Below are 213,045 nucleotides of genomic sequence, written 5' to 3' on the forward strand. Positions count from 1 at the left end.
TTCCTGCTCCCTCGCCACTTGCATCATAAAACTGAAGCTTAATGTTCAACTAGGGATCCCTCCCGCGCCTAGAACTTGGAAACTGAGAACCAAGGGCAAAAAGACAGCGGAGCCAGCACTCCCAGCGGCTAGAGAGCCCCAGGGAGTCCTCGGAGGGGCGGGGCCGGGCTGGGGGCGGGGTCGGCCTTGCGTGCGCCAGAGCCGGCCGGGCCCGCCACTGGGGGGGGCCGGCGCAGGAGCGGGGCGCGGATTGGTTGTATGGGTCCGTCGACCTCTCTTCATAGGCCGCGCAGGGCCGCTCGCGGGGCTTTGATTGGCTCACGGGGCGCCGAGTGGTCATTGGCTGCGATGGGTCGTCTGGGCGACTAGGAGGAAAAAGAGAAGGGGTGTTGGGCCTGGCGGGCTAACCCGGATTGGGGACAGCTGGCGGTTCCGCGGGGCGGTGTCCGGAGAGCTGCGGGGCCCGGGAGCCCGGGGTCCACGCCACACTCCCAGGAGGTGCCCGAACCAGCGGGCCGGCGAGGAGTAGCGGCCAGCGAGACCCGCAAGCCGGGACCATGGGCTGCTTCTTCTCGAAGAGGCGGAAGGCTGAGAAGGAGTCGCAGCCCGAGGGCGAGGAGGAGCGGCCGAAGCAGTACAGCTGGGACCAGCGCGAGAAGGTAACCGAAGTCCCTCGGCCATTGGTTTCGGCCGTCCCGAGCCGTTCAGCCGGGGTCCCTGGCGGCCCCGGAGGACTGAGGGGGGCCGACCCAGCGGATGCAGTTCGCGCGCGCGCGTTCTCCTCTCTCTCACGCGAGTAGTTGGAAGTCGGGGGGGGGGGGGAATGACTTTTGGAGGGGGGAGCGGTGAAATAACAGCGCCGCGGAGGACTGTGAAAGCGCTGGAAGGCGCCTTCGAACTCATTGTCAGAGTCCTGGGGGCTTTCCCTCCGGTCTGAGGGCGGACTGTAGGGAAGGAAGCAGAGCCTCCAATGCCCCTAATCTCAGATCTGTTCATTTCACCCGCTGCGCGGAGCGGGGTTTTGTCCAGTCGTCGAGTTACACGTGGGACCGATTCTCATCTCTTTCGCCGCTCGCGTTCGTTCTGTGGCTGTTTTCTCTTTTGTCTGCCCCAGCGGGTAAATCTCTTTAGTGCCTAGTGGTATATTCTGCTGAATTTTCTGTTACCGAGTGGACTGTTGATTTTGCTTTCCCTCCTCCCTCTTCCAGTTCCCCGAAAGGAATAATGAAAAGCGGACCAGTCTTGGAATGTGTGTTAAGACTGTATGGTGAAAATAACCAGCATAAACCGGGCAGTACTTTACTATTGTTTTCAATGAATGAAAACGCCCTTCTTTTTACTTCGGTCTATAAGCCAGAAATGAGAAAGCTTTGAAATGTCCATTGGTGTTGCACAAAACACGCTTAGTCATAAATTTCATAATGTTTCCTCTTTCTACATAGTTCTGCATTTGTGCTTAGTAAATTACTTTGATAGACTTCTCAATTATTTTTCTTTTCCAGAAAAAGATTTTTTAATAAGCGTTACGAACAGTTAACTCCTTGCTTAATGCAACTTATCTTTACCCGTGAATACTTTAAAGTTGGTATTCATGTTATGATTTCAGAGACCTTCCCGCATGGTTTTCAATCGCCGGAATAATTTATTCATGTAAACTCAGTTCTCCAAGTGTCAGCTTTAAGAAACTGGAAGCTTTTTGCAGAATTTTGAGTCGCAGCTTTCTGTCCCATTTTTCACATCCTTCTTAGATTGCATGGTATATTTATTCTCTTATCTATACTTGATAGTATCATTTTATTGCCTAGGAATGGAAGGTGCTGTGATATCACACACAAATATTGCACCTATGATTTAGGGCACCTGGTTAAGTGTTACAATTTCCTGGTTTCTGAGTTGGAGCCCCACATCGGGGCTCTGTGCTGACAGTTCAGAGCCTGGAGCCTGCTTCAGATCCTCTCTGTCTCTCTGCCCCTCCCCTGCTCGCACTCTGTCTCTCTCTCCCCAAAATAAATAAACATTAAAAAAATTATATTTGGTGGACAGTTTTTTAAAAGATTCATTTCCTCAGTCTTACTATTTCTAACAATGCTCTTTAACCTTGAACTGTCTGCTATAGAGAAGCTTGTGTGTTTGATTTTTATTTCAGCTTTTTGTTTTGAAGTCATAAGCTAAAACTAAAGTGCTTTTATTTTATTTAGAGTAGTCATGGTTGCCCTTTTGATTCATTCATTACTTCATAATAAATTGTCTTAAAGTTAACCTTTATTAATATAATGTTCAGGTTAGTGAGAATCTCATGTTAATTATTCTCCTTTTAGATACATGGATGTGTTCTGTGATTTTTTTTTCTTTTGCTTTTTGGCTAAGTAAGTGCATCGAAAAATACAGTAGTGGACACCAACACCTAAGCTTTCTGCCCCATATGAGCATGTAATAAACTTTCAATTGTAGACACTATTTTGTGATCACAGGGAACATTTTGGGGGAACACTACTAGGTAATGTAATTGTAGAGGTGGAAGACCTATTACTGGATATGTAAAATATCCACGCCTCTGGATATGTGCATAATAAAAGTTAAAATCTTGATCAAGTCATCTAATCAGAACTTTCTAACTAAATGAGCATTATATTGTGAAAACAGTCCAGTTTTAAAATCTGTTGGGGGCACCTGGGTGACTCAGTCCATGAAGCTTCTGACTCGTGATTTCAGCTCAGGTCATGATCTCATGGTTCATGGGTTCAAGCCCTGCATCAGGCTCTGCACTGATAATACAGAGCCTGCTTGAGATCTGCCTCTCTGCCCCTTCCCTGCTTGCTTGCTCGCTCTCTCTCTCTCTCTCTCTCTCTCTCTCAGAATAAATAAACATAAAAAAAATTTATTGGACTTGGGGTGCCTGAGTGGCTCAGTTGGTTGAGCGTCCAACTTCGACTCAGGTCATGATCTCACAGTTCGTGAGTTTGAGCCCTGCATTGGGTTCTCTGCTGTCAGGAGGAACCCACTTCAGATCCTCTGTCCCCCTCTCTCTCTGCACCTCCCCTGCTCATGCTTGCTGTCTCTCTCTCTCTCTCTCCCTCTCAAAAATAAATAAACATTAAAAAAATCTGTTGGACTGTTCGAGAAAGAGAATTACCAGCTTACATTTTGAGACGGTGGAGGTACCACATTTCCAACATTGCTTTTTTCTTTTTGGGATTTTTCTTTTTCTTTTGGAATTATTAGGAGTTCACTCTACGGTGCCTCATTTATGGTAGCCTACTAAATTTTATATGATTTTAAAGATTTTTTTTCTAGTTCCTTATCTCTTGTGAGGCCAGTTTGGGCTAGTGTACAAATGTTCTGGATTAGTCCAATGATACTTTTACTGAGTTTAGCATGGTCTTGCTTGCTCCTAGAAGACTTTAGTTGTACCTTATTAAGGAACAGAATGCAAATACGTCCCAGAGAACATAAGCGAGATAAGTTTTAAAGTTACATCAGACAATTACCATTCAATTATAGATGTAAAAACAAAATGCATTGCCTGAAAAATTTCCTTGCAACGTGGAAAAGTGGTGTCTAAATTTTTCCTTAGGTTGTGTAATCAGAGTATCTTTATTGAGAGGCGCCCTCTGGGTTTTGGGTTTTGACTTGTGTAATTGGGTTGGTCTTAGGGGACTGAAGCTGGGAGAAATTGTCTCAGGATGTTTGGAGACTAGGTGTTGTCATGGCAACTGATTTACTGTAATCAACAGTGTATGAAGCTTATTTTCTATTGCTGCTAACTTTGAAAAAGTAAAAAAGTTACTGTACAATTACTACATTGGCATGAGAAATATTTTCGGATTGTAACATCAGTTTTTTAAATCATTTGGAAAGAGGGGCGCCTGGGTGGCTCAGTCGGTTAGGCGGCCGACTTCGGCTCAGGTCATTATCTCGCGGTCTGTGAGTTCGAGCCCCGCATCGGGCTCTGTGCTGACAGCTCAGAGCCTGGAGCCTGTTTCGGATTCTGTGTCTCCCTCTCTCTCTGACCCTCCCCCGTTCATGCTCTGTCTCTGTCTCAAAAATAAATAAACATTAAAAAAAATTTTAATCATTTGGAAAGAAATGCTTTTACCCTTGTTATCTGTGTGCTGCCTCTCACAGTTAGACAAATTATTCTATATATATATATATGTGTGTGTATATGTGTGTGTGTGTGTGTGTGTATGTATATATATATATATATATGCACTCCAACACCAAGGAAGACTCAAAATTCTAAGAATTATCCCTGCCCTTAATGAGCAGGCTGGCTTTATTGAGTTAAAATAGGAAATAATTTAAGTATAAACAAAGAAAAGAGGAGTGGTACAGAAAAGAAGTTTTCATTTTCTGGTTATTCATACCAATACTCTCCCTAGATGATAGAAATGAGGATTAGTCCTCTAAACAATGCTGGCCTAAGTATGAAATTTGTGAATTTGAGTATGAGCAACACATCTTGTATCCATTACACTTATCTCATGTTTGGTAGAAATAAAACTAAACAAAAGCCTTCTACCAGGGATTCGAGTAACTGCGTTTTATTTGGTGTCTGTGTCGTGACCTATCCAATAAAGCAGTCAATTTGTGTATTTCAGGTTCTTTGGCTATAAAATGGGACAGTGATAAAGAATTTTTTACTATTTAGTAAGGTAAAGCCCTGGCCTGAGGGGTTAGACAACAGTGGTCACCTCTGAGGATAGAACTCAGACCAGAGATTGCCAGGGAGGAGGGGGACGGGGATGGGGGGGGGGGGGCAGAACCGGTCTTATTATAAAGCAGATCATAATTCCTAGGGTTGTTCATCAGCAGAAGGAATGGCTTTGTGAGGAACTCATGTGCATATTAATCAAAAGATTCAGACAGTGCCTGGATGGCCACCTACTAGAAAGAAGCGTCTGCATTGAGGAGGGGGCTAGATGCTGTTTTTAGCGTTTTAAGTATGAACAGTGCATGTTCTAGGTATCCATTGCTGCATACCAAACCACTCTAAAACTTAAGGGCTTAGAACAATGGCAAGTACTTATTTTGTTCACAACTCTGCAGTTTGTGTAGGGCTTAGCAAGGTTGACTCTCCCCTCTGTATGGCATCAGATGCAGCAGCTTGACTGAGGACTGGAAGATCTGCTTTCAAATATAGCTTAATAACAGAGCTGGCTGGCAAGTTGATCTGGCTTTCGACTAGGAGCTCAGCTAGGGCTGAGGGCCAGGGGCCTCTTATAGTTGCGGCTTCCTTGCAGCGTGATGGCTGGGTTCTAAAGGCAAGTGTCCTAAGAGGGACTGGCAGAAGCTGCATGATGTTTTCTTTTCTTTTCTCTTTTCTTTTCTTTTCTTTTCTTTCTTGACGCTGAATTCTCTTTATTTTTTTTTAATTTGTATTTTCCTTTTTTTTTTAAATATAATTTATTGTCAAGCTGGCTAACATACAGCATGTACAGGGTGCTCTTGGTTTCGGGGGTTGATTCCCGTGATTCATCGCTTCTGTACGACACCCAGTGCTCATCCCAACAGGCACCCTCCTCAATGGCCGTCACCCATTTCCCCTCTCTCCCCTGCCACCCCATCCACCCTCAGTTTGTTCTCTGTATTTAAGAGTCTCTCATGGTTTGTCTCCCTCTCTGTTGGAAACTATTTTTCCCCCTTCCTTTCCCCCTGCATGGCGTTTTCTAACTAGCCTCAAGTGATGTAGCATTACTTCTGCCACATTCTGTTCATGTTCAAGGGGAGGGGACCTCTTGGTGGGAGGAGTGTTAAAGAATTTGTCTACGTGTTTTACAAGACCAGTGCTCTAACCCCTGAGCTCTGGAGCCAACCATTGTCTATGTGTTTTAAATCTTTTTTTAAAAATATTTATTTATATTTGAGAGAAAGAGAGCACGCCCGTGAGCAGGCGAGGAGCAGAGGGAGAGGGAGACAGGATCGAAATGGGCTCTGCCTTCACAGTGGGGAGCTGGATTTGGGGCTCAAACTCATGAACTGTGAGATCCTGACCTGAGCCAGAGTTGGATGCTTAACCGACTGAACCTCCCAGCCACCCCCGCATGTTTTAAATCTTTTACATGAAGTTGTTGTTACTGCTTTTAAGCGATAACTAGCTTTTTGTTTATTTGTTTTCAAAATAGCTTTATCAGTAATCAGGAAAATTAAAATTAAAATCGCAGCGAGATATCACCTTACACCTGTCAGAATGGCTAAAAGCAGAAACTCCAGAAACACCCAAGTGTTGGCGCGGATGTGGAGAAAAAAGAATCCTCTTGCACTGTTGCTGTTGGTGGGAATGCAAACTGGTGTGGAATACAGTATGGAGGTTCCTCAAAAAGATAAAAAATAGAACTACCCTATGATCCAGTAACCACACTACTTGGTAGTTACCCAAAATATACAAAAACACTAATTTGGAGGGATATATATACCCCTGGGTTTATTGCAGCATTATTTACAATAGCCAAATTATGGAAGCAGCCCAAGTGTCCTTCAGTAGATGAATAGACAAGACGTGGTGTACATATATATCAGCATATTATTCAGCCATAAAAATGAAATCTTGCCATTTGCAGCAACATGGATGGAGCTAGAAAGTATAACGCTAAGCGAAATAAGCCAGTCGAAGAAAGACAGATACCATATGATTTCACCCATGTGTGGAATTTGAGAAACAAAACAAATGAACAAAGGAAGAAAACAGAGAGAGACAAACCAAAAAACAGACTCTTAACTATAAAGAACAAACAGATGGTTATCAGAGGGGAGGGGAGTGGGGGTATGGGTGAAATAGGTAAAGGGGATCAAGAATACACTTATCTTGGGGCGCCTGGGTGGCTCAGTCAGTTATACATCTGACTTTGGCTCAGGTCATGATCTCATGGTTTGTGAGTTCGAGCCCCGCATTGGGCTCTGTGCTGACAGCTCAGAGCCTGGAGCCTGCTTTGGATTCTGTGTCTCCCTCTCTCTCTCTCTGCCCCTCCCCTGCTCATGCTCTGTCCCTTTTTCTCTCAAAAATAAATAAACATTTAAAAAAATTTTTAAAGTACACGTATCTTGATGAACACTGAGTAATATACGGAGCAGTTGAATCACTATACTGTACTCCTGAAATTAATATAACACTGTATGTTAACTACACTGGAATTAAAATTTTAAAAAAAATTAAAAATGTGTTTAGTCCTGAAAAGGACTAGTAATAAATGTCTAAATTTTCTAAAATTTTTATAATAAGCACACCTTATTTTTTTTTTTTGAGGGAGAGAGAGAGAGAGAGAGCGCGTGTGTGCGAGAGCACCCATGAGAGAGGGGCAGAGGGAAAGGGAGAAAGAGAATCCTAAGCAGGCTCCAAACCCAGTGCAAGCCCTACATGGAGCTCGATCACAAGACCATGAGATCATGATCTGAGCCAAAATCAAGAATTGGTCGCTTAACTGACTGAGCCACCCAGGCACCCCAGGCACACCTTATTTCTATAATCAGATATATATGCAATGTCTATAAATAGAAATATTAATAAAAATGTGATCTCTGGGACCAAATATATAATTAATGGATACCTTGAAAGACTAATATAGATTACTTGACTACTGATTATAATTCTGTTCAAATCTGTACAAACATAAAACCAGGCATAAATCCCTTATGGTTATACCATTCTAAAATGATAAAATAAAAAGAAAAATTTTAAGCACATGTAAGTATAAAGCTAATTAAATTAAAAAAACAACTTTAATATTAAAAAGTAACTTTAATGAGATAGAATTCATCTACCATACAACTTACTTGAATTGTACAGTTCAATAGTTTTAATAACTTCACAGGGTTATGGTACCATCGCTATGATCTAATTCTAGAACACATTCATCTCCCACAAGATATCTATACCTATTAGTAGTTATTCCCACCCCCCTCCCCGCCGGAAACCACAATTTTACTTTCTATCTCTATAGATTTGCCAAATAACGCAGTATTTAGTCTTTTGTTACTGGCTTCTTTCATTTAGCATGTTTTTGAGATTCACCCATATTGTAGCATGTATCAGTACTTTATTCCTTTTTATTGGTGAATAATATTCCACACAATAGATATTCACTTATAAATTTTATTTGTCCAGGGGCGCCTGGGTGGCTCAGTTGGTTGAGCATCCGACTGCGGCTCAGGTCATGATCTCACAGTTTGTGCGGTTCGAGCCCCGCATCAGGCTCTGTGCTGACAGCTTGCTCAGAGCCTGCAGCCTGCTTCAGATTCTGTTTCTCCTTCTCTCTCTCTGCCCCTCCCCTGCTCATGCTCTGTCTGTCTCTCAAAAATAAATAAATGTTAAAAAATTTTAAATAAAATGAAATAAATTTTATTTGTCCAGTTTATGTATCCATTCATCAGCTGATGGACGTTTGGGTTGTTTTCACTTTTGGGCCATTACAAATAATGCCGCTGTGAATATTCATGTACAAGTTTTTGTGTGGACATATATTTTTATTTCTCTTGGGGTCATCCCTAGGAGTGGAATTCCTGAGTCATATAGTAAACACAGAAGTTTACTGTATGTTTTTAACTTTTTGTGTTAACTGTGTTCAACTTTTTGAAGCTCTGCCAAGCTTTTTAAAAGTGTACCATTTTATTTTATTTTTCATGTTTATTTTTGAGAGATAGAGAGACAGAGCACGAGTGAGGGGGAGGGGCAGAGAGAGAGGGAGACACAGAATCCGAAGCAGGCTCCAGGCTCTGAGCTGTCAGCACAGAGCCAGACGTGGGGCTCGAACCCACAAATCATGAGATTGTGACCTGAGCCGAAGTCTGACACTCAACCGACTGAGCCACCCAGGCACCCCGCACCATTTTCTATTTCTGCCAGCAGTATATGAGGGTTCTAATTTCTTCACTCACATAAAATTTTGATAAAGAGGAAAAGCACAAGGAGTGAAAAATGCATGGGACTGGGTTTTTAATTTGCATTCTACACACCAATATACCTCCTTGGTAGAGGCATTTAGCTTTTCCAGCTCTCAATTTCCTAGGATCCCTTCCAGTTGTCTGATTCTTTGAGCATCTCTGGAGAGGAGAGGTAAGCATTGCTAGAAGCATTCAGGCAAATCTGGGTGAACAAAGCCAATGTGATAGGCTGTAAGATTAGATTAGGTGATATGGAAAATCCTTTTCTTTTTTTAATTTTTTTTACTTACTTTGAAAGAGAGAGCGCTGAGAGTATGAATGGGCGAGGGGCAGAGAGAGAGGGAGAGAATCCCAAGCAGGCTCTGCACTGTCAGCGCGGAGCCTGATGCAGGGCTCAATCTCACGACCATGAGACCATCACCTGAGCCGTAATCAAGAGTTGGATGCTCAACCAACGGAGCCACCCAGGTGCCCCTTCTCTTTTTCCTTAAAGTTTTTTTTATTTATTTCATAATCTCTACACCCCACGTGGGGCTCGAACTTGTGACCCTGAGATCAAGAGCCACATGCTTTTCCAACTGAGCCAGCCAGGCACCCCAGAAAATCCTTTTCAATCCTAAAATTTCATAATTCTATTTTGTGGTTATATGTTTAGCAACATGGTGAGCTGATATAAATATAATGCTTCACCTTTGTCTTCATTGTACTTAAGATCAAAGTACTGGTATTTATTATTTCTATAATTACATGGCACTACCATTTTCATTTAGGAAATAACCTTTCAGCTGTATAGCTATGTAGTCCTGAAATTGATTTAACAATGTTTAAATTTTAAGTAATTTTAGTTTAATTGACGTGTAATTTACATACAGTAAAATTTACCCTTTTGAAGTGTACAGTTCTGAGTTTTGGCAAATGAATACAGTCACATAACTGATCACTACAATGGAGATATAGTACAGTTACATCAACCCCCCAAATTTCCTCATGCTCCTTTGCAGTCAAGTCTGCCCCTAGCCTCTGATCAGTTTTTTATCCCTATAGTTTTGTCTTTTTGAGAATGTCGTATAAATAGAATCCGACAGTAACCTTTTGAGTCTGCCTTCTTTCACTTAGCATGATACATTTATTTTTTTTTATTAAAAATTTTTTTTAACGTTTATTTAGTTTTGAGACAGAAACAGAGCATGAACGGGGGAGGGGCAGAGAGAGAGAGGGAATTACAGAATCCGAAGCAGGCTCCAGGCTCTGAGCTGTCAGCACAGAGCCCAACGCGGGGCTCGAACTCACGGACCGCGTGATCATGACCTGAGCCGAAGTCAGACACTTAACCGACGGAGCCACCCAGGCGCCCCAGCATGATGCGTTTAAAATTCATCCATGTTGTTGCGTGTATCAGGAGTTCCTTTTTATTGTTGAGTAGTATTCCATTATTTGGGTGTACCATGTTTGTTTATCCATTCCCCAGTCGAGGAACATTTGGGTTGTTTTCAGTTTGGGTAATTATGAATAAATCTATTATAAACATTTGCAGACAGGTTTTTGAGTGAACATAATTTTTCATTTCCTTTGGGTGAATATTTAGGAGTGGGATTACTGACTCATATGGAAATTGTATATTAAACTTCATAAGAAACTGCCAAACTGTTTTTCCAAAGTGGCTGTGCCAGTTTGCATTCTTATGGGCAATGTATGAGGGATCCAGTTGCTATGCCACCAGCACTTGTTCAGTTTTTCTTTTTTTTTTTAATCTAATTTTAGCCATTCTAATAGGCATGCATTGGTGTTTCATTGTGGTTTAATTTGCATATCCTTGATGAGTAATGATGTTGAGCATTTTTCCATGTACTTATTTGCTGTCCATGTATTCTTGCTGAAGCGTTTATTAAAATCTTTTGCCCATTTTTTAAAATGTTTGTTTGTTTGTTTATTTATTTATTTATTTAGAGGCAGCAAGCATGAGCGGGGGAAGGGCAGAGAGAGAGGGAGACAGAGAATCCCAGCCCGTCTCTTCACTGTCAGCACGGACCCCAACTCGCGACTCTATCTCACGAACCGTGAGATCATGACCTGAACTGAAATCAAGAGTTGGATGACCAACCGACTGAGCCATTCAAGCGCCCCTTTGGCCCATTTTTTACAGGATTGTTTTCTTAATTGTGTTTCGAGACTTTTTTTTATATAACTTGGATACAAGTCCCTTGTCATATGGTGTGTTTTACAGATTTTTTTTCCCGCAATTAGTGATTTGTCTGCTCTTTACGGTGTCTTTTGAAGAACAGAAATTTTCTATTTTGATAAAAGTCCCAATTTTTAATTTTTTCTTTTACGGATTTGTGTTTTTGGTTTCACATCTAGAAAATGTTTGCCTAACCAGGATTACAAAGATTTTTTTTTCCCTCTGTTTTATTCTAGAAGTTGTAGGGTTTTTGGTGTTACAGTTAGGTTCTATGATCTATTTTGAGTTGTTTTATATGGTGCAAGATAAGGGAATTCTTTTACTTTTTTTACATATAGATTTCCAATTGTTCTGGCACCGTTTGTTGAAAAGACTATGCTTTATTGAATTGCCTTTGCACCTTTGTCAATGTATACACAAGTCTATTTTTGAACTCTCTATTCTGTTCTATTGGTTTATGTGCCTAGTAAACATTGGTTTCTGTTTGAATCTGGTTAACTATGAAGAAGCAGCCAAGAGAATGTTTTAGGAGCCAGATTGCCTGGGTCTCAGACTCAGCTCAAGCACTTACTAACTGTGTGAATTTGGGTAAGTTATTTAGACTCTCGGTGCCTAAATTTTCTCATCTGTAAAACAGAGATAATAGTACACAACCCTCATAGGGGTTTTTATGAGTTTTGAGTGAATGACCGTGAAGCACTGAGCATGGTGACTTGTTCCTGTACATAGCTTCTTATACTCCTGAGCCTTATTTTGGACTTCTGTGCAGATGGGCTTTCCACTAAAATTAACAGATTCCGGGGCGCCTGGGGGACTGAGTTGGTTGAGCATCCGACTCTTGGTGTTGGCTCAGGTCGTGATCTCACAGTTCATAGTTTGGAGCCCCGTGTCGGGCTCCATACCGACAGCACGGGGCCCCCTTGGGATTCTCTCTCCCTCTCTCTGCCCCTCCCCTGCTCATGCTCATTTGCTTGTGCTCTCTCTCTCTCTAAATAAATAAATAAACTTAAATAAAAATTAAATTAACACATTCCATTATTTCATCTCAGATTATCATTATGGAAATTTAACTGCAGAGATGAATTTTAATGGAAAATTTCATTGCTACTCAGTAAGAAAAAATAAGATGTTCACTTTTGTTTTCTGTTAGGAAAATAATGCTTAACTTAGTTTAGTAGCTGTATCGGGTGAACTCCAACTGTTGAAATAGTTTCTTTGATTTCAAAAGTATATCCACTACCTTTTGTGGATTATAGTAGGAAATACAGCCCAAACTACGCTCACTTCATAAGTGGCTCTTGTGAACAGGTAGCTTGAAATATGACGTTTCCATGTTTGTTTTTTTTAGGCACTTTATTTGAAAACTAGTAACTTGCAAAATTCCTGTGGTACTAAGCTTCAGGTTATTTATGATTACTTTTTGTTTTGAAGAACTTCCAAGATTTGTTGAGGAAGTATCCTAAGTTTCTCCTTCGTGGACCATATTGACAATCTGAATAATTTTATACTATACAACTCTTTAGCTAGAGGGTTAGTTTCTCCCCGTAACTATGAGAACTGAGGTATCCAGATAAAGTACTTAGACAAATAGTAAATTACATTTAACTCCTCAGCATTGACATTTGTTATGGACTAAATATCCGTGTCCCTTCAAAATTCATGTGTTGAAGCCCTAACTCCCATTGTGGCTGTGTTTGGAGATGGGGCCTCAAAGGAAGTAATTAAAGGTTAAACGGGATCATAAAGGTAGGGCCCTGATCTGATAGGATTAGGTTCCTTATAAGAAGAGACCTCAGAGAACTTGTTGCGTACTCACTCGGGAAGGCCATGCGAGGATATAGTGAGAAGGCAGACGTCGTCTGCAAGCCAGGGAGAGAGGTCTCACCAGAAACCAACCAACTGTGATGGCACCTTAATCTTGGACTTCCCAGCCTCTAGAACTGTGAGACATAAATTTCTGTTGTTTAAGCCACCTGATCTGTTATTTTGTTATGGCAACCAGTCTCAGTCTCCTCAGGCTGCCATCACAAAATAGCATGGGCTAGGTAGCTTTAAAGAGACATTTATCTTAGATGGTTCTGGAGACTGGAAGTCCAAGATCAAGGTGCCGGCAGATCAGGTGTCTGGTGTCACAGGTCAATATTGCTGGACATGAGTTAAAGCGTCAAAACCAGATTTTATTCAGTAACTACTGGCAGTGGGGGACAGAGCTGAGCTCCTTTCCAATTTGTGCGGAAGTGATTTCAGCGATTTTATTAGGAAAATGAGGGAGCAGGGAGAGCAGGGGCTTCGTAGAGTCAGAGAAGTGAAAATTGCAAAGTTGGTCAGTGTGAATGTGATTAGACGAGCTGTGTTCATTAACTCAGTTATCAAAGTGTGGATTCTATCCTCCCACAGAGACTGGTAGACAGAGGCCCTATCCTTCCTGGCATTTATATTTCAAAGGAGTAGCTGTCAGGTCCTTGAGAAAGAGATTTCTGAATTTTAAGACTTACATACTCACAGCGGTGAGTTCTTTTTAGTAAATGCTGTAAGAAAGGGAGGTCAGGGGCCCATTATCAGGTATTGGCTAGAACAAACAGTAAATTTTCCTGGCAGAAACATTTTCCAGGCAGGAATTATAATGGGGGGGGGAGGGGGGTTGAAGGGTCCTTCTAGAGACAGTGCTTTGTGCTGCTAGAAGCCATGCTTGAGTTTGGTGAAGTCTCTTACTCCAGGGATTGGGCCAGAGTTGTAGTGTGCCAGAAGTTTCCCGGTTCTCACTGGTGAGGGCCTGCATCCTGGCTCCTATTCAGTTACCTTCTTGCTATGTACTCATGGCCTTTCCTCTAGTGTGTACACAAGCAGAGAGGGAGAGAGAGGGAAGATCTTTTCTTTTCCCTTCTTCCTTCCTTCTTTCCTTCTAAGAGCACTAAATCCCATCATGAGGCCCTGCCCTCAGAACCTCCTCTAAACCTAAAGAGCCCAACTCCAAATACCATCACCTTGGGGGTTAGGGCTTCAACAGATGAGTTTTGAGACGACACAGGTATTCAGTCCTCAGTCCATATGGCTTCCTGTGCAGACTACGATAGCAGCTCAATCATTTCAAAGTTAAGAGTGGATGTTGTTTGTGCATTTGCAACAAGTCTTAACTACAGCTACTGATATTGTACTAATTATAACTAACGTAGTTGAAATTTCTCCGTTAAATACCGTGCATCTTGTGTATCACTTGCATGCAAAAACACATTAGCTAAATTCCTTTAAGTCATAGGTATTAACTGTTCTGTTTTGTTATTTTTATCTAAACACTGGTTTGCTACATACTTAATTCTTAGATAAACGTGCTTGCAAATGTTTGAACTTGCTATCCATATCTCAGACAAAGATAACTTGGCCAGAACCTTGAACCCCAAATTAATTCCCCAGGAAAATACACGCAGAGTGTCACATCAAAGTTTTAAGGAGTTTCTGGTACAGTGAGATAAGCCATAAACCGATAAACTGAAGCTTGAAGATTCCACTTGCCCATTGAACTTGAGGCCTTGGTAGAGCCAGGCCAACTCCTGGGCTCCTTTTCCCATACTCATGGCTTTCTTGCTCTTCTCACTCCCCACTGTGGGAGGTGGATCAGTGCCAAGGTGACAGGCTGAAGAAGCCCAGAGAATTGTTTTATACCCTCCTTAAAGCCTAAAGCAGAACTGGCTGAAACCACTGTTGCATGTTCCTTTTTTCCACTTTAAGGCCTGGGCTAGATCCAGATCCTGGTAGCCTGCGCCATGACCACATTCCCATTCCCATTCCCGTCTTCCAAGCGGAAGGTAGCCTCACCTTCCTTTTACCCCAGGTATGGGAGGGAAGAGAATGTAAAAAGGAGAAACCCAGGACTGATATTAGGAGTGCCTCTGCCTGGCTTCGTGTATAATTATCTTCCTACTCAAGTTGGCCAACTTGAACCGTGACCTAACTAAATGCCCCTAAGAATATCATTTTTGTTCTTGATCCTTATCAGGGTCTCTCTTCTTTGGAGATAGACTGGAGAATGGGGTGTGAAGTGTATGATTATCAAACTTAGTTACCCTTCACGTTTGTTTATTAAAGAGAAACCTAGGAGCTGCCTCCCTCAGGTTACACCCCGAGGTAACAAAGATTAAGTAGTTTAAATGGATTCAGCAAGGATGTGTGGAGCGCCTCTGTGGTGCCAGGCACTGTGCTAGGTACAGGGGAAAACAAGGGGGAGCAAAACAGATAATCCCTTCCCTGATGGAGCTTATGTCGTAATAGAGGACCAGTAGAATACAGATAATAAATATAATTCACACATAGTGCCTTAAAAGGAAGCTAAGTGCTTCGGAGAAAAATAAAGAAGGGTAAAGAGGTAGTATTGGAGGTGGTGTTTCAGTTTTAAATAGATTGGTTATTGGATTCCAGCCCAAAGATCACTGCACAGGAAGGGACAGAGACTGGTATTTAATGTAATGTAGATACTCCGAAAAGGGAGAGCAGGCTTCTGGTCAAGGAAACTGGAAAGCTTCACAGAAAAAGTTTGGCAGGTGGACAAGCAGACCTAGGAGAAGGCTGTCTGGGCAAAGGAGAATCAGAGGACATAGACAAGTCACAGAAAGTGACTGCAGATCTACTGAGGAAGAAAGGTCCCATAGGAGAGCAATAAGAATTAGGAGTAAAATGTAAGTTGTTATTACATAGTAGTGACTTACATTGAAAGATCTTCCAATATTGAACCATTTTCACGCAACTCGGGATGAATCCAGCTTGGTTGTGGCGCTTCCTCTTTTTATGGGATTGATTTAATTGGCAGTTGTCCCCACCTCCACCCCCTGTCCCCCCCCCCCCGCCCCAATCTATAGGCATGAGTGAAATGAACCTAAATTTTCTTCTTTTGCTGTGTCTTTGTTTTTCTTCTTAGGATCTCACTGGGAAGGCTAGTAGCACGAGTTAGGACTGTTCCTTTGTTTTCTATTGCCTTATAAGGTTTGCATAAACCTGGGATAAATAAAATCTGAATCTGCTTATAAAACCATCAGGGCCTGGTGTTTTCTTTGTGGGAACACTTAGCTAGCCCACTGCTTCTATTTCTGTAGTAGTAATAGCATTTTATTTAGGCTTTTAACTTCTTCTAGAGTCAGTTGTGATAAGTTATTTTTCAAGAGATGTGTTCATTTCATAGACAAAATTTCTTAAAGCTTGTTGGTATATAGTTGTTGATGCTGTTCTCTTTTTAACCTCTACTTTATTTAGGGTGATATCCCCCTTTTCATTCATACTATTTGTGTTTTGTTTTTATTTCCTTGATCATTCTTTCCAGAAGTTTGCCTAGTTTTTTCCTTTTTTTTCCGCCCACCCCCCCCCCCCAGCAAAACATATTTTTGGCTTTGCTGATGTTTTCTATTACATATTTAATACCTCAATCATTAACCTCTGATATTATTTTTTATCTTTTTTTCTCCTACTTTCTGTAAGTTTATTGTGTATTGTCTAATTTCTTAAGAAGGACATTTAACTGCTTAATTTTGAGTGTTTTTATTATAGCTATTTAAGGTTATAGCTTTCTGTCAAAGCACCATTTTTGCTGCATCCCAAATGTGGTGTCTTAACATTTAATTCTGAGTATTTTTAGATTTGATTATGATTTCTTCTTTAACCCATGGTTTATTTAGCAGTATGCTTTTTAAATTTTCAAGTAGGCGTCTATTCATGTTTTCTGCCCAAAGCATGAATAGACACTTCTCTAAAGAAGACATCCAGATGGCCAACAGGCACATGAAAAGATGTTCAACGTCGCTCCTCATCAGGGAAATACAAATCAAAACCACACTCAGATACCACCTCACGCCCGTCAGAGTGGCCAAAATGAACAAATCAGGAGACTATAGAAACAGGAACCCTCTTGCACTGTTGGTGGGAATGCAAACTGGTGCAGCCGCTCTGGAAAACAGTGTGGAGGTTCCTCACAAAATTAAAAATAGACCTACCCTATGACCCAGCAGTAGCACTGCTAGGAATTTACCCAAGGGATACAGGAGTGCTGATGCATAGGGGCACTTGTACCCCAACGTTTATAGCAGCACTCTCAACAATAGCCAAATTGTGGAAAGAGCCTAAATGTCCATCAACTGATGAATGGATAAAGAAATTGTGGTTTATATACACAATGGAATACTACGTGGCAATGAGAAAGAATGAAATCTGGCCTTTTGTAGCAACATGGATGGAACAGGAGAGTGTTACGCTAAGTGAAATAAGTCATACAGAGAAAGATACCATATGTTTTCACTCTTATGTGGATCCTGAGAAACTGAACAGAAGACCATGGGGGAGGGGAAGGAAAAAAAAAAAGAGAGAGGGAGGGAGCCAAACCATAAAAGACTCTTAAAAACAGAATAAACTGAGGGTTGATGGGGGGGTGGGAGGGAAGAGAGTGTGGGTGATGGGCATTGAGGAGGGCACCTTTTGGGATGAGCACTGGGTGTTGTATGGAAACCAATTTGACAATAAATTTCATATAAAAAAATAAATTTTCAAGTAGGCAAGAATTTTTTTTAATTGTTTTATGTTTATTTCTGAGAGAGAGACAGAGCATGAGTGGGGGAGGGGCAGAGAGAGAGAGGAAGACTCAGAATCAGAAGCAGGCTCCAGGCTCTGAGCTGTCAGCACAGAGCCCGACATAGGGCTCGAACTCACAAACTGTGAAGTCATGACCTGAGCTGAAGTCGGTCACTCAACTGACTGAGCCACCCAGGCGCCCCAGTAGGCAAGAATTTTTAAAATTATTTTTTGTTATTAACTTTTTAAGTTTATTTATTTATTTTGAGAGAGCAGGGGAGGGACAGAGAGAGAGGGAGAGGGAGAGAATCCCAAGCAAGCTCCTCACTGTAAGCACAGAGCCCAATGTGGGGCTTGAACCCAGTACTGTGGGATCATGACCTGAGCTGAAGTCAAGAGTCAGATGCTCAACCGACTGAGCCACCCAGGCACCCCTTGTTACTAACTTTTAACTTAATTACATGTTGGTCCCATATGTCATAGTCTGTAAGTTATCTATTATTTAAAATTTATTTAGGCTTTATGATCTAGTACATGATTTATTTAAAAAGCGTTCATATGTCCTTAAGAAAACTGTGAGTGTACTGTATTTATTGGATGCAGAACTCAGGCTTATTCTCATGGTATGGTTCAGATCTTATATATTATTGTTGATTTCATTTTTTTGGTCTGCTTGACTAATCAGTAGTTGAGAGAAGCAGCATTATTGAGGAGGGCACTTGGAATGAGCACTGGGTTGTTGTATGTAAGCAATGAATCATGGGAATCTACTCCCAGAGCCAAGAGCACACTGTATACACTGTATGTTTTACATATAAATTATATTTTATTTTATTTTATTTTTTAATTTTAATGTTTTTATTTATTTTTGAGACAGAGAGAGAGCATGAGCAGGGGAGGGGCAGAGAGAGAAGGAGACACCGAATCCTAAGCAGGCTCCAGGCTCTGAGCTGTCAGCACAGAGCCTGACATGGGGCTCAAACTCACAGACTGTGAGATCATGACCTGAGCTTAAGTCAGACGCTTAACCGACTGAGCCACCCAGGCACCCCAATAAATTATATTTTTAAAAAATAAATAAAATAAAAGCCAGGAAACTGAAGGGGAAAAAAGACACTCCTTAGATTTTAATCTGCCAATTATGAGGGTTTGGAGAAGTCCTGGGCAATTGTCATAGTTAGTTCCTGCCTATTTTTTTATTATTTATTTTGAGAAGGGAAGAGAGAGGGAGAGAGAGAGAGAGAGCATGCGTGAGCGAGAGCGAGTGCCAGCATGCATGAGCCAGGGAGGGGCAGAGGGAGAGGGAGAATCCCAAGCAGGCTCCACACTGTCAGCACAGAGCCTGACTCGCTCAAACCCATGAACTGTGAGATCATGACCTGAGCCAAAATCAAGAGTCAGATGCTTAACTGAGTGAGCCACCCAGGTGCCCCCCACCCCCACCTATTTTTTCCCAGCTCTTCACCAGCACAGGGTTTCTGCCCTGCCCTAAATTCACTCTGCCCTGCCCTGAAGTCTTGACCAGAGATCTGAGTCCCAGCAAGTGTGGGAGAAATACTGTTGTCTCAAGACTTAGGGGAGGAAGAAGCAAGAGCAGAAACCCTAGAGGTTCCTTTTCTATTTTATCCTCCCACACTGTACCACAGGGACTTCTCATAGTTTCCCCTTTTCTTGGTGTTTTCCTTACTCAGTCCCTTTGGGGTTGATCTTGGGCAATAGGGGAGCCAGAAGCTATGCTAGTTGGGTTTCTTGGTAGAGACCAAACTGGAGTATTGCACCTTGATATACGTGCGTCACCTGTAACGTCCTAGAAATAGAACTGCTTGAACACTTCTTTCCACATTACACCTGTGTTGCCTCTATATTTTTTCTTTTCTCTCTCTCTCTCTCTCTCTCTGTTTTTTGTTTGTTTGTTTGTTTTGTGTGTGTGTGTGTATGACACTACCAACATCCAAGCACATAAACCAGAGCAATGTTTTTTCAAACCTAGAGGTGGGATAATAGAAAATGTTCGGGGTTTACCACAAAATTAGGGTAAATGTTATTTGTGAAGCTTTTACTTCCTCGGTATGTGTACATGCACAAATACTCACAAGTATGTGTGCTGGGCTGTGCTGAAGAATCTACTAACGTGGATTATAGTCGGAAAAGTCGAAAATCACCGACTAGAGAACTAGGCATCATTTTGGACCCGTCCCTCTGCCTTCCCTTCTACAGCCATTGAATTACCAAGTCGGTCGATTCTGCTTCCTCAATAGTTCTCAAATGTATCCGTCTTCCTCTTCCCTCCCAACCACCACTCTGCTTCCAGTACTTTCTGGATGACTGCAACAATCTTCAGATCCGTGCTCCACCTCCTTATTCCGATCAGAGTCATCTTTCCGAAATGTACATTTTCCTTACGTAAATCCTCCTGTGGCACCCTGTTGCCCACAGATGACTTCCAGGCTTTATAACATGGCCCCTGCCTACCTCTCTAGCTTCATCTGCTAGCCTTCTAGTATCACAGCTAAACACCAAACCGCTTTCGGTTTTCCTCACGTTCTCTGATGAGTTTTATTTTGTTCATTCTTTCACTTTTGCCTGGTGTGGGAAGGGAGGGTCCTTTACTCCCACCCCTTTTGTGGGGGTGAACTCCAGCTCGTGTACTCTGACTTCGTATGCGAAGTCTTACACCCCTACATCCCCCACCCCTGGAGTCCCTCCTCTATGTTTCCAGAATACTCTAGGCATCGTGCATTGCACAGCCAAGTTGTTTTTAAATCATCTGTTTAGGTGAGTGTTTACTTTTTTTTTTTTTTTATGGGAAGTAACTAAACATCATACTCATGTTAGTGCCTAAAAGAATATCTAGCTCATTTTGGGTGTTGGTCAGATGTTGGCTGAATGACTGAAGATCTGGAAAGTTCAAGCACCTTTTCCAAATCATGTTGCTTATAGGTGACAGAATTAAGACTGGGAAACAAAGGGCCTCTTTTATTGTTTCATGCTACAGACGAGTACTCCTTCTAGTACGTAATGTAAAACTGAAAAAGTACATTTATTGTGCAATACCCCGAATAAATCACTTTAAGCTAGTTTGGTAACAATCAAGATGGTTAAGTTAACCTTTGTGAATAATCCAATTTTTGCCTACTATAAGGGAGTCTATTTCTGGCACATGAACAGTTTTGGCGTGAAATCTAATATTTGCAAAGAGGTAAAATAGTGCAAGTAGACTCAAAAGTAATTTGGAAAAATCAAAGTGACCTTTTTGTGACTCTATTTTGAGCGGTCAGTTAGAACTTTAAAATATGTAATGTGACGGATTCCAGGCATACTGTTTAAAACGTGATGTGAGCTTTAGTTTAGAATATGTAAAAGATGGGAATGGTGGCATTTGAAGAATTACACTGTAGGAAAAGCTCAAGATATGTTTGAATCACATTTACAGATGCAAGTTATGACATGGAGTGATTCTTGTGCCTTCTTCCAGTTTCTGTAGCGTATTGCAGAAATCAGTCGGGGTTTAGAAACTAAGACCCATCCATCAGTTTATTGAAGGATAGAGAAATATATTTCAATCTGGGCCTATCTCCAATTTCAGAAGTTTTTAGAGAAGCAGAAGCTGTTTCAAATTTCCACTTGTGGAATTTGAGAAGCAAAAACAAATGAATAAAGAAAAAAAAAAGAGACCAACAGAAACCCAGCCTCTTAAAATATGGAGGACAAACTGGAAGCTGCCAGAGGGGAGGTGGGGGGGGTGATGGGTGAAATAGATAAAGGGGATGAAGAGCACATTTATCCTGATATAATGTATAGAATTGTTGAATCATATTGTACACCTGAAACTAATATGATGCTATGTGTTAACTATACTTGAATTAAAAAAATAAAAACCAAAAAAGTGAAGCATCAGAAACAGAAAAAGGGTCAGAGCTGAAATATCCCTTAATAACATCCAAAGTGCTGTGTGTAGGAGGATTTCCCCAATCGTTTCCAAAAGGTATTGTTACAGTTAGTATGTTGAAACAGGATCCAAACAGTGTCCCCACATTGGTTGGCTGATGTGTCCTTGAATCTTCCTTTATCATGGTCTCCTCTCCCTTCTGCCCCCCCCCATTCCTTTTATTTATTGAAAAAAATAATTTGCGCTCTTCATTTTCTTACTATGTTGCAAAATCGAGGAGAGTAGGAACTTAAGATTTTAGCACTTAAGAATTGTGCCTGGGATCCAGTAGACACTTGACTATCGGACTATAGTCTATCAGACTATTATTTGTCTGATGCTATTGATAATACTCAAGGCCTGTGTTTTGTCCCTGCAGGTTGATCCAAAAGACTACATGTTCAGCGGACTAAAGGATGAAACAGTAGGTCGCTTGCCTGGCCAAGTGGCAGGACAACAGTTCCTCATTCAAGACTGTGAGAACTGTAACATCTATATTTTTGATCACTCGGCTACAATCACTATCGATGACTGTGCTAACTGCGTGATTTTCCTGGGACCTGTGAAAGGCAGCGTGTTTTTCCGGAATTGCAGAGATTGCAAATGCACGTTAGCCTGCCAGCAGTTCCGTGTGAGGGACTGTAGGAAGCTGGAAGTCTTTCTGTGCTGTGCCACTCAGCCCATCATTGAGTCTTCCACAAACATCAGGTTTGGCTGTTTCCAGTGGTACTACCCTGAGCTAGCGTTCCAGTTCAAAGACGCAGGGCTAAGTATCTTCAACAACACCTGGAGCAACATTCATGACTTCACGCCTGTGTCAGGAGAACTCAACTGGAGCCTTCTTCCAGAAGGTGCCGTGGTTCAAGACCATGTTCCTCTCCCTGCCACCGAAGAGCTCAAAGCTGTCCGCATTTCCACAGAAGCCAACAGAAGTATCGTTCCAGTGTCTCGAGGTCAGAGGCCGAAGAGCAGTGATGAATCCTGCTTGGTGGTATTATTTGCTGGCGATTATACAATCGCAAATGCCAGAAAACTAATTGATGAGGTAAGGAGAGAGACCAGAGAAACAGACACACACCTAGGTAGAAGCACACCACTTTCTGGAGAACTTTCTTTTCAAATTGGCTGGTAGAAATACAGGCAGTCCTTGGGGCACCTGAGTGGCTCAGTCAGTTGGGTGTCCGACTTCAGCTCAGGAACTCGAACTTCGGGAGTTTGAGCCCCGCATCGGGCTCGCTGCTGTCAGCGCAGAGCCTGCTTCAGATCCTCTCTCTCCCTCTCTCTGCCCTGCCTCCACTTACTTGCCCTCAAAAATAGATAAAACGTTTAAAAAAAGAGAAATACAGGCAGCTCTTAAGTTATAGTCCTCTGGGCCTCAAAATACTTTCCCAAAGAAACTTTTAAAAATACAGTCCAATTTAGCAAGCATTTATTAAGCACTTAACTGTGTGAAGAGTTACTCTGTTACCGTATTTCATTGATTATAGGATGCACATTTGTTTTCCACGTTTTTGCTTATCTGAAATGCATCTTGCAATCGACAGCAACTTAAAGCTGATGAAATATGGCATGTGCCAGAGATGGAGATACATAGGCGAAATTCTCTGCCCCCAGAGAACTTCCATTCTTTATAATAAATGATTGCCGTGGAAGCTTACAAAGGTAGTACTGCAGAGTAAAGCCTGGCCTCATTTATTAGGAGTTTGGCTAGGGAAGGTAGGAAAGACATTTCAGAGTACAGCTTTTGGCCCCTGACGTGACTGTGGGAACGAGCCCCACACCACTTGCCTTTTCCCTGTTGCTATGTGAAGGGGCAGCTGGTGTGTCAGAACGAGGGTGGGGGCTGGGATAGCAGCTTGTGGGCTCAGGATCAGGGACTTGGTGAATTTGGGACTAGAGAGGAGTTCTATCGGGAGCGGCTCCCACTTGCAGAATACCTGGGGACGGAGAGATGAGGGGCTCCAGGAAGCAGCAGTTCCTGTGTTGGCGGGTGCTCCAGTGGGGAGACAGCAGAAGGCTGTATTAATTATCCAGTAATCAGGTATCCTTCAGAAGGAGTCTTTGAATTTAAAAATCAGACTTCCAGAAATGAAGCAGCGAATGGAAAACTTACCAAGTCTCTTTTTGGTTGGATTTTTAAAAATATTTATTTATTTTTGGGAGAGTGCAAGCGAGGGAGGGGCAGAGAGAGGGGGACAGGGAATCCGAAGCGGGGTCTGCACTGACAGGCTGACAGCAGTGAGCCCGATGTGGGGCTCGAACCCACGAACCGTGAGATCATGACGTGAGCCGAAGTCGGATGCTCAACTGACTGAGCTACCCGGGCACCCCATGGATTTTCTAGAAATTGTAACAGTTCTGTCGAAAGGAAGATTATAAGGGAAAAAAGCCCCACCAAAGATGACCTCCTCTCTGTGGCTACACATCCTACAGTGTAGAAAACCCGTGTCTGAAATCCATAAAGCATATCTGAAATCTAGTTTTCAAAACAACAGAAGCCAAAGTGCACATTTAAGACTGTGGTATTTTCTTTTTTGTTCATGCCAATCTGATAAAAACATGCTGTGAATCTGGTAAGATATAGAAAAGTACTTCTGGCCTTCGAGCTATCACATATGTTAATCCAACATCTGAGAAGTCAGTATTTGCTTTATCCTGTATGGTGATTTTTTTTTTTTTAAATCTACATACAGTTTGCAGAAGATATCATTATTCAGGTTAAACTCCTTTTTGGTGGGTAACAAGGAGTGGATAGCACACTTATTTTTTAAAAAGCCATCAGAACAAACACCGTCTTTCCTCATGAGTCATCATATGTTCTTTACCTTTTCACTTGCGGTATCTGATGTGTGAAATGACAGTGTCGTGTGCACTTGAAAACAACACGACCAGGAAGAATGATGTTCTTTAGATATCCTTCTGGATTACAGAAGAGTTTGAAACAAAAACGCAACAACAGCAATAATAATGGCTAACGCTTAGGTAGTGTTCACCATATGCCAGGCATCGTTATAAGGGGTTTAAATGAAGTAACTCACTTGACTTAGAGTAATCTATGAAATAGGTGCCGTTTATTTCCCTTTTTGCAGATAAGGAAAATGAGCCACAGAGAGGGTAGGTACCTGGCAAAAGGCCCCTCAGCCAGGAAACAGCAAGAGCCATGATTTAAATCCAGGGAGCCTGGCTTTGTAGACCACAGTCTCAGCCCTTAAGTCCGATGCTACTCTGCTGCCTCAGCAGTAGAGGAGAGTTGACAGGTGCCTGGTGGAGCAGGAATGTGAGGGAAGTACGGGAGTCAAGGCAGATACCACCCTTCAGCCTAGAAGGAAAATCCCTGGGACTTTCGGGTTGGACTTACCCTCTCTAATTCCGAAAGCACAGAATTAGGGACTAAAAAGAACAAAACGAAGAAGACACCGAGTACATGTGAAGAGGGTATCAAAACATGCTAAAAGATCACCAATTTACATGTTAAGAGAGAGATTACATATTTATTTTATTTATTTATTTTAATTTTTTAATGTTTATTATTTTTGGGAGAGACAGAGACAGAGACAGACAGAGAGAGCAAGCAGGGAAGGGTCAGAGAGAGAGGGAGACACAGAATCGGAAGCAGGCTCCAGGCTCTGAGCCGTCAGCACAGAGCCCGACACGGGGCTCGAACTCACAGACCGCAAGATCATGACCTGAGCTGAAGCCGGCCACCCAACCGACCGAACCACCCAGGCACCCCCTTTTTTTAAAAAAAATTCTTTTCAGTGTTTATTTTTGAGAGAGCGAGAGAGAGACAGAACATGAGCAGGGGAGGGGCAGAGAGAGGGAAAGGGAGAGGGAGACACAGAATCTGAAGCAGACTCTAGGCTCCAAGCTGCCAGCCCAGAGCCTGACGTGGGGCTCGAACCTGAGAACTGTGAGATCATGACCTGAACCGAAGTCGGATGCTCAACCGACTGAGCCACCCAGGCCCCCTGAGAGATTACATTTTTTTTTTCAATGAAGCTCGAGTTCCCAGGAAAATATGTGTAGGAGCTACTTAATTCTGAGATGGAAAAAACAAGCAAACAACCCTTGAGTCTTTCTCATACCCTAACCTAGATACCTTGAGACAGCCTCAACTGGAACTGTGATTGCTGACTCTGGTTGGTTATGTTCAACCCTAGGACCCGCACAGAATTTTGATTCACATTATTTTTATAAATTGAATGTATCCTAAGAGTTTTTTTAATCTAGGAAGTCCAGAGAAGCTGGATAAAGCAGAAAACACATTCCAGAGTGAATCAAGAGAAGTTACTGGGCCTCAATTTTCTCACCTAAAAAGTCAGATTTCTTGCTTCCTCTTGGCTACATCACAGATACGCACAGGACAAACTAATGTAAAAGTGGTCTGAAATGTTGGGAAGTAACGTATTGCATCATTTAAAGTTGGGTAGTTAAGCACTATTTTCAGGTCTTTAAGAGTAGAAGAGTTTCCATGAAAAAGGAGTCTCTGGATATCTGCAGTGAGATATCGAAATAGATCAAGTTTCATAATCCCTTATTTGTTTTTAGGTAACAGTGTTTTGAGTTAATCATCTTTTGTCAGTTTATGTGTCTGAGTATGAAATGAGAGGTAGAGGTAGTGAGCTCTCTAGAAAATTAGAAACAGAGGTAGGATTATTCCTGCTATTTTAAGTAACTTTGCAGTCATCACCTGGCAATGATGCCCATGCACTTTTCTGCTACTTTTTTTATGTATTTTTTTTTTTCTGAGGCAGCATTGAAGGCTCTCCAAAAGGATTTGAGTTTGAATCCAATTTGATGGAATAGTATGGAATAACGTAGCCATAGGGTGAAATATGATGAGCCATTAAAACTGACTTTATAGTGGAATAGCTGGGAAGTATTCACAGTCAAGTAAGGGAAGATTTGTAGAATATCATATAAGTATCTGAATTATTATTATTATTATTATTATTTTTTAGAGATCTCAGTCCGGGAAGTTATATATACTAAAATGTTAGCAGTTGTGGTTATTCTTAGGAAGTGGATTCAGAGCAGGACTTTCTTCTCTTTTTTGCAGTTATATGGGTTTTGCAATGAACAGGTGTTATTTCTGTAATGGGGGGAAAACGAACACTGGGAGGATAAAAGGAAGTATACCTATATGGCCGGGGCATCTTTGAGTGATAGCACCTTGGTTCATATTTGTTTCTATTTTTTATTTTTCAAGTGTTCTGTATTGAGCATACATGTTACTTAAAAAATTTTTTAATGTTTATTTTTGAGAGGGGGGGAGGGGCAGAGACAGAGGGAGACACAGAACCCGAAGCAGGCTCCAGGCTCCGAGAGGTCAGCACAGAGCCGGACGCGGGGCTCAAACCCATGAACCACAAGATCATGACCTGAGCTGAAGTTGGATGCTTAACCGACTGAGCCACCCAGGTGCCCCCATGCATGCTTTTATACTTAAAAATCTAAGAGACTTTGCTAAAAAAACTAAGTGGTTGAATTCTGTGCAATTTTTAAAAACTACTTTAATAGTTATTTTAAAAATCAACGTGTACTTGTGGCTTCAGATCCTGTGTCTCCCTCCCTCTCCTTCCTTGCTCACGCTCTGTCTCTCAAAAATGAATAAACGTTAAAAAAAATCAACGTGTACTCATTGTACAGTATTGTAGCAATGAAGAAGAGTAGAAATAAACTTAAAAACCATCCATAACGTACTCTATCTTGAATAGTCTTTTTAGGAATAATCTTTAATTTATTTAGTCTATAAGCAGATTAACAGGGTTCGAATCACAGTTCTCTTACTTTATAGCTGTGTGACCTTGGGTAAATTTCTTGGCCACTCTGTGCCTTAGTTTCCTCACCTGTACAATGAGGGTAATAATAGCACCTACCACACGAGAGGATTAAATGTGTTACACATATATAAAGTGCATACAATTGCCTGGCACACAGTAAGTGCTCCATAAATGTAGTCTATTATTATTGTGCTATGCTGTATACATCTGTATCATGCTTTTCAAAATTATTACTTAAGCTCTTCCCCCTTTTGTCGTATGTTATATTTCATGAACTGTGCTATTTCATCATGTGATGAATGCACCCTAGTTTACTTACTTAACCATTCTCACTGGACGTTTGCATGTGTCACCAAACTCCTTACGCACCACACACTAATTCTTAACCAGAAACACCCATCTGGAAAAATCTTGCGTATGTGAAAACTTGTTAGAGCAAACACCCTGAATCAGAGTGCTGATTCAAACAAACATCAGCATGCTGTGTCACGGTTTTATGTTGAAAAATGCTAGAATAGAAAAATACTGTTTTAATCTCAGAAGTTCATTTTAAAATCCAAACGAAACTTTATTTTCCACAGATGGTTGGTAAAGGATTCTTCCTAGTTCAAACCAAGGAAGTGTCAATGAAAGCTGAAGATGCTCAGAGAGTTTTTGGGGAGAAAGCACCTGACTTCCTTCCTCTGCTGAGTAAAGGTACCTTCTGGATGATTGGTGTACTTGTGTGGTTATCCTCCTGATGCATGATTAGAACTACTCTTGCCCTTAACATTTCTCTTATATTGCCTTCTTTTTCTTGTTTTTGTTTTTTTTCCTGTTACTATTCACAACTGGCAAAAATTTTGGGGCGCCTGGGTGACCCAGTCGGTTAAGCATCCAACTTTGGCTCAGGCCATGATCTCGTAGTCCTTCGGTTCAAGCCCCACGTTGGGCTCTGTGCTGACAGCTCAGAACCTGGAGCCTGCTTCGGATTCTGTGTCTCCCCCTCACTCTCTCTCTCTGCCCCTCCCCTGCTCTCACTGTGTGTGTGTCTCTCTCTCAAACATAAACATTAAAAAAAAAAGTCAGAATTTCACATCATTCAAAAATCCCTGTGTAACTAACTAGAAATTAGGCAGTAGGTCTTTTCCCCCTATTCTGTCATGTTAGTACTTGAATGTCACATTTCATTATTATATATTTTGTTATTTCTAATTCTTACTGTATTGTACTACAGTGAGTGACTGTTTTGTTCTCCCTGTACAGAGTTACAAAGCACTTTATAAGGATTCTTTCTGCTTTAGTGTGCTTTGACCCTACGGGAAAGGAAATAAGAAATATAAACAAAATGGTATACTATTTTATGTATTTAATATGATTAACTTTCCATGCATAATTAGGATTGTTTTCCCCAGTGGACAAATGCCACCAATAAATTTCAGATACTGAAAACATGTCTGCAAACAGAGGAACTGGAATTTGTGTGCCCTCCTGAAGGGTTATATCTGCCTACATGTATTTGAAGGTATACCGATTCTAAAGGACAGAGTTCTGTTTGTCCGTCAGAGCAGGGACATGGTTTGCTCAAGATTCATCAGGCTTTTCTTGACTGGCTGGAGCCAATATGTGTAGTAATATGCCGTGCTGATGGAATATACCCTGAAAAGATGGCATGTCTGCATTTACATGCTTTTTATGTATAAATTGTAATAACCGTGAAACCTATGTGAAAATGTTGGAGGATTGTTGGGAGAATTTTAATGGCTAATGCTGGGTATGACTCAGCCATTAATACAGTACTTCATACACCTTTGTGGTTATTGTAGCAATATGCAGGATTTGCTCTAACCCAGTGCCTGCATCTACTATAGAGTATATATATCAGAAATTATGACCTGGCTCCTTTTTTTTTTTTAAGTATAATTAACATACAGTGTTATGTTAGTTTCAAGTGTACAGCATAACGATTCAACAATTCTGTATATTTCTCAGTGCTCATCATGATAAGTGTACTCTTAATCTCCTTTATCTATTTCACTCCTTTCCCCACTCCCCCTCCCCTTTGGCAACCACCAGTGTTCTGTATTTAAGAGGCTGGGTTGTTTTTTTTTTTTTTTGTCTTTTTTCTCTTTGTTTTCTTAAATGCCACATATAAGTAAAATCATAGGGTAGTTATCTTTCTCTGGCTGACTTGTTTCACTTAGTATTATACCCTCTAGCTCCATCCATGTTGCAAATGACAAGATTTCATTCTTTTTATGGTTGAGTAGTATTCCATGTTATATGTGCGTATGTATGCATATGCACGCACACACACACACACACACACACACACACACACCCCACATCTCCTTTATTCATGCATCTATTGATGGACACTTGGGCCGCTTCCATAATTTGGCTATTATAAATAATGTTGCTATAAATAATGTATACATAGAGGTGTATGTATGAATTATAGGGTTTTTGTGTTTTTCGGGTCAACACGCAGAAGCGCAGTTACTGGATCATAGGGAAGTTCTGTTTTTAACTTTTTGAGGAACCTCCATATGGTCTTCCACAGTGGCTATACCAGTTTGCTTTCCACCAACAGTGCCTGAGGGTTCCTTTTTCCCCACATCCTCACCAATGCTTGTTATTTCTTGTGCTTTCGATTTTAGCCATTCTGACAGGTGTAAGGTGATATCTCATTGTGGTTTTAATTTGCATTTTCCTGATGATCAGTGATATTGAGCATCTTTTCGTGTGTCTGTTGGTCATCTGTGTGTCCTCTTTGGAAAAATGTCTGTTCAGGTCCTCTGTCCATTTTTAATTGGGTTATTTCACTTTTTGCTGTTGAGTTGCATAGGAACTTTATATATTTTGGATATTAGCCCCTTATCAGATATTCATCTGCAAATATCTCCTCTCATTCAGTAGGCTGCCTTTTTATTTTGTTGCTTTTGTTTTTCGTGCCTGAGGAAACATACCTAGAAAAATGTTTCTATGGCTGATGTCAAAGAAATGACTGCCTATGTCTTCTACTAGGTTTATGGTTTCAGGTCTCACATTTAGGTCTTTCATCCACTTTGAGTTTATTTTTGTGTATGGTGTAAGAAAGTGGTCCAGTTTCTGGGGCGCCTGGGTGGCTCAGTCGGTTAAGCATCCAACTTCGGCTAAGGTCATGATCTCACAGTTTGTGAGTTCGAGCCCCGCATCTGGTTCTGTGCTGACAGCTTAGAGCCTGGAGCCTGCTTCGAATTCTGTGTCTCCCTCTCTCTCTCTGCTCCTCCCCTGCTCATGCTCTGTCTCTCTCTCTCTCCTTCAAAAATAAATAAAAACATTTCAAAAAAATTAAAAAAAAAGAAAGTGGTCCAGTTTCATTCTTTTGCATGTAGCTGTCCGCTTTTCCCAACACTGTTGAAGAGACTGTCTTTTCCCCATTGTATATTCTTGCTTTCTTTGTCATAGATTAATCGACTATATAAGCATGGGTTTATTTCTGGACTCTATTCTATTCCATTGACCTGTGTGTCTATTTTTGTGCCAGTACCATACTGTTTTGATTATCTATAGCTTTGTAGTATATGTTGAAATCTGAGATTGAGATACCTCCAGCTGTATTCACCTTTTTCTTTTTTTTAAGTTTTATTTATTTAAGTCATCTCTACACCCCACGTGGGGCTTGAACTCATGACCGCGAGATCAAGAGTCGCATGCTCCTCTGACTGAAGCAGCTAGGTGCCCCTCTTCTTCTTTTTCAGGATTGCTTTGGCCATTCAGGGTCTTTTGTGGTTTCATACACATTTTAAGATTAGTTTCTGTGAAAAATGTTGTTAGTATTTAATAGGGATTGCATTAAATCTGTAGATTTCTTTGAGTAGTATGGACATTTTAACAATATTATATTGGTTATTCCAATTCATGGGCATGGCATATTTTTCCATTTCTTTGTTTCATCTTCAGTTTCTTTCATCAGTGTTTTATAGCTTTCAGAGTACAGATGTCCTAGTTCTTTTGATGCAACTGTTTTGACATGGGAGCATTCTGATGGAACCTTGAAAACAAGCCTTTAAACTCTCAGCAGGTTTCAGAAATTGAATCAGCAGGGGCACCTGGGTGGCTCAGTCGGTTGCGCATCTGACTTCAGCTTAGGTCATGATCTCATGGTTCGTGAGCTTGAGCCCCACATCAGGCCTGCTGCTGTCAGTGCAGAGCCTGCTTCGGATCCCGTCTCCTCTCTCTGCCCCTCCCCTGCTCATGTTCACTCTCTCTCTGTCAAAAATAAATAAACGTTAAAAAAAAAGAAATTGAGCCAATAATAATTGTAATGGACATCCTAAAGTGTGAGATCAGGGATGAAGTGAGTATATGGGCAGGTCTACATTAACGATTTATGTGCTCATGAAATGTTAGTGGAGTGACTTAATAGAAATGCTCCAACCCCGAGTGTAATATTTGTGCTTAAGTAACACAACATTCCACATGGAAGAAATAAAAGGACTAAACAAAAGAACTAAAACCAATGGGCAGATGTTACAGGAATTTCAGCAATAAACATCATATAAATAACTTTTAAAACCAGAGATACCCATAGGAAGTACTCACAGTCTAACGAGGTCATGCCAGGTCACGGGAGCCAACTTAAATCCCTTTCCACTGGCCAAACTTGGTATAATTTGGGCATCACAAAGGATACTGAACGGAATTGATTTAACAACAGAAATCCATGTATCCTGGGGCGCCTGGGTGGCTCAGTCGGTTGAGCATCCAACTTTGGCTCAGGTCATGATCTCGCGGTTTGTGAGTTCGAGCCCACATCGGGCTCTGTGCGGACAGCTCGGAGCCTGGAGCCTGCTTCGGATTCTGTGTCTCCTCCTCTCTCTGCCCCTCCCCTGCTCATGCTCTATCTCTCCATCGCTCAATAATAAATAAACGTTAAAAAAAAAAGAAATCCATGTATCCATAGTGATGACGAAAAAGGGAGGAGGAAATAAAAGGAAACCTCTTCTCCACTTTACAGAATACTATGAACTAATAAATGTAGAAGGAGTGATAAACTTTGGAAATCACCATCATCCAATCCCCAAGGTAATAATTAATTCAGATAAAGGTTATCAGTGGGTGCTAAAACTGTTGGGGTAAAAGTTGCTAATAAATAGGATATTTATACATTCTCATTCAAAAGGGAAATGTATTATTACAGCAGAGATTTGGTAATCACTCCCATCAAACTTAGCATCACGGAGGGCAGGACAGCCTGACATTGTGTTTCTTCTGATGTGATGCAATAAGAAATTCACAGCATCACCTGTGATGAGCTCATCCCAAAAATAACTTGAATCCAATCAAGACTTAATTGCTAGTTTATCTGAAAGAACGGAAATCTAGGGACATGTTAAATGACACTATGAGAAAATAATGATTCAAATCTTAAAAAGACATTCTACAGGACGACTGGTTAGCACTCTTCAGATAATGTTCTGGGAAACAAAAATGATGGGGGACCATTGTGGATTAAAAGAAACATAACAACTAAATATAATGAATAAAACTTAATTGGAACTTGGATTGGGATGGGGTGAACTATAAAGCTATAAAAGACGTCTTGGGGAAGCCTCAGGAAGTTTGGAGATAATATTATGGAATTACTGTTAGTATTCTTAAGTATGGTAATGATATTGTGGTCATGTGGGAGATTCGTGCTGAAGTGTCATGACGTCCTGTCATCATGTCCACTCTTCAAATGGCTGCAAAACAAAAACAGCATGGGTGTAGCGTGTGAGAAAGCAAATGGGGCCAAATGTTAACCTTTGATGGGTGTTAACATTTGAAGAGCAAATGGATGTTTTATATTATTCTTCCAACTTTTCTATATTGTTTGGAATTTTTCAAAATAAAATACTGGGGAAAAATTTTTGGCTGCCCAATATTGCATTGACTGATATGGAACAGGGAGCAGGCTTGTCAGTGGAAATATTCCAGCAGGACTTGGGTGGATTGGGTCCTTATCTAAAAGTGACCATCAATCATCCTAAGGAGGGTTTCTCAACCTCAGCATTACTGACATTTTAGGACGGATAACTGGGTGGGGGGCTGTCCTGTGCATTATACGGTGTTTAACAGCCCCCCTTGGCCTCTACCCCCCAGATGCCAGGAGCACACACCCCCAGTTGTGGCAACCAAAAATGTTTCTAGATATCGCCAAATGCCCCTTGGGGGGTAAAATCTCTCCCAGTTGCAAACCACTCTTCTGAGCCAAGGGCAAACTTTTTTTTTTCCAGAAAATTCACTTTTATTTCAAATACCTTGCACCTCAGAGTCTCTAAATCTTCCTCTCCAGTTAAAGCAGTTAGTCACTTTCTTTTTTTTTTTTTAATGTTTATTTATTTTGAGAGAGACAGTGAGCAAGCAAGCAGAGGAAAGGCAGGGAGAGAGAGAATCCCAAGCAGGTTCTGCACTGTCAGCGCAGAGTCCAACACTGGTCTCGAATTCATGAACCTGAGATCATGCCCTGAGCCGAAATCAAGAGTCGGATGCCTAACCGACTGAGCCAGCCAGGTGCCCCACAAATTATTTACTTTCAATCAATAAAGCTTTTTGACTGCTGATTGAGAAAATTCATTGTGTTTTCCATCTTGAAAATCTAAACCTGACGAATCCTCAGAACCATCTAGGGTGCTTTTAAAAACATAAGAAGGACTGATTCGAAAATTTCTGAGACATACTCTTAGAATCTGCATTTTAAAAAGTTTCCCCGATGACTCTAATGATTAGTCAGACTTGGGTTCCTTTGTTTGAGAGGGTCATTCATTCATTCATTTATTCAATAAACGCAAGATGAAGTCTGAGAAGTAGTAAAAGAGTCCGATGATAGAGGGCCTTCTAGGCCATTGTAGGGACTTTGGCTCCTAGTCTGAACTGAGAAACTTCTAGCTGTGTTTTTGAAGTATAGTTCACATATAACGCATTAGTTTCAGATGTACAACAATGATTCAGTATTTGTGTATATTGTGAAAGTATCATCACAATAAGTCTAGTTAATGTCTGTCACCATATGCAGTTCCAAATTTTCTTTCTCATGATGAAGACTTTGATGGTCTACTCTCTTAGCAACTTTCCGATACGCAATACAGTATTATTAACTATAGTCACCATGCTTGGCATTATATCCCCATGACTTACATGTTTTATAAGTGGAAGTTTGTACCTTTTGAGCTCCTCACCCATTTGGCCCTCCCCTCACCCTACATCTCTCTGGCAACCACCACTCTGTTCTCTGTATCTATAAGTTCAGGGTTTTTTGTTTTTGTTTTTGTTTTTTTCAGATTCCACATATAAATGAGATCATACGGAGTTTGTCTTTCTCTGACTTATTTCACGCGGCATTATGCTCTCAACGTCCATCTGTATTGTTGCAAATGGCAAGGCTTCCTTTTTGATGGTTGAGTAATATTCCACTGTGTATGTGTGTCTGTGCAAACATGCCACGTTTTCTTTCTTCATTCATGGACATTAATGGTTGTTTCCATATCTTGGCTGGTGTAAATAATGCTGCAGTGATACGAGAGTGCATGTATCTTTTCAGGTCAGTGTTTCCATTTTCTTCAGGCAAGTACCCAGAAGTAGAATTGCTGAATCACATGGTAGTTCTAGTTTTAATTTTTTGAGGAACCTCCATACTCCTTTACATAGTGGATGCACCAATTTACATCCCTACCAAGAATGTCCAAGGGTTCCCTTTGTTCCACATCCTCACTCACATTTGGTTCTTTTTGTTTTGGTTTTTTTTTTTTAAGGTTTATTCTTGAGACAGAGACAGAGCGTGAACAGGGGTGGGGCAGAGAGAGAGGGAGACACAGAATCTGAAACAGGCTCTAGGCTCTGCACTGTCAGCACAGAGCCCAACGTGGGGCTCGAACCCACGAACTGTGAGATCATGACCTGAGCTGAAGTCGGACGCTTAACCGACTGAGCCACCCAGGTGCCCCTGTTGTTTCTTTTTGATGATAGCCATTCTAACAGGTGTGAGGTGATAAATCTCATCATGGTTTTGATTTTTCATTTCCCTAATGATTAGTGGTGTGGTGCACCTTTTCATGTTCTTGTCCATCTGTATGTCTTCTTTGGAAAAATGTCTATTCAAATCCTCTGCCCATTTTTTAATGATTGGGTTTTTTTTCCTATTGAGTTATATGAGTTCTTTATATACTTTGAATATTAACCCCCTATCAGATACAAGATTTACAAATATGTTCTCCCATTCAGCTTTTTTTTTTTTTTAAGTAAGCTCTAGGCCCGACATGGGGCTTGATCTCACAACACCAAGATCAATACTTGAATGCTCGAGGCGCCTGGGTGGCTCAGTCGGTTGAGCATCCGACTTTGGCTCAGGTCATGATCTCACAGTTCATGAGTTCGAGCCCCACATCGGGCTCTGTGCTGACAGCTCAGAGCCTGGAGCCTGCTTCAGATTCTGTGTTTCCGTCTCTCTCTCTCTCTGCCCCTCCCCTGCTCACACTCTGTCTCTCTCTTTGTCAAAAATAAATTTAAAAAACATTTTAAAATTTTTTTAAAAAAATACTTGATGGGGGCGCCTGGGTGGCTCAGTCAGTTAAGCGTCTGACTCCGGCTCAGGTCGCGATCTCACGGTGCGTGAGTTCGAGCCCCACATCAGGCTCTGTGCTATCAGTGTGGAGCCCGCTTCGAATCTTCTGTTCCTCCCTCTCTCTGCCTCTCCCCCGCTCATGTGCTGTCTCTCTCAAAAATAAATAAACATTAAAAAAAAAAAATACTTGAATGCTCTACCGACTGAGCCAGCCATGCGCCCCTCAGCTGTGTTTTTAATAAACTTTTTATGTTGGAATAATTTAGTTTTACAGAAAAATTGCAAAGGTAGTACAGAGAGCTTCCATATACCCTTTATCCAGATCCCCTAATGTTAGCATAACCGTGGTACATTTATCAACACTAAGTAATTTACATTGGTAAAATACTATGAACTTAAACTGTAGTCTTTATTCAAATTTTACCAATTTTTTTCCAGTCATGTCCTTTTTCTCTTCCAGAATCCAGTCTAAGATCCCACATTGCATTTAGTTGTCATGTCTCCTTAGTCTCCTCTAATCTGTGGCAGTTTCTTTTAGTCTTCTTTGTGTTTCATGACCTTGAAATATTTTGACAGTACTGGTAAGTTGTTTTATAGCATGTGCCTCCATTTGGGTGTGACTGATGTTTCCTCTGCTTAGATTGAGGTTTGGGGGGAAGAGGTGAAGTGCCCTTCTCATCGCATCACATCAGGGGGTACAGGATATCAATGTGATTTATCACTGGGGCATTGGCTGGCCTTAGTTCAGCCTTGGTTCTGCCAGGTTTCCCAAACACTGCAAAGTTCCTGCTTTTTCCTTTTCATACTTTGTTCTTTGGAAGTTGAGTCACTAAGACCAGCTTACGCTCAAGGCGAGGAGAATTAAACTACACCTCCTGGAGGTGATGGTATCAGCCTACATTGTTTGGAATTCTTCTCTAAGAAATATTTGTCCCTTCTCCCCCATTTATTTATTCAATCATCTATTTCTATCAGTAGGGAGCATGAATATGTACTTTATTCTTTGGGTTATAATCCAGTACTATCAAATTATTCCAGTTTTAGCCATTGAAAGTTCTCTTAGGTTGGTTCCTCTGTCCTTTTGACATGCTATTGATTTGTTTATTGATTTATACCTTATTATGCCGGATAAGACTTCCACTATCATGTTGTATAAAGTAGTGAGGAGAAGACATTCTTGTTCTGTTACTGGTCTCAAAGTGTTCAATCTCACCACGAAGAATGATGTTGGTTGTAGGATTCTCATCTATACCTTTTATTAGGCTAAGGGAGTTTCATTCTGTCCCTAGTTTGTTGAATTGTTATGAGGCACGGATGTTGAATTTCGTTGAATGGGTTTTTTTTCTGTATTTATTGAGATAATATGTTTTTTTTTTATTATTTAGTCATTTAATCTGGTGAATGACTTTTGTTGATTTTGAATGTTGAGCCAGCCTTGTATTCTTGAGATGAACTCCCTTGATCGTGATAGATTGATTGTCTCTTTAATAAATTGCCAGTTTCAGTTTGCTAATATTTTATTGAAGATTTTTGCATCTTTGTTCATGAGGGACGTTGGTCTGTAGTTTTCTTGTAATATCTTTGTCTGACTTTGATATTAGGGTAATGCTGGCCTCATAAAATGAGTTGGGATGTGTCCTTTCTCTTCTATGATCTTGAATAAATTTTGGAGAATTGGTATAATTTCTTCTTCTTTTTTAAGTTTATTTATTTTGAGAGACAGAGAGAGCAGAGGAGGGGCAGAGAGAGAGAGGGAGAGAGAAAATCCCAGGCAGGCTCCATGCTGTCAGTGTAGAGCCCGATGTGGGGCTTGAACTCACGAACCGTGAGATCATGACCTGAGCCGAAACCAAGAGTCGGATGCTTAAACTGGCTGAGCCACCCAGGCGCCCCGGTATCATTTCTTCTTTAAATGTGTGATAGAATTCACCAGTGGAACCATCTGGGCCTGGAGATTTGGGGAGAAAGATTTTTAGAAAGTTTAATTTACTTATTATTTACTTATTAGTTTACTTACAGGGTACTTAGGGCTATATTTTTCTTTTTGAATGAATTTTGATAGTTTTTGTCCTTCAGGGAACTGTTTCATTTCAGAAATCTAAGTTATCAAATTTATGGACATAGAGTTGTTTATAGTATTTCTTTATTCTTATTAACATCTGTGGGATCAGTAGTGATGTCCCACTTATATTCCTGCTATTGGTAATTTGAGAAGAAGCAGTTCTTTGTTTCACTGATTTTTTTTTCTATTGCTCTTCCCTTTTCAATTTTATTGTTCTCTGCTCCACTAAGTATTATTTCCTTCCTTCACTTGTTTTATATTTGATTTGCTGCTCTTTCTCTAGTTTCTTAAGGTTTAAGCTTAGGTTATTGATTGTAGATAATTTCTTCTTTTCTAATACAGTTGATTCTCATTATTCACAGTAGTTATGTTGAGTCACTGTGAGCACTGAGGTAGTGAGTACTGCTCCTAGGAGAAATATGGGGTTAAGTTTCTATAAATCTCTGGTCACAACATTTTTGTCAGTCAACCCATACATAATCTTGTCATAAGTTTGTTTCTATCCAAAGACATCTTACTCAGTATATGTTATTGATTCATTCACATCGAGCCAACAGCACTATATAACTCTTATCAAATGAAGCTTATCCAACAGGTATTTTCTCTGAAAGGCACATCACAGCCTTCCTAAGCTTAGGGACATTAGACAGCACTTTTGCACTACCTCTGGGGGCCATTTTAAACAGCAGGATCACCAACAAGGCCCACAAAATGTGGGGCACCTGGGTGGCTCAGTCGGTTAAGTGTCCACTCTTGATTTCAGCTCAGGTCATGATCTCATGGTTCCTGGGATGGAGCCCCGCATTGGGATCTGCTCTGACAGTGTGGAGCCTGCTTGGGATTCTCTCTCTCCCTCTCCCTCTGCCTGTACCCTGCTCACATGCACACGTGCACGCTCTCTCTCTCTCTCTCTCTCTCAAAAATAAATTTAAAAAACTTTTAAAAATCTTATTACCCCCCCCCACACACACACACACAAAATGTGGAAAACATGGCACTGAAACTGTGAAAAGGACACTTGGTTATGGCGTGAGAGCTGAAACAAGAAGGCAGGGGATCGCTTTGTTCAGCTTCACCTGGGAACGTGGGTGTCAGGCAGCTCAAAGCTCTTGCTGCTCTGTGTTTGTCTATGAATGACCATGAGAACACCACAAGTATTCATTTGGGGGTTACAGATAAATTTTACCAAGTTGGCAAATGTGCACATAAGGAATCTGTGAATAATGAGGATCAACTGTGTATGTATTCAGTGTTAAAAAGTTTCCTTTAAGCACTGCTTTAACTGCATCCTACAAATTTTGACATGTAGTTTTATGTAAGTCACGGCATACTCACTGTGTTTTATAAATCTGAGAATCTCTGTCTTTTTTAAGTTTATTTCTTTATTTTGAGAGAGAGAGAGAGCAGGGAAGGGGCAGAGAGAGAATGGGGGAGAGAGAATACCAAGCAGGCTTTGCGCGATGCCCGATGCAGGGCTTGAACTCACAAACAGTGAGCTTGCTGCAATCAGCCTGAGACTGTCAGCGCGGAGCCCGCTTCACATCCTTTGTCCTCCTCCTCTCTCTCTCTCTGCCCCTTCCCTGCTTGTTCTCTCTCTCTCTCAAAAAAAAATTAATAAATAAAACTTTAAAAAAACGTTTAATTGGACACTTTAAATTCTTTGTGTTTTGCTGCTTTGTGCTATAATGGCAGAGTTGATTAGTTGTGATGGACACAGTATGGCCCACAAAGCCTAAAATATTTCCTGTCTGGTCCTTTACAGAAAAAGTGTGTTGACCCCTGTTGTAGTTCAGACTATTTTCAGTTTCCCTTGAGACTTTTTACTTGATCCATTGATTTAGACGTATATCGTTTAATTTCCAAACATTTGGACATTGTCCAGATGTGTTTGTTATTTCTAGATTAAAGCTATTACGGTCCAAAAACACACATTATATGATTTCTATTTTCTTATAGCCTGTCTTGGTGACTATTCTGTGTGCATGCAAGAAGAATATATACTCTGCTTTGTGTTTGGTGGAATATTCTATAAATGTCCACTAAGTCAGTTTGGTTGATGGTGCTATTCAGTTCTTCTATATCCTTCCTGATTTTCTGCCTACTTGTTCTGTGAATTACCGAAGGAGGGAATGTTGAAGTTTCCAACAATAACTGAATTTGTCTGTTTCTGTTGTCGGTTCCTATCACATTCTGCCTCATGAATTTTGAAACTCTATTGTTAGATGCATATACGTTTAAGATTGTTACGTCTTCTCGTTATTATGCAGTGTCCCTCTGTCTCTGATAATCTTCCTTGTTCTGAAATCTACTTTGTCTGAAATATAGCTACTCCAGCTTTCATTTGGTTCTTTAGTGTCTCATCATATATCTTTACCCCTTTTCTTTTAATTTATTGAATTCTGTATATCTAAAGTGAGTTTTTATAGACAGCATATACTTGGTTCTTGCTTTTCAATCCAATCTGATTTCACGGTTCGTGGGTTCGAGGCCTGCGTTGGGCTCTGTGCTGACAACTCAGAGCCTGAAGCCTGCTTCATATTCGGTGTCACTTTCTCTCTCTGCCCCTCCCCCCCTCACGCTCTGCCTCTCTCTCTCTCTGTCTCAAAAATAAACGTCAAAAAAATTAAAAATGGGCACCTGGGTGGCTCAGTCGGTTAAGCTTCCGACATCAGCTCAGGTCATGATCTCACAGTTTATGAGTTTGAGCCCCGCATCGGGCTCTGTGCTGACAGCTCAGAGCCTGGAGCCTGCTTCAGATTCTGTGTCTCCTCTCTCTGCTTGCTCTCTCTCTCTCAAAGATAAATAAACATTTAAAAATAATTAATTCACTAATTAATTAATTTAAAAAATAAGACAAATATAGATCATATTTTACTGGGGGTTTCAGAGCAGAGGAATGTCACAATCCCTTTAAAATGTAACTTTTACCACTGTGGTTGCTCTAAGGGGGAAGCAGAGAGACCACCTGGAAGGCCATTGCTGTAATCTGAGACATGATAGCGATTCATTCCAAGGTCATGTTAGATAACGTAGAAGACGGTGTTAGATAGGACATCCAGGCATCTTTTTTGCTTACTTCAAAATCTCAGTTTTTCATGACAGCTCAACTATTTAGATTTAAAGCTACTGCCAACTATTTGATAACATGTTCACACTAAAATGCTTTTTTAAAAAGGTAACCAGTGATCTTTATTGACCTCCTAGTTCAGTTTGAAATAATCACAGTAATCGTAGTCACCATCCTTAGACAAGTAGGACTGCTTAAAAAGTGCGTTGTCAGGGGAGGGGGCAGGGATGGGCCAGATGGGGGATGGGCATTAAGGAGGCACTTGTTGGGATGAGCACTGGGTGTCATATGTAAGAGATGAATCACTGGTTTCTATTCCTGAAACCAGTACTACACTGTATGTTAACTTGAATTGAAATACAAATTTTTAAAAAGTACACTGGCAGTATTGTAGGTTTCTTTTTTAATTTCGGATTATCCACACACGTTAATCAAAACTGCTGCACCCGTCCACCTTTTTGGTTGGTGTTTCTTTGTTGGCAAATTATTTGGTCACTTACTGGAAGTTCATCATAATCCATTTAAAAAAATTTTTTTTAACGTTTTTTATTTATTTTTGAGACAGAGAGAGACAGAGCATGAACGGGGGAGGGGCAGAGAGAGAGGGAGACACAGAATCAGAAGCAGGCTCCAGGCTCTGAGCTGTCAGCCCAGAGCCCGACGCGGGGCTCGAACTCACGGACCGCAAAATCGTGACCTGAGCTGAAGTCAGACGCTTAACTGACTGGGGCACCTGGGTGGCTCCGTTGGTTGAACATCCGACTTCAGCTCAGGTTGTGATCTTGCAGTTTGTGGGTTTGAGCCCCCCATTGGGCTCGCTGCTATCAGCTTGAGACTGTCAGCATAGAGCCCACTTTGGATCCTCTGTCCTCCTCTCTCTCTGCCCCTCTCCTGCTTGTGCACTCTCTCTCTCTCTCTCTCTCAAAAAATAAATAAAACTTAAAAAAAAAAAACATTGACCTGCACACTTTAAATGCATGGACTTTTAAAAAAAATAAAGAGTATCAACCAAGTTGGGGCGCCTGGCTGGCTCAGTCAGTAGAGCACGTGACTCTTTATCTCAGGGTCCTGACTGAGTTCAAGCCCCACATTCAGTGTAGAGCTTACTTTAAAAAAAAATCAACCAAGTTACATGCCTGGGTAATTCCAGCAAAACTGTGTTCCTGAATCCTAGATTATGTTCTCTTTACAGAATACAGGAACTTTCAGTAATAAATGTTCGACTTTAAAAAATGTATCTACTGTATTTTCTTGTAGTGATCCTGAATAAAAGCATAATCTGTTCCACCTTAACTCAAACTTTCCACTCTCTGAAAAACTGAAAACCCTACTTTTATCATCAGCTTTTTCTTTGTTGCATGCCTTTGACTTGTGGGAAAAAAAAAAAAAACCTGGTAAGTTGTCCTGTAGTATGCATGGGTTTGTTTCATTTGTTCCTCTCGAGTTCTTATAGATCAGAAGTCAGAGAAAAGCCTTCTTAAACTCAGGTTTAGTTCCATTTTTGGCAAGACTATTTCACAGATGGTACTATTTCCTGTAGCATTCAATGAGAAGGCATATCATGTCTGGTTGTTGAACTTGTAGCTGATTGATCAATAGGTTCAGGTGGTGATGGCCTTAGCTTGTCATCGTAGAGTTTCCTGTCCATCTTCCCTGTGGGATGCTAAAACCACTGATGATTATCACCTGGATCCAATTTTAATTAGGAGTTATGAAATGATCATTTTCTTTTTTTTTTTTAATTTTTTTAATGTTTATTTTTGAGAGAGAGAGAGAGAGAGAGAGACAGAGTGTGGGTGGGGGAGGGGCAGAGAGAGAGGGAGACACCGAATCAGAAGCAGGCTCCCGGTTCTGAGCTGTCATCACAGAGCTCGACGCGGGGCTCGAACTCATGAACTGTGAGATCATGACCTGAGCTGAAGTCAGGCGCTCAACCGACTGAGCCCCCCAGGCACCCCCAAAATGATCATTTTCTAACCATGTCACTTCCTCTGCATATATTAATGGATGTTAACAGACCTTCTCGTACGCCGTAGCTGTCTGGTTAACTTGAAATACACTTCGTATCAGAAAAGCAGAATAAAGGGAAAATAATTTAAGCATCCACTTTCAGAGCAGTGAATCGGTACCCTAGCAAGCTACCGTGACGTCCAGTGAACTTTCTCTCTTTTCTCAATATCATTTTGAGCTCCTGACTGTTTCTATATTCAGTATGTTTTAATACAAATTGCAGTCATTATTCCTTCTGTGACAGTGTCCCATCTTTGGCAACTGGGAGCCCCTTCAGGCTGGCTCCGGTGTCCTTTTGGTACAACCGTATTGACCTTTGATAGTCTCCTTGCTTTTCGGTTCAACAAGATATTCCAGGTTAATCGTCTCCATTTCTTGCCCCTGACAGAGAACCATGCATTTTTCTGAGCAGACGTTCCCCACTTAACCTTCTTTTCTGTATGTAGCACCTATCTTGATCTATACACTGTGATGCCGAAAAACCCATACTTTGTCCTCTGTATCTAATCGTGCGGTTTACATTTAGACGTTGTGCCGTTTCTGTGTCCGTTGTTTGCATTCAGTCACAAGCCCAGGGCGCTGTGATCTTTCTCCTTGTTCCTGTGTCTTGTCTTATGGCACATGCCTACGTTCAGCTCAGTATTTCATGGCTTAGTACTTCATTGGTCTCCTTTGCCCCATATTTGTTTAATGGGTGTATGTCCTTTTTTAAAGAAATTTACAATTTTCTGGAGGTTAGGACATATCCAGTACTTAGGAGTTGAAAAGCCACTCTACCAGGGAACATAGTGATAAGTGAATAAATACGAATTGAATCAGAGGACACATTTTGCTTGGCTAACTCATGGCCACCTTGGCCCATAATTTGATACCAGTAGTTCCAGTGCTACATTTAAATCCAAGCCAAACTGCATCATAAATCTTGACGCTAGAACTTAAAGTGCAGGTGATTTCAAAGTATTCAAATGAACGCAAGGGCAAGGAGGCACAACTGCTCTGTTCACAGAATGAAAACTGGGAGTCTTTGGTTCTAGAAAAACACTTTCAGGTGGTCATTCCTTTTGGTGCCTGGCCTCAATTCCTACTTGGCCTAGAGTCATTTATTGGTGGCCCACGACGTGGCCGGTAAGTAGGAGCGTTGGAAGCCAGGCCGGCTGCCTGGCAAAGCCGACTTGTGGGGACTTGGATTGCTTTTGATATTTGTCATCAACCCTTTTGTGTGCTGCTAAAAGAGTGGGCTTTTTGTGGTTTTCATAGAAGAATGAAAACCAGAAAAGCCAGACTACCTACAGCACTTAAAAATGTGACCCTGGTCCTGTAAGAGCACCGAAGCTACCCATCGTGTGATGAGACCCTGTCAGTCTGCCTTATGATTACAGTTGGAAGAAGTAGCTGAAGTGATATGGCCCCTCTGTCTACTTCCTTCTTCCTCTTCTCTTACCCCCAAGGAAGAGGCTGGGGAGTCTTCAGAATATAAAGAAGAAAAAGATTCATTTTAGGGGTGCCCGGGTGGCTCAGTCAGTTAAGCATCTGACTCTTGGTTTCGGCTCAGGTCATGATCTCACGGTTTGTGAGATTGAGCCCCACCTCGGGCTCCCGCTGAGCACTGAGCGTGGAGCCTGCTTGGGATTCTCTCTCTCCCTCTTTGTCTGCCCCTCCCGTTTGCAGGTGTGTGTGTGTGTGTGTGTGTGCGCGTGCGTGCGTGTGTTCTCTCTCCCTCAAATAAATAAACTTGAAAAAATAAATAGATTTGTATTCCTGTTCAGACAACACGTCTTGGGTTTTCTTCTAGGTCCTGTTATTGCCTTGGAGTTCAGTGGAGATGGTGCTGTAGAAGGGTGTCACCTTATTGTCAACGAGATATTCAACGGGACCAAGGTACAAGATTTTATTGACTGTTTCTTTTTTTTTTTTCCTTTATTTATTTTTGAGAGAGAGACAGAGTGTGAGCAGGGGAGGAGCAGAGACAGAGAGGGAGACACAGAATCCGAAGGAAGTTCCAGGCCCCAAGCTGTCAGCACAGAGCCCGACGTGGGGCTCAAACTCACGAACCACGAGATCATGACCTGAGCCAAAGTCGGACGCTCAACCGACTGAGTCACCCAGGCGCCCCTTTATTGACTGTTTCTATTTCAGTCACACCTTTCATTTCATTTCCTTTTCCTCATGGTCAAATAGTGCTTTTTTTTTTAAATGCCTGTTGTTGCTTGGAATTAAAAAAAAAAAACGGCAGATCATGATTTTTTAGACTCTGTGGTGAATAATTGGGAGCCAAGCTTTGGCTGTTCCTTGCCAAATTAAAATTGTAATAGCTTAAAAGTTTACAAAATAAGAATCTACTAATTTCAAGACCTTCAATAATACATGAGTTTCTAATGTAAAAAAATCTCATTAAATGTCTAAGTCTTTCCTTTTTGGAAAACTCATGATACGCTGAAAAATGTTCCGTTTCTAAGATTATATATACTTTGGACAGATGAGCCTGTTGCTTACTGTTCATTTTGATTTGCTTCAGTAATTCTCCATCAAACATTGAATCTCAGCTATATCTAGAAATCATTACGGGTAGGTAGTTTCTAGATATGTTGATGAGGTTGCTGCAGCTAAGGATTTCAGACTTAGTAACTTAATAGAACTCAAAGACCAAACATATAAGAATATTAAATGAGTGCTGATATAATTATTTTTTAAGAAATATCTGAGATGAAATGTCTGGCTTTGTTGTCTGATCTGGCTTATAGTTTCTTTTTTAAAAAAATTTTTTAGCAGTTTTTTTTTAACATTTGTTTATTATTGAGAGACAGTGTGAGCAGGGGAGGGGCAGAGAGAGAGGGAGACACAGAATCCAAAGCAGGCGCCAGGCTCTGAGCTGTCAGCACGGAGCCTGACACGGGGCTCGAACTCACAAACCGTGAGATCATGACCTGAGCCGAAGTCGGATGCTTGACCGACTGAGCCACCCAGGCGCCCCCATGGCATATAGTTTCTTGAACTTGCATAATTTAAAGAACATTGTCTTTTGTCTCATTTTATCACCACGACAGTCCTAAGGGGAAGGGTAGATGTAATTAGGTTGAATAGAAGAAAATGGAGAAAATGGTTATATGATTTGGAGGTTTTAGATCTGAATGAGTCAGAGATAATCTAATCCAACGTTCCCATTTTACAGGTGTAGAACGTGAGCGCAGAGAGGTTTCTTGAATTGTCAGCCTCATACAGCTAGTCTATGAGAAAGCTAGACTAGAACCCAGGTCTCCTCTAATTACTGGCTGACATTTGTAAAAACGAGTTTTGAAGGGTTCTACTGAGTACTGCTCTACTGATATTTAGAAAATATGTTATTCAAAATTAGTAATATATCTTTAGCAGCTTTCAGAAAGATAATCTCAAGTTTTGCTCTTTAGCGTGTTGAATTTGTTCTCAGGAAAGAGAAGAAACTAAGAGTTCTTTAAATAGGGGCACCTGGGCGGCTCAGTTGGTTGACCGACCAGCTCTTGATTTCAGCTCAGATCATGGTCTCACGGTTTGTGGGGTCAAGCCCTGCATCGGGCTCTGTGCTGACAGCATGGAGCCTGCTCGGGACTCTCTCCCTCTATGTCTCTGCCCCTCCCTTGGTCATGCACATGAGGGCGTGTGCGCGCACACCGTCTCTCTCTCTCTTTCTCGATGCTCCTCCCCCGCTCCCGCTCTTTCAAAATAAATGAACATTTTTTTAAAAAAGTTCTTTAAGCCTCTTTATTCAGTGGCTTTCATAACATTGACTGTTGGATATTTACAAAACAGTAACATCCCAAGAGTGATAAAGTACAACCGAAGTATTATGAAAGCAAAGACCTTAATTATACCGTAAAATGCTTTTAAAAGAGTTCAGTGTGCATTATAGCTACTGAAACTATGTTCTATGGATTCTACAGAATACTGGGTAAATATTATAGATGATGTACTTGAATTTCTTTTAATAGCAAGCTTGTTCTGCAGATGATGTGGGCTTTGGAATTTGGGGATTACTGGTATTTATTTTTTTGCTTCTTTTGTATTTAAAATAGATGTTTGTATCCGAAAGCAAGGAGACAGCGTCTGGAGACGTAGACAGCTTCTACAACTTTGCTGACATACAAATGGGAATATGAAGTGCAACATGGAACCAAGGACTTGATATAAGCCCTTTTTAAATTGTGTGTTAGCGGTTTTTACTAATGTTAAAACTGTCAAAGCGTATTTTTAAATAAACTGTTGAATACTGCATTATTTACTTCAGGTTCGAAAACAGTTCGTTTTGGGGGCGCCTGGCTGGCTCAGTCGGTAGAGCGTGTGGGTCTTGATCTCAGGGTCATGAGTTCAAACCCCGCTCTGGGCGTGGAGCCTACTAAAAATAACAACAACAACAACAACAAGTTCATTTTAAGTTAAGTAGTTTTCATCAGCTTAAAAACTACTTGGCCCACTTCAATAAGCTTGCAGTTTTCTCTGCTGAGGATACTGTCATTAGGACCTAGAAGTGGCTAGCAGTTCATCATTTTAATCCTAGTTAGATACTCTTTCAAATCCCTAAGAATTTAAACTTTCCTCAGTGCTCCATACTATCGTTTGAGAATACATTCCATTGCTTCTTTTCTTCTTTAATTTAGAGAGATTTGTTACTAGCTGATCGATTAGAATGAACCTCTGCACATTTATTTTCACGTATTCATATTCGGTTAAATAATTTCTTCCTAGTTGCATAATACGGCAAATGAGATTTTGTACGCGGAATTGAGATAATGCTTTGTAAATTGAATTTTTTTTAACAAATAGGTATTTGATGACCAGTTTTGCAATTAACTCTACTAACTGATGTTGGTATAGCTGTTTAAAGACTACTTCGTGAGTAGTATGATTATCTGAATAAATTCCACGCCGTGTCGTTTTTTTACTACAACTGCTAGATACCCTCTTCTGCTTCTTGGTGAGAAAAGGTATATGCAACACTAAAAGCACAGGAACCCCGTCACCGGCAGTTTTCAGAAAGGCGAAATCACCTGCTTGTGTGGGTTATCAGAAGGATGAGAACGAAACCTTGTGACATTCAGGTACGAAATGCTTAGTCACGATAAAAAGCTATGCAGGTTATTAAAAAACTAGACCAATTTGATGGCCAGTAGATACACCGCTCACCAAGTTCTGTTCACGTATGACGAAATTCCTTCGACTGCTTTAAAGCACTATTTTCCAAATCAACCTGACCGTAATAATTTCCCAGGAGGTAGGGGAGAGCTGCGGGTTTAAAAACCCACGTTCCTGGGCCCAGTCCCCAGATACACCGATTTAGTCTCCGGGGGAAACCTGGCGGTGAGGAGTTTGCCGTAATCTGAAGTGATCAGTTCAGAAGATGTTGATGGGGTGACCTGAAGAGAAGGGGCTGAGCCTGCCATGCACACCACATTTATTTAGCAGCTAATAGGAAATTAGCTTTCATAGCTCTATTTTTAAAAGGAACCTTAAATTTAAATCTATTTTGGTAAACCAAGACTGAACATAGCCACTTATTAAAAATGCCTCTTATGATTGTTACTAAAAATGTACTTTCGTGTGTTAACTGCTTTTGGATACTTGCAGATTAATTTATAACTACTACATTGAACTGTGTGTGGATGTTCAGAAATAACGCAAAGACTTTTCACTTTAATAATATTGAGGGGCGCCTGGGTGGCTCAGTCAGTTGAGCGACCGACTTCGGCTCGGGTCACGATCTCCCGGTTTGTGAGTTCGAGCCCCGCGTCGGGCTCTGTGCTGACGGCTAGGAGTCTGGAGCCTGCTTCGGATTCTGTGTCTCCCTCGCTCTCTGCCCCTCCCCCACTCATGCTCTGTCTCTCTCTGTCTCAGAAATAACTAAACATTAACAAATTTTTTTTAATTAATAATATTGACCACCTCCCCTATGTCTGGCCTTGTGGTAGCCATAGCATTGTGTCATTTTGGTCTTTTGTAAGAGCATTCTATACTACCTACTCAACCTCTCCTTAAATCCGAATGATTTCATAAGATGCAAATAAGAATTGGTGACAGGTTTAACATCATTTCGCTCATAATTCACAAATAAGCTTTGCAATTAGTGGTCAGAGGGCATTAACTTTTCCCGTAGTTAGGCCAAATTAATTGTATTCCTTCTGATCATTAATTAAATGGCGAGCATTATTCAACCCCATTACTCACACTTTAAAATGACTGCAGTACTTTTTGTTTTTCAAAAATATAATCCAGAAAGATTCTTTTGTAGTCCATAAGCGTGATGATTAGGTATTCATGCCGCTGTGTGACATGTGCCTCCCTCCAATCCTGCTATGACCTCGGCACATTACCCATGTGACGTGAAAAAAAAAATCACACAATGTTACGCAAAGCTGTAAGCTGAGTTTTTTATTTTATCTATGGCATTTTGGCAAAAAAAAAAAAACCCTCAGGAATATAACATGTAAGGGAGATGTGAATTTTAAAATATCCACTAAATTTAGGATCTATTAACCAAAGCCTGAAATTTTATATTCTTCAGTTGGATGAGAGCTTTTACCTAAGTAAGCTTCATTTGCCTTTAAGGACAGTCATTTGACTTCTGAATGTTTGAAAAGGTTTTTAAAAATAAGTCGTGCTATGGTTGTTCTTTCTATAATTCTAAACTCTGATAGTAATTATCCTACATTTAATTTGTGAATAGGTTTTGAATTCATGAACATTTATTAGCAATGAAAAATTAGTAATTTTATTAAGTTATACATGTTTAAACGTTATATTAGCTCATTTCTCTTGTGTGATCAGTACTGCTGTTTTGGCTTCTGTATATTTCTTCCTAGCTTTTGTATGTAATTTATGCCTAGTGTTTATAAAATGTGATTTGTAATAAATGTTGTTAAAATGAAAATGGCCTGGCTGGCTCAGTAGGTAGAGTGTGCAACTCTTGATCTCAGGGTCGTGAGTACAAGCCCCACGTTCGGGGGGTAGCGTTTACTTTTTTAAAAAATTTTTAAATGAAAATGCCTTAACACTAATTTTTCAAGTGCACTTCTAAAACATACATTTACTTGTATGTGTGCCAAGATGTGACCGTGGCACATATTTTTTAATGATAAAGGTAAAATAGACTGGTCTAATCTCTGTCTTATGCTAATGAGAAACAAGCTGTGTGCCAAGTGTGTGTGTGTGTGTGTGTGTGTGTGTGTGTGTATACACAAAGCACTCTAGAGAAATGCAAAGGAAGCAGAAAACTTGTTTTAATCTCAGGAATTCCCAATATAATGTTTCCTTTGTTAAAAGATACATTTTCTTATGATTCAATATCTACTAAGATTAGGCATTTCTCTCTTTCATATTTAAGAAAATAATGAATTGTTTGTGATATAATTTCTTTCAGGTTTATACAAATGGACCTTATTTTTAAATTACTACCAGATTGGGGTGCCTGGGTGGTTCAGTCGGTTAAGCATCCGACTTTGGCTCAGGTCATGACCTCATGGCTCGTGAGTTCGAGCCCCGCGTCAGGCTCTGTGCTGATGCCTTGGAGCCTGGAGCCTGTTTCCGATTCTGTGTCTCTCTCTGCCCCTCCCCTACTCATGCTCTGTCTCTCTCTGTCTCAAAAATAAATAAACATTAAAAAAATTACTACCAGATTTACTAGCTTTTTGTACTCAACCTCTCCCCCCTCCCCCTGCCCCCGAGCCCATAAAGTACTGAAACTGTAGATTGGTTAGTTTTTAAAATAACATTTTTTTCTATGTATGAAGCTTCTCCATGTGCATTTTAAAACATGGGGGAGGGGAGACAGAAATGTACAAGACCATAGAAAAATTCCTTCCTATTTATTGGATAATTCTCGCTGCGTGGAGTTTAGATCTTATTTTTCTCATTTAAAAGGGACATATTTAGGGGCGCCTGAGTGGCTCAGTTGGTTAAGCGTCTGACTTCAGCTTGGGTCATGATGGCACTGTTGGTGAGTTCAAGCCCCACATCAGGCTCTGTGCTGACAGCTCAGAGGCTGGAGACTGCTTCAGATTCTGTGTGTGTGTGTGTGTGTGTCTCTCTCTCTGCCCCTCCCCCACTCATGCTCTATCTCTCTCAAAAGTAAGCATTAAAAAATTTTTTTTTTAAAAAAGGGACGTATTTAACTGTTCCCTATAGGAAGAAACGATACTGTCATTAGGGTATGATTACTCCTTCAAAATCCATTCTAGAAACTAATTTATCCTTTAAAAGCATAACACTAAAAAATTTGAATTTTAGTAATGAAAACCTTTTTGTTCTAAAAATGGAGTCATTCACTGTTGACTTGGGTTTTCTTCTCTGGTAGATCATGTTGGAGGGGTTGGCAATCAGTCTTACACAGTAAGCCTTTAAACTACGTACTTTTCTCTTGACATTTTGGCTTTTAGTGGCAAACTCCAGCAAGATGATCAGAAAAGCAATCTCTTCCTTTTCCAGTGTTTGGGGGCTTTCCTGGTGAGGGCAGGTGCTCACGTATAAGTAGGTGGCGAGGGGGGCAGGAGCACAGGTCGGCGAAGTCCCAGCCTTGGCACTTGGGTTCTGATCCCCCCCCGCCCCGCCCAGTGGGGTCCTGCCTTCCCCACTGAAGTTTAATGTGGTGCACTTGTAATCATACTACTGAGAGGTAGCCGGCAAGTGGTATGACAAGTAATTAAATGATGTTCATAAAGTGTACCTGGGAAAGAAAACATACTTTATGAATGGTAAGTATTCATAAAGCGAGAATGGTGTTCTTTTCAAGTAGTTCAGCTGGGTAGCCATACACCCACCTACAAATGAGCGACTGAATAGGAGAAAACATGTATAAGAGGCTGTTAAGACTTAAGTGCTGTTTTGTTTTTTCCTTTGCTTTTTTCTTTTTTTTTAATTTGTATTTTTTTTTTTAATTTTTGAGAGAGAGAGAGAGCATGAGCTGGGAAGGGTCAGAGAGAGAGGGAGACACTGAATCCGAAGCAGGCTCCAGGCTCCGAGCTGTCAGCACAGAGCCCTGATGTGGGGCTCGAACCCACCGACCACGAGATCATGACCTGAGCTGAAGTCCGACACCCAACTGACTGAGCCACCCAGGCCCCCCTCTTTTTTTTTTTTTTAACATTTATTTATTGTTGAGAGAGAGAGACAGAGTTCGAGCAGGGGAGGGGCAGAGTGAGAGGGAGACACAGAATCCAAATCAGGCTCCAGGCTCTGAGCTGTCAGCACAGAGCCCGACGCGGGGCTCGAACTCACGAACCGCGAGATCATGATCCAGAGTTGGATGTGTAACAAACAGACTGAGCCACCCAGGCGCCCCCTAAGTGCTGTTTTCTTATGGTTGACGTACTTACATTTGTCAAATGTAGGTCAATTTGTCAGGCTCATTAATAAAACCTTTTGGGGTGCCTGGGTGACTCAGTTAAGCAGCCAACTCTTGATTTTGGCTCAGGTCATGATCTCACGGTAGCGAGATCGAGCCCCGTGTCGGGCTCCTCACTGACAGCGCGGAGCCTTTTCAGTATTCTCTCTCCCTCTCTCTCTACCCCTCCCCTGCTCGTGCTCTCTCTCAAGATAAATAACCAAAAAACACACACACACACACAAACCAAAAAACCTTTTATAGTTGTCCCTATGTATGTACACCTAACCCCAGCTGGTCCTCCTGAGACCCCCTGAACACCAACCCTAGTCCCCTTCACAGCCCTCATTCCCCTCCATCGAGATGAAAGAAACCATCAAGAACCAGGAGAAACTTGCCTAACTGCAAGCACAGTGCACATTGGTGGGAAAGCAACCGCTCGCCCAAAGAAGATGGTTCATACAACAGCTACAACAGGGCCACCTGGGTGTCGGTTAAGCGTCTGACTCTTGATTTCCTGCTCAGGTCATGATCTCGCGGTGGTGACATCGAACCCAGCCTCGGGCTCCACGCTGATCACGGAGCCTGCCTGAGATTCTGTTTCTCCTTCTGCCCCTCCCCCTGCTCTCTAAAATAAATAAACAGGGCCACCTGGGTGGCTCAGTCGGTTAAGCATCCGACTTCGGCTCAGGTCATGATCTCGCGGTTCATGGGTTCAAGCCCCCGCGTCAGGCTCTGTGCTGACAGCTCAGAGCCTGGAGCTTTCTTCGGATTCTATGTCTCCCTCTCTCTCTGCTCCATCCATCCCCACTCATGCTCTGTCTGTCGAAAATAAATAAACATTAAAAAAATTTACAATAAAAAGAACAGCTAAAAGCAGATGAAAAAACCTTCAGCTCTCCTTAAAGGAGTCAGGGGTAAACAATACCATATTGAAAAGGTGAATATGTTCACAAGCCAAGTTAAAGATAAAGATTCCCCAAGATCGGGGCGCCTGGGTGGCGCAGTCGGTTAAGTGTCCGACTTCAGCCAGGTCACGATCTCGCGGTCCGTGAGTTCGAGCCCCGCGTCGGGCTCTGGGCTGATGGCTCGGAGCCTGGAGCCTGGTTCTGATTCTGTGTCTCCCTCTCTCTCTGCCCCTCCCCGGTTCATGCTCTGTCTCTCTCTGTCCCAAAAATAAATTAAAAAACGTTGAAAAAAAATTAAAAAAAAAAAAAAAGATTCCCCAAGATCAAGTTGTGGGGGACTGTGATGAGGCTTCTGAGAACGAAGCACCCTGAATGGAGTCAACTGCTGAAGAAGATACGACTTGAGCAAGTTACTGGGAGCTGCTATTTTCTATAATGGCTGCTTATTAACATTTTGTTCATAGATGTGATCAACCCTGTATCTCTCCTATTTTTAAGCCCAAGCCCCTTGAACACTTCCGCTCTTTTCAGTCTGGGCTTGTACTCCATTCATTCTTTGCTGCTAGTTAAGCTGAAGAAGCCTGGAAATAAAGTTTGAAACAGGGTTAATAAAGCTCCTTACCTTAGGGCGCCGGAGTGGCTCAGTCGGTTAGGCGCCGACTCTTGCTTTTGGCTCAGATTGTGATCTCATGGTTCGAGGGTTCGGGCCCTGCATCAGGCTCTGTGCTGACGGCACAGAGCCTGCTTGGGATTCTGTCTCTCTCTCAAAAATAAACATTAAAAAAAGAATATTTTAAAAATAATAAAGTTTTTGCCTTTATTAAATAAATAAGTAAATAATCAAACCTTTTATACTATTTCACCCTAACTTCCAAACAGATCCTATGTTAAGCGATTTTAAAGTTTATCTCACTAGAGTCATCTGGTTTTAGTCCTTTGAAGGATCTGGACATTTTCGGTCCCTTATCTTGCAGATGAGAAAGTCGAGGGTCAGAAAGTACAATCACTGGGGGCGCCTGGGTGGCTCAGTCAGTTGAACGTCCGACTTCAGCTCAGGTCATGATCTCACAGTTTGTGAGTTCAAGCCCCGCATCTGGCTCTGTGCTGACAGCTCGAAGCCTGGAGCCTGCTTCCGATTCTGTGTCTCCCTCTCTCTCTCTTTCTCTGCCCCTCCCCTGCTTGCACTCTGTCTCTCAACAAAAACTAAATGCTAAAAAATATTTAGAAAGTTTAATCACTGGGGCACCTGGGTGGCTCAGTGGTTGAGCCCGCTACTCTCGATCTCAGCTCAGGTCATGATCTCTGGGTTCGTGGGTTCCAGCCCCGCATCGGGCTCTGTGCTGACAGCACAGAGCCTGCTTGGGATTCTGTACCTCCTTCTCTCTGCCCCTCACCTGCTGTGCTCTCTCTCTCTCTCAAAATAAATAAACTAAAAAAAATTTTAAAAAAAAAAGTTTAAGCGCTGAACTACAGCGACTAAATCCCTTGGCTTTCCCCCCAGATCACCGGGAAAACGAGTCTCAACTCACCTGTCTTCTCCTATATGATGCCTCTTTGAACTCTCATTTCCTCCTCAGTGCTCACGCAGTACTCTAAATAGATTTCCGAGTACCTGTAACACTTTATTCTATTTCCTTACCCACTTTTCCCTCGCATTCAAAGTGCGATCTGTGGACCAGCCTCACCTGCATCACCTAGAGCTGGTCGGAATCTCAGGCCCCGCTGCAGATCTGTCGAATAAGTTTCTCCGTTTTAACAATGTTCCGGGGATTCATACGCACATTCAGGTTTGAGAAGCTCTGTCCTAGACCACTAGTTCGTCAAGCGCTGGAATCAAGGCTTAGAAATCTTTGCGTTCCTAGAGAGCAGCGTAGGGGCCAGTAATATGATCTATAATTCAATAAATGTTTTTAATTGAATGACACAATCCAGTGGTTTACTCTCCTCTCCTCAATTGCCTTTGGAACAAACACCATTTTTTTCTATATCTACACTCCCCCCCCCCCCCACCGCCGCTCTGTGTTATAATAGTAAACCCCGGTGTCTGCCCACTTCAGGCTCCACGGAAGCTTCGAGAGCTTCAGGGGAATTTGCTGGAAACAGAGATAAGAGCGCATCAGTTTCTGACTGAAAATTTCTTCCGCTGTGTATTCATATTCCAATTTGTTTTATTCAATTAGGAAATAAGTTACAAAAAAAAAAAAAAAAAAAAAAAAGCCTAAGTAGTGATTTGTAGATGTTGGGGCTGAGTTGGGGGAAAAAAAAAAAAAAGCTGCTTGCTTTGGGTTTATGGAGGAAAGCTAGTCAGTCTCAGATCTGTTACCCTCCTTCTTTATTTCTTGACATCTTCCCACTTCTTGTGTTCAGGGATGAGCTTGTGGCCACCATCAATAAAACACGGGCAGGACTGTCCAGGGAAGTGTTCAGTGTTGCTATAAATCTGGGGGTGGGGGGCGCGAAATATGGCGGTGACAACGACTTTTACTTCTTTCCTGGAACAAAGGCTTAATTATAGATGTAAAATTTGAAAGAAAAGTAAAACCCTGAGCGCCCACGCTACCCTTTATTTACTTTAAGTGGTTTTTCTTTCTGTTTCCTCAGTAGAAAATAATGATGTCTTCATATGAGACTTCGCTGTCATTTCCTAGGGAGAAAGTGTTTCTTTGCATTTAGTCGATGTAGACCAGGATTCAGATGGCATATGATCACTCCCTTCCTGTTACTGTTGTCAAGGTGATAAAAGAGAAAACAGAACGCCTGCATAAATGCGAGGCTCAGGTTGGAAAAGTCAGAGGTTTTGTAGCTTGAACCAGGGCTCAGCTTGAGATGAAAAAAAAAAAAATGCGCTGACCGCCTTTATACATCTTTGCTCAAGTGTATTTTATTCTAAATCGTTTGGTGTTGACATGTACTTGTAAAGCGAAATAAATGATTGAAGGCTATATGGCAATGGGGCAGCGTTTTTGAGGCGTATATGGCATTCCTCATAGTGAATCTGACAGAACTACGTATAGGTGCTGTCCTGATTATTGTTATAATGACGTTAAATACAGGTGACCCTTCAACAACATGGCTTTGAACTGTGCAGATCCACTCCTCCGCAGATTTTTTTTTTTTTTTTGATAAATACAGTACGGTACTGTACATGTATTTTCTCTCCCTTAAAATGTTCTTTTCTCTAGCTTCCTTTGTTGTAAGAATATAGTATATAATACACAGAACATACAAAATGTGCTGATCGACTGTTTGTTACCACAGTAAGGCTTCCGGTCAACAGGAAAGCTATTGGCAGTTAAGGTTGGGGCGGGGGGAGTCAAAAGTTATACTGGATGGGGCGGCCGGCACCCTTGACCCCTACATTGTTCAAGGGTCAGCTGTATAAGGAAAATGGTAAACCGTGGTATATATAGTAAATAGATGCTCAGAATGTTCTAGTGCCCTTCCTTCACCCTCATAAAACTCATTTCTAGGAGTGAATTTTTAAATTTTTAAATTTTGTGGTAAAAAGGGGCATTTTTATGGGATAATGTTGCGTTCCCCTGCCCTCTCCCCCACCTCAATTGTATGTGAGGAGGTACCTCCCACCTTATTTGAAGGGGCAGAAATATTTCTTTTTAATTTTTAATGTTTATTTATATTTGAGAGAGAGAGAGACAGAGAGAAGGAGTGATAAGGGAGGGGAGTGGCAGACAGAGAGGGAGACACAGAATCCGAAGCAGGCTCCAAGGCTATGAGCTGTCAGCACAGAGCCCGGCTCGGGGCTCGAACCCACAAGCCGTGAGATCATGACCTGAGCCGAAGTCGGAGGCTTAACCGACTGACCCATCCAGGCGCCCCTACAAATCTCTATTTTTATGATCGAGGACACTGAAGCTTACGGAGGTTAGCTAAGTTGACTGTGGTCAAACAGGTGCTAGGAGCATAGTCTAGACAAGGCCAGAGAGAGCAGATTAACTCCAAAATCCATGCTCTTAACCATCGCACGGTACCGCTCAGCAATGATAACAATAGTAAAAATAATTGCAGCTGTTTATTGAGCACCTGCTATGACGGCCGGGCACTGTGTTCAGGACTCTGCATACTTTAAGCCGCTTGGCCTTCACATCAAATATACGAAGGCTGTGTTATGGGTCCCGTTTTGCCAGACAAAGAGATCAAAAGTTAGGCCTAGCACCTCATTCGTTTGGGGTCGCCCGTTTGAGATTGGTAAGTGGGGGTACCCTAAAGGATGAGATCAATACGGTTCAGGATGTGTTTGGCCAGGGTACGGCAGAACCTGAATCCGGCCCCGATGCCCCGCTTCCAGGGGGTCTCCCGAGGGAAATCTATGCTCAGAGGATAAAACAAACCATAGCGTCCCTTTGTTATTAGCTGGGGCCTTGGCCCCAAACTCCAGTGTATCCCACCATAAGGAGTGAGGCCATGAGCCATCACTGCAATTTCCTATGCCCGATAGGCCTGAGGCCTCCAAAGCCCACATTCTAGGCTTGGTTCTTCCTCCACTGAGGTGACAAGGCCCTGGCTAGGGGGGTTAGGGGAAAGAAAGACCGTTTGTCTTGACGCCTGGGAGCCTCTGCCCCCAGAACAGAGCTGCTGCAAAGGAAGGGCGAGTGAAATGGCCCTTCCAGACAGAAGATGGAGACAAACCTATACGAACCACTTAGCTCTTTGCTCCTCTGTAAGTGCCACCCACTGTGGCTGTGGTTCAACCCAGTGTTCTAGAATCTTCCCCGTCCAGATCAGCACTCTTTTTTGGGGTGGTGGCGATGGGGGTGAGACAGGAGAAGAGTAACCCTGAGCTTCCTTCCCCCTCAAGACCAGCATTATCATAGCAAGTAAATGGTAGAGCTGAGGTTAAAACTAACGTCTGTCTCTTAACCACTATTCCAGAGGGAGAGGCATATCCAAAGTCCTTGTGGGTATGGGTCAAAATACATATGACTGGGACACCTGGGTGCCTCCGTCGGGCGAGCGTCCGGCTTCGGCTCAGGTCATGATGTCACGGTTCGTGAGTTCGCGCCCCACGTGGGGCTCTGTGCTGACAGGTCAGAGCCTGCTTCGGATTCTGGGTCTCTTTCTCTGCCTCTCTCTCAAAATTAAGTCAACATTAAAAAAACAAACAAACAATAAAAAGCTAACGAAAAAAGCAAATAAAAAATAAATCGCACTTTTCATCACTCTCATGTGCTTTCAAATGTCTCCAAGCTGCCACAAAATGTATTGCATGTTTTCCAGCCCGTGGGTGTGAAACGTAGAACCAAATAATATTCGGGTAATACACCTGTACCCAGATGCACTGTGTGTTCATTTGCTCCTTCACTGATACGTCCACTGGGTTATTTGTTAACTTAAAAAGGGAAAGGTCATTTGGTGCCAGGTACCATCCTCGTGATGACGAACGCCACTCTCCACCCTCCGCGAACTCGTTGAGCGTGGCTCCCGGGGCCAGGCACCGTGCGAGACCCCTTTCCTCCCACTTGGTTGACACGCCATTCCCTTTGGCCGGCTCATTTCTTTTCTCTGCCCTTCCTTGTCTGTCCTCCATCTCCGCTGTCATCGGGGGACAGAGCTCTGCCTGGGGTCCTCTGCCTCTCTCACACGAACCTTTCTCACACCTTCGACCCCGCAGTAGGTTCGTTGAAGAGCCTGACGGTCTCGCTCCGAGTCTCACCATCTACTAAACTGAACTCCTCGCGCTCCTCCTTCCCAGATGGTCTCCCTGACCTGGCATCCTCATTTCCGCGGATGGCACGCAATTGTCTGAGTCCTACCATTGACCTGTGGGGGGTCATCTTAGCATGTGGCTTTTCTTTTTGTCACCCCCACGAGGCAGTTCTTGAGCAGCCTCGTTGCTGAAATGCTCTCATCTTCATCCTCTCCTTTTCATGTTCATCCTCGCCAACCTAACGTGGGCCATGGTTACTACGTCAGCCTCCTTGCTGGGGCGCCTGCTGAAGATCCCTGCTTGCTTCTTGCCACGCGTCGCATACACGGCAGGGCAAAAGAGCTAAATCGTTAGGAGCATGGCCCCTGGGGGTGCTTTTGTTATCATTAGCTTTGTATCGTCTTGTGACATCTTCTATTCTGGCACTCTTAAATCATTTCATTTTCTCCCAAACTAGATTGTCAGCTTTTTAAAAAAATTAAAAAAAAATTTTTTTTCTTTAATGTTCTTTTATTTTTTGAGAGAGCGCGAGCAGGGGAGGGGCAGAGAGAGAGGGAGACACAGAATCCGAAGCGGGCTCCAGGCTCCGAGCGGTCAGCACAGAGCCGGACGCGGGGCTCGAACTCACGGACCACGAGATCATGACCTGAGTCGAAGTCGGACGCTTAACAGACTGAGCCACCCAGGCGTCCCTAGGCTGTCAGTTTTTTGAGTAAGCTGTGTTGAAGCCTGGGACCACTTTCTTAACAAAAGCAACATCAAAAACTGAGCGGCAACTGACATGCCAGGTACTTTCATAAAATTAACCTTGGTATAGCCCACAGTGACTATCACACGATGTGGAGATAAGCCAACAGATACTTATCTGTTTGAAGAGCTCAGCCGTCCATTTTAGCCATTTGATATCCTGTCAAATAGGGCACGATCCGTGGAAACTGGTCTTTGCTTAAATTCCTCTCTCCCTGCCTGGAATCCCTTGATCACTCTCCCCCTTCCCTCCCTCCCCCTTACCCCAAAGCTTCACATTCTGCCCCTTCTTCAGGACTGGCCCGAGTTCTGTATCCTCCAGGAAGCCCCTGACCCCTGGTCATTTGAACCGGTCATGTCAGAGTTGCACCGAACAACAGTGTGGACATGAGAATCCTCAGACCTGGATTTGATGTGCAATTCTGCTACATATTTCCTGGGTAGCTCTCCGCAAGCTGTGTTAGGTCTTCGGTTTTCTCATCTGTAAAATGAGACTTATGACGGCTTTGCAGTTATTTTGAAGTATTCAGGGAAATAAAAGTAAGTAAGAGGGCTAGCCTCAGCGTTAGTTTTTCTCTTTGATCATACCAAAACCTTGGAGTTTTACTTTTCTCGTGTCTTATTTTTCCAGAATGATGCAAATAAGTCCTGTTTGGATGAGTACAAACATGTTGGGGGCGGGGGGGGGCTCTGCTACTCTAATACCTGCCACTCGATCGAGAACTTCTTTTGAATATCTATGAGCAGTGAACCTATGAGCTGAAACAGTAGGGTGTGTGTAGGACAGAGGAAACTGTTAGCAGGGTACCAAAAAAAAAAAAAAAAAGAAGAAGAAGAGGAAGAAGAGGGGGAGGAGAAGGAAGACGATGATGCTGGGTCTCATGTAACACAGTCTTTTTTGTTAATGTTTACTTATTTTTGAGAGCCAGGGAGAGAGAGAGCATGAGCGAGGGCGGGGCAGAGAGAGAGAGGGAGGCACAGACTCCAAAGCAGGCTCCAGGCTCCAAGCTGTCAGCACAGAGCCCGACGCGGGGCTCGAACTCACGAGCCGGGAGACCGTGACCTGAGCCGAAGTCGGGCGCCTAGCCGACTGAGCCACCCGGGCGCCCCTCATGTAATGCAGTCTTGCAGTAGGCAGCTAGTCAGCCAAGCAACTCCACGATGTGTGTAAGACCCTAGGCTCTCTCTTCCTGCCCTGCTCTCCTAAACTTGTAGCTTTTTCTTTGCACCAGTAAGATGGGTCTCATCATCAAGGATCATGACCGCATTCCAAGTAGAAAGAATGGAGAAGGTGAATGGCAAAAGGCCAGCTGAGTCTGTCCTCTTCGTCAAGAAAACAGTAACTTTCCCAGAAGCCTTACTCAGTAGACTCCTACTCTTCTCTCTCGTTTGCCGGGGCTGGATCACATGGCCACCCGAACTTTCTAGGGAGGCTTGCGGAGGTGAGTATTCTTCCTGGGCACATCATCTCCTTGGAAAATGGAGGTTCTGACGGTGAAGGTGAAAAGGATGCGTACTGGGTAAACGACACCCAGTATTTGCCACAGGAAGCTTACCATCTGTTCCGTTAGGATACACCATGAACAGATGGGGGGAGAAAAGGCTAAGAACATTTCCAAAAGTAACCGAAAGGTTTCCACAGAGGGATAAAGAATGGGCTGAAATCATTTGGCTGAGGTCTCACGGGGAAGTAAATTCCCAAGAAACTTCCAAAGAACTTTCGGAACAAAATTATTGCTGTTGTGATTAAAACGAACGCTGGCTCACGTATCCCATCAGACACGTAGGGTTCACGGATGGACTTGGATGGAGCGCAGAAAGGCTGGAACCGTTTTCACGGGCTCCTGTCCCACAAGGTCATGGGGTTTCTATCTTCAGAAAGCTGAATACAGACTCTGAGAACTCGTTTAGATGATGGTTCCCAAGAGGAACCACTCCTGGGCCACACATGGTGTGGTTTACTTTCAATATGGAATACGATGTTTAGTCTCTAAAGCTGAGCATTCTCTGGAATCAGACACTTCCTTAATCCCTTTTGACATTTCTGATTTAGAATCCAATCTAAAGAGAGCATACAAAGTTCAGGGAAAATTAAAAAAAATTTTTTTTCTTAAGTGCATATCGATGCTGGGTTTACACATAGAAATGAAAACAGTGATTGTACCATCCAGAATGCCACCAGAGAAACAGAATCTTTAGGATATATGTATATGTGTGTGTGTGTGTATATATATATATATATATATATATATATATATATATATATATCTCAAGAATTTTAGGGGCGCCTGGGCGGCTCAGTCGGTTAAGTGTCCGACTTCGGCTCAGGTCATGATCTCGCGGTTCACGAGTTCGAGCCCCGCATCGGGCTCTGTGCTGACGGCTCGGAGCCTGAAGCCTGCTTCGGATTCTGTGTCTCCCTCTCTCTCTGCTCCAACCCCGCTCGTGCTCTGTCTCTCTCAAAAATAAATAAAAGTTAAAAAAATTTTTTTAAATCTTATTGGAATGAATGGGCTTGGGTAATTGTGGGGGCTGGCTAGGTCAAGTCCAAAATCTTAAGTCTGTAGGGAAGAGCATCAAGAAGGGCAGGATGGAACTCAGGCACGAGCGGATGCTGCCCTCCACAGGTGAAAATTCTACTTTAGGGGAAGCCTCCGTTCTGCTCTTAAGGCCTTCAACTGATTGAGTCAAGCCCACCCGGATTATCTCGGATAATCTTCCTTACTTCCAGTCAACTGCGTAGAGACGCAAATTACATCTATAAAATACCCCTAATTTCGGTTAGCATTTGATTGAAAAACTGCGGACTGCAGCCTAGCTGTGTTGACACATACAACTGAGCCTTCCAGTGATGGTTGGTGTTTCATTTTGTTTTCAGTTTTCCACCAGTGAACACTTTCTTCATGGTGAAAATAAATCATAAGCCCAGACAGGCTTCCAAGAAGGGAGAGAGTCAATATCATCAATCTGTGGGATTGGCATTAATACGTATTTGGTCTATGAAGGTCATTAACCATCTGGTAAAAGGAAGCTTCATTGATTACAGCTCCTCCTTTGGGTGTCTGCTGTTGCCTGATTCCACTAAACTGTTTCCAGTTTATTGGTAGGAAAATTAGTTCTCCAGTTCAATCGATGTTTAACACCTAAAAAAGGAAGGAAGCATTTCAAGGAACAGGTGTGTGTTTCTTCACTTGTAAACCATTTCTTCATGCCACAAATATTTAATGAGTACTGGGCTAGGTTACTTGGCTATTTCCACTCTCCCTTGAGATCAAAATGGTGGATTACACTTGTAGGAAAATATCACTTACCGGAACTGACTTAAGGATACATTGTTTTGAAACCGAAATAAACCAGTAACCATTAAAAAAATGGTGGACACTTGGGGCACCTGGGTGGCTCAGTCAGTTAAGCAACCGGATTTGGCTCAGGTCATGATCTCATGGTTCATGAGTTCGAGCCTGGAGTCGGGCTCTGTGCTGACAGCTCGGAGCCTGGAACCTGTTTCGGATTCTGTCTCTACCCCTCCCCTGCTCATGCTTTGTCTCTCTGTCTCAAAAGTAAACATTAAAAAAAAAAATTTTTTTTTTTTTTTTTTTGCTGGATGCTTCAAATACTGAAACCTACACAAGAGCAGAAAGCATTTTGTTTCGAAATGTACCTACCGTCTACGACTAATGTGGGAAAAGTTATTTTCTTTCGGAGCCTCAGTTTGCTTATCTGTAAAATGGGAATAATGCTTGCTATCTTGAGGGTTTAGGGGAGGATTAGATGAGAAAATATGTTCAACACTTGGAGCACAGCTGATGCTCTACAGATACTGATTTTTGGCCTCCGTCTATGTATATCGTCTCAAGTTGATAGCATTGTTTGGATATCAATATGAGGCAAAGAATCAAGTGAGGTTGCCAGTGTCCATGAACTGACTATACTCTCTGTAGTTTCCTTTGTAGTTACTTATGTGTATATAAAGACCATTTTTACACGTTACCATTTCTACACAGGTGTAGATAAACTTGTCAAGTATTTACGATTGCTTTTTTGCCTGAAACATCAGCATTCTTTCCCAATTTTATCTGGAAATGTTCCCGTGAATCATAGTGGTGAGGTTCTGAGCAAATGTTAGATGCCACCAGATTTCCTAAGTTTGAAATCGTTTCTGACTCAGGAAAACGGAGTATTCTTAAATTCTTTTCCAGATCAGACTTGGTCATGTCTGATGCACTAGTTGGCAGATGTCCAAGTCGTTTCGTTTTATTATTAACTGTTAATTATACAAATAATATTTTATTTTCCCCCCAAAATGTAAATGAGTCTAAAATCTCCTTTGATCCCTACTACTCAGTGGTAACTACAATTATCAATTTGGTCTGTATTCTTCCCGACCATTTGTCTGTGGATTTGCACATATGTTACAGGATACAGACAGATGAACTTACGTGGAAAGTAGCTATTTTACTCGTCTAAGGAAAATGGGGCCCATTATTGATTTTATCATGTAAACCTTGGTGTGATGGGTAGGAGAGATCGGAGAGGAGGGAAGGAAGAGAGGTCTCTCCGAAAGTGATTGTTTACTTCTCTATAGTCCATTTCACTTTGGTTTTTTGAGTCAGTTTCTTGCAAGTTACACCACCAGAGTGTCTGCTGTGTACATGCAGAAGCAGCTTAAGGATGCTGCATCCAGGGGCTCCTGGGTGGCTCAGTCGGTAGAGCGTTCGACTTTGGCTCAGGTCGTGATCTCATGGTTTGTGAGTTCGAGCCCCACATTGGGCTCTGTGCTGACAGCTCGGAGCCTGGAGCCTGCTTCAGATACTGTGTTTCCCTCTCCCTCTGCCCCTCCCCTGCTCATGCTCTCTCTCGCTCTCAAAAATAAATAAACATTTAAAAAAATTTTTTTAAAAGCCGCATCTAGTTTCATCAAAGGGTCACAGCTCAACAAAGACTGGATACGCAACCCCTGTGCCTTCTGAAAGTATCTCTCCACCAATGACTATCATCAGTCCCATTTTACAAATTAAAAAAAGAAAAAGGAAAAGACTTTGGGCTTTAAAGTGTAAACTGGGGGTGCCTGGCTGGCTGAGTCAGTAGAGCATGCCATGCTTGATCTCCAGGTCGTGAGTTCAAGCCCCACATTGGATGTAGCGATTGCTTAAAAAAAAAAAGTGCAAACTGAGGTCGCCAAGGGTAAATTCTGTTTTCCAACGGAAACAAATCTCTTCGTTAAGCATTTCATCAATTTCTTTTAAAATAGGAGGGGAGGGGCGCCGGGGTGGCTCAGTGGGTTGAGCGTTGGACTCTTGATTTCGGTATAGGTCATGATCCCAGGGTCATGAGATCGAGCCCCGAGTTGGGCTCTGCACTGAGAGTGGAGCCCACTTGGGATTCTCTGTCTGTCTGTCTCTCTGCAAAATAAATAAAACGGAAAAAGAAAATAAAATAGGAGGGGATTTCAAGTTCCAGACAAGATGGCATAGACTCCTTCCTCCCTGCTCCTCCCTGCTAAGAACAGCTAGAATCTGGGTAAAGAATACAAAAGCCCATCACAACCAGACTCTAGTGGTGGCAGGGGGACCGTGGGCCAGCTGGAGACCACAGGATTTGAGGAAACACGGTAGTGCGCTCCCTGGTTTTTCAATATCCCCGGCCAGGTTCTGGAAAAGCCTGCAACCTAGAATCTCCAGAGCAGACAACAACCAAACAAAAGACGAACAAAACCAAAGAAAAGCTTTTCCTTTCTGGCCCAAAGACCAGGAAAGGAAAGAAACCTTTGACAACACCTACCCTAACCCAGCCAGAGGTGTCCGCAGAAACTGGAGCAGGGACTGTAGACTATGGTTCCCGTCCAATAGCCTGGGGTGGCTGGGGGCAGGGGGGGCGGAGGAGGGAGCCCCGCTTTCCTCTCCCTCCGAGAACACCAGCTCGAGACAGTGGGAGTGTGAGCAGCACCAGGCAGCCTGGGGAAGCACTCTCCTTCCCTGCTGCTGGCGCCCGTCCAGAGCAAGCCGGGAGCCCCAACCGCACCAGGCAGCCCCGGGGGAGCCACGCTCTGCCACCCCCCACCCCCCCCCCGCGTGCCCCCACCAGTGGCACCAGCGGGAACCCGCCGAAGAGTCCACACTGTCGTGCCCTGTCCCTGGCAGCAGCAGGTAGCCGGGGTGAGCATTTTCAGCCCCTGCGGGCCTGGCATCGCCCAGTCCCCCATCTGGTGATCTCCTGACCCCCACCAAGTGGCAGGTGGCTAGGAAGGCACTTTTCTCTCCTGCCAGTGGTGTTGGACCAGAGACTGGGGGGTGGGGGTGGGGAGTGTGGACATCTGCCGCTCCCCTCCCACCTGGCGTCCGCGGAGGATCCAGAGAGATGCTTCCCGGACCGGGTGTTGCCGTGTCAGCGGAGACAGAGCGAGGAATCTGGACTTTCACCCTTGTCTGCCAGTGGCAGCTGGTGCCCCTCAGGCTTCTAATTATAGAGTGAAGGAAGGATCTCAGGAGGGAGCTGGAGAAAGGGATTCTGGAAATCGCATGGGAAGTAATGAAAGACACCTGACTGGCCCAAAGGTAAAACGAAATCAACAGGCCTAAAAATCCGAGAACAGAACCACGATCTACGTTTCCAAGGTGGCTTCAAGTAGCACACAAGCAAAGCAGACCAGAATGGCGCTGCAGGGGTTCTAAAAACTAAACTGTCGTTGGAACCAGAGTCCACAAAAGTAGGCCACGATCCGCGCGCGCTCAACCTAAACAGAATAACTGCCTGCTAACAAAGAAGATTTAAGTAGGATCCAGAGTCTCCTAACATCCAAAATGTCCAGGAGACGATGGAAAAGCACACAGCATCCCCAGAGCTAGTCAAATCACAACTCGAAAGGGAAAAAGACAACACACAGCACTGAGATGAATCCGATGTTGGAATTACCTTACAAGGACTTTAGAGTGACCGTCATAAAAAAAATGCTTCAGGGGACGCCTGGGTGGCTCAGCTGGTTAAGTGCCGGACTCTTGATTTTGGCTCAGGTCATGATCTCACGGTTCGTGGGTTTGAGCCCCACATTGGGCTCTGTGCTGACAGCACAGAGCCTGCTTGGGATTCTCTCTCCCCTTCTCTCTCTGCCCCTCCCCCGCTAACCCACTCTCTCTCCCCCCAATACATTAATAAACATTTTTAAATGCTACAAACATCTTTTAAAAACACGTAATAAACATTAAAAAAATAGTTACAAATTCTCGTGAAACAAACTGAGAAAAAATATAAAATTTCAGCAAGCAAATAGTTATAAAAAACAACCAAATGGAAATTACTGAAGTGAAAAATAATCAAAATTAAAAACGGACTGGATGGGCTCATAGTAGCATGAAGATGATGGGACAGAATCAGTGAACTTGAGAACAGAACAATAGAATTTCTCCGATCTGAACAAAAGAGAGAAAATAGATGAGGGCAAAATACCCCAGTCTCAGAGCCTGGTTGGAAAATAATATTCATAATATTCATATCATTGAAGTCCCTGAAGGAGAAGAAAGAGTGGGACTGAAAACAAATTCAAAGAAATAATGGCTCTTTAAATTTTTTTAATGTTTATTTTTTTTGAGAGAGAGAGAGAGAGAGACAGAGACGGAGCATGAGTGGGGGAGGGGCAGAGAGAGGGGGAGACACAGAATCCGAAGCAGGCTCCAGGCTCTGAGCTGTCCGCACAGAGCCGGCCGGACATGGGGCTCGAACTTGTGAACTGCGAGATCATGAGCCCGTTGGACGCTTAACTGACTGAGCCACCCAGGTGCCCCAAGAAATAATGGCTCTTAACTATTGAGAACAAACTGATGGTTACAAGAAGGGAGGTGGGTGGGGAATGGGTTATATAAGGGATGGGGATTAAGGAGTGAACTTGTCTTGATTAGCACTGGGGGCTGTATGCAATTATTATTTATTTTTTAAAAATTTTTTAATGTTTACTTTTGAGAGAGAGAGACAGAGACTGAGCGTGAGCAAGGGAAAGGCAGAGGGAGGGAGACAGAATCCAAAGCAGGCTCCAGGCTCTGAGCTGTCAGCACAGAGCCCGATGTGGGGCTCAAACACTCAAACCACGAGATCATGACCTGAGCTGAAGTCGGATGCTTAACTGACTGAGCCACCCAGGCGCTCCTGCAATTATTGAAGCACTATATTTCACACCTGAAACTAATAAAACACTGTATGTTAACTACACTGGAATTAAACGAGAATTCAAAAAACACACAATATTGAATATGTAAATAAACAAAAGTAATAATGTTAAAAAAACACAAATAAATAATGGCTGAAAATGTCCCAAACTTGGCAGACATAAACCTACAGTGGTTTTGTTTTAATGTTTATTTATTTTTGAGAGAGAGAGAGAGAGAGAGAGAGAGAGACTGGGAGAGGGGCAGAGAGAGAGGTAGACACAGAATCCTAAGTAGGCTCCAGGCTCTGAGCTGTGAGCTCAGAGCTGGACATGGGGCTCAAACTCGTGAACCATGAGATCATGACCTGAGCCGAAGTTGCACACGTACCCTACTGAGCCACCCAGGCGCCCCTAATATAAACCTACAGTTTTAAGAAGCTCAGTGAAACCCAAACAGGAAAACCCAAAAATGCAACACCAAGACATATCGTAAATAACTTCTGAAAACTAAAGAAAAAGAAAAATTCTTGAATGCAGCCAGAGAGAAAAAAATTATTACCTGTAGAGGAGCACTGATTCAGTTGATAGCAAGTTTCTCATCTGAAATCATAAAGGCTGGAAGGAAGCGGTACAGTTTTCAAATGATGACAGAAAAGACCTGCCAACTCTGAAGTCCATGTTCAGCAAAAATATCCTTCAGGAATGAGAGGAAAATAAAAGACATTCTCAGATGACATAAAACTTATTAAATTTTCACTAGCAGATTTACCACTAACGAATGGCTAAAGGAAGTTCTCCAAACAGAATGGAAATGACAGCAGAAGGAGGCTTAAAACGTCAGAAAAGAAGGAAAACGATGAAATATGTATAAATAAAGATAAATATCATAGACTCTCCTTTTCCTCCTTAGTTTTCAAAAAAAAATTTTTTTAACGTTTATTTATTTTTGAGACAGAGAGAGACAGAGCATGAACAGGGGAGGGGCAGAGAGAGAGGGAGACACAGAATCCGAAACAGGCTCCAGGCTCCGAGCTGTCAGCACAGAGCCCGACGCGGGGCTCGAACTCATGGACCGTGAGATCATGACCTGAGCCGAAGTCGGACGCCTAACCGACCAAGCCACCCAGGCGCCCCATCTCCTTAGTTTTTTAAATCATGATGCATTGCTGAAGCAAAAATTGTAACACCATCTGATTTTGGGTTCAATGTATGTAGAAGAAACAGGTAAGAAAATGATATTTAAAACATTGCAGAGTAAAGGGACCAAAGGGAAAATGAGGTTTCTACACCCAGTAGACTGAGATAAGCTACATATGCGTATTTTTTTGCTTTTCTAAAGTTTATTTATTTTGAGAGAGAGAGGAAGTGGGAGAGGGACAGAGAGAGAGGGGGAGAGGGAATCCGAAGCAGGCTCTGTGCTGAGCCCTGATGTGGAGCTCGAACTCGCAAACCATGAGATCACGACCTGAGTCGAAGTTGGACGTTTAACAGACAGAGCCACCCAGGCACCCCACATACGCGTATTTTAATACCTAGAGCAAACATTAAGAAAACCATGTAAAGCGAAATACTCAAAACCACTATGTACGTCAAAATGGAATTCTAAGAAATATTCAAGTAACCCACTGTAATGCAAGAAAAGGAAAACAGAAGAATGAGAAATAGAACAATAAAATATTAGGCTTTAGCCGTAAGATATCAATAACTATGTTAAAGGTAAATAGTCTAGGGGCGCCTGGGTGGCTCAGTCAGTTAAGCATCCGGCTTTGGCTCAGGCCATGATCTCACTGCTCATGAGTTCGAGCCCCGCATCAGGCTCTGTGCTGACAGATTCTGTCTCCGTCTCTCTGCCCCTCCCCTGCTCGCACACTGTCTCTCTCTCAAACATAAAAAAATAAAACATAAAAAAAATTTTTTAAAAGGTGAATAGTCTACATACATGAGTTAAAATACAGAGATTCACAGAATGGTTTTTAAAAACAACCCAACTATATGCTGTTTACTAGAAACTCACTTCAAATATAGTAACATAGGTAAGGTAGAAAGTAAAAGGACGGGAAAAGATGTACTACTCAAATGGTCATTTATGAAAGGAGTGGTTATATTAATATCAGATAAAGTAGACTTCAGAGCAAACAAAATTACCAGGTACAAAGAGGGATACTGCATAAAAGGGTCAATCCACCAAGAAGACATGGCAATCCAAAATGTGTACGCACCAAACAACACAAGAGAGCTTCAAAGTACATGAAGCAAAATCTGATAGAAGTGAAAGGAAAAATAAATCCACAATTATCGTTAAAAACTTCAATATGCCCTCTTAGCAGAACTACTACACATGAAATCAGCAAGATTATACAACTCAAAACCATCAAGCAACAGGATCTAATTTATAGGACACTCCACCCAATAATAGCATAATTCACATTCTTTTCAAATACCCGCGGAACAGGCACCGAGAAGGATAGCTCATAATCTGGGTCATAAAACAGACTTCAACAAATATAAAAGAACTGAAATCATACAGAGTATGTTCTCTGACCATAATGGAATCAAACTAGAAATTAGTAACAAAATCAACAGGAAAATCTCCAAACAGTTGGAAACTAAACAACACATTTCTCATGGATCTATAGGTGAAAAAGGAAATCTCAAGAGAAAAATTTCAAAATACAATGAATGGAACAAAAATGAAAATATATCAAAATTTGTGGAATGTAGCTTTAGCCAAAGCAGTGCTGCCATGGGAATTTAGAACACTAAATGCTTATTTACATCAGAAAAGGGCAAAGGTCTACAAATCAATCATGTAAGCTCCCACCTAAAGACACTAGAAAAAGAGGAGCAAAATAAAATGAACTCACAACAAGCAGAAGGAGAAAAATAATGAAGATAAGAGCAGGAATCAATCAAATTGAAGAAAGGAAATCAACAGAGAAAATCAATTAAACAAAAAGCTATTTCTCTGAAAAGATCAATCAAGTTGATAAGCAAAAGAGGAAGATGCAAATCACTAATACCACAAATGAGACAGGAGAAACTACAGATCCTTATAGCCATTGAAAGGAAAATAAAGTCCTCACCCCAGTCCTCAACCCTTCTTTGGAAGAAAGATGCTATGTGAATGTCTGCCCATAACACATACATAGTCAATCCATGAACAAAATGTTCATAAACTCTGTCAGTATTTGGAAAAGAAACTAGCAAACTATGAAATTTATTTGACATTAACCCCCACCTCCCCCGCAAAAAGAACTACTATATGATCCAGCAATCCCACTTCTGGGTGTATGTCCAAAGGAAACAAGACCATTATCTCAGAGAGGTGTTTGCACTCCCATGTTCATTGCAACTTACTCACAATAGCCAAGGTATGGAAACAACCTAAGTATTTGTCAACGAATGAACAGATGAAGTAATTGTGGCATATATATACAATGGAATATCATTCGGCCTTACAAAAGAAAAAGATCCTGTCATTTGTGACAACATGGATGAACCTGGAGGGCATTATGCTAGTGAAATAAGCCAGACAGAGAAAGACAAATATTGCATGGTATCACTTGTACGTGGAATTGTTAATCAGTTAAGCATCCGACTTTAGCTCAGGTAGGTCATGATCTCACAGTTTGTGAGTTCGAGCCCTTCATTGGGCTGGAGCCTGCTTTGGATTCTGTGTCTCCCTCTCTCTCTATCCCTCCCCACTCACGCTCTGTCTCTCTCTCAAAAATAAATAAACATGGGGCGCCTGGGTGGCTTGGTCGGATGAGCATCCAGCTTCGGCTTGGGTCATGGTCTCACGGTCCATGTGTTCAAGCCCCACGTCAGGCTCTGTGCTGACAGCTCGGAGTCTGGAGCCTGCTTCAGATTCTGTGTCTCCCTCTCTCTCTGCCCCTCCCCTGCTCATGCTCTGTCTCTCTCAGTCTCAAAAATAAATAAAAACATTTAAAAATATATAAATATTAAATGTATATATATAATAGGAAATAAAAGGGCAAAGTCACAGAAACAGAGAGTAGAATAGTGGTTACCAGAGGCTGAGAGGGTGGGGAAAATAGAGGTTGGTAAAAAGGTATGAACATTCAGCTATAAGATGAATAAGGTCTGAATTTCTAATGTATACCATAGTGACTATAGTTGATAACAACTGTATTGTATAATTAAAATTTGCTAAGAGAGTAGAACTTAAATGTTCTTACCAACAAAAAGGGTAAATATGTGAGATGATGGATGTGTTTTTAAAAAAGGAATACCATGGGGGCGCCTGGGTGGCTCAGTCAGTTAAGCATCTGACTCCATTTCGGCTCTGGTCATGATTTCATAGTTTCGTGAGTTCGAGGCCCATATCAGGCTCCCTGCTGACAGAGCAGAGCCTGCTTGGGATTCTCTCTCTGTCTCCCTCTCTCTGCCCCTCCCCTGTCTCTCTCTCAAAATAAATAAATAAGCTTTTAAAAATTAAAAAAATTAAAAAGGAATAGTATGAAAAACCCTAGGCATTTAAATTTGACAACTTAGATAAAATGGACCAATTCCTTGAAAACCACGAAAACTCAACCAATATGGGATTTATAATCTGAAGAGTCCCATAACTATTAAAGAAATTAGATTAGTAATTTAAAAGGTCTTGGGGTGCCTTGGGTGACTCAGTCACCCACTCAGTCACCGGTTGAGGGTCCAGCTCTTGATTCGGCGCAGGTCATGATCCCACAGTTTCATGAGTTTAAGCCCCGCATCAGGCTCTATGCTGCGCAGAGCCTGCTTGAGATTCTCCCTCTTTCTCTGCCCCTCCCCTGCTCGGACTCTCTCTGTCTCTCTCAAAATAAATAAATAAACTTAAATAAAAATAAAAGGTCTTAAAAAGAAAGCTCCAGGTCCAAATGGTTTCACTAAACAATTCTACCAAACGTTTAAAAGAATACGAAAAAATTTCTACCAAACTACCAAAATTCTACCAAACATTTAAAGAATTAATACAAAAGAATTTACACCGTCTTTTCCAGAATACCAAAGAGGAGGGAACACTTCTGTGTCAGCGGTCCCCAAGACCATGCCTGGACCCAATGATTCACTAGAAACTCAGCACATAGTTAGGCTCAGGGCTATGATTTATTACAGTGAGAGACTGCAGAGCAAAATTAGCAAAGGCACAGGGGGTGATGCCCAGAGAAAAAACCAGGTACAAGCTTCCAAGAGTCCTCTCCGACTGGAGTCATACAGGACATACCTTAGCCCTCCAGCAAACAGTTGTGACAACACATGTGAAATGCTATCTATCAGGGAAGCTCCTGAGAAACTCAGTTCCCAAGGCATTTATTGGGGTTGGTCATATAGGCACCGTCTGCCTAGCATTTACCAAAATTCCAGACTCCCAGAAGGAAAGCAGGTGTCCCACACAGACCATATTGTTTGTACAAACAGCTTAGGCACAGCGAGCCACTCTTATCAGTCCTGGTAATGACGGGAATCCTCCTCAAATCCAAGTTTCCAGATGCTAACCAAGGACCAACCTTGCAAGCAGGCCCTTCAAAGGATGGCAGTCAGGCCTGCTATGTTAACTCTTGTCTGCACAGCTTGGATATCAGGAGATTTGAAATGTAGTCGCAGCAGAAATCACACATGCTCAAATAGTTCAGGCATGGCGAACCACTCTTATCAATGCTGGGAATGGTGGGAACCCTCCAGAAATCCGAGTTCCCAGTAGCCTTCCAAGGGCCTTCTGTGTTAACTCTTTTCTGCACAACTTCCCAACTCATTTTATGAGGCCAGTATTATCCTAATTCTGAAACCAGCATTCGTTCATGATAAAAACTCAAAGCAAACTAGGAATAGAAGGGGGCTTTTTCGGCTTGATAAAGAGCAGCTGGTAGTTTTCTTTATGGTGAAAGATGGCACGTTTCCCCCTAGGACAGGGAACAAGGGAAGTATGTCCACTCACATCACTCTCACTCAACATAGGACCGAAAGTTCTCGCCTGCACAATAAGGTAAGAAAAGGAAATAAAAAGCAGACAGATTGGAAGGGAAGAAATAAAACTGTGTATTCACAGACAACATGAGTGGTTGTGTAGAAAATCCCAACGAATCTACTAGAAAATTTCTAGAACTAAAAAATGGGTTCAGCAAAGTCAAAGGATACAAGATCAACACACAAAGATTAATTGCATTTCTATATACATACTGATAATGAGCAGTGAAACCCCTCCCACAATACTATTTGTAATCACTCCAAAGAAAATGAAATACGGTGTACAATGAACAAAACACGTATGGGATCCACGTGCTGAAAATTCCAAAATGCTGAGGAAAGAAGTCAAAGATCTAAATAAATGCAGAGGCACACAAATCATCTTCATGGACTGGAAGATGCAATATAATAAAGATGTTAATTCTCCCCCAAATGGATCCGTAAGTTTAACACAGTCCCTTTAAAAATCCCAGCAGAGTTTCTGCAGATATAAACAAGCTAATTCCAAAATTTATATAGAAAGGCAAATGACCTTGAATGGCTAAAGCAATTTTGAAGAATAAAGTGGGAAGAATCACTCTACCCAATTTTAAATCTTCCTATACAGCTACAGTAATTTAAACTTTGATATTCACAGAGGGGTAGACACATAAGAACAACAGAACAGAATAGGGAACCAAAAATATCCCCACACCATTCGTCCAACACAACATGCCCAACTGATTTTGACGAAAGCAATTCAACGGAGGAAAGAGAGTCATTTTAACAAGTTGTGTTTGAGCCATCAGACCTCTATAGAAAAAAATATGAATCTCGACCTCATTAAGTTCACTTTTTATAGCAAAATTCAAAATGAATCATGGATTTAAAAGTCAAGTATACAACCACAACACTTTTAGAAGGAAATAGAAGAGAAAATTTGTGGAACCTGGTGCTAGGCAAAAAATTTCTTAGACACGACACGGAAAGGACAATACGTATATGCAGACATTGAGGGGTGCCTAGGTGGCTCAGTGGGTTAAACATCCATCTTGGGCTCAGGGCATGATCTCATGGTTCGTGGGTTCGAGCCCCGCGTCAGGCTCCGTGCTGACCATTCAGAGCCTGGAGCCTGCTTCAGATTCTGTGTCTCCCTGTCTCTCTGACCCTCCCCCACTTGCACTCTGTCTCTCTGTCAAAAATAAATAAACATTTAAAAAATTAAAAATAAACGCAGAAGTTGGACTTCGATAAAATGAAAAATTTGGGGCTGCAAAATCCCTTAAGAAGATAAAAAGACCACTACAGACTGGGGGAAAAATTGCGAACCATGTATCTGACAGAGAACTTGTATCTAGAATATATATAGAGAATTCTCAAAATTCAACAGTAAGAAGCCAACAATACAATCAGAAAATAGAAAAAAGACATAAACGGACATTGCACCAACGAGGATATACAGATGGCCAATAAGAACATGAAAAAATGTCAACATCATTAGGGAAGTGCAATTGAAAACAAAGAGAGATCACTAGACACCCATTAGAATGGCTAAAATAAAATTATAGTGACAATACCAAATGCTGGCAAAGATGTGGAGATCCTGGATCTCCCACACATTGCTGGTGGGAATGTAAAATGGTACAGACAGTCTAGAAAATGCTGGCAGTTTCTTGTAACACTAACCTGACGCTTAGCATCTGACCCAGCAATTGCACTCTGGGACATTTGTCGCAGAAAAAGGAAAACTTATGTTTACACAAAAAACTACATGACTGTTCATAGCAGTTTTATTCTTAATAGGCAAAAATTGGAAACTATCCAAATGTTCTTCAACGGGTGAAAAAACGCACCGTAAACACTGTAGAACACCAAAGCATAACAACACTGCTAGTTAGCAGGGAAAAGGAATCAACTATTGATACAGGCAGCAACCTGGGTGGATCTCAAGGCAATTATGCTGAATGAAGAAAGGCCAATTTCAAAAGGCATGATTCCATTTCCATATTCTTGAAATAACAAAATTATAGAGATGGGGAACATGTTAGAGGTTGCCAGGGGTTTAGGGTAGGTGAAGGAGGGGACTGTGACTACGTTGTGTAGCAGGAAGAATTTTTGTTGTGGAGGAACAGTTGACTGTGGTGGTTACACAAATCTACACATGATAAAATTGTGTAGTAGTATATACACAGACACAGAAATTAGTGCATGTAAAACTGGTGAAATCTGAATAAGGTCTGTGGATTGTCCCAATGTCAATATCTTGGTTATGTAAGATATTAGCACTGGGGGAAACTAGGTGAAGAGTACATGGGTCTGTCCTGTAATATTTTTACAGATCCTGTGGATCTATCATTATTTCAAAATGAGTTAATAAGACAAGGTAAATCTGGAGGACAATGAATGTTTTAGAACTCACACATTTGTGTATTATGAAACGGAATTACAGCTTTGCTATGTAAGTCAGAAAAAATACAGGAGAGCCTACATTTTTGTCTAGCCAAGAAATGTAAATGAAAATGACAATATGAGTTCATGGTAATTGTACATGGTCCATTTCCAAACCCAGATAGGAAAACCATAAAGGGTTTGTTGCTTAAACATCTGTATGAGTTAGGATTCCACCAGAGAAGCCAACCAATAAAACATTTTACACACACACACACACACACACACACATTATTTATTTATTCATTCATTCATTCATTCAAAGATATTGGCTTACACGACTGTGAGGCTGGCTAAGCAAATCCAAAATCTGTAGGGCATGCAGTCAGAAAGGAATGATCGGGCCCACCCAGATTATCCAGGATAATCTCCCTCACTTTAAATCAACCGATCAGGGGCTTTAGTTACATCAGCAAAATATCTTCACAGCAACACGTAGATTAATGTTTGATTGAATAACTGAGGCGGTAGCCTAACCACGTTGACACCTCAAAAAGCCACACAGCATCACAGACCATTTGTGCTGGCAATTGAATAAATTTATTCTGTTCCTAGCCACCCTGGCTTTATTATTATAGGTAATTCAAGCGCAAACAACTTAAATCAACAGTGGCCCACAATGAGTTTTATACATGAGGGTCCACTTACAGAACTTTAGAGTTGAAAGGGCCATGAAAGGCTTAGTTTGTATTTCAGCACAGCCAGGGCACCTCCCCATCGTCCTCTCGGGCACTTATCCGGGCTGAGGCTCCCCCCAGGCAGCAGCGCGCCCAGCAGGAGCAGAGAGGAACCCACCTGGAGCACGACGCCGCGGGTGCGGGAGCACTCAGGGGGCGGAGCCTCGAGGCGCGCGGCGGTGGCGACGGCGCCCAGCCCGCCAGAAGAGCGCGCGGCGGGCGGACGGCGGGGAGCCAGCCGGGTAGGGCGAGCGCGGCCGGCGGTTGGGGTTGGGGGGGGGTGATTGGGGGGGGGGTTGGAAGGAAGGGGAAGAGGCGGAGCGTGGGAGCGCACAGTGTCAGGAATACAATAGTGCTCCGCGCCGCTTCAGCCGCCGCCGCCACCGCCGCCGCTGCCGCCGCCGCTGCCGCCGCCGCCCAACCGCCGGCCCAACGCTGAGGCCTGACGGGCCGGGCGGGCGAGGGCCGAGGGCGGGAGCTGAAGCGCAGGGGGCGGCCCGGGCGGATCAGGCGGCGGGGCGGGGGGCGGGGGTGGGGAGGAGATTAGGGGGCAGGTGCGAGGGAGGGGAGAGAAGAAAGCGAGCGGTTAGGGGGGCGGTTACCACCCCTACCGGACTCGCCCGGCACATTGCCGGGCCCGAGTGTGGAGCCGGGAAGGAAGGAGCCGCGACCTAGCTGCGCGAAGGTAGGCGCCACCGGAGCCGGACGCGGGGCGAGCGGGGCTGGGGGCGTCGCGCCGGGTGGGCAGCGGGAGTGGCGGCCTCGGGGAGTGGAAGCGGGCGCCGCGGAGCGCGGCGTCCCGGCCCAGCCTGGCAGCGTTCCGGGGCGCCCCGGCCCCACATCGCGGTCGCTCCGGCGTCCCCGGCGTCTCCGGGCCGAGAGCGTGTGTGGGCTGGGGTAAAGTGCCCGCCGGCCCCTCAGTCGGCCGGGGGAGCGCCGGGTGGCCGACGCGGGGGGCGGGGGGCGGACGCCGAAGCTCGGGCTCGACTACGGCTCCGCTCGGGCAGGAATTGAGCGCCATAACTGTTGCGGCCGTCCCCTCCGGTGCCCCCTCCCGGCGCCCCCTCCCTCTCTGTGCTCTGCCGGGTCTCGGGGCTCCCGGGGTCAGCCCCGCGGCGGGAGGACCTGCTCTGCGGGCCGCCCCGGGGCCGGATGCTCCAGGGAGCGGGGGCGCGCCCCTGGCCGTTTCGGTGTTTGGGGGGCGTGCGGAACCGAGTGCTTGGCGAGGGGGGCCGGGCGGCTCGGGGGAGTCCGGGTGCCCCCGGAGCAGGAGCGTGAGCGCCCCGCGGGCTAGCGAACTTTCCCTCCCCCTCCCGTCATTGTTCGGGCGCTGCCGGTCGGGGGCCGCGGCTACCGCCGAGCGCCGGGCGGTCCGGGGGGGAGGGGGGTGGTGGGAAAAGCAGGAGGGCTTTGCGAATCTTACGGGAAAATTTTCCCACCGCTGGGCACGGCAAAGTTAACTTTTCTCCAGCGATCGAGTTGGTTTTATTCCCTCGGCCGTGGGGCGATCGATTTAAAAAGAGAGAGAGAGAGAGTGAGAGCGTGCCTCCCTCCAATCTTTTTCTCTCGCTTTTCAGAGCCACGGCTTCGGTGAAGTCTGGCTTTAAATTGCGCAGGGCAACCTGCGTTTATTATTTGTGAGAAGGAGAGGTGTGGGGGGGGGGGGCGGGATCTCGAGCGAGTGACCGTAATGGTGGTATGTGAAGGCATGTTTAAAAGTTGGTATCATTGTGTAGCCCTGGGACATATGTAGTTCCCAGGCATTTGGCAAGAAACTTGTTTGGCCGCTTCTCTGACTTTCTGAGTTGCTAGGAAATCATGCCCTCAGATGTGCAAGGTTTTTTGATGTGAGAACCGTTTATCTGTGAAACTGAGGATGGGATCCCCGCCCCCCCCCCCCCACTCCGGACGCCGTCTGATTGTATAAGAAATCAAAACCGTGTTGGTGGTGATTTCAGTGGCCTGGAGGGAAGAGCGACCTCATTCTCTGTATTCAGTCCGGTAAAGATAACTGTCTGCTTCTCTCTAAACTCGGAAAGTAATGGAAAATAATTTAGGTAAAGACTGGTTGCACAACATCTTGGCTCAGTTTAAGCAACTCAGAATCCACTTTCCCAGAGTAGTTCTCTTAAATACCTTCCCTGAAGCCACTTCTTGCCAGCCTGGGGATGGGGGTGAGGGTGAGAAAGGAGTTGGTCTGAACAAAGCATTGTGTTTTATTTAATTTAATATTTTCATAACATGTGTAAACAATGGGAATGTGGATCCCTGCCTCTGTACCCTTTGAATACCTAATTTTCATGCTTTTATAGCATCATGTGATTACTCTCCGGATAAGTGAAAATAGATTTTTTTTTTCTTTTTTGTTTAGCCTAGGAGCATTTTACCTCTATAACATCGTTTTCTTTTTTCGTTTAAAGTGAGCTCTGAGCTGAAATACTCGAATCGTAAACGATAATACCTCTCTTCAAAGGGGTGAAGGGATTACATGAGATTTTTGGGATGTGCTTCTCAGTATTAGCTACCATCATTGCCACCTTTTCTTTAGCTGTGCTCTTCTCTACAATTTTGTTTGCTAGAGAAGAGTTCTTAACCCAGTATCTTTGCCTGGAAACAGCTCCTTGCATTTTTCATCCAATCAGTTCTGGGATACTTTGGGATGCAGGTCTGGTTCTAGAACCCACACATTGTCTCCCTCCTTTCTGAGTCATGTTGCTGTGCCTTGGCAGTGTGATGAGTGCCTTCTCACTTTGAGTAGCCTGTGAATCTTGGTCACAGGTAAGAGAAAGTGGAGAAGGGCCTTCCACTCCTTCCTGAGGTGTTTGTGATCAGCTGTGAGAGCCAGGAGTAACGTGGAAGCAGCCTTAGGGGTGCCTGTGTTCCCCCTTCTGGCCTGTGGATGAGGTTCTGAGAAGGACAAGTTATGATGCAGAGCTCTCAAAGTTGAGACACATGGGTTAGTGAAAGTAAAAATAAAGAACAAACGATGTGAGGCTGGTAGGTTGGGTATGATCCTCTCCTTTGATAATGCTTGTCTTTTCCCTCCCTTGTGTTCCACCAACCATAACAATCCATTTCTCTCCTCAGCTACACCAGTCTATTTCGTCTTTTTGCCCACTACTTTGAGGTCTGACTGGAAAACTAGGCAAGTATTTTGGGGGATGTTGGGGGAGGCAGGAGGCACCGGGTGTTTGTAAGGGCATGGCATTACAGAGGGCTCTTAATAAGCCTTGATCAGGGATACAGAGGTCCTATTATCATAGGACGTAATGCATCTACCTCCTCATGGAGGTTATACAAAACAGGATCTATCTGAGGAGGGTAGAGATCATATGCTGGCTTACATTAAAAAAAAAAAAAAAGTCTCAGGGTGCCTGCATGGCTCAGTCGGTTGAATATCCAATCTTGATTTCGGCTCAGGTTATGATCCCAGGGTTGTGGGATCAAGCCCAGCATTGGACTTTGTGCTGAGAGTGGAGCCTGCTTAAGATTCTCTCCCTCCTCCTCCCCATGTCTCCCTCTCCTCTCCCCTTCCCTCCCCCTCCGCCTCCCCCCTCCCCCCTCTCTCCCTCCCCCCTCTCCCTCCCTCTCCCCTTCCTAATTACCCCCCCTCAAATGAAGTTTAAAAACTTTTAAGAAAAATCTCATCAAGGAATAACTTACCTCACCTTATAGGTGAGGGGTGAGTGTTGGGTGACACCCATCTGGCACTCTTCTGAAGTGGCTAATATGAGGACACTTGAGTGGTTTAGAAGTTTCTCACTGTTGTTCAGTTACAGTGGCTGGGAAAGCTGAAGCATTCTGGTTTGTGGGGGAGAGTCTAGGATGAATGGGTAAAAATAATTAGTGAATAAAAAGGTGCTAGCAAATGCTCATTGGAGACCAAGTAACTACCACATTGAGTTTTCTGTTTTCTGAAATACTTGTGACTCCTCTGTGGTTATTTTTGCCTCCTGCCTGTAGGTCTCTCCATAGACAATAGCAGTAAAGCTCTTATCATCAAAACTGCCTCTGTGGTTCTCTTGGGGGACAGAAAGAAGGGTCCTGGGAAGAATTTGCCTGACCCCATGGCTAAGCTTGGGAAAAGTAACTCAGAAGGCAGTCAACTGAAGAAAGTATGTAGGGTGCCTGGTATGGGGAAATGGTACTGAGGTTTTGACCAATAGGAGATACCCATGTGTTCATTAATACTGTTCAAGCAGTAAATAATTTAATCTCCATCACAACCCAGAGGCCATAGCTGAGCTCTGCTACCCAAGGAGTTCCTTGTCCGTTGATGTTGGCTGACAGGCAAGGAAATCCAAGCCTGGAATGTGCTTTTTGGAATAGCTGACAAGAGAATATGGTATCAGCATGGCCAGTACACCAGCCAGACCTTGTGTGTTGGAGTCTCCTGGGACAGTTCTTCTTATTAGATTTTAAAAGCTTCTTATTTTGATTATAATTACAGAAATATTGCAAGAATAGTACAAAGAACTCCTGTATTCCCTTTACCCAAGGTCACTAATTATTACTAGTTCACTCCCACTTGCTTTATCATTTGTTCGTTCTTTTTCTAAACCATCTGAAAGTAACCATTGCCAGATTAGCACTTGTCAAGGGCATCCTGTTCTGAAGGGTGGCTCAAGTGTAGCAGTGGAGTATAGCGGAACTTTGGTGGTGATGCAGGGCCCCAGAGGTAGAGGGGCGTCTACCTATAGCTGTAAAGGGCATATGTGTAAGTCAGGTGAAATCAATATATGGTGCTACATATAGAAATCATTATCACTGAGAGTTCAACATCCAATGTAAAGGAAGAAGGAAATCTATTGGCCGGGGGGGGGGGGGGGGGGGGGCGGGGCAGGCGGAATTCGGTTGAAGGAGTTCACAGGAAGTGCTTAAATACCAGACCCGTTAAAGATCTGAAGAGTAGATACCTGGGAGTAGAATGTGAAGATCCATCTTCTCTGAGGCTTGCTGCTCTTATATAACAAGGTTCATGATTGGGGAAGCCTTTGGTGGTGTATACAGCACAGGCTATGGGTTCAGGCCAACTTGGATTTGAATCTGCCACTTGATCTTGGCTGGTACTTCTCTGTGCCTCAGTTTCTTCATCTGCCTAACCACATCTCCAAGGTAATAATTAATTGAGGTCAAAATTGCTCTGTAAACATTCATTTTATCTTCCCCCCGCAAGAAATGCAGTATGTGGGGAAATAGCATGAGCAGTATTAGGTATTAAAGTGGGATGCAGGGGAGTGTTTCTATTTTTCCTACAAATATATATGTAATTGCTAATTGTACTGAGAGCTATGATGAAGATCACTATAAGGGATAATAACAACAGTAGCTATGATTTGTTGACCATTGCCTGTGTACTGAGCACTGTACTAAGGTACTTAATATAGTATATCTCTGTGAGGTATGAGGCAAAGCTAACTTGCCCACGGTCACACAGCAAGTAAGAGGTAGAATGCTTTTGTAAGGGAGACTAGCAAGGTTCCCTGGACCCTGAATAATGAGCAGGAATAAGCAAGGCAAAAGGGAGGAGGGATTGCCAGGCCAAGGGAACACCAGGTGTTGTGAGGGCACTGAGGTGGGAGAGAGATGTGGAGAGGATCCACAGAGGTTTGGCTAGGACCTGGGGAAAGAGAGATGAAGTAGGCAGGGGGAGATTGACAGGGCCTTATGGGACCTCATTAAGCAGCTTGTATTTTATTCCAAGGGCAACGGGAGGCTGCTGGAAGGTGTTTTCCACCTTAAACCATACGGGGTGTGTTGGGGGGGGGTGTGGTGTGTGTAATCCAGAAAAACATCTAGTGAGGCTTAAACAAAAGTAGCCTATAAGTCATTTCCCCTTCAGTGTCCCACTTTGTGATCCAGTGGAAGCAGTGTTTCTGGCCCAAATGTGTAGATCTTAAGCAGTTTCTACTGCCCACCATTAACATGGCTAAAAAGAGTTGCTGTGATCCTGGAAGAAGCTGGTCCTGCAGAATGTTTCTAGAAGGTTTAATTAGGTTTATATATCTGATGCTTTTTAGGCTGCAGTAAGGGAGGTCTTTCAGCTTTCACTGAGCCCTGTCAAATGGGGAAAAAAGTAAAATTGGGAGAAGTCATTCCTGGAAACCTGAGTTGTGTTAGAAATGGAACTGTTGAGTATAAGACTTTGGTTTAAATATATCATGATAAAGATGCTTCGGTGACTAAATGGAAATTTTTAATGCTTTTTGTTTTTTTGGTGTGTGCCATCTGTGATGGCAGACAGCACATTTGTGAGAATCTGGGAAGACTTAGACATTTTTTCAGTACTTATATATTTATTTATTCTCGTCCAGGTACTGCAGGTTTTTCTGTTTGAAACTATTTCTTTTGTGCAGAATCAACTTTGCAGGAGGAAAACCAGTGTTCTCTTCCCCTTTCCATATGTACCAGACTGCAAACATACTTACTTTGAAGTAGCCTGTGTCAGTTAGCTTTTGGGGGGCAGGGAGGGTGGTTGGCTGATCTAGGTTGGCCTTGCTCACACATCTGGTGCTTGTCAGGCCGGTTGGTCTAGGAGGCCCTAAGCAAGGATGGCTCATCTCCACTCCAAATGGTCCCTCCTTCGGCTGGCTGGTCTGGATGGGTTAACATCGTGGTCTCAAAGGCACAAAGAGTAGCCAGCAAGAGCAAGCTCCATGTACAAGCACTTCTCTTGTGTCTGCTTGTGTCATATTTGGTATTGTCCTATCAGCCAAAGTAGGGAAGTGCTTCCTTGGCTAAGCCCAGAGTCATAGTGGGAGGGAGCCATCTAAAGGTGCAAACACCAGGTGCCTGGGTGGCTCAGTTGGTTAAGCGTCCGATTCTTGATTTCGGCTCCGATTCTTGATTTCAGCTCTGGTCATGATCTCACAGTTTGTGAGTTCACGCCCTGCATGGGGTTCTATACTGACAGTGTGGAGCCTGCATGGGATTCTCTCTCTGCCCCTCCCCTGCTCACGCTAGCTCTCTGTCTCTCTCTCTTTCAAAGTAAATAAATAAACTTATAAAATTAAAGGTGCAAATTCAAGGAGATGAAAAAAAAAAAAAACTGGGGGCCATTACTTAAGTAATGCAAAATAATTATTAATGTAACCTCTTTTCCTTTGATAAATCTTGTTAAACACTCATTTCTAAATGTACTGTATTCTTGAGATTAAGTAATACAATTGGGCCATCTTCTCTTCTATTGAGTGTGGAGCTGAGTGGTGTTTTTTTCCAGAAGGAAACTGAAGGGAGACAGTGTGCTCTGGATGTAAATATTCTTGCGAATGGCTTGACTGCTCACTGATTTTGTGTAGCTATTCACAAAGGAATTCGTGGGTTTTCTCAACCTCCTGTTCAAGTTTTATCACAAAAACTTAGTGTACTAGACTGTACTGCATTTTGTAGTCAAGCAAAAGGATAGTTAATTGGAAATCCATCACTACCTGAAAGATGAGAGAAACATTTGCAGCCTTTCCTTATAACCTTTATGTGATTTATAGTTTTTACCTGAGAAGAAATCCTTATTTGGGCATTATAATAAAGACAAAGGATTCCCTCTAGGTGTGTTTCATTTGGTCAAGATTTTAAAGTCTTCTGGGGTGCCGGGGTGGCTCAGTCGTTGAAGCTTCCAACTTCGGCTCAGGCCATGATCTCGAGGTTCCTGGGTCCGAGCCCCCTATCGGGCTCTGTGCTGACAGCTCAGAACCTGGAGCCTGCTTCAGATTCTGTGTGTCTCTTTCTCTCTCTCTGCCCGTCCCCCACTTGTGCGCTTGCATATTCTCTCTCTCTCTCTCTCTCTCTCTCTCTCTCTCTCTCAAAAAGTAAATAAACACTTAAAAAAAGACTTTAAAGTCTTCCCTGTGATTGTAGTGAAGAATCCAGTATTGTGCTGTGAAGTGAGTGGTCAGTGACCAGCAGTTTGGGGCATTAGCCTTTGGCCTTTGCTTGTGAAGTTTTCTGAAGTAACTAACACCTTTCGCATAACTGAAATAGGCTTTGCAACCAGCTTGTGGCCTGAAATATATTACATGAAAATGCAGCTAGACCCTAGGAAGCATGTGTGGGAAACTGAGGAGAAGGCTCACTTTGTATATCTTAGCGATGTACATTCCTCCAGAAAATTGCCTGGTGATAGAATCTTAGCTTCCTTTCTTTCCTCCTAGGATAAAAATAAAAAATGGAAAATCCCTGACATTTTAAAAGTCAGTGACTTGAAAATAGCCATCAAAATTATAAATGCCTGTATCATTTGACCCAGCAAACACATCGAAGAATTTATTCAACAATTATTTGCATATTACTTGGAGTGTTGCTTATGATAGCGAAATATTAGTAATATTCTAAGTATTGAGCAAGGCTTGGTTATTACACTGATAGTAGAATATTACACTGATATTGCATGATCTCTAAGATGTACAAACTTAAGAAAAACAGGAAATGGAAGAGTGTGTATTGTATGCTGCCATTTGTGATAGCTATTGGGGCAATAATATGTGCTGTATAATATGTACATTTTTTCTTACTTGGACATAAAATATTTCTGGAAAAGTGTTCAAGATACTGATAGCTTTAGGGCATATAGAGCCAGGGTAGAGGGTTGGAAGAAGATTCTTCACTGCATAAACTTTTGTATATACCTTTTGACTTTTTTTTTTCTTTTTGGCTGTCAAATGATCCTTTATTGAAATATTTTCCTTTGTGGTCCTTAACTAGCTGGGCATTCCACTGAACCATTATTGGTGTTATCTGTGATATCATGAGGGTGGCAGCCGTCAACCTTGCAGACCACAGATTGGGGAGTCCCCAGGATCTCTTTCATGGTTCCAGAGAGTTCTCTGGCTAAAGATCAGTGCCGCATCTGTTGGGCAAGGTTGACAGTCTCATCAAAAGTGATATTTCTACTGTGCTTAATGTTTTTCTGCTTCTTTCTGTCTCTTGGCAGTTCCTGAAAGGCTTTGATAATCAGGGCAGAGGAAGAAGGTACCACTTCAGACTGAGCCTGTTCTGAATGGTCATTTTCAGTGTAATCCTCAGACCCTTCCAATCTCTGGTTGCCTTGGCAATGTCATTACCAACGTTTTTTGGAGACAGAACCAGGGGCCAATTTTTGCAGCCAGGACAGACATGGCACTGACTTCCCCACCTGTGCACCTTAGGTATACAACTTTGATCTTGTTGGGGTCGAACTTAGGAGGCATCGTGGAGGTGGCCTATAACCCAGATTTGAGAGGACCAAAGAGAGTTGCACCTTCACCTCCTCTAAGGTGAAAGTCAAAAGTACCTTTTGAATTTTAAGCCATGTGAATACATTACCCCATTTTAAAAACCAAATACATTTATTTTAAAAAGAGATGATATATGGTGATGGTGATGTGAACTTCCATGGACTCCCACCCAACAGCTATGGCTGTTAAAAAAATATATATATATGTATCCAGTCAGTTTTGTCTCATAGAAATGCCTCAGAATTTCAGAATATCACTTCTGAATTTTTAGCTAAAGTCCTGCATTTTCCAGAATTTCGTACGAGTGGAATCATACAATACATAGCCTTTTTTGGTCTGGCTTCTTTTACTTGATTCATCCATTTTATGTGAACTAATAGCCTGTTCCTTTTTATCACTGAATAGTATTCCATTGTACGGATGCCCCACAGTTCGTACAGTTACCTATTGAAGGACAACTTGGCTGCTTCCAGTTTCTTGGTGATTATGAATAAAGCTGCAGCAAATATTAGCATACAGATTTTTTTGTGTGAAACATAAGTTTTCAGTTCATTTGGGTAAATACCTAGGAGTGGGACTGCTGAGTTTTTATGAGAAACTGTCAAACTGTCTTCCAAAGTGGTTCTACCATTTTGCATTCCCACCAGATTAGGTGTGTGTCAAGTTTCATCTTCCTGCATATGGATGTCCAGGGGTTCCAGAACACTTGTTGAAAAGTCTATCCGTTCTCCATTAATACTGCTTTTGCACCTGTGTCAGAAATGTGACTATGCTTGTGTGGGTCTATTTCTGGGCTCTCTATGCTGTTGCATTGATCTGTGTGTCCATTATTGTGCTATTGCCACACTGTCTTGATTACTGTTGCTTTTTGGTAAGTCTTAAAATTAGGTAACACGAGTACTCTTACTTTTTTCTTCTCTCCCAAAATTGTAGTGGTGAGAGAGGACATCCTCAAGTTGTTCCAATCTTGAAAACCATTCCATCTCTCACCATTAAGTATGATGTTAGCTGTATGTTTTTAAAATATATATACCCTATTGTGCTGAAAAGAGTTACCATAGCAGTCCTGATGCTGCTTGCTATCTTTAGCAGGCCTCACAAGATTGGCCCTTGCCTGGCGTCTTGAAAATTGGCTTTTCAATCATTTTGAAAATAAAATCTTACACTCAACCTTCATTTGTTACTTTTCCAGTGTTCTTCATTTCTTTATGCTAATCCAAGCTCCTACCTTAATCATAATTTTCTGCCTGAAGAATTTTTCCTTAATGTTTCTTTTGTGCCAGGTCTGCTGACAGTATATTCTTTGCTTTTGAGAGTCTTTCTTTGTTTCTTCACTTCTGAAGGACACTTTTGTGGGATATGGAATTCTGGGTTGACAGTTCTTTTCCTTTGCAACGTATTACTCTACCATTGCCTTGCTTGCATGGTTTCTGATAAATCGGCTGTAATTTTTGTCCTGTTTCTCCATGTGGTTAATGTGTCTTTTTTTCCTCTGACTGCCTTCAGGCTCTTTGTCTTTGCCTAGATATGGCTTTCTAAAATTTCATCATATTTATCCTTCTTGGTGTTCCTCTGAGCTTCTTGTATCTGTGGATTGTTGTCTGTCACTGATTTTGGAGAGTTCTCAGTCATTATTTTTTCACATCATTCTTGTGTTCAATTTTCTCTTTTTTTTTATTCCTCTGGAATTCCAGTTTACAAGTATGTTATGCTGTTTGATATTTTCCCACAGTTCTTACATGCCATGTTCTAATTTTTCACTCTCTTATCTCTTTTTATTTTAATTTTTATTGATCTGACCAATAAACTCGATCGTTATGCTCACAGATTCTTTCCTTGGCTGTGTCTAATCTCCTGTTGAGCATGTTGGGTTTTTTGTCCTTTTTTTGAGCATGTTGGGTTTTTTTTTAACTTTTTTTTTTTTATTTCTAGCATTTCGATTTCTTTCTTATCCTTTCTTTTTGCTGAAATTATTCATCTAGACTTGCATGTTGCCTACCGTGCAACTCTGCCATTAGAGTCTTTAATATATTAATCATAATTCTTTTAAATTTCATTCCAGATAGTCCCAACATCTGTATTCATATTGAGTCTAAATTTGATGATTGCTTTGTCACTTGGAATATTTCCTTGCCTTTTACTATGCCTCATAATAAAAAGCTGAACATGGCTGAAAAGCTGTTGAAAGCTGTTGAAACTGAACATGGGCAGGAGATACTGAGGTAAATATTTGATATGTTTGGAGAAGAACACAGGTGTCCTTCTGCTAGGCCTTTAGTGTGGAGATTTGAGTTAATCGAGTCAGGAGTTGGCTTGTATTTGATGTTTGTTTTTGGTAGGGCACCAGAGATTTCTGACTCCTCTAGTGATACCTTCTTTTTGACTCCGGCTTGGCTTTGGGGTTTTCCTTTGTGCTGTTTCCCAAGAGCTATCTCTCCTAGCCCTCCCAGTTGTATTCCACTGTTACTAACCACATAGCTGGTTTGGCAGGTGGTGGCGGGGGGGGGGGGGGGGGGGGAGGAGGGAGTTTTCTGATGACTGGATGAAACCTCAGACTTAGGCAGGTATTGGAACCTGGGTCTTGAGTATGTCCTTTACAAGAATTCCTGCTCGCCCTCCAGGGGTGAAGCTTCTTTTTCTTTTTCCTGTCTTCCTCTTCCCCAGCTGCAGTTGAGTGTCCTGAAGCCAAGGGTTTCAAGCCCTTCCCCCTACAGATTAAGCCTTTTGTTCTGTTCTGGAGATAAAGGAAAGGGGTCTGGGTGGATTTCACAGTGGGTGTTGTTTTCCTCAGCCAACCGGCACCAGGATGGGAGCTTTGTCTGGGATTCCCCTGATTCTTTCTCTAAGAGCCTGGTGGGATTCCTGTAGGAAAAACTTGTAAGAGGATGGGAATTCCTCCGCCCCGTGTGGAACCCAGGAGCTTCATACTCTCATGACATCCCATACTCTGGCCTTCGGTAACTTGTTAGAATTTCTGGTTTAATCTCCCTACCAGTTTACATGCCCAGATCCTGTGTCTTCCTGCAGGCATCTGTCTCTTCAGATATCCAGATGGTAGTTTGCCCTGTACTCCATTCTTTGATAGGTCTGAGAAGAGTCATTGGTTTTTCAGTTTGTCTAGCTTCTTTCTCGTAATGGTGAGAATGATGGTTTTCCAGGCCTTTACAAATCTGCTGAAACCTGAGTCCTAAAATGAGTTTTAATCTATATAAATGTCTAATGCAGTGCACGGCCCATAGAAACTCAGCACAGGTTAGTTTTTCCTTTCTTTTTCTCACCTCTTTGCATGTTGTGGTTTTATGGCTAGGGAACCAGGAATAATTGATTCTCGTTTGAGTTCTGCATGTTTTAGGCTTTAAGGGGGCGCCTGTGTGGCTCAGTTGGTTAAGCATCCGACTTCAGCTCAGGTCACCATCTCATGGTTTGTGGGTTCGAGCCCCACATCGGGCTCTGTGCTGACAGCGCAGAGCCCACTTGGGATCCTCCGTCTCCCTCTTTCTCAGCCCCTCCTCCATGAGCGCACTCTCTCAAAAATAAACAAACATTAAAAAAAAAAGAAACCTCTACACCACTGGCAGTATGTTGTTATATGTTTGTCTTGCTCTCTTTCAGAATTCTGTATATGCCTTTGTAATTATCGAGAACATCGTTAGCGCTCAGAAATAATTTGCCTCATTCAAAATTAGAGCTTGATTTAGTCTTCCCACAGTGTAGGTTTTGTTAGTAACCATGTGTTTGTCATTTTTATTCCCCACATTTCCGGGTGCAGTTCAGTTCAGCAGATATTTTAAGTGCCCACTGTGCTATGAGTGAGGCAGTAGGTGTTGAGTAGAATACAAGCGTGACCTGGTAAGTGGAGTAAGAGGTTCTCAAAGGCAATGGAAACCCTCTGGATGGAAGGATATTGCAACTTGGGAAATAGCTCCATTTCAATCTAGACGGATTTTTAAAAAATTTTAATTCTGTTTGTAGTTATACTAGAGATATACTAGAGATGCATTCTAGTAAAAATTGAAAAGCTGTAGAAAGAGCCATGGTTGTCCATGACATCCTTATAACATCCTCATTTTATCACATTGTCCTTCCCAGGGTTAATTTTGATTACTTATTTTTGTTTTACTATGCAAATTGCTATGCCAGATGTCATGCCGTCTAATAACTTACTGAAATACGTGTATTTTTAAGGCACTAAGCACACAAATTCATTTAACCTTTAAGGAATGTTTATTTATTTAAAAAATTTTTTTTTCAACGTTTATTTTATTTTTGGGACAGAGAGAGACAGAGCATGAACGGGGGAGGGGCAGAGAGAGAGGGAGACACAGAATCGGAAACAGGCTCCAGGCTCCGAGCCATCAGCCCAGAGCCCGACGCGGGGCTCGAACTCACGGACCGCGAGATCGTGACCTGGCTGAAGTCGGAAGCTTAACCGACTGCGCCACCCAGGCGCCCCTAAGGAATGTTTATTTAAAAGGATAACTCATCATTCAGTTTGGACGTGTGACCTGATAATGGTTCTTTGCTTCACATTGTAGTGTAACTCTTAATTTTTAAATCTGAAAACTAGTGTTAGTGATAGGTAGAATGGTATTGTGAGTAAATGGAAAATACAGAAATTAGTATTGACCAAAAAGAAGATGGCCTCTTACCATTTTCTTTAATTATCATCCAGTAAATTGACTTTCAGGGGATATACATGGTCTTGTGGATTTTGGTACATGTATAGATCAGTATAACCACCATCATAATCAAGGTACAAAACAGTTCCATCACCCCCCCAAAACTCCTTTGTGTTACCTCTTCAGTGACACTTTTCCTTCCCCAACTCTTGGCGACCACTGATCTGTGCTCCGTCACTAGTTTTATCACTTTGAGGATGTCATATAAAATGGAGCGAGGCTGAATGTAATCTTTTGAGTCTTGCATTTTTTTTTCACTCACCATAATGCTTTTGAGATTCATCCAAGTTGTGTATATTAATAGGTGTTCCTTTTTTATTGTTGAATAGCATTCCATTGTAGAAATGTACCACATTTGGGTTGTTACCAGTTTTGGGTAATTATAAGTAGAGCTGCCATAAGAATTTATGTGCAAGTGTTTATAGACACATTTGCATTTTTTAAGGCAAATACCTGAGCGTAAGATTGGTAGAATTATAGTAATGTTCATGGTGAAACTAGTTCGCTGGTGTTTTAACGCTAGAATGGATAGAGTAGCAGAGACTCAAGTTTGAATTATGCTTACTTAGTCATGCAACCGTGAGTGAGTTTAACCTCTTTGTGCCCCAGTTTCCTCTTTTGTAAAATGAAGTTAATAATGATAACCACTGGGATTGTTGTGTGGAATTAAAGACTTCTTAAGGATACAATGCCGAGCAATGTCTGGCATACCAAATATTATTATTTCATGTTTAACTGAACCTTGTCAGAAACATTCATCTGTAATTAAAATAGGGAAATTAAGTAATCCATAAGTGTGGTGTGTTTAGTAGGCAAGCCTCCAAAGCAATGCCGTCTCTAGGGGAAATTTTAGAAGTTATCTTTAGGGGAGGCCAGGTGGCTGAGTCGGTTGGGCATCCAGCTTCAGCTCAGGTCAGGATCTCGCAGTTTGTGAGTTCAAGCCCCACATCGGGCTCTGTGCTGACAGCTCAGAGCCTGGAGCCTGCTTTGGATTCTGTGTCTCCTCCTCTCTCTGCCCCTCCCATGCTCACTCTCTCTCTCTGTCTCTCAATAATAAATAAACATTAAAAAAAAATTTTTTTTTAAAGTTATCTTTAGTGGTGAAAAAGTTCAGGACCATACGTATGGGAGTCCTATGTAATAGCCAAAGATTGGACTGCATGCCCATTTTTGATGATTTTACTTGCCCTCTCAGCATTAAAGAATCACATTCACCAAAATTTAGTACATTGCTATACTTAATGAAGAAACTGCAAAAACTACCTCAAAATCAACTAACATTCATTTAGTGCTTGCTGTATACCAAGCCCCAGGATAGGCATTCCTCAAGGGTATAAACCTGAGTACCTCCCCACAAAATAAGAAATTTGGATAATCACTAAATGTTATTTTTGTACTTTTTAAAGGTAACTGTTGACACTGACGAGGCATGATTTCTTGGAGCCCCTATGATGTGAGCCGTCTGTGATTTCTCAGGTCCTATCTTAAAACACATCTTTTTACAGGAAACCTCCCCAGTTTTGAGGAGAGAATTGCAAAACTCAGCATGCCTGAGTAAATCTCTCCCTAGAGCACTGTGTCATTAGGAAATGCAACAGAGGCCCCTTTCTTGCATAACTGCTCTATAGTATGGTCTGGCTCAGTCTGAGAAAGCACCAAGGGCAAAGGGGATGTGTTTTCCCCTGGAGAACTCCCTGTCCTGTGAGGTACACACAAAGGCCTACCCATCCACCTACTATACAGTGAATGAAAGCCAGTGTGTGCAAAGAGGAGCCTCAATATCCTTTCTTCTCTTGTCCGTTCAGTTGTTTTGCAATGTATTCACATGCCGCGGTCTGTCAACTGAGGATAATTCTTCACCTGCACTTTCAGGGGAGCTAACTGGGTGGAACGAGAAGTTTAGAGCACACACTCTAGGATGTCATCTCTAAACTTCCCTCACTGCCTCCCCTCCCCAAGTATCACCACCATCCAACACTCAGGTGTACCTGGAGCCTTTCCTCACAATTGGAGCCTCCTTCCCTCTTTGCCCTGCCAATCCTGCCTGGGCCATTTCTTGCATATTCTAGCCCAGCAAGAGACTCCCCTGCGCCTCAAAACCTGCTCATTTGGACGCCATCCTTTACTCCATATTTCCTCATTAAATCATGTCTTGTCTTTTCACTTTGTCACCTGATGCCATGCTTCCTTATTCTGTGACCTATTTCGTATATACGTGACCTGAAAGTTGTACAACTGGACTGCTACTCCCAGAGTGTAGGAAACCCTCTGATTCTCCATATCCTGTCTCCCACAAATACCTGAAAGAGAATTGCCGCCTGCTATTTAATAAACAAACTAAATATCTGTTCTCATTTTGTGTTTAAAAATTACATGTAACGTGTTCTAATGGCCACAGAAGTCCTGTGGACAGTGATAGTTTGGGAAATAACTATGTGTCTTGTGGACTGTCAAAAGAAAACTGGTGCTTTGCCACGCTGCCACTGTGAAAAGTGTGACTATATAGTCTGCCTGTGCAGAACATGACTCCATAGTATAGACTGCAGTCAAAACTGCAGGCAACCTTTTTCTGGCTCCATCATGGTTTCTGACCTTCCTCATAGTTCTTTTCCCGTTTACATTGTTAAAGAGCACTAGAAATTTTTTTCAAATACAGACGAAGCATTGTTAACAGTTGTATTGTACTTGTCTCTCATGAAACTTGTATCTTATACAGGAGACTGGTGTGTGGGGGTGCGTGTGTGTGTGTGTGAGAGAGAGAGAGAGAGAGACAGAGACAGACAGAGACAGACAGAGAGAGAGATGAGCCTGAATTTAGCTCTCTGGGATGACCAATTTAAATCCAGGATAAACAATTTTTATACCTCTAAATAAATCTGGAGGTAAAAGCTCCAGTTATGCCCTTTAACCCCTTGAGGAGAATCCACGCAGGCACTTGCCTTTAGGGAAACCATCTCTAGGCTGCTCTCTTGCCATGATCTCTATGCCACTATACTCCAGAGCCAGTTCAACTTCCTTCCAGACTGCTGTCCATGAAGATGCAGGTCCTAAAGGCCTCTTCCCTATACCACCATTCCCACTCCTGCCACGAGGCCGCCACTGACTCCTTGCTGCTCACTGCATGGTGGGTAGTGTCTGTATTCCCGAAAGCCTAGCAGTTAAGGTCTTCCACATCCAATCATAACCTTTCCCACCATCGTTACCTCTTAATTTTTCAAATCCTCGCCTCTACCCATTCCAGCCAGGCATGCGTTCACTAGACTCTAAACATACCGTGAGTCATCCTGCCACTCCTGTGTGTACTGCCTTTGCCTGAGGTTCTCCACATTCCTCTGGGTTCGTTCCATCCTGTACATTCCTCAGGACCCACTCAGAAGCTTATCTTTTTCATCTCAGTGGTTCCTTCCATCTTTGAAGGTGCACAGGATTTAATGGGCTCAGCACTCATTTTCCCAAACGGGATGGCGTGATAGAATGGTTAATGGCCACAGAGTCCTTTCATCTATGTATGTATGTATGTATGTGACATTGCAGCCCCTCCCATCAAGGTAGAGTCCGGTTCTCTACTCCCTGAATCTGGGCTGTTCTTGTAACTTGCTTTGGCCAGTAAAATGCCACGTGAGTAGTTCTGTGGGACTTCTGAGCCTAGGTCTCAAGAAGTCTTGTAGCTTCCCCCTTGCTCCCTAGGGACCCTGAAGCAACCTTATGAAGAAGTCCAGCCAGCCTGCTGGAGGAAGAGATGACATGGCAAGAGAGGCCAGGCAGCAGCCACGCATCAGACATGTAGGCAGACATGAGTCCCAGTCACGTCGCCAGATGACTGACCATATGAGGGACCCTAGGAAAGAGTCACAGAAGAACCACCTAGCTGATGCTACTGCAGATTGCTGACCCACAGCATTGTGCGCACATAAAATGGTTGTTATTTTAAACCACTACGTTTTGGGATGATTTACTATGCAGCAATAAATAACTGAGGGCATGGTTTGTAGCGTTGTAGTCCCAGGGCCTAGAAGACATGCCTATGGGAGGTTTTCTTGAAGAGATTACTGTGGATCACTGTCATGGTGTCACTCCTCTCTCTACTTCATAGACAAATAAGCTTTCAAATCTTCGTGTCTCTCCCTGGTGCTCAAGCAGTTCAAAGCTTGGGCTCACCACTGTCTTCGAGAATAACACCTTGCGGTTCTTCTGTACTCGACAGGACCGACATCCCTCTATTTGCTCCCTTCACAGACCCATGGCAGGTCGTACCTCTCAGCTCACTGCTGCATCTCTTACCGTTCGCCCTTGGTCACTAACGCTGTAGGGTCAACCCGTGGACTGCCTGAATGCCATAAAGCTATTCTCAACCTCTCAGCCTTCCACCATCACTTTGAACGCTCATACCTGATTCACGTGTGATTATTATTAGGAGAGACCTTAGAGATTGTCTCAGACAGACAACCCCTTCAAGTTATGAATGAGGAAAGGAATGCCCAGATAAGAAATAACCATAAAAAATGGCTTGTTGAGGTCATATGTTGGCAGTACCAATACCAGAACCCACATCTCATGCAGATTATTACCCAGTAGATTGCTCATTTGTGCTTGGTTCATGTGTACTTCACTGGTTAGACTGTCAAGTTCTTTGGAGGCAGGCATAATCTTTTACTTCTGCCGTTTCACACTTTCCTGCTATCCCCAAAGCCTGACCAGTGACCACTGGACATACATGTAGTCAATAAGTACTTGTGGATTAATTGACACTTGAAAAGCACTTATGCTTGGAACTCTTCTATATCTTTTTTGTAGGGTTGCCAGTTTTTTGAAAAAAACTACTAAGGTACAGTTGACACACAATGTTATGTTAGTTTCAAGTGTACAACATAGCGATTCAACAATTCTGTGTGTTATTCAGTGCTCACCACGATAAGTGTGGTCACCAGCTGTTAGCATACAGTGTTATTACAATATTATTGACTATATTCCCTAAGATGCACTTGTCATCTCCGTGACTTATTTATTTTATAACTGGAAATTGTTACCTCTTAATCCCTTTTGTCTATTTTACTCATACCCCTACCCACTTCCCCTTTGGCAGCCACTGGTTTGTTCTCTGTATTTAAGACTCGGGGTTGGTTTGTTGTTGTTGTTGTTGTTGTTGTTTTTGTCTCTCTTTTTTTTCCTGTTTGATCATTTGTTTTGTTTCTTAAATTCCACATATGAATGAAATCATATGGCATTTGTCTTTCTCTGACTGACTTAATTTCACTTCACATCATACCCTCTAGGTCCATCCATGTTGTTGCACATGGCAGGATTTCATCCTTTTTATGGCTGTGTAATATTCCATTGTATATACCATGTCTTTATCCATTCATCTGTGGATGAACACTTGAGTTGCTTCCATTTCTTGGCCATTGTGAATAATGCTGCTATAAACATAGCATTTATCTTTTCAAAGCAGTGTTTTTGTTTTCTTTGGGTAAATATCCAACAGTGGAATTACTGGATCTTGTGGCATTTCTATTTTTAATTTTTTGAGAAACCCGCATAATGTTTTCCACAGTGGCTGTACCAATTTACATTTCCACCGGTACTGCGTGTCCTTGTCATTCCCCCACGTCCTTGCCAATGCTTGTTATCTCTTGCCTTTTTGATGCTAGCCATTCTGACTGGGTGAGATGGTATCTCATTGTGGGGAATTGTTCTATATCTTGTTTGTGGTGGTAATTACAAATGTATGCATTTTTCAAAACTCGAATTGTACATCAAGAAGGATAAATTATACTGTGTATAAATTTTTAGAATTAAGGTATAATTCAAGGCAATTATGCTGAAGAAATCCATTTATTTGATAAATGTGGCTAAATGTATAGGTTACGTGTTACCGTGAGAAAAGGAATTTGGCCCTTTGAAAATAAATGTGCACATAATGAGCACTCATGCCAGTTTCCTTCCTCCTTGCACACAAATGCTTCAGGATCATCTGTCAAGACTGCTAAAGAAAGGATACATGCCCGAGGAGATGGCGGGATCTCAGATGACTTCTAAGATCCTGTGATTGGTTTGAAAGGTAAATAAATGATATTTTGGAAAGCTTGGGTAAAGCAAAATATATAAGCACCACCATACTATTCCAAAAGCTGGTCCCCTAGAACCTTAATTTTAGTTACAAAGACTTACTCAAATATAAAATAAACTATTAGCCCTCTGTTAATAGAAATTATTTAAAACTTAAAAATAATACAGAAAGATGGTCATATGTTCTTTCATTGTTATACTGGAACATTGAGAGGCCCATCCAAGGATTATTTAGTTCTTTGGGGGATTGCATCTTTGTTTGGAAGTGATGCGTTAAAAGATTTTTGTCGGGTAGGAGATGTAAACATTCTTTTGGGTAGAAGAAATAATCTGAGAGTACAGATGAACTGTCCTGTAGACATTAACCACTTTTCTGTCCAATTTAGCTATCTTACTGTAGCATTTTTTAATTTTAGTACCTCTGTATACCAAATCTCTCAAATATTCTTTGAATTATCCTGGTTCCCTCACAGATAAAGTAGTCTTTGACATGTGTTCACTCTGTGTTTGTAGGAGTCACGTTTTTAATTTTGAAAATTACATTTTTTGACACCCGAAACATCCTACAGCATTGCCTGTGGATCATGCCCCATCCTGTACAAAGTCCCTGAAATCCACTACTGATTGCTGGTTTTAATGCTGTACCAGCACCTTGAAATACCTTAGTGATCATGCTGGTACCTGAAGAGCTCTTCGCAGGAAAAAACACTGGATGCCTCTGCAAAAGACTGCAGAAAGACTTTCTGGAACTACTCTCACAAAATGAGAAACTGATGTTCCTTCCTATCATGTTATTGTTCTATTTATAAGCCAAGAGGATGACATTAAGAACCTTTGTTTTAGGAGATCCAGAGCAAACAGACTCACACTGGGCCCTTCTTTCCTGTCAAACACTATTCCTTATAATCCAGTTTTGCTGGTAATGGCCATAAAATAACTATATTGAAGAAATAAAAATTGATAAACTACCAGCTGCCTCAAAAATCTAATAGCTTTGGCAAAATATACTGCAGCTCGTTCTGATAGAGCCTCCTTTTCTCTAACAGGTTTTATTTTAATACTTTCCTTTTCACACTACTGAATAGCATAATCAAATCAACAATTCTGCAAATGGCCAGTGTGTTTCAGGCACTAGGCACTGTTCAGCCCTGACCCCCCCCCCCCGCCCTCTACCCCCCAGGCTCTACTGGTACTCCATGTCAGTCATTGATTTGCAGTTGTCCGGGATGAAAATGGAGAACAGAGTGAGCTCAAGTGGAGGGTTGCAGCCTGCCCTGTTAGCACCCACAGAATCCAACAAAAGAGTGGATCGTTTTCACATTAATAAAACTTAATTGTCTACAAGACCATTGAGTATTAAATATATACAAATTTGAAACATCATGTGAGACAGGAAGGGCAGGTTAAAACATGGTTCACTAACAAACTGAATCAGCTTGACGACTTTATTGAAAGAGGCATAAAACAAGTATCTTGTAATAAAAACTCCAATTCAGAAATTATCCAGGTATGGTGCCTATTAATACAAAGACCAAAGTGCCAGCTTTCCATGCAGCACAGGGAATCCTCTGCAGAGGAATTCTGAACCAAAATTCTAAAACACCAGGGAAGAGGGGGTGGAGTGGGTTAGGGATATGGGACAAGTAGGAGACATTTTTTCAACCTGTTTTTTTTCCTGGTTATTATTAAAACAAGTTCTCTAATACTTCATTATAAAGTGTTTTTGAAAAAATAATCACTTGGGCCACCTTCTGCCCTGGGGTGTAGTTAGGTGAAGGAACATTGCTCCCACCCTTAAAATTTTAAAAAGCCAGACTGACTTCAAATTCATGACTTTTATAAAACCCATCAGAGGGAAGTATTTTGCTCAAGTATTTGTTGAGAGGATTATTTATTCAAGTATTTTCCCCATTTTTAAATTTGGTAGTTTGTTTTCTCACTGTTGAATTGTTTTATTTTAATTTATGTATTTTTAAATATTTTTAAGTAATCTCTACACCTCATGTGGGGCTTGAACTCACAACCCTGATATCAAGAGTCGTATACTCTACCATTTGTGCCAGCCAGGCCCCCACGTTTGTTTATTTTCAGTAATCTCTACACCCAGCATGGGGCTTGAACTCACAACCCCTGAGATCAAGAGTCACCTGCTCCTCTGAGCCATCCTGGTGCCCCTCTTACTGTTGAGTTTTGGGAGGTTTTTTTTTTTTTTTCAATATTCTGGTTAAAAATCCTTTGTTGGTTACATAATTTATTAACAAATATTTTCTCTGCATCTTTGGCTTGGCTTTTCATTTTCCTAACAGCGTCATTCACCAATTAAGATTTTAATTTTGATGAAGTCCAATCTATCATTTTTTTAAAAAGGACTCATTAATTCTGGGTCATGAAGATTTTCTCCTGTTTCCTTCTTTTTTTAAAATTTTTTTAAATGTTTATTTATTTCTGAGACAGAGAGAACCAGAGCATGAGTCGGGGAGGGGCAGAGAGAGAGGGAGGCACAGAATCCAAAGCAGGCTCCTGAGCTGTCAGCACAGAGCCCTATGTGGGGCTCGAACTCACAAACTGAGATCATGACCTGAGCTGAAGTTGGTCGCTCAACTGACTGAGCCACCCAGGCGCCCTTCTCCTGTTTTCTTCTAAAAGTTACTTGTAGTTCCATGTTTTACACTTAGGTTTATGCCTGTTTCCAGTTAGTCTTTGTATATGATGCAAAGTTTAGATGGAGGTCTCGCTTTTACATATGGATATCTTATTGTTCCAGCACCGTTTGTCCAAAAGACTATTCTTCCTTCTTTAAGTTGTTTTTGCACCTTTGTCAAACATCAGTTGCCTATATTTATGTGGGTCAATATCTGAACTGTTTTGTTCCATTGGTCAGTTTTTATCACTTCACCAATATCACTGTCTTGATTACTGTAGCTTTATAGTAAGCCTTAAAATCAGTTAGTGTGGTTTCTCTATTCTTTTTAAAATTTGTTTTAGCTATTCTAGATCTTTTGCTGTTTTTTTATAAATTTTTTAATAAATTTTAGGATCAACCTGTGTATTTACAAAAAAATGCTGCTGGGATTTTTATTGGAATTAGGTTCAATCTCCTGATGAATCTGATGAATTTGGAGATAACTGACATCTTTAATATGCTGAACATTTCACCATATGACTATAGTATATTTCGCCATTTATTTAGATTTTTGAATTTCTTCTAGTAGTGTTTTGTAGTTTTCAGCATATAGATCCTATACGTGTTTTGTTAGAGATATACCTAAATATTTTATTTCTTTAGAACTATTGTATATAATATATTTTTAAAATATTCAGTTTCTAATTGCTTGTTACCACCACATAGAAATATGATTTATTTTTGTGTTGACCTTATGTCCTCCTCCCTTGCTAACTGGTTGTTAAAGGATTTAAAAAAAATAGATTCTCTGATATATTCTAAGCAAACAATCATGTTGTTTAGGAGTAGGAGTAGTTTCATTTCTTTCTTTCAATCTATATGCCCGTTTTTCTTGAGAGAGAGTGAGTGCGAGTTGAGGGGCAGAGGAAGTGGGAGGGAGAGAATCTTAAGCAGGCTCCACACTGAGCATGGAGCCCCACACGGGGCTCAATCTCGTGACTGTGAGATCATGACCTGAGGTGAACGCTTAACCGACTGAGCCACCCACGGGCCCCTATTACATTTTAAAGATTTTAAGTAATCTCTATACCCAACCTGGACTTGAACTCACAACCTCGAGATCAAGAGTTGCATGCTCCACTGACTGAGCCAGCCAGAAACCCCTGTGTGCCGTTTATTTATCAGAAACCCCTGTGTGCCGTTTATTTATCTTTTTATTCATCTGTCCATCCGTCCATCTATCCATCCATCTATCTATCCCTTATTGCACAGGCCAGGGCTTCCAGTATGATGTAATAGGAGTGGTAAGATAACACTGTATGTCAGCTATACTCAAAAAATTTTTTTAAATAGGAGTAGTGAAAAAGAACATCTTTTCTCCTGTTTCACCCTCAAGTCTGTCATCTTTAAGTTTTTTTATTCAGTTGAGGAAGTTCCCTTGTACTCCTAGTTTGCTGAGAGTTTCTATCATGAGTGCATGCTGAATTTTGACAGATGCTTTTGTCATCATGAACGGAAATGCTCATGTGGATTTTCTTTTTTACACTTAATATGGTTGATTACATTGATTGGTTTTTAGACATTGAACCTGCCTTGCATTCCTAGGGTAAACTCCACTTGGTTTTAGGGTTTTATATATTGCTGTTAGATTTGCTAATATTTTGCTGGAGATGTTTGCTTCTGTATTCATGAGGAATATTGGTCTATAGCATTCTTTTTTTGTATTGCATTTGTCTGGGTTTGGTATCAGGGCTTGATAAAATTTGTTGAGAAGGATTCCCTCCTCTCCTGTTGCCTGGGAGAGATCTTGCAGAATTGGTGTTATTTTTTCTTTAAATGTTTGTTGAAATTTGCCAGTGAAACCATCTGGGCCTGAGTATTTCTTCTTAAAAAGATTTTTAGCTGTGAATTTAATTTCCTTAATAGATATTGCATTATTCAGGTTATCTATTTCATCATCAATGAATTTTGGTGGTTTGTGGTTTTTGAGCAATCAGTCCCATTTCATTTAAGTTGTCTAATTTATATGCATAGAATTATTCATCATATCCCCTTATTATCCTTTCAGTGGTCGCAGAGTCTATGGTGATAATTCCCTCTTTCATTCTTCATATGGCTAATTTGAGTGTTCTCTCTTCTTTTCTCTCTCAATCTTGCTAGAGGTTTATCAACTTTATTGATTTTTTTCAAAGAACCAGCTTTTGTTTTCATTTATTTTTCTCTGTTGTTTTTCTGTTTCTCTGTTGTTTTTCAGTTTCATTGATTTCTGCTTTATCCAGATTATTTCCTTGTTCTGACTGCTTTGGATTTATTTTGTTCTTTTTTTAGTTCCCTAAGGTGGAAGTGTAGATTGTTTATTTGAGACCGTTTTTTTTTTCCTATAAGAGCATTTAATGTTATAAATTTCCCTCTAAGCACTGCTTCAGCTGTAGCCCTCAAATTGGTTTGTGTTGTATTTTCATTTTTCTTTAATTCTGAGTATTTTCTAATTTCTCTTGAAAGTTTCTCTTTGAAGAGCACCTGGGTGGTTCAGTCACTTAAGCATCTGACTCTTGATTTCAGCTCAGGTCATGATCACAGAGTCATGGGATCAAGCCCCACATTGGGCTCCACGCTAAGCATGGAGCCTGTTTAGGGTTTGTGCATTCTCTTTCTCTCTCTCTCTCTCTCTCTCTCTCTCTCTCTCTTTCTTTTTCTTCCCCTCCCCTCCCTCGCTCCCCCTCTGCCCCTCTCCCCCACTCATGTGTGCTTTTTCTCCCCCTCTCTAAGATAAAAAAATTTTTTTTTAATTTTCTCTTTGATTCATGGATTATTTAGATGTATGCTATCTAACATCCAAGTGTTTGGAACTTTTCCTCTTATCTGTGTGTTGTTGATGTCTATTTTAATTTCTTTATGGCCAGGGAACATATTCTTTATAATTTCAATTCTTTTATATTAGAGGTTTGTTTTATGACCCAGGATATGGTCTGTCTTGTTGAAAGAATATATATTCTGCTATTTTCAGGCAGAGTGTTCTATATCATGTCAACTAATTCCACTTAGTTGATAATGATGTTCAGTTCTTACATACTCTTGCTGATTTTGTGTCTACTACTTCTGTGTATTAATTAGAGAAGAGTATCGAAGCTTCCAAGTATAACTGTGGATTTTTCTACTTCTCATTTTTGGTTTGACAGTTTTTGTTTCACATATTTTAAAAGCACCATTGTGAGGTGTGTACAAATTTAGGATTGTTAAGTCTTTTTGGTGAGTTAATAACCTTTTAGCATTATGTCATGTCCCTCTATATCCCACTTTATCTGTTATTATTTCCTTTTTTTCCCCACTTCCCTGCCTTTTTTTGGGTTACTGGAACATTTTTTAGCACCCCATTTTAATTTATTGACTGTGATTTTTGAGTTCATCTCTGCATATTTTTGTGGTTACACTAGGAATTATAATGCATATCTTTGCACAGTCTACGTAGCATCAATACTTTATCACTTCAAGAGGAATGCAGAAACCTTATATTTACCCAACATCCTTTGTGTTATAGTTGTTTTATATTCCATTTACGCCTATTGAAAATCCCTTCACACGTTATCATTTTTGCTGTCAGCTATGAAACATATTTTCAAGAACCAAGAGAATAGTCTATTATATTTACCCAATTATTTTCTATTTATGTTGCTGTTCCTTTGTCCCCAATGTTCTAAATTTCTGTCTGCTATAATTTTCCAACTGTCTGAAGAACTTCCTATTGCAATTCTTTTAGAGCAGGTTGCTGGCTATCAATTCTCATTTCTGAAGGTATTTTTGCTGGATATAGAATTATGTGTTGATAGTTCCTTTTTCCCCACACCTCAAACATTTTGTTTCCTTCTGACCTTCATGGTTTCTGATGAAAAATCCACTGTAATGTCAAATTTTTGTACCCCAATGAAATGATATGGGAAACAGGCAAAAGAAAAAAAATTAAATTTCCTTACAACTTATAGCCCATTGACAAGTCCTTGAGACAGGCAGAGTGACATTCCTCTAGGAACACAGCTGCTTCAGTGACCCTTTGCTAAGGGCAGAAGGCAATCTTAGCTTAACATTAATCCTGATCTCCAGGATCCTGTAAGTCTAAGTTTCCAAGTCCTTTGGAAACTTCCTTTATCTCTAACCTCCCAAATATATGTTAGTAGTCATTCTCCAAGCATATGGCCCGCTGATAAATATCTGAAGGGTCCCATGACTGAAGGTTTAGTAAACTTTCAAAGTAAATGACCTTTTCCTAACAATAGCTAGCCCCCTCAGGGTCCTGTAAACCTTGATTCCAAAATACCTTGGAGGCTTGTGCTGTCTCTAACCCCCTCCCAACTCAAAAGTATATAATCAGTCACTCCTCACAACCCCAGTGCATCTTTCTGCTCACAGGTCCTATCCCCTTGCTTTAACAAAACCATCTTTTTGCCCCAAAGACTTCTCATGAATTCTTTCTTGGCCATCAGCTCCAAACCCCAACATTTCCACATCATTTGGCACCCAGTGTGGGGTGGACTCTGGACTCTGAGCCTCGGTGCAGACGTGGTGAATACTTTCTCTTCTCTTCCTTTATTTTCAATCCAGGGGCTTTTCAAGGAGTATGGTCTTATTGGAACACTTTATGCCAATTGCTCAGGTTGCAATCCTCTAGCCTGTGGCTACTCTATGGGGAGGAGAAAGCCTGCCTTTTGGCTGGAAGTTAGTACCATGGCCAGAATGGTAATAAGACCCAGAAATTTGATGCCCTCTCTTTATTCCTGTCTTTAAACAAAGTTGTCTGGGCATGGGGCAGTCACCTAAGTCATCAGGACAGCTGCCAATCTTAAGTCTCCTGTGTGAGGTTTCTTCCTCATTGGTCTAATGTGATCCCCCTTCACATCTCTGGTCTAGCCACTTCTGGTTGTAGGACCTCTACTCATTACCGGTGGAAACTAGGACCCAATTGAATTAAAACCCAACTGGGGACCATTTTCTAGAGAAGTTAGCCGTAAAGACTACATAAGTTGAAATGTTGCTTAGACTATGATGGATTTCTCTATCTTTACTGTTTTCTGTCAGTGTCCTCTACTAACTACTTAAATTACAACATTGGGTAATTTCCCCCTTGTAAAACTTTTCTAGTATTGTCCATGGGTTACAAACGGTGGATTCTTAATGGCAAGGCAAGGGCCAGCCTTCACAGCACAGCTTTCAAGGCAAGGCACGGCACAGTATCTCTGTCCATACGTCAGCACCCATTTTACAGTCTAGAATGTGATGGGGGAATGGGATGTTAGCATCCCTCCTACAGAGTCTTTTAATGATAGGGCGATGATCATAGCGATTTCTTTTGAGGGATGCCTCAGGTCGCTTTGACACCAGGAACCTGTGTCATACCCTGTGTATAGTTACTCCTATAATGTAAGGTTTTTGTCTGGTTGCTTTAAAGAATTTTTCCTTTGTGTTTTTGTTCCGCACTTTGATTTAGATATGTCTGGATGTGCATTTCCGTGGGTTTCTCCTGTTTGGGGTTTTTCACTACTCAGGCTATTCAGAGTATCATAAGTAGGCTCTAGATTCCAGAATAGACTGGAATAATAATGATACAAGATTTTGAAATATCTTTGCTTCATAGGGACTGCACATAATAGAAATAGAAATATTTGCTATATATCCCAGATAGAAATTAACATTAGTTTAGTAAATTATAGTTATAACTCCTGCTCCCTTTCAGCAATGTGGAACATTGTTGCAAATGGACCAGGATGGGGGGGATTGAGCTCCAGAAAGAATGAGTGATTTTTGTAGCTTTACATACCTAATAAACTGCAGGTCTTTAAGCCAGTTTTCCAGTTCTCTTTCCACTATAATATGTTGCTATACACTTACAGAGTTTGCCCCTACTCCCCAAGCTGAAACTTTAGCAGAAGTTTATGGTGAGATGTTGATTTGAAATGTCTGCTGCTTTTTTTTTTTTTTAATCAGGGAGTGTGTGAAATTTTAAATTCCTTCTGGGAGGCATCAGGTCTTGGTTTGAGCAGGGATTGGTACATTACAGCCTGCCAGCCAAATCTGGCCTACTACCTGTTTTCATACAGCCCACAGACTACAAATGGATTTTTTTTTCTATTTTTAAATGGTTGGAAAAAATCAAAAGACGAATATTTCATGATATGTAAAATTTATATGAAGTTCAAATTTCAGTGTCCATAAGTGAAGTTTAACAGTTCGTTTCAGTGCCCATAAATGAAGTTTTAAGTTTATCAGAACACAGCCATGTCTATTTGTTTACGTATTGTCTAGTGTCTTTCGTGCTGCAGTGGCAGGATTGAATAATTACGACACAGACCGAATGGCCTGCAAAGCAAAAAATATTTACTCTCTGTCCCTTTACAGAAAAAGTTTGCTATCTCCCAGTTTAGAATAATGTCTAAGTCAGTTGAGTTAGAATGTCAGTGATCTGAGCTGTGAAAAGGGTAGCCAGAATTCAAACTTTGCTCTTTGGATAAGTGTCTTAGGTATAAGTAGAAGTTAAGAGTTACTAAATGATCGTTGCACTTGTCTTTTTAACAGATATTAAGTATTTTTAGTTCTAGAGCAATATTTCACATTGTCTGTACTTTTAAAGTTAGCTCTTCAGGAAATCCTGCCATTTGTGACAACACAGATGAACTGGAGGATATTATGCTAAGTGAAATAAGCCAGACAGAAAAAGACAAATACTGCATGGTGTCACTTATATATGTGATTTTTTTTTAAGTTAAACTAGAAATAGTAGAATAGTGGTTGCCAAGAACTGAGGAATGGAGGAAATGGGCAGAATTTGGTAAAAGGGTATAAATTTTCAGTTGTAAGATAAATAAACTCTGGGGATCTAATGTACAGCATGGTGACTGTAGTTAACAATACTGCATTACATATTTGAAAGCTGCTAAGAGAGTGGAACTGAAATGTTTTCACCACAAAAAGAAAAAAAAGTATGTGAGGTAATGGATGTGTTAATTTGGTTGGAGCCCTTTCACAATATATATCAAATCATCACATTGCATACTTTAAATATTGCCATTTTATTTGTCAGTTATACTTCTGTAAAGCTGAGGGAAAAAATAAAGGTCAATCAATCAAATTAGGAGAAATTGGAAAAAAATAAAGGGCAATCAGTCAATCAACCAATCAAGTCAGGAGAAATTGATTGGAAGAAAAGCCAGAACTGTTTCTGTCTAGTTACTTGAAGATTTAAAAAAAAAATTTTTAACATTTATTTATTTTTGAGAGAGACAGAGTACGAGTGGGGGAGGGGCAGAGAGAGAGGGAGACACAGAATCCAAAGCAGGCTTCAGGCTCTGAGCTGTCAGCACAGAGCCGACGTGGCACTCGAACCCACAAACCATGAGATCATGACCTGAGCCAAAGTCAGCACTTAACAGACTGAGCAACCCAGGCTCCTATTTGAAGATTTTCATTTGGAGTCACTTGACACCCAATTGTGAGGGGCTTAGGGAAGCTTTCTTGTGGAGAAGAGATAAAGGCTGTTATTTAAATTTTGTTTTCCTGCTTCTGAGTTGAGCTTTTTACAAGTCTAATTACCTAGTTGACTTTCTGTAGACTTCTTTTGTGAGGCTGTTTTTCTGTGACTAGTGAGAGGAAATGTCTGGTGACTTTTTAAAATATTCATTCATTCATTCATTCATTCATTCATTCATTCATTCATTCATTCAGAGTGAGCCAAGAGCAAGCAAACGAGGGAGGGGCCGAGAGAGGAGGAGAGAGAAAATCCCTAGCAGGCTCCGCATTGTCAACACAGAGCCCGGCATAGGGCTTGATCTTCTGAACTGTGAGACCATTATCTGAGCAGAGATCAAAGTTGAACACTTAACTGACTGAACCACCCAAGTGCCCCATGTCTAGTCACTTTTAAATGTAGAGGGGGGACGCCTGGGTGGCTCAGTCGGTTAAGCGTCCAACTTCAGCTCAGGTCATGATCTCGCGGTTGGTGAGTTCGAGCCCTGAGTCAGACTCTGTGCTGATGCCTCAGAGCCTGGAGCCTGCTTCGGATTCTGTGTCTCCCTCTCTCTCTCTGCCCCTCCCCTGCTCATGCTCTGTCTCTCTCTCTCTCTCTCAAAAATAAATAAATGTTAAAAAAAAAAAATTTAATGTAGAGGAAATCCCAGCTCTGACCAGGAGCAGAGCCTGCCCTTGCCCCTCACCCCTACCCTATACATTTTTTAATGTTTATTTATTTTTGAGGGAGAGACAGAGCGCAAGCAGGGGAGGGGCAGAGAGAGGCAGACACAGAATCCGAAGCAGGCTCCAGGCTCCGAGCTGTCAGCACAGAGCCCGACATGTTGCTTGACTCACGAACCGAACCGTGAGATCATGACCTGAGCTGAATTTGGATGCTTACCCGACTGAGCCACCCAGGCGCCCTTCACCCCTACCCTATAGTTGGCATTTCCTCTCACCTGCGTATCTGCCTTGCCAGCTGGCATCAGAAGTCTATTGAGATGTCCATGGCCTATTTCTTCCACCCTCTTACCTCCATCTCAAGGACCAGATGAGCCACATTTGTACTGTGCATGCACTTAAAGATGTCTTTAGGCCCAAGTTAACTTTTGTTGCCCTTTGAAATTTAAGCTTCTTAAGTGAGTTGCCTATCACAGAGTTCCTAGAAACAACTAATTTTAAATGTACTATTCACATTGATTTTTAGGGTAAAAACATTATTCTCTTGATTTGGAAATTTACCTTTTAGGTGACAGGAAAATAAACATCTCTTTGTGCTATGCATGTATATGTATTCTGTATGTATGTGTGTGTGTGTTCTATAACTATATTCACTCTTGGATCTATTACCACCATGAAATATAGCTGTCCTAAATACTATGGGCCATACCATCCTCGAGGTGAAACCAGAGTCTGGATAATAGTCACTCCATAGACTTTTGCTAGCTCTCTTACAGTTTTTCAGCTTCCAGGGCAGTCTTCAGATACAGCCAGCTTATCCTGGAGGTATCTGCTGTGTTTTCCTGACTGGGTATTCTAGAGCTCCAAGTGTCATCTGCCTCCTTCTCGCACATTTGGTGACCTCTGGGTCAGGATCCTTGCTGGGCTGCTAGTGCTTTCAGTCCCTTGAGGCTGTTCTCATGTGTTTGCACAGCCCCCAGTGTCGCTAATACAACAATGCCAGATTCTGCCCATGTGGGTGACCCACTCATCCAGTACTCACTGGATGAGTTAAGGGCAATGATGTCTGTGCTGAGGCTCTTGACTCTCTTGTCCTCCTGCTATAGCTAGAGCTTCCGGGCCTGTAGGGGTTGCATGTCAGCTTGTTTAGGTTTCTTTGGAAAGCCCGTCTCTGACTGGGATTCTTAATCAAGTCCTTGAAAGCTGAGCTTTTAGATAAACCTGAGTTACATGCTTCACAGCCATTTTCTGAATTGTTACTCCCTCATACTTTGGGGGACCACGAGGTCAGGTTGGTGAGCTATTGTCTTCTCCCGGGGCTACCTTCTTTACTAGGAGTGTCCTTGTCCCCTCAAGAACCTAGATTCCTGGTAAGATAGGCTGCTCCTAGGCATGTCCTGACAGGCAAGAATCCCACTGGTACGTTAATCAGCTGCTCAAGTGGGGCCCCTCTGTGGGTTTATGTGTCTGTGTTGATAATATATGTCCTCTGGTGCATACATTTCTATTCCTCTGTCTCCTTGAGATGTTTAAAGCTGTAGGAAGCCCAGAGCTTAATTTCTACCTTTCCCTAAACTATGCCAGCTCCTATATTCATCTGAGATATTGGCATTAGTTTGGTTGTCTTCCTGCCCAGGTATTCTGCCAGGTACTACCTCTGCCCACTTCAGGCCTAAGTGGTTGACCTACCTATCCAGTGTTAGTACTTCATAGAAGTTGACTTTTGTTCTTCTCAAATCTTCATCTACTTTTGTATCCTATTCCAAGGATTGTTATCCTCCTTTTTCTAGTTTCTGGAGGTAGGAGCTTAGATTACTGATTTGGGGCTTTCATCTCTTCTTTTTTTTAAATCAGTAACTTTAATGTGTATCTATTTTTGAGAGAGAGACAGAGACAGACAGAGACAGAGAATCCCAAGCAGGCTCCACGCCATCAGCACAGAGCTGGACGTGGGGCTCGAACTCACAAAGTGTGAGATCATCACCTGAACTGAAATCAAGAATTGGACTCTTAACCGACTGAGCTGCCCAGACGCCCCAAGACTTTCTTCTTTTCTAACGTAAGCATTTAGTGCCATATATTTGCCTCTCAGTACTGCTTTACCTGTGCCTCACAAATTTGGGTATGTTGTGGTATTTTCATTTTCATTCAGTTCAATGTATTTTTAAAATTTCCCTTGAGACTTCCCCTGTGACCCATGGCTTATTTAGAAGTACATAATTTAGTTTCCAAATGTGTGGAGATTTTCCTGTTATCTTTCTGCTATTGATTTCTGTGTTTATTCCATTGTGGTCAGAGGACACACTCCATATGATATCAGTCCTATTAAATGTGTTTAAGTTTGTTCCGTGGCCCAAGCTGTAGTCTTTTTATATGTTATGTGGGTACTTGAAAAGGCTGTAGTCTACTGTTGCTGGGTGCAGTGTTCTACAAGTGTCAGTTAAATCCTGTTGGTTGGTTGATTGTGTTGAGTGCTGTCTCCTTGCTGATTTTGTCTATTGGCTCTATTGTTGAGAAAACAGTGTTGAAGTCTCCAACTATAACTGTGGATTTGTACGTCTTACCTTTCAGTTCAGCCAGTCTTGCTTCACATATTTTACAGCTGATGTTTTGTTTTGTTTGTTTTTTGGTTCATACGTATTTAGGATTGCTGTATCTTGGTAGATTGGCCTATCATTATTTAATATTCTCCATCTGTGGAATTTTCTTTTTATTGATATTAATATACCCACTCCTGCTTTCTTTTGAGTAATGTTTTGCATCTTATTTTTTCCTCCATTTTTTTTTTACTTCCAACCTACTTAATTCCTTATATTTGAAGTAAGTTGTGGTAGATAGCATATAAATGGATCGTATTCTTTAACACACTCTGCTAATCTCCACCTTTTGATTGGTTTATTTAGACCATTCACATTTGCTGGTCCTTCAGAGATCAATAAAATGTCTGTCCCTAGAATACATTTTCTGGAATCATGTTTGACTTCTTCATGAGTGACTCTTCAAGTACTTTATACAATGGAAAGCTTCCTAGATGAAGAGAGAGATGACCTGGGGCTTACCCTTCCTTTGCTGTACAGCATCTGTCACCTTGGGCAAATGATACCACCCAGTTCCATTAAAAAAATGCTCACTGAGCTGTTGGGCATCACATACTGGGCTAGGTACTAGGCATACAAAGAGAGGACATGACACACTCCTTGCCTTCCAGGAATTTAGAGTCCAGTGGGAGACATGTGCAAGTAATCAGGTAATTATAGGGGGTAAATATTATGGTAGAGGTTAGAAGGGGCATTTATACAGCTTGGGAGTAGGAGAGGAAGTTAAGTAAGGCTTCTGATAAGAGGTGAAGTCTGTGCTGAATTAAAAAAAATTTTTTTTCAACGTTTATTTATTTTTGGGACAGAGAGAGACAGAGCATGAACGGGGGAGGGGCAGAGAGAGAGGGAGACACAGAATCGGAAACAGGCTCCAGGCTCTGAGCCATCAGCCCAGAGCCTGACGTGGGGCTCGAACTCACGGACCGCGAGATCGTGACCTGGCTGAAGTCGGACGCTTAACCGACTGCGCCACCCAGGCGCCCCTGTGCTGAATTTTAAATGACCAGGAGAGATCAACCAGGTAAAAGGGATCAAAGGAAGAAAATTTTGAACACTTCTGAGATTTTGTTTCCCTGTGTTTAAGGTGAGATTGGCAGTCCAGTCAAGACAAAATCTAACCCTCATTCCACACACACATTTAATATTGTGTAATCTAGATGTCCTCAGGCCTTGGTATCCTATGGGCTTGTTTATATCCAAATTGCATGGTTCTTGGTTTCGTTGGCCTCTGCTGGGCTTTCAGCCTCCAGCAGAGTGTTCATGGTTAGGTCCACAAGTCATCATGGGGTATTTCACATGTCTCCGTAAATCACTATCAATTATAGTCACCTTTCTCCTGTGTAAATAATTTATACAGTAGATGCTTAGGGTAGGTGGTAGTAAAGGGGACAGAATCAGTCATAGGCTTCAAAAGACTATCAAATTTACACTTGATTTTTGTTATATTTCTAATTCATGTATTCACCCTAATGGTATCTTTTGCATGTCAGTAAGTTTTATATTTGTTTCTTTCTTCCGACCATGTTCGTATTTATTAGTAAGGATTAAATCGTTTTATTTAAAAAGTTCTTAACCATCTTAATCATTCTTACTCCTTTTTTGAGAACTCCTTTTCCGCCATCAATAGTATTTCTAATAATTGGATAGATATGTGTATGCACAGAATACAAGAGCTGCTGTGTAACCTCATGGTGTTCACCAGTAGCCATGCCTTTTTAGACGAGTGTCTGGTTTGGAAAAACATGAAGAATGATAAAAAGAGTTGGGATGCAAGACTTTAGAGTAGCAGGTAAAAGATTATGATCACTAACTCTGCAAAAGAGAAGATTAAGAGGGTGCCCTTTCAGTACTTAAAACATTTTAAACAAAATTTGGTAGTGGCTAGTTATGAGTACTAAAAATAATATAAGGACTGTATTGCTATGATGGGTTTAGGAAAAGATGGAAGCATTTCTAGCAATTGTTGAAATGGATCCCAAAGGGATATGGTAGAATTTTCTAGCTGGGCCTGAAAGAAGAATTCCAAAGTCTCTTTTTTGGGCGTTCAGGTAAATGTAGAGGACTTGAGGGGCACTGGGCAGGATTGAGGAAGGGGCATTCTTACGTCACCCAACCTTCCCACGGAAGTAGCATGACATAGCAGGGAGGTATGGCTGTGGCAATCAGTCCACGGGTTCAAATCTCAGCTCCCTGATCTCTTACTGAGGCTCTTTTTTTTTTTTTTAATAAATGGATAATATGTGAATAGGTATGACTAAATGAATTAAATTATGTGAAGCATCTACCACAGAAAAGGGTGCCCCCCATAAGTATAGTTCCCCATGCCTCTCTTTACAATCTATTCATAGTTTGGTTCTCCAAACTCACTGCTCACCAGTCTTTCATACCAGTCTGTAGTATAATATACAGAATTGCTTACAGGATTTTTTTTGTCTGTTTGTTCATTTTACTTTGTTTTCAGCATGTTGTGCCTTTCCCTGCCATCATGTGTGATGTGCCTTTCACCTTGGAGAATTTATCTTAGTCCAGGGCTGGCTTTCCACTTGGGGAACTCCAAAACCCATCTTGTTCATATGGAGGATGAACCCCTACTTAAAGATGGACTTGAGGTCACGTAGCTCTTGAAATTTGATCTGTATAAGCCAAGGTAGCAATTTATTGATATATAGTGAAAATTTCACTGATTGCATTTTTGTGTGATGTAGCTACCTCACACCAGATTGAAAGATCTAGTTGTATATATCACTCTCAAACTCCATGATGAATGACATCATCTTAGTAGCTTCAAGTTGACCATGGTGGGAATGTCTACATCACAGAAATCAGTAAGCTACAAATCACAGCACACCCCACCCCAAGCCTAATGTTAAACATTTACCACCACACCACTGATACTATCTCTGTCTCTTTGGGAGAGTTGTGTGGGAGGCCAAGTCATCTTGTTAAGGGTAGACTTGGTCCAGGGACCTTAGCGATGTGATTCTCCTGTTTGATGTCATCAGCATGAGAGCTCCTTTTGGTCTTTTTCTGAAACTGGTATTCCTGTCCCTCAGCCAAGAGGGATGGGTACTTGGACATGACCTCCATCTCCCTCTGGGCCGTGCTTGGATGGGAAATTCCGACTGTGGGACTCTCCTTTTTTTGATCCTTCAGACCGATCTCCCTTTTATTCTCACAGTCCATCCTAAGTGGAGTATCAAATAAAATTGTTTGTTTTTACTAAATTGTAATCATATTCCGAACCTGCTTCCCTGAAATAAAGTCAAATTCACTTCTTCTTTGCATCCATTCCACTCCTAGATTAGTTTGTTTAGAGGTTTGAGTGTTGATTAGCTTTTTGGTCCCCTGTACAGGCAGTAACAGGGTTTGCCCTCATATGTGTCCAATCACTTCCAAATGTGTTTTTAACTAGTCTTTTTCTCAGAGCAAACACCTGCATTTTGCTCATCTCTAAAATCCCAAGAAGTACCATGCTGTTTGGTTGGTCCATGTCCTGATAAGGTGTCACTTCCAACATGGAGCCTCCACGCCCTCTCTTAGTAACTATCCTTTGATGCCCCTAGGAAATTTGGAGCCTTCCCTTCTTATAAGACTTATCGCTCTAGGTTGTGGTCATTTGTTTTCCTGTCCTCTTTATCCATCCACCAGAGCCCTGAGCTCCTCAAAATTACAGACCTTGCAGTTTACCTGTTCCTGTTTCTGCAGTACCAAGTGTGATGTAGTATCTTGTACATAAATTTGTAGCATGTATAAATTAACAAATAACATTCTGTGAAATTAAAGGTAATGTGAAATTTAAATCAGCCTGTGGGTGTTTTTAAGATTAACATCCCTAAGTCCAAATCTTACACTGTGGGTTAAGAATCAATTCCTGGACAGCCTTTTTGCCCCCTTTACACTATTTTTGCAGCTCTGATGATTGCTAAAGTATGTGAAAGTGCCTTTGGAAAGATTTCTATACAGGAAGGGTCACATAAAGGAATGCCACTCTGTGTCTATAACTTTGTCTATAAATCAGTGCTGTGATTTGTAGCTTACTGATTTCTGTGATGTAGACATTCCCACCATGGTCAACTTGAAGCTATTAAGATGATGTCATTCACCATGGAGTTGAGAGAGTTATGTGGGCAAATGAACTAATCCTTCTATTTAAAGGATAGTTTCTCCTCTGTGGATAGACCAGGTCTAGCTTCTTTAATGCTAACTTCTAAAACCCTGCCTGTGTGAAGAAAGGATGCCTGTGTTCTCCCTGTAGTTATTTTGTGGGCTCTCTTTTCTCACTGTGGTTTTGCCTTTACATGATCCCATCACTGGCAACAAAGATTTAGGTTAAGTACCAAGTATTATTGATAGTTCAGCAGACAAGAATGCAGAGAGTAAGAGAAGTGCACACGCTAAAGAAGGATAAAGGGGGTAGTGGTGGTGGTAGTGGACAAAGCGAAGACATTGAGTGTGCGTGCGTATGACTTAAGGGACAGAATCCAAAATGTATGTGGAAGTACAACGTACCTGAAGAAAAAGTGAACAAGTCATAAGTGTACAACTCCGTTGATAATTTCAACATGAATATACCCATTTAACCAGTGCCTCGGTCAGGAAAACATTGCGGGCTGTCTGGGTGGCTCGTTTGGTTGAGCGTCTGACTTCGGCTCAGGTCATGATCTCCTGCTTTGTGAGTTCGAGCCCTGGGTCGGGCTCTGTGCTGGCAGTCATCTCAGAGCCTGGAACCTGTTTCAGATTCTGTGTCTCTTCTTTGCCCCTCCCCCACTCGCTCTCGCTTGCGCGCGCTCTCTCTCGCTCTCTCTCTCTCTCTCTCTCAAAAATAAACATACATTTAAAAAATGAGGATATCTATTAAATATATATATATATTGCCAGCACTGCAGAGGTCCCCTTCCTACTTCCTGGCAATGACTACCCCTTCCTTCTACCCCAGAGGTTACTGGTTTACCACCATACTTAATTCTATTGCTGTAGATGAATCCTATTTTTATACTTTGCGTAGGTGAAGGATATGTGTGTGTATATATATCTTGTGATCAGTAAACTACAAGTTTTTTTCCAATGTGGGGCTACTACATACAGTGCTCATCTGAATGTCCTTGCACATCTTTCGAGGGACAAATGTGTACATTTCTGTTAGACACATAACTAAGAGCTGGGTCATAAGGTATGCATATGTTGAGCCTCAGTAGATATTGCCAAACAGGTTTCCAAAGCATTTAAACTAATTTACAGTCTCACCAGCAGTATACAAGAGGTACCGTTTGGCCACATTTGCCAACACTTGCGTTGTAGAGGTTTTGAATATTAGCCATTCTAATGGATACTAGTGGTATTTCATTATGGCTTACTTATTTTTTATTGAAGTATAATTTACATGCGGTAAAATGCAAGGATTTTAAAGAGTACAGTTTGAGTTGTGACAAATGTATATACCCATGTAACCCACACTCCAGTGAAGATAGAGATGATTTCTGTCACCCCAGAAAATACCATCATGTTTCTTTTCAGACAGTATTCTACAACCAGAGGCAACCACTATTCAGGTTTCTGTCACCCTAGACTAGTTTTGCCTGTTACTGCCCCTCATGTACATAAAGTTATACAGTATGTATTCTTGTGTCTGGATCATTTTTGGCTTCTTTTGTTCAACATAATGGTTTTGAGATTCAGCCATGATACCGTATTTATCAGTGGCCCATCCTATGTTATTGCTGAGTATTTCATTGTATGAATGTACCAGAATTTGTTCATCTGTTCTTCTGCTGATGGACATTTTGGGGTTTTTTGGAAGTCTAATTGTTATTTTAATTTGTATTTCCCTGATAACTAATAGTGTTGAACATCTTTTCATAGTTTATTTCTGTTTGAATATCTACTTGTAAAGAACCTGTTTGAGACTTCTGCCATTTTTCTGTTGAGTTGTCTGTCTTCTGATTAATTTATTAAAGTTATTTATATAGCCTGGAAATGAGTCCATTCTAGTCTGAGAGAATCTTTTCACTCTCTTAAGAGTGTCCTTTCCACACAAAAACCTATTCAGGAATGTTCATAGCAGCTTTATTTGTAATAACCCCAAACTGGAAACAACCCCCATAGCTTTCGGTGGGTGAATGGTTAGACATGCTGTGGTACATACATATAGTGGAATAAAAAGAATGAACTACTGATACGTGGAACAACTTGGATGGATCCCAGGAGCATTGTGCTGAATGAAAAAAAAAAAGCCAATCTCAAAAGTTTATATACTGTATGATTTCATTTATATAACGTTCTTGGGGCATCAGGGTGGCTTAGTTGGTTAAACGTCTGACTCTTGATTTCCGCCCAGGTCATGTCATGATCTCACAGTTCCTGAGTTTGAGCTGCCCCACCCTGCCCAGTGCTGTGCTGTCAGCAGGGAGCCTGCTTGGGATTCTTTCTCCCTCCCTCTCTGCCCCTCCCCCATTTCCCCACCTGATACACGTGCAGGAGCTCTCCCTCTCTCTAAAAATAAATAAAATAAAATAAACTTAAAAAATTCTTAAAATGACCATTTTATTAAGGTATAATTTACATACAACAAAATTCACATGTTTAAATATACAATTCAGTGCTTTTTAGTAAATTTACCAAGTTCTGTAACCATCTTCATAATCCAGTCTTAGAGTATTTCCATCACTCCAGGAGAATTCTTTGTGCCCATTTGCCATCGCTCCAACCCCTCCCTGCAGGCCTAGGCAACCACTAATCTACTTTCTTTCTCTATAGATTTGCCTTTTGTGGATACTTCATGTAAATAAAATCATATACTATATGGTCTTCTGTGTCTGGCTTTCATGTAGCATAATGTTTTTGAGGTTCATCCATGGTTGTGCCATGTATCAATAATTCATTCCTTTTTATTGTTGAATAATATTACATTATACGTATATACCACATTATGATTATTCGCTGTGGATGGACATTTGGGGTATTTTCTAGTTTTGGGTTCTCATGAGTAATGCTGGTGTGAACAATCATGTACATGCCCTTGTGTTAGACGTATTTTCTTTTATTTGGGGTAGATTCCTAGGAGTAGAATTGCTGGGTTGTATAATAAATTTCTGCTTAACATTGACCAACTGTGTTCCAAGGTGGTTGAACCATTTTATACTCCCACCAGCAATTCCTGGAGAATATTCCATGTATACCTGAAAAACATATACGTATGTTGTTCATCTTGGTAGGAGTATTTTGTAAATGCTAGCTCAATTTTTCGGTAGTGTTGTGTAATTTTTCTACATTCTTGCCGATTTTCTTTCTAGTTGTTCCATTATCAAGAATGGGTGTTAAACTCTCTGTTAGTGTTGAATTATCTATTTCGTCAGTTCTTTGTCTTTAGTTTTCAGCAGTTTGATTATGATGTGTCTACATGTGGATTTCTTTGTGTTATGTTTAGTGTTCTGTCAGTTTCTTGGCAATTCTCAGCTATTTTTTCTTCAAATATTTTTCCAGCATCACACTCATTTTCTTCTCTGTATTGGATTCCAATTATACAAATGTTAGATCCTTTATTATTATCCTGCAGGTCCCTGAGGTTTCCTCACCCCACCACCATCTTTTTTCTATTATTTAGATCGGCTAATTTCATTACCTATCTCAAGTTCACTGCCTCCTCCATTCTGCTATTGTGTTCTCCCAGTGAATTTTTTATTTTGTTTTTTTTTTAATTTTTCATTTCTAAAGTTTCAATTTGATTATCCTTTATATCTTCTCTTTGCTTTGCCAGTACTTTGTATTTTAACTTGCTTTCACGAGTGTTCAAGTTTGGTGATTGCTTATTTGAGCATTTTTTATAATAGCTGCTTTAACATACTTGTTAGATAATTTCAGCATTTGTTACATCTCATTGTTAGCATCTATTGATTGTCTTTTCCCATGTGAGTTGGCATTTTTGTGGTCCTTTGTATAGCAAGTAATTGGGGGTTTTATCCTGGACATTTTGAAGAGTATGTTATTAGATTCTGGATCTTGTTTCATTCCAATGGAGAATGTTGATGTATTTGTTTCAGCAGTCAGTTGAGCTGGTTAGGTTCAGGGTGCAAATTCCAACTCCCTTTCTGTGGACTGTAGTTCCAGTGTTAGAATTCAGGTCCTTTGCAGTGCTATTCATATCTGTACCGTGTGTGACACCCACTGGTCAATCTGGGACCTGAGTGTTCCTCTGTTAGCTAAGTTCTCAAAGTCTGTGACATGATAATTAGGATCAAGTCCACATATGTGTGGGTGGGGGTGATCCGAATTGTTCATAAGCAGCTTTATGGGTTTGCTTTCCTGAGCTCTTCTCTCTTTGTTATTTTCATGGTACTTTCTGGTTTCCTAGAGCTTTCCTTTTTGGTCCTCCAGTCAGAAACCACCTACTTTCATGATGCACAGCCTCTGGAACACGAGGGGCAGGCAGACAGAGAAAGAGAGAAAGTGAGAAAAAAAACAATGGGATTTGGGTTTGCCCTTTTGGAGCTATAACTCTTACTGAATGGAATGTAAGTTTCCTTTCCCTTGAGAGTTTTAAGTCCTAGGCCTTCCTTTGCCAGTTAATTTCATTGCTGCAGCCTCTACCATGAGATTTTCTGGGCATGGAGAAGAGAGGAAAAGGAGAAAAAAAAACCCAGGGGATTTCCCCCTAGTTTCTCTGAGTTATAGTAGTTCCTGTTTCAAAAAAAAAAAAACAAAAAAAAAAACACCTTGCATCAGAACATGTGCTCTAACCACAGTGTTCACTCACTTTTAAGTTTTGTTGTGTTGGGTTCAGGCCAGAGAGTACTGGAGGTTAAAAAAGTGGTAAAATCATCACTAGTTCAGTTGTACTTTGCATTCTGGTATTCTTCCCTGATCTACCTGCTGATATATACTTTAATGAGTTCTCTAATAGCTGCCACATTCTGTACAAATTTTATAGTTGCATTCAGTGGACAGAAAATTGAGTATGTTTATTCCATCTTACCTGGAGCCACAAGTCTTAACTGATACTGTAAGTGATGTTTTGGATTGGTTCCCTTCTTCCCCAAAGTATTTATATCTCTGAAATAATAGTCTTGGACATGTAGCTTTTGGTATAATTAAGTAGACAAGTTTCTAAGGGTAAGCAGAGGAGCTGCGTTATTGGGCAGAATACATAAGGCCTGAAAACCAAAGCCACTTTTCTGAAGGCATATGTGGTAATCTCACCCGGAAGCACAGTTCTTTGTCCTCATATAGCATATCATTGACCTCGTTGTTTTCCTTGGCCCTGCCTCTCTGTCACATTCTCTTACTTCTGTCCTGCTGTTTTCCAGTAACCTTTGCCCCCAGGATTTCATTCATCAAGCCCTTTCTCCTCCTTCCTCCCCTGTTTGTCTCTGGTTTCCGCCAGCCACACTCCTTCCTAGCATTACAGTCTTGCATTTTATCACCAGACACTGTCTTCCAAGGATAAATACACTTCCCTGTGGCATCTTAGGATGTAAGTGCTTGCACTTGACGGATGGAGAAGCTAGGCTAGGGAGGTGGGGGGTGAGTAATCAGCTTTTGCTGATAGATTAGGGCCAGACCTGAGTCTCTGCAAGGCATTGTGGTGGTCTAGCCAGCTGCTTTTCCAACATATTACGGATTTTTCTTTCATGCCATATTTCTGGGGGTTGTGGGGCGGGCCACATGAAGCTCCAGCACAGCCAGGAATATGGGTCTAGAAAGAAGGTAGTATTCAAACCACACTAACTCATTAATTTGGGAATATATAAGAACCTTTTGAGCTGTGGTTTGGTGTGGTTTGGTTTGGTTTGTTAATCTTGAAATTTAATAGGAAGAAACTACTAAATAACAATACTTTTATGAAAGTATTTCCTATTGTTAGTTACATGGTACAGAATCGCTGCAGGTAGGAAATCCTAAGTGGGCAAAAATACATGGACAGAAAGCACATGGTTTTTTTGTTGCAGCATGCTTTCAATATTTTTATGGTGGAAACACATTCCTTAAAAACCACAGTGGGCTTCCCTGGTGTCTTATTCAGGTCCATCAGATTCCAGGCACGTAAAGGCTACTCAATTTATAATCTTCTGGGCATATATTCACCATGTACAGATAAAAACTTGTTGGTACAAAAGATAACGGTACCTTTTGGAAAGAAAATCCTCAGGTACATTATGTTGTCTCATTTACTACCACTGAAATTTCTTACCTTCTTGGACTGGGAGCAAGGCAGCCACAGGGAGCTGCCTGAGTTCTGACCCCACTGTTTTTATGCCAGACTGACCCTCCCCGCACAAGGACAGGTCAATGATACTCGTTTTCCACTGCTAAGACTTTTGTTTTTTCTTTGGCAGTAGCCAAAGCAGCTAGTTAAAAAGAAAACACTCGTTATTCTTACTCTTTGATTTTACCAAGTAATATTTATTTCAGTGGAATGTTTCTGTGGAGATCTCTTTAGCTGTGGGAGCAATTTGACTTTGGTACTGGGAGAACAACTGATAAGTCACAGAAGCAGTGATTAAATAGGCAACAGTTCAACAAATAATACTGATTTAATTATGTGCATAAGGTTGACCAGGCATGAGAGTTAAAGGTAGCTTTATTCAAGGCCAGAATAATTTTTGTAACCCCTCGCCTATATTAATTTTCAGGCCCAATTAAATGAATTAATCCTTATTGATTGTGAAATATTCCCGGGTAACACCATTAAATGCTCTACTGAATTCAGATTGTTGCATTATTTTTTAAAGCTTGTCTTGGGAAAATTTTGCTGCATTTTCCAGAGCCTGTGAGCTCTGAACTGGGAGGTTCTGGTCCCAGGTTGATGGAATCTGAGAAGTGGAAGGACCGTGGAGATCACCAAATCCAGATACCTTCCCAATGCTGGAATCCTCTCCACGATACTCTGTCAGTCAGGCTGACTCTTGATCACTTACCCCTCCCCAACAAAGAGTATGTATTTTTCCTCCATACATTTTTGAAGCTACTCAGTCCTCTTTCCATGATAAGTTGTTCTTTATTCCCAAGCCAAGATCTGCCTCCTAGGAACTCTCACCATTGAACCCAGCTCTTCCCTTCATAGCCGCACAGAGCAGATCTCCTTTGTCCAAAATCATTAAAGCCATCTATTTTCCTACTTGCCATCCCCCTGTTTTCCACCTGTGGTCTTCTCAGGCCAAAATATTCCTGGTTCTTTTCAACAGCTTCTTATTTCAAGGATTCTAATGCAATGGAAAGATTCAAACAATAATATAATGAACACTCAACTCTCCACCAACCACAATTACCAACAATTAAGATTTTATCATATTTTTTTCTTAGAGACATTAAAACATTACAGAAATAATTATTTCCCTTTGATCATCTCTTCCAGTGTCATCCTCCTCCTTCCTCAGTGTCATGCATATATAGGTATGTATAAACAACATATAGATTTGTTTTAGATCTGTTTTAATTTACATAAATGGTGATATTATGAATGTGTGTTCACACAGCAAAATGTCTTAAACCTTTTCATTTATTTTGTATTACTCTTTCCATGTTATTTGTATATATTTGTATAATCTTTCCATACTATATATTATATTAGTCATTCTATGTAACATAGTATTTTTGTCTGTCTGCCTTCTGGGCATAAGGTGGGATTGTAATTCCTGCCCCATTTGAAGTTCGGTGTGGCCATGTGATTTGCTAACTTGCTAACTTGGTTTGTGACTTGCTAATTTGGCCAATGAAACGTCAACAAAAGTAATGGGTATACTTCCAAATGCAAATTTTAAGAGATTTCATGCCCTTGGCAAATAGAGGTGGGGCCTTTTTCAGCCCGGGTCTGAGAATAACTACATTTAGCTTTTCTGCAGGCTCACTTTAAACATGTAGCATGAGGAATAAATAGACTTGGGTTTTGTTAAGCCCCTCATATTTTAGGTTCCTTTTGTTACTTTGGCAAACTTAGCCCATCCTGGTTGATAACTAGACCTATATCATTGTTTTTAGCTGCTGCAAAGTATCCCAGAGTGTGAATTGACCTTATTCTGTCTGGCCACTCTCCTATTGACAGAAGCCTAAATACTTCCTGAATTTTTCTTTTATCAATAATTTTATATTGGTGATGTAAGTTTGTGAGCATTTCTCCAGTATATGTACCTAGAAATGGGATTGCTGGGTCACAAGGTATAGATATTTTCAGTTTTATAGGATTCTGTCTTTGCTATCCAAAATGGCTGTACCAATTTACATCCTCACCCTTTCAACTGTCATTTGTGTGACATGATTCCCAAACCTTTTTCTAATCTTGGTTCTCTTCTCTGGATTCACTTTTGTTAGTTGTTGTTTCTCTGTAATACACAGAAACTTGGTTGTTACTTGTTAGCCAACTCAGGTAGATGGTATATTTCCAAATTTAGCCCAAATTGTATAACTGCATCACTCTGTGTGGTATTTGCTGGCATCCTACATTTAGGAAATAGGGTTTTTAGGGATGCCTGGGTGGCTCAGTCAGTTGAGCGTCAGACTCGTGGTTTCGGCTCAGGTCACGATCCCAGGGTCGTGGGATTGAGCTCCACGTCAGGCTCCATGTTGAGCGTGGAGCCTGCTTAAGATTCTCTTTCTCTCAGGGTGCCTGGGTGGCTCAGTTGGTTAAGCGTCCAACTCTTGATTTTGGCTCAGGATCATATCTCACTGTTCATGGATCAAGCCCCGCATCAGGCTCTGCACTCACAGCTTGGGATTCTCTCTCTCTCTCTCTGTCTCTGCCCCTCTTGCATGCTTGCATGCACACACTCTCTCAAAAATAAATAAACTTTAAAAAAGATTCTCTCTCTCCCCCCCCCCCGCTGTGCTCCCCACTCTCCCTCTCTTAAAAAAAAGAGGAAATAGGGTTTTTAAAATTACATTGGCTTTACATACGTTCTAGTTAAATTTCATCCTGTTTTTTTTTTAATCATATTAGCTTTTGAATCCTCCCCTTTCCTCTAATCAGTGTTACCCCTCGTAGATCAGTAACCATAGGTTCATGTACATTACTGATCAGAGTTTTGATCAGCACAGGGCCAAAGGCATAGGTAGCTCTGTGTCCCACCACAAGACACCTTTCAGGTCTGTCTGCAGCCTACATTCTTCATCTTACCAACTGGAAAATCCTGATGGCCTTTGTGAGCTACCTCCATATACACTGTGCTTATAAATATTTATCTCCATAAATCAGTCAAGTGACTGGAACAGAAAGGAGTCTAGAGTAAGTTGAGTGTGTTGTGATTTTGAAGAACCTGAGCTAGCTGGTAGTGACTGTTTCTTTTTCAAATGCTTATCCAACTAATGCTTTATTAATTTGGTCTAGAATTCAGTTTGGAGTGAGATTCACACTTTATTTATAATGATTATACTCCATGCCTCTGAAAATAAGGGAGATTTTTGTCTCTATCCAGTCTGTTGGGAGGTCTGGTTTCTGTAAGCTTTCTTAGATGAGAGGAAGTGATTCTGCTGTCATAGCTGGAAATAGTTTTTTAGCCCAGACGAGAGAACAAGGCGGTTTTTAGGACTATGACTACCCAGGATGCCTGTGCTCTACTCCCCAGTCAGGGTGTCTTGTCCCACCCTGCACCACCAGAACCAAACCTGTTCATAGTTTTGGGTGGTTTTTGTTTGTTTGTTTTAGTTTTTTAATGTTTTATTTATTTTTGAGAGAGAGTGTGCAAGTGGGAGCAGGATGGAGAGAGAGGGGGAACAGAAGACCCAAAGCGGGCTCTGTGCTGACAGCAGCAAGCCCCATGCGGGGCTTGAACTCACAAACTGAGGTCATGACCTAAGCCAAAGGCACATGCTCAACCAGCTGGGCCACCCAGGCACCCCAAACTTGTTGGTAGTTTAAGGAACTGTGAAGATTCCCTAGGCTAGTAGCTCAAGTTAGCCTTGCTGATGGTCTTTGTGTTGTTCTTTGGGATCAACTGCATGTCTGATTTCAGTTATTATTTTTGTGTTAGGATTCTTAGTGACGTGTCAGAAACCCAACTCAGAGTTAACCTAAGAAACAAAAAGTTCACTGGCAAAAGAATAGCCTTTAGGAATGGCTATATCCTCACGCTCATCATAGCCCTGAATCTCCTTCTCTCACCTTTGCTTTCCTCTGAGTTAGTTTCACTCTCAGGCGGGCTGTCTGCAGCATATACAATGCCTCTTTCCCAGTGCTTCTGTCAAAACCCTTGGATCGCTTGTTGGTACAGCCTTGGTCATGTGCCTTAGACCCAGAAGGTGTGTATTTGTTAAGGAGGGAGGGATAGAGTTGCCCTCACCCAGACCACATGGACTGAGAGTGAGCCCTCATTCATTCCTCTTTCATACGTTTACTGAGTGCCCACTATGTGATAGGTATCATGTTAGGCTCAGAGGTTATCAATTGAACAACACAGGCACAGTCTCTGCCTTCTTGAAGTGTATAAGTGTAAAAAATGGACTTTGATGTGCTCACAGTGATAGAGGAAAAGTTACTGGTGCAGGAAAGTAAATGACAGAGTTTCTGATGTACTCTGGGGCAGGTGAGGGAAGGCTGCCCTGAGGAGGTGGTGTTTGGATTGAAACCTAACGTGAGGAGTAGATGTGTGAAGTAGGTAGGGCAATGACGAACAATATGGTGGGGTAGGGGGGTGAATAGTATGTACAGAACTTTGGAAATAGAAGCATATTCCAGGCACTGAAATGAAGCCAGAGTAGTTAGATCACAGAGAGTGAAGGGGTAGAGAGGCACAGGTGGGGCTGGCAAAGTAGGTTGCAGGGCAAGGCCACATGGCTTGCGAGAGGTTTGGAAGCCATACAGTTTAAGCAGGGAATCAAAGTGATTAATAGCCTTGGTTCATGTGGGCAACTCATTTCCTAAGATACAGTTTAGTTAATTAACTAGCCAAGATCACCCTCCTGGTTGGGTTTTAAATATAGACACACCACAGTATTTGTCATGTGTCCAGACCTGGCTCAGTCATTGCCTCTCCCAGAAAGCAGTCCTCATTGCCCCTTTTTGCCACTGGGAGAGGGTAGGGATTTCTCCATTCCTGTTCCCATAGTATGTTGATCAGAGAACTCTCATGATTTTGTCCCCCCCCCCCCCCCCCCCCCCCGTCAAGGTCTGGACAGGATTTGTTGGTACCTGCCCAGGCTAATGATTGGCATCTGTGCAACAAAGTACCCTAGCAGATCTGGCTTTGAAAGGCCTGCTTACAAGGTTGTCCCTTGGTGGGTATCTGGGAACTTGATTTTCAGAAGGGTTCCCATCATTCCCAGAACTCATTGTGGCCCATTGTGCCTGCACTGTTTATACAAACAATGTGATTTCTGCTGAACACCTGCTTTCCTTCTTGGAGTCTGAAATTTGTGTATTTGCCAGTCAGAGGGTGCATATGTGACCAGCCTCCAATTGAAACCCTGGGCACACTGGGTGGCTCAGTCAGTTAAGCATCTGATTTTGGCTTAGGTCATGATCTCACGGTTCGTGGGTTCAAGCCCTGCATCAGGCTCTGTGCTGATAGCTCAGAGCCTGGAGCCTACTTTAGATTCTGTGTCTCCCTCTCTCAAAAATAAATAAACATGAAAAAAAATTAAAAACCCTGGGTACTGAGGCCCTACTGAGCTTCCTTAGTGGACAGCATTTCACATGTGTTGTCACAACTCGTTGCTAGGGAGATTAAGTGCATCCTTGTGTAACTCCACTGGGAGAGGACTCTTAAAAGCTTGTGCCTGATCTCCCTTGTATTTCATCCAGTGTGCACTTGCCCTTTGCTGATTTTGCTTTGTGTCCTTTCACTGTAGTAAATTATAGCCGAGAGTGTGATTATATACTGGGTTCTGTGAGTCCTCCTAGCGAATAACAGAAGTTGGAGGTGGTCTTGGGGACCCTGATTTAGCACCCTTGCAAAACCGTTGTTAAATATTTGTTCATCACTTACTTAAAGGAAAGAGTGAGCCTGATGAGGAACCGGGGCAGGGAAAGGGGCTCTCTGGTGGCATCACGGACTCTCCTCTCCTTTTGAGCAGTCAGCTTTGGCCCTAAACTTGTACTCCCCACTCCACTAAATTACAGCCCTACGAGGGCCTACAAGGAAATCTGTGAGCACTGGGGAACAATGGAAGGGTTTTACACTAAGGAGTATCATGATCAGATTTGCATTTTGGAAAGAACAAATGCCCAAGAATCATCAGGAAATTTTGTGAGGAGAGTTTGTTTTACTAGATTAAAATTTACTACAAAGCCACTGTAATAAAAATGGTGTGGTGTAACGGACTAGAAATTTGAGCCAACACCCAGGTGCCCCAAATTCCAGCCCAAGTTCTTTCATCACATCTTTATCGAATTACTTGATGAGCCCTGTAAGAGTGAACCTGTGAGACTCAGTGCCTTCTCGGCTTTACTTCTGAGACAGGTCCACGCAAAAAATAGGGCATCACTTATATATACCATATGCAACAGAACCTTCTGAACCTGTTTTAGGTGGTTGTAATGCTGTCAGCTGTTGAAGAAAGAATATGGGATTCTGAATTCAGAACCTGGGAAAAACAGTAAATAAACTAAGAACTTTTTACCAGTCTCCTGTGAATTACTGATATTTCAAATCACTGCATATGAATAGCCTAGGAGTAATTTTGGCACTTTTGATTTTTTATAGTTTTTGAATGGGTAGAAACGAAGTATTCCTGTTTCCACAATCTGCCACCATTGTTTTGTCTCTTTGCATGTCAGGGATGATGTTTCCTAAGGGACAACTTAATTAGACCATACAATGATCTGCTTGGGGAAATAGAGAAAATCAGTTATTTAAAACACATTGGATGAAAAATCTTATTAAAAAAAAAAAAAGACCTTTGAAAGAGGAAAACATCCTGTACTGAGGGAACAGAGGTGGGATGATGGAGTTTTGCTGTCCCTATTTTGCATTTCTAACAGTAAACTTGAAAGCACAGGATCTTCTGACCATTGGAGCTGAAATTATGTATTCAGTGTTTCTCACGAAATAACATTAGCCATTAAAAAAAAGATTGCATTTATACTTGCCTTGGGTAATTCTAAAAATTTCTGTGCAGAAAATTGTAAAAATTTTAATGTGGAAAATTTGCCAGCTCAAGACCCATGCAAGCACACAAAAGCATTACATTGATTACATGTCTGTGTATTGGCTGATTCCTGAAATGGTGTCTCAGAAGGATTAAAATTGAGCCTCTGTTCTGAGCACGTGGTGTTGACTGTAGCCTGGGAGTGTGCCAGTTAGTCACAGCACCTGCGCCTCCTTGCAGGGTCTTATTGCGGCTGCCCAGGCAGATGGAGGGTAATTGCCTCACCACTCCAGCCACACACACAGGGTTAGGAATCCTGCTTCTGAGGCTTCTCCTGCTCTGACCGAAAAGAAACCCAGAGAGTCTAGCCAGCTGGCTGCAACTCTGGGGCAGGAAAAGCAGAAGAAATGAGGATAAAATCAAGCCCCCCAGCCCATGCTGATAATAATGATCAGACGCCCTTTTGTCTCTTGCATTAAACAACATTCAGGAATCCTGGGTGTGATGGCCTGTTTGTGCAAATGGAACATGGGAAGAGGGTGCTCAGATCTGACCTAGAAATTTGAGATGTAGCTGGAGAGACCTAATATCCCCACTGGGGACTCACAGGCCAATTACCTTGAGTCTGGTAAGTGGAATACAACTCCTAAAGGAAACTAGGTGTTTTGAACTAAGAAATAATGTATAGACAGGGCTCTGTGTATTTCTTTCTTTATTATAAGTCCTCAAAAGTCCATAAGAATTGAGATTCTCCGGTGTGTGTGAGGGCTTTGAAGGCAAAGGAAGGCATCTTTTCTTACATATTTTTGTTCATGAGCAAAATTCTGGAGTATTAGGTTGAACGAACGATATGACATTGCTGATACTCAAAACATTTTGACCTACAACAATGGCAGTTTCGTGTGGTTCAACCAAATATAAACTAATTTTACCACACGAATGATTTGAAAATATTTTCAGTTTATTCTTGCTTTAGGCTTAATTTCATCAGAGGGGAAAGGATCTCATAAATTCTTAGAGAGTCTTTATCTTTATAATAACTTGTGACATATCCATTACCTATCAAACTAGTGTTTTTTAGCTATTCTACTATGGTATAATTGATGCACAAAAACTGCATATATTCAGTGTATACAATTTGATGAGTTCGGATATACGCATATACTTGTGAAACCATCACCGCAGTCAAGGTAATAGGTGTATCCATCATCTCCAAAAGTTTCCTTGTTCTTTTTTTTCCCTTGTTCTTTCTGTGTTATAATACTTAACATGAGATCTACCCTCTTAAATTTTTGAGTGTATAGTACAGTATTGTTAATAGACACTATGTTGTACAGCAGGTCTTTAGAACTTACTCATCTTGTATAACTCTGTACTCATTGGACAACAATTCCCCATTCCCCCCTCCTCCCAGCCCCTAGCAACCGTCACTCTACTCTCTTGTTTCTATGAGTTTGACTACTGTAGATACCCCATATAAGTGGAATCAGGTAGTATTTGTCCTTCTGTGACTGGCTTATTTCACTTAGCATAATGTCCTCCAGGGTCATCCTTGTCACAAATGGTAGGATTCCCTTCTTTTTAAAGGCCAAATAATATTCCATTGTATGTATATGCCACATTTTCTGTATCCATTCATCTGTCGATAGACATTTGGGTTGTTTCCGTGTCTTGACTCCTGTAGATAATGCTGAATGGGTGGGCAGGTATCTCTTCAAGATCCTGACTTCAGTTCTTTTGCATATATATGGCCAACAAGTATATGAAACGGTGCTCAACATCACTAATCATCAGGGAAATGCAAATCAAAACCATAATGAGATATCATCTCACATTTGTTAGGACAACAGCTATTATGTTTCTTTTTAAAATATAAGTGTTGGCAAGGAAGTGGAGAAATTAGAACCCTTGTTACACTGTTGGTAGGAATGTAAAATGATGCTGCCACTATGGAAAACAGTATGGAGATTATTTAAAAAAAAAACCCTAAAAATAGAACTAGTAAATGATACAGCAATTTCAGTTCTAGGTATATATATCTAGAAGTAATGTTTGTTTTTAACTTGGATATCTTGAGAGAGAATCCCAGAAATCCAGAACTCCAAGGCCTGCCATCTTAAATACAGTAACACGGCGATCGATGGTCTAGGTAGACTAGAGTAGCCTGGAATTTTTAGTTCATTTCTGGCTCAGTACCTGATTGAGTAGGCCTTCTTAGGCAGTCATTAGGCATGACTACAAATCAGTTGCTGTTCCAGTGTTTCCTACTTCATCCTCAAAATACATGTTGAAGGCTAGTTACTTATCCCCTTGCTTAGAATGTCTTTGGAGCTCTCCTTTGTGGAATTACCTTCAGAGCCATTTTATAAGCCATCCAAGGAATTGATTCATTGAATAAATATTTATTTGAGTCACGTACAGTGTTGGGCAATGTATCACATCTAGAGACAGATGACATGGATATAGAGGGCGGTTCAGGGGAAGAGTGTGAACAGATGTATGGATGCAAGAAAGCACCAGGACATGTGAGTGGGGAGCAGTGAGGGGTTTAGCTTCCCTAGCAAAGAGACTGCACAAGGAAAATAAGACTGGAAAGGTGAGCTGTGGCCACACTGTGGAGGGCCTTCGATACTAGGCCTAGGAGTATGAAATTTGTGCTGTAAGCGGCAGGGAGCCATTGAAGGGTTTTTGTACTTACAGATTTTTAACCTGCCAGCCAATAACTGTAGAATTGGAATTATAAATCAGCCTTGCAGTTTCTTTTCCCAACTTGTTAGTGACTAAAACTGGTTTTACACACCTGAGTTGCATGTTCACTTGAATGGACTTTGAATGACATGTGATTGTGTCCAAAACTGAAATTCATCTTCAAAGGAAAAAATTTGCTTCCATTGACCTTAGTCAAAGGAATATGATATGTCAAAGGAACAGAAAGCAAACTCAAGCAAAAAATGTCCTAAGTATTTTGAGAAATTGCATTGTTGGAACAAATATTTGCTGCCTCAGAGGGTCTCTTGGAAGTTAACCTGTAATTGGATGTGTGAATTCTGGTGTGTGTGTGTGTGTGTGTGTGTGTGTGTGTGTGTGTAGTTACCTGAGTATAATTAATCTTTTGAATTGGTATCTGCCCTGCCTTTACTGGAGAGCACCAAAGGGTAACACTGGGGCCAATAAAGAGGATGGGGATTATAGCTAAAAGGAACAGGCATTCTAATAGCAATGTTAAGTTCTCTTCAGGTAAAGTATTAGGGATGTGGGATGTGTTGTTCTGACATTCTAGTTAACTGGCTAACTGCTGGTTGCATGTGCCACTTCCCTCTGGCCTGAGGGGGCACCTTATGGCTGCCTTGGCATCAGGTAAGATGAAAGACTGCAGATGGAGTGATGTTTATTATTTATATGGCTGCTATTAGAGATTTCTTCTCTGGGGTCAGGTGTCTGACCCCTGGGATCATGGCGTTAGTTTGAGTGCCCTTCTCAGTGGAGCCTGGCAGTAGTTCCTGCTTTGGAGAATCATTCGTTGTCCAAGGTCATTCAGTGTAGTGAGTCTAAAGTGTGTGATGGCATTTCCATTTTACGGTTAGTCATTAAAAACTGCCTTCTAAATTCTATCAGTTAACTATTGCTGTATATCTAGCCACTTCAAAAGTTGGTGGCTCAAAATAGTAATCATTTGGTTCATTATTCTAAGTCGGCTATTAGAGCTGGGTTCAGCCGAGTGGTTCTGCTGTTCTTAGCTGGTCTCCCTTATGCCTGCGTTAACTACAGGTCAGCAGGGAGCTCTGCTTTTGAGGTTGGCTGGTCCGCTGGGGCAGTGGTAGCGGGTAGGAATACTGGGTTTTACATCTCTCCTCCTGCGGCAAGCTAGCCTAGACTTGTTTTCGTGGTAGCTGGGCGGGTTTCTAAAACTGAGTAGAAGTAGCCGTGCCTCCTGTGGCCGAGGCCTAGAGCTGGCACTCCCTCACCTCTGCTGTATTGTGTTGCTGTAAGCAAGTCACAAAGCCAGTCTAGACTCAAGGAGTGGGAAGGAGCTTCAGAGTCACCTTGAAAGGGCATAAATAACGAAAAGGGTGGAGAATTGGAACCATTTTTGCTATTTATGACACAAGTGCAGATTACTCTTCTTAAAAGCTTCAGTTACTTCTGTAACATTTAAAAACTCACGTGTTCCAAAAAAAATTTTAAAAACTCCTATGTTCTGTATGTTCAGTATGTTCAGAGTTAAAGGCTGATCAGAAACAAATAGAAAAGTATTAAAATTGTTCACAAGTCAGGGCCTTGATGACAGTCCTTTTGTGAAGCTGAATTTTTTTTTTTTTTTGAAACTTGGTTGCTCTGATACGTGTGCTTGTCACACTTTTAGTCAGTCATTAATTCTGGATCCTTGCTACTAAATGATATGAAGACCATAAACACAGGTTTAAAACATAGCTGCAGATTTTTTGACACTACTCTCATCAGGAGGCAGGGCCTGTGTCTCCTTCCAGTTAGATCTGGGTTGGCTTGTGACTACTTCAACCAGTAGAATAGAGTATGTGGCTTCTGAGGCTATGTCATAAAAGGCAATGCAGCTTCTGCCTTTGTTCATTAGAATATTCATGCTGGGGGGCGCCTGGGTGGCTCAGTCGGTTAAGCGTCCGACTTCGGCTCAGGTCATGATCTCGCGGTCCGTGAGTTCAGGCCCCGCGTCGGGCTCTGTGCTGACTGCTCAGAGCCTGGGACCTGTTTCAGATTCTGTGTCTTCCTCTCTCTCTGACCCTCCCCCATTCATGCTCTGTCTCTCTCTGTCTCAAAAATAAATAAACGTTAAAAAAAATTAAAAAAAAAAGAATATTCATGCTGGAACCCCTGAGCTCCATGTAAGTAGTCTGACTACCCTCAAGCCACCTCTGCTGGAGAGGCCTTATGTGGGCATATGCTGGAGATGGTGTCTGCTGAGCCCAGTCATCCCTGTCAAAGGTGCCAGATAAGCCTCCAGATGATTCCAGCTGTTTGTCTTCCCAGCTGAGGGTTCCAGACATCTTGGAACAGGAAAAAAGCCATTCCTGTCATGCCTTATCTGAATTCCTGACCCACAGAATTCCTGAGATGAATTTATGCCATTCTGTTTTGCGGTGGTTTTGTTTTTAATTTTTAAAGCTTATTTATTTATTTATTTTGAGTGGGGTGGAGCAGAGAGAGGGAGAGAGAATCCCAGCAGGCTCCATGCTGCCCAGTGCGGGGCTCAAACTCATGAACCTTGAGATCACTACCTGAGCAGAGATCAAGAGTCAGACACTTAACTGACTGAGCCACCCAGACACCCCTGTTTTGCACTGGTTTGTTACATAGCAGTTGATAAGTGGAAAGCATAAGTGAATGAGTATGACTGTATTCCAATAAAACTTTTTGGATACTGAAATAAGAATTTAACATAATTTTTACATGTCATGAAATATTACTCTTCTTTTGATTTTTTTCAACCATTTAAAAATATCAATGCCATTCTTAGCTTATGGGCTGTACCAAAAACCAGCAGTGAGCTAGATTTGACCTAGGGGCTGTAGTTTGCTGAATGATCCCTGATCTAAAAGATTATGTAGTACTTGTAAAATTTAAACCTAAGGACTTCTGGTCAAGATGGATCTGATTTCATACTTTAAACTCGTATCTCCATTCTAAACAAAGTGATAATAAATAAAATTAGAAAGACGTATCTGTGATCAAGAAAAGTAAATCTCTGAACCAGAAACACATCAAGCAGTCAATGGAGACTATTAGTCATGGGCTTCTAGTTACTGATTTTCTGGACTCTAGATCCAGAAAAAGGTAGAGATGTCTGGGGATTGTATTTCTGTAGATCATGGGGATCAAAACATTCAGTGAACGGAGGAAATGATCCCTGACTGTGAAGTCAAGGATTGCCTATGGACAGAGACAGAAAAAGATGTTACTTCTATTCAGAGTGGCAGGTAAGAGAGCAGGGAGAGACTGAGGGCCAGAGACAAATTTATTATTGGCTTACTGTCTAAATCTGTACTTTTCTCCCTCTTGGTAAGATGGGACTGAGAATCCTGGGAGGAAACACCTCTCAATGGAGAGGGTGAATGAAGAAGGGGGTAAATGAACTTTTCCAAGGTTAGCCTGCAAACTAAAATTTCAAAGTGAGAACACTTGTCCAAACTAGCAATCAGCAAATAAGAAGCATTTTACTCCCACTCCCAATTAGAATAATTCTAGAATGACTTTAAAGTTTAAGATTTTCTTTTTTTAAGATTTATTTATTTTTGAAAGAGAGAGTGCAAGCAGGGAAGGGGCAGAGAGAGAGGGGGACAGAAGATCCCAAGAGGGCTCTGTGCTGACAGCAGCAAACCCAATGCGGGGCTCAAACTCACGAACCACGATACCATGACCTGAGCCAAAGTAGGACCCTCAACCGATTGAGCCACCCAGGCGCCCCTAAAATGTAGGATTTTCAAAGAGATAAAGGAAGAATAACATCCATTACAAATTTTTCAAAAAAAACCTAGCCCATGCCTGGTAGGAACTCCTATTCTAGTTGGAGATTTTTAAAATATATATATCGGTGGTCCCAAAACAGTTTAAGTTAGTGATGGTGCTATACACAGGCCATTCCTAGGGCATATTGCTGTTGGGATTGTCAAGGTGTGGATGAGTCAGACAAGGGAGGCTTTCTAGAAGAGGTGACATGTTTTCTAAGCCTTATAAGGATGAGTTTATATGTTTCTAAGTGAGGAAGTGAGAAGAGAACCTTCCAGGCAGAAGGGATGGTATGATTATATAAAGTATATGGGTGAGAAGCAGCATGGGGATGGGAACTACAGAGATTCAGTGTTGCTAGAACATAAAACCAGGGCAGTGTGGTGAAGGATAAAGCTGTAGAAGTAGATGCAGCTTGATTGTGGAGGACCTTGTTGGCCTTCATGAGGACCTTAATAAAGATCTCAACATTAAAAAGTGGGGGGACACCTGGGTGGCTCAGTTGGTTAAGCTTCCAACTTTGGCTCAGGTCATGATCTCATAGCTCGTGAGATCGAGCCCCACGTGGGGCTCTGTGCTGACAGCTCAGAGCCTGCAGCCTGCTTCGGATTCTGTCTCCCTCTGTCTCTGCCCCTCCCCCACTTGCACGCGCACGCACGTGTGTGTGTGTGTGTGTGTGTGTGTGTGTGTGTGTGTCTGTCAAAAATACATAAACATTTTTTAAAAAAGATCTAAGAGCAGGGGCGCCTGGGTGTCTCAGTTGGTTGGGCATCCGACTCTTGATTTTGGCTCATGTCGTGATCTCACAGATTCGTGGGTTTGAGCCCCACATGGGAGTCCGTGCTGACTAGTGCATAGCCTGTTTGGGATTTTGTCTCTCTCCCTCTGTCTCTGTTCTCTCTCAAAATAAATAATTTTTAAAAAAAATATCTGAGAGCAAAGGGAAGCCATTGAAGTCTCTCAGCAGTGAAGGGACATAGTCTAATTTATGTTTCAGATAATATTTGGCAGTTGGGTGTAAGGTGAAATCAGTAAGTTAGGAAGCTCCTATCATAGTCTTGGTTTTAGGAGGCAGTTAGGTCCCAAACTAGGAAAATGAAGGTTAAAAGGGGAATATTGATTTAGAAGATTATTTCAGAGTGTAACTTGGCAAGATTTGATGACTGATCCAAGGTGAGAGAAAGGAAAGAATTAGGAGACTTTTCTAGATTTTGTGACCACATAAAGGAGGGTACCAATGGAGACCTTAGTGTTGATCATTTTCCAGGTTGATATGTATGGTTGACAGGGGGTTTTGGACTTGTTCTTTTTTTTTCTTCTCCCTCTTCCCCTCCCTCTTTTTTGCTTTGTTTCCTTCCTTGGTGCCATAAGCATGTGTGTAGTGTAGGGCACTTTGGGAAAGCATCATCACTTATAAGACAGTTAGAGGAAGAAAAGGATATTAGGGAGCAACATAGGGAATCTGGAAAAAACCCTTTGGAAACCAAGGCAGTTGTTTCAAGAGGGATGGTGGGAAGGAGGGAGGGGGAGTGATCAGTATGTCAAATTCAGCATACAGGTACTTAGAGATAAGGGTGGAGAAATATGCTCAAACTGGTGACTTTTTCAAGAACGGTGGTGTGGTCGAAGCCTGTTGAGGAGTGACTGAAAGCAGGGAGGGGAAGAGAGAACATAGACTACATTTTGAGGAGTTTGCAAGATAAGAGAAAGAAAGGAATTGGATGTTAAGTAGAGAAAAATGATGTAGGGTCAAGAGAGAGTTTGGGGTTAAAGGTAGGGAGAGATTTGAACCTGTTAACAGGTATAAATCCTAGTATAAAGGCAGAATTAAATTAGGAATTTAAAAGGCAGGTTTTTTCTGTTCATAGAAAGTTATTTCTTCATTTAGAGCTGTCTAAAAATTGGAATGATTGCCTTGAGATAGTGAGCTCCCTCACTGAGTGGTCAAGTAGAGGTTAGGTCTTTTCTGGTGAGCTGTGTAGAAAGATAGATTGGTGACTGACATTGGGTATTTTAGCCTCTGTTCAGTTCTCAACAGTTTTTCCAAAGTTGTTTTAAACATTATCAATTTATGAGTTATTCCGTGGACTTGTCTTGCCTGGCAGCTTTCCGTAGATTCATGAAATCAATGGGCCAAGTCAATTTATGTGCCTTTGATCTTGAAGGATGAAATTAAACTGCAGATTTTCAGATAAGAAAATATTGAGTCTTAGTGTCCAGGAAAGTTTCATCGTCATGACAATCAACCACAGCCTGGGCTCACAGATGTTTTTGAGAAGGGTAGTCACTTTCCACACAACAGCAACAATGAGTTTTATTTTAAATTTTTTAGAGTTTATTTTTTTATCTGTCCATCGCTTTATAAAAACAGTTACTTGGAATGATCGAAATAGCACTGAGATGATAGGAGAAATGGATAGAGAAGAAAAACCTGTTTCCTTTTCCCTGTGATTCATATTCCTATATGAGTGCTTTTAGTTTACACAGAAGTTTAATTTCCTAGGGCCAAGAGGAGATAATTAGTTTCCAGCTATGCTCTCTAATCCTTATCTTAGATTGTTTAGTGATCTCTTTGGTTAGCATTTAAAACAGTTCAGGGGTAACCTTTTGCAATTTTGTCTCAAATGACTACTTACCTGTATCCAAATCTGGCTTCCTGGGGCACTGAAGCTTGAATGACATAAATGACTGAACACAACTAATTCTCAGAAAGCCACATTTTAGTCAGTACTTTCCAGCTTTCTCACTCATCATTTCTTTTACAGAACTAACAAGTGGTATAACTAATTAATGAGAGTTTTATTCCTTCTCAAGTTATATATACATTTTAAATTCCCTCTGTTAACCTTTTGAAAATGTCAGTAAGTAGTAAAATAACTAAAACCCAGACAGGGAAACTAGAAAATGCAGGAAAAACAGCTCCTATCCACAAAGAAATACCAGGAGCACCAGGTGTGGTGAATATTGATCTTTTAACGAAAAATAGTTACATTCTTGTTAACCAACTGATTTTCCTTGTTACCAACTGGCCCGCAGATAGGTAGTCAGCCTCCCAGTTACACTCAGGCCTGTAAATTTTACCTATTTTCTTAGCCCATTTCTTTCCTTCTTCTAGGAGAATGCAGTAAGTGAAAGTCTCACAAGTCCTTCTTAATTTAATACTCTCCAGATATGGTAGGAACATAAGATGCCCTTTTATCATGTATTTCCTTTTTTTAATCATTAATTTTTTTTTTGGAGGTAATTTTTTGAAACAAGAGATTTTGAGATAATGCCTAAATTTAATGCGAGGAGTTACAAAAACAGTAGAGTGAGCGAACTTGCTGTTCCAGACAAGATGGAGTGGACACATTTCACTGTATCCCATGTTAAATGTAATGATACAGGTCGTTTACAAGTAAGTGGATGCAAAAAGATATACTGTGCAAGCACCAATCAAAAGAAAGCTGGAGTGGCTACATTACTAATTTCAGACAGATTAGACATCAGAGCAAAGAAAATTACCAAGGACAAGAGGGATGCTACATAAAGATTCAAAGAGTCAGTCCATCCAGAAGACACAGCAATCTTAGATGGACTTTTTAAATTTTTATTTTGTGGGGGAGAGAGAGAATGAGAATCTCAAGCAAGCACACCTAGCGTGGAGCCCGATGCAGGGCTCTATCCCATGACCCTGGAATCATGACCTGAGCTGAAATCAAGAGACGCTCAACCTAGTAAGCCACCCCCCCCCTTCAATTTGTATCCACCAAATAACAGAGTTTCAAAGTACATAAGGCAAAACTGAACTAGATTGAGAAAAAGACAAAGCCATAATTAGAGTTGGGAGTTTTAGTGCCCCTTTCAGTAACTGATAGAACCATTAGACAGAAAATCAGCAAGGATATAGAAGAAATAACACCAGCAACCAACCAGATCTAATTGACATAGAATTATATCAGTTCTATACAGGGTATATTCATTGACCATAATGCAGTCAAACTAGAAATCAAAAACAGGAAGACTACAGAAAAGTTTCCAAACAGTTGGAAGCTAAATAACATACTTCTCATTAATCCAAGGGTAAAAGAGGAAGTCTAAAAGAAAAGAAAAAAATACATTGACCTGAATGAAAATGAAAATGAAAATACAGCATATCAAAACGTGTAGGATGTAGCTAAATAAGCGCTGAGTGGGAAATTTATGGCACTAAATGCTTACATGAGGGATAGGTGAAAGATCTCAAATCAATAACCAAAGCTTCAACCTAAAGAAAATAGAACAAAAGAAGAGCAAAGTAAACTCAGAGCAAGCTGGAGGAAGGAAATAATAAAGGAAAGAAAAGTTAATGTAGTTGAAAACAAAAACAACAGAGAAAAACAGTGAATCCAAAAGCTGGTTCTTTGAGAGATTCTGACTTAATTGGCAATGGGTGCAGTTTGGGCACTGGGAATTTTACAAGGTCCCCAGATGATTCCAGTGGCTAATGGGGATGGAGAACCTCTGCTGAGAGGCTAGATACATTTTCTTGGGGCTTAACCTGTGTTGGCATCTGGGGCGCAATCCCTTTCATTCCTCCTGAGGAAAATTTGTAGCTCCGTATTTCATTTTCCTTCACTTTTTGTTGCCCTCAAAGTCAGTACTGACTCTTTCCCTTGTGTGTCAGTTTGCATGTCTGACTGCTCCTTTGCCATAGGCATTGCTCAAACCAGAGGTGAGAGTTTAACCTCACTCCCCCCTCCACTTCACCCCCAACCAACTTGATTGATTTTGGGATTAACACCGAAACCCCTCTCTGGTTGGTTTGTCACGCGTCATTGGTTACCAGTTTTCGGCTGTGATCATCCAAGCCATTGTGACAATGTGTCTAGTGCACCTGGTCCTGTGACCCTGGCCCTGAGGGAGCCAGAGGACTTGGTTTCTCAGTTCTGGTGGCCACTGCAATGTCTGCCCTCTTTAGTAGCACAGTATGAACTGTTGGTGTGCAGTGGATTTGAACTTGCTCAGTAAGTTTGGGATTGTTTCTGTTTCTTTGACTTTATATGTGAGGCTGATATGCCTTTTATTGTTACTAAAACCAAGGTTTTAATATAACCAGGGTTATTTTTTTCCTCCTAATTCTGATGATCACTTTAAATTGGATAGATATTATAAATGTGTTAGGGGTACATGTGAACAAAAATTTCAATGTGGAAGCAACTCACAGCAGCAGATAAGACATATTGGAAACCGCTATTTTTAAAAATTGTTTGAGTTTCTATCTGGAGAAAGAATTATGTATTTCATAGTAAAAGCTATTCTTACCGATTTACTTTTTTCTTAAGAGGTCTTATTTGCAAATGGTATTTTATCTCAAAAGGGTTCATGTTTTGTACATATATCTCTTTTTACTCTTAAAATGCCAAACCTACTTATTTGGGTAGTTGAAATTGTTGAATATATGTACATAAATTAAAAAGAACATGTAGTGCTAATTTTTAAAAACTTGCTGGAACTGGGGCTTTTTTCCCTTAAAAGGCATCAAACAGATTTTAATTTAGAAAGACCTAGGACCATTAAAATCTGTCAAGATAATATCACAGAATAGACCACCCAGGCTGAAACCTTCCAGTGAGGTCTGTATCAGCCAAACAATGTGCTGAGAGGTTAGGAAGAAGGGGGTGCTGTTAAGAGAGTGATAATTCAGTTGTAAGCTTCCAATTTTCAATATTCTTTTCTTTCATTAAAATAAAGGTTTCTTGTAGTTTAGACTAGAGGTTGGCGAGCTGTGGCCTGTGAGCAAAATCTCGCCTGCCACCTGTTTCTGTATGGCCTGTGAGCTCAGAATGGTTTTTACATTTTTAAGTGGTTGAAAAATGAAGAATAATATTTCATGATGTGAAAATTATATGAAATTCAAATTTCAGTATTATAAAGTTTTATTGGAACAGAGCCATGTTCATTTGTTTATGTGCTGTCTGTGACTGCTAGCAGATTTAAGTAGTTGCAACAGAGACCATATGGTCCATAAACTCTAAAATATTTGCTAGCTGGTCCTTTCCAGAAAAAGTTTACTGAACCCTGATTTAAACTCACTTCCCAGCCTGGCCTTTCCATGCAAGATGGTTTCTACTCAGGAGGCTTGAAATTCCCAAATAATTTGTCAACAAGTCTGTATATTAAAGAAGACAAGGGGCGCCTGGGTGGGTCAGGTTAAGCATCTGACTCTTGGTTTCGGCTCAGGTCATGGTCTCATGGTTCACGAGACTGAGCCCTGCATCGGGTGCTGTGCTGACCGTGTAGAGCCTGCTTGAATTCTGTCTCTCCCTCTCTCTCTATCCCTCCCCCCCCCCAAAATAAATAAATAAACACTTAAAAAAAGTGAAGAGGGTAAGCCTGCTTCCTGGTAATAGAGATAACTGTGGCTGACAATGGAAATACTTCTCTGAGTGGCAGGAACCTACCTAGGTAAATTCATATTTTCTTCCTCTTTTTTCTCTAATGCATTTTGGAGACTTTGGAAAAGAGTTGATTGACCTCCAGCCTCCTCATCTGGTCACAGGGAATTCATGAGGCACACGATGTGTCTTGATTTTTAAGAAACAAGCTTTAAAATGACAAATGACTGAGATGAAGACGGTCTTTAAGAAAGTACAGAAAAGTTCATCTGCTCCAACTTTTGGTATCTCTTTTTTAAAGACAAAGATTTGTTGGGGATGAGGAGAAGCAGTAAAATATGTAGGCTATGTTCTTTTTTCTTCTGATTATATTTTGTTTACTCAGTCTCTAGATAGATATGGCTTTAGTCACTGGACTAGTGAAATGTGGCAGAGGAGAAAGATATGCGAGGTGAACAGACTTGAAGGGAAGTTTTGTTTCCACAACACTGAAGCAGCAGTGGATTGAATCGTTTCGTAGAGAGGGGTGAATTCTGAATTAAACCATAGGCAGTAGACTCAAATGGCCTCAGCCTGGAGGTTAGTATTGTTTACCCTAAAGCAGAGCTAATCAGCTCAAGAAACACATTAATAACATTCCTAATTTCTGTTTAAGGAACAGTTTAGGAGGTTCTTTGCCCACATGGGCAGGACTTGACCCTAAAGGATGCAAGAAGTGTTCTGCTCTGGTCTGACCAGTGACCTAACTCAGACGTCTGTCTCTGTTAATGGCTCTAAAGGATATTTTCCTGAAAGCCTAAGGGAGCTGGACTTTCAGATGTTTCTTTACTTAAGGATTACTTCCAAATACCATCATGGATTTATCCTCCTTGATTTTATCTCAGTCCTTCTTGAACCTGTTTACATTTTCATTCTGTTCCACTTCTTGAACTGGTGAGTTCTCGAAGTTCCCTAAGCATTGCTCAAAGTCCTGCTTTCTTTTTGATAAAAATTGCCTTTAGGTTTCAAAGAGTGCCCCTTTGTTACTTTTATTCTGTGCTAGGGTGAATGAACTCAAGCCAGTCGTTTCTAAACCCTTCTTGAGTCTTATCTATTTTTGCTTCATCCTTTTAGAGCAAGATTTCTCAACTTTGGCAGTATTGACAGTTTGGGCCAGATACATCTGTGCATTATAAGAGACTATCCCGTGGGTTGTTGGATGGTTAGCAACCTCCCTGGCCTCTAGCCCCATAGATGCCGGTAATACCTCCCCCCCTTCTGACTCATGACAACCAAAAATGTCTCCAGATATTGCAAAGTTTTGTGCTTTTTGGACTACCTTTATAATATGAAGACTTCTCTTGGGGCACCTGTGTGGCTCAGATGGTTAAGCACCTGGGTCTTGATTTCAGCTCAGGTCATGATCTCATGATTTGTGAGATTGAGCCTCCTGTCCGGCTCTGTGCTGACAGCACAGAGCCTGCTTGAGTTTCTCTCTTTCCCTCTCTCTCCCTCTCTCTCTCTCTCTCCCTTTCTCTCTCTCTCTCTCTCTCTTTGTCTCTGTCTCTCTCTCTTTTTCAAAATAAATAAACTTTTAAAAATATGGAGGCTTCTCTATCCAATTGATTGTATTATGCTTTTCTGGATTTTTCCCAGCTCTGGTTAATGTCCATTTTGAATGACAGCAACAGCTATTTTTATAAGCTCAGTGTTTCAGGTCAGCTGTATCATTTGTGGGCGGCATGAGAGACAGATACCTTGAAATCTTAGAAGTTTTTTTTTTTTCAAATAATAAATGTACTGTAAAAATGTGGGCAATGGAAAAAATTGGAAAGACTGTTTTTACCACCCCAAATCCAACTTTAATTTTACTAATGTAACTAATGTTAGTAAATTGGTTTATGGCCTTCATCTATTTTCCATATATTTTATTTCATAGATGTAATCTCTCCATAAAAACCAATATTTATACTGTTTTTTCCACTTAACGTTTTAACCTAAATGTTTCCCTTTATACCATGTTTAAGTGATTGAATGAAATATGATAACATGCTTTAATTATTCCTCTTTCGTTTGATAGCTAGGTTTCATTTATTTTTATTATAGGGTTTTTTAAATTTTTATTTATTTTTAAGAGACAGAACATGACCTGTGCCAAAGTTGGATGCTTAACTGACTGAGCTACCCAGTGCCCCTATTGTAGAATTTTAATGGACATCTTTGTCTATAATCATTTTCTGTGTTTTGGATTATTTTTCAAAGATGAATGTTAGAAGTAGAATTCCTGGGTCAAAGGGTGTGAATATGTTTAAAGCAGAACCTCAGATTATTTTTAAACTCCTACATGGCCCCACAGAGGGTAGTGAAAAGGAGCCCCTTGCACTGACCATGCATTTCAAAAGTCTGTCTCCTGGGCATATAGAAGGAAAGGGCTGTGTTTAAGCTAATCACTTTTCCTTGCCTGCCTGCTCTTCTATGAGAATATTAATGGGGAGTCAAGTAGCCACCAAACCACAGACTTAGATTCCAGTTCCAAATAATCCCAGTTGGGTTGACTTCCAGACAGTGCTCCTTTAAAAGGGAGTTTCACCCAAGGAAGGCATTTACTTTATACATTTATATTTTGCCTGGCTTGCAGTCACTGTTAAAATAAATCAGCATGCTGTTAATCATTTTGGTTGAGATTGTAGTAGGAATAAGATCTGAAAACTGCCGTCAAATTACCGCTCCCAAGGGTGCAAAGTGAGGCCTGGTGCACATTTCATTTCTGCCAAAACAAAGGAATACTCATTGTGGGAGGTAAGGAAGAAAAGAATGCCTTTATAAAGTCTCTACCCTGCAAAGAGGGCTAGTAAATAAACAGCTGAATAATATATCCAAAAATAAGACATTGAGGCACATCATGAAGTTACTCAAGATTGCACTGTACTTACTTACAGTTTTGCTTAACAAAAAATTTTATTTTGAAGTGCTTTTAGGGGCGCCTGGGTGGCTCAGGCGGTTAAGCATCCGACCTTGGCTTAGGTCATGATCTCATGGTTTGTGGGTTCGAGCCCCGCACTGGGCTCTGTGCTGACAGCTTGGAGCCTGGAGCCTGCTTCGGATTCTGTGTCTCCCTGTCTATCTGCCGCTCGCTCGCACTCTCTCTCTCTCTCCCCCCCCCCAAATAATTAAACAAACAAATATTGAGGTACTTTGCAAAGTATACCACTTTAATGAAGATTTACAAGTTGTCTTGAGTGTGGGTGCCTAGAAGCAGAACCTGGGACAGTATTTGAACGTACATGATTTATTGAGGGGGAGTGCTCTCAGGAGAAACTGATAAAGGAGTGAGGCCGAGAGGGTAGGGAAGAAGGAGCTAAAGTAAGGATATGGTCCTAGCAAAGTCTAGCCTTACCATGTTTTGGTTAGAGGCGGGAAGATACAGAACAATTATTGACTGCTTGGCGCCCTGGGGAGGAAGACTGGGAGAGGATAATCTCCCTGACGAGACTCCTGCACTTGGGAGGGGAACGGCTGTGAACCATCAGCAGCCAGTAGGCAGTAGCTGGGAGATGGATATGTTAGCTAGGTAAAGGGGATCTGGGTGGGGCACCAGAGCATCTACTACTCTTTTGAATGTTTATTTTGTACAGGACACTGTGCTAAGACTTGGGAGTAAGAGATGAATGTGACATAGTCCAGCTTTTTCTTTTTTTGAGAGAGAGTGAGCAAGCGAGCTAGCACGAGTGAGGGAGAGGGCCGGGGCCGGGGGGGAGAGAATCTCAAGCAAGCCTCCACACTCAGCACGGAGCCCAACATGGGGCTCGATCCCAAGACCCTGGGATGATCATAACCTGAGCCAAAATCAAGAGTCAGATGCTTCACCGACTGAGCCACCCAGGCGCCCCAACATGGTCCCAGCTTTTAAGATGGTTGTGGTCTAGTGGCAGGACTGACCGTGTAAAGAATATTTACAGTGTAAGTAAGGTGCTTTTTACACTGATAAAAGCATGCACGGAGACTGGAATAGAAAACAAAGGAATGCATAATTGTGGGAGAGGGATATCTGGAGAGCTTCGTTGAAGGGATCCAACAAATGGGTAGGACCAGGTTGGGAGACCTGGTCAGGGTTAACAGAGAAGGAACTGTAGACAGAAGGAAGAGCTCCGTGCAAAGCTGGCAAGTATGAAATAAGAAGTGTTCATGGAATCACGTTGGGCCTAGAATGTGCTGGGGGTAAGGGAGCAGCAGCTGAGGAGGCCTGATAGATTGGATCCGGAGTATTGACTGTGGGCCTCGAAGGTCACGCTGAGGAGGCTGGGCTGAGAAGGGGCAGCCTTCCTGCTGTCATCCACCCAGCCTGCCTAAGGTCTCAGGGTCAACTGGGGAGTGCCCAGGCCCAATATACCTGCCAGCATTGCCCTCTGGTGGCCATGTGGCTCCAAGCATGTCCCTTAAACATTTCTGAGCCCCAACTTCCTCATCTGTAAAATGGCTGGTTGATGGTAATATTTATAGGACTGTTGTGATTAGAAATAATAAGTAAAGACAGATCTAAAGACTTACTATCATTGTGCTGCATTTACTGTTCTTTGTAATTTTCCTACAGTGATTAAAACAGTGCTGTCTCAGAAATGGATAGACCGATCAATATATACTATAACAGCCCAAACCAAAAAATTTTGCTTGCTTTATTTTTTTTCTAAAAATCATTAGCAGTTCACTTTCTTATTTCCCAGGACTGGTATTATTGGTGTTAGATAATCTGTTTCCTAGACTCTGTATTGATAATTTAGGATTTTTTTTTTTGTTTTTCATCTTTCATAAAGAGTGAATGTTACCGTAATAGTTTTATAAAACAAAATTTGGGGGACAAAACATAAGAGACACTTAAATATAGAGAACAAACTGAGGGTTTCTGGATGGGTTCTGGGTGGGTAGATGGGCTAAATGGATAAGGGGCATTAAGGAAGACATTTGTTGGGATGAGCACTGGGTGTTATACATAGGGGATGAATCATTCCTGATTCCTGGAATCTACTCCTGAAATCATGATTGTATGCTAACTAACTTGGATGTAAATTTAAAAATAAAATAAAATAAAATAAGCAAAAAAAATTTTAAAAACCCACAAAATTTTGTAGATTCTTAAAAATTTTCACCTCCCTCAGTCATGAACAGTTTGATAACAAACTCAAAGAATAGGATATTACAGAAAATGGAAATTATTCTATTGTACACCTGACACTAATGTAACACTGTATGTTAACTGAAATTAAAATAAAAACATAAATACATACATAAAAACATTAATTCATTCATTACTTAATGAAAAGAAAATGGAGATACTGTTTTAGCCAAAGTTTCTAAGACCAGAATTTCAGATAAGAGGAATATCTTTCTTACAAGAAGTCGTGGGTCTCCTAAAACTCAGGGAAGTGAGGAGAGAGGGTACGGTCCATGCTCAGTTGGCTTTCTTCACTGAGAGTTTATGGAGAATAAAACTATTTCTTCTATGGTATATGCTACCTTCGATTCCAGTATGAGTTATCCACCTAGAGGTAATGTTTAATAGACATAGAATATTTCTATTGCTAACTCTTCTTGACTCTGCCTGAAAATTCTCATTCGTAAAATGTTACAATAATTTTTAAAGGTTTTTTTTTAACTTTTTTTTTCTTTTGAGAGAATGAGACCACACAAGCGGGGAAAGGGCAGAGAGGGAGGGAGACACAGAATGTAAAGCAGGCTTCAGGCTCTGAGCTGTCAGCATGGAGCCGGATGCGGGGCTCAAACTTGTGAACCGCGAGATCATGACCTCAGCTGAAGCTGGATGCTTCGATGCTGATCCACAATCCACCCAGGCTCCCCGATAATTTTTTAAAGGTTTTAAAAGCTTTTTTGAGGTATAATTGACATACTATAACATTCTTGCATTTTAAGTATACAATTCAGTGAGTTTTAGTATATTTACAGGGTTTTGCAATCATCACTACTGTCCAATTTTAGAACACTTCTGTCACCCCCCCCCCCAAAAAATTTGTGCCCATTTGTAGTCAGCCTGCATTCTCACTCTCAACCCTAGGCAACCACTGCTCTGGACATTTGGTATAAATGGAATCACATAAGTGATCTTGTGTTTATGACTTCTTTCGCCGAGCATACTGTTTTGCTAGGTTTTTTTTTTTTTTACATGTTTTATGTAGCATGTATCTACACTTTGTTCCTTTAAAAAAAATTTTAATGTTTTTATTCGTTTTTGAGAGAGAATGGAGGGAGAGTCAGAGCATGAGCAGGGGAGGGGCAGAGAGAGAGAGGGAGACACAGAATCCGAAGCAGGCGCCAGGCTCTGAGCTGTCAGTACAGAGCCCAACGCGGGCCTCGAACTCACACGCCGTGAGATCACAACCTGAGCTAAAGTCGGGTGCTTAACCAATTGAGGCACCCAGGTGCCCCTTATATGGCTACTTTGAAGTCTTTACTTGTTAAATCTGATATCTGATGGCTGTCACAGGCAGTTTCTGTTGCCTGCTTTTTTTTCTGGTTTATAGGTCATAGGTTTCCTGTTTCTTTTCATGTCCCGTAATTTTTTGTTGGCAACTAGACATTTTAGATAACATAATGTAGCAACACTGGGTATTGGCACCCCCCACCCAAGGCTTTTTATTGTTATTTGCTTGTTTACTTCTTTAAGGATAGGCTAGATTATTTTACTGAAGTCTGTTTACTCCTCACCTTTGCCCTGCAGTGTAGGTCTTGATGTTGTTCCTTAGAGGTGCAGCCTTTGGTATGCCCCAGTTACCTGGGGACGATACTGGTTTTGACAGGGCTCTTGTTGACAGTCTTTTTCCTCACCACACCAGGCTGTTAAGTTGAAGTACTTACTGTCTGATTGTTCTGTTGTTTTTAATAATACCCTGGGACATAAATTGCTACGCAAACTGATCCAATCAAGTTAGGGCTCCTTTGAAGGGATAGTTCCTGAGATAAGTATTGAGATTTTTTTCTGACCCCAGGACTGTTCCTCCCAGCTGAAGTCGGCTCCACTGGGGAGAGATTTGGAGCCCTCTCTTCTGTGGTCTGCCTCTCTCCCTGGGAAAAATCTCTGAGCCATAGCTCTAGGATAGAGGGTGGGGAAGATGATGTACTTCCCTCTGAGTGGCAGCCTCAGGTCTCCTAGGTTTGCCTCTCCTGACGTAGAATCCCCACTCGATGAGCTGGAGTCAGAGCAGTTGGAACCTCTGTATTCTCAGTGGCACCACACCCAAGGCATAGCCTCCATCCCACGAGTGGGGGAAGAAGAAAGGCCCAACCATTCAGCTACTCTTGTGTAGAACTTAACCTCAGCAACAGGTAGCCGGGGCAGGGTGAAAAATGCTGACATCCTGCTCCTCCCAGGAAGAAAGCCTTCCAAGTGGGAGCTGGAGGAAAGGGAGCTCTGTGTTCTTGGCCGTACCAGTCTGGTATGAGATCTGTGCTGAGAAAGGGGGTGAAGGAAAGTGGTTCTAGGTCCATATACCACAAATTCTTTCTTTACTTACTGAGTTTTAGTTGATTTTCTTTAATAAGGGCTGCTTTATTTGCTGTATGCCCTTTGAGCCATTTCCAGGGATTTTAAATGAATAGTTTTTTGCTTCTTTTTTAAGTAATTTTCACCAGTTTCACTGTGGAGTGGGTTGGTGAAGCTCTTCACACTGCATGGGCTTCCTCCTAAGAATCATATGTGGCCTCCCCAGTCTTTGGTACCTTCTGTATTGGAAAAATGTGATAGAAATGCCAGAAACGGAACTCTTTTAGCTTTTTAACATGCACTTTTGTGTCTGTTACTCTTGATTGCTCACGGTGGCCTTGTACTTGGGTTTCTATCTCCTTGGTAGATGAGTGGCTCGAAAGCAGTAGTCGTGACCTTTATTCCTTGTGGAATCATGATTGCCCCTAATAGCATCTTGTATACTGTGGCACATAAAAGAACGTCAGTTACTGGTTGTATCACTGTCTTTTCTTTTCTTTCTTTTTTTTTTTTTTTGATACTTCTTTTGTAACTTTCGGTGCCTTCCTTTTTTCTTATACTCTAGTGCTGGTATGTTCCCAGAAAAGTGGTGCCTCTTTTTTATCGGCCATTGGCCACACACACACAAGGAAGGGCACTGAAGGTTTAGTCAAAACCATTCTGCATTTGTCACAGTATAGGAGCTTTTTAACAACATTCCTTGTGATGTATAGATAGATATAATTTTAAATTAGGCTAGTTGTTTGGGGGACGGAGACAGGGAGAAAAGAGGGGAAAGGGGCAGACAGAAGAGCAGTGTAGTTGTGCTCTTAAAGGTGGGACATGCCTCACTTGTTGACCTTGGCCCTTGACAGCTCTGCCTTGCAAATGCTTTTTCCTTTCTTGCTCCTCCCGGACTGGGGTTCCCTGGCTGGTGATGGCCCCATGGCTATCCCCGCTTTTGGGTAGACAGTGATGTGGTCACATCTGAGGCTCCAGCCGATTCTAGACCATTAATCCATTGCTGCATGGCTTCCTCCTAAGAACTATGTGTGGCCTCCCCAGTCTTTAGTACCTTCTGTATTGGAAAACGTGATAGTAATCTTCTCCCATCACTGTAGGTCATTTGAGGATATTCTTGACAGAAATCATTTGATTTGTGTGATTTGCCTGCTACTGCTTCTTGAGATCTATAGGGCAGTGTTGACTGCCCCCTGGGATGGATGTTGTGTGTATTGACTGTTTTATTCAGTGTTGTTCTCTTTCCCAGGATGCTCCAGGATGAAACGCCATAGAACTCTCAGCAGCAGTGACAGTTCAGATGACTGTGAGTAGAACTGGCCAACAGGTGGTAATCTCTGTATCTATACTCTTTGAGGACTTATTCTTTGACTTAAGCTCTTTCATGTTTCTTTCAGTGGTTAAAAACAATGTTTCTAGGAAGGAAAGCTTGGGGTATTATTTTTCTTACTTAAATTTCATTAGAAATAGGTAAGTTAGGTGGGAGGATTGGGCTTTTTGTGGCATATTGCATTTTTTTTCACTTTTCATTTACCAAAACAACAGAAGCCAAATCTAATAACGATTTAACAGTGCTTTTCTGGAAAGGACAAAAAAGTATGGGAGCATAAATTGAGGGCCCCACAAGTCTAATTGTAACTCAGGTATTAAAGGTTTGATGGGATGAATCATCATTTGTAAAAGGCAACAACCTCATTAACAGTAGCATTTGGGGGAGGGCTGAAGGATACAGATTACTTGCCTCACATTTTTAGGTTTTCCAGTTGCTTTTGCAGATATTGTTTCTCCAGGTGGAACATGAATCATGTTATTCCAAAATGTTATGAGGTATGATTACACCCAATCAAATCTCCTCAGCATTAGCAGTGTCAAAGCTTTTACATGCTGGGAGGTCATCTATAAATGTCGTTAAACTCCATTATGAGTCTTTCTTGATTGCAATTTAACTGTTTTCTTCAGTGGTATGAGATCACTGTGCTCTTCTCCATTAATACCTTTCATATTCTCTTGGATGACATTGAGTTATATGACATTTAGTAATATCAGCAAATAAGAAGTCTCAGTATTTTTTTTTCTAATTATCTTTTTCAGGTCCTTCCACTTCCTTTACTCCCAGCTCAATGTATAGGAGCAAGTCAAAAATTCCAAAAGAACACAAGAAGCCTGCTGAGGTGAGATCAGATATTCAATTTTTAGACATATGCCTGCATACCTCCAATGCCCAGATCCTGGAGATGTGAGGATTAAGCTATGTGCCAGTGGATAGACTTGTTTTCCTATGAACTTTTTAGTTTTTAAGAAAGATTCCATTTTCTTTTCCCTTTGGGAAAACCGTAATCTTCACACTGATTTCATTTTGGTGATGACGCTTTTAAGTACCTGGCTTTAGAATATAAAACCTTCCCTAACCAAGAATTCAAAGGGAAGCCAGAGTTGGGGAATTGGGAAGGACCCAAAGATCTGGTCTGTGATTGGAGAGAGCTAAATTGGCAGGTGGGAGGCAGTGCAAGTAGAGATTGATGAAGAGGTGATGGATGGAGAAGGGAAGGACTAGGTTGAAGATCTGGGCTGTGGGCTTTGATGGGTCTTTACAGCCTTCAGATGGGTCTTTACCCTCCAGCCCAAGGAGAATGGGTCACTCCTTGCGAGGCTGGTCATCTTCTGCCCCAAGGACAGCAAAGTGCCAGGGTTGCACTTGGACTTGGTTTAGTGGATCCTACAGACTTTCCTCTGTGATAATTAAATGATGAGAAACTGACATTGTGTCTTCACTTCTATGAGTAGACTTCCTTAGCTGCAAAGGAAAAGGAGTGTATTAGTTAACTGTTGCTACATTACAAATTATTACAAAATTAGTGGCTTGAAGGGACACTTGGATGGTTCAGTCAGTTAAGCATCCAACTCTTGATCTCGGCTCAGGTCATGATCTCACAGTTTGTGAGTTCAAGCCTCACGTCAGGCTCCACACTATCAGTGCAGGGCCTGCTTGGGATTCTCTCTCTATCCCTCTCTCTCTACCCCTCCCCTGCTCATGCTTGCTTGCTTGCTCACTCAGGTGCGCTCGCTCTCTTCTCGCTCGCTCTCTCTCTCTCAACAAATAAACTTTTTAAAAAAGCTTGAAGAAAAAAGTTAGTGGCTTAAACAGCACACATTTATTATCTCAGTTTTTGTGGGTCAGGAGTCTGGGCACAGTATCCCTAGGTTCTCTGTTCAGGGTCTTTCAAGGCTGCCATCAGTGTGCTGGTTGGGCTATGTTCTAGAGGTTCTACCAGGAAAGAACTCACTTCCAAGTTCATTTGGATTGTTAGCGGAATTCATCTCCTTGCAGCCAGAGGACTGAAGTCCTTGGGGTTTTTTTGCTGGCTTTTGATGGAGGATTACCCTCTGCTCCTAGAGACTCATAGTTTTTTATAGTGTGGCCTTCTCCATACATAGTCTCAAAACATGGCAGCTTACTTTTTCAGAGCCAACAAGGGGAGAGTCTTTTGCTCCAGTCTGCTAAGACTGAGTCTTATATGACATAACATAATCGTGGAAGTGATATCCCATCCCATTTGCCACATAACATAACCTAGTCAAGGGAGTGACACTCCATCATGTGTGACATATCCTATTGATTAAAAGCAAGTCACAGGTTCCACCTACCCTTACGCAAGGTAGGGGAGGGGCATCGCTTTAGGGTGTCAGCCCTAAAAGAGCATTTCTTTCTTCCTTTCTCAGTGGTCACTTTTCATTTCCATCTTTTGCTTGGGATCTTCCTGGGCACAGTAAAATATCAGAGTATATTTATATGGATCCGTTTCATGCAGAAAAACTTAGGGAGTAAAATGCATATAAACAGAAGCAGAACAAATTTGCCATGTATCCAGAGGAGTCTTCGACTATAGAATGGTGAGAAAGAAACTTTGCTACTTTTCCATTTAGACAGCCAGTCCTAGAGCATGAAGTGACTCTCTAGTTTTGGGTCTTGAGTCCTCATACCTCCAGTTCAGCGAGAATAGCAGTCTTTTGTTGCAAGGGATAGGGGGTCCTGGGCTACTGGAAGCAAATATTTGACTTTATATTTCACATTCTACTACAAAAGAGAGAACCTGATATTGTAAAACAAAACGAGCTTTGGCATTAGAAGAGAATGAGTCCATGTTTTGCTTTGCTGGCTTATTTCATCTTGCTGAAATAATTTGTTTTGTCATAAAACACAGACATTATTTATCACAACTACCTCTCATAGCTACCGTTTATTGAAATTTTATGTGCCAAGAGCTTTATATTAGAGAATCTGATTGTTTCCCAAAATTAAGCAATTTATAAGAATCTCCTTGGGTGATTTTAAAATTTTTATTTAATTACTTCATTTAAAATTGAAAAATTTAATTTTATTTAATTAAAAAATTTTATTTAATAACTTTATTTAAAATTTTTATTTAAAAATTTCATTTAAAAATTTTATTTAATAACTTACCTATATCAGTATGGACTCACGTATATTTATTTTATACTTTGGGCTATAATCCAATAGTACATAATTTATTGTGTTGCTCAAATTGTTTCATAAATCAGTGAAATCATCTCTTATTTTTCGCTTCAATTCCATTGATTTCTGTTCTTATTTTTATTATTTTCTTCCTTCTTGCTTTAGGTTTACTTTGTTCTTTTTCTAGATTCTTCAAATGGGTGCTTAGGCTATTTGAAACTTTTCCTCTTTTCTAATGTAAGAATTTTAGTTCTATAAATTTCCCTCTAAATTTTTAAATATTTTTGAGAGAGACAGGGAGAGAGGAGAGAACGAGGGGGGGTGGGGCAGAGAGAGAGGGAGACACCGAATCTGAAACAGGCTGAAGGCTCCGAGCTGCCAGCACAGAGCCAGACACTGGGCTCGAACTCACGAACTGCGAGGTCATGACCTGAGCCGAAGTAGGATGCTTAACTGACTGAGCCACCCAGGTACCCCTGTGAATTTCCCTTTAAACACTTCTTTAGCTGCATCCCATTAATTTTGATATGTTTTTAGTATATGTGCTGCCGAAGCAAGCACAATTTTGACATGTTTATTTTCATTTTCATCCAGTTCAGTGTAGTTTTTATTTTTCTTGAGACTTCCTCTTTGACCCATGGCTTATTTAGAAGTATGCTGTTTAGTTTCCAAGCATTTGGAGACTTTCCTGCTATCTTTCTGTTAATTGATGTCTAGTTTGAGTCCATTTTTGATGGAGAACATAATCTGTACAGTTTTACTTCTTTTACATTTGTCAAAGTTGGTTTTAAGGCTAAGGATATGGTTTATCTTGGTAAATGTTTCATGGGTACTTGCATGCTGTTTGTCGTGCTGTTGTTGAGTCCTACTGGATGTCAGTGTTCTTCTCTATCCTCACCGATATTCTGCCTAGTAGTTTTATCTATTGTTTAGAGAGGGTTGTAGAAGTCTCCAGCTGTAATTATGGATTTGTGTATTTCTCCTCTCTGTTCTGTCAGTTTTGCTTCATATATTTTGAAGCTCTTTTGTTAGGTGTATTCATATTTAGGACTGCCATCTCTTGGTAAATTTAGCATCACTTAATGTCCCTCTTTGTCTTTGATAATTTTGTTTGCTCTGGAGTCTGCACTATCTATATTAATATAGTTTTTGGCTTTCTTTTGATTCATGTTTACATTGTATGTCTTTCCATCCTTTTACTTGTAACTTCTACATATGATTATATTTGAAGTGAGTTTCTTATAGATGATGTATAGTTGGGTCATTTTTTATTTTTATTTATTTATTTATTTAATTTTTTTCAGTATATGAAGTTTATTGTCAAATTGGTTTCCATACAACACCCAGTGCTCATCCCAAAAGGTGCCCTCCTCAATACCCATCACCCACCCTCCCCTCCCTCCCACCCCCCATCAACCCTCAGTTTGTTCTCAGTTTTCAAGAGTCTCTTATGCTTTGGCTCTCTTCCACTCTAACCTCTTTTATTTTTCCTTCCCCTCCCCCATGGGTTTCTGTTAAGTTTCTCAGGATCCACATAAGAGTGAAACCATATGGTATCTGTCTTTCTCTGTATGGCTTATTTCACTTAGCATCACACTCTCCAGTTCCATCCATGTTGCTACACAGGGCCATATTTCATTCTTTCTCATTGCCACGTAGTACTCCATTGTGTATATAAACCACAATTTGTTTATCCATTCATCAGTTGATGGACATTTAGGCTCTTTCCATAATTTGGCTATTGTTGAGAGTGCTGCTATAAACATTGGGGTACAAGTGCCCCTGTGCATCAGTACTCCTGTATTAGTTGGGTCATTTTTTAATCCACTCTTTCAATCTCTGTCTCTTAATTGGAATATATAGGCCACTTAATATAATTTTAGTGTAAACTTTTGGTATGATTTAGTTTAAGTCTGCCATTTTGTTGTTTGTTTTCTATTTGTTCTCTCATTTTTTGTCTTCCTGTGGATTACTTGAATATTTTTTTGAATTCCATGTTGATTTTTCCATAGTGGTTTTGAGTGTATATCTTTGTGTAGATTTTTTTAATATTTGAATTTTTTAAATATTTATTTTTGAGAGAGAGAGAGCGTGAGCAGGGGAAGAGAAGAGAGAGAGGGAGACACAGAAAGGATTCCTAAGCAGGCTCCAGGCTCTGAGCTGTCATCACAGAGCCCGACCAGGGCTCGAACTCACAAACTGCGAGATCATGACCCAAGCCAAAGTTGGATGCTTAACCGACTGAGCCACCCAGGCACCCCTTTGTGTAAATTTTTGTTAATGTTTATTTATTTTTGAGAGCGAGAGAGCTTGCATTAATGGGGGAGGGGCAGAGGATCAAAAGTGGGCTCTACCCTGATGAGAGGCTCAACCTCACAGACCATGAGATAATGACCTGAGCCAAAGTCGCACGCTCGACTGAGCCACCCAGGTGCCCCTCTATTTGTTCTGTCTGTTTTTTGGTTCCTCTGTTTTATTTTCTGTCTTCCTGTGGATTACTTGAACATTTTTTTGAATTCCATGTTGATTTTTCTGTAGTGGTTTTGAGTGTATATCTTTGTGTAGATTTTTAGTGGTTGCTCTCGGGAAGCAACCTTTAAAAAGGAAAACCTTTTCAACGTGGTCTCGCCATTTTATCACTTCAAATGAAATACAGAAACCTTAAGCACTGGGGCACCTGGCTGGCTCTGTTGGTAGAGCATGTAACTCTTGATCTCAGGATCATGAGTTCAAGCACCACACTGGGTGTGGAGCCTTCTTAAAAAGGAAAACAGAAAAGGAACCTTACCACCATCTAGGTTCATTTATCCACCCCCACCTTTATAATATAATTGTCTTAAATATTTTCTCTACGTACTTTGAGAACCGTACTAGACAGTGTCATAATATTTGCTTCATCCAACGAACATCATTTATAAAACTCAAGAGGAGGATAATCTATTATATTTACCTATATTTTTACTCTTGTTCTTCCTTTTATTGATGTCCCAACTTTCCCTTTGTTCATTTCCTTTCTGTTTGAAGAACTTCCTTTAGCCATTCTTTTAAGGTCAGTATGCTGATGATCACGTCTCCTGGTTTTCCTTAATCTGAGAATATCTTGGTTTCACCTTCATTCCTGAAAGATATTTTCACTTGATACAGAATTCTGGTTTGACAGTACTTTCCTTTCTGCACTTGAAAAATGTGCTGCTTCTTTGTGGACTCCCTGGTTTCTGGTGAGAAATCTGTTCTCATTCAAATAGTTGCGGCCTCCCTGGTTTCTGGTGAGAAATCTGTTCTCATTCAAATAGTTGCCCCCTGCAGGTAATCAGTCATTTCCTTTCCAGTTGCTTTCAAGACTGTTCTTTGTCTTTATTCCCAAAGTTGGATTATGATGTGCCGGGACATGGATTTCTTTTGGTTTATCCTGTTTGGAGTTTGATCACCTTCTTGAATCTAAGTTTATATCTTCTGCCAGTTTGAGGCAATTTTCAGCCATTTTTTCTCCATCTATTTTTTTCAGCTCTGTCTGCTTTCTCCTCTTCTTTTAGGTCTTCAACTGCGTGAATGTAAGATCTTTTGTAATTTCCCCCCAGGTCCCTCAGACTCTTCTCTTGTTTTCAGTATATATTCTTTCTTCTGATCAGATTGGGTAATTTCTCTTGTTCACTGATTCTTTTTGTTCTGTTAATTCCATTCTTCTTTGAGCCTCTCATGAGGTTGTTATTTCAGTTATTGTATTATTCCATTTCAAATTTTTTATTTGGTCGTTCTTTACATCCTCCATTTCTCTGCTGAAACTTTCAGTTTGTTTCAAAAGTGTTTGTAATTTCTTACTGAAGCATTTTTATGATGGCTGCTTTAAACTCCTCATCGACGATTCCAGCTTCTGTGTCATCTCGGTATTGGTGTCTGTTGATTGTCTCTTCTCATTCCTAGTTCTTAGTATGATGAGTGATTTTCTTTTGTATTCTGGACTTGTTTGGTATTACATTATCAGACAGTAAGTCTTATTTAAATCTGTTTTAGCAGGCCTCCATAGTAACCAGGCCAGTGGGGAAGTGGGGTGCTGACTCTACCACCAGTTTCAGAATTTCTAGACTTCTATCTTCTGTTATCTCTCTAGGAAGATGGTTCTGTTATCTCTCTGGAACAGGGGACACGTGTCTCCCTACAACCTGGTGGGGGTGGAAATCCCTACCTTGTTGCCTCTACTGATAGCAGGGCGAGTGGTGGTGGTCAGGGGTACTGCATTACCAGTGGATGCTAGGGACGGCGCCAATGTAAGAGAGTGTTTGAAATTTGTTATTGCTGTGGGCACCAGAGACTTCTCTAATTCTTCTGGTGACTTTGTTTTTGTCTCTTGTCTTGGATTAGAGTCTTCTGTCTGTGCTCGTCCTCCGAGAGATTCTGTCTTTTGCAGCTCTCCCAGCATAAGCCACTGTTACTATGGCTGGAGGCTCAAGCATGGTGGTAGAGTACTGGGGAGAGACATTGTTCTCTAACCTTCTGATTATATCTCAGTCTTCCAAATGGGTAGTGGTCCCGTTTCTGGGGTGAGATGGGGGAAGCGTACTTTAGGGGTAGAGCCTTTTTTTTTTTTTTTTTTTTTTTTTTGCCCTTGCCTCCTGTTCCCCTGTCTGCCTCTAGCAGGTAGCCTCTGGAATTCTGTCTCTGTCCTTAGAATTCTCCCTCCTCTAGATGAAGGCTTCTTTCCCCCGCCCCCTACGTTGTAGGCTGAGGTTGGATGCTTTTCCCTTCTCCCTGGCACTAGTGAAATTACATCAGTGCCATCACCTGATATCCTTCCCCTGCAGGTGAAACTTTTTGTTCAGCAAGGGAGCCAGGACACAGAGCACCAGGGACCTAGACAGCACCACTGGGGGAGCTTTCTCCAGGTTTCCCACCATCCTCCCTGTGAGAGCCTAGTTGGGTTTCTAGGGAAAAAAGCTTACAAGAGGGTTGGAACCCCCCATGACTATAGCCCCAGGAACTTCATTCTCTCTTGGTTGTCCCCACTTTGCTCACAGCAGTTCGTCAAAATTTCTGGGTTAAATTTCTGCTGTGGCTTCTGCCCCAGGGAAGCAAATGCTCCTGTCCTGTGTCTCCCTGCAGGCATACCCATCTTTCCTTGAGTTGGCCGTTTGTCCTGTGACTCATTTCTCTAGGGGACTTACCAAAAAAAATCGTTAATGTTGCTGCCTGTCTTGCCTTTTTCTCCTTGTGAGGATGGGAGTTTCTTTTTTTCTGACTGAAGCCTTATGTTTGTAATGGGAGTTTGTCATTGAAATGCAGTAAAAATGATTGTTTTCACTGGGGCTTAATTGGCTGCATTAATAGATACATATTTTCTTTGATGCTTAGTGCTTCAGTGAGATTCTGGTGTATGACCACCCCTGGTTTATCCTCTAGAGAAGAGTTTCCTATGGGTGTGTGAACGTATGGTTTGGGGGCTTTCTTTGGTAACTTCTGCAATTTGTATGCAGTTTTTTAAGGGTATGTTTTTAGTGTGTGTGTGTGTGTGTGTGTGTGTGTGTGTGTGTGCACGCGCGTGCGTGCGTGCTAGTAGCCTTCATCTGATTCTCAAAAGGGCCTGTACTCTTAAAGGTGTTTTTTTTTTTTTTTAATTTTTTTTCAACGTTTTTTTATTTATTTTTGCGACAGAGAGAGACAGAGCATGAACGGGGGAGGGGCAGAGAGAGAGGGAGACACAGAATCGGAAACAGGCTCCAGGCTCTGAGCCATCAGCCCAGAGCCCGACGCGGGGCTCGAACTCCCGGACCGCGAGATCGTGACCTGGCTGAAGTCGGACGCTTAACCGACTGCGCCACCCAGGCGCCCCTTAAAGGTGTTTTTAAAAAGCCAGCTTTGGGGCGCCTGGATGGCCCAGTTGGTTACGTGTCGGACTCTTGGTTTCGACGCAGGTCATGATCTCACATTTTTATGAGTTCAAGCCCTGCATCGGGCTCTTTGTTGGCAGCATGGAGCCTGCTTAGGATTCTCTCTCTCTTCCTCTCTGTCTCTGCCCCTTCCCCACTTGTGCTGTCTCTCTCTCAAAAACTAAATGAACTTTTAAAAAAAAATAAATAAAAAATAAACAAAAAGCCAGTTGTTACAGAAAGAGCACATTGTACCAGATGACTAATTTGAATGTATTAAAAAGTCTTTCTCAAAAGCCAGGATATTTTTACATATATTAGTCTGACTGGTCTATAAAACATGTCAACCTATCTTAAAGGATTGATAGCATATCATCTGTAGCTCTGGAGTCTCATTTGTGTGTCCAGGACTTTCATAGCAACAGAGCGAAAGCTCGTGTATTTTAACTCCGCAGAGAACACTGCAATACCCTCAAATAGAGCCTGTTTACACCCCTTTACCTGTATTTCTAACATGCTTGATTCTTTGGTTTTCTGACCCACAGGAGACAAAAACTACCAAGCTTGCAAATACACACTTACTGTACAAGAAAGGGATAGTGAGGGATGGGAGAAACACTTGCAAAGTAAACCTCAGATGTCATCTTGTGTGTGCAAGTGGCCCCGGTCTCCAACCCAGACTCAGTTGCTCCCCCGCGTCCATTACTAGGATGCATACACCTCTGTTTGGCAGTGGGCGAGGGGAGTGATCAGACCTTCCTGAGCTGCCCCAAAGCACTTGGCTTTATGGTAATTGATGTTTCCGTTGATGTCAACCCCAAGCCATCAAAATGTCCTGTTTGTTCTTTATAAGAAAACGGAGAAGTATTTTAAACTATTTAAAAAACATTTCTGTGAAGAACTATTTACATGGTCTTTAAAGTTTTCAACTTAGAAATTGAATAAGCTTTGCTCCATTGGAAAAACTAGCATGGGACACAGTGTCTTGAACAGTACAGGCTACTTCATCATCATATAAGAACGAGCTTGGATTCTTTACCAGGTTTTCTCTGCCTCAAGTGGTCGATTCTTCTGGATAACCTACACATCTTTTTTTTCACCCTAAGATTGTATAATTCTAAGAAAATCCCTTACAGTTAACTCCTTTTGATTAAATACAGTTAATCACGCGCTGTTGGGGGGTCTCATCTGTTTGTGGTCATTTATGTATAGTTTCAGATTTCAGTGACTATGAATCACAACTGGTCCGTTTCTTTGCTACATTCACATGGACCAGGCAGTTTTCCCGTTTGTGTCATACAGGAAGTAAATGTTTTTTTGGCTTTTCCTCTAAAAAATGTCACCGAAATGTTCAGACTGGCTGTGCTTTAAGAAACTGCCCACTGAGAGATGTTAATGAGAGCAGTAAAAGCCAGAGCTGTCCATGAAGGACATTTTCATTTTGTGGCTATGGCAGGTTAAGCATTGATATTCTAATTGAATTCGTAGTGAGGCCTCCTCTGTTTCTGCAAGCATCCGAGAGGCCAAGATGTACATGCCCTGTTAGACTTGGCCTAGCTGCTGGGCTGTATGTTAGCCTGTGAATCCCCTCTTTGACCATAAATGAGCAGATATCTGGTAAGTACAAAGGTTTTTTGTCTCAGGCACTTTTGGGGAAACTACCAGTGCATATAAAACAGGCATACAATTAAGAACTTCTAAAACTTCTCAACTTCATTACCTAGGTCAGTGTCAGCATCTAGTTCCTTCATTCATAATCTTTCACTTAGCATCAAACGCCAGGTTGTATTTTGTGAAGTTTCTGTGTTACCTTGTGGCTCATGGAGTGTTTTCTGAAGTTTTTGATGGGCCTCTTGCTTGGGAATCCTGTCTTTGGGAGCCAGACCATGCACGTTTTAGTTGAGCTGTGAACTCTCATCTCCTTTATCCCATCGATGATTCCTTTATGGACTAGGTAGATAGGAGAACTCAGCTACATACTTCTTTCTGCTTTGGGAAGCAAAGCTGAGACTGTGATGATGATAATAGAATAATAACCGCAGCTAGACTTTGTTTAGCAATTATCATGAGTCCAGTACCACGCTAAGCCCTTTACGTAAACTCATCCATTTACTTCTTATAACAAGTGTTTTTATTACAAGGTGTTTTTATTATCCCCATTTTAGAGATGAGTGAACTGAGGCCCAGAATTTAAATAACTTGTCCCAAATCAGTTGGTGAATCCAGTAGACCAGTCTGGGTAGACTGTTCCTGGTCCCATCTTACTTTCTTTAAAAAAAAAAATTTTTTTTTTGAGAGGGAGAGAGAGAATGCCAAGCAGGCTCCGCACAGTCGGCACAGAGCTGGACGCGGGGCTCAGTCTCATGAACCATGAGATCGTGACCTGAGCCAAAATCAAGTTGAATGCTTAACTGACTTGAACCACCCAGACACCCCCATATTCCATTCTTTGAAGACTTTTAATTTCATTTTTGACTATATAAAACATTTGCCTGGTTCAGATATCCAACTGTGACCTAAAATACGTTCAGAGAGGTCCAGCTTTGGTCTGTTTCTCATCCCTATTTTCTCCCCCCTCCTGAGAATTAACCATTTTTTTAAAAAAGCTTTTCATTTATCCTTTTATTGTTTCTTTATGAAAGTACATACAAATATGTGTATATGCGTGTGCCTCTGTGTGTGTATAAAACGCACACCTCTACCCAGGATACGCTAAAGCTATTTTGTTTGCTTGTATTCATTAAAAAAATTCCTTTTCTTATCAAAAGCAGATTCATGAGACCAGTTTGGTAAATATATTTCATATCACTTTGCAGATATCTTCCTAAGTACTGAACTTGCATTCCTATCCCTTCTTCGGCATTTTATGTTCTGCCTCATGCTTGGGATATTTCTACAGCAAGATAAAGCAGACTCTTGCACTCTGCCTTGAGTAAAAATGCTTCTCTGGAAACCTTGGGTCTGATGCCATTTAATCTGGCTAGCTTATAAAATTGAAATCAGGCTTATCATATAAGTCTGCTATTTTTCTCTAAAAGTGAAAGGAAAATTATAATAGTCATTAGATTCAGCCTTCATTTGCCTAAGGAAAATAGGTATGAATTGATTGGGGTTCCTGCAGTCAGGTTTCCAGACTTCACAGAATGTCTGTTCCCTGGAGGTTTGGTATTTCTGAAGCCGTGGACAAGGGCCAGATTTCACTGGCCTCTGCTTTTATATCGCTTTGTCTAAAGTCTTCAAGTTACTTTTTCTGTTTGGTAAACATGTGTATTAGTTTCCTGGGGCTGCTGTAACAAATCACCACAAACTGGGTGGCTTAAAACAACTGGAATTTATTGTCTCACAGTTCTGAGGCCAGAAGTCCAAAATTGGCCAGGCTATTAGGGGAGATTCCATCCTTTGCCACTTCTAGGTTCTGATGACTATCAGCATTTATTGACTTGTGGATCAGTGAGTCACTCCAAACTCTGCCTCCCTGGTCACACTGCTTCCTCCTGTTCTGTCTTAAATCTGTCTCTGCCTTTCTCTCGTAAGAACACTTGTCATTGGATTTAGAGCCCACCCAAAAATTCTGGGATGACCTCTTCATCTCAGAGTCCTTAAATTATTTATGTCCGCAAAGATCCCTTTTCCAAATAAGGTAATATTCACAGGTTCCAGAAATTAGAATGTAGGCATATCTTTTGGGGGGCCACCACTCATCCCACTACAATATGTTTCCAGGCTACTTAGGAAACTATACAGGACAGATGTTCATAAGCAGTTACATCAAGTGTAAAGATACAGCTTAAGCTATATGGTTAGATGGTGTGACGTATATTAAGTCTGAAGCATGATTTGCAAATCAGTTAATTTATTTTGCGAAGTGTATCACATGGAAAACAATGAAATATTTTAGGAGGTTGAAAATACTTAGCTTTAGTATTCTTTCCAGATCTAACATAGGATTTCCCACAGCATACTCTCTCCCAAAGACAGTAGTTTATTAGCACAATTGTAAATTGTCACCACTCCTTAACCACTGGCTCATTAAAGGCTCTCTAGTCATTTATAGAAATGGATCAGTGTTCAGGAAAATGGTGATTGAGATTTTCCCCCTAGCCATGCAGAACACTAAGCTCTATGTAGAACATGCTAAATGGATATGTCTGTGATCCTCTCTTACCCCCTTATACAAAGAACTTTGTAATAAACCACCAGTTTTTTTTTCTTGTAGACAGCTTTCTCCCTGCACAGCACCCAATTATCTTTAATTGGCTAAGATTCTTGGTAGGTAGGTCATTTTGTTGCCACCTGGCCACTAGCATGAAGTTTAAGGTTGGTTTCCTTCTCTACTTTGCTCAGAGCATATTACTTCTAAATCATCCCTAAGTGAAAGCAACAGGCGTTTGCAGGGTTCTCCCTGTAAAATAGCAAATGGAATGAGTCTTTATTCGTTTAAATGGCATCATTTGATTATGTGATAATTCAGTCCTGTACTCTGAAATGTTGTCAGTTTAAGCAGAAGTACGCCAACAGAGAATTAACTGCTCTATTAGATCACGCTCTGTGCCTCTTCGCCACGTTACACAGAATTTGAACAGCGCTTCTCCTCAGAGAACCTTTATGAGCATTAAAGGCTAAGATGTTTGATCGATAGCATTTTTTTCCTTTGACCTTCCAGAAATTTGCACATGTTTACCTTCAGCCTGCCAGTGGTCGGTTGAATTTTTTTAGAATTAGAAATTAGTAGATGACGTATAGACCAGCGTATGTATACTTTTATGTAAAAGTATATTCCCTCATTGCTTAGACCTCAACTGGGCCTTCATCACTGAAATCGTTGCCAGCTTCGCTTACGATCTCATGGCATGCTTTTTTCTGTTGTTGAGAAGGCAGAATCACAAAGCTTAGGCTTCCACGGCCATTTAAGTTATGTTTCCAGGCTGGTAAGCATATTTCTGTGCCCCTTAGTCACCCAGGGACCCTTTCAACCAGAGGATGACAGTACGTCAAACTTTAGATGGATCATGGTTCCCATATTGTCAGTGCCTAATTGTACTTAGGGTACAGAAAATGAGCTATGAAGAATCTCTTTGTTTCCCTGAGTCCAAGTTGTGGCTGTACTCACATGATCATCCTCTATCTCTGTCCTTTGAAATCATCACACAGCTAGGGCTCCCTTGCCAGGGATAAGGTTAAGGCTCGTGCTGGGATCCTCTTGGCTGCCACAGTAGACATTTCATTCCTATCCTCCTCACCTCTGAGGAGTTCACTGAGAGCAATAAAAACTGATAAACCAGATAGTCAAAGGTTAAAAAAGACAATGAAACTAAGGGCATTTTTTTAAAGATCTAAGTTCAAAGATAACAAATAGAATAAAAATATGAACCTTAAATGCAAAAAAAATACTGTAATTAAAAGAGCAAAGAATACGCATCTGGTAGAGAAAGATGCACAAGGAAATATAACACGTGTAATTATCAAATATGACAGTTGAGACCAAACATCTGAGTCATGCCAGTAAATATGAATGGGCTTAACAGCTATTAAAGAAAAATATTATTTTGGCTCACAAAACAAGACGCAACTATATGCTGTATACAAAAATATACCTAAAACACCTACTCAGAAAGGCTAAAAATAGAGATGGACAAAGGTATACCAGGAGGACGGTAGGAGGAGGAGTGAGCCTGATAGTAGACAAAGTAGAAATCAAGCCCCCAAAACAAAGAAGACTTTTTAACATTCTTTGAGTCTGTTTATTTTTGATAGAGATAGAGTGTGGGGGGGGAGGGGCAGAGAGAGAGGGAGACACAGAATCCGAAGTGGGTTCCGGGCTCTGAGCTGTCAGCACAGAGCCTGACATTGGGTTCGAACTTGCGAACCGTGAGATCAGGACCTGAGCCAAAGTCGGACGCTCAACCTACTGAGCCACCCAGGTGCCCCAAAGAAGACTTTTTTTATGTTAAAAGCTACAACTTACCATGAAGATGTAATACTTCAGAGTATTTGTGCACTGAATAACCCAGCAACCACCTCTCTGGAGCAAAAACTATAGAAGAGTCAAGGAGACGTAGGTGGAAACACACCAACCATAGGGGGCTTTCATACACTTCTCTCAGTCTCAGATTAAGTGAACAAAAAAATAAGTGAGGATATAGAAGATCTAAACAACTTAAGCAGTAAGGTACATCTGATTAATATCTATCAAACTCTAACCCTTGATATTAGAGATAATAGACAATACACCTCCTCAAATGTCTGTGGTACACTTACAGAGTGATCAAATATTAAGTCACAAGGAAAAACATTTCCATTATGTAGACATGATGTAAACAAAAATTCTGGTCACAACGCAGTAAAATCAGAAATTACTAACAAAAACAGGAAGGTCCTGTCCTATGGAAACTTTAAAACCTATTAAACAACTCTTGGGTGAAAGGGGAAATACAAACCAAAATCATAGATTTTTTTAATTTTTTAATGTTTGTTTATTTTTGGGAGAGAGAGAGAGAGAGAGCACAAGCAAGGGAGGGAGAGCAGAGAGAGAGAGATACAGAATCCAAAACTGGCTCCAGGCTCTGTGCTGTCAGAACACAGCCCAATGCAGAGCTCGAACCCACGAACTGTGAGATCGTGACCTGAGCTGAAGTCAGACGGTTAACCGACTGAGCCACCCAGGTGCCCCTGAAATCATAGATTTTTAAAAATAATGATTAGTTGAAAACATTCCATCTCCGATGTTTGTTCCATATGTTAAATTTATGATCAGAAAAAGGTGAGCATTGTTCCACCCACTCTTGATAAATCTTTAAATAAATAATTAACTTAAGTTCTCAATGTTTCCATTGTTTAATTACAGTATACTAAATAAATATTATATTTTTCATTTTTTATATACACATATAGCCAACAATAAGAGAGTTTCTAATATGTTGACCAAAATGTTTAAAGTGCATAGGAAAATCATAATTACCCCATTAATTATTAATATTGCTTTTCACAGTTTCTATATGCACCATCATTTTTATGATCCCACACTTCCGTCCAAAGTAGACCTCCCTATACTTCGCAAGCCTCTGCAGAAATAAATTTGAAAAACTGGATAAGATAGATAACTCTTATGAAAATACAGATTACCAAACTTGACTCCATTAGACTAAGTAGAAAGCTTAAAGTGATCAATTTCCAAAGAATAAGTAGAGTATGTTATTAGGAACTACTGCACAATAAAAGCACCAAGTCCAGGGGCACCTGGGTGGCTCAGTCGGTTGAGCGTCCAACTTTGGCTCAGGTCATGATCTCACAGTTCGTGGGATTGAGTCCCATGTCGGGCTCTGTGCTGACAGCTTGGAGCCTGAAGTCTCCTTCCGATTCTCTGCCTCCCTCTGTCTCTGCCCCCTCCCACTTGCGCGCACTCTCTCACTCTCTCTCTCTCACTCTCCCTCTCTCAAAAATAAGTAAACGTTAAAAAAAAAGTTTTTAAAGCACCAAGTCCAGATGGTTTCATAGGGACCAGTTAGTCCCAGTAATTCTCAGATTATTCTAGAGCATTGTTAACAGAAGGAAAATGTTCTAATTCTTTTTATGAAACATGCATAACATGGATACCTAAACCTAAAAGACAAAGGCAATTAAAAAAAGAAAACTTCAGATAAATATCACTCATGAATATGATATAGAAATAGTAAATAACGGAAGACAGAATACAAAACCATAGTAAGGAGGTATACCATGACCAAATAACATTCATTCCAGAAATGCAGAATTTGTTTGGTATTAAGAAATACAATATTATCATACAGTATATTAATATATAAGGAAAGTAATTATATAATTAGTCTCATATTCACTGAAGAAGCCTTTAACAAAATTCAGTACCCAGGCCTTCGAAAACATTCAAGAAAAAAGGAACTGTAAGATAATTTAACATATATACAATGTATATACACCATACACTAGGTGTATATACTAGGTCCTCAACCTAGTATCTTAGTTGATAGAGAACACTAGATGCATTTCCCCCAATTTCAGGAAGAAGGCAGATGTGTCCACTATCCCCAATACTATTCCAAATGTTAGTGCAATATCTGCCAATTCCATTAAACAAGAGAAACCAGTTAGAGACAGAAGACTAGGTAAAGAAGATATGAAATTCTGTTTGCAGATGATATGATAATATACCTGGAAAACCATAGGAAAATCAATGATAAGACTAACGCAAGCAATAAAAGAATTCAGTGAAGTTAACATATAAGATCAATAGCTTTTATAAGCAGTTAGAAGATACAAACGTGCCTGGAACATGTTGTAAGGTAAAGAACTAAGGAAATACTCAAAAAAGGATGGGATGCATTGAAAGAGCACAGATGCTAGGCAACCCAAAAGAGCTCCTAGTGATCAAAGGTGAAACCATTTGAGCAACAAAATAAATAACACTAATACTAGATTATAACTGGAAGAATAAAGAAATATTTACAAGTCTATAATGATCTAACTAAACAATTGAAAAATAAGGGGGAAGAAAGGACAGATCTTTCTTACAGAGCAATTCCAATCGATAAATGTAGGACTGAGAGACATAGAAAATCACCATTAGAACACCACAGTAATAATTGTTGCAGGCAAGTTATCCACCAGTGGATGCTAAAGTTTGAGGAGAAATGGGATATTTTTATAATCTCAAAGTATCTCCTCTAGGATATTTATAAATTACAAAGGGAAATAGAGTAACCTAACAGTGGAGAAAACCAGCAAGACACTACATTAACCAAGCGATCAAGTTTAATATCACCACTGACAGGACATTTGCATTATACATTGCTGATAAAATGGAACAAGAAAGGCACAGCATCATTTCTGTGGTGTTCTTGCCAAAAGCGAATAGCTTTAATCATGAGAAAACATCATTCAAATCCAAATTGTGGGGATATTCTCTAAAATACATGACTAGTACTCTTCAAAAGTGTCAGGGTCTTGAAAGACCAGGAAAGACTGAAAAAGCCTCACATACTGGAGAATACGAAGGAGCCATGACAACTAATTGCAATGTGGGATTCTGGATTGAATTCTGGAACAGAAGAACATTAATGGGAAAATCAGTAACATTTTAATAAGGTCTGTAGCTTAATTAATAGTATTACAGCAATATTAATTTTCTGGTTTAGGTAATTGTACTTTGGTTATGTTAGATATTAACATTAGAAGAAACTGTATGAAGGGGAGCTCTGTACTATTTCTGTAACTTTTCTATGTGTCTGAGTAAATAATTAAAAAATAAAGTGATGGCTAAATAAATAACTATAAGTTATCAAAGGATACTTATTGCTTAATTTGAGAGCATTAAAGGTGGTTTTATACAGTTTTAGAGTAACCTGTATTGTTGATTTAAATTCAAAGAGCCCTCGGAAATAATTCAAGAAGAATTTTCTTAAGTTTATTTATTTATTTTGAGAGACAGAGAGAGAAAGAAAAAGCGATCAGGGGAGGGGGAGAGAGAGAGAATCCCAAACAGGCTCCATGCTGTCAGTGCAGAGCCCGATGTGGGGTTCAATCTCACAAATGGTGTGATCATAACCTGAGCCAAAATCAAGAGTTGGACACTCAACCGACTGAGCTGCCCAGGCACTCCAAGAAGAGTTTCTTTACTCTTTATTAAATTCAGAGCAAACTGGCTTCCCTGTCGGTACCTCAAAAACACTTTCCAAATAAAAGTTGATCTGGCCATTTAGGAAGTTAAAGGTGTCTCTTGTTGAAGTGTAGAGTGGGTGAGGATAGTCTTTTTAAAAGGAGAACAGTAAATGGTTTTAGTTTCATAGTGATGGTCTTCTCAAGATGTGTACAATGTCTTCTCAGGTATTCCGGAAGGACCTCATCAGTGCCATGAAACTTCCAGATTCTCATCATATTAGCCCTGACAGCTATTACCTCTTTGCGGATACATGGAAGGAAGAATGGGAAAAGGGAGTCCAGGTACCAGCCAGTCCAGACAATATTCCACAGCCTTCTGTCAGGTACTTGCTTTGACTTAAGGAATGAATGCTCTTACGGTTATCTGTGTGCTGGCTGGGGAGAGACTTTGAATGGGTAATGATACATTTATAATACAAAGTCATATACTGCCACCAGTGGCAGATGGTCTGAGGCTAGGGTAGGCCAGTAGTTAAAGTCAAGCTCATTTATTTAGGGATATAATATGTGCCCATTCGCAGGGTTAAACTATCTTGAAGTCCGATCTGAACTTGTGATAAGGTTTTAGAGACTAGGATTTCCAGGTCTACTAGCATTTACTAGTCTTTGAAGAGAAGCAACATTAATGACATAACCTTGTAAGAAACCTATTAATATATATAATCCCATTAGAAGTTGCTTCATTTTAATAGGGGCCTTGTCGTGATAGCATCTGTAAATAGAAGGCCAAAACATACAGTCTGTGAAATGCATAAACCCAAATGAAAGGGGATGAAACTGGAAGATCGGGTTGACTATAAGCACATAACCTTCATTTACAAAGACTTGAGAAGAAAGTTTAAGTAGGAGAGGACTTTTCTGCCAGAGAAAGGAGTAAGTTCAGCTCCTCAAGAGCGATGACTGGGGTGCCTAGGTGGCTAAGTCAGTAATGTGTTCCACTTTGGCTCAGGTCATGATCTCACGGTTCGTGAGTTTGAACCCTGTGTTGGGCTCTGTGCTGACAGCTCAGTGCCCGGAGCCTGCTTCGGATTCTGTGTCTCCCTCTCTCTCTGCCCCTCCCCCGCTCCCAGTCGATCTCTCTCTCGAGGTCTGTCTCTCTCACACAAACAAACAAACATTAAAATTTTTTTTTAAAAAAGAGTAATAACTGGTTTGGAAGCCGTTTTTTCATATTGGTCTTTGTGTTTTCCAGTGCTTTGCACAAAGGCTGGCATGAAATAAAATGCTTGGTATGAGTTTTGAGTGCAGAAAAGAAGGAAGGAATGGAAGGAAAAGCACCAGATAAGGGGACTGGTGGGACCCGCTGCTCACTATGAGAATTACCTTATTGTACATCTTATCTTTTTCTGGCACATGTTAGGTTCCTAAAGGGCAGCAGTTACATCCTTGAATTCTGTGCCCCTCGCCTCAGGTTTTTAGGTCCTCGTCATGCCCCAGAAACACTTGTCAGATCACTTCTAGAAGCCCGAGCTCAGGCCACTCCACCCATGGAGAGAGAAAGCTCCACAGTCTTGCCCAGCACATTTCCTGAGCCTCACTAGCTCCGTCGTCATCAATGCCATCTCCTGTCTCCTCAAAATCAGTGCAGCATCATGAGTGAACACAAGAGTCAGACATTTTCATGTCCTTCTTGTCCGTATTTTCATATACCATAGCAGTAACACTGGGAAGCCTATATACATATGAACAGTCATCACAAATAGAGGAGCATAAAAATGGGTAAGAAAATGTGATAGTGGGCACAGGAAGGCACAGAAATGCGTGATGAGAAGAGAAAAGAAAGACAAGATGTGACTATAAGCTACCTAAAAGCAGAGCTCCTGTTGTCAAATAGGAGGTTTTCAACGCACACTTATTGATGTGAGGAGACTAGGACAAAAACAAAGAGGAAAATGAGTGGATGTTAGGAAAGAAAATTAATGAAGAACCAAAATACATTACAAGTAAGAAAAGCAAAGATGACGTTAGGAAGGGAAGGGCATAAAAACAAAGAAGATCAGGGAATAACAGTAAGTAGGAAGGGCTAATAATAAACCTTCTCTTTTAACCACTTGTATTTCCTATACTAAAAGTGAAAAGATTTTTTCACTTTCTCAAGCACTTGATGGAAAGAGTTTATTGTAAGGAAACCTACAACTAACAAGTAAACTTTAATAGATCAAACTAGGAAATTGGGGTGGGTGGGTACCTGGGTGGCTCAGTCAGTTAAGCACCTGACTCTTTCAGTTCAGGTCATGATGTAATGGTTCATGAGTTCAAGCCCCGCATTGGGCTCTGTGCTGTGTCAGCAAGGAGTCTGCTTGGAATTCTGTCTCCCTCTTTCTCTGCCCCTAGCCCTCTCATGCTGGCGCTCACTCTGTCTCGCTTGCGCGCGTGCGCTCGCTCTCTCTCTCTCTCTCTCTCTCTCTCTCTCAAAATAAATAAACTCTAAAAATTTTTTAAATAGGAAATTGGGAGGTAGGGGGATTTCACTAAGTTCTTCAGTCAAGTCTAGTTTCAGGTTTGTCACATGACCATCATGTATTTTTATAAATGTGCAGCTTGCCTTTTTTTTTTTTTTTTTTTAAAGATTCTCACGTGGCCTTTCCTCTCTGTCCACAGAGGGTGGGGGAGAGACAGAAAGAGAAGTCAAGATCTGGCATCTCTTTTTCTTCTTATAAAGACCCACAAACCCTATCAAGATTAGGTCCCCACTTTATGACTTCACTTAACCTTTGTTATCTCTTGATAGGCCCCATCTTCAACTATAGTCACACTGGGAGTTAGAGCTTCAACATTAAAATTTTGGGAGAACACAATTCAGTCTATAACAACCACTAACCTGCTTTCTGTCTCGATGGATTTGCCTTTTCTGGACATTTCATATAAATGGAATCATACAGTGTGTAGCCTCTGAGTCTGACTTCTTTAATGCAGCATAACATTTTCAAGGTTTATCCACGTAGTAGTAGTATGTATCAGTATTTCGTTAACTTATTATGGCCAAATAATATTCCATTGTATGGATATACCATATTTGTTAGTTTGTTCATCAGTCGATGGATGTTTGGATTGTTTCCATGTTTTAACTATTATAAATAATGCTGCTGTGAGCATTCTTGTACAAGTTTTTGAGTGGACTTAGTTTTCATTTCTCGTGGGCATGTACCTAGGAGTAGAATTACTGAGTCCTGTGGTAACTGTGTCTTTAACATTTTGAGGAACTGTCAAACTGTTTTCCAGAGCATCTGTATCTTCTATTCCTACCAGCAATATATGAGGGTTTCATTTTCTCCATGTCTTTACCAACACTTGTTATTGCCTGTCGTTTTGATTATAGCCATCCTGGTGGATATAAAGCAGATCTCTCCATAGTGTTAAGTTGCATTTGCCTAATGGCTAATGATGTTGAGCATCTTTTCTTCATGTGCTTATTAGCCATGTGTATATTCTTTTTGAAAGAGAGCTTTTCTACTTTATTACAAAAAGAAGCCTTTGTGTGATTTTTTTTCCTCTTCCTATGAAACACTGCTGTTCAGACAGCCAAAGTGAATCACCTCGTCTTTACTTCTTTATGTTTCATCACATTCACTTTGGAATAGATGCCCTCAGCTGCTAAAAATCTGACCCGTTGGTGAACAAGGCAACAGAGTCCCCTGTTGACCCGTTGGTGACCAGCGGTTTTGGAATGTCCCATTTTTATATACTACATTCATACATACCTCGTATATATTTTTTCTTTAGAGAAATTATTCAGATCTTTTCTCCATTTTAAAAATTGGGCTGTTTGTTTTGTTACTGAGTTCTAAAAGTTCCTTACATATTCTGGATATAAGTCTCTTATCAGACACATGATTTACAAATAATTTCTCTCATTCTGTGAGTTGTCTTTTCACTTTCTTGGTAGTGTCCTTTGAAGCACAAAAGTTTTTAGTTTTGATGAAGTTTAGTTTGTTTTTTGCTTTGGTTGCTTCCCCTTTTGGTGTCATATCTAAGGAATCATTGCCTAAACCAAGATTTTGAAGTTTTGCACCTGTTTTCTCCCAAGAATCTTATAGTTTCATCTCCTACACTTGCATCTTCGATCCATTTGAGTTAACTTTTGTATATGTTGTGGAGTGTTAAGGCCCAGCTTCATTCTGTCACATGTGGACGTCCATGTGTCCCTGCTCATTTGTTGAGCCAGCCTCCTTTTAGAAAGTGATAGGCGCGAGACCCCAGCCCCCGCCTCCCCCACCTCGGTGCCATGCTGCTGTGGAAGAAAACACAATTCTTGAATTGGCAAGTAATCCCAGTCCTACTTTTACAAATCCCTTCTTTCACAAATCTACCAAGGTGACTTTAAAAAATGTTTTCCTACTTTGACTTGAAATGCTGATTTCTCTATTTATACTTCACTCTGTCCAACTATGTTACTTTTTTCCCCCACACTGTAAGACAGAACAGTATTTGTGTTCCTTTTTATTGGCTAATTTTCTAACTTTTTGCGTTAGTGTTTCTTTTTATATGTCTTCAGCATTGTTGTTTTCATAGATTACAAACCTCCTACCAGTTAAGGAGGTGCGTGGTAACAGTTGAGTTATATACAATTGAGAGAATATTTGAACAGTTTTTTAATTAAAAGATGGTAGCTTTATGGGGCACCTGGATGGCCCAGTCGGTTGTGTCCCAACTCTTGATCTCGGCTCAGGTCTTGATCACAGGGTCGTGAGTTCGAACCCTGCGTTGGGTGCCACACTGGGCATGGAGCCTACTTTAAAAAAAGAAGATAGTAGCTTTACTCTCAAAAGCCACAAATAAAAGTGTTTTCCTCTAATATAACTGCCAAATCTAAACAAATGTAAATGCTTTATAATTAGACCTTAGAATGATTGCTTTAAACTGAAAACCAGTATCTTCAGTGATCATGTATTACTTTCATATAAAGAAGAAATGTTAATTGTTTAATTGTAAACATTCTTCCCACCTTCCAGAATTTAAAAAATCGTAAATCAGTGTGCATCAAGAGCATGATGACATTCCTTAATTCTGTGCTAAAGGTTTTTAATAAAGACTCTAGCAGTTCACAATAGGATATAAGTAATATCAGAATGTAAAAGCAAAACTCTTCTAATACGTTATTTTGGATCAGCTCGTCCATGTTGGTTTAGTAAAATGAAAACCTAATCAGTTAGTGACTTTATTTTCTACTGGTAGAAATCTCACTTCTCTAGAGAAAATATTCTAAAACATAAATTTGTTAGAGAAATTTAAGAATGAATCTAACGCAATACAATACAGTAGTCCCCCACCCCCCATTCACTGGGGATACATTCCAAGACCCCTACAGGTTGCCTGAAACTGGATAGTGCCAAACCCTATGTATGCTATGTTTTTTCCTATACATACACACCTACGATAAAGTTTAATTTCTAAACTAGGTACAGTAAACGATTAAGATAACTAATAAAATGTAACAATTACAACAACATACTATAATACAAGTTATGTGAATGTGCTGTCTTCTCTCAAAATATCTCACCCTTCTCGTGATGATGTGAGATGATAAAATGCCTACTTGATGAGATGAAATGAGGTGAATGACATGGGCATCGTGACATAGCATTAGGCTACTATTGACCTTCTGATGATACATCAGAAGGAGGATCATATGCCTCCAGACCACGGTTGACTGTGGGTAACTGAAACCGTGGAAAGGGAAAGCACAGACAAAGGGGGACTACTCCATTTATTTAAGTTAAAACATACATGAAAATATTCGGAAGTAACTCTTTACAGGTTCTTCTTTGTATTAGTCCAGATAGGCCATTTACTATAACAGACATTCCCCCCCCCCCCCGCAAAGTCTCAGCGTATTAACACAGTGAAGGTTTTATGTATTGCACTTATCTCCATCCAGTATAGGTTGGGATGTGAGTCACCTCTGCCCCATGTAGTCAGTCCTTCAGGGACTCAGGCTTTTTTATGAGTGGCTTCTCTGTTGGCTAGGTCCATTTCTACTCCCATCTTTCTCCGCAAAATTCTAAATCCAGTCTGCAGGAAAAGAAAAGACAATGTGGAGGGTTATACAGGTAGATTTTGGGGGTGCTAGGATTTGAAGTGGCTTATCCACCTATATTCCATTGGCCAGAGCTCACTCACTTGGCCCACCTGACTGCAGAGAAGGCTGGGGGGTGCAGTCTTGCTGTGTGCCTAGATGGAAAACGAAACAGTTTGGTGAGCACCTAGCATTTCTCTGCTACTCTTTGATAGTGGCATTACAAACTCAAAGCTCCGTGAGCTCAGGGACCTTACTGATACTATTCACCAATGTAACCCTGTAGTTGATGCTATGACCTGCACTGCCCAAATTCCCATATAGTCTTAGGACTTTTCCACATGATCTCTCAACAGCATAATTTGACTTCTTACATAGCACCTCTGGGCTCCAAGAGTGAGTATTCCAAGAGATAACAAGTGGAAGCTGCTAGTCTCAAGACCTGGGCTCAGAAACTCGCATAGCATTATTTCCACCGTAGTTTTTTTTTTTTTTTAATTTATTCTGATTTTTATTTTAAGTAGTCTCCATGCCCAACGCGGGCTTGAACTCATGACCCTGAGATCAGGAGCCTTGCTCTGTACCGACTGAACCAGCCAGGCACCCCACTTCCACCATATGTTATTAGAGCAGGTCACAGAGAGCTCCCGAACTGAAGGGGAGAGAAATAGACCCTACCTCTCGACAGAAGGAATATCAGATGATATGTGACCCTCTTCAATCTGTCACAATAGTAATATTTTTAATTTTTGTGTTTCAGTTACTTGCCTAATTGCCTGCAGACAGATTAATCAGTCGGCTAGAGAAACTTAAATACTAATAAGCTAAACACTTGCTTTTTATTTATTACCTAATCCACAAGATTGTCAGAATGCTTCAGAATTTTATTTCCTAATGGACTTAAGTAATTTTGGATATATAGAAGTTAATTGACCTGATCCTTGGGGCCGTCATAACTGAAAAGGAGGGGAAAGTGATACAGCAGAGTAAGTGAAGCATATTTCAGAATCTTTGTTCTGGTTTTCAAGCCAGATCTTTCCCTCTGTTGCACTGTCCTTTCTGCAGTTGTTTCTTTAGCGTAGTGCAGGGTGTGTGGCAGTTGAGGGGAAAGGTGCAGACAATCACAGAGCCAGCTTGCACTGTAAGTTACAGCTGTTGAGATAAGTCTGTTGACTACCACAAGGAACTTTTTGAAAGCAAGTTCAACAAATGAAGTTGGTGTTAACTTCATTACATGTTTTTAGGTAGACCATGGATATTTTTTTATGCTAGTCAACAATAAACAAGCTTCAGATCATTTTTTTTGTTTAAGGTTTTCATTTGTATATTTAAATAGTGTCTGTTGCCACAAGGTTACAATGGAAGGAAAACAGTGCTTCATGTTTGGTTGAAAGGAAGCATGCATTATAATTTCTATGACATGCAAGTGGTTGATGTATTTACTGTGTGTGTGTGTGTGTGTGTGTGTGTGTATGTATGCTTTTAATTATAGATGAATTACTGACTTATTGTGAAAACAAAAATGAATCAGAATACAAAACATCAACTGCATTGTATATATGCTTATACACATGCTTGTCTATATATATATATATATATATATATATATATATATATATATATAGGAATGTTCTAGAACTTGCTTTTTTCACTTAACAGTTTATTATCAATCACTAATGATACTTAAAGAGGGATATTCAGATATTCCTCTTTTAGATATTTTGGATAGATATTCAGACAGGCCCCTATTTCTTTTTGGAATGTAAACATTGAACTAACTGGACTATGGAGAGCAGCACTTTCTTCACTAAATTCCAGGCTCAAATATATAACCACCAATTCAGCATCTCCATTTGGATGTCCAGTAGGCATCTGAGACTTCAAATGTCCCAAACTGAACTATTGATCTTCTTCCCAAACTAGCTCCACCTGTAGTTTCCTGGTTTAACTGATGGCAGATCCATTCTTTGTGCTGTGTCTTTTCAGTCTTTCGAGCCAAAATTCTTGGAGCTGTCTTTGATTCTTCTTTGCCTCATACCCCAGACTCCGTATTAAAGGAGATCTTCTTGACCCTACTTTCAAAAGATACTCAGATTCCATATAGTGAGTCAAAGGAAGAATGGCCCTGATGATAAATGGGAGCCCAAGCCTGCCTCCCGCTCCACTGCTCCATTTCATCATCCTGCCTCTCTCACCTCCCCTGTTCTCCTTGCCCCACTCTCCCCACACTTCCTTTCCTGTTCCGTTTCATGCGGCACCAGTCTGCCACTCTTGCTTTCAATTATGAGACTCTGTCAGAAGCACAATGTAGAGAGCGCCTTCATACACACATCTTAAAGTTTAAAGCAGCCCTCCGGTGGCTTTCCCGCTTACTATTGCCCCCAGACTTAGCAGCTTCAAGCAGCTATGTTACACTCATGGATTCTGTGGGTCAGGAAATCGGATGGGCAGAGTGGAGATGGCTTGTCTCTGCTCCGTGATATCTACGGCCTCATCCAGCAAGACTTGAAATTTGGGGGTGACTCAGCAGCTGGGGGCTATAATCATCTGAAGGCTTATTCACTAACATGTCTGTCACCTGGGCTGGGATGACGTAGACCGTACATGGCTTCTCCATGCGTTTTGGTTTCCTCACAGCACAACAGTCTCAGCACAGACGGACTTCTTACAGGCCTCAGGCACCAGCGCGTGTTCCGGCCAATAAGGTCAAAGGTGTATTTCCCTTTAAGACCCGGCCTTGCACTTCTCATAGCATCAGATGGAAGAAGAGGAGAAATCGACTTCACCACTTGATGGGGGAGTAGCAAAGTCACATTGTAAAAGAGCATGTGAGATTTTGAAAATACCAGCTGTCACAGAGGTTATAATTGTCCTTTGTTTCATAGATGAGGCGTGGAGTTTGATAGAGAGGCAGTCAACCCAGAGTGGCCAGATTAACAAGGAGAAATTGGGGGAACTACTAGAGATAGTAATGTAAAGGGGCTCCTATTTAGGTAGCTTTTAAGACATTTATTTCAAGCCTTTAAAAAATCCATAATGATAAAGTATTGTGCAATTTCTGTGCCGTTCACAAATGATCCTAATCCACTCCAGGAAATGAAACATAGTCTCTACCTGCCAAATATCTAGATCAACCAAAGACACACTAAGGATTCACTGTGCATAATATATAGGGGAGGCCGTCGGTCAGGTTAGAGTAGTTGCAGCTTTCTTTTGTTGCCTCCTCAGTGTCAAACAGCAGTGTTCACATGCTGTGAACCTGGCCTACCCTGAGGAGCCGGTGGGTAGGTCTTTTTTCTATGGAGCTAAGCAGGTGTGGCTGTGGGTCCTTTCACCAAAGGTCAGTCACCCACGAAGTTATTACAGCATTCATTTACATTCGAGCATCCAAATCAAAAACTGCCCTTACTTAACATCATCCTGGCAAAATTGCTCATACCTCTGGGCTTAGGAGCTTTTGCTGATTTGATCAGTTGTTCTGGTAACCATTCAAAGAATGTCTCTATACCTAGGATATATTGCCCAGAGAAGAAAATGACCCAGGGATAATCCTGGAATTTTCCCCAGCTGCAGCCATGTGGTATGTACTTGAAGATGTTAAAGCTGCATTTTAAAAATCCCAAAGTAATATTTTTCACTAATTCTCATAGACCTTCCCCTCTACACAAATTTCTCCATGCGAGATTTGAATTAACTTCACCTTTACCCGTGCATTTCCTTGCCTTTAGTATTACCGTTTCAGTCTATAGTATGTTCGCTGCCATAGATTCGGTCTTTAGATTCAGACCTTTAGTTCAAGTTACATATGAAAAGATGAGTGACATAACGTCATTGTCATCATTATCATTATAAATCTTGCATTGAAGTATAATATACACATAGAGAAGTGACCAGAGCATAACTGTATAACTCAGTGAACTTTCATGAATGAAGTACACTTGTTTAACTGCCACTCACATCGAAAAATAGAATGTGACCAACACCCCAGAAGCCCTCCTGCTCATGCCCAGTAACTGACCTCCCTCTCCATAGGTGACAGTTTTTGAACTTGATATTGAGGCTAGATTGTTCTGTTCATCATAACAGTTGTGAGATTTATCCATGCTGTTGCATGTACTAGTTTATTAAGCTTCACTTCTGTGTCATAGTCCATTTTGTCAATATTCCACATTTTATTTATCCATTCTGATCTTGATAGGTATTTGTATCACTTCCAGTTTTCAGCTAATATAGACATCTTTCTTCCTTTGACATACATATGTCTACTTTTTTGTTAAGTATATTCCTCAGAGTGGGTTTACTAGGTCCTAGGGTATGATGTTCAGCTAGGATATCTGCTGCTGAGTAGTTTGCCAAAGTGGTTGTACTAATTCACACGCCCACCGGCAGTGTAGGAGAGGTCTGTTTGCTTCCTTACAGACACTTAGGTAATGTCCGTTTTTGGTCAGCCTTTCCAAGTTTAGCCATTCTGGTAGGTAATAGTAATTATGATTTCGATCTGCATTTCTCTGATAACTAATGAGGTTGAGAACCGTTAAGTTTTCTTGCCATGTGGATAGCCTTATTTGTGAAGTATCTATTCAAGTTTCTTGTCTACTTGTCTTTTTCTAATTGATTTGTAAGAGTTTATTATATATTGGTGATAAACACGTTTTTTAATCTCTTCCTTTATGGCTGATGGCTTTTTTTTTAAGTTTCACTTATTTATTTATTGAGAGAGACAGAGAGAGGGAGAGAGAGAGAGAGCGTGAGTGGGGGAGGGGCAGAGGGAGGGAGAGAGAGTGTGAGTGGGGGAGGGGCAGAGAGAGAGAGGGAGAGAAAGAATCCCAAGCAGGCTCCACACTGTCAGCACAGAACCCGACACAGGGCTTGATCCCATGAACCATGAGATCATGACCTGAGCCGAAAGAACATCCAATTTCTTTAAATAAATAACGAATAAAATATATTTGCCTTCAGGGCACCTGGCTGGCTCAGTCAAAGAAGCATGCAGCTCTTGATCTCATGTTCATGAGTTCAGGCCCCACATTGGGTGTAGAGATTACTTATAATAAACTTTAAAATATATATATGTGTATGTATGTATATACGTATAAGATATAGATAGATAGATAGATAGATAGATAGATATACATATATATTGTGTGTGTGTGTGTGTGTGTGTGTAGTCATAGTCTGAGGTTTCTTCCAGAAGCTTAATAAACATGTTAGTTTAATTCAAGAACATTTATAGTCTACCTTGTTCCACATAGAATTTGAGGCAATCAATATGAATAGTTAGCAAAATATTCTTTCTTTTAGAACAAGATGAATCTTGAAAAAAATTAGATATTCTATAATTACCTCATAGGCCATGCACCAAATAAGCATAGCATATTTAATCTCATTGTCTTGGGAGAATTCATATGCATGTCCTGTCCTTTTCAGTTGGGTTCATTTCAGTTGGAAGCAGGCCTCTGTCAGCAGTTCCCAAGTTTTTAGCTTCAATAAATATTTTAGGGTTCTGCTTTTTTCCTCAAATATTTGTCGCTTTTGGCTTTAAAAACCCCATATGGTAGGAAAGTTAAAATGTGCAAAAGCATATAGTTATTAACTTTATTCAACATACATTATGTGGGATCATAACCTTGTGGAAGAATGCTTAGGAAGAAATATTTACTGTATATTTACAAGGTGGACGATGCCTATGTATACTTACATGTCTTTATACGAATACATTTATGTTTATGAATCCTTCTACATATATAGTAACTTTCGAGTAAAGAAACTGGCTCCACAAGCCTTCCAGAGAAACAGTTTTCATTTTATGATATATGTACATATTTCTTTCTCTCTTTTTTAGAGGGTCCACTGTGTTCTTTAAAATTTCCAGGGAATGGGGCACCTGGGTGGCTCAGTTGGTTAAATGACTTCAGCTCAGGTCATGATCTCACGGCTCATGGGTTCAAGCCCTGCATCAGGCTCTGTGCTGACACCCTGGAGCCTGCTTCAGATTCTGTGTCTCAGTCTCTCTCTGCCTGCCTGCCTGCCTCTCTCTCTCTCTCTCTCTTCCTCCCTCCCTCTCTCCCTCCCCCCCCCCCAACAATAAATAAACATTAAAAAAATTTTTTTAGGGGCATCTGGGTGGCTCAGTCAGTTAAGCATCTGACTTCAGCTCGGCTCATGATCTCGCGGTTCGTGAGTTCAAGCCCCGCATTGGGCTCTGTGCTGACAGCTCGGAGCCTGGAGTCTCCTTTGGATTCTGTGTCTCCCTCTCTCTCTGTTCCTCCCCCACTCGCACTCTGTCTCTCCTTCTCTCAAAAATAAATAAAAACTAAAAAAAAATTTTTTAATTGCCAGGGAAGAGTGCCTAGGTGGCTTAGTCTGTTAAGTGTCTGACTATTGATCTCAGCTCAGGTCTTGATCTCAGCAATCTCAGCATCTTGAGTTCAAGCCCTACGTTGGGCTCCACACTGGGCATCGAGCCTACTTAAAAAAATAAAAAGAAAAATAAACTAAAACTGCGAGAGAATAAGAATCCAGATTTCCTCTTGTTTGTATTCTGATGCTTCATGCAGTATCTAAAACATTGATTGTAGAATACGTCATTGGTGAGAAACTTCTATTTCTTCCCTTGCTTGGTTTCCTTGGCTTGGGTTCCTAAGTGTCAGGAGGGGTGAGAGGAAATACAGGTTGGCTTCAGGCTTGCTGGGGAAGTTGATAGAGGAACAGAAATCTTTCATCCTGTCATGTTACCCTGGCCCAGACTTATGGTCACTATCATTTATGGCTAGGAAATGCCTGAAGTTTATATAAGTCCGTGGCCTTTAGGCTTCACCTCATTTACATAAATAGTGAAAATAACGAGAAATATAGTAACAATAACATTATTAAACATCTTTTTTTTTTACTATATACTATGCTAAGCTCTTTATATATTTATTTCACGTCATAATAGCCCTGCAAGTTTAATATTATTGTATCATAATTTATGACTACTGTCCTTACTTTTTAGCTAAGAAAACCAAACCTTATAGAAACTAAGTAGTTCCCAGGGTGCCTGAGTGGCACAGTCGGTTAAGCGGCCAACTCTTGATTTCGGCTCTGGTCATAATCTCAGGGTTGCTGAGTCCAGGCCCCACAACGGGTTCTGCACTGTGTGGGGCCTGCTTAGGATTCTCTCTCTGCTCCAACCCCATTCGTGCTCTCTCTGTCTGTCTCTCTCCCTCTCAAAATAAATAAAACTTAAAAAAATTTTAAAAAAAGAAAGTAGTTCCCCAAGATGACTATGTGAGTAAGTGGCAGAAAAACCAGGCTTGTGAGTCTATAGCCTGTACTTTTTTTTTAAGTTGGGAAGGGGCAGAGAGAAAGGGTGAGAGAATCCCAAGCAGGCTCTGTGCTAGTAGCCAAATCAAGAGTTGGACGCTTAACCAACTGAGCCACCCAGGCGCCCCAGTCTATACTCTGTGCTCTTAACCACCGTCCAGTATTGCCTCCATGGCAGAAAATCATGACTTTGGCTGAAATATATCTTTGGTATGGGATCTGCTGTGCCTTTGTGCAGGTATCACCTCTTCCTCAGTTCCCCCTTCTAAACAAACGTGGTAGCTATTGCACCAAGAACACACAATGCAACATTATTAGAATGAATGATAATAGAGACCCAGGAGCGATAAGTGTAACTGAAATATCTCATTAGCAGTCAGAATGTTCACGGCAGATGACAAAACTGAATCTGTAGAACCATTTACTTTCTAGATAGGGATCTGTCGTGCCTCTCAGTTGGCAGAGCAAGGGATCTCCCCCTATGGAGGCAAGGGAGAACATTCAACTCCACCATATGGCCTGAGTGCCGTTGGTCCCACCCAGTCAGTCCCTAGAATCTGTCATTTGTCGACTGTTATCAGTATCTTCCTTTCACTTTTCTAGGGTTGTGGCTGAGAAAGTAAAGGATGTTCTGTTTATGCGGCCCCGGAAGTACATCCGCTGCTCCAGCTCGGAAAGCACAGAACCTGGCTACATCAACATCATGGAGTTGGCAGCATCTGTGTGTCGCTATGACCTAGACGACATGGACATCTTCTGGCTCCAGGAACTCAATGAAGACCTCGCAGAAATGGGTAAGTTCTTTTCTTACAACTAAGTTACTCCTTGACTTGACTCGTGGTTTTTTTTAAGTTGTCAGGACCATTTAACTTGCTTTCATCTTGTGGCTTCTTTTCTTTTCTGGCCTTTTCATTTATTTTTCTCTTTGATCTTACCTTAATGAGGCATTTCCTGAAATGCATAAATATCCTGAAATAGAGCAATAACATTTAAATCTGACCTTTTCTTTCCTTGTTCATTGTGAATAGCACAGGTCAGGGATGGCATGTAGGTTTTATAAGATTGTTTTCCAGTTCTGATTGTGAGAGTGATCATGGCTAATTGGACTCCTGGTTGAGGATTCTGAAGCTGGTGCCTGGCTCAGCCCTGAAAAACACTCTGATCAGTGGGCAGGGCCAGGGGCAGCAGCACTTCTGCCGTCTCTGCCGGGTGGACAGAAGTTCTAACTTCAGCATTAGGCAGCACCGCTGCACCCGACAGGTCGGAGTGTCCGGTGAGCCTTGATGCCGGACTTGTCATTTCCTGCCGGAAGGAGAACGAAAGGCCTAGGGCAGAACTTCCCCTAAGCAGCTCTCAGCTATCTCACTACCTTTAGCGAGTTCTGAAGTTGTCATGCAGGTCTCGAAAAATAAAATTCAGTGAAGCCAAGGCAAGCAAACAAACAAACAAACAAAACTTGGAAGTACACGTAATAATAGTGGTGAAGTGATGGTATGCCGTACCGTACCGTGCCGGCAGTGCTGGGAAATGCTAGGCTGAAAGGAAACTCACTTTATGCTTACACACAGCTCTTTGACCAGTCTTCAGCCTGAGCGGTGTTTAGGTCCAAATGGTCCTTTGGAACTCTGTGGGTGGTTTTATTTAAGTCTCCGTAGGAGATGCGGTAAAGCATACATTTGATTGCATTTTTGCTTGAACCACGTTTATCCATTGTTAGCACAACAAGGATCAGCGGTTCTCCTTTTCTTCCCTCCCTCCCCTTTTTTTCTTTCTTTTGAGGTTGGTGTCTGAATGCATGTGAATAAAAACTTAACATCGTATTGCATCCGGTTTGGCATGATGGTGGCAGTTATTCTGTCAGTAACCGGTACTTCTTGCTTTTGAAAGCTTTTTACTGTATGTCTTCTCTTGCTCTGCCTTCCAAAAGGAGAGAATGGGTGTCAGTTTAGGGTGAGAACCACAAAGGGAGGAGAATGAAAGACTGACAGAGGGGGTAAGTCAGAGTATGAGAGCCTAATCGAGTGGATTGACGGTTCAGCGTGCAGTTGTGCTTAGGAACCCTGTGACATCTGTATACATTGTGATCGTTCCAGGCCTGCCTTCGGCATGACACCACCTGATGACGAGGTCCCTTTGGTATTTTGCAGTTAATTCCCTTTGGATGATTTTTTTATGGCCTTTTTTTATTTTAGAGTAGTTTTAGATTTACGGAAAAGTTGTAGACGTAATACAGTTGCCATGTACCCCTCACACAGTTCCAGTTTCCCCTAATGTGAATAATGTCTCACTTGCCCACAGTACGTTTGTCAAAGCTAAGGAACCAACACAGGTACATGACTGTCATCTAAATTCTAGACTTTATTGAGGTTTCATCAGTTCTTCCACTAATGATCTTTTTCTGTTCCAGGATCCCATCCAAGACACCACATTGCATTTAGGCTTGGAAGAATTTTAAAAAAGGATTGCCTTATCTCAAGTCTTACTCTTTAGAGTAAATGATATTGTAGTGAGGCTTATAAAAGCTTAAAATAAACTTGTAAAACCAACATTAAATTAAGCATATTTTTTGGTTCAGATTAAGGAATTTTAAAAATCGAGTGCTTACTACATAGCAGGCACTATACTAAGCAGTGTACAAACATTACCTCATCTCAGCCTCACAAGAAATCAGTGAGTTTATATTATTGTCCTTATTTTATAGATAAGGAAACTAAGCCCTGAAGAGGATAAATAACTTGTCAGAGTTTACGTAACCAATATGGGGTCAAGTGGAATATCCTCCTCCACGCCAGGAAAAAAAAAAAGTGTGTGATTTGTCTTGGCTGGAAAAAGGAAGCATACTACCTAGGTGGTTTTTGCTTTCATAAGTAGCTACGACACTAAAAAGGTTGTTTTGGAATTCCAGAGTCTCTTAGTATAGCTTATATTACAAATGAAGTAGAATACTTGGGTAAATTTGTTTGAATCATTGTCAGAATTGTTCCTGAGTTTACAAGCTGTTAAATATATATGTGCTCTCACTAAATCATTAGTCCCCCCAGAAAGAAGTATGTTTAGTTGTTGCCACTGTCCACCATACGAATCTTTTAGTTGGGTTTATTAAGTTGGTTTTGTTTAATTACAAGTTTTATTTAATTAAAAGTATAGAAGGAAAAGGAACCAAGAGGCAAAAAAAGGTAATTTCAGAATTTACAGCTAGACCTTTGTGGATGCTAATAGGTTTATTTTATATATATAGTTTGCCGTTGGAAAATATTATTGGATATTTTCAAAAGTCGGGCTTGAAAAACAAAATGTTTCATGTGTACAATGACATTTACAGAACCTAGAATTTTCTTTTATGACTTAATACCTTTTTATGTGAAAATTTCCTCATATAATCATTCGATGGGACTCATTTGCTAAGAATGAATTATTATTTATGTCCAAATAGTTATGTGATCCTAATTATCTTATTAAGCTGTAAAGTAAAGTGTTCAAAATTACAAAGCTCAGTAGGAACTTCTCCCTCAGTGGGAGTAAGAGAAAACAGATTTAGGAGGAGACTGGTTAGGATGTAGACAGAAAACTGAAAGAGTCAGTAATACATCTTACAAGGAATGTGGTGAAATGTATTTCTCCTTTCATGTGTCAAATACTAATACGTGATGATAGGTAAATATTAGAATAGCTCTAGTAAAAGATTCTTTGAAATCTGGTTGTTTTAGATCAGGGAAGAGATGGTTTTATCTTTTAGAATCCCTCCATCCTTGCACCGGGCTCACAGTAGGTGATTTGGGAATGACAGCTGACTGATGGGTTGATTGATTGTTTGTATTTCTGTGCAGGTTGTGGGCCAGTTGATGAGAATCTTATGGAAAAGACAGTAGAAGTCCTGGAACGCCATTGCCATGAAAATATGAACCATGCTATTGAGACAGAGGAAGGGCTAGGCATAGAGTATGATGAAGATGTGATCTGTGATGTGTGCCGGTCTCCAGACAGTGAAGAAGGGAATGATATGGTGTTCTGTGATAAGTGTAACATCTGTGTACATCAGGTTAGTGAGAGTGGAGACCACCGCCTCCCCACGGTCAGCCTTTCTGAAACTCAGTGATGGTCTCCAGCACCCATATCTGGGTAGCAGTTTGCATTTAAGGGGGAAAACAAAGATTTGGCCTGGCTGTTCTTCAGTAATTCCTTTAGAAACAATACTTGTGATCCCCAAGGTGACTGACTTACTAACTTTACCCCAGGGGGCTAAACGCAGATCTTTATCGTGTCCCCTCATACCCGTGCTGTTGAGATTGCCTCGTTTGATACTTTTACCGTCCCCTGGGGGAGTCTCCTTGCTGCTGCCCGGGAGTCTCTCTTCTGCCTTGGAATCCCTGCATGGTCAGTAACCTTGGTGAGTTTACACTTCCTACAGCTGGAAGTCCAGACTCTTTTTGCTAGCACCCAGAGCCCTCTCCAGTCCCCCTGATAAAGAACCCCCAGGAAGCTGAGTCCAATACACTTCTAAAGATCATAGAATTTTAGGACTGCAAAAAACTATCCCACTCCTCAGTTTTACGGATAATACCAGGAGAGATGAAATGACTTTACCCAAGCTCTTCCCGTTGGTTGACAGTTATTTGTCATCCTTTCTACCATAATGCCTTCTTAATTAATTATTAATGATGATGATGGTGATGATATCAACATTCTTTTTGGCTCTTTCCTTTTCTTCCTCCCATAATCCCTATCCTCCAGCAAAATAAGGTTACTTAAGGGGGGGGCAGTGATGACTATTCCTGACACCGTCCTGTCTCCATGTTTCAGCCACACCCCAACTTAAAATGCTTTCTCCCACCTCCATCTATGAAAAATCTATGTATCTTCCAAGATCTAGTTTAAGTCTTGTCGTGAACGCCCCTACCCTAAGTGATTTTTCACTCTTCTGAACCTGTTGTGTATCTCATTGATTTCATTAATTTATCTAGCAAATAGGTATGCAGCACCATCCATGTGCCAGGACTTACGCCACATGCTGAAGACTCAGTCAGTGATGAAGAGGCAGACATGGCCTTTGCTCCCAGGGTTATCAGAGTCTGGTGTATAGGCTACATGGAAACTGCCCAGTTAGCACAATACGCCAGGTGTTTTTGTAGACAGAAGTTCCACGCTGCCGTGTAAGTGCATGGGAGGGATGGAGATCAGGGACAACTTCCAAGAGGTGGCATCCAAGCTGAATCTAAATGCCACATACAGCAGCAGTGCGTGTTCAGGCAGAGAGGCGAACACATTCAGGCAGGTTAGTGGGAGTGGGCACAGTGTATCAGAGGCAACTCTGAGCTGTTCAGAACTGCAGAGAGTGGTTGGGTGGAGCAGGGGAGGATGGAGAGCGACAGCACAGAGGGATTACAAGGGCCACGAGTGACAGGCCCTTGCTGACAAACTAGGGAACTTTGGTTTTGTCCTGTCAGCCCTGAAGGCTATGAGTTCTATTTTAGGAAGACCACTCTGGCTACAAAATGACTAAAAAGATTAAGTAACGCACTGGGGCACCCGGCCGGCTCAGTTGGTAGAGCATGTGACTCTTGATCTCGGGGTTACGAGTGCGAGTTCAAGTTCCATGTTGGGCATTAGAGATTACTTAAAAAGGAAGGAAGGAAGGAAGGAAGGAAGGAAGGAAGGAAGGAAGGATGGAAGGAGGGACTGAAGGAAAGATGGAAGGAAGGATGGAAGGAAGGAAGGGAGGGAGGAAGATAGACAAGGTAGGTAGATAGATTAGATAACACAGGAGATCAAGGGAAAACCGGGCTTAAGACTTTAATTGCCTGGGCCACCTAACCTAATCCTCTGCATTAGAAGGTACTCAATTATTCTGTGACCCAGTTGGGTCTTTTTCTTCATTTTACTTGTTTCCTTTAAAAGAGTTCATTTCAAAAATTTACCTTCACTCTACCAGTTATTGGCATTTATGTCACACCTTTAGTGAGAAAGGAAGTATCGTTTAAGTATGAACATAAGTATCTGATAGTACAAGTCCACAGTCCTTCCTCTGTAGTTCCAAAAATTTTTAAAGCTCTGAAAACTGCTAGATTTTGCTTAAGTTTAGCACCAGAACTGACTTGGGGCAATACTAGAACTCACCCAATATGAGGCTATTTATACTGTTTATCCCATTTTGCATAAATGCTCATATAGTTTGCTAGAGAAATATTAATGTATTTGAGAATACGGTACTGCCCCTGGTCCCATTGGGAGTTAGGTAATATACCATGTATGTACTTAATACTTTCCTAAGATCTGACCAGTTTTGAATTTCCTGATGTTTCTCACCCTGAATCTAATCATTTAGATACATGATTGTGGATCTATAGTAGGCTTGAAGAGAAAATAGTACAAAGGTCATCTGTGTATATTTTCTGTATTTATCCTTCACAGTAGGGACAAACACTAAGGAATTATTTTCAGATTCTTTGACTAAAAAACGAATGTAGCCTAATAATTCTCCTCAAAGATTATTTTATCTGTTTTGAAAATATATCCAGTAATGACTGTAAATGATGCCCTTTCCTCACGTAGAAAGTGATGACAATAACACCTGGCCAGGCCTTGCAGGATATAAGCTGGTATGTATTAAAGCTGAATGTTGTTGGGGCGCCTGGGTGGCTCAGTCGGTTAAGCGTCCGACTTCGGCTCAGGTCATGATCTCACGGTTTGTGAATTCGAGCCCCGCGTCGGGCTCTGTGCTGACAGCTCAGAGCCTGGAGCCTGCTTCGGATTCTGCGTCTCATTCTCTGTCTGCTCCTTCCCCACATGTGCTCTGTCTCTCTCTGTCCCTCAAAAATAAATAAAAATGTAAAAAAAAAGTTGAATGCTGGTGCCACACAAAGTTTCATATAAAAGAGATTCTTCCAAAGTGAGTATATTCACTTGAATTCTGAAGAGATACTGAGGTTAGAGCTCCCTCTGTTGACTGAAAAGTGACTTAAAATGATTTGGAAGATTCAGTTTACTCCTTAATAGAATCAGGGACATGTTGACATCTCTATTTTTTAAACATAATTTTTTTTTTCTTTACCGCCACCATATTATGTCAAATGTTTGTTCCTATGCCACTTTAATACACTTGTGTCAGTACTTTAGAAGAGAGGTTTACATCAACAGACTTGAGGTTTTAACTTTAAAAATGTGAAAATCAGGACCATTCCCAGTCCCTTTGTATGTTCCATTTTTTGGTTTTTAGCCCAGGTATTGAACACTCAAACCAAGGCCTAAATTAATTTGCCTGAAGTTGGTGCTCATAGTTTTTATATCTGTCATATATACATTTGGCACTGAGTTTATTAACCCCCTGAAACTATATGTAACACATATGTCTGTGCACGTGTGCAGTTTTCTCAGGAGAATCCACCCTTTACCATTTTGTAGTCTGGAAAAACTTGAGAACCACTGCTATGCAATACAAGCTTTTATGATCCTATGACCATGAATAAGTATATACAAGGGCTCAGTAAATGATTTTCTGCCCAATAAAAGGACCAGGAGATAAAGGGGATCCCTAGAACCACTGGTTTTTCTTTTGCTGGTCTGTAAGAGGCTCTCTTTTAGGGAAGAAACTTGCTTTCATTTCCTGACAAACATTCTGGACCTCAGAGAAAGAAAAGCTCTGACGGCTAGGAGCCTTATAAAATGATGCCCTACTGTTGGAAGAGCAGCCTGGTTGGAATTCAGCCTCAGTTATTGATATAAATTAATTTGTTCTGCCAAACCACCTATTCGACCTCAGCATAGAAAGCATTCCAGATAAACTGGTGATAAAAGACCTACCCCCCAGTGACCTTAGAGTCTCACTGAGGAGATAAAACCTAACAGCTGGAGTCGGGAAGACTACAGGATGCCGCCACGTACTTGGTGAGGGAAACCATGTTGAGTAGAGGGCAAGGGTCAAGTGGAGAAGACACAAGGGGCTCTATGACCTGAGAAGTGAGGTGAGGAGCACCAGGCTTTAGATCAGGGGCTGGCAGACTTTTTCTTTGAAGGGCCATATGGTAAATATTTTAGACTTTGAGGGCCGCATTCAGTCTCTGTTACATATTCTTTTTTTTTTTTTTTTAAGATTATTTATTTATTTATTTATTTATTTATTTATTTATTTATTTTTGATATGAAATGTATTGCCAAATTGGTTTCCATACAACACCCAGTACTCATCCCAAAAGGTGCTCTCCTCAATACCCATCACCCACCCTCCCCTCCCTCCCACCCCCATCAACCCTCAGTTTGTTCTCAGACATACTCTTTAAAAAAAAAAAACAAACACTGCTCTAAAAGTATGAAAACCATTCTTAGCTTGTTGGCCTTAACAAAACAGGCCTCAGGTAGTAGTTTGCCAACCCGTAATTTAGATCAGGGTGGGGGTGAGAACAGAAGGAATTTCTAGAGGGTTTGTTGCTGTGCAATGGTATGAAATCTTTGTTTTAGCAAGAAGAATGAATGTGGCAGCCAAATAGAAGAAGGATTGAAGGTGTGAAGGGGGTGGAAGAGAATTTAGGAATAAATCAATTCAGGCATAACATGATAAGGACTTGGATGGAGCAGTTGTGGTGGGGATGGAGAGGAAGGTCAGAGCCCAAGGGCCACTCTGTAGGGAGGACTGGTATGCCCCAGGGACAGTGGATGAAAGGAAGTGCATAATATGAGTACAGGAATTTCGGATCTGGAAGCTGGGAAGCATGGTGGTGATATGGATAGAGAGAGTTTGGAAAAGGAGCCAGTTGAGGGGTAACACGATAGTAACTGTTGGAACCTGAATCCGAGCTATGGCTGAACCTCCTGGGGTACGTACAGATTTTGAAGTTGCCATGGTGAATCAGTCAGCGGTGGAAAGTTTGCCAGGCCACATGGGGATCCAGGAGGCCCCCCAGGTTTAGTCTTTAATGGTGAGAGTAGAGCAGTAAAGAGGGGAAGGATGGGCGGGCGAGATTGGAGGTAGTAAAAAAGGAAATCTAGAATGTTTTCCAAACTAACCCCCACTCCCCCACCAGTAGTGCATTTATTTGTCCAAATTCATTCCATGAAAGATTTGAAGCAGCTTCTAGAACTCTGTGGAGTATTGTGATTAGTCTGATATTCTCTTCAATTCAGGATTCATTCACAAGTCCGTTTTTCTTCAACCCAAGCAAGTAATTGCTGTGATTTGCTGAGTGCTTTTTATACACCAGGTTCTGTTAGGCTCTTGAAGCATTAGCTCATTTGCTCCACAAAAGTTTCATTCTGTTTCTTTTTCAGCACTTTTTTCTTAATTACAACAGTACATGACATGTAGAAGTTACTCCGTTAGTGTATGACTAAGTATAATACATAATTTTGAAGAAGCTTTAGAAAACAGAGGCAGAAAAGAAAAGAAGTATGTAATCCCCAAACTCAATAACAGTTGGGCCAGCCTTTTTGTATGTATTTCCTTCTAGTCTTACTCTATTGTCCTTAAAGTCAGTTCTCGTAGACAGACATGCTGATCTTAGATGCTGGAAGGTGCCTTTTTTTTTTTTTTAAGTGTTTTAAAATTACTAAATCCTGGATATGAGCTTTTGGGGCCTTATTTGCCTTTCTCCTAAAAGCAGAGAGTATTCTGTGACTGCACCAGAGCAGACATCAGCCCTGCTGAAAAGATGCTAACCATTCTCCCCTCTCCTGCTCGTGCCTCCAGGCCTGCTACGGCATCCTCAAGGTCCCAGAAGGCAGCTGGCTGTGTCGTTCCTGTGTCCTTGGCATTCATCCACAGTGTCTGTTATGTCCAAAGAGAGGTGGGGCCATGAAGACTACCAGGACAGGGACTAAATGGGCTCATGTCAGCTGTGCCCTGTGGATTCCAGAGGTAAGACTCATCCAGGCTTGAGCCCATTTGCTCCAGGTGCACCTGTTTCCCATGGCATTCAGACCGACTCAGGCTTCATGGAGATGCTTCATTCCTGCTCCTGCTCCTGAGGTGATAATGCTTCCACTTGAGCTCTCTCACACCCTTCTTGGATGCATGTGAGCATGGAAGCCCACGCTGATTAATTTATAGATGGTGCCACCAGTGGTAGTGAATGACTTTGTATGAGAAGAGAGCCAGGATATGAGCAGATTTTTTTAAGGTGCAACTTACACTTAAAATACCAAATACTAAGTGTACAATTTCATGACTTTTATACATATCTGTAACCACAACCCAGACCAAGACAAGGAACACCTCAGAAGTAGACATAGAACACCCCAGAAGGATCCCTCATACCTGCTTTCCAGTCCCTATTTGGGCCCCTATTACCATTTTGATTACTATCACTATAGATTAATCTGTTTTTGAATTTCCTGTAAATGGAATCATACAGTATGCACTCTTTCCTGTCTGCCAGCACTCCATGTTGTAGTATGGATCAGTACTCATTTGTTTCTTGCTGAGGAGTATTCTGTTGCATTGATCTACCATGATTTATTTATCCATTCTCCTTTAATGGACACTTCCGTTGTTTCCAGTTTTAGGTTATTCTGGATGAAGTGAGCATTACCTCTTTTGCCCACTATGATGGTTGCCCTTTGATTTTTGAAGCCTTTTTTTAATGTTTTTTTTTTTTATTAAAGAGAGGGAGCACGAGTAGAATAGAGGGGCGAGGGGAGAGAGAGAGAGAGAGAGAGAGAGAGAGAGAATGAATGAATGAATATGAATCTTAAGCAAGCTCCATGGTCAGCATGGAGCCCAGTGCGGGGCTTGGTCCCATGACCCTGGGATCATGACCTGAGCTGAAATCAACCAAGTGAGCCACCCAGGCGCCCCTGATTTTTGAAGCTGTTTTCAGAGCTTAGACTCAACATTTGTCTAAGAGCCTCTTTGTTCAGAACTCCATCCCTAACTATTTAATCTGGTCCTTCAGTTGCTGATATTTCATAAGAGGCTGTGTGCTCACAAAATCGATTAAAAAGGGCTTCCAAACATTACTTCTTCTTACTTATGGCTGCTCTTTTTTTTTTTTAACCTGTTTAAACATCCCACGCACATCCTCTTTCCCCAACCCCTATCCAAGCCAGCACATTTGTTAACTGCAAAACAAGAGAGACTTTAGAATTCAGTTCATGGGAAAGCTGATGATACTGTATCAGTAATTCATTCTCCCTTAAAACTTCCTGGCACCTGGCTGGCCCAGTGAGTAGAGAATGCGACTCTTGATTTCCAGGTTATAAGTTCGAGGCCCACGTTGGGTGTAGAGATTACTTCAAAAAATCAAATGAAAAAATAAACAAACAAACTTCCCTGGCTTTATTCTTGTTAATGACAGTTCCAGGGGAGTTAACTATCTAACAATTGAGCTTAGAGTCACATAGTTAAACTGAAAGTCCTCGATAAATACTACAGTATTCTTATGGATATAGGAATAAGTATTTTTTTTAATATTTGGATAATGGTTCCTTTTTCTTACTGAGAATGTCCAGCTCATAGACTGACATGAACTCTCAGGTTTCTGGCCTGAGAGTGACTGGTCTCCAGCAGCAAATGTCCCAACTAATAGAGCAGGCGCTCTCAGCATATAAGAGTCTAGAACATGACTCAGGAAGAGTCCTTTAAAAATAAAAGGAGCCGGGGCTCCTGGGTGGCTCAGTCGGTTGAGCATCCAATCTTGATTTCAGCTCAGGTCATGATCCCAGGGTTGTGGGATCAAGCCCTGCATTGCGCTCCATGCTGAGCATGGCCTGCTTGGGATTCTCTCTTTCCCTCTGCCCCCCTCCCCTGCTCACATTCTCGCTCTCTCTAAAATATAGAAAGAAAAGAAAAGAAAGAAAGGGAAAGAAAAAGGAAGGAAGGAAGCTGTCTTACCTGTTGACATTGCTTATTACGGTTGTTTTTAGTACCTTTTGGGCTGCTCAAGATCTCTGTGATCTTTCTACTGTTAGTTTCTGCATGTGGGTAGAACTTGTACTAGTTTAACCAGCCTTATTCAAAGTCCTTCACTTTTTAAAGTTGTATCTCTCTTGGAAACTCCTGTACACATTTGTAAGCGAGAGGGAGAACACTTTTTATCAGAAGTTGTTTGACCCCTTGTTTTCATATGGAAAAAACTGTTTTCCATCTTTTGTTAAAGCATTCTTTCCTTTCAGCACTCTCCCAAAGACTAATTTCACTTTGAAGCTACTTTGGCTGAGACAGTAGAGCAAACTGATGATGGTTACATGATTTAAAAGACCATGGTTTGAAAATGTTACCATCCCCATCCTTCCTACTTACATGCTGCGACCTCTTCATTACACAGATTGCTGTGACTTTGCAACAATATCATGATTCTTTATAAACCAAACTGAAAGGCTTGTCACTGCCTGTTTTTCATCCTCAGTTGATTAAATGACAAAACGAGGCATGTGGCACCATCTCTAACAGACAATAGATGCTAGATCTTGTGAATTTTAATTCCGTTCCTTAGTGGCTTTCTTTGGTTCCTAAGTAAAGTGTAGATATGTATCTTGGATTCATTAAGGTAACCATGCCTAGCCTCCACTCCTGCCCTCTCATCCTATATATGAGTCATGTCCGTTACTGGAAATGATCAGAGGTCTGAGCAGTGGCTAGAGACAGGTTTTATTTATTCTTGGTTCCATAGTAACCTTAAGAGATGTGGCCCACCTCATTGTCTTGATGGCCTGAGCATCACATAACATCATTTGTGGCTTGTGAAAGGTACTTCTGGAATGCCTTGGTGCCTCTGCCTTATGGTGGTGTTTTATTTATAGGTCAGCATTGCTTGTCCTGAGAGGATGGAACCAATCACCAAGGTGTCCCACATTCCACCCAGTCGATGGGCCTTAGTTTGCAGCCTCTGCAAGGTGAAGACAGGGGCCTGTATTCAGGTAAGTCACTGAGAGAAGTGGTGGGGTGGGTACCACTGAACTGGCCAGACTCAACATCCCAGTGAGAGCAGCCTCTTAACTGAAAGTTTACTCGGGAGGCCCCCCACTCACTCCTCCTCACAGGGGCTCTGCCATGGTACAGACCATTTCTGGAGCGGTTTTTGTTTTTTTTTTCAGATGTTGCCTCTGGACCCTTCAGCTTATTCTTTTCATTCATAGTGGTAGTTAACTTCCATCCTTTGCTGTCGGATCTGATGAATTAGGTGATTTCTGAAGCTAGATGATACCATCCTGGGTAGAAACAAGCCATAGATCTAAAACAACCAGGCCCAGGTTCCAGGATGATTTAACCAATGACTCTGCTGCTGAACTAAGTACAACTCAATTTGGAAGGGAAAGATGCATCTGAATAGATAAATCCTGGTGGATAGGCCTGAAAGTCCTGCTCACAGGCACATATGTTGCATACAGTAGTACAAGTAAAGTTTTCTGAGACGTCTGTGGTATAGGAATTCAGCTGCATAAAGTAGAAGTAGTAGCTGGTGTGCCCAACAGCAGCAGTTGGGTGGTCGATGAGACTGGGAGAGGCCAGTTATCTCCAGGAAAGGCAGAACGGTTGACCCTTCTACTCCCCAGGCCTCCTGCATAGGAGCTACAGATTGGTTGGAGTTAGATTTGCCTGCTAAGCTTCTTCACAGAAAAGGGGCCTTATGATGTTATAGCTTAGGGACAGTGGCTGTAGGTATTTCATGAAGTTTCTTGCTGTCTGGCTCATCTTGTAGATTTCTTGCTACAGACCCGGGATCAGCGACTCCTCAGAATAACCTTGGTTCATTTACTGGGAAATGGTATTTGAAGAACACAATATGGGAGCACCTGGGTGGCTCAGTCAGTTAAGCGGCCGACCTCAGCTCAGGTCATGATCTCACAGTTCGTGAGTTCGAGCCCTGCGTCAGGCTCTGTGCTGATGGCCCGGAGCCTGGAGCCTGCTTCGGATTCTGTGTCTCTCTCTCTCTTTTCCCCTCCCCCATTCATGCTGGCTCGCTCTCTCTCTCTCGCTCTCTCTCTCTCTCTCTCTCTGAAAAACTGAATAAACGTTAAAAAATTTTTTCTTTAAAGAACACAATATGGACCCCAAAGGCCCTTTTAATTTTTTAAGTTCATTTTTACACCTGACAGAATTGGGTACTTTGTCCTGCTTTTTTTAACTTTTTCCTGCTGATACTAGTTAACTACAGCAGTTACAAAGGAGAAAAACTTGAGGGAAAACTATTCCCACGGGGTCTACTACCATAATACATTGCCTGTTTAGGTTTTCCTAAGTTCTCTCCCGGTTGTTTCTCATATGTGAGCCCCTCGGCGGCCAAGGTTGTACATCACTCTTCCATGGATTGCCCCTAGCACAAAGGAGAGTGTGCCTGCCCGTTGTCAGTGTTCAGTTAGTGCTTACTGAATAAATATATCCATACTTAATGGTATCATAGATTTGTTTATAACATGCATTCTCCCCACTAAAACAAGAAAAGATTTTCCGTGTTTTTATAATTATTAGTAGTCCTTTTATAATAGCACATTGAATTTATATCCATTAATTTACTTATTTTCATTATTGTGGTACCTGCATTTTTCTCCTATCTTTGCTATTTCAAGGGATGGTTTTTTAGAATAGTTAGTAATTGGTGGCATGACTGTGGAGAGAGAACACTGGCCTTAACCTTAGCCGACCTGAATTTGCATTACAGCCCCACATTACCACATTCTGCCACATTGTCTGAGTTATTTATCTGAGTTTTATCTTCCCTTATAGACTGTGAGCTCAGACTGTTTCCTCCTTCGATCCCCCAACCCCTGACATGGCGGACAGACAGTAAATATTAGGTTGATGGATGGATAAAACATTCTAGAGTCGGTTTTTCATCTTCAGGGCAATCGTTCTTATTTTTATTAGAGTTTCGAGTCTGTATTTTGTAAAGACCTTACTAAATTAAGACTCGTAATTTTCTTACAAGGAATTACATTTGTGTAATTCCTTATAAGGAATATTTGAGCGCCTGATTGTGTGCCAGGCACTGTTCTAGGCACTTGGGATTTCTCAGTGAGCCAACAAAGAACTCACATTTGAGTTGGGAGAAATAGAGAATAAGAAATAGATATTAAATAGCGTTTAGAAAATGGCAAGTGCTCTGGAAAGGAAGAATGTGGAGTATGGCGGGAAGAGGGAGAGTGTGGGACAGGCGGCATGTGTCACAGGTTTGTTTAAAACGAGTGGTCAGAGTAGGACTCATAGAGGTGACATTTGAGAAAAGACTTGAAGGTGAGAGAAAACGACACAGTTATTTTGGGTAAAAATATTCCAGGCAGAGGGATCAGCCAGTACAAAGGCTCTGAGATGGGAGGTGTGTCTGGCCTGTTTGAGCGACAGGAAAGAGGCCAATGAGGCTGGAATGGAGTGTGTGAATATCAGAGAGATCATATGGGGACTTGACTGGTTAAGGTAAAAGTAAGCAGGGGTTTTTTTTTCTATAAATGGCCAGATAATAAACACTTTAGGCTTTGCAGGTCATATAGTCTCTAACACAACTACTCAATTCTGCCTTGAGCACAAAGACAGCCAGAGACTATACTTAGCAAATGAACATGGCTTTATTCCAGTAAAACATTATGGACTCTAAAATTTAAATTTCATATTCGTTCACATGTCATAAAATGCTCTTATTTTTTTAATTTTTTAATATTTATTTTTGAGAGAGAGAGAGAGAGGCCGAGTGTGAGTGGGGGAGAGGCAGAGAGAAAGGGAGACACAGAACTTGAAGTGGACTCCAGGCTCTGAGCTGTCAGCACAGAGCCCTATGAGGGGCTCGAACTCACAATCTGTGAAATCATGACCTGAGCTGAAGTCAGATGCTTAATGGACTGAGCCACCCAGGCGCCCTGAAATATTCTTATTTTTGTTTTTTACATCATTTAAAAATGTAAAAACATCCTAAGCTGCCATTCTTAGCTCTTGGACCACACAAAAACAGCTGCTGCATGTGGTCTGTGGGCCATAGTTTGCCAGCCCCCGGGGCTCTCATGAAATCTTTTGTTTTCACTCAGAGCTTAAGGGGGAATCATTGGCAGGCTTCGAGCAGACAGGTGACATAATTTGATTTATGTTTTTAAGGGATCACTCTGTGGAATGATATGTCTAGTACTTGCTTCAAAATAATCCAGGGGGCAGTGTGCTATGGGAGGTTAAAGAAAGATGAAATAAGATTGGTCATACATTAATTGTTATTGAAGCTGGGCGATGGGTATATGGGGGTTAGTATAGTATTCTCTATGCTATTATATAGGTTTTTAAATTTCCATAGTAAAAGGTGAAAAACAAAAAACAGACTGGGGCGCCTGGGTGCCCAGTCAGTTAAGTGTCCAACTTCGGCTCAAGTCATGATCTCATGGCTGATGGGTTCAAGCTTCGCGTCAGGCTCCGTGCTGACAGCTCAAAGCCTGGAACCTGCTTTGGATTCTGTGTCTCCCTCTCTCTCCGCCCCTCCCCTGCTCAAGCTCTATCTCTCTCAAAAAATTTTTTTAAAAACGTTAAAAACAAAAATAGGCTCCGGCTGCTGTATTTAGAATAGACTAGGAAGGGAAGGTTAGAAAGAGGAAAAGCAGTTAGGAGGCTGTTACAGGAATCCATGAGAGGTGATAGTGGCTTTGACTGGAGTGGTAGCCCTGGAGGCGGTGAAAAGTGATAAGATTCTGGGTGAACATTGAAGGGAGAGCCAACAGGATTGACTGAATCAGATATGAGATATGAGAGAAGGATAGGAGTTGGGGATGCTTCCAAGTTTGGGGCCCAAATGGTGGGAAGGGTGAAGTTGCCACAAACTGAACGGGGAAATCTGCAGGAGAACAGATTTGGGGGAAGAGATGATGAGTCCGGTTTTAGACACTTAGGTTTGAGGTATCTACTTGACATCCTGTGGAAATGTCAAGCTGGCAGGTGTCTGTGTGAGTGTGGAGTTTGGGAGGAAGCCTGGACTGCAGACCTGCATTTGGGAGCCAGTGGCCTATAGACGGCTTCAGCCTGGACCGGGGAGGATCGCCGAGCGAGTGAGTGTAGATAGAGGGGAGAACAATACCAAGCCCTGGGCCTTGAAGCATTCCGGCGTGAAGAAGTCCAGCAGAGGCGGAAGAAGCAGCAGAGGAGATGGGGAAGAAGAAGCCCGCAGGGAGACGGGAGGAAAACTGAGAGTGTGTAGCAGCCTCTAAATCAAGAGAAGAAAGCATTTCAAGGAGAGGGAAAGATCTGTGGCGGAAAGAGGCTACTGAAGTAAGATGAGGACTACAGATTGACCCCTAAATGTAGCAAACGTGATTATTGGTGGTCGGGAGGAACAGTCTAGGTGCAGTAGTGACAGCAAAAGCTACGTCACTAAAGGTCAGGGCAAAGAAGGAAGGGAGGAACAGTTTGAAAAAGTGGGGTAAAGAGGTCTTTCCTTTAAGGTTAGAAGAAATACCAAGTCTGTGTGTATACTTGCTAACATCTAGGACTTGCGTGAAAGGCCGTGATCCAGTGCAGAGGAAAAACTGCTGGAGTGCGGTTTTCAGTAGGTGAGAGAGGGTGGCGTGAAGTGTGCGACGGAGGGGTGGCCTTGGGCAGGAGCGCTGATAGTTCTTCCCTGGTAACAGCCTTGAAAGTAGAGTGTAGGTGCAGTATTAAGTAGATGTGTCGATGGGAATCTGCAGGAGCACTCTTTCAAGTGTTTTAATTTCCTCAGTGAGGTAGGAAGCAGGATCAGCAGCTGAGAGTGAGGTCCAGAGGTTTGAGAAGAGAAGAGGTGTGAAATAGTTTTATGGTTCGGGGAAGTGTGGTGTGAGTACCGGGCTGTATGAAAGACCCTCCCTCTAGGTGAGAGGGAATGAACTTCAGGTGATATGCTGAAGTGTGTATTTTTTTCCACCTACATTCTACTTATACGAATAGAATGGCCTTTGTTTTCCATGGTTGACATCTGGTTTTCTGGTGGGGAAGAAAGACCAAAACCTTTTTTTTTTCCTTTCAAACCACCACTAAGTAAAGTTAATTCCAAACTCATTAGTAATTTAACATCTTGTTCCCTGTATGTGAATCAAAAACACAGTAACCAAATACAGTAATTCAGTAGGGGTCAGGTTTTTTTTTTTAATGTGTATTTATTTTTGAGACAGAGACAGAGCATGAACAGGGGAGGGGCAGAGAGAGAGGGAGACACAGAATCCGAAACAGGCTCCAGGCTCTGAGCGGTCAGCACAGAGCCCGACGCGGGGCTCAGACTCACGGACCGTGAGATCATGACCTGAGCCGAAGTCGGACGCCCAACCAACCGAGCCACCCAGGCGCCCCAGTAGGGGTCAAGTTTTATTAGCCTCATTGTTCTTGGGAAGTTTATTTAAGGGTCTTTGTGATTAGTAACCTATTTGGGGTATTTTGCTTTATTAACTCTTTCTGGAAATTTCTTAACTATCCGTGAATTGTGTTTATTCTTCCTGTCTTCCAACAGTGGGAATACATGCAACTATTCTCTTCTTTTGATTTAGGAACATTCCCTGGGGAAGGATAGAATCCAACACTGGTGGGTTTGGGGGTCTAAACTAGCTAGTATCTATAGCTTCCATATCTGGAAGCTAGAACCTTTCTCCTGAGCATGAAGTCTTCTGATAATCCTGAACCAGATCATAAAGACTGGGTTCAAATGAGATGCCCTCAGACAGCTCTGTATTTTGCCTAGACTTTGAACACAGTCCCTCTGACAGCTGGCTTTCCGGAATTCCTGTAGGGTCCTCACATGTTTTATGTTCAAGCCCCCTTCAGCCTAGAGCCAGATGCTTTAGGTTCTCCCTAAGAGGAAAGAAAGAACAGTGGTTAAACATATGACCTTTGGAGCCCGACTCCACCCCCTTGCTTTTTATACCATCTTAAGGAAGTTACCTGCCATATCTGTGCTTCAGTTTTCATATCTCTAAATGGAAATGATAATAGTACCTACTTAATAAAGGTGGTAAAGAGTCCAGTGCGGTACCTAACAGATAGCAAATACTCAGTAAATGTTAGCGGTGAAAGTAATTGTACTTGTTTTGTTCTTCATTTGTTATTCTCAGGAGTCCATCTGACTTTGCCGATGGACAGCCGTAGCACTCATCCAGCCAGACTGAGTAGTAGAATCCTCAAACATTTGGTACAACAAATGAAAATTGGCAACAAGTGGGGGAATGCAAGGAGGCCCACTCAGTGACTACATTGAATATTTTTTTCAAATATTCCAAATTTGGTTCAGTACACACTGTTCTTATTCTAAGGCATTTCTGGCCCCTGCCTTCAGGAGTTGGGCGTCTATTAGGGGAGGCCAGATATAAACACAGGAAAAGTTAACTAACACTGAAGTGACATCTCCCCTCAGACCTTGCAGACCCTTAGGGACGACAGGTGAGAAGGGCTGATGGCCAGTGTTGGTGCCGGAGTTTAAATATACAGTGGCTGGAGGAAGTTTGGTAGGCTGGCTTGAACCATTTAGGACATTGTTTCAGTGACACAGTTTTGACAGAATTGCTGTGGTACCACCCATTTGTCTGTTCACAGATTATTGGGGATTAAAGACAACCAAATGGACACTGTCCTGCAGCGAGACAGGAACTGCTGAGGACATATGGACCACGTCCTTGGGGTTCCAGGCATGTGTCATCCCCTTTTGAGGAGGACACGCTATGTTCTTTTTGGGGGTGACAAAATATTTCCCAACTCATTTCTTTTCTACAGTTTCTGAAAAATATACAGAAAACTATTCCTTTTCCTCCTTTAAAGATACATAAACTACAGTGAAATACTACTTCATACTCACTAGGGTGATAATAATCAAAAAGGTGGTGGGATCCCAGGGTGGTAGAATCAAGCCCTGCGTCGGGCTCCGTGCTGAGCGTGGAGCCTGCTTAAGATCTCTCTCTCTCTCTCTCTCTCTCTCTCTCTCTCTCTCTCTCTCTCTCTCTCCCCGGCGTCTGGGTGACTCAGTCATTAAGCATCTGATTTTGGCTCAGGTCATGTTCTCACAGTTCATGAGTACAAGTGTCACACATTGGGTGAGCTCGTGCCCCACTTCAGGTAAGCATGAACCACACTTTGGGCGAGCCCCGCTTCTCTCTGTCTCTCTCTCTCTGCCCCTCACTTGTGCTCGCTCTCCCCCCAAAACAAAGATTCTCTCAAAAACAAAATTAGGGGCACCTGGGTGTCTCAGTCCATTGGGAATCTGAGTCTTGACTTTGGCTCAGATCATGAGCTCAGAGTTCATGAGTTCGAGCCCCATGTTGGGCTCTGTCCTGACAGCATGGAGCCTGCTTGGGATTCTGTCTCTCCGTCTCTCTGCCTTTCTCCCACTCGCGCGCACGCGCGCTCTCTCTCTCTCTCTCTCTCTCTCTCTCTCAAAATAAATAAAAATAAACTTTAAAAATTTTTTTAAAATAAGAAAAAGATTCTCTCTCTCCCTCTGCCCCCTCTCCCCTATTCTCTCTCTCTAAAATTAAAAAAAAATTTTTTTAATAAAATAAAAAAAAAAAATTTTAAGGCAGGCAATAACAATGTGGAGAAATTGGAACCTTCGTGCTTTACTGGTGGGGATATAAAATGTGCAGCCACTATGGAAAACAGTTTGGCAATTTCTCAGAAAGTTAGATGTAAGAGCGCCTGGGTGGCTCAGTCAGTTACGTATCTGACTTCAGCTCAGGTCATGATCTTGCGGTCCTTGGGCTTGAGCCCCGCATCGGGCTCTGTGCTGACAGCTTGGAGCCTGGATTTGGATTCTGTGTCTCATTCTCTCTCTCTGACCCTCCCCCACTTGTGCTCTGTCTCTCTCTGCCTCTCAAAAATAAACATTAAAAAAATTGTTTTAAGTCAGATGTAGAATTATCATATGAGCTAGCAATTCCACTTCAAAGCATATACTTGCAGTTGAAGAGGTGTCCAAGACCCCCCCTCAGGTTCAATGATTCACTAGAAGGACTCAAAGAACTCAGAAAAGCCATTCTAGTGGTTACAGTTTATTACAGTGAAAGGAAGGATGCAGATTAAAAACAAGGGGAAGAAGCACATAGGACAGGGGTCCAGGAGAGAGTAGGCATGGAGCTTCCAGTTGTCCTCCCCAAGTGGAGTCTTGTGGACAGTGCTTATTTCTCCCCCCCCAGGGACGTGTGATGATACACAGAGTATTGCCAACCAGGGAAGCTCACCCAAGTCTTAGCGTTCAGTGATTGTATTAGGAGTTGGCAGCTTAGACACAAGTGACCCACCCGCATGGCTGACCTTAGTGTCCAGTCTCTCCAGAGGTCAGGCTGATACCATGTGGCTCAAAGCCTCCACCATAAATCACATTGTTAGCATAGGCTATCTGACATGGTCCAGGGACCCCTGATAAACAAAGACACTCTTCTAAGTCAGGACATTCCATAGGCTTAGAGGTCACCTCTTAGTAGCTGGGGGCAAAGGGCCAAACCTTTCTTTAGGCAAGGTTAATCCTTTAATGCACCTTCCCAAAGAGAAACGAAAACATATGCCTACATAAAAACTTGTACACAAATGCTCATAGCAGCATTATTTCCTAATAGCCAAAAACTGAAAACGACCCAAATCCCCATCAAGTGACGAATGGATAAACAAATGTGGTATAGTCATACAATGGAATGTCGTTTAGCCACATTTTAATTTTTTTTAAGTTGATTTATTTTGAGGGAGCACACACACAGCTAGGGAGGGGCAGAGAGAGAGGTGGGGAAGAGAATCCCAAGCAGGCTCCTCACTCCTCAGCACAGAGCCTAACACAGGGCTCAATCCCATGAACCATGAGATCATAACCTGAGCCAGAATCAAGAGTCGAATGCTTAACCAACTAAGCCACCCAGGCACCCTCCCATATTTTTAAAAGAATGAAATTCTGATACATGCTGTGACATGGATGAGCCTTGAGAACATGCTAAACCGGACACAGATGCCACATGTATGATCCCTCCTTGTGAAGTGTCCAGAATAGGCCTATAGATGAGTGGTTGCTTGGGGCGGGGGTTGGGAACAGGAAGTGACTGCAGGTAAGCGTGAGATTTCTTTTTTGAGGTAATGAAAATGTACTAGAATAAAAACTTGAAACAACACCAGAAAAGAAAATGTACTGGAATTACGTAGTGGTGATGGTTGCAAAACTCTGTAAACATGCTAAAACCATTGAAACGTATACTTAAAAGTCGTGAGTTTTTTGGCACAAAAAAAGTTTTCTGGTATCTCAATAAAGCGTTATTTTAATGGGCATAATATATACCTTCTCTGTCACCTTTAAGTGGTTACAGTAGAAATAGATGTATATATATAAAGGCATTTTGTTTACTAGAATATTCCAAGTGTATGTGTTTGGAAAAAGATAAATAGGTATTTGGCACCAAAACTTGGTTGGCATTTCTCCTTTACCACCAAAACACAGCGACCTTCAGCTATAAGCATCATAGAATGACCTTTTTTGCGACCAGATGGATTTTATGGCACAGTTCCGTAAGGACGTAGTCCATTTTTCATCTAAGCACCCAGTTCTTATTTGTGTATTGTCTTTTATTTTGACTAATTTATATTTACGTCTCCACAGTCTATAAATGTGACCTGAGACACATGGTCTGTTTTCAGCGTCTGATCAGTAGTAGTTTTATGTTACACATTCATCCCCTTGAATAGGACACGGTCCTTTTGCTTTCTCTTTCCACATTTTTATCAGTTACTAAACAGCAAAAGAGCACTATACCCAACACTTTTAATCTTCTGCTAAAGAATTCCTTTTGCTTCTTGTTTTTTAAATGACTGGCTAGTTTCTTAGCCGAGTGATAACACAAGGTGCCCAGATAAAAGTACATTTTTGGCTTTCATCATCCTCATTATCATAAGGCCTTTCAAATACGTGGACATTTTAAGGATACAGATTTCAGTGTAAGGTAACAATCTTTTCCAATAGAACTGTCCAAAGCTGGGGTGGGCTGTCTTAGGAATGTAGTTTAAGTGGCTAGATTACCACCTCCTTGAAAAGTAGAAGGAGTTGGGGGGCAGGGCAGTGGAGGTAGAAAACCGGGGACTCTAGAGGCACGTACAAGCAGTGATAAATGCGGTGCTGGATAAGATGATCTTAGAATTATATTTCATCTCTGGAATTCTTTATCCTGTAAAATTGGCTTAAATGCAATCTGTCTCCTTTAAAGCTTTGATGGTTGCCAGCATTCTCTTAGGTGTTGAATTTCTCCGTCTATTAGAAGGAGACCTGTCAGGTTTTGCATTTTTTAGTCTTTATTTGTATCTGAGGTCATTCCCTATTTGTAGTTATCACAAACCCCCAACATATAATTAATTCGGCAGTCTGCCCTCCAGACTCAGGCTTCCAAAAGAGTTGAGACTTGGCTTTCACCATGGGAATTCTCCACTATTTTTAGAAACAAATCCTCCATTTCTTTCTCTCCCATGTATTTAAAATCTTTGGAAGGAAAGCTATAGCATTGTAACCATAACAAATGGTAATTGAGACTAACTAAAACACAGGAGTACAGCAGTCATGGGCCGGCTCTTCCTACTCTGTTGCCCTGTAAATGAATCCTCAGTACCTGCTATGCAGTGATACTTAACAAATGTGTTGCATCTATAAATGGCAAAACATTACAAACTGAATTTCAGATTGTCTGTAGCCCTAATGTTCCTTAGAACGTTCTGCAGTGATGGAAGTCTGTGCTGTCCAGTATGATTGAAATGTGGCTAGGGTGGCTAAGGAATTGAATTTTTAATTGTATATCGTTTTATTTTTTTAAGCTTACTTTGAGAGAGCGAGAGAGGAAGTGCACACACACGCACTTACGAGAGTGAGGGAGGGGCAGAGAAAGAGGGAGAGAGAGGATCCCAAGCAGGTTCTGCACTATCGGCATAGAGCCCAACGTGGGGCTCAAACTCACAAACAGATCATCACCTGAGCTGAAATCAAGAGTCGGATACTTAACCGACTGAGCCACCCAGGCGCCCCAATTACATGTGCATACTGTATATGTAATTAAATTTTAAATCGCTACTTACGGGTAGTTGGCTACCATGTTAGACAGCACAGCTCTATAAGAACAATTTCAAGAAGTTGGGTTGCTTAGATACTGGAGTTCCTGGGACCTTTTTAGAACCAGTAGATACTCTGGCAACAATATTGACTTCGTTTTTTCTTTTGTTTGTTTACAAGCATTTCTTGAGCGCCTGATTGTTCAATAGTTGATGGCAATGCAAAGATGAATGACACGGCTTCTGTCTTTAGGAGCTCTGGCCAGGGTTCTGACGCTCACTATACTGTAGGTACACTGTAAAAAGTACTACTATAGAAGCATATAATAAGGCGACGTGAGGGCCACAGAGAAGGTACAGCATGACTCTTCACAGGAGCCAAGGAAGACTTCTGAGAAAAACTTCAGGCCCGAGCTAAAGGGGAGTTTGAATTTTTTTTTTTTTTTTTTTTTTTTTTTTTTTTGCCTCTTCTTTCTGTTTTCTATACAAGCAGATTTCCTGAGTTACTTGTAAAGCATCTGTCATAGTCCGTTTAGGGCCAGTTTTCTCCCTGCCTCACCTCTGCTTCCCGTGAGCAGCTCTCACATTAAGCCCTGGGATATGCGGTTCCCCTTCCCCCCCCAGCCCTGCCCCCTTAACGCATCTTTTCTTCCTACAGTGCTCTGTGAAAAGCTGCATCACTGCCTTCCACGTCACCTGTGCCTTTGAGCACAGCCTAGAGATGAAGACCATCCTAGATGAGGGGGATGAAGTGAAGTTCAAGTCATACTGCCTCAAGCACAGCCAAAACAGGCAGAAGCTCAGGGAGGCCGAGTACCCCATGCACAGGGCTACTGAGCAGAGCCAGGCCAAAAGTGAAAAAATCAGCCTGCGGGCGCAGAAGCTTCGGGAGCTGGAGGAGGAGTTCTATTCCCTGGTCCGCGTGGAAGATGTGGCCACAGAACTGGGGATGCCCACGCTAGCTGTGGACTTTATCTATAACTACTGGAAACTGAAACGGAAAAGTAACTTCAATAAGCCATTATTTCCTCCGAAGCAGGATGAAGAAAATGGCCTGGTGCAGCCAAAAGAGGAGAGTATTCACACTCGCATGAGAATGTTTATGCATCTACGCCAAGACCTAGAGAGGGTAAGGTGATCAGCTGTGGCTACTGTTTAGGTCTCAGTCTGCATAGAAATGGAGGCCCCGCTTCCAGTTTCATTTCTGTTTTTAAAGGTCAGCTCATTTAAAGTGTGGGCTTCTGTGTGCTTGCTTATCTTCTGATTACATTGTGGCCCCGAGCATTGGGCTCTGTTTAAATTTTTGGCAGTCACTTTCAAGGGAATTGGAGAGCCCTCGCTTACATGCTTATGAAGCTTAAATCTGAGATAAATTCTCATTTGGTTTACTTTTTATTCACTGTTGAGCCTAAATTGGCTCAGCTCTATTTTACTGACACGTGAGACTGTGGGCTGAGTTAAGAATTCATTTTATTGAGGAAAAAGCAGTTTCTCAAACTCGGCACTAGTGACATCTTGGGCTGGCTAGTTCCTTATTGTAGGGGGGACTGTCCTTTGTCGTGGGGAACACTGGAAGATGTTGAACAGCGTCCCTGGCCTCTACCCAGTAGCCAATCCCCCTCCCAACACATACCCAAATGATGACAGCAGAAAATGGTTCCAGATTACCAAATGCTCCCTGGGGGTCAGAATCGCCTCTGATTGAAAGTCTCTACACCAGATAATTTAGTTTAACTCACTTATTCAAAGATAAGTTAGGCCCTGTGTTTACCCTACAGAATTTTATAATCAAGTGTAATTATAGAGATGGCTTGTTTTTTCTCTCTGCTACCAGAATCTGGAAGGGAACAGATTTGGCTCACTTTGTAAAATTTAAGTCACACATCGATAGCACTTACTATGTGGCAACACTGTTCGAAGCATTTCATAAATATTAACTCATTTAATCCTAACATGCCTGTGAGGAAAGTACTGTTGTTAGCCCTATTTACCGATGACTAAACTGGGGCACAGAAAGGTGGGATGATTGGTCCGGTGGGGTGGGAAGTATGGGAGCACGTGGATCGCACCCTTGGGGCTGTAGAGATTTGGCTGAGCAGGAGGTGTGAGCAAAAAACCACTGTCAGTCTGTCCGGCAGACCTTTATCCTGCTGGTCCAGCGCTCATTAGAAAATTGTACTGGATCCAGCATCGCCAGTGTTTTATTCAGGAATTTAAAGGGAAGGCCAGAACACTACATCATCATTCGGTCTTCCCAACTTGGCTGTGCGTATAAACATCGAGCCCATCACGCTGCAGGGAGAGTAGGTTTCAGGAGGTGGCTTGGGAGCGTTTTCTTGTGCTGCCGATCAATGTGGGAACCACGGTCCCGTGCCGGACCATGCTACGTGACTTCCCGTAGAGTGGCTCTCCTTATGCAGCGTTTTGTGTTGTCTTCTCTCCTCACCGCCCCCGTGCCCCCACTTGGTTTTAGTTGCCTTAATTTTGGCTAAACGATTTCAATTGTCGGGTTCACGTAACATGACAAAAATCTCTATTTGCCGGGGATTGGGCTTTCAGGTGCGAAATCTGTGCTACATGATAAGCAGGCGAGAGAAGCTGAAACTGTCACAAAACAAAATACAGGAACAGATCTTCGGTTTGCAAGTCCAGCTTATCAACCAGGAAATGGCTGCAGGTAACCTTATGTTAAAGATGCCCTGGGGCACCTGGGTGGCTCAGCAGGTTAAGCGTCTGACTCTTCATCTCAGCTCAGGTCTCCATCTCAGGGATGTGAATTCAAGCCCCGAGTTAGGCTCCACACTGGGCATGGAGCCTACTTTAAAAAAAGAAAAAAAAAGTCCTAAGCAATATATAGACTCTGATTTCATCCCATTTTAACAATTTAAATTTTCCGTCGGTTGTTTTACTTAAAAATCTTTTAAAATTCTTGTCGAATATCTCATTTGCTCTGCTCCAACCCTGATGTAACATGGCCCATCTTGCTGTCAACTCATGAGGCAAGAAATCCCAAGGTGGGGTTGGGGGACTTGCAGGTCTGGGGCGGATAATCTAGGTGTCAGACAGATATTAGGGGCCACTAGTTAAAGCCATGAGCTATTCTGTAATCATCAGATTGACTTAGAAATCCATACAATAGGGCCTAATCCTAGTTTCCAGAAAACATTTAACTCCAAGGTTACTCATCTTAACGATATTTTGTTAAAACCTTAGCCAGTAGTTAGGAGATCTGGGTTCTGTCTCTTATTTACTAATATTTGTCGAGCACCTGCTGTGGACTAAGAACTGGGCAAGAAAGTAGAGCAGTCCACAAGACAGAATCCCTGCCTGTAGGGTATGCTGCCCGCTTAGCGAGAGAGACAGGAGAGCCTAATTCCAGTGCCCTAAGCACGGGGAGCTCGGCTGCGAAGACAGTCCTATTCAGTGACATCTGTAACCCTCCTGTACCTCCTGTAATACCGAGGTTGGCGGCAGAGCCTGGGCAGCCGGGAGTCAGTGTGTGGGGTGCGCAGAACCCAGCTCCGGCCAAGGGCCAGCCGTAGAGTGAGAGAAACACCCAGAAATGAGGTGTCAGGTAGGCATCGAAGGCTCTGGGGTGTTTATAAGTATCCTAGGTCACAGCAGAATGCTATAGCAGGAGGCGGCAGGGCTGCTCAGCCACAAAGCCACTGTGCTGGGCAAGACCAAGAAAACCAAAGGACGGCAGGAGGGTCCCTGCGTGCCAGGGAGATTGTCCCCTAAGCCATGTGGCTTCTGATTGGTGGGTGCCAGCCCCGTAACTGCTTGTGGTATCAGCAGGTGGCAGCAACACGGGGGCTGTGAGTATTCAACATGCACCCTTAGGGAACACCTGTTGCCCAGGTACTACCTAATAGTTATCCTCTCACGGGGAAAAGTTAAGTCCCTATGCAAAGAGGAATTATTTAGAAGTACTTTTTTAATTTCAGAGCACCCAAACTAATAGAGAAAGGAAGATCTGTTCTAAAAGTGATCGTAGGATGACAGAACCAGGTAACTGATTGCCAGTACTCCACAGGCCGAGCCCAAAGCAGGCCACTGGCAGGAATGTCATGATTCTTTTCTGCTGGCCTTGCCACCGCAAAACCTGCCCCACCCACCCCTCGATAATGGACATTCACAGTGAGGAGACTATTTGAGGTTACAGGCATAAAGTACACAGGAACCACCCGCTACCATTTCTACTGTTGCCAAGTTAAAACACATACTCACATGCTCTTCGTCCACCAGAACCTATACTGTGTTCTTGAGGGTTTGGATTTGACTTTGGGGGAAGGGTGGGAGAGATTGGAGGGTAGGGTCTGACATGTCTTTTCAGGCACATCCTGAGTCCTGTGCAATACCCGCACCTGCACACACGCAGACACCCCAATAGGGAGACCCTGTTCCAAACCACTGCTAGTGACATTCTTTTCAGAAGTGGAAGGGGGCAGAGATGGGGATGTAGGAGGTGGCACACTAGTCTTTGTGATCATTGTACAGCCTGGGAGGGCAGAGGTGAAGAGGTCGAGAGCCACACGACAAGCAGTGGCTCCGCTGAGTTTCCCACCTGTAGCCGCCCCCACCCCACCCAGCCTCTAGTTCAGCCCCTCCGGCTCCTATCCCGTGACGCACATACACATCAAAGTCAGGGGCCCGTTAGACATTTGGAAGAGTGGGTATGTGAACTCACCGTGCCGTAATAAGCATATACGCCGTTATTTAAAGCAGTTGTTAAAATGAGTCTGTCTTTTTGATCTCAGGACTTCCTTTGACAAGTACACTAGAAAACTCATTGTTCTACCCGCCTCCAAGAATTACCTTAAAGTTAAAAATGCCGAGATCAGCCCCGGAAGACTGCAGAAACAGCTCCACAGAGCCTGATCATGGACCCCTCTCTCCTGCCAGCAGCTCCCCTGTTCCCAGTATAAGGAGCATGCAGGTGCCTCAGGAGTCACTAGAAATGAGAATGAAATCGTACCCAAGACATCCACTAGAGAGCAAGAGTAACCGTCTGCTGGCCAGTCTCACCCACTCTAGAAGTGAAGCAAAGGACCCCAGTCCTGCTTGGAGAACTCCATCCCCGGAGTTCTACCACGGGCAGTCGCTGGGAAAGCCTCTGGTCCTCCAGGCTGCCCTGCATGGCCAGTCTTCCATCGGGAATGGGAAGAGTCAGTCTACCTCCAAGCTTGCCAAATCCAACGGCCTGGAGGGCAGCTGGTCTGAAGATGTCACCCAAAAAGACAGCTCAAGCGAGGTGTTCTGTGACCAGGAGTCCATGCTCAGCTCCCACTTGGCCAGTCAGGGCGCCTTTAGAAAATCGACCGTGGAACACTTCAGTAGGTCCTTTAAGGAGGCCACCAACAGGTGGGTGAGGACCACGGAGGACCTCCAGTGTTGTGTGAAGCCAACCAAGAATGTCAGCCCCAAGGAGCAGCTCTGGGGCAAGCAGCTTGTGAGGCGGTCTGCAGGGAGAGCTCCGTATCAGGAAAACGATGGGTATTGCCCAGATTTGGAGCTGAGCGATTCAGAAGCAGAGAGTGATGGGAATAAAGAGAAAGTCAGGGTAAGGAGAGTTAGCTCGGACAGGGAAAATCCTGCCCACGACTCTCGACGGGATTGCCACGGTAAAAGCAAGACACATCCCCTTTCCCACAGTTCAATGCAAAGGTGATCGGAAACCTCCAAGAATAGCTCAGTCTTTGCCTTCGCCCCATACACTGGGGCAGACCCCCACACCAAAAGGATTCTAGTGTACTTTAGGAGGAACTGTAGTGAAAGAATAAAACGTTTCACAGCGAATTGACTTGCAGTTTTTGAAACTGCTTCAAGTCTACTTTTCGCAAGCACATTCTAGGAATTACAGATTGTCCAGAAGTCTTTTCTGCCAGAGGCTGTTGAGAACAGCTGGGCCCAGAGTACTTGCTCAGTAAATACTTTGGGACAGCTCTCCAGTCCTGTTACCACGTTGATGCACATATGTATTAAGAGTCCTTGCATCGTTAATGCATTTGCAAGAGACCGTGATTATCAGACACTAAAACTACTTCCCTTTTGAAGCTACGGCACGTGACCTCCCACAGCTCCTGTCTGTATGTAGGAAGTTGCTAACTCCATTGGTACCTGGAAACCCGCTTCAGGGAGAGCCCAGGGACCAACATCTCAGATACTGTCAGATTCACTACCCTCTTCCTTGGCTCAGCACAAGGTTGAGCTCCTTTCGCAGTATCTTACCTACCAAGTCAATACTCCTGATGCTTCTTAAGTGTCCAGTGCCTGTTCCTAGACTTGCTGGTCAGGGGCGCACTTGTAACTACTTGGCCCATCGAACGAGCATGAGAGGCTAACTTGTGGATAGTGTTTACAGAGGTACAAGGAAAATGCTCAGATTCTCTCCACTTAGGCGTTTGGGAGGGATCCCAGAGCCTTTCCCAAAGTGAGACCAATTCCGGAGGATTTGTACCAGGTCAGGGGTTTTGTGTTCTTGTTTTCAAATCAGTTTGACTTAAGTAAGTTTGGCTGACAGTTTTTTGTATACCTGCTTTAATGTTTATAAAGTTTCTATTGAGGTATAATTAAAATATAGTAAGATGCACAGAGGTTAAGTATTCTTACCTGCTTTAATTTTGAAACAGATTTTTATTGTCAAACAGAATTTGAAAGCATGTGTTTAACACATGGATATAATTTAGCTTTGTACCAACTTTGAATCCGAGGCAGTTCCCCACACAAAAAGGCTGGAGCCGTTTTTCAGAAGTTGCTTATACCCTGTTCCCAAACAATCAGCCTTGAATAATTTGTGGGAGGAAGAGAATAATTACATTTGGGGGGGGGGGGGATAAAACACGTCTGCTTCCCATTTAAAAGAAGGGGAACATGTTACAGTTTTTAAAATGTGAAGCCGACTATAATTCTCTGCTCTCTCTTCTTAGCCTTAAATTAATATTCTCTTTCTTCTGGTTTGGGAAAGCATAGTGGGAATTTTCAGACAAAAAGAGGCCATTTTTCGATCTTTAAAGTTGGTTCCTGGTAAAGCAAACAGCCCAGCTGCAGTGGGCGCACCAGTGGCCCAAGGGCAGGCCAGGGCCCCTCTGTCCCCTCCCCCGGTGTGGGAGCCTCGGCGGCGTTCCTGTCCCCACTTCTGTTCTCGAAGCCTTGTTAATGGGTCCCGTGTTTTCTCCTCCCTTTTGGAAAACTTCTGTATTTTGCCTCCTCTTTGGCCCCACCTTGAAAATGTTTCTTTTATGCCTGTGTACACATGTGAACGTGCCAGAGCACGTGTGGTAGGCGTCCTGTGTTTTGTTTGAGTGGAAGCAGCTAAGAATCATCCACACGAGGAAGGCTGTTCCTCCTTATGGACGCACTAGGTTTCTGTGCTTTTCCCTCTGAGCTCTGCTGGGGTGGATGTGAATTTGACACCTTCCCTCTAAGGAAGAGGTAACCGAGCTCTGCCATAGGGGCCTTCTGTTCCGCTCGAGGCCAGTAGCCCGAGTCCTTCCATGCCTTTTGGTTCTGAGTGAGTGCAAGGAAAAGCAAACATTGAAAAAGTGCTTCAGCCAAATTCCATATGTAATGCCATGGGGAGAGTATTGACTAAAATAACTTCAGTCAGGGAAATATAGTTGTAATATTTTTACAAGATTTTCCTAAGTAAATGAAGGAGCCTTCAGTTGTGTAAATTTCAATTGCCCCAAAATGTATTTGCTACATTTTGCTGTTGTTTGAAGTATTACCTCTTAACCTTCTTTTGTTAATTTTTTTTCATTTTGTCTTATATAGTCCAGTTTTCCAAGACAAATTCAGTCTTTTTTCAAATGTCACCTTTTTACCAATACTTTTTCATTAAATTATGAAAACTGCTAACGACTGTCAGTGTGGTAATTTCTTAATTTGGCACGCGGGTTTTAGAAAATCTTACATATGTTCCTCTTATATTTAAAAAATCTCATCCGTTAAACAAAACAGATGGTGGGGGGAAAGGGACGGAGGGGGAGAAGGAGGAATTGAATGTTTAGAAGCACAGATCCATGATTCATGTCCAAAACGGAGGACCAAAGAGAACTCTGGGACCTTGGACTCTACCCCAAAATCATGATTTCATCAGGCTAATAAGACAAAACCATCATTTAAAATCACCAAGGAAATGGATCCTACCTAAAGTCACAGAGTCCAAAAGGCTTAGTTCGGGCATCACTCAAATACACACCCTTTACGATACTCATTCTGCTTGGAGTCGTGTGAGCATATGAATGTGATACAG

At 41.7% G+C, this 213,045-nt stretch overlaps 2 protein-coding genes, 1 non-coding gene and 1 pseudogene across 8 annotated transcripts; 3 read left to right on the top strand and 1 right to left on the bottom strand.

Moving 5' to 3' along the window:
• The first annotated feature begins 325 nt into the window (after positions 1–325).
• On the top strand, positions 326–49,495 carry RP2 (RP2 activator of ARL3 GTPase). The gene is made up of 5 exons (XM_027054005.2): positions 326–659; positions 21,910–22,575; positions 27,895–28,009; positions 44,811–44,896; positions 47,065–49,495. The coding sequence occupies exons 1-5, from the start codon at positions 558–560 to the stop codon at positions 47,146–47,148; spliced, it is 1,053 nt and encodes a 350-aa protein (XP_026909806.1). The 5' UTR covers positions 326–557; the 3' UTR covers positions 47,149–49,495.
• Positions 49,263–49,366, top strand: LOC113597595 (small nucleolar RNA U13). The gene has a single exon (XR_003418379.1). It is a non-coding gene; the product is annotated as a small nucleolar RNA U13 (small nucleolar RNA).
• Positions 49,496–77,097: 27,602 nt separating the features above from the next.
• On the top strand, positions 77,098–212,648 carry JADE3 (jade family PHD finger 3). 6 transcript variants are annotated; one of them, XR_008290097.1, is made up of 13 exons: positions 77,433–77,571; positions 79,974–80,031; positions 148,802–148,858; positions 149,644–149,723; positions 167,725–167,882; positions 181,484–181,674; positions 184,708–184,919; positions 190,557–190,724; positions 193,607–193,723; positions 205,447–205,917; positions 207,348–207,465; positions 208,736–208,799; positions 209,549–209,671. XR_008290097.1 is itself a non-coding variant. In XM_027053956.2 (12 exons), the coding sequence occupies exons 3-12, from the start codon at positions 148,813–148,815 to the stop codon at positions 210,457–210,459; spliced, it is 2,472 nt and encodes an 823-aa protein (XP_026909757.1). In that variant the 5' UTR covers positions 77,110–77,128; positions 79,974–80,031; positions 148,802–148,812; the 3' UTR covers positions 210,460–211,382. The 6 variants fall into 6 exon arrangements, 5 of the variants coding, with proteins under 5 accessions (XP_053058235.1, XP_026909757.1, XP_026909756.1 ...); XM_027053956.2 differs by lacking the exons at positions 77,433–77,571; positions 208,736–208,799 and adding an exon at positions 77,110–77,128 and having other exon boundaries at positions 209,549–211,382; XM_027053955.2 differs by lacking the exon at positions 208,736–208,799 and having other exon boundaries at positions 209,549–211,382.
• Positions 85,576–86,068, bottom strand: LOC128311592 (60S ribosomal protein L12-like; annotated as a pseudogene).
• Positions 212,649–213,045: the final 397 nt, after the last annotated feature.

This window comes from Acinonyx jubatus, chromosome X (assembly GCF_027475565.1).
Source record: "Acinonyx jubatus isolate Ajub_Pintada_27869175 chromosome X, VMU_Ajub_asm_v1.0, whole genome shotgun sequence".
Lineage (NCBI taxonomy): Eukaryota > Metazoa > Chordata > Mammalia > Carnivora > Felidae > Acinonyx > Acinonyx jubatus.

Bases quoted from the DNA above. Each gene is read 5' to 3' on its own strand.
- JADE3 (XM_053202260.1), top strand. From the start codon at position 148,813: ATGAAACGCCATAGAACTCTCAGCAGCAGTGACAGTTCAGATGACT. The intron at 167,883-181,483 runs GTACTTGCTTTG...TCACTTTTCTAG, and splicing joins ATTCCACAGCCTTCTGTCAG to GGTTGTGGCTGAGAAAGTAA. The intron at 205,918-207,347 runs GTAAGGTGATCA...TTGGGCTTTCAG, and splicing joins TACGCCAAGACCTAGAGAGG to GTGCGAAATCTGTGCTACAT.
- RP2 (XM_027054005.2), top strand. From the start codon at position 558: ATGGGCTGCTTCTTCTCGAAGAGGCGGAAGGCTGAGAAGGAGTCGCAG. The intron at 28,010-44,810 runs GTACCTTCTGGA...GTTTTCTTCTAG, and splicing joins CCTTCCTCTGCTGAGTAAAG to GTCCTGTTATTGCCTTGGAG. The intron at 44,897-47,064 runs GTACAAGATTTT...TATTTAAAATAG, and splicing joins AGATATTCAACGGGACCAAG to ATGTTTGTATCCGAAAGCAA.